At 38.1% G+C, this 219,991-nt stretch overlaps 3 protein-coding genes and 2 pseudogenes across 9 annotated transcripts; 2 read left to right on the forward strand and 3 right to left on the reverse strand.

Moving 5' to 3' along the window:
* Positions 1–288: 288 nt before the first annotated feature.
* On the reverse strand, positions 289–130,296 carry SLC9B1 (solute carrier family 9 member B1). Its single transcript, XM_010363329.2, has 12 exons — positions 129,960–130,296; positions 96,073–96,142; positions 93,961–94,102; positions 48,143–48,313; positions 45,539–45,681; positions 44,076–44,203; positions 31,050–31,225; positions 10,991–11,097; positions 9,996–10,145; positions 5,776–5,884; positions 4,747–4,883; positions 289–522 (listed from the first exon to the last, which is right to left on the reverse strand). Exons 1-12 carry the CDS (start codon positions 130,268–130,270, stop codon positions 307–309), a joined length of 1,860 nt encoding a protein of 619 aa, XP_010361631.2. The 5' UTR covers positions 130,271–130,296; the 3' UTR covers positions 289–306.
* LOC104662320 lies at positions 58,781–60,139 on the forward strand (annotated as a pseudogene).
* On the reverse strand, positions 96,101–190,716 carry SLC9B2 (solute carrier family 9 member B2). Of its 7 annotated transcripts, none has more exons than XM_030915042.1 (13): positions 189,581–190,173; positions 177,306–177,437; positions 176,181–176,361; positions 167,721–167,891; positions 160,792–160,934; positions 159,450–159,577; positions 157,927–158,102; positions 155,807–155,913; positions 154,215–154,364; positions 142,388–142,496; positions 139,439–139,575; positions 136,904–137,127; positions 96,101–96,142 (listed from the first exon to the last, which is right to left on the reverse strand). In XM_030915042.1, exons 2-12 carry the CDS (start codon positions 177,393–177,395, stop codon positions 136,906–136,908), a joined length of 1,614 nt encoding a protein of 537 aa, XP_030770902.1. In that variant the 5' UTR covers positions 177,396–177,437; positions 189,581–190,173; the 3' UTR covers positions 96,101–96,142; positions 136,904–136,905. The 7 variants fall into 7 exon arrangements, with proteins under 7 accessions (XP_030770902.1, XP_030770905.1, XP_010361633.1 ...); XM_030915045.1 differs by lacking the exons at positions 96,101–96,142; positions 189,581–190,173 and adding exons at positions 129,584–130,739; positions 190,545–190,716; XM_010363331.2 differs by lacking the exon at positions 96,101–96,142 and adding an exon at positions 129,584–130,739.
* On the forward strand, positions 157,284–157,452 carry LOC115896309 (annotated as a pseudogene).
* Positions 190,717–193,119: 2,403 nt separating the features above from the next.
* On the reverse strand, positions 193,120–213,723 carry BDH2 (3-hydroxybutyrate dehydrogenase 2). Its single transcript, XM_010363332.1, has 10 exons — positions 213,602–213,723; positions 210,015–210,106; positions 209,065–209,143; positions 206,641–206,737; positions 205,375–205,483; positions 200,650–200,710; positions 199,522–199,635; positions 196,540–196,598; positions 195,751–195,843; positions 193,120–193,438 (listed from the first exon to the last, which is right to left on the reverse strand). Exons 2-10 carry the CDS (start codon positions 210,084–210,086, stop codon positions 193,385–193,387), a joined length of 738 nt encoding a protein of 245 aa, XP_010361634.1. The 5' UTR covers positions 210,087–210,106; positions 213,602–213,723; the 3' UTR covers positions 193,120–193,384.
* Positions 213,724–219,991: the final 6,268 nt, after the last annotated feature.

The raw sequence follows: 219,991 nt of genomic DNA on the forward strand, positions 1-219,991 counted from the left end.
AATATTAAGTTCAGTTTTTGTTATGATATAAAATTCAGCCTGAGGGATTACTTTAAACTTTCCTAGTGTATTTACAGATTTAATTTGTTCTTACAGTGTGTAAATACCAAGAGAGCATTCCATTTAATATTATTTTTATTAAATTAACTTTGGAGTAAAAAATCCAAGAAAAGCCCTGTACTGAAATCACATATTTACTAAATCCTGGATTCTCTGTACAGTCCCCACATATTTCTACTTTAAAATTCTTCTGTCATGTGAAATAAATCATTAAAAGAAGCAGGCAGATGATGACAGGTAAACTTTTTAATGATGTTCTAATGTTGACAATTGCATTTTTATTTTGCTTGGATCATAATGGCGTGTAAGCATTTTAGGCCCCAGAATGCCCATAAGTAGAGCTCCATTTGGAGCTGTGATCAAGATGGCTAAAAATGCTACTGTCATCACATCCTTCGAATATGGTTCCAAGTGGGGTGCGGAGACTCTTGCTGTTTCTAGAGCCAGAGGACCTAACACAGCCTGCATTTAGGGGTAAAAATGGGGCATAAAGAAAAATGTTAAATAGAATTAATATATAATGTAAATGGCTCTGTTAAAATAAACAAAATCTAGTACTAGACTATTAGAAAAAAAAAGTACTCAGTAATTTTCATAAGTTACTCATCAGTTCCATGTTCTTCCTAGCAAATATATGTGGAGGAAGAGTACAATAGTGACAAATCAGCAGGCAAATATTTTTGGGCTGATTTTGCACTCTTGTCCTCTCAGTGTTCCTCTATTCAAATATCTCTTTTGAGTGTTCATGTTACCCTCATAACACCAGGAGTTCTAATGAAACCAGTTTTGCTTAGTTGCCTTTACCATGTTCTTGGTGACAACAAGACAACATAAAATATTAAGGTTTCTTATGGGTCTCTAGGATCTCTTGCCCTTCTTCTCATTGTTCTCCCTATTCAGGGGGCACTGTGTTATAGTAGAACTGACAGCAGGGTTGGAATCTAGCAAACTGGGTTTGAATTCTATTTTTGCTGCAATGAGGCTAGTGAACTTACAAATGACTCACACTCTCTAAACTTCTACTTACTTGTAAAATGAAGAACAAAATACTTATCTTACTGGACGGTTGTGAAAATTAAATATGAGAATGCAAAGAACACTTGGCACATAGTAGATATTCAGATAGTGGTAAGTTTCTTTCTCCCTCACTCCTCATCCCCTGCCAGGTCAGAGAATGAGTTTCTTTGAAGTTTTTGTTTTAGAATGACTCTACTAGGTCACAAGTTTTTTCCCTAGTTACCTTCTACCACATTAGTTTTAATAACATAAAGCAAATTTCTTGCTAACCCTCCTTTGTGTTTAATAATCTAGGCATGAAATTGCCTTAAAATTTTGGGGAATTAAATACCAATATATAACATGTTTTCTATGGAGTTGCAAAGCAACAACATAATGGTAGAAACATTACCTCTGATATGGAACATTATGGCAAAAGAACCCCTCAATTTAAGATCAATTTCTATATTCTAGATCAATAATTTAAAATGGTATCATTTTTATATCATAACTTTTAATGTACTGAACATGAGCCAGTGTGCTGGAGGATGCTAGGGAGAAAAAGATAATCATGCAGGAAACCAACCTGAAAGAATCTTACAGTTTAGAAGAGGATTTGAACATAAAAGAATTGCCAACAGAAAAAACAAAAACCAAAAACCAAACCCATTGACTTTTAAGAGATTATGATGATAATGGTGAAACTAGAAATAATATTTATATAGTTATATGGCATTCGTCATATGGCAGGTATCATTCTTAAAGCTTTCCATTTATCAACTCATTTAATTCTCATGACAACCTTATTACGTGAGGACTATTATTAGATGATAAATGATTTCCCCCTAGTGACTGAAATTGAATATTATTTCTTTAAAAGAATCCAATTGTCAAGCTGATCTTACATTTGTAAACTAAATTATTTATTTACTCTCCTAGTAGCTTCTATTTTTCCACTCTAATTTTTATCAGTAACTCGAAACTGAGGAACAAGAGAAAGAGCTGAACCTTAGCCAATTTTATTTTAGCAGCAGAGAACAGTGGAAGAGGATAAAGGTGAAAATAATTCAAAATTGAAATTTAAAATATTTGTTGATCTTACTTACTTGTGACATTATCGTTATCTATTACTGCTGTTGTGACTCTACTTGTATAAATAATTAATTTTTTATGTCTTGCCAGTTCCTGGAACCAGCTTGATATTCTTTGTGTAGAAGCTAGCCTGGAGACAGCAGACAGGAATAGGCAGAAGCAGAATAATACTGCAGGACTTGAGTGAGTGGTCTCTTTCCTCATACCTGCTTTTCTTTTTTCCCTGCTTTATGAAAATTATGAAATAATAAAACAAAGTTGCGAGTGTTTTTGGAAGGAGAGAGAACAGAGGGACGCATAGATACTCCTTTTGTAGATTTATTATGCCCTACAGTAGACATTAAAAATAAAAAAGTTATTATTATTTATATTACTTGAAGGTAAGATAAAATAACAACATTGTTAACTGAGCACCACCATATGCCAGAGAGAGTGCTAAGCACTTTACATGGATTATCTCATTGAATCCTGACAACACTACTAAGAAATAGATCTAGTCATAGACTTCATTGTAAGATGAGAACACTGAAGGACTGAGAGATTAGAAAATAATTGTCCTGAGGTATAGGCAAGTAACATGGTATTCAAAACAGGTAGTCTGGCCCTATGAACCTGCTTTTCTAACATGATAATAGAGGTTTTTTTGCATGAAAATTTAGGAGCTTCTGTTTTGGAATAACAACTAAGAAAAGCACCACAGGAAATTAAGGTATGTTATGCTGCCAAGTTAAACAGTCTAACAATAAGTAGCAATATATTTTAGTAGGAGGAGAATATCCTTGAATAAGAGGGCAAAATTACAAGGTTTCCCTTTCCATTCACTCATTCTTGCAGGCATGCAATACATATTTGCCTCCTGCGTGTCAGGCACTGTGTTAAGTGCCAGGGAGAAATAATGAAAAACAACTGCAACAACCAGACACTGTCCCTCTCCTTACATAGTCTATCAAGGGGGCGGGGGCAGGGATTTAGCCATTAACCAAATAGTTATACAAATAAATGTGTAATTAAAAACAATATATGTGCATTTGTGCATTTGTGTGGCAAGTGAGTGGCAAAGGTAGGGAAAGTATTTTTTAAAAACTCGATGTGTCTCTATTTTACTTTACTTTTTTTTTTTGTGACAGGGTCTCACTTTCTCACCCAAGTTGGAGCGAAGTGGTGTGACCTCAGCTCACTGCAGCCTCAACCTCCCAAGTTCAAGCAGTCCTCCTGCCTCAACCCCCAAGTAGCTGGGACTACAGGTGCGTGCCACCACACCTGAGTAATTTTTTTGTATTTTTTGTAGAAATGGGGTTTTACCATGTTGCCCAGGCTGGTCTTGAACTCCTAAGCTCAAGTGATCTGCCCGCCTCAGCCTCCCGAAGTGCTAGGGTTACAGGCATGAGCCATCATGCCTGGCCTGTGTCTCTACTTCTTAAAATTGTAACATTTAGCTTTGTTATATTCAGTAAAATATAAAAACTCCAATTTTCAGATATATTCTTATTATATATTTTAGGAAAATACAAAACATATTTTCATAAACTTAGGAAGTACTTATTGAAAGAATACTTTTTAATTTCAAAAGAATTGCTTTTGAAACTGAGATTTAAAAAGGCTACACTGGCTGGGCCCAGTGGGTTATGCTTGTAATCCCAGAACTTTAGGAGGCTGAGGCAGGAGGATCACTTGAACCTAGGAGTTCAAGACTAGCCTGGGCAACATAGCAAGACCTCCTCTCTACAAAAAAGCAGAAAAAATGGCCAGGTGCAGTGGCTCATGCCTGTAATCCCAGCTCTGTGGGAGGCTGAGGTGGGTGGATCACTTGAGGTCAGGAGTTTGAGACTAGCCTGGCCAACATGGTGAGACCCCATCTCTACTAAAAATACAAAAACTAGCTGGGTGTGGTGTATTTGTATTACTAATACTAATACAAAAATTAGTATTAGTGTGCACCTGTAATCCCAGCTACTCAGGAGGCTGAGGCAGGATAATCACTTGAACCTGGGAGGCAGAAGTTGCAGTGAGCCAAGATCATGCCACTGCACTCCAGCCTGGGCAACAGAGTGAGATTCTGTCTCAAAAAAAAAAAAAAAAAAAAAAAAAAAATCAGAAGAAACACAGTTCGGTGTGGTGGCAGTTGTCTGTGATCCTAGCTACTCAGGAGGCTGATATGGGAAGATTGCTTGAGCCTAGGAGGTTGAGGCTGCAGTGAGCCGTGATCACACCACTGCACTCCAGTCTGGGTGACAGAGTGAGACCTGGTCTCAAAATGAAAATAAAATAGAAGAAAGTAACATTAAGTTTCTTTGTTTGTTTTTGTTTATTTATTTATTTTTTTGAGATGCAGTCTCGCTCTGCCACCCAGACTGGAGTACAGTGGTGCCATCTCAACTCACTGCAACCTCTGCCTCCTGGGTTCAAGTGGTTCTCCTGTCTCAGACTCTTGAGTAGCTGGGACTGGTTACATTAATTTTAATGAATAGTTATGATCAATCAAACATTTAAAAAGTAAGGATAATAGCTCATATTTTGTGACTGGGGTAACATTTTTCATTTAAAATTTTAAAAGCATCAAAACGAAAGCATTAAGCAATAGGCTTAACATGTTCTTACCTGTACTGTAGCTTTGGGCATCCATGCTAAAGCAATAAATATTTTCTCCTTAAAACTAAAACCAGCAAAGCACATCAATATATATGTGATTAAAATTCGAACACATAATGCCAAACTCAGAGTGGCAACAGATATGCCTACAACAGATGAAAACAAACATAAATAACAAAATATTTGTGAAGAAGTGTTCTTTATGCTCAGGAATATGATTTCTAAAACTTTTGAAAGCATTTTAAGGCTATTGTCTCTTCATATGTTTATTTTTACATAAAAACAATGATTATAAAAAATGAATACAATTGAGGATTCTCTGTAAAGTGCAAGAGATTATCTGATGGTGGAGGTACCAGGAAAATTAAGACAGATGACATTTATACAATTTTGAACTAATAGACCTTTTTTGAATACTTTTCTTTTTATTAATAATAATTTATTTTCTGAGAAGGATTCTTGCTTTGTCACCCAGGCTGGAGTGCAGTGGTACAACCTCAGCTCACTGCAACTTCCGACTCCCGGGTTCAAATGATTCTCCTGCCTCAGCCTCCTGAGTAGCTGGGATTATAGGTGCGCACTACCACACTGGGCTAATTTTTGTATTTTTAGGAGAGGGGGGTTTCCCCATGTTAGCTAGGCAGGTCTCGAACTCCTAACCTCAAGAAATCTGCCCGCTTTGGCCTCCCAAAGGGCTGAGATAACAGGCATGAGCTACCACACCCAGCCAATACTTTTAAATGAAAGTATTCAAAAAGTACTGATCGTATCAAATATTTTCCCTCAGGAAAGAAATCTTATATTTATTTCCTCAGATAACTCAGGGAAGATATTCAGGGCTGTCCTTGGTTTAAAAAGAAAACAGAGCACACAGTGTAAAGGAAGAGCAATATGAAAATATGACACTGTATCAACATGTGTTTCTGAAGAAGGTCCTTGTAGCCATTCAAAGATATACTGTAAATAAAAATAAGAGTATTTATAATTTTCTTAAATATTTTTGAATTTCATATATTTTTGTGTTCTAATTATTCTTACCAATAGTATTTGATTCAAGCAATGAAACAGATACTTCTGCTCCAACTAAACCAAAAAGAAGTGGTTGAAAAATATCCCATACATTTGTAATAATCTTTTGGACTTTCATCTATAGAAAAGAGAAATACATTTATAATTATTTTGGCACATAAATACATTTCAGAAACTTAAAGTCTCCCTCCCTTTTTTTTTTTTTTTTTCAGTTTTTAAGTATTTTAGAGATGGGATCTTGCTGTGTTGCCCGGGCTGGAGTGTAGTGGCATAATCATAGCACACTGTAGCCTTGAACTCCAGGGCTCAAGTGATCCTCTCACCTCAGCCTCACAAGTAGAACTACAGGTGTGTATCACCATGCCGGGCTAATTTTTAAATTGTTTGTAGAGATGGGGTCTTGCTATGTTGCCCAGGATGGTCTGGAACTCCTGCCCTCAAGCGGTCTCTGGCTGTGGCCTCCCAAAGCACTGGCATTATAGGCATGAGCCACCATGCCTGGCCTAAAGTCACTTAACATTTAATAAACTTAAGACATTTTATTTTAATAAAAATGTTAATTAATAAAAACTGAGCACTTTGATAGTTTTACTCAAGCACTTAGGTAGAATTTGATTAAAAGAAACTCACAAAGCAATAAAATAATACTATTTGGCCATTTTGTCACAAAATAAGTGATGTCCTTAGGGTTCTAGCCATGTTTAGTATGAGTTCCAGATTTTGTCTGTAAGTTAACTGAACAGAGATAGAACTACATCATGCCTGATGAGAACATACCCAGTTCATGCAAACATTTAGGTTCTCGGAAGGGGGTTGGGAAGCCCTCCACTAACAACCGTCCTGGAACTCAATCCCATTAAAGCGAATCCTGATACAGCATATACTACTAGGAAAAACAATTTGGAAGTCTGAGAGGCCTGCTTCCAAAGAACCCATGTTGAATACTTTAAAGTTACTTTTTCCTTAAAACAAAACCAAAACATATATTAGGTTCTCATTTAGTTGCCTACCCAGCTTCCCTTTTCTGGAAACGAATGCCTCCCAGTGCTACTTCCCCAATTAAAAGGTTACAGGAAAGGCCCTTATTGGCCTACAGTATTCTGGCTCTTCTTCAGGAATTTGGATGAAGAGATTTCAGTCTCAGTCTGGGTTTAACATTTTTTTTTTTTTTTTAAACAGAAGATACGTAAGAACTTTGATGTCTCTTCCTTGAGGTATAAACTATCTTCATAACTATTTCCCTTAAGACCGCGTTTTCTGATTCCCACTTATTAAACTATGGTTAAAAAAAAGAAAAACAAAGAAAAACAGTGTTAGTATTCTTTACTATCCTTTTGTTACTTTTAATCTTTGAAACTTTAGTTCTGTTTCTTTTATCATTTAAAAAATTCTTGTAGTTTTAATTTTATTTATTGACTTGCATTTCATTCATTTCATTTCTTTTATAATTATGATTATATAAGAATACTAAACAAAATGCCACTATGATTTTTGGTTAGGGAACTTCTCAAGCTGATTCTAAAATTTATCTAAGAAAGAATATGTGTAGGAACAGCCAAAAACTACTTTAAAAAGAAGTATAATCTATATTCGATTTTGACACATAAAACTGCAGTGATTTAAAACAGTGGTGTTGGCATAGAAATAGAGAAGTAGGATTAAATAGACTTCAGAATTAATATATATGGGAGAATTTAGTTCATGTTAAAAAACTGAATTATTGGCCGGGCGTGGTGGCTCAAGCCTGTAATCCCAGCACTTTGGGAAGCCGAGACGGGCGGATCACTAGGTCAGGAGATCGAGACCATCCTGGCTAACACGGTGAAACCCCCTCTCTACTAAAAAATACAAAAAACTAGCCGGGCGAGGTGGCGGGCACCTGTAGTCCCAGCTACTCTGGAGGCTGAGGCAGGAGAATGGCGTAAACCCGGGAGGCGGAGCTTGCAGTGAGCTGAGATCCGGCCACTGCACTCCAGCCTGGGCGACAGAGCGAGACTCAAAAAAAAAAAAAAAAAACAAACTGAATTATTAATGTAATGAATTGGTCAACAAACAAACAATTTGGCAAAAAATGACCGTCTAGTTTATGTGCATATATCTGTATGTACATATTCATCACATGCAAGTATATATGTGTGTCTGAATATATATGTATATTTATGTGTGTGTATACATATACACACACACACATCGCGCATGATGTAATTCTATTCTGTTCAGTTAACTTACAAACTGTGTGTATAAATATATATAGTTTGTAAGATACACACATGTATATATGTATATCCTTACCTCACAGCATTCACAGAGATAAATTCCAGATAGATTAAAAGACTAAATGAAGAAACAAATTAAACAATCAAAAACTACCAGAATATTAAATGATAATATACAAAATAGTATATCTTTGTAATGTTTATATGTTATAATCTTCAGTGAGAAAGTCCTTCTTAAATGAGATGCAGAATCCAAAACCAAAAAAGGAAAAACCAATAGGTTTGGTCATAGGAAATTTTACTTCCACACACAAGACACCATAAACAAAGTTGAAGATAAACAAAAATTACATGCAATATATACATAACAAAGGATCTGTAGCCCTAACATTACTAGAAACTATAAATTAGAAACAACAACAAAAAAATAACCCAATAAAAATGGTCAAAGAAGATCATAGGTATTTTAAAAAGAATATATGAAGAGAAGCTTACTATACTACTAATCAGAGAAATGTAAATAAAGAATAACAACATCACATAATTGTAAGAAACTATAAAAACTGAATGATGAGGTCATCTAATAGTAGAAAGAATAGAACTAGTGATAATATCAAGTGCTGTTGATGAGTTAAGACATTAGATATTTTTGTGCACTGTTGGCAGAATGTAAATAACCAAAATCTTTTGAAGGGATAATTTAGCAGTGCCCATCAAAATAAATATAGATCATTTCCAGCCAGGTGTGGTAGCTCATGCTTGTAATCTTAGCACTTTGCAAAGTCAAGTGGGGAGGATCCCTTGAGCCCAGGATTTTGAGACCAGCCTGGGCAACATAGGGAGACTCTGTCTCTAAAAAAAAAAAAAAAAAAAGTAAAAAAAGATCATTTATAGGACTCTATTCCAGTAGATGTACCTGTAATTCCAACACTTTGGGAGGCCGAGGCAGGAGTATCATCTGAGGTCAGGAGTTCAAGACCAGCCTGACCAACATGGTGAAACCCTGTCTCTCTTAAAAATACAAAAATTTGCTGGGTGTAGTGGTGCATGCCTGTAATCCCAGCTACTAGGCAGGCTGAAGCAGAAGAATCGCTTGAATCCAGGAGGCAGAGGTTGCAGTGAGCCGAGATTATGCTACTGCACTCCAGTCTGGGTGACAAGATTGAAACTGCATCTCAAAAAAAGACATGAACAACACTGTTTACAACAGCACTGTTTGTAAATAACAAAAAGTGGAAACGATCTCAATGTCTATAAATAGAATACTGGTTACCTAAAAATGTAAGGGGTTTGATATTTGAGAGTGGTGGGGAATAAAGAAATCTTTTACATTTTATTCCCTGTTTTATTATTTTACAAGCATATCTATTTCTATTTATTTGTTTATTATTTATTTATTTTTTTTTTGTGATGGAGTTTTGCATTTGTTGCCCAGGCTGCAGTTCAATGGCATGATCTCAGCTCACTGCAACCTCCACCTCCTGGGTTCAAGTGATTCTCCTGCCTCAGCCTCCTGAGTAGCTGGGATTCCAGGTGCCCACCACCACACCACCACGCCCGGCTAATTTTTATATTTTTAGTAGAGATGGGGTTTCACCATGTTGACCACGCTGGTCTCAAACTCCTGACCTCAGGTGATCTGTCTGCCTCAACCTTCCAAAGTTCTGGGATTACAGGCATGAGCCACCGTGCCCGGCCTTTTACAAACATTTTTCATGGATTAATTAAAATGTCAATGAATAAAATAATTAGATTCATAAAAGTAATATAATAATATTACATAACTCCTGGGAAAAAGAGAAGCCTGATGTGACAACGCAACTTCTGATTCCATATTAGTATATTTTCAGGTGCTTTTCCTAAATATTTTATTTCCTTGATCGATTTATACACTTTCTTGAGGACAGAAAACCTTTTGGAACATTTTCCAACCAGAATGAGGGGATTTCCTAAATATATGTAAAAAATTCAGTTGTTTTAGCTTTTAAAATATAGCGTATTAAAAATATTCACCTTTTCTTGGGACCATTTTGTCCCTGCAATGAAACTCAACACTAGTGTGAATAATCCTCCAGATCCATGTAAACCTATACGTTGGCTGCCTAAGACAGCAGAAACACACATAGTCAAAATAAGGAATCCTCTCTTCAGTGCAAGTTTTTTCTAGAATTAGATAGATATTTAGAAATTAGTTTACATTAAATATATAATACAAGATTTGGCATTATCTATTATATATTTTTGACCCTTTGATATTATGTCTTTAAATGTTATATTAAATGTCTAAAATTTTGATTTTCTTTCTCACCATATATTTTAGGAGACTTACTACCAAGTAACAAAATTCACAACTAGTAACATTTCATTTTCTGCCACATCTCTGATACTAATATCAGTAAAATGGTTAAAGTATTACTTTAAGTGAAGAAGAGAAGAGACCCATACAATCTCCAGTTTCATATAACATATCCAATGAATTCTTAAAAAATATTTGAGTGTCTCTTTGGCCAAAATGTTACAGCTAAATTTGGATGGAAATTATAGAAATACAAAAATAATGGCATGTTTTCACTTAAGGCAGGAAATGGCTAAGTTTAAGAGTGTTGCCTCTGTCAAAGGAGAGTAGGAGTGAATTTAAGTCAGAAAATATGCAGAAATTAATGAGAACCTATCTCCCCCTGAAATGTTTAAGGGAAAATTTAGGGGAAATTATCAAATATCAATAGGCAATTTAGTAGAGAAAGGGAAAGTATAATTCAGAGGGATATTCTGCATTAAGTATATATCTTTATATTCCTTATTTGCCAAATCAGGAAGCAGAGACTTTAGTCAAAGCCATGGACCTGTATCAATCACTGCTGTGCTCAGTTTCAAGTACAGAGCAGGCATTGGAGGCTAGTTTTAGAGAAATAGAATTAAGTATTAAATTTCATGGATCTTACCAAAGTTTAATATTTTGAAAAAAAATGTCTAACACTATACTTCCATAAAATAGATTTTGTATATACCTGGTCTTCACTTGGAAAATATCGAACAAAAAATCCCAAAACAATTCCTGCCAGCAGACTAATAGATACGCTCTTTATAGAGGCTATGGCATTATTAACTATACCACCTGTAGAGGCACACAATAAAAAAAATTCACAAAGAAATATTTTCATATATACTACACATCAGAAAAGCAAATCTAGGTGGTTCATGAAGAAAGGTAAGTATTTTACAGAACAAATATATGAAAATGGTCTTTAAACATGTAGATCTATTTAGTACATTAAATATATACTATCAAATAATTTAATATATACACACAACTTGGAAATGTCCATTATATAAATAGGCCAGAAAACAAAGACTTAACGAGCCACAAGATGCTCCCCCACTTAGTGAGGTAGTCTGGGCGCAGTGGCTCACGCCTGTAATCCCAGCACTTGGGAGGCTGAGGGTGGATTACTTGAGGTCAGGAGTACAAGATCAGTCTGACCAACATGATGAAACCTCATCTCTACTAAACATACAAAAATTAGCTGTTCATGGTGGCGCACACCTGTGATCCCAGGTACTCAGGAGGCTGAGGGAGGAGAATCACTTGAACCCGGGAGGCAGAGGTTGCAGTAAGCTGAGATTGTGCCACCACACTCCAGCCTGGGTGAAAGAGGGAGACTATGCCTCCAAAAGAAAAAAAAAAAAAAAAAAAAAAAAAGACCAAGTGAGGTACAAGAATGGAGAGAGACCAAAACACCTGTGGCACTTAGCACATGGCTGGTAAGGGCTATATTAATAATTCTTCTTTGATATACTATATGAAAAAGAAACAAATGATTTTAACATAAAAAGAACAACGTAATAACAACATAAAAGTTTTTGCTCCAGGGTCAGTCCTAGAAACATTCAAGGGTCAATTAAGATTTCAGTATATTTAAGTATCTGCTTTTGGTGAAGAAAAAAGGAAAAAAAAAAAACCAATACAAAAGATTCCAGTATATTTTATATTCATTAATATTAATAAATCCATACTTATAGTTCATTGTAATAAGTAAAAAACAAAAAATAAAAAAAACAGATTCTGAGTCACAAAAATAGTTCAGTTAAGCTCTGGGTAGTGGATTCAATATAGTAAGTAAGCATATTTTTAGACATATTTTCTACTAAATATAACAGGCAGGACATGGTGGGCTCACATCTTTAATTGTAGCACTTTGGGAGGCCAAGGCAGAAGGATTGCTTGAACCTAAGAGTTTGAGACCAGTTTGGGCAACAGAGTGATACCCCATCTTTACAAGAAAATTAAAAAATTAGCCAGGTATGTGGTGTGTACCTATAGTCCAAGTACTTAGTAGGCTGAGGGAGGAGGTCCCTTGAATTCAGGAGTTCGAGGCTGCACTCCAGCCTGGCTGACAGAGCAAGACCCTGTCTCAAGAAAATAAAATATAATAAAAATAAAAAATAATATAAACAGAGTGATGTCAGCCAGATGGTGGAAAGGGAAGCTCCAAACTTTGATTTTCCACAAAGATACGAATTGAACAACAATATATGGTCTAAAAGCCTTTACGGAGTTCCATAAACCATTAAGAAGTTCTGGCCGGGCGCGGTGGCTCACGCCTGTAATCCCAACATGTAGGAAGGCCGAGACGGGCGGATCACGAGGTCAGCAGATCAAGACCATCCTGGCTAACAGGGTGAAACCTCGTGTCTACTAAAAATACAAAAAAATTAGCCAGGCGTGGTGGTGGGCACCTGTAGTCCCAGCTACTCGGGAGGCTGAGGCAGGAGAATGGCGTGAACCCGGGAGGCAGAGCTTGCAGTGAGCTGAGATCGTGCCACTGCACTTCAGCCTGGGCGAAAGAGCGAGACTCTGTCTCAAAAACTGTTTTACAAACAAACAAACAAACAAACAAAAAAGCATTAAGAAGTTGTAGTAGCACAGACAAGTGCAAAGCCAAGAATAGTGGCATTGAACAAATAAGAAAAGCTGTTGCATTATACTCATGATACCCCTTCCCCAAGCTGGAATAGGTTGGTGTGGCTGGGAGAAAGCACTCAACTTGCAGCTTCTCCATTAGCAGGGAAAGAGAAGACTGGCACGGAACAGTTTTATGAGGCTACCTGAAGCTCTCTCTCTCTAACTTGACACCCAACCAGCATACTTTGGATACGTGGGAGCCACTGAGAATAAAGGAGAGGTCAGAGATGATGCAGCACCAGGGAACCTGCAGTACCACAGACAGACAGATACCAGAGGGAGCAACAGCTCCAGAAAAAGAAACTGGCAAACCTCTACTTGGGATATTGCATGTATAAACCCAAAGAAGATGCATTCCCAGAAAAGGTTTGAGAGGCTGCCAGAGCCTATAGCCATGCTGATTCAGGTAAAGGTCTTCCGTATGAAGCCAGCTGATAAAAACTGGGAGAAGTGGCAGTTTTTTCAAACATCCAAATCTTGGCAAAAGTAAATAAAAAATAACACGGCATAAGAAGAAACAGAGAAACCTAATGACTAAATTAAAGGAGCAAAATAAATCTCCAGAAACCAACTCTAAAGAAATAGATAAATGAGTTACCTGACAAAGAATCCAAATTAACTCTCTTAATGAAGCCCAATGATAACAGAAATAGACAACTAAATGAAAGTAGGAAATAATTAATGAACAAAATGAAAATACTAACAAAGAGATAGAAACAAACAAACAAAAGGAATCATACAGAAACTCTGGAGATAAGGAATACAATAGCTAATTGAAAAATTCACTATAGGAAATCACCAACAGACTATGTAACTAACTGCCCAATGGGTTCACCTTGTGCCCTGCCTAGTCAGAGCTGATTTATCAAGACAGGGGAATTGCAATGGAGAAACAGTAATACATGCAGAGCCAGCTGCGCGGGACTCCAGAGTTTTATTATTACTCAAATCAGTCTCCCCGAGTATTCGGGGATCAGAAGTTTTAAAGATAATTTGGCAGGTAGGGGCTTGGGAAGAGGGGATTTGTAAGATTGGAGATGAAATCACAGGGGGTTGAAGTGATGTTTTCTTGCTGTCTTCTGTTTGTAGGTGGGATGGCAGAACTAGTTGAGCCAGATTACCAGTCTGGGTGGTATCAGCTGATTCATCTAGTGCAGGGTCTGCAAAATATCTCAAGCACTGATTTTAGGTTTTACAATAGTGATGTTATTCCCAGGAGCAATTTGGAGAGGTTCAGATTCTTGGAGCCAGAGGCTGCAAAACCCCTAAACTGTAATTTCTAATGTTGTAGCTAGTTTGTTTATCCTGCAAAGGCAGACTGGTCCCCAGGCAAGAAGGGGATCTCTTCGGGAGATGGCTATTATCAACTTTGTTTCAGAGTCAAACCATAAACTGAATACCTTCCCAAAATTAGTTCATCCTACTGCTAGGAATGGACAAGGACAGTTTAAATGTTAGAAGCAAGATGGAATTGATTAGGTCTGATCTCTTTCACTGTCATAATTTCTTCAGTTATAACTTTTGCAAAGGTGTTTTCAATAACATCAAGCAGAAGAAAGAATCAGTGAAACTGAAGGCTAGTCATTTGAAATTACAGAGTCAGAGGAGCAAAAGGGAAAAGGAATGAAGAGTGAAGAGAGCCTAAGAGACTTATAGGATGCCATCAAGCAGACCAATGTATGCATTATGAAAGTTCCAGAAGGAGAAGAGAAAAATAAAGGGGCAGAGAGCCAGTTAAAAAAAATAATGACCAAAAACTTCTCAAATTTAAGGAAGTAAATGAACATACAAATCTAAGAGGCTCAAAGAACTCCAAGTTAAATAATTTGCAAAAAACCTACAATGAGACACCTTATAATCAAACTGTCAAAAGTCAAAGACAAAGAGAGAATCTTGAAAGGAACAGGATCAAAGCAACTTTTCACATACAAGGGAGATGTCATATGGTTATCAGTGGAATTCACAGCAAAATCTCTACAGGCCAGAAGAGAATGGGGTGATATATTAAAAGGGCTGAAAAAAACCCCAAAAAAACTGTCAATCAAGAACCACATAGCCAGTAAAACTGCACTTCAAAAATGAAGGACAAACAAAGAGTTCCCCAGAGAAGTAAAAGCTGAGGGAGTCAATCACCACTAGATCTACCTTACAAAAAATGTTAAAGGGAGTCCTTAAGTGGAAATGAAAGGATATTGGATAGAAATACAAAATCATACAAAGTATAAACTTCTTTGGTAAAGGTAAATATATGAGTGAACACAGAATCCTGTACTACTGTAATGGTGGTAAGTAAAACACTTTTCTTCTTTACTTGTTTCTTTTTCTTTTTTGAGACAGAGTCTTGCTCTGTTGCCCATGCTGGAGTGCAGTGGTTTGATCATGGCTCACTGCAGCCTTGCAGCCCTGGGCTACAGCAATCCTCCCAATTCAGCCTCCTGAGTATCTGGGACTACAGACATGCACCACCACACTCAGATAATATGTTTAAATTTTTAGTATTGATAAGGTCTTGCTGGTCTCAAACTCCTAGGCTCAAGCGATCCTCCCACTTTGGACTCAAAGTGCTAGGACTACAGGTGTAAGATACCACACCCAGCCTGTAATTCACTTGTAATTGAAGCATGGAATTTAAAAGGTAAAAGCATAACATTACTTTATTAAATTATGTAAATAAACAATATAAAAATATGTATTGTGTGACATTGATAACAAAATGAGAAGGAGAGGTAAAGAAGTAGAGTTTTTGTATGTGATTAAAGTTAAGTTGTTGTCAATTTAAAACAGATTATTATAACTATAAGATGTTTTCATGTAATTCTACAGTAACCACAAAGAAAAGACCTATAGAAGATACACAAATAAAAATGAGAAAGGAATCAAAGCATGTCCCTACCAAAAAAAGAAATTAGTGAAACATAAAGGGAGGCAGGAAGAGAGGAAAAGTGGAACAAAATAGCTACAAGACATATAGAAAACAATTAACAAAATGACAATAGTAAGCCCTTCCTTATCAATAACTAATTTAAATGCAAATAGGCTAATTTTCCAATCAAAAGACAGAGACTGGCTGAATGGATTTAAAAAAATCTAAATATATACTATATGCAAGAGACTCACATTAGATCTAAAGACACACAAAGGTTGAAAGTGAAAGGATGGAAAAAGATGTTCACTGCAGTTGGTAACCAAAAGAGAACAAGGATGGCCATATTTAGACAAAACAGAGTTTAAGTCAAATAGTAGCACAAGAGACAAGGACATTACATAATAATAAAAGGGCCAATTGACCAAGAAGATATAGCAATTATAAATATATATGCAACTAACAGTACAGCATCCAAATATATGAAGCCAAACTAGACAGAATTGAGGGGCAACATAGATAACAACATCATAATAACAGAAAACTCCAATATTCCACTTTCAATTATAGATACAACAACCGGACAGAAGATCAACTGGAAAACAGAGAACTTGAACAACATTATAGACCAGTTGGACCTATCTGAGATATACAGAACACTTCACCCAATAATAGCAAAATACACTTTCTTCTCAAGTACATACCAAGACTTTTCCAGGATAGATGGCATGCTAGTCCACAAAACAAGTTTTTAAAAATTCAAGAAAACTGAACTCATACCAAGTATCTTTTCTGACCACAATAAAGTGACATTAGAAATTCATAGCAGAAGGAAAAAGGAAAAGTAATAAATACGTGGAAATTACAAAAATATACTCTCTTAAACAACCAATTGGCCTGTATGGTTAATATTAATTGTCAATTCAATTGAGGGATGCTTAGATGCCTGATGAAGCACTGTGTCTGGGTATATCTGTGAGGGTGCTGCCAGAGGAGAATGACGCATGAGTTAGTGGACTGAGAAAGACCTGTCCTCACTGTGGGTAGGCATCATGCAATTGGTTGCAAGTGTGGCTAGAACAAAAAAGGCAGAAGAATGGGAACATTCAGCTTGCTTGGATTTCTTTTTTATGTACTCTCTCTCTCTTCCAGAGCAGTATGCCTTTTTCTCCTCTTGCCCTTGCACATCAAACTCTAGGTTCTTTGGCCTTTGGACCCTGGGACTTGCATCAGCAGCCTTTTGGGAGCTCTCAGGCCTTTGGCCTCAGACTAGTGGCTGCACTGTCAGCTTCCCTGGTTTTGAGACGTTCAGATTTGGACTGAGCCATGTCACTGGCTTCCTTGGGAGCCATGTGGTAGGCTTCTCTCATTTTCCAGCTTGTAGGACTTTGCCTTTGTAATCATGTGAGCCAATCGTCCTTAATAAATTATATTTCATATATATATAAATATATTCTCTTTTATATGCATATATCTATATCTATATCTATATCTATATCTATATCTATATCTATATCTAATCTATATTTCCTATTGGTTCTGACCCTCTGGAGAACTCTGATGAATACATACTCAAAGAATAAGTCACAAGGAAAATTAGAAAATGTCTTGAGACAAATAAAAGTGGAAACACAACATTTCAAAGCTTGTGGGATGCAGCAAAATCAATATTAAGAGGACAGTTTATATATCTAACTGCCTACATTAAAAAAGAAGAAAGATCTAAAATCAGCAACTTAGCTTTACACCTCAAGAAACTAGAAAAAGTAGAACAAACTCAACCCAATGTAAGCAAAAGGAAGGAAATAATAAAGTCTAGAGCAGAAGGCCGGGTACAGTGGCTCATGACTGTAATCCCAGCACTTTGGGAGGCCGAGGTGGGCGGATCACCTGGGGTTGACAGTTCGAGACCAGCCTGAGCAACATAGAGAAACCTGTCTCTACTAAAAAATACAAAATTAGCTGGGCATGGTGGCACATGCCTGTAATCCCAGCTACTCTGGAGGCTGAGGCAGGACAGTCACTTGAACCGGGAGGTGGAGGTTGCAGTGAGCTGAGATTGCGCCATTGCACTCCAGCCTGGGCGATAAGAGCGAAAGTCCATTTCAAAGAAAAAAAAAAAAGTCTAGAGAATAGAAAAACCCTGTGAAACTAGTTGTTGTTTCAAAGTTCAACAAAATTGACAAATCATCAGCTAGAATACCTAAGAAAAAAATAAAGAAGACTCAACTTCTTTTAGGAACAAAAGAGAAGACATTGCAACAGATAATACAGAAATAAAAAGGATTCTAAGAGTCTACTATGAATGATTATATACTGACAAGTTGGATAACCTCGGAGAAATGAACAGATTCCCAGAAACATGCAAGTTACCAGGACTAAGTCACAAAATAAAAAATCTTAATAGACCTATAACTAGTAACCGAATCAGGAATCAAAAACCTCCCAGCAAAGAAAAGCCCAGGACCAGATTACTTCACTGCAAAATTCTACCAAATATTTAAAGAATTAACACCAATTCTAGCTGGGTGTGGTGGCTTACATCTGTAATCCCAGCAGTTTGGGAGGCCAAGGTGGAGGATTGCTTGAGTACAAGAGTTCGAGACCAACCTGGGCAACACAGTGAGACTTCATCTCTACAAAAAATAAAAACAATTATCTGAGCATAGTGATGTGTGCTTGTAGTTCCAGCTACTCAGGAGGCTGAGGTAGAAAGATCGCTTAAGCTTGGGAGGTTGAGGCTGCAGTGAGCCATGATAGAGCACTGCACTCCAACCTGGGTGACAGAGTGAGATCCTATCTCCTGGGTGACAAGGTAAGACCCTATCTCAAAAACAAACAAACAAAAAACCCAATTCCTCTTAAACTCTTCTAAAAGTTTGAAGAGGAGGAAACACTTCCAAACTAATTTTATGAGGTCACTATTACTCAGATATCAAATATAAACAAAGATACTATAAGGAAAGAAAACTGCATACTAATATCTCTGATGAATATGCAAAACCCCTTAACATAATACTAGCAAATATAAGTCAACCACATACGAATAGTAGTATACAGCATGAACAAAGTGGGATTTATCTCTGAAATGCAAACTGATGCAAAACGACTTTTGTATGGGTTCACACAAAAATCATTCAATGTAATACAGCACATCAACAGGGTAAAGGACAAAAATCACGTGATCATCTCATTTAATGCAGAACAAGTATTTGACAAATCCAATATCCTTTTGTGATAAAAACCACTCAGCAAACTAGGAACAGAAGCAAAATACCTCAACAAGATAAAAGCCATATATGAAAAGCCACAGTCAATATCATACTCAATGGTGAAAACTAAAAACTTTCTTCCTAAAGTCAGGAACAAGGCAAGATTGTCCACTCTCTCTTTCCTTCTATTCTCATGGTACTGGAAGTCTTTGCCAGAGAAATTAGGCAAGAAAAAGAAATAAAAGCCATCCACACTGGAAAGAAAAAAGAGAAAATTATCTCTTTTTACAGATGGTATGATCTTATATGTAGAAAACCCTAAAATTTCCACAAAAAACTTAGAATTAACTTAAAAAACTCAGCAAAGGTGCAGGATACCAAATCAACACTCAAAAATCAGTTGTGTATCCAAACTAACAATGAAAAACCAGGAAAGGAAATAAAGAAAATAATACCATTTCCAATAGCATCAAAAAGAATAAAACAGGAATAAATATAACAAAGGAGTTGGAAGACTTGTACACTAAAAACTACAGAACATTTCTGAAAGAAATTAATGATACACAAAGTGGAAAGACATTCATGTTCATGGATTGGAAGACTTCATATAGTTAAGATGGCCACACTACCCAAGGTGATCTTCAGATTCATTGCAATCCCTAGCAAAATCCTAATGACTTTTTTGGGGGTAGAAATAGAAAAAATAATCCTAATATTTATATGGAACCCCAAAGGATTTCAAATAGCCAAAACAATTTTGAGAAAGAAAAACAAAGCTGGAGGCTCCAAACTTCAAGATTTCAAAATATGTTAGAGAGCTTCAGTAATCAAAACCATGTGGTACTGGCATAAAGACAGATACATTCACCAAAGGAACAGAATAGAAAGCCCAGAAATAAACCCTTACATGTATGGGCAAACAATTTTTGAAAAGGGTGTGCAAGACTGCACAATGGAGAAAGAACAGTCTCTTCTGCAGATAGTGAAGGGGAAAATGGATATCCACAAGCAAAAGAATGAAGTTGAGAAAAGCTTTGTGACATTTAATTTAGCAATGATTTCTTAGATATGATACCAAAAGCATAGGCAACAAAAGCAAATATAGACATATTAGACTACATCAAGCTTAAAAACTTTTGCATGGCAAAGGAAACAATCAACAGAGTAAGAAGGCAATGCTCAGGAGAAAATAATTGAAAACCAAATACCTGATAAGGGGTTAATATCTAAAATATATACAGAACAACAACTCAATAACAGAACAACTTAAATGAGAAATGGTCAGTTGACTTTGCTATGGTCCAAATGTTCATGTTCTCCCAAAATTCACATGCTGGAGCCTAATATTCAATGTGATAATATTAAGAGGTGGGGCATTTTGGAGATGATTAGGTCATGAAGTCATAGCCCTCGGAAATGGGACTAGGGACTTTACAAAAGAGGCTTAAGGGAGTTTGTTTTCCCCTTTGAAGATGTGAGGACACAGAGAAGGTGCTATCTATAGTGAATAGGCTCTCACCAGTCACTGAGTCTGTTGTAGCCTAAATCTCGAACTTCCCACATTCCAGAACTGCGAGAAATAAGTTTCTATTTTCATAAATTACCCAGCCTAAGGTATTTTGTTATAGTAGCAGGAATGGACTAAGATTAAGTTGAATAGACATTTCTCCAAAAAAAATACAAATGGCCAACTAGCATATGAACCCAACACTACATGGAAGTTGCCAAGGCTTGGGGGAATTGAACTCTCTGGAGCAACAGCCTGAGCTGTACATTGGCTCCTTTTAGCCATGGCTGGGACACAGGGCACCAAGTCCCAAGACTACCCAGAGCAGCAAAGCTCTGGGCCTGGCCCACAAAACCATTTTTTTCCTTTTAGGCCTCCAACCCTGTGATGTGAGGGGCTGTCGTGAAGAACTCTGACATGCCCTGGAGACAATTTCCCCATTATCTTGTCAATTAACATTTGGCTCCATGTTACTTCTGCAAATTTCTGCAGTCAGCTTGAATTTCTCCCCAGAAAATGGGTTTTTCTTTTCTATCACATCATCAGGCTGCAAATTTTCCAAACTTTTATGCTCTGCCTCCCTTTTAAACATAAGTTCCAATTCTAAACCATCTTTTTGTGAATGCATAAAACTGAACACTTTTAAGAGCACTCAGGTCATATCTTGAATACTTTGCTACTTAGAAATGTCTTCTACCAGATGTCCTGGATGGGTTCCAAGATAGCCAAATAGGAACAGCTCTGGTCTCCAGCTCCCAGTATGATTGATGCATAAGACAGGAGATTTCTGCATTTCCACCTGAGGTACCTGGTTACTCTCATTGGGATTAGTTGGACAGTGGACGCAGGCACACAGAGGGTGAGCTGAATCAGGGCAGGGTGTCATCTCACCCGGGAAGCGCAAGGGGTTTGGGAATTTCCTTTTCCTGGCCAAGGGAAGCTGTGACAGACTATCTGGAAAAATAGGACACTCCCGCCCAAATACTGTACTTTTCCCAAGGTCTTAGCAACCAGCAGACAAGGTGATTCTCTCCCGTGCCTGGCTCAGTGGGTCCCATGCCCACAGAGCCTTGCTCATTGCTAGGGCAGCAGTCTGAGATTGATCTGCAAGGTGGCAGTCTGGCTGGCAGAGGGGCATCTGCCATTGCTGAGACTTGAGTAGGTAAACAAAGTGGCCAGGAAGCTCGAACTGGGTGAAGCCCACTGCAGCTCAACAAGGCCCACTGCCTCTAGACTCCTCCATTGTGGGCAAATGGCAGCAACTTCTGCAGACTTAAACGTCCCCGTCTGACAGCTCTGAGGAGAGCAGTGGTTCTCCCAGTATGGCGTTTGAGTTCTGAGAATGAACAGACTGCCTCCTCAAGTGGCTCCCTGACCTCCGTGTAGCCTAACTGGGAGACACCTCACAGTAGGGGCTGACAGACACCTCATATAGGGGGCTGCCCCTCTGGGATGAAGCTTCCAGTGGAAGGACCAGGCAGCAATATTTGCTGACCTACAATATTTGCTGTTCTGCAGCCTCCACTGGTGATACCCAGGCAGACAGGGTCTGGAGTGGACCTCCAGCAAACTCCAACAGACCTGCAGCTGAGGGACCTGACTGTTAGAAGGAAAACTAACAAACAGAAAGGAATAGCATCAATATTAACAAAAAGGTCATCTACACCAAAACCCCATCTGTAAGTCACCAACATCAAAGACCAAAGGTAGATAAAACCACAAGGATGGGGAGAAGCCAGAGCAGAAAAGCTGAAAATTCTAAAAGCCAGAGCGCCTCTTCTCCTCCAAAGGATCACAGCTCCTTGCCGGCAATGGAACAAAGCTGGATGGAGAATGACTTTGACAAGCTGACAGAAGTAGGTTTCAGAAGGTCAGTAATAACAAACTTCTCTGAGCTAAAGGAGGATGTTTGAACTCATCACAAGGATGCCAAAAACCTTGAAAAAAAGATTAGATGACTGGCTTACAAGAATAAACAGTGTAGAGAAGATCTTAAATGACCCAATGGAGCTGAAAACCATGGCACGAGAACTTCGTGACGCACGCACAAGCTTCAGTAGCCAATTCGATCAGGTGGAAGAGAGGGTATCAGTGATTGAAGATAAAATAAATGAAATAAAGCAAGACGAGAAGTTTAGAGAAAAAAGCATAAAAAGAAATGAACAAAGCCTCCAAGAAATATGGGACTATGTGAAAAGACCAAATCTACGTTTGACTGGGGTACCTGAAAGTGATGGGGAGAATGGAACCAAGTTGGAAAATACTCTGCAGGATATTATCCAGGAGAACTTCCCCGACCTGGCAAGGCAGGCCAACATTCAAATTCAGGAAATAGAGAGAACACCACAAAGATACTCTTTGAGAAGAGCAACCCCAAGACACATAATTATCAGATTCACCAAAGTTGAAATGAAGGAAAAAGTGTTAAAGGCAGCCAGAGAGAAAGGCTGAGTTATCCACAAAGGGAAGCCCATCAGACTAACAGCGGATCTCTCCGCAGAAACTCTACAAGCCAGAAGAGAGTGCCGGCCAGTATTCAACATTCTTAAAAAAAAAGAATTTTCAATCCAGAATTTCATATCCAGCCAAACTAAGCTTCATAAGTGAAGGAGAAATAAAATCCTTTACAGACAAGCAAATGCTGAGAGATTTTGTCACCACCAGGCCTGCCTTACAAGAGCTCCTGAAGGAAGCACTAAACATGGAAAGAAACGACCAGTACCATCCATGGCAAAAAATGCCAAATTGTAAAGACTAGCAATGCTGTGGAGAAACTGCATCAATTAATGGACAAAATAACTAGTGAACATCATAATGACAGGATCAAATTCACACATAATAATATTAATCTTAAATGTAAATGGGCTAAATGCTCCAATTAAAAGACATAGACTGGCAAACTGGATAAAGAGTCAAGACCCATCAGTGTGCTGTATACAGGAGACCCATCTCATGTGCAAAGACGCATATAGGCTCAAAATAAAGGGATGGAAGAAGATCTACCAAGCAAATGGAAAGCAAAAAATAGCAGGTGTTACAATCCTAGTCTCTGATAAAACAGACTTTAAACCAACAAAGATCAAATGAGACAAAGAAGGCCGTTACATAATGGCAAAGTAATCAGTTCAACAAGAAGAGCTAACGATCCTAAATTCGTATGCACCCAATACAAGAGGACTCAGATTCATAAAGCAAGTCCTTAGAGACTTACAAAGAGACGTAGACTTCCACACAATAATAATGGGAGACTTTAACACCCCACTGTCAATATTAGACAGATCAATGAGACAGAAGGTTAACAAGGATATCTGGGACTTGAACTCAGCTCTGCAACAAGCAGACCTAATAGACATCCACAGAACTCTCTACCCCAAATCAACAGAATATACATTCTTCTCAGCACCATATCACACTTATTCTAAAATTTACCACATATTTAGAAGTAAAGAACTCCTCAGCAAATGTAAAAGAACAGAAATCAAAACAAACAGTCAGACCACAGTGCAATCTAATCAGAACTTAAGATTAAGAAACTCACTCAAAACTGCACAACTACATGGAAACTGAACAATTTGCTCCTGAATGACTGCTGGGTAAATAACAAAATAAAGGTAGAAATAAAGGTGTTCTTTGAAACCAATGAGAACAAAGACAGTTGTGTGATTCTCCCAGGCATACCAGAATCTCTGAGACACATTTAAAGCAGTGTGTAGAGGGAAATTTATAGAACTAAATTCCCACAAGGGAAAGCAGGAAATATCTAAAATTGACACCCTAAAATCACAAGTAAAAGAACTAGAGAAGCAATGGCAAACACATTCAAAAGCTAGCAGAAGGCAAGAAATAGCTAAGATCAGAGCAGAACTGAAGGAGATAGAGACACAAAAAAACCCTTCCAAAAATCAATGAATCCAGGAACTGGTTTTTTGAAAAGATCAACAAAAGTGATAGACTGCTAGCAAGACTAATGAAGGAGAAAAGAGAGAGGAATCAAATAGACGCAATAAAAAATGATAAAAAATAAAAAATGATATCACCACCGATTGCAAATAAATACAAACTACCATCCGAGAATATTATAAACAACTCTCCACAAATAAATTAGAACATCTAGAAGAAAGGGATAAATTCCTGGACACATACACACTTCTAAGACTAAACCAGAAAGAAGCTGAATCTCTGAATAGACCAATAACAGGTTCTGAAATTGAGGCAATAATTAACAGTCTACCAAACAAAGAGTCCAGGAACAGATGGATTCACAGCTGAATTCTACCAGAGGTACAAAGAGGAGCTGGTACCATTACTTCTGAAACTATTCCAATCAACAGAAAAAGAAGGAATCCTCTGTAACTCATTTTATGAGGCCAACATCATCCTGATACCAAAGCCTGGCAGAGACACAACAAAAAAAAGAGAATTTTATACCATTATCCCTGATAAACATCAATGCAAAAATCCTTAATAAAATACTGGCAAACTGAATCCAGCAGCACATCAAAAAGCTTATCCACCACGATCAAGTGGGCTTCATCCCTGGGATGCAAGACTGGTTCAACATAGGAGAATCAATAAACGTAATCCATCACATAACAGAACCAATGACAAAAAACACATGATTATCTCAACAGATGCAGAAAAGGCCTTCAATAAAAGTCAACAGCCATTCATGATAAAAACTCTCAATAAACTAGGTATTGATGGAATGTATCTCAAAATAATGAGAGCTATTTATGACAAACCCACAGCCAATATCATACTGAATGGGCAAAAACTGGAAGCATTCCCCTTGAAAACTGACACAAGACAGGGATACCCTCTCTCTCCACTCCTATTCAACATAGTGTTGGAAGTTCTGGCCAGGGCAATCAGGCAAGAGCAAGAGAAAGAAATAAACAGTATTCCAGTAGGAAAAGAGGAAGTCAAATTGTCCCTGTTTGCAGCTGACATGATTGTATATTTAGAAAACCCTATCGTGTCAGCCCAAAATATCTTAAGCTGATAAGCAACTTCAGCAAAGTCTCAGGATACAAAATTAATGTGCAAAAATCACAAGGATTCCTATACACCATTAACAGACAAACAGAGGGCCAAATCATGAGTAAACTCCCATTCACAATTACTACAAAGAGAATAAAATACCTAGGAATCCAACTTACAAGGGGTGTGAAGGGCCTCTTCAAAGAGAACTACAAACCACTGCTCAGTGAAATAAAAGAGGACACAAACAAATGGAAGAATATTCTGTGCTCATGGAATAGCATGGAAGAATCAATATTGTGAAAATGGCCATACTGCCTAAAGTAATTTATAGATTCAATGCCATCCCCATCAAGCTACCAATGACTTTCTTCACAGAATTGGAAAAAAACTACTTTAAAGTTCATGTGGAGCCAAAAAAGAGCCTGCATTGCCAAGACAATCCTAAGCAAAAAAGAACAAAGCTGGAGGCATCATGCTACCTGACTTCAAACTATACTACAAGGCTACAGTAACCAAAACAGCATGGTACTGATACCAAAACAGATATATAGACCAATGGAAAAGAACAGAGGTCTCAGAAATAAGACCACACATCTACAACCATCTGATCTTTGACTAACCTGACAAAAACAAGAAATGGAGAAAGCATTGCCTATTTAATAAATGATGCTGGGAAAACTGGCTAGCCTTATGTAGAAAGCTGAAACTGGATCCTTTCCTTACACCTTATACAAAAATTAATTCAAGATGGATTAAAGACTTAAATGTTAGACCTAAAACCATAAAAACCCTAGAAGAAAACCTAGGCAATACCATTCAGGACATAGGCATGGGTAAGAACTTCATGACTAAAACACCAAAAGCAATGGCAACAAAAACTAAAATAGACAAATGGGATCTAACTAAACTACAGAGCTTCTGCATGGCAAAAGAAACTACCATCAGAGTGAACAGGCAACCTACAGAATGGGAGAAAATTTTTGCAATCTACCCATCTGACAAAGAAAGAATTCAAACAAATTTACAAGAAGAAAACAAACAACCCCATCAAAAAGTGGGCAAAGGATATAAACAGACACTTCTCAAAAGAAGACATCTATGCAGCCAATAGACACATGAAAAAATGCTCATCATCACCAGTCATCAGAGAAATGCAAATCAAAACCACAAAGAGATACCATCTCATGCCAGTTAGAATGGGAATCATTAAAAAGTCAGGAAACAACAGATGCTGGAGAGGATGTGGAGAAATAGGAACACTTTTACACTGTTGGTAGGAGTGTAAATTAGTTGAACCATTGTGGAACACATTGTGGCAATTCCTCAAGGATCTAGAACTAGAAATACCATTTGACCCAGCAATGCCATTATTGGGTATACACCCAAAGGATTATAAATCATGCTAGTATAAAGGCACATGTACACATATGTTTATTGTGGCACTATTCACAAGAGCAAAGACTTGGAACCAATCCAAATATCCATCAATAATGGTCTGGATTAAGAAATTGTAGCACATATACACCATGGAATAGTATGCAGTCATAAAAAAGGATGAGTTCATGTCCTTTGCAGGGACACAGATGAAGCTGGAAACCATCATTCTCAGCAAACTATCACAAGGATAGAAAACGAACACTGCATGTTCTCACTCATAGGTGGGAATTGAACAATGAGATCACTTGGACACAGGGCAGGGAGCATCACACACTGGGGCCTGTTATGGGGTGGCAGGGAGCGGGGAGGGATAGCATTAAGAGAAATACCTAATGTAAATGACGAGTTAATGAGTGCAGCAAACCAACATGGCATGTGTATACATATGTAACAAACCTGCACGTTGTGCACATGTATCCTAGAACTTAAGTATAACAACAGAAAAAAAAAAAAAAAACAAAATTTATTCTACCAGATGTCCTCAATCATCTCTCTCAATTTCAAAGTTCCATAAATCTCTAGGGCAGAGATAAAATGCCACCAGTCTCTTTGCTAAAGCATAGCAAGTGTGACCTTTACTTCAGTTCCCAACAAGTTCTTCAACTCCATCTCAGACCTCCTCAGCGTGGACTTCACTGTCCTTGTCACTATCAGTAGTTTGGTCAAAGTCATTCAACAAGTCTCTAGGAAGTTCCAAACTTTCCCACATCTTCTTGTCTTCTTCTGAGTCCTCCAAACTGTTCCAACCTCTGCCCATTACACAGTTCCAAAGTCATTTCCACATTCTCAGTTATCTTATAGCAATACCCCATTACCTCGGTATCAAAATCTGTATTAGTCATGGTTCTCTAGAGGGATACAACTAACAGGATATATATATGTATGAAAGGGAGTTTATTAAGGAGAATTGAATCACACCATCACTAAGTGAAGTCCCACAACAGGCTGTCTGCAAACTGAGGAGCAAGGAATCCAGTATTGCCTCAGTCCGAGTCCCAAACCTCAAAAGTAGGGAAACCGACAGTCCAAGCCTTGAGTCTCTGGATGAAGGCCTGAGAGCCCCTGGAAAACAACTGGAGTTAAGTCCAAGAGTCCAAAAGCTGAAGAACTTGGCGTCTGATATTCGAGGGTAGGAAGCATCCAGCATGGGAGAAAGATGAGGGCCAGAAGACTCAGCAAGTCAGTTTCTCCTAACCTTCTTCTGCCTGCTTTATTCTAGCCATGCTGGCAGCTGATTGTATGGTACCCTCCCACACTGAGGGTGAATCTGCCTCTCCCAGTCCACTAAACAAATGTTAATCTCCTTTGGCAACACCCTCACAGACACACCCAGGATCAACACTTTGGATCCTTCAATCCAATCAACTTGACACTTACTTAATATTAACCTTCACGATGTAATATTCATCCCACTTGTAATTTTTCTTTAATATATAAGCTCCTTGAGAACATGCACCACTTGATCTTGTCTCTCTGTTGTGTTGGGAGGCAGTGGAGAAGAGCAGAGTTAAATGTGTCGGTGTGGAGTCAGACTGCCAGATTTCATCTTGGCTCCTCTACTTATTTGATCTCTGACTTTGAGTAAATTACTTGACATCTTTCTCAGTTTCCTTACCTGTAAATGAGTGGTGACATATATGGAACTTAGAACAAGAGCCAAGCAAGTATTCAATAAAAGCAAATGTTGTTGCTTACTATTTATCCTCAGTGTTTGGCATAGTAGCCGGCAAAAGGAAGGGGATTTTTTTTCTTCTTTTTTTCAGACAGTCTCCCTCTGTTACCCAGCCTGGAGTGCAGTGGCGTGATCTTGGCTCACTGCAACCTCTGCCTCCTGGGTTTAAGCGATTCTTGTGCCTCAGCCTTCTGAGTAGCTGGGATTACAGGTCTGTGCCACCACACACAGCTAACTTTTTGTATTTTTAGTAGAGATGAGGCTTTGCTATGTTGGCCAGGCTGGTCTTGAACTCCTGTCCTCAAGTGATCCACCTGCCTTGGCCTCCCAAAGTGTTGGGATTATAGGCGTGAGCCTCTGGGCCCAGCCAGGAAATATTTTTTTGAAAGAGGACTGATAACAATATTTTTTGAAAGAATGACAGATACCAATCATGAAGGAAAAGATTTTCACAATTGACAATAAAAAACTTGAACATCTGAATGGCAAAAATAGAGAGAGAAAATTAAAAGGCAAATTACAAATTGAAAAAACTAAAGTATATAAAACAAAGGGTTTCCATTCTCAATTTAACGCAGAATCTTGACAAATCAAAAGGAACAAAAGATGAAACTACCTAAAAGAAATAGGCAAAAAACTTTCAAGAAAAGCAATTTACAAAATGCCAATGACAAATAAACATGGATATTTAACATCACTAGTACTCAAAGTACTTCATGTATAGAGATCCCCCCCTTCACCTATCAAATCAGCAAAGATGAAAAAGGCTAGTAATACCTAGTTTTGAAGAGAAATGAGAGGAAATGACAAGTTTACGTATCCTGGTAGGATTCGATATTGTGACAATATGTTCGGAACACTCATAAATGTATATACCTTTTAGATAAACAATTTCACTTTTAAGTTTAAGTAAATATGAAGATTAGGTACAAATATTTCTCTACATGTTCAACTAAGTATTATTTTTTAAATTAATTTTTTTTTTTGGGAAACAGTCTCACCCTGTTGCCCTAGTTGGAGTGCAGTAGTGTGAGCTGAGCTCACTACAGCCTCCGCCTTCTGAGTTCAAGTGATTCTTCTGCTTCAGCCTCCTGAGTAGCTGGGATTACAGACACCCACCACAATGCCCGGCTAATTTTTGTATTTTTAGTAGAGATGGAGTTTCACCATGTTGGTTGGCCAGGCTGGTCTTGAACTCCTGACCTCAAGTGATCCATCCTTCTTGGCCTCCCAAAGTGCTGGGATTACAGGTATAGGCCACTGTGCCTGGTCAATTTTTTAATTTTTAAAAATATTTTTATAGCAGCATGACTAAGTATTATTTTAATAGTAAATACTGGAGTCAACTTCAATTTTGAACAGGATAAGTAATTATGATGCAGCACATTGAATACTCTTTCATTAAGCTAAACAACTATTAAAAATGATATACAAATATATTTACTGAAAAGAAACGTGTTTGTGATATACAGTTAAGTGTAAAACACTTCAGGTTGTAAGAACATATTGGTCAATATTCACTGATTTTTATAAGAATATTTGACAGAGAGAGGGGGAAGGGAAGGGAAGGAAAGAGAAGGGGAGGGGAGGAAAGGGAAGAGGGAAGGGAAGGGAAGGAGGGAAGGGAAGGGGAGGAGAGGGGAGGGGAGGGGAGGAAAGCAAATATGGGTGGATTTATATCAAAAGGTTCAGAAGGAAATGATTCTTTTCTTCTGGATGTGACCATTGCAGATTTTACTTTTAACTTTTCCCCTTTTTCTTATTTATTTATATTTTCTGATTTTAAGAGAAACTATGTATATTACTTTTCAACTTAAAAATATTTTAGTGCTTCAATAATACAGAAGACTCAATTTCAAACATTGTAGATAATTAAAGCATTACTAAATGAAGAAACATTTACTGCCACAATTTCTATAGTGATATTCAAGACCAGATATCACCTTGGGAGTCAGAACTGGTGCAGGATCTTGTCCTGACACTACAAAAAGGCATATAGCTGCCCCAGCTCTATATGTTTATGTTGTCTTATAACACAGCAACCAGTTGTTTATTAGGATGGCCAAAAAGGCACATTTCAAAAATGCCTATTAAAATATTAGTAGCAGAAATAATACTGCTGCTTAATTTTTTTTCTAATGAGAACTGATAAAATTCCAAAGCAACATAAGCAGATAAATAGTAATAATATGGTTTATCAAATTAATTGTAACATGGTTATTAAAATGAGATCATGTGTGTTAAGTAGTGGTATCTTAAGCCACTGAAATATCTTCCTTGGTCTAGAATGAGCTTTCTGTGGAGATTAAAAAGATGTTAAATTGAAAAGACGTGCTTAAAAAATGAAGAAGGAAAGCCAGAAACCCTGTTTAAGGAATTAACAAAAAAGGTCATGAATGATCTGAGTGGTTGTTATATTTTCTTGTGTACCCGAGGAGAAGACTATGCTCAAGCATATATTGAATCCAGTGATAGCTAGAACATCATCCATACTGCTAGCAGCCATTAGTAAGGTTGGAATGCCTTCCTCAACACCATATCCATTTTCTTGCAACACCATCATGGAAGGGACAACAACAGCAGGAGAGACAGCACCTAGAACAAAACTGAAAGAAAGACTGAAAATTAATTTTAAAGCATCTTTTTAATCAAGTGGTGTTTTATAAGTACAAGTAGTTTATAATAACTTTATAATAAACATTTTTTAGAAGAATTTCAAATTTGAGTGAATGCAATTTAATGGTGATAAAACTTTTCATGCATTGTTTAGTGCTGGCTAAAATTTTATACAGACGTGGTTTAAAATGTTGGGCCGAGCACAGGTTGCAGCCTCTCCCTCTATTCCTAAATCCTTTGAAGTGAAGATGTAAAAGTAATAGAAAAATTCATAACCTAACTAGAAAACAAAAGGTGAATCCTCAATGGACAAGAAACTAAGTATATCCCAGGAAGATAAGAGACAGATAATTTAGGATTGAAAAAAGGAAACCATAAACCAAAATGTATGTAAGATTGCCTCAAAATGTACGTGTGCTTCTAAAAGTGCTCCAAGCCCTGAAATGGCAGATGTTGGGAGCAGGAGAGACCTCTGGGGAAACCAAATAGTTGATTATTTGGAGTACCACTGTTAGAATGGCCAGACAAATCTACCTTCCACACATTTCTTACCTCTTGAGTAAGGAAGGAAGGACGGAACAGAGTTGTCTGCCCAAAAAAACAAGTGTGGCCACCTAAGTTACAAAGGCAAATGAGAACATTTCTGGAGTGGTTGATGACATCCATGAGGAATGGGGAGACTCCTGCTCAGAATACCTTCTATTGGCATATCTTATCCAGAAGTTCGCTTCATCTCTTCGACGTTTACTTTATAAAGGCTGAAGTATATCCTGTGTAGAAATGTTCTTGGTGCTCCTGCCAGAACCCATTTACCAGGTCAATGAATACATCTTCCAGCTGCTGCATGTTGGCTGCTAACATCTACAGGTTTCTATAACCCTTGTCCTGCTGACAAGCACCTACCTGGGAATACCAGGGAGTCGTGCACCCCTCTACTTGCCTCCAGACAGCATCTGCCAATGACTGACTGATGTGAGTGTCTAATAGTTTAGCCCATTTGCTTCTGGCTGTACAACCTCTACGGTGCAGTTTGTGCTACAGATTTCCCTGTGATCTCAAGAAGAGACTAGACTTCTCTGAGACCACATACTGGCCTGGTTCAGTGGTTCCTGACTCTGCTGCACATTGTAATCACCTGTGGTATTATTTTTCTCATTTTGCTTAACACATCATCCCCAAACATAGTAACTTAAAACAACAAATATTTGTTGTCTTAGGACTTCTGTGGGTCAGGAATCTGGGTATGGCTTAGCTGTATGCCTTGACTTAAGATTTCCCATGAGGTAGGTGGGGTGGGAGAAGATCTGCTTCCAAGTTTACTCATGTAGCTATTGCAGGCTTCAGTTTTTTCCAATGGGGTCTTCTCTACAGGGCTGCCTCAGGACATGGCAGCTGGCTTCCCCAGGAATAAGTGATCAAAGAGAATTTAATCCACAACATCAATTAAAAACACAAAATATCTAAGAACAAAACTGTGAAGATAGTCTATACTTTTATAAAAATTGTGAATATAATAATTAATATAACTAAGATAATACCTGAATACTTGGAGAGACATTTCACAAGTGTGAACTAAAAAGCCTCAATTTTACAGGCACCCAACACCACGCCCGGATAGTTTTTGTGTTTTTAGTACATATGGTGTTTCACCATTTTGGCCAGGCTGGTCTTGAACTCCTGACCTCAAGTGATATGCCCACCTTGGCCTTCCAAAGTGCTGGGATTATAAGTGTGAGCCACCACACCCGGCCAAAGCCTCAATAATATAAAGATGTAATCTCTACCCCAAATAAATAAATCAGAGATACACCAATCAAAATATTTGCAGGGATTTTTACTGAACTTGACAAGCTAATTATAAAATTCATTTGGAAGAATAAGATCTTAGAATGAAAGATCAAGTAAACTTAAGAAAACAAGATACTGTTTTTGTAAAGGTAAAATAGTTAAAACTGAATAATAGTGACATAAATAGACAAAATAGATTGGAAGAAAAGAGAATACAAAGTGTGGAAACTAATCTTTGGGATTTGTTACATTATACAATTGGTATTTTAAATCAGTGTGAGAAAGAAATCTTTCATAAATGGTGTTGAGATAACTAGTTATGTGGAAAGGAATATAGATAGACCTTACACATAATAAATGTTAAAAGTTCAAAAGGAAAAGCAGTAATAAGAAAAGGTAGGGGGCCAGGCGTGATGGCTCATGCCTGTAATCCTAGCACTTTGGGAGGCTGAGGAGGGCAGATCAAGAATTTGAGACCAGCCTGGCCAACATGGTAAAACCAACAGCTGGGTGCGGTGGTACATGCCTGTAGTCCCAGCTACTTGGGAGGTTGAGGCAGGAGAATCACTTGAACCTGGGAGGCGGTGGTTTCAGTGAGCTAAGATTGCACTGCACTCCAGTCTGGGTGACAGAGCAAGATTCTTTCTCAAAAAAAAAAAAAAAAAGAAAGAAAGAAAATGCAGAATTTGTGAACATGAGGTAAAAAGGACCTTTTGAATGATACATACAAAGGCATTAGACATAAAAAGAGATTTTGATACATTCAATTATATTAAAGTAGTACTTCAAAAGCAACTTCAAAAGTACTACAATAAAGTACTGCTTTAAAAGCAATTCTACTTTTTATCCCCAATTTTTCTTTTTCATTTTCAAAGTCAAGTGAATGGTGTTGTGTTTTGGCAATTCTGTCTGTTGAAAATAATAAAATACACTTCTCAGAGTGAAAAAAAAATCACCACAAACAAAATTAAATATCTAGTGATATTTGCAATACATATAACTTACAAACGTATATAACAGATATAATCAATAAAGAAGAGAAGACCAACTCAACAGAAAAATGGACAAAGGATATGAACAGGCTAGTGACAGATAAGGAAAACTTGAAGGACAACACATATATAAAATATATTCAAGCTTATGAAAAATCACAGAAATGCAAATTAAAACAATGAAAATATGCCATTTTTTCAATTACCAGATTGGAAAACATTATAAAACTTAATAATATCAAGGATTTGCAAGAACAACAGGTATGCTCATAAGCTATGAGCATATTGGGGCAAATTAAAGTGGCCATACTGAAAGGATTTTGGCAGTGTACATCAAACTAAAAATGCATATAACCCAGGTAACTATTCTAGACAAACTTATATTTATGTAAAACGAGACAAATAAAATGCTATTTTTGTTATTACATTGTAAATAAAATCTCTTGCCATACAATGTAATCTTATATAATTAAAAGGAATAAACTACATGTATATCCATCTTGAAATGGATCAACCTCAAGACTACTGTTGAGTGAAAAGAACAAATTGTAAAGTAAAATTTTCTTGGGTATGATTAAGTAAAAATGCAAAAATAATACTCTTTTTTTTTCTCTGGGTTAACAAATACATTTGTTAGAAGTCCAGAACATGATTTTTAAAGATCTAGAATGATAACACAAAACTCGGGAAGATGCTGCCACTCTGTCCCCCGTGGCACATGAGTGCACCCCACAGCACCATTGCCCCTGCTGGCACATGCAAGTATACAGAACACCCCCATCCTACTCCTGCCGGCACTGCACCCCTGCCAACACATGCATACCTGCTATGTGCTGCTGCTGCTGCTGGCACATACGTGTGAGTGGGGACCTTGCTACAATCACTACAATGAAGCACTTTGCCTGGCACACCCCATCACAGTGTTGTTGCCAGTGGACTGGCCCTTCCACCACACCATGTGCTTAACACTGAAGGACCAGACAACAAATCTGTGGGTATGGCACCAGCCCTGCAAAGTTAGAGCATGCAGTTCAGGAGTGCTGAGCCTTTGCCCCCTGAAATCTTCCAGAAATGAAGCCATTTGACTGAACCCACTTTGTGCCACAGTCAAACCCTCAAGGGCATTAAAGAATATAAAAAAGGAAAAAACTCCATCCAAAGGACAGTGACTTAAAACATTAGAGGAACCTTAGCCCACACAGATGTGAAAGTTCCAGTGCAAGAACTCTGGCAATGGAAAATGCCAGAATGTCTTCCTGTCTTCAAGCAATCATACTAGCTCTCCAACAATGGTTGTTGACCAGGATGAAATGACAGACATAGAATTCAGAATCTGGATAGAAACAAAGATCATTGAGATTCAGAAGAAAGTCAAAATCCAATCCAAATAATCTAAGGAATCCAATAAGAAGACATAAGAGCTGAAAGATAAAATAGGCATTTTAAGAAGGAACCAAACTAAACTGATAGAGCTGAAAAATGCACCTCAAGAATTTCATAATACAGTAACAAGTACGAATAGCAGAACAGACCAAGCTGAGGAAAGAATCTCAGATCTCAAAGACCACTTCTTTGAATCAACTCAGTCAGATGAAAATAAAGAACAAAAAAGAATGAACAAAACCTCTGAGAAATCTGAGATTATGTAAAGTGTCCAAACATATGACTCAAGGCATCCTTCAAAGAAAGGGAGAAAGAACGAGCAAGTTAGAAAACATATTTCAGGATATTGCCCACAAAAATTTCCCAAATCTTGCTAGAGAAGTCACCATTTAAATCAAGGAAATGCAGAGAACCCCTGTGAGATACTTTATAAGATGACCATCCCCAAGACAGATAGTCATCAGATTTTCCAAGGTCAACATCAAAGAAAAAAATATGAAAGCCAGCTAAAGAGAAGGGGCAGGTCACCTACAAAGGGAACCCCATCAGGCTAACAGTGGAACTGTAATAAACTCTATAATCCAAAAGAAACTGAGGGCCTATAGTCAGCACTTTTTTTTTTTTTTTTTGAGATGCAGTCTTACTCTCTTGCCCAGGCTGGAGCGCACTGGTGTGATCTCGGCTCACTGCAACCTCTACCTCCCGGATTCAAGTGATTCTTCTGCCTCAGTCTCCTGAGTAGCTGGGACTACAGGCACACACCACAACACCCGGCAATTTTTTGTAATTTTAGTAGAGACGAGGTTTCACCATATTGGCCAGGGTGGTCTCGAATTCCCGACCCTGTGATCCACCCACCTCGGCCTCTCAAAGTGCTGGGATTATAGACATGGGCCACCGTGCCCGGCCTTCAGCATTCTTAAAAAATAAAACTTGGCTGGGTGTGGTGGCTCATGCCTGTAATCCCAACACTTTGGGAGACCCAGAGGAGCAGATCACAAGGTCAAGAGATTGAGACCATCCTGGCCGACATGGTGAAACCCCATCTCTACTAAAAATACAAAAATTAGCTGGGCATTGTGGTGCATGTCTGTAGCTTCAGCTACTTGGGAGGCTGAGGCAGGAGAATCACTTAACCCGTGAAGTGGAGGTTGCAGTGAGCTGAGATAGTGCCACTGCACTCCAGCCTGGTGACAGAGCAAGACTCTGTCTTGAATAAAAAAAAAAAAAAAAAAAAAGAAAAGAAATTCAACCAAGAACTTAATATCCAGCCAAACTAAACTTCATATGCGAAGGAGAAGTAAAATCCTTTTCAGACAAACAAATGCTAAGGGAATCTTTTATTACCAGACATGCCTTACAAGAGGTCCTTAAAGAAGTGCTAAGCATGGAAGTGAAAGACTGTTAATGGCCACCACAAAAATACATTTAAGTACATAGACCATTGATGCTGTAAAGTAACTACACAATCAAGTCTGTATAATAACCAGCTAACAACATAATGACAGAACCAAAGCTATAAATATCAATATTAACCAAATGTAAACAGCCTAATTGCCTCACTAAAACTCACAGAGCGGCAAGTTGGATAAAGAAGCAAAGCCCAACTGTATTCTGTTGTCAAGAGACCCATCTCATATGCAATAATACCCATTGGCTCAAAGTAAAAGGATGGAAAAAAATCTACCAAGTAAATGCAAAACAAAAAAGGGTAAGCATTGTTATTCTAATTCAGACAAAATAGACTTTAAACCAACAACAATCAAAAAGACAAAGAATGGCACTACATAATGATAAAGGGTTCAATTCAACGAGAAGACATAACTGTCTGAAAGATAAATGTGCCCAAAACTGGAGCATTCACATTCATAAAACAAGTTCATAGAGACCTATAGAGAGACTTAGATAGCCACAGAATAATAGTGGGAGACTTCAACATCTCACTGATGGTACTAGACAAATCATAGAGACAGAAAATGAACAAAGATATTCCAGACCTGAAGTCATCACTTGGCTAAATGGACCTAACAGGCATCTACAGAACACTCCACCCTAAATGGACCTAACAGCTATCTACAGAATACTCCACCTAACAACAATAGAATATATATTCCTCTCATCCGTACATGGCATATATTGTAAAATTGATCACACTATCAGTTTGTAAAATTATTTTCAATAAATTTTAAAAACCCTGAAATCATACCAGCCACACTTTTGGACTGCACAGTGCAATAAAAATAGAAGTCAACACTAAGAAGAACTCTCAGAACCATGCAATTACATGGAAATTAAACAATCTGTGCCTGAATGACTTTTGGGTAAACAACGAAATTAAGGCAGAAACCAATAAATTATTTGAAACTAACAAAAACAAAGATACAACATATTAGGCTCTCTAAGATACAGGTGAAGCAGTGTTAAGGGAAAAGTTTATAGTGCTAAATGCCCACATTGAAAAGTTAGAAGGATCTTAAATTAACAACCTACTATCATACATAAAGGAAATAGGAAAACAAGAGGAAATCAACCCAAAGCTAGCAGAAGAAAAGAAATAACCAAAATCAGAGCAGAATGGAATGAAATTGAGTCATGAAAATCCATGCAAAAGATAAATGAAACTAAAAGTTGTTTCTTTGAAAGAATAAATAAATTTGATAGGTCACTAGCTAGACCAATAAAGGAAAAAAGAAAAAAAGAGAAGATCCAAAAAACACAATCAGAAATGGCAAAGTGGACATTACCACCAACCACACAGAAATACAAAAAACTCTCAGAGACTATGACGAACATCTTTATGCAAACAAAGTAGAACACCTACAAGAAATGAGTAAATTTCTGGAAACATACAACCTCCCAAGATTGAACTAGGAAGAAATTGAAATCCTGAACAAACCAAAAATGAGTTCTGAAACTGAATGAGTAATAAAAAATCTCTGAGCAAAACAAACAAACAAACAAACAAGCCCAGGACCCGACAGATTCACAGACAAATTCTACCAGAATTGTAAAGAAGAACTGGTACTAATGCTACTGAAATTATTCCAAAAAACATGAGGAGGAGGGATCCCTCCCTAACTCATTTTATGAGGCCAGCATCATTCAGATATGAAAACCTGACAGAGACACAACAAAAAAGAAAATTTCAGGCCAATATCACTGATGATCATAGATGCAAAAATCCTCAACAAAATACAAGCCAACTGAATCCAGCAGCACATCAAAAAGCTAGTCCACTATGATCAAGTAAGCTTTATCCCTGGGACGCAAGTTTGGTTCAACATATACAAATCAATAAATGTGATTCATCATATAATATAACTAAAAATAAAAACATCTCTTCATGATATAAATCCTCAACAAATGAGTTACTGAAGGAGAATACCTCAAAATAATTGGAGTCATTTATGACAAACCCAGAGACAACTTCATACTGAATGGGAAAAAGCTGGAATATTCCATTTGAGAACCGGAACAAGACTAGGATGCCCACTCTCACTACTCCTATTCAACATAGTGCTGGATGTCCTAGCCAGTGCAATCAGGCAAGAGAAAGAAACACAGACATCTAAGTAGGAAGAATGGAAATCAAACTATGCCTCTTCATAGATGAAACACTTTTATACCGAGAAAACCCCATAGTAGCCTCTCAAGAGCTCCCAGATCTGACAAACAGCTTCAGCAAAATTTCAGGATACAAAAATGTACAAAAATCTGTAGCATTTCTATACACCAACAACATCCAAGCTGAGAGCCAAATCAAGAATGCAATCCCATTCACAATAGCCACAAAAAACCACAAAATACCTTGGAATACAGCTAAGCAGTGAGGTGAAATATCTCTACAACGAAAATTACAAACGAGTGCTCAAAGAAATCAGAGACAACACAAACAAAAGGAAAACGTTCCATGATCACAGATAGGAAGAAGCAATACTGTTAAAATGGCTATACTGCCCAAGGCTATTTACAGAGTAAATGCTATTCCTATCGTACTACCAATATTTTTCACAGGATTAAAAAAAGCATTCTAAAATTCATTTGGAGCCAAAAAAAAAAAAAAAAAAAAAAAAAGCCCAAATAGCCAAAGCAATCCTAAGCAAAAAGAACAAAGTCAAAAGCGTCACACTACCTAACTTCGAACTGCACTACGATGCTACAGTAACCAAAACAGCATGGTACTGGAACAAAAACAGACATAGACCAGTGGAACAGGTTACAGAATGCAGAAATAAAGCTACACACCAAAGCCATCTACTCTTCAACAAACTTGACAAAAACAAGCAATGGCGAAAGGAATCCGTACTCGGAAATTGTGCTGGGATAATTGGCTAGCCATATGCAGAAAATTGAAACTGGACTCCATACGTTTCACTGTTTACTAAAATCAACTCAACACAGATTAAAAACTTAAATGTAAAACCCAAAACTATAAAAACTCTGGAAGACATCCTAAGAAATACCATTCTGGACACAGGCTGTTCTGGACATATCCTAGGAAATTTCAATTCTGGAAAACACTTTATGACAAAGATGCCAAAAGCAATTGCAACAAAAACAAAAATTGACAAATGTGACCTAATTAAACTAAAGAGCTTCTGCACAGCAAAAGAAATCATCAACAAACAACCTATGGAATAGGAGAAAATATTTGCAAACCATTCATTCGACAAAAGTCTAATATCCAGAATCCAAAAAGAACTTAGAAACATCAATAAGCAAAAACCTAACAACCCCATGAAATGGGCAAAGGACAGGACCAGACACTTCTCAAAAGAAGACAAACATGAAGTCAACAATTATATGGAAAAATATTCAACATCACTAATCATCAGAGAAATGCAAAACAAAACTACAATGAGATACACTCTCACTGGAGGTAGAATGGCTATTACTAAAAAGTCAAAAAGAAATAGATGCTGTCAAGCTTGGGGAGCTACTCTCAAGTCTTTGGAAGGCTGAGGCACAAGAATTGCTTGAACCTGGGAGGCAGAGGTTGCAGTGAGCTGAGATTGGGCCATTGTACTCCAGCCTGCACAACAGAGCAAGACTCCGTCTCAAAACAAACAAACAAAAAACAAACAAAAAACAAAAAAAAAAAAGAAAGAAAAACTAACACAAATAAAAAACACACAAAAACCACATAACCACCTTAATAGATGCAGAAAAGCATTTGACAAAATCCAGCATCCCTTTATGATTAAAACCCTCAGCAAAGCTGGCATAGAAGGGACATACCTTAAGGTCATAAAAGCCATCTATGAAAAACCCACAGCCAACATTATACTGAATGGGGAAAAGTTGAAAGCATTCCCCTGAGAACTAGAACAAGACAAGGATGCCCACTTTCACCACTTCTATTCAACACAGTACTGGAAGTACTAGCCAGAGCAATCGGACAAGAGAAATAAATAAAGGGCATCCAAATCAGTAAAGAGGAAGTAAAACTGTTGCTGTTTGTGATGATATGATCATATAATGAAAAATCCCCAAAGACTCATCCAAAAAGCTCCCAGATCTGATAAATGAATTCAGTAAAGTTTCAGTATACAAAACCAACGTACACAAATCAGTAGCACTGGTATACACCAATGGTGACTGAGCTGATAATTAAATCAAGATCTCAACCCCTTTTACAACAGCTGCAAAACAAAGAAAGAAAGAAAGAAAGAAAGAAAAAAACCCTAAGCAAATGAACTTAGGAATATACCTAACCAAGGAGGTGAAAGACCTCTACAGTGAAAACTGCAAAACACTGCACAAAGAAATCATAGATTACACAAACAAATAGAAACACATCACATGCTCATGGATAGGTAGAATCAATATTGTGAAAATGACCTTACTGCCAAAAGCAATCTACATCATCATTCTTCCCTGAACTAGAAAAAGCAATCCTAAAATTCATGTAGAACCCAAAAATAGCCTGCATAACCAAAGCAAGACTAAGCAAAAAGAACAAACATGGATGCATCATATTACTTGACTTCAAACTATACTGTAAGGCTACAGTCACCAAAACAACATAATACTGGTATAATAATAGGCACATAGACCAATGGAACAGAATAGAGAACCGAGAAATAAAACCAAATATTTAAGCCAACTGATCTTTAACAAAGGAAACAAAAATATAAAGTTGGGAAAGGACACCCTATTCAACAAATGGTGCTGGGATAATTGGCTAGCCATATGTAGAAGAATAAAACTGGATTTTCATCTCTCACCTTATACAAAAATCAACTCAAGATGGATCAAAGACTTAAATCTAACACCTGAAACTATAAAAATTCTAGAAAGTAACCTTGGAAATACCCTTCTAGACATTGGCTTAGGCAGAGACTTCATGACCAAGAACCCAAAAGCAAAGGCAACAAAAACAAAGATAAATAGATGGGACTTAATTACACTAAGAAGCTTCTGCACAGCAAAAGAAATAATCAGCAGAAGTAAAAAAGACAACCTATAGAGTGGGAGAAAATCTTTACAAACTATGCATCCAACAAAGTACTAATATCCAGAATCTATAAGGAACTCAAACAAATCAGCAAGAAAAAAACAAATTACCCTATCAAAAAGCAGGCTAAGGACATGAATAGACACTTTCCAAAAGAAGATACACAAATGGCCAAGAAACATGAACAAATCCTCAGTGTCAGTAATTATCAGGGAAATGCAAACAAAACCTCAACGTGATACCATCTCACTCCTCCAAGAATAGCCACAATCAGAAAATAAAAATAATAGATGTTGCCATGGATGTGGTAAAAAGGGAACACTTTTACACTGCTGGGGGGAATGTAAACTAGTACAATCACTACGGAAAAGAGTATGAAGATTTCTTGAATAATTAAAAGTAGATCTACCATTTGATCTAGCAATCACACTACTGGGTATCTACCCAGAGGAAAAGAAGTCATTATATGAAAAAAACACTTGCACACACATGTTTATTGCAGCACAATTTGCAATTGCGAAAAATATAGAACTAGCTCAAATGCCCATCAGTCAATGAATGCATAAAGAAAATGTGGTGTGTGTGTATATATATATACTACTCAGTCACACTGGAATACTACTCAGCCATAAAAAGGAATGAAATAATTGCATTCACAGCAACTTGGAAGGAATCAGAGACTATTACTCTAAGTGAAGTAATTCAGGAATGAAAAAAACCAAACATTGTATGTTCTGACTTACAAGTGGGAGTTATGCTATGAGGATGCAAAAGCATAATAATGATACAATGGACTTTGGGGACTTAGTGGGAAGGGTAGGAGGGGCGTGAGGGATAAAGACTACACCTTGGGTGCAGTGTACACTGCTCTGGTGATGGGTGCACCAAAATCTCAGAAATTACCACTAAAAATCTTTTCCATGTAACCAAATATCACCTGTTCCTTAAAAACCATTGGGAAAAAAAAAAACATGAGATCAACTCATGTTGACATGAGATCAACCTAATGCCTATCAATGGTGAACTGGATAAAGAAAATGTGGCACATATATACCATAGAATAATATGCAGCCATAAGAAAGTACAAGATCATGTCCTTTGGAGCAATGTGGATGGAGTTGAGGCCATTATCCTAAGTGAATTAACACAGGAATGGGAAACCAAATACGCCATATTCTCACTTATAAATGGGAGCTAAACACTGAGTACACATGGACAGAAAGAAGGGAACAATCGTCACTAGGTGAATTTGAGGATGGAGGGTGGAAGGAGGGTGAGAATAGAAAAACTACCTATTGGGTATTATACTTATTACCTGGGTGACAAAATAATCTGTATACCAAACCCCTGTGACATGCAATTTATCCATATAACAAACCTGTTCATGTACCCCTTGAGCCAAAATAAAAATTGGAGAAGAAAAAAACTCCTAAGAGTTGTCGCTTTGGGTAGAGTTATGGGCATTATGATTTGAAGGCATAGTCAAAGGTCATTCCTCCTTTATTTATAAAGTTCTAATTTTTAAAATAAAAGTGCATTTGGGTATTTTATCATAAACATTAATTTAAAAATTCACTGGATTTTGTAGTAACTATATAATGGATGAACTTTGCTATGAATGTCATTGGAATGGACAAGCAGAGACAAAAGTTGATGATTTAAGAAATGAAAAGGAGTTAGGATCTAGAGACAGTAGTTACAGACTTATTTTGAGGAATTCAAACAAACATAAGGTAAATGGATGGTAGATAAAGATGGACGGGGCATTGGATATACGGCAAGAGTTTTTGTTTGTTTGCTTGCTTTCTTTAAAATGGGAGAGTTTATATTTATAAACCTATGTCTATATAAAACGTTTCTCAAATTATACATACACACATACATATGTATAAAATGTGCAACTGTATTTACATATAGCTATGAGGAAGAGGCCATTAGATAGATTAAAACATACAGATATGTTATAATACAGATGAAAAGGAATAAATTGATCATGTGAATTTTCTTGATGATAAACGTTTAGGGGCTATGAATGTTTGTTAAAAATTTCATACAATTTGGGACATGGCTCTGCTTTTAATCAACTGTTTTCCAAGGTTTCCAACACTGTGAAAAGAATTTTAATAGAGCTTTTCTATACAACATTCTGAGTATTTTAACAGTTTTAACCAAGCATCCTTAATTGAATATTTTCATAAGAAAAAATGAGAAAGAAATTACCCTAATAGAAATGCCCATTGCCAGGGAAATTTCATAATGAAGTGGGAAAAAACAGCAGCTGCACTAGCTTCCATAAGGCATGGACCTACAGCCAATCTGAAACAAACCACCTTCAATTGCCTCAAAGCCTGAAATACAAAACAGTCACACTTAGGTACATTTACAATGGCCAAAAAGAAAATTATTTAAACAAATATTGAACTATAAAGTCTTTTTTCATAAGAAGCTTTCACTAAACAAAATCTCATTTCAACAGATTGTCCCACTGGACTTGGAACTCTACTACATTTTATATGTCATCATAGGTTGGATTATAAACAATTTCATCTTTTATAAAATATTATTGCATTTTAATTATTAAAAGATCAATTTTACTGTGATTAAATAGCTATTGCTACCTTCCTGAACTTTCCTAATAAATAGTATAAATAGTGTCCTATTAGTGTTTTCCCATTAGTTATTTTTTTGATGTGAACTGTTTGATTAACTTAATAATTATAAATAGAATGCCAACATGCCAAAGAAAATAACTTAAAAACTGCATACTTCATTTTAAAAGGGAGAACTTTTCAATTTTCTCCTTGGTTCATACTTTCAACTGGAGAATATAGTCTCATTGGCTATAATTATTTATGCTCTTGAGCTATTTCTATTAAACCACATTTGCCACATTTATTTGAGTAGCTGTCATATTTATGAATAGTCATCTTAAAGATAGTATTTATGATCCCTAGATTGTAATATTTAAAGAAATGCTTTAAAAGGTTAGATTTTACAATAATGCAGAGATAATGAGGAACGTAATCCTGTGGAGAAAATGTCATAAAAAAGTTACTGAAATCCTTAATCTCCCTAAAAAAAGAAAAAGACTTTTATAAGGCTTTTCTTATCCTATGTTAACTGAAGAGTACACAGTTCTCCATAGAAGAGCCTCCCAAATAATATAGGTGCTACATAAGAGACATTTATCTCTGTGCAAATGATTACAGGTGATCGCTAATAAAGACTTTACAACACAGTCAGTTCCGTTCATATCAGTGATAATGATGGCTAGTTAATAGAAATTAAGGTGCCAATATTTCTACACAGTCTTTTTTTCTTCTTTTTTTTTTTGTTTGTTTTTTTGTCTGTTTTGTTTTGTTTTTTGAGACGGAGTCTTGCTCTGTCCCCCAGGCTGGAGTGCAGTGGCACTATCTTGGCTCACTGCAACCTCTGTCGCTCAGTTTCAAGCAATTCCCTTGCCTCAGCCTCCCTAGTAGCTGGGATTACAGGTGCATGCCACCACACCTGACTAATTTTTGTAGATTACAGGCGTGAGTCACCATGCCCGGTCTTTTTTTCTTTATCTTAAGTTTGTTTACAGACTCCACTTGGAACAGGTAAATAAAATTTTTGCTTCTTTTGTTTCTCACCATCCTCCAATATTTGAAATAACCTTACTCAATTTGTAATTGTAAATCTACCTGTGGATCGAGTCCAAGCCCAGCTCGTATTAGAATAACGGTAAGGGCAGTGCTTCTTAAAATTGAAGACCATGTGTTATGAACATGGACATGTTTACTGATGAATGGAACATTCCTAATCGTAAAACCAGCCAGTAACATCCCTTAAAAGAAAGAAAATAAAGATAAATGACAGTTCATTTTTCTGAGAAAGAAAACAGAAATGTTTACTTTCTTTTCTAATGTACTATGTCTCTCATTATCTTGGTAAAGTGCAGGTTACAAGCAAGTAGAGAAGGCAGCATGAATAAAGGCATGGCAATAAGAAACAATACATCTAAATGGGGTTCAACAAGTAATTTAGTGTTGCTGGAACATACATGGCAAGGAAAGGAGGGAGGAGAAGGAGCTTGGTAGGCCAGATCATAAAAACGTCTCCCCCAACTTTCGCAAAGTAAGGCACCACAGGAAGGTTTTAGGCAGAAAGTAACACTATGAGTCTGGCGTTTTTTTATGTGAGGGTCTTGGTGAATTAGGGATAAAACTGAAGACAGAGACCAATTTGAAGGCTCTGCCACAGTCCACGCAAAAGTTGGAAACAAATAGCCTAAGCTAGAGCAAAAGAGAAAGTTTGGAGAGGAGGAAAATGATTCAATAAATACTTAGAAGGTACTGCAAGAAAATTGTGGATACAGAAGCGACAGCAGAGATAAGATGTAGAGATTATCTCTGCTGACAATGTACTGAATATATATTTATTTTTTTGGGACAGGGTGTCATTCTGTTGTCCAAGCTGAGTGCAGTGATGCAAACATGGCTCACTGTAGGCTTAACCTCCTGAGCTCAAGCGATCCTCTTGCCTTAGCCTCCTGAGTAGCTGAGACCCAGAAAAATTTTTAATATTTTATAAAGACGAGGTCTGCTATGTTGCCCAGGTTGGTTTTGAACTCCTGGGCTCAGGCGATCCTCCTGCCTTGGCCTCCCAAATTGCTGGGATTATGGGCATGAGTCACCGTGCCTGGTCCACTGTACTGAATATTTAGATCAATTTGAATACAGTAAGTTCTCACTTAACATCATCTATAGGTTATTGGAAATGGCAACTTTGAGTAAAATGGTATGTAACAAAACCAATTTTAGCATAGGCTAAATGATATAAACAAGAGTCAATTTCCTATAGTATATTTTTGGTCACAAAACATCACCAAAACATCACTTCTAAATAAAGATCCAAAACACTTCTAGTATTAAACAATGAAAGAAATGTGAGCTCTACATACATCTTAGAGTTTTATAAAAACAAATAAGATAATTATTTACCTAATTTTTGGTGAATCCACAAGTGATGATGGTTATAGTGGTGATGGTTAAAATCAAAGTATAAACGGTTACAAAGTGAAAATTGTAAGGAGCACCTCCTCCCACTATGCAGTTCAAAAACAATCACAAATATAGTAGGCTGGCTGAGAGCTTTCATATCACATTGTTTATTGTCATGCATTTGTATGGTTATCATATACTTAACAAAATTCTGTTTTATAATAATTTGTATTCATTCATGTATTCATTGTAAAATCCACTTATTCTAGAGTTCAGGGTCACAGGTGACTGAGACTTAGTCCAAAAAATCAAGGAGGGATTCCTCCCTAACACATTCTATGACTCTAGTATCACAATTATACCCAAATTAGGCAAAGCTACACACACACACACACACACACACACACCACACTACTGGCCAATATTGCTGATGAACGTAGATGCAAAAATTCTCAACTAGCAAAATGAATTCAATAGTACATCAAAAAGATAATGCAGTTAAGTGGGTTTTACTCCAGAAATACAAGGATGGTTCAATGTGTGAATCATTCTTCTGCAAAGACACATACACACATATGTTCATTGTAGCACTATTCACAATAAAAAGACATGGAATCAACTTAAATGACTAAATAAAGAAAATGTGGTACATATACACCATGGAATACTATGCAGTCATAAAAAAGAATGACATCATGTCCTTTGCAGCAACATGGATAGAGCTGAACATCATTATCCTAAGTGAAATAACTCAAAAACAGAAAAATCAAATACCGCGTGTTCTCACTTAACATGTGGGAGCTAAACAATGGGTACATATGGACATAAAGATGGAAATAATAGACACTGGGGAGTCCAAAAGGAGAGAGGGTCGGAGGGTTAAGGTTGAAAAATTACCTATTGGGTATAGTATTCCCTATTTGGTGATGGGTTCACTAGAGCCCAAACCTCACCATTATGCAATATATCCATGTATCAAATCTGCACATGTACCCCATGAATCTAAGATTTTTAAATATTCTATTAAACAATAAAGCAATGGAATAATATACTGAGGATATTAAATTTATTTTAAAAATAAATTTTGGATAAAACTTGTGTGTGTATATACGTAGACAGAGAGAAAAACAAATACATCTATAAAGGAGCTGTACACACACACGCATACAGTAAACACATATATGAAGAAACTATATAAAACACACTACATCGAAATGTTTCTGAATTATATCTAATTCAACAAGAAAATATTCAAAATTTGCATATAGTCGATAATAAAGAAAAGAGAGCTAATTATATACTTACCAAGAAGAGGTGGAAGTGGAGGCACTAAAGGTATTCTAATGAGTTGTAAAATCTTTCCCCCAATAATGGCACTATAAAAAATAATTAACAATCCAAATAAATTTCCACCAGGGAGAGCTTCAGAGCCTAAGACTGACCAGGTCGTACACCATATCACAAAGAGTATAACTCCTGAAATACAAAAAAAGTACAGCTATATATCTACATACACATAGATGTATACAAAGGATCAATTCTCTTTTATCATATATACTAATAACCAGTTCTATAAAATTATACATGGTATAGATCAATGTTGCTTCCTAGTTTGGTGAAAGAGATATCTGCTTAACATGTATTCCAAATAACCTGTCAATTTATGAGATAGGTTTTTTTTTTTTTTTTTTTTTGAGACGGAGTCTCGCTCTGCCGCCCAGGCTGGAGTACAGTGGCCGGATCTCAGCTCACTGCAAGCTCCGCCTCCCGGGTTTACGCCATTCTCCTGCCTCAGCCTCCCGAGTAGCTGGGACTACAAGCGCCAGCCACCTCGCCCGGCTAGTTTTTTGTATTTTTTAGTAGAGACGGAGTTTCACTGTGTTCGCCAGGATGGTCTCAATCTCCTGACCTCGTGATCCGCCCGTCTTGGCCTCCCAAAGTGCTGGGATTACAGGCTTGAGTCACCGCGCCCGGCCATGAGATAGGTTTTAAACAAAGTGTTTTTACTTTAAAAATATTTAAAACCTGTATCTGGGCCAGGTGCAGTGGTTCACGCCTTAATCTCAGCACTTTAGAAGGCTGAGGCAGGCTGGATCACGTGAGGTCAGGAGTTTGAGACCAGCTTGGCCAACACAGTGAAACCCCATCTCTACTAAAAATACAAAAATTAGCCGTACGCAGTGGTGCGTGCCTGTAATCCCAGCTATATGGGAGGCTGAGTCAGGAGAATCGCCTGAACCCGGGAGGCGGAGGTTGCAGTGAGCCAAGAGTGTGCCACTGCACTCCAGCCTGGGTGACAGAGCGAGACTCAGTCTCAATAAAGGAATAAAAAAAACCTGTATGTGAACTCTTGAAAATGCTAACCATTATAATATATGATAGTTAAGAACATCATGGCAATATGATGAGATTTACTTCATTTTATATTTTAAAATAGCTTTTTCATCAGGATGGAAAATAAGAGGATGATTGTCTGTGATAAGAATTCACAATCTTATTGAAGATCACCGTGTCAGGGTGCCAAATCTTTTAACAGGAACCTACTAAATCTTTATTTTGAAAGGATAATTCAATTGATATTTGGCATAAATGTATTAGAGAAGGTAATGGATAGAAGAAATGAACCTAGACTTTGTGGGAATAAATATAAAGTATCTTAGATTATGTGTAGGAAGTAGAGGTAGATAAGATGAGTAGGTATAAGCTATTAGACATCTTGTTTCTGGCAACTAGGTGCTACTCACAGAGGAATCCATAGGTTTCTGTAAAGGACAGACAATAACATGGTAAATTTCCATATGCTAATTAAGTCATTTGCCATGAATCATAGTAGGTAATGCTTTTAATGTTTTTAAAACAACTTACAGGCATTTTTTAGCTATGACCCCTTTCTGGCTGTATAGAATTTGCCAGGGTAAAAGAGGAGGATGTTGACTTACTCCAGGCAGAAAGTTAGAACAAAGTTTCTTTCCCCCCTCCCCTCTGATTATTGTCATCCTGCAAACCTGGAAGCCTTGGAGGGCTAAACTCTTACTAAAAGAATGGATGAGGCTGGGCACGGTGGTTCATGCCTGTAATCCCAGCACTTTGGGAGGCAGAGGCAGGTGGATCACCTGAGGTCAGGAGTTCAAGATGAGCCTGACCAACATGGAGAAATGCCGTCTCTATTAAAAATACAAAAAATTAGCCTGGCCTGGTGGCGCATGCTTGTAATCCCAGCTACTTGGGAGGCTGAGGCAGGAGAATCGCTTGAACCCAGGAGGCGGACATTGTAGTGAGCTGAGATGGCGCCACTTCACTCCAGCCTGGGCAACAAGAGCAAAACTCCATTTCAAGAAAAAGAAGAAGAAAAAAAAGAATGGACCAGAAAATGTCATCCTACTGACAAACTGAGAAGACAAGACAGTTTGTCTTAGCTGGTCTCTGGGTGGCAAAGTCTTTTTTGAGAATTCATATGCAACACTGGCCTCATCCAACTTATGTGTAGGGCTCAAATTTACATTACATGCACAGTTTAGGGATCCCAAAGTTCTAAATCTACCATAAAAGTGTCCCTGCATAGAAGTATCCCTAGAACACTTGGCAGATGCTAATTCAAAAAATCTCTAACAGACACTCCTAATCCCAGACCGCATAAAGTCTCAAAGGTAAAACCAAGTGAATCTGAACTTAAAATAAAATAAGAAGAAATATCCCATGAGCAAAAGTTAACAGATACAACAAAGAATGGGATTAGATGTCTAAAAACCTCAGCTAATAGAACCACTAGATAGACACTATAAAATATGTATTTTCAAAGGGACTAGAGACAATTTTTTAAAAATTGGAGACATGAGAAGAAAAAGCTACTTGAAAGTATTGCAAAATAATTAAATAGAACATCTAGAAAAAACCTTAAAAGTTACTCAACTAAAAAACCCCACTAAGTACCCCAAATAGCAGTCTAGACATGGCTGAAGGAGAACACAGCAAAGTGGTAGATATGAGGAAATTACTTAAGATCATAGCATAAAAAAATGAGGTAGAAAATGAGAGATTTAGATGATGGAAAATATCTAAAACACAGCTAACAGTAGTTTCTGAAACATAATTGAAAGAATGAAGAAGATACAATATTTGAGAAGAAAACTGGCTTCAAATTTTACAGAATTGATTAAGGTTTTTATTGATTTGGACACAGGAAGTCAAATGAATTCTAATCAGGATTAAGTAAAAGTAGACACTTAGATAAAATGTTGAGAAACTATAGACTACCAAAGGCAAAAATAAAATCTTAAAGAATCTAGACAGAGAAAGAGATTAATCATAATGAAATAAACAATAAAGCAGATTCTCAATTCTTAATAGCATAATTAAAATCTTCAAAGTACAGAGATAAAGAAGTCATTCAATGTTGAATTCTGTAGCCGGTTAACTGTCACTCAAACAAAAGACAAATGAAAGATATTGTCAAACAAATACATTTAAGAACATATGCCATTTTTTACTGGGGAAAAATCTACTGAAAGATATGCTTTAGAAATATAACATAGAACCAAAAAGGAAGGATCAATGTGCAAAGTAATTGGTAAAATGTAGGTTAGTCTAAACAAGTATTGGTTGTAACACATTGTACAACCAATGTTGTAACACATTACTAATATGTGTAACACATTACTAATGAAAATTGTTAATCAGAAGATACAGAGATAAGGTTGTGAGGTGACATGAAAAGGTTGGCAATTTATTTCCACACCAAAACTCTCCCCTAAAATTGCACAAAATACCAAAAACAATCTTTTTAGTACCCTGAAAACTCATCAAAGACAGTTATCAAATTAAGAAGCATTTATTCTTGAAAAAAGTATTAGGGTTTTTGGTAGGATTGGTAAAAGTCTGAGCCCTTCCTGACTGGGGATGCTCCCTAATGTGGTTTGGCTCTGTGTCCCCACCCAAATCTCATCTTGAATTGTACTCCCATAATTCCCATGTGTTGTGGGAGGGACTTGGTGGGAGATAATTGAATCACGGGGGTGGTTCCCCCCATACTGTTATCATGGTAGTGAATAAGCCTCACAAGATCTGATGACTTTATCAGGGGTTTCTGCTTTTGCATCTTCCTCTTGCCGCCACCATGTAAGAAGTGCCTTTCACCTCCCACCATGATTCTGAGGCCTCCCCAGCCATCTGGAACTATAAGTCCAATTAAACCTCTTTTTCTTCCCAGTCTTGGGTATGTCTTTATCAGCAGAATGAAAACGGACTAATACACTCCCATCCCTCTTTTCATCCCCAAGCTCAGTTGGGAAAAACTGCAGTTTTACCAGTATGAAGCTAGATGTAAAAACCAGCAGCTTTCCTGTTAGGGCTGGGGGCAGGAGTGGATTTGGTATGGAGTAGAGGGAAGAAATCAATGGTTTTGCCAGTTAAATATAGCAGAGTGGTTTGGGAATGAACAGAGAGAATTGTAGCTTTACTAGTCTGCGGTTGCAGTCTCAGTTGGGGAAGTGGAAGACAAGACAAAAATTTAAATGAGAGGTCCTGAGGGTCAACAGGTGCAGCAAACCACCATGGCACATGTATACCTATGTAACAAACCTGCACGTTCTGTACATGTATCCTGGAATTCAAGAAAGAAAGAGAGAGAGAGAGAGAGAAAGAGGAAAGAAAGAAAAGAAAGACCCACATGCAAGGCTAGAGTTTCCCAATTCCAAGTTCCAATTCTCTGAGAAGAGTGGCTCACTGTGCCCAAAATGTTTATACAAACACTGTGGTTTACTCTGAACAGCTGCTTTCCTTCTGGGAGTCTGGAATTCTGGTACATGTGAAGGAGAGTAACGTCCATAAAATCCTGAGTACTTAGTCTCTAATGAGACTCTGGTCCTGGTAGACGACATTGCACATGTGCTGTCAAAATTTCATGCTGGGAAAGAAAAACACATCCTTGTAACTCCACAGGAGGTGATTCTGGGAAGCTTGTGCCTGGTTTCCTCTAGACTTTACCACATACACCTTTTTCCCTTTGCTAATTCTGCTTTGTGTCCTTTCACTATAATAAATTAAAAACCTGAGTATTACTTAAAAAAAATGAGATATCCTGGAAAGGAGAGAGTCATAGACAGTTTGAGATAAGTTCTCCACACATATATGGCTGATTGGAAAAGTATGGAAGTGTAGGAAAGACTCAAGAGAGTATGACAAAAAGTAAAAATGAAGTGAGACTTGAGTATTAATTGCAACTTTGAATGCATTCACCCAACCACCCACAGATTATTTGGCAGAGAGTGTAAGGCTTACTAGCTTTAACATAATGTCTCTCCAAAATCAAACTATGCAACAGACACAAAGGAAATTCCTAGAAAGACAGGCTAAAACAATAATAACAACAACAACACAATATAAAAGACATCACTGCTGAAAACCATTGGGCAGAAGGATTATACAGTACAAGTATAGGCCAATTACCAAAACAATAACAACAACAAAACAATCACAAATAAAAACCAAATCCAGATTTGCTATAATGTATAATTAAAGTGTTTAGTTTTCAGTTAAAAATTATTAGATGTGTAAGGAAACAGGAAAATATGGCTCATACTCTGGAAAAAAAATCAGTGACTAGAAACTGTCTGAATTCAGATATCAGATTTAGAAAATTTTCAAAGTATATATTATAAATATATTCAAATTAAAAATATGATAACAATGTTCTGTCTAATAGAGAATATGAATAAGGAGACAGAACATATTTAAAAATAGAAATCTAGAATTGAAAAGTACAACAATTAAAGTGAAAAAATCACTAGCGAGGTTCAATAGCACATTTGACCTTGTGAAAGAAAGTATCAGTGAACTTCAAGATAGACCAATAGAGGTTAATCAATCTGAAGAACAAAAAGAAAAAAGGATAATAAACAGATCCTCAGAAACTTATGGGATACCATCAAGAGCACTAACATATGCATAATGGGAATTCCAGGAGAAGAGAGAGATAAGGGGGCAGAAAAATATTTGAAAACATGTCTGAAAACTTCAAAAATGTTATGAAAAACATTAATCTTCAGATATAAGAAGTTCAACAAATCTCAAGTAGGATAAACACAAAGAGATTCACACCTAGAGCCATAACTGTCAAATTGGTGAAAGCCAAGGATAATAAAAAAATTATGAAAGTAGCAAGAGATGACTTATCACATACAGGAGAACAATAATATGATCAATACTGGCATTTTTATCTGAAAAAATGGAGGCCTTATGAAGTGACATTTCAAAAATGCAGGGAAAAATAACTGTCAACCAAGAATTCTGTATCCAGTTAAATGATCCTTCAAAAATGAAGCTGAAATAAAGACATTTCCAGATAAATAAAAATAAAGATAACTTACCCTTGATAAAGAAACACTAAAGAAAATGCTTTTAAGATAAAAGGACAGAAAACCAAACACCACATGTTCTCACTCATAGGTGGGAATTGAACAATGAGAACATTTGGATACAGGGTGGGGAACATCACACACCAGGGCCTGACATGAGGTGGGGGGAGTGGGGAGGGATAGCATTAGGAGATATACCTAATGTAAATGACGAGTTAATGGGTGCAGGACACCAACATGGCACATGTATACATATGTAACAAACCTGCATGTTGTGCACATGTACCCTAGAACTTAAAGTATATATATATATAAAGATAAAAGGATATGACACCAGATGGCAACTTGAACCTATAAGGAATAAGTGGCACTGGAAATGGTAAATAAATTTGTAAGTATAAAAGATGTGTGTGTGTGCGTGTGTGTGTGTATTCTGATTTAATCTCTTTTAAAAAAGCATATGATTATTATAGGCAATAACTATAACAATACTGCTGAGTTTATAGCATATAAGAGGTACATTGGATCAAAGTTGCTATATAACACTGGAATTAAGTAAAAATTATTAAACCAAAGTAGATTGTAAAAAGGGAAGATGATTGATTATTATAATCCCCAAAGGTACTTGGGAGGCTGAGATAGAAGTATTGCTTGAGGCTAGTAGTTTGAGACTAGCCCAAACAACACAATGAGACTCTGTTGATATAGTTTGGATATATGTCCCTGCCCAAATCTCATGTTGAATTGTAATTCCCAAAGTTGGAGGTGGGTCCTGCTGGGAGGTGAATGGATCATGGGGGCAGATTTCTCATGAATGGTTAGTACCATCCTCTTGGTGCTGTCCTTGTGACAGTGAATAAGTTCTTGTGAGATCTCATTTAAAAGTGTGTAGCACTGACCCTTGCTCTTTTACTCCTGCTTTCGCTATGTGATATGCATTTGTCTTCTGCCACGATTGTAAGCTTCCTGAAGGCTTCCCAGAAGCAGATGCCTCTATGCTTCCTGTACAACCTGCAGAACTGTGAGCCAATTAAACCTCTCATAAATTATTGACTCTCAGGTATTTGAAAGCAATGCAAGAATGGACTAATACAACTGTCTCTAAAAAAATTTAAGCAAAATTACCCAGGTGTGATGACACATGCCTGTAGTCCCAGCTACTTGACAGGCAAAGGTGAGAGGACTGATTGAGCCCAGGAGTTTGAGGCTGCAATAAGCTACGACCATGCCGTTGTCTCTTAAAAAAATAAGCCCCAGAGAGGCCGGGAACGGTGGCTCACACCAGTAGTCCCAGCACTTTGGGAGGCCATGGCGGGCAGATCACGAGGTCAGGAGATGGAGACAATCCAGGCTAACATGGTGAAATCCCGTGTCTACTAAAAATACAAAAAATTAACCGGGCTGTAGTCTCAGCTACTTGGGAGGCTGAGGCAGGAGAATGGCGTGAACCCAGGAGGCGGAGCTTGCTGTGAGCTGAGATCGTTCCACTGCACTCCAGCCTGGGCGACAGAGTGAGACTGTCTCAAAAAACAAAAAAAACAAAAACAAAGAAAACAAAAAAAAACCAGCCCCAGAGAAACCACTACAACAAAAAGCTAGAAAACAGCAAAAATCAACAGAGAAATTGAAATAGGGCACTAAAAATACTTGGTTAACATGAAAGAAGCAGTAATGTGAGAAAAGAAAAACAAAAAGATATGACACATGGAAAACAAATAACAAGATGTTAAATGCAAATCCAACCATATCAATAATTATGTTAAATGTGAATGGACTAAAATCAAAAGGCAACTATTACCATACAGGACTTTAAAAAAACAAGATTCAGCTATATGGTGCCTACAAGAAACAAACTTTACATAAAACAAGCAGGTTGAATGTAAAAGGATAGGAGATTAGGAGACATATGCAAATGGTAATTATGGGTGAAAGAAGAAAACACAAGTGTTTTCTTGTTTTTTCTCTCTCTCTCTATATAAAAATATAATTTTTTTAAACCTGTAAGTCAGTTTTATTGTCTGTAAAATGGGGATAAAAAATTCTCTCTTGCCAATATACATAGGTTTTGTTACAATAAAATGAACTAGTGACCATGAAAGAATATTGCAATCTGTAAGATGTTCTTCCAGGAATTCTTGCATTCTAGGAAAATCAGAACATTTCTGGTAATAGAATTTTTGACATTTTGAGGAAAGATTTTTTAAGGATATATCCAAAAAGAACACATTCTCTTCTCTAATTACATCATGGATTCTCTTTTTGCATTGAGATTTTGCTTGAATATCAATAGACAAGAGAAGGGGGTGGTTCAAGCACTTGTTTAGTGAGCAGAATGCTGACAGGAAGCAAGGAGCCGGAAGGACACTCCCTGTGCTTTTGGTCAGGGGCCCTCTTGGCTGGTGCCAAGGATTGTTCTCAGTGACAAGACAAATACAGAAATGGAGAGTGATTACAAAGTTCTGTAGCAATTTGACATTGTATCTTATAAAAAGTAAGTATCAGTCTACATCAAATGGGAAATTAAAAACAAAAACGATTGGGTCCTAGTCTACTAAGCTTAGTCCCTAGGTGACAAAATAATCTGTATAACAAACCCGCATGACACAAGTTTACCTAAGTAACAAACCTGAACATGTACCCCTGAACCCAAAATAAAAGTTTTCTTTTTTAAAGAAAGGAAGAAAAACAAAACAAAAAAACCACATCTGTTTCTTCATCACAGATAATTTGAGAAGCACTAGTGTCAGGAAAAAAGAATAATAAACAATATGTATATTAAAACCTCACCAGAAAACATATATGCAGTGGGATATCTTTTTGGACATTAAAGAAATGTGAAAAATCACACATATATTCCTTATGAACTTGACTATATTATATATATATATGTGTGTATTTAGAAGTATTAAATTGAATTAAGTATTAAATTTATTTTTTAAACACTGGTATAAAGGAAGGATGTTCTAATTAAGAAGGATAGATAAAGTGCAATTACAACTCTGAGTAGAGAAATAGTAAAATGCCCAGAAACAGACTGGCAAAAACTATGGATAATTAATCTCACAAAAGGAAGCAGAATTTATTAATATAAATAACAAAGTATTACTGATAGTTAAATAATTATGAGTTATACTGAAGAATTATTTTATATTTTAAAATAGCAAAACCCAAAACAAAACAGTGTGGTAAAGCTGTGGTGAGGTTTGTACATTTTAGGAAGCCTCGGTATTTTTAGCTCATATGGTTTTCTGATGAGTAAAAATAAAAAAAAGTTAAAAATGATTTCTCTGCTGCTTAAATTCTGATATACATCTACTGTGTGGTAAGATATGAGTTTAGAGTCATTGCATTTTTTTAGTAGTTCCACTAATAAGAATTGTTTTTTTTTTTTTTTTGAGACGGAGTTTCGTTCTTGTTGCCCAGGCTGGAGTGCAATGGCATGATCTCGGCTCACCACAACCTCCGCCTCCCAGGTTCAAGCGATTCTCCTGCCTCAGCCTCCCGAGTAGCTGGGATTACAGGCATGTGGCACCACACCCGGCTAATTTGTTTTTTTCAGTAGAGACGGGGTTTCTCCCTGTTGGTCAGGCTGGTCTTGAACTCCTGACCTCACGTGATCCACCTGCCTCAGCCTCTCAAAGTGCCGGGATTACAGGCGTGAGCCACCGTGACCAGCCAAAGCTTTACTTTCTAAAAATTATATTAAAATTGATATTTCTCTATTATCTAATCATAAATTACATCAAATATGCTGTTTTGAATTTTATTTTTCCCTTTAAACATAAAGACACACATTCAATTCATTGTGCTAAATTACCAGTGTGATCACAAATTAAGAAATCCAATTCAAAGAATTTTGCATACAAGGAGTGCTGACAGTGTTAATAACTTTTGTTGCAAAGATAATTTTATGAAAGTAATAGAAGACCAAAAAAAAAGTACAAAACAATTATTACGTAAGTATCTTTCTTTTTCTGAATCACCCATGATTACTTTCTCCACCAAGCAAAAACTGACTGCATACTTATCTGTCTCCAACCTGCCCAGCCTCTTTTCCTAAACCTCCCCAGCCTCTCAGGACAGACAGGCTGCTACTGTACTTTGTGCATTCTGCTATTTTTAGCAAGAGGCCTATTTTGTAAGTGTTGTCTGAATACATATTTGCTAACTCCCAGACTTTCAGTCACTTATTTATTTATTTATTTAGTCTCTTTTCTTGTATTTCCCTTTTCCTTTTCTTTTCTTTCCTTTCTTTTTCCCTTTCCTCCTCCCTTCCTTCTTTTGCTTATTTTTTTCCCTTTAACTCCCATTCACTATTTCCATGACTGTCAAATAGTAGATTGAGCCTTTAAAATACTCCTTTTTAAAAATTTATTGTACTTTAAGTTCTGGGATACATGTGCAGAACGTGCAGGTTTGTTATATAGGTATACATGTGCCATGGTGGTTTGCTGTACCCATCTACAATATATCTTATAATAAAAATGGAAACACGCAGGAGACGTGGCATATGGGGTGAGTGGGTTGCCGAGTGCATGGTGGCAGGGTGCTCCAGGGTGGCCAGTGGGGCTAAGTGCTGTGTATTCCAAGCATGGCGGGCTTCCTGCCTTCCTGTGTGGCAGACTGTGGCATCAGGTAAGAGCCACTCAGTGCCCACGCTGGCTTCTCCATGGCCCTGCTCTCAGCCCCTGGCATCCAGCCCACACCTGGAGGTTGAGCTGCATCCACTGCTCTGGGTCTCAGCCCTGTGACAACTTCAGTAGGTATTCCAAACTTGGCTATGCAGGCAACACTGAGCCATAGTTTACTATTCTTTCATGCATTTCTATCAGAGAGTCAGCAAAGGTAGATGACAAAGCCCAAAGGAGAATGTTGAGGGGAGTTGATGACCTTGACTTTTTTTATACAGGATGAAGCCATTACAAAGTGGTCAATATGACATGGAATCACTGAAGACTGGGGTATTATGGAAAGGTTCATGGAGCAAGTGGTTTTTAAATATTTTTGAGCAGAATCTGAGGACCATTATTTTTTAATGACAGAACTTCCACTGAATACACTAGAAAATACAGAGCATTTTTGCAGAAATTATGTTTGAATTATTTAATGTACCAGGATTCTACATTGCAGTTCAGGAGGTACTGGCCTTGGCGGTATCTTGGACATCTCAACAAGTGGGTGAATGTATGTTAATGAGTACAGTAATTGACAAAAGAGATGGAGTCACCTATGTTCTCCCAGTTGTAGAATGTTATGTAATTGGGAGCTGCATCAAACACATCCTGATTGTAGGTGATATTGCGTATTTCATGCGACAGCTGCTAAGGGAGAGGGAGGTAGGAATCCCTCTTGAGCAGTCACTGGAGACCACAAAAGCCATGAAGGAGAAATACTATTACATTTGCCCTGATATAGTCAAGGAATTTGCTAAGTATGATGTGGATCCCTGGAAGTGGATCAAACAGTACACAGGTATCAATGTGATCAACCAGGAGAAATTCACAATAGATGTTGGTTACAAAAGGTTCCTGCAACCTGAAATATTTTTTTACCCAGAGTTTGCCAACCCAGACGTTATGGAATCCATCTTGAATATTGTTGATGAATACAAAACTGTCCCATTGATGTGCACTGTCCGCTATATAAGAATGTTGTTCTTTCAAGAGGTTTGACCATGTTCAGGAATTTGAACCTCAACTGCAGAGAGATTTGAAGAGTGGTACATGTCAGATTAAAACTCAGTAAAGGAGCTCAGTGGCAGGAGAATCAAACCTAAGCTTGCAGAGGTTCGGGTGGCAATCCATCACATGCAGCACTATGCCTTATGGTTTGGAAGCTTAATGCTAGCCTCAACTTTGGAGTTATTTCAGACTGTCACACCAAGAAGGCCTATGAAGAATATGGCCCCAGCATCTGCCACCACAGCCTTCTCTTTGGAGTAATGTCTTAGTGTCTGCCTTGAAAGCATCATTTAATAGTGTCATGTTGGGGAACAAGTGTCCGTCAGAACCCAGAGAAGACCACCATTTCTAAATGACATTTGGTGTTGATGTTTGAGTAGCATGCTTGCATCACCTAGTGCATGACGCACAGTGCAGAGTCATTTCAGTAAAAGTCATTTCTTTATGTGTTAGCTGTTGTATGCCCACTCCTTCTTCTCCCACTCCCTTTCTTCGTACTTCTCCAGTTTCCCTCCTCCTTTTCACTTGAGCTTTTTTGTTGACAAATACCATTCTCAAGGAATTCAAATGTGACTTTGAAAATTGTTAAGAGGAAAAGAAATTCAAAAATGGCCCAAAATATTTCTCCCCCAGGAAAGAATGCAGTGGTATAAATCCTTTTTCCCCAGCCTATTTTTATAAATAAAATGTTATAAACTTAAAATACAAAAAACAAAACAAAACAAAACAAAACAAAACAAAACAAAAAAAAAAACATACCATTATTTACAGGATGCAATTAAAGCAGTGTATAGAGGAAAATGTATAGCTTTAGAAACAGAAAGAAAAAGTAATCTAAAATTGATAATTAAAACTTCCAGCTTAAGACTCTAGAAAAAGATGAGTAAACCAAGCCAAAAGTAAGTAGGATGTATGAAATACAAAGGTCACGGTGCAAAACGATATATACAGAACAGGATAACATTAAAAACAACCAAAGAAATCCAAAATTGCTTATTTCAGAAAGTCAAGAAAATAAATACTGTTTAGTTACATTGACCAAGAAAAAAGAAAGAAGACACTAATTCCCAAAATCAAGAATGAAAGAGAAATATCACCACAGACCTTACCCTTAAGAGGATGTTAAGAAAATGGTGTAATAACTTTAAGGTAAAAAATTAGACAGCTCAGATAAAATAGAACAATTTCTAGAAAGACACAAATTACCAAAACTGACTAAAGGAAAAAGGAAAAAATATATACCGATATCGAGTAAAGAAACTGCATCAGTAATTTAAAATCTTCCTATAGAGAAAAAATATACTTCACTGGTGAATTCTACCGAACTATTAAGAGAGGAAACAATACCAATGTTACAAAAACTTTTTTCAGCAAATAGAGGAGGAAGGAAACTTCCCAACTAACTTTATTTCATTTGATATCAATATTACCCTGATATCAATATGAGACAAAGACATTACAAGAAAACACAGCTATATACCAATATCCCTTGTGAACCTAGACATAAAAATTCTTAACCAAATATTAGCAAACGTAATTGAGCAACATATGAAAAAAATTTTAAACCATAATCAAATGAAGTTTATCTCAGGAATGTGAGGTTGACTTAACATCCAAAATCAATGTAATAAACTATATTAACAGAATAAAGGACATAACCATATGATCACCTCAATAGATGCAGAAAAGCATCTGACAGAATTCAACACTCACATATTAAAAAGAAATCTCATCAACTTATGAATAGAAGGGAACTTCTTCAAATGATCAAGGCATCTACCAGAAGCTTATAGCAAACATATTTTATGGTTAAAAAAAAATTGAATGTGCTTCCCTCTAGATTAGGAAAAATGCAAAGATACCTGTATTTACCACTTCTATTTTACAATGCACCATAGGTCTTAGTTTGTGTAATAGTCAAGGAAAAAAAGGTATGGAAAAAAGACAACTCTTTTTATTATTAGCCTTGTATACAGAAAATCCTGAGGAACACACCCACACACACACCCACATACCACACCCCCTCCCAAACTTACTAGAACTAAGAGTGGGGCTTAGCAAGTTTGTAGAGTATATGATCAATATACAAAAATCAGTTGTGTATATGGTAGCAATAAACAATACAAAGATGAAATAAAGAAAACAATTCCAATCACAATAGCATAAAAAATAAATGTCTTAGTTTGTTTTATGTTGTTATAATAGAATGTCTGAGACTGTATAAAGAGGTTTATTTAGCTTATGTTTCTCCAGATTGGGAAGTTCAAGAAGCATGGCACCAGCATCTGCTTAGCTTCTGGTGAGGACTTTAGTAGTGCATCAAAACATGGCACAAGACCAAAGAGGAAGTGGGAATGTGCCAAGAGGCCAAACACAAGGTACAACTTTGTACAATGGGTTGCTTTATAACAATCCATTCTCAGGGTAACTAATGTATTCCCACAGGAACCAATCCAGTTTCATGACAACAAGAACTCACTCACTATATGAGGACTGCACCAAACTGCTCAAAACGGCAGAGTCCCCATGACCCGAGCATCTCCCATTAGGCTCTACCTCTTAAAAGTTCCAATATGATTTTTGGCAGAGACACTGAAACCATGGCATTCCACCCTTGGAACCCCAAACTCATGTCTCTTTTACACTGTAAAATATAATTATTCAATCCTAATGGTCTGCAAAGTCTTAATGTATTCCAGTACCAATTCAAAGGTCAAAGTCCAAAGTCTCATATAAGGCTCAAGGCAAGTTCCTTCTAGCTATGAGCCTGTAAAATAATAATAATAATAATAAAACAAGTTATTTACTTCCAAGATACAATGGTTGAATAGTCATATGGCAGACAGTCCCATTCCAAAATGGAGAAATAGGCCAAAAGAAGAAAGAGGTGACAAGCCTTGAGCAAGTTCAAAACTCAGCAGGGCAGATACTAAATCTTAAAGCTCCAGAATAATTATCCACTCCATGTGCTGCCTCCTGGGCACAGTGGGGAGTTTTATCCCTAAAGCCTTGGGCAGCCCCACCTCTGCTGCTTTGTTGGGCATAGCCACATGGCTGCTCTCACTGGTTGGAGTTGGTTACCTGTGGCTTTTTCAGGCTGAGGTTGTATGTTGGCAATGACTCTATAGTTCTGGAGTCCCAGTGATGGTCCACTTTCATGGATTCACTAGGCATTGCCCTGGTACAGGCTCTTTGTGGCAGCTCCAACCCCCCATTTTTCTGCTCAGCATTGCCTTAGGGGAGGTACACTGCAGTGGCTCTGGCCCTGCAACAAGTCTCTACCTGAGCTCCCAGTCTTTTCAGTACATTCCTTAAAATCTAGGTGGAAGCCGCCATGCCTTCATTTCTCTTGTATTCTGCACATCTGCAAAACTAGTACCACATGGTTGTAAATACCATCAAGGCTTACCGCTTGCACCCTCCAGAGTGGTGTCATGAGCTGCATCTGAGGCTGCTTGATCCACGACTGTTTGCCACCAAGGTTTATGGCTTGTATCTTGTGGGATGGCAGCCTGAGCCACACCTGGGTATGATTGTGCCATGGCTGGGGTGGCTGCTGAGGGCTGTGCCAATATTTGGGGAGCAAGATCTCAAAACAGCTACACAGGGTAGTGATGCATGGGTCCTGTCTCTTAAAACCATTCTGTCCTCCTAGACCTCTGGAGAGGCAACCTCTAAAATTTCTGAAATGCCTTCAAGGGTCTTTAAAAAATTGTCTCAATAATTATCAACTGGCTTTCTTCTCTCAGTGCTAATCTCTTTAGTATTTGTTGTTCTGCTGCAACCTTGGACTCCTCTCCTGAAAATGCTCTTTCATTCTCTACCACATGGCCAGGCTATTAATTTTCAAATTTTTATGCTTGCTTCCCTTTCATTTTGCATTTCACTGAATGTAGTAAACAGTAGATACATAGCTGCTCTATATTTTGCTTAGAAATTTCTTCTGCCAGGTACCCTAGTTCATCACTCTTAAGTCTAGCCTTCCACAAAACCTTAGGGCACAAAGCCTTAGATACAAGACAGCCAAATTTTTGCTACGGTGTAACAAGGATGACTTTGTCTCCAGTTCTTAATACCTTGTTCTTCATTTCTATCTGAGATCTCATTAGAATGGCCTTTGCTGTCCATATTTTTATCAGCAGTGTGGTAATGACTACTGAACCAATCTCTAAGAAATTCTAAACTTTCTCTCATCTTTTTGTTGTCTTCTGAGTCCTCACCAAAATTATACTTCATGCTCTGTTTATGACAATACAGTCTTTTTCTACTCTGCTCCTTCAAACTTTTCCAGCCTCTGCCCATTACCCAGTTCCAATGAGGCTTCTGCATTTTCGAGTATCTATATAGCAACATCCCACTCTCAGTACCAATTTTCTGTCTTAGTCCGTTTTGTGTTGCTATAACAGAATACCGGAGACTGAGTAATTTATAAAGAGATATATTTGGCTTGCAGTTCTGCAGGCCGGAAAGCATGACACTGGCATCTGTTTGGGTTCTGGTCAAAGCTTTAGTGTTGTGTCACAACATGGTAGAAGAAGGTTAAAGGGGAGTAGGCATGTACCAAGGGGCCAAGCATGAAGCGTGACTTCACTGTATAGGAACTCATTTTCATGGTAACTAATCCATTCCTGAGAGAACTAATCTAGTCTCACAAGAGTGAGAACTCACTCACTAGTGTAAGAATAGTACCAAGCTGCCCACAAAGGAAGAGCTCCCAAGACCCAAACACTTCCCGTTAGGCCCCACCTCTTAAGCATTCCAACATGAGTTTTGGTAGGGACACTCAAACTATAGCAATAATAGAATAATTAGGAAAACCTTTAACAAAATAAGTGCAAAACCTTTGCACTGAAAACTAAAAAACATCACTCAGATAAGTGCCTAAACAAATGGAGAGATATATCATGTTAATGGATTAGATGACTTAATATTGTTAGATGTCAATTGATCTACAAATTAACTGCAATTCCTGCCAAAAGTCTAGAAAGATTATTGGAAAAATTGACAAGCTGATTCTAAAATCATATAGAAATACAATAATATCTAGAATAGCCAAAACAATCTTGCTAAGTAAGAATGAAGTTAGAGTACTTAATACTGCCTTATTTTAAAATTCAGTGTAAAGCAAAAGTAGTCAAGACAGTGTAGAATCCGCATTAAGAGAGATAGATTGATCAATGGAATTAAGGGGAGTTCAGAATCCAACCCACTTTCATTTGATGAAAGTCAATTGATTTTCATCAAAGATGCTAAGACAATTCAATAGGAAAAAGATGTTCTTTCTATAAATGATTCTATAAGAATTGGTTATTCATTTACAAAAACTAAACCTAGATCCTTAGGTCATATACGGAAATTAACTAAAATGGACGATAGACCTAATTGTAAGAGCTAAAACTGTAAAATGTCTAGGAAAAAATACAGGAGAAAATATTCGTGACCTTGGACTAAGCAAAGGTTTCTTAGATATAATACCAAAAACATGATCCATAAAAGAAAAACTGATAAACTGGGACTTCATCAAAATGATGACATCTTTGCTTTTCAAATATTTCTTGAATAAATGACAAGAGAGGATCATTCCAAGATGGTCAAATAGGAACAGCTTTGGTCTGCAGCTCCCAGTGTGATCGACGCAGAAGCCAGGTGATTTCTGCATTTCCAACTGAGGTACCTGGTTCATCTCACTGGGACTGGTTGGACAGTGGGTGCAGCCCACAGAGGGTGAGCCGAAGCAGGGCGGGGTGTCACCTCACCCAGGAAGTGATGCAAGGGGATGGGGGATTTCCCTTTACTAGCCAACGGAAGTCGTGACAGACGGTACCTGGAAAATTGGGACACTCCCACCCTAAAATTGTGCTTTTCCAAAGGTCTTAGCAAATGGCACACCAGGAGATTATATCCCACTCCTGGCTCAGTGGGTCCCACAGCTACAGAGCCTTACTCACTGCTAGTGCAGCAGTCCAAGATTGAACTGCAAGGCTGCAGCCTGGGCTGGCGGAGGGGCATCTGACATTGCTGAGGCTTGAGTAGGTAAACAAAGCAGCTGAGAAGCTCCTTTGAGCTCCACCACAGCTCAGCAAGGCCTGCCTGCCTCTGTAGACTCCACCTCTGGGTGCAGGGTATAGCGGAACAAAAGGCAGCAGAAATTTCTGCAGACTTAAACGTCCCTGTCTGACAGCTATGAAGAGAGCAGTGGTTCTTCCAGCATGGAGTTTGAGCTCTGAGAACCGACAGAGCTGCCAGTAGGGGCCGATTGACACCTCACATAGCCAGGTGCCCCTCAGAGACGAAGCTTCCAGAGGAGGGATCAGGCAGCAATATTTGCTGTTCTGCAGCCTCTGCTGGTGATACCAAGGCAAACAGGGTCTGCAGTAGACCTCCAACAACTCCAACAGACCTGCAGCTGAGGATCCTGTTAGAAGGAAAACTAGCAAACAGAAAGGAATAGCATCAATATCAACAAAAAGGACATCCACACCAAAACCCCATCTGTAGGTCACCAACATCAAAGACCAAAGGTAGAGAAAACCACAAAGATGGGGAGAAGCCAGAGCAGAAAAGCTGAAAATTCTAAAAACCAGAGCGTCTCTTCTCCTCCAAAGGATCGCAGCTGCTCACCAGCAATGGAACAAAGCTGGACAGAGAATGAATTTGATGAGTTGTCAGAAGTAGGCTTCAGAAGGTTGGTAATAACAAACTTCTCCGAGCTAAAGGAGGATGTTCAAACCCAAGGCAAGGAAGCTAAAAACCTTGAAAAAGATTAGATGAATGGCTAACAAGATTAAATAGCATAGAGAAGACCTTAAATGACCTGATGGAGCTGAAAACCATGGCACGAGAACTACGTGATGCACGCATGCGTAGCCAATTCCATCAAGTGGAAGAAAGGGTATCAGTGATTGAAGATAAAATGAATGAAATAAAGCGAGAAGAGAAGTTTAGAGAAAAAAGAGTAAAAAGAAATGAACAAAGCCTCCAAGAAATATGGGACTATGTGAAAAGACCAAATCTACGGCTGATTGGTGTACCTGAAAGTGACGAGGAGAATGGAACCAAGTTGGAAAACACTTTTCAGGATATTATCCAGGAGAACTTCCCTAACGTAGCAAGGCAGGCCAACATTCAAATTCAGGAAGTACAGAGAACACCACAAAGATACTCCTCAAGAAGAGCAACCCCAAGACATAACTGTCAGATTCACCAAGGTTGAAATGAAGGGAAAAATCTTAAGGGCAGCCAGAGAGAAGGGTCAGGTTACCCACAAAGGGAAGCCCAGCAGACTAACAGCAGATCTCTCCACAGAAACCCTACAAGGCAGAAGAGAGTGGGGACCAATATTCAACATTCTTAAAGAAAAGAATTTTCAACCCAGAATTTCATATCCAGCCAAACTAGGCTTCATAAGTGAAGGAGAAATAAAATCCTTTACAGACAAGCAAATGCTTAGAGATATTGTCACGACCAGGCCTGCCCTACAAGAGCTCCTGAAGGAAGCACTAAACAGGGAAAGGAACAACCAGTACCAACCACTGCAAAAACATGCCAAAATTGTAAAGACCATTGACGCTAGGAAGAAACTGCATCAACTAACAAGCAAAATAACCAGCTAACATCATAATGACAGGATCAGTTTCACACATAACAATATTAACCCTAAATGTAAATAGACTAAATGTTCCAATTAAAAGACACAGGCTGGCAAATTGGATAAAGAGTCAAGACCCATCAATTTGCTGTATCCAGGAGACCCATCTCATGTGCAGAGACACACATAGGCTCAAAATAAAAGGATGGAGGAAGATCTATCAAGCAAATGGAAAACAAAAAGCGGCAGGGGTTGTAATCCTAGTATCTGATAAAACAGACTTTAAACCAACAAAGATCAAAAGAGATAAAGAAGGCCATTACATAATGGTAAAGGGATCAATTCAACAGGAAGAGCTAATCATCCTAAATATATATGCACCCAATACAGGAGCACCTAGATTCATAAAGCAAGTCCTTAGAGACTTACAAAGAGACTTAGACTCCCACACAATAATAATGGGAGACTTTAACATCCCACTGTCAACATTAGACAGATCAATGAGACAGAAAGTTAACAAGGATATCCAGGAATTGAACTCAACTCTGCACCAAGCAGACCTAACAGACATCTACAGAACTCTCCACCCCAAATCAACATAATATACATTCTTCTCAGCACCACATCGCACTTATTCCAAAACTGACCACATAGTTGGAAGCAAAGAACTCCTCAGCAAATGTAAAAGAACAGAAATCACAACAAACTGTCTCTCAGACCACAGTGCAATCTAATTAGAACTCAGGATTAAGAAACTCACTCAAAACCACTCAACTACATGGAAACTGAACAACCTGCTCCTGAATGACTACTGAGTACATAACAAAATGAAGGCAGAAATAAACATGTTCTTTGAAACCAATGAGAACAAAGATACAACGTACCAGAATCTCTGGGACACATTTAAAGCAGTGTGAAGAGGGAAATGTATAGCACTAAATGCCCATAAGAGAAAACAGAAAAGATCTAAAATTGACACCCTAACATCACAATTAAAAGAACTAGAAAAGCAAGAGCACACAAAATCAAAATCTAGCAGAAGGCAAGAAATAACTAAGATCAGAGAGCAGAACTGAAGGAGATAGAGACGCAAAAATCCCTTTTAAAACTCAATGAATCCAGGAACTGGTTTTTTGAAAAGATCAACAAAATAGATAGACCACTAGCAAGACTAATAAAAAAGAAAAGAAAGAAGAATCAAATAGATGCAATAAAAAGTGATAAAGGGGATCTCACCACCGATCCCACAGAAATACAAACTACCATCGGAGAATACTATAAACACCTCTACGCAGATAAACTAGAAAATCTAGAAGAAATGGATAAATTCCTGGACACATACACCCTCCCAAGACTAAACTAGGAAGAATTTGAATCCCTGAGTAGACCAATAACAGGCTCTGAAATTGAGGCAATAATAAAGAGCCTACCGACCAAAAAAAGTCCAGGACCAGATGGAGTCACAGCTGAATTCTACCAGAGGTACAAAGAGGAGCTGGTACCATTCCTTCAGAAATGATTCCAATCACTAGAAAAAGAGGGAATACTCCATAACGCATGTTATAAGACCAGCATCATCCTGATACCAAAGCTTGGCAGAGACACAACAAAAAAGACAATTTTAGACCAATATCCCTGATGAACATCAATGCGAAAATCCTCAATAAAATACTGGCAAACCGAATCCAGCAGCACATCAAAAAGCTTATCCACCACGATCAAGTGGGCTTCATCCCTGGGCCGCAAGGCTGGTTCAACAAACGCAAATCAATAAACGTAATCCATCACATAAACAGAACCAAAGACAAAAACCACATGATTATCCAATAGATGCAGAAAAGGCCTTTGATAAAATTCAGCAGCCCTTCATGCTAAAACTCTCAATAAACTAGGTATTGATGGAACGTATCTCAAAATAATAAGAGCTATTTATGACAAACCCACAGCCAATATCATACTGAATGGGCGAAACCTGGAAGCATTCTCTTTGAAAACTGGCACAAGACAGGGATGTCCTCTTTCGCCACTCCTATTCAACATAGTGTTGGAAGTTCTGGCCAGGGCAATCAGGCAGGAGAAAGAAATAAAGGGTATTCAGTTCAGAAAAGAGGAAGTCAAATTGTCCTTGTTTGCAGATGACATGATTGTGTATTTAGAAAACCCCATCGTCTTAGCCCAAAATCTCCTTAAGCTGATAAGCAACTTCAGCAAAGTCTCAGTATACAAAATCAATGTGCAAAAATCACAAGCATTCCTATACACCAGTAACAGACAAACAGAGGGCCAAACCATGAGTGAACTCCCATTCACAATTGCTACAAAGAGAATAAAATACCTAGGAATCCAACTTACAAGGGGTGTGAAGGACTTCTTCAAGGAGAACTACAAACCACTGCTCAATGAAATAAAAGAGGACACAAACTAATGGAAGAATATTCTGTGCTCATGGAATAGCATGGAAGAATCAATATTGTGAAAATGGCTATACTGCCCAAGGTAATTTATAGATTCAATGGCATCCAATCAAGCTACCAATGACTTTCTTCGCAGAATTTGAAAAAACTACTTTAAAGTTCATATGGAAACAAAAAAGAGCCTGCATTGCCAAGACAATCCCAAACAAAAAGAAGCTGGAGGCATCATACTACCTGACTTCAAACTATACTACAAGGCTACAGTAACCAAAACAGCATGGTACTAGTACCAAAGCAGAGATATAGACCAATGGAATAGAACAGAGTCCTCAATAACAACACACATCTACAACCATCTGATCTTTGACAAACCTGACAAAAACAAGAAATGGGGGAAGGATTCCCTATTTAATAAATGGTGCTGGGAAAATTGGCTAGCCTTATGTAGAAAGCTGAAACTGCATGCCTTCCTTACACTTCATACAAAAACTAATTCAAGATGGATTAAAGGTTTAAATGTTAAAACCGTAAAAACCCTAGAAGAAAACCTAGGCAATACCATTCAAGACACAGGCATGAGCAAGGACTTCACGGACTAATACACCAAAAGCAATGGCAACAAAAGCCAGAATAGACAAATGGGATCTACTTAAACTAAAGAGCTTCTGCACAGCAAAAGAAACGACTGTCAGAGACAACAGGCAACCTACAGAATGGGAGAAAATTTTTGCAATCTACCCATCTGACAAAGGGCTAATATCCAGAATCTACAAAGAACTTAAACAAATTTACAAGAAAAATTCAAACAACCCCATCAAAAAGTGGGTGAATGATATGAACAGACACTTCTCAAAAGAAGACATTTATGCAGCCAACAGACACATGAAAAAAATGCTCATCATCACCAGTCATTATAGAAATGCAAATCAAAACCACAAAGAGATACCATCTTACACCAGTTAGAATGGCGATCATTAAAAAGTCAGGAAACAACAGATGCTGGAGAGGATGTGGAGAAACAGGAACACTTTTACACTGTTGGTGGTTGTGTAAACTAGTTCATCCATTGTGGAAAGACAGTGTGGCGATTCCTCAAGGATCTAGAACTAGAAATACCACTTGACCCAGTGATCCCATTACTGGGTATATACCCAAAGGATTATAAATCATGCTACTATAAAGACACATGTATCTGTATGTTTATTGCAGCACTATTCACAATAGCAAAGACTTGGAACCAACCCAAATGTTCATCAATGATAAACTGGATTAAGAAAATGTGGCACATATACACCATGGAATACTATGCAGCCATAAAAAGATGAGTTCATGTCCTTTGTAGGGGATGAAGCTGTAATCCATCATTCTGAGCAAACTATTGCAAGGAGAGAAAACAAAACACTGCATGTTCTCACTCATAGGTGGGAATTGAATAATGAGAACACTTGGACACAGGGCGGGGAGCATCACACACTGGGGCCTGTCATGGGGTGTGAGGGAGAGGGGAGGGATAGCATTAGGAGATATACCTAATGTAAATAACGAGTTAATGGGTGCAGCAAACCAACATGGCACATGTATACATATGTAACAAACCTGCACATTGTGCACATGTATCCTAGAACTTAAAGTATTATAATAATAAAAAAACAAATAAAAAATAAATGAAAAGGAAAGCTATAGACTGGGAGAAAACACTGCTAAATATATATCTGATAAAGAACTTATATTAGGCCAGATGTGGTTGCTCATGCCTGTAATCCCAGCACTTTGGGAGGCCAAAGCATGAGGATCACTTCAGCCCAGGAGTTTGAGATCAGCTTGGACAACATGGCAAAATCCTGTCTCTGCAAAAAATTTAAAAATTAGCTGGGCATGGTGGCAGGTGCCTGTAGAGCTAGCTACCTAGGAGGCTGAGTGTGAGCCCAGGAGGTCAGCTACATGAGCTGTGATGGAGCCACTGCACTGCAACCTGGGTGACAGAGTGAGATCCTATCTCAAAAAAAAAAACAAAAACAAAGACCAAAAAAACCAACAACAAAAATAAAATAGCATAACTTACATTTAGAATACATAAAGAACTTTTATAAGAATTAAAAAAACCTAATTTTTAAAATGGGCAAAAGATTTCAATAGATACTTCATCAAAGAAGGTATATGAATAGGGGCGGAGCAAGATGGCCGAATAGGAACAACTCCAGTCTCCAACTCCCAGCGCGAGCGACACAGAAGACCGGTGATTTCTGCATTTTCAACTGAGGTACTGGGGTCATCTCACTAGGGAGTGCCGGACAATCGGTGCTGGTCAGCTGCTGCAGCCTGACCAGCGAGAGCTGAAGCAGGGCGAGGCATCGCCTCACCTGGAAGCGCAAGGGGGAAGGGGATCCGTTTTCCTAGCCAGGGGAACTGAGACACACAACACCTGGAAAATCGGGTAACTCCCACCCCAATACTGTGCTGTAAGCATACAGGCATTCCAGGAGAATATATCCCACACCTGGCCGGGAGGGTCCCACGCCCACGAAGCCTCCCTCACTGCTAACACAGCAGTCTGCCGCGATCTATCCGCAAGGCAGCAGCGAGGCTGGGGGAGGGGCGCCCGCCATTGCTGAGGCTTAAGTAGGTAAACAAAGCCGCTGGGAAGCTCGAACTGGGTGGAGCTCACAGCAGCTCAAGGAAGCCTGCCTGTCTCTGTAGTCTCCACCTCTGGGGACAGCGCACAGCTGAAGACCAACAGGGGAAGTAGCGGGAGCCGGTGCAGACGCGAACCACTCTGTCTGACAGCTTTGGGGAGAGCCGCGGATCTCCCAACGCGGAGGTTGAGATCTGAGAACGGACAGACTGCCTGCTCAGGTGTGTCCCTGACCCCTGAGTAGCCTAGCTGGGAGAAATCCCCCACTAGGGGCAGTCTGACACCCCACACCTCACAGGGTGGAGTACACCCCTGAGAGGACACTTCCAAAGGAAGAATCAGACAGGTACACTCGCTGTTCAGCAATATTCTATCTTCGGCAACCTCTGCTGCTGATACCCAGGCAAACAGGGTCTGGAGTGGACCTTAAGCAATCTCCAACAGACCAACAGAGAGTCCTTCTGACTGTCAGAAGGAAAACTATCAAACAGGAAGGACACCTATACCAAAACCCCATCAGTTCGTCACCACCATCAAAGACCAGAGACAGATAAAACCAAAAAGATGGGGAAGAAGCAGGGCAGAAAAGCTGGAAATTCAAAAAATAAGAGCGCATCTCCCCCTGCAAAGGAGCGCAGCCCATCACCAGCAACGGATCAAAGCTGGTCAGAGAATGACTTGGACGAGAGGAGAGAAGAAGGCTTCAGTCCATCAAACTTATCAGAGCTAAAGGAGGAATTACGTACCCAGCGCAAAGAAACTAAAAATCTTGAAAAAAGAGTGGAAGAATTGACAGCTAGACTCATTAATGCAGAGAAGATCATAAACGAAATGACAGAGATGAAAACCATGACACGAGAAATACGTGACAAATGCACAAGCTTCAGTAACCGACTCGATCAACTGGAAGAAAGAGTATCAGCGATTGAAGATCAAATGAATGAAATGAAGCGAGAAGAGAAACCAAAAGAAAAAAGAAGAAAAAGAAATGAGCAAAGCCTGCAAGAAGTATGGGATTACGTAAAAAGACCAAATCTACGTCTGATTGGGGTGCCTGAAAGTGAGGGGGAAAATGGAACCAAGTTGGAAAACACTCTTCAGGATATCATCCAGGAGAACTTCCCCAACCTAGTAGGGCAGGCCAACATTCAAATTCAGGAAATACAGAGAACGCCACAAAGATACTCCTCCAGAAGAGCAACTCCAAGACACATAATTGCCAGATTCACCAAAGTTGAAATGAAGGAAAAAATCTTAAGGGCAGCCAGAGAGAAAGGTCGGGTCACCCACAAAGGGAAGCCCATCAGACTAACAGCAGATCTCTCGGCAGAAACTCTACAAGCCAGAAGAGAGTGGGGGCCAATATTCAACGTTCTTAAAGAAAAGAATTTTAAACCCAGAATTTCATATCCAGCCAAACTAAGTTTCATAAGTGAAGGAGAAATAAAATCCTTTACAGATAAGCAAATGCTTAGAGATTTTGTCACCACCAGGCCTGCCTTACAAGAGACCCTGAAGGAAGCCCTAAACATGGAAAGGAACAACCGGTACCAGCCATCGCAAAAACACGCCAAAATGTAAAGACCATCGAGGCTAGGAAGAAACTGCATCAACTAACGAGCAAAATAACCAGTTAATATCATAATGGCAGGATCAAGTTCACACATAACAATATTAACCTTAAATGTTAATGGACTAAATGCTCCAATTAAAAGACACAGACTGGCAAACTGGATAAAGAGTCAAGACCCATCAGTCTGCTGTATTCAGGAGACCCATCTCACATGCAGAGACATACATAGGCTCAAAATAAAGGGATGGAGGAAGATCTACCAAGCAAATGGAGAACAAAAAAAAGCAGGGGTTGCAATCCTAGTCTCTGATAAAACAGACTTTAAACCATCAAAGATCAAAAGAGACAAAGAAGGCCATTACATAATGGTAAAGGGATCAATTCAACAGGAAGAGCTAACTATCCTAAAGATATATGCATCCAATATAGCAGCACCCAGATTCATAAAGCAAGTCCTTAGAGACTTACAAAGAGACTTAGACTCCCATACAATAATAATGGGAGACTTCAACACTCCGCTGTCAACATTAGACAGATCAACGAGACAGAAAGTTAACAAGGATATCCAGGAATTGAACTCATCTCTGCACCAAGCGGACCTAATAGACATCTATAGAACTCTCCACCCCAAATCAACAGAATATACATTCTTCTCAGCACCACATCGCACTTATTCCAAAATTGACCACATAATTGGAAGTAAAGTACTCCTCAGCAAATGTAAAAGAACAGAAATTATAACAAACTGTCTCTCAGACCACAGTGCAATCAAACTAGAACTCAGGACTAAGAAACTCAATCAAAACCGCTCAACTACATGGAAACTGAACAACCTGCTCCTGAATGACTACTGGGTACATAACGAAATGAAAGCGGAAATAAAGATGTTCTTTGAAACCAATGAGAACAAAGATACAACATACCAGAATCTCTGGGACACATTTAAAGCAGTGTGTAGAGGGAAATTTATAGCACTAAATGCCCACAAGAGAAAGCAGGAAAGATCTAAAATTGACACTCTAACATCACAATTAAAAGAACTAGAGAGGCAAGAGCAATCACATTCAAAAGCTAGCAGAAGGCAAGAAATAACTAAGATCAGAGCAGAACTGAAGGAGATAGAGACACAAAAAACCCTCCAAAAAATCAATGAATCCAGGAGTTGGTTTTTTGAAAAGATCAACAAAATTGACAGACTGCTAGCAAGGCTAATAAAGAAAAAAAGAGAGAGGAATCAAATAGATGCAATAAAAAATGATAAAGGGGATATCACCACTGACCCCACAGAAATACAAACTACCATCAGAGAATACTATAAACGCCTCTACGCAAATCAACTAGAAAATCTAGAAGAAATGGATAATTTCCTGGACACTTACACTCTCCCAAGGCTAAACCAGGAAGAAGTTGAATCCCTGAATAGACCAATAGCAGGCTCTGAAATTGAGGCAACAATTAATAGCCTACCCACCAAAAAAAGTCCAGGACCAGATGGATTCACAGCTGAATTCTACCAGAGGTACAAGGAGGAGCTGGTACCATTCCTTCTGAAACTATTCCAATCAATAGAAAAAGAGGGAATCCTCCCTAACTCATTTTATGAGGCCAACATCATCCTGATACCAAAGCCTGGCAGAGACACAACAAAAAAAGAGAATTTTAGACCAATATCCCTGATGAACATTGATGCAAAAATCCTCAATAAAATACTGGCAAACCGGATTCAGCAGCACATCAAAAAGCTTATCCACCATGATCAAGTGGGCTTCATCCCTGGGATGCAAGGCTGGTTCAACATTCGCAAATCAATAAACGTAATCCAGCATATAAACAGAACCAAAGACAAGAACCACATGATTGTCTCAATAGATGCAGAAAAGGCTTTTGACAAAATTCAACAGCCCTTCATGCTAAAAACGCTCAATAAATTCGGTATTGATGGAACGTACCTCAAAATAATAAGAGCTATTTATGACAAACCCACAGCTAATATCATACTGAATGGGCAAAAACTGGAAAAATTCCCTTTGAAAACTGGCACAAGACAGGGATGCCCTCTCTCACCACTCCTATTCAACATAGTGTTGGAAGTTCTGGCTAGGGCAATCAGGCAAGAGAAAGAAATCAAGGGTATCCAGTTAGGAAAAGAAGAAGTCAAATTGTCCCTGTTTGCAGATGACATGATTGTATATTTAGAAAACCCCATCGTCTCAGCCCAAAATCTCCTTAAGCTGATAAGCAACTTCAGCAAAGTCTCAGGATACAAAATTAATGTGCAAAAATCACAAGCATTCTTATACACCAGCAACAGACAAGCAGAGAGCCAAATCAGGAATGAACTTCCATTCACAATTGCCTCAAAGAGAATAAAATACCTAGGAATCCAGCTTACAAGGGATGTAAAGGACCTCTTCAAGGAGAACTACAAACCACTGCTCAGTGAAATCAAAGAGGACACAAACAAATGGAAGAACATACCATGCTCATGGATAGGAAGAATCAATATCGTGAAAATGGCCATACTCCCCAAGGTTATTTATAGATTCAATGCCATCCCCATCAAGCTACCAATGACTTTCTTCACAGAATTGGAAAAAACTGCTTTAAAGTTCATATGGAACCAAAAAAGAGCCCGCATTGCCAAGACAATCCTAAGTCAAAAGGACAAAGCTGGAGGCGTCACGCTACCTGACTTCAAACTATACTACAAGGCTACAGTAACCAAAACAGCATGGTACTGGTACCAAAACAGAGATATAGACCAATGGAACAGAACAGAGTCCTCAGAAATAATACCGCACATCTACAGCCATCTGATCTTTGACAAACCTGAGAGAAACAAGAAATGGGGAAAGGATTCCCTATTTAATAAATGGTGCTGGGAAAATTGGCTAGCCATAAGTAGAAAGCTGAAACTGGATCCTTTCCTTACCCCTTATACGAAGATTAATTCAAGATGGATTAGAGACTTAAATGTTAGACCTAATACCATCAAAACCCTAGAAGAAAATCTAGGTAGTACCATTCAGGACATAGGCATGGGCAAGGACTTCATGTCTAAAACACCAAAAGCAACGGCAGCAAAAGCCAAAATTGACAAATGGGATCTAATTAAACTAAAGAGCTTTTGCACAGCAAAAGAAACTACCATCAGAGTGAACAGGCAACCTACAGAATGGGAGAAAATTTTTGCAACCTACTCATCTGACAAAGGGCTAATATCCAGAATCTACAAAGAACTCAAACAAATATACGAGAAAAAAACAAACAACCCCATCAAAAAGTGGGGAAAGGATATGAACAGACATTTCTCAAAAGAAGATATTCATACAGCCAACAGACACATGAAAAAATGCTCATCATCACTGGCCATCAGAGAAATGCAAATCAAAACCACAATGAGATACCATCTCACACCAGTTAGAATGGCAATCATTAAGAAGTCAGGAAACAACAGGTGTTGGAGAGGATGTGGAGAAATAGGAACACTTTTACACTGTTGGTGGGATTGTAAACTAGTTCAACCATTATGGAAAACAGTATGGCAATTCCTCAAGGATCTAGAACTAGATGTACCATATGACCCAGCCATCCCACTACTGGGTATATACCCAAAGGATTATAAATTAGTCTACTACAAAGACACATGCACACGTATGTTTATTGCGGCACTATTCACAATAGCAAAGACTTGGAATCAACCCAAATGTCCATCTGTGACAGACTGGATTAAGAAAATGTGGCACATATACACCATGGAATACTATGCAGCCATAAAAAAGGATGAGTTTGCGTCCTTTGTAGGGACATGGATGCAGCTGGAAACCATCATTCTTAGCAAACTATCACAAGAAGAGAAAACCAAACACCGCATGTTCTCACTCATAGGTGGGAACTGAACAATGAGATCACTTGGACTCGGGAAGGGGAACATCACACACTGGGGTCTATCATGGGGAGGGGGGAGGAGGGAGGGATTGCATTGGGGAGTTATACATGATATAAATGATGAATTGATGGGTGCTGACGAGTTGATGGGTGCAGCACACCAACATGGCATAAGTATACATATGTAACAAACCTGCACGTTATGCACATGTACCCTAGAACTTAAAGTATAATAAAAAAAAAAAAAAAAAAATAAGTTTCCTGAGGACTCCCCAGCCATGAGGAACTGTAAGTCAATTAAACTTCTTTCCTTTAAAATTAAAAAAAAAAAAAAAAAAAAAAAAGAAGGTATATGAATAAATGCAAATAAGCCAGGTGAAATGCAAATTAAAACCAAACTGAGATAACTCTATATACACACTAGAATGGCTAAAATAACAGGATTAATCATACCAAGTATTGATGAGGATGTGAGGAAACCAGAATCACTACACATTACTGCTAGGAACATAAAACAGTACAGTCACTTTGGAAAATAAATTGGCAGTATCATTAAAAATTTAGCTGGGCATAGTGCTGAGTGCCTGTAGGCCCAGCTACCCAGAGGCTGAGGTGGGAGAATTGCTTGAACCTATGAGTTAAAGTTCAGCCTGGATAACATAGTGAGACCTCATTTCTTAACAACAACAACAAAAAAATTAAACATACTTATACAATACAATCCCATCAATTCTCTTTCCAAAGGAAGTAAAAACATGTCTATCCAAATGTTGATAGCAGCATTGTGTAGAATAACTCCAAACTGGAAACAGTGCAAATTTACATCAACTGGTGAATGGATAACCAAAGTGTGGGTCATGATCATAAAATGTATGGATTGCCCACACATACACTCAACAGTTTCTTTAGAACTCCAAAACATACTGCTAACTTAAAGTCAGGTACATAAGACAACATATTGTAAGTTAATCTATTTAACTTTTTTTTTTTTTTTTTTTTTTTGAGACAGCGTCTGGCTCTGTTACCCAGGCTGGAGTGCAGTGGCACGATCTTGGCTCACTGCAACCTCCAACTCCTGGGCTCAGGCCATCCTCCCACTTAAGCCTTCGAGTAGCTCAAACTATAGGTGCACCATCACGCCCAGCTAATTTTTGCATTATTAGTAGAGATGGGGTTTCACCATGTTGCCTAGGTTAGTCTCGAACTCCTGGGCTCAAGTGATCTGCTCGCCTCGGCCTCCTAAAGTGCTCGGATTACAGGCATGAGCCACCGTGCCCGGCCAATCTATGTAACTTTTCACGGAAGGCAAAACTATAAAGAAAGCAGATCATTTGTTACTTGGGACTTGGGGAGGTAGGAGTGAGGATTTAATTCAAATAAGCATGAGGAAATTTTTTGAGATTATGTAAGTATTCACAAACTGAAGTTTTGTAATTGTTGTACAACTGTATAAATTTACCAAAACTCATCAAAATGTGCATTTAAAATAAATAAATTTTGTGGTCTGTACATTATACCTCAAAAAAGCTGATAAAATATAAATTGGAAGAAAACTACTGGAAAACAATAAGTTGGAGACAAATGAGGGTGATCAAAATTAAAGAATCTTTCTAGAGGAAACTAAAGATTTTAATTTTAAAATTAGGTTTTTTATTACTTGTTAATTCAAGTACACATTTTAAATTTCAAGGGTAATCATGAATAGAATAGAACTAGAACATACAACTTTTAAACAAATAGAGGGGAAAAACCTTGATCAATCTAATAGAATGCATTGGGGAAAAGAATTAGAGAAACAATATGGTTAAGAGAAAGCACAAAATATGATGACAGAAGTAAATATAAATTTATCAATAAACACAATAAACTTACATGGTCTAAATTAGTTAAAGACATACACTTGAAAACTGGATTAAAAACATGAAAATCCAGGTATAACCTGTAATAGTTAAAAACATGAAGACACCAAATTCTGAAGGCATGAGAAGAGTAAATGATAAATAAAACAAATATTAATCAATATATGGCTGATATAGCTATTTTCATATCAAAAACTAGAATTGAAGACAAAAAACATTCTGAGGAATAAGAGTCATTACATAAAGACATGTATGCATGTAACAATTCAACCTTAAAATGTATGAAGCATAAATTGACAGAATTACAAAGAAAAATGGCTAAATCCTCAACCTTGAAGAAACTAAACCTCTGAGTCAATGATAATCAAAAAGTAGTAAGACTATCTCAGATTTTAACAACTGTATTAAAAAAGCTTAATTTAAAGGAAATATATAGACTTCTGTACCCTCAAATTAGAGAATATATATACTTTAAAGCCTGCTTAGGAGAACTGAACCTATACTAGCCTACGAATCAAATCACAACAAATAAACAAACATAACATGCGGCTTATACTCTGTAACCAAAATGCAATTTATGCTAGAAAAAAGTGTAAATTTCTTTCATTTTCAAACTAAAGGCATACCTTTAAATAATTTTTGAGTCAAAGAAGACATGAAAACAAAATCAGAAAATATTTGGGAGTGAAATACTACATAACAAAACTTGTGAGATAGAGCTGAGGCAGTACTGAAAGGGTAATTTCTATCTTTAATGTTTACATTGAAAAATAGGCTGAAAATTAGATAAGTGTTCACCTTAGGAAGTTTAGAAAGAGAAAAACAGACTGGGCATGGTGGCTCAGGCCTGTAATCTCAGCACTTTGGGAGGCCAAGGTGGGCGGATTACCTGAGGTCCGGAGTTCAAGACCAGCTTGGACAACATGGTGAAAACCCTGTCTCCACTGAAAATACAAAAATTAACTGGGTGTGGTGGCGGGTGCCTGTAATCCCAGCTACTCAGGAGGCTGAGGCAGAAGAATTGCTTGAGCCCGGGAGGCAGAGGTTGCAGTGAGCCGAGATGGGGCCACTGCATTCCAGCCTGGGCAACAGAGCAAGACTCTGTCTAAAAAAAAATCAGAGTAAACCTAAATGAAATAAATTAAAGGAAATAAGGCTAAAAGCAGAAATAGACATTAATAAACTATAAAACAAAGAAACAATAGGCAAGATTCACAAAACCAAATGCTGATTCTTTGAAAAGAATAATAAAATAGGCACACTTCTGGTAAGATTGATTAATTAAAAAGAGAAGGCATAAATAAGCAATATTAGGAATAAAAAATGAGGTATAACATAAAATATGAGTGAAAAAATAATAAAGTGAATACTATAGATGTATATATGACAACAGTCTAAAAACGTAAGTGAAATGAACAACTTCCTTGGCTACTATAATTTATAAACACTTAGTCAAGAAGAAATGGGACACCTAAATATTCCTATATCTATTTTTAAAAGTTAAATCAGTAAATACTTTCTCATAGAAAATACCCACTAGTATGAGATACTTTAATATGAAAGCTCTACCAGACATTCAAAGAACATACAAATAAGTACTCTCGTATAAAAATAATTTCAGAGAATTGAAAAAGAGGCAACACCTTCAATTCATTTTGTGAAGCTAACATAAATGCAATATGAATATTTAAGATCACTATAATCCAAGAAAATTGGAGGCCAAACTAAGCTTAGATACAGACATCTAAATTAAAATAATAGCAAATCTAGTCATGTATTCTAAAAAAATTCTTGACCAACTGGGTATCTCAGGAATAGAAGCAAACATTTAACAGTTTGCCCAAGCAGCTTTTATTTTATTTTACTATTTTTAAAGAGACAGGGTCTTGCCCTGTTGCCTGGGTTGGAATAGTGGCACGATCATATAGCTCACAGCATTCTTGAACTCCTGGGCTCCAGGGACCCTCTGCCTTAGCCTCCTGAGTAGCTGGGACTATAGGCACGCACCACAGTGCCTAGCTAATTTTAAAAAGTTTTTATTTTGTAGAGACGAAGTCTCACTATGTTGCCTAGGCTGGCCTCAAACTCTTGGCTTCAAATGATTCTTCCACCTTGGTGTCCCAAAGTGTTGGGATTACAGGGATCAGCCACGGCACCTGGCCTGAGCAGGTTTTAATAAGTCACCCCATGTTTGGAGAATTTCTAATATTATTAATTTTACTTTCCCAATGTAGAAGCTGGGAACTCAGTTTTTAAACTTCCTTTGTCATGAACGCATAGACACATGATGAACACACTGCTACCGACATTAATTTCTGCTTTTATCTGTACAGTTGGTGCCTCCAGGAAAAGGAGGGGAATGATGTTGGAAAATAGTACACAGGAACTATATCCATAATGATTTTATATATATAAATATAATATATATAAAAACTAGAATTTAAGACTAGAATATATATATATATATAGTGTGTGTGTGTGTGTGTTTGTTTTTTTCAGGCTAGAGTGCAGTGGCGCAATCTCATAATCTCAGCTCACTGCAACCTTCGCTCCCCGGGCTCAAGAGATTCTCCTGCTTCAGCCTCTTGAGTATCTGGGACTACAGGCGCATGCCACCATGACTGGCTAATTTTTGTATTTTTTAGTAGAGATGGGGTTTCACCATATTGGCCAGGCTAGTTTGAACTCCCAACCTCAGGAGATCTGCTCGCCTCAGCCTCCCAAAGTGTTGGGATTATAGGAGTCAACTATCGCGCCTGGCCAGGTAATGTTTAAATTAGAAGGTCGCACGCATTAATATGATATCTTGGACGTTGATAAGACCACATAGACAAACCATATAAAAGGAAAAGAGGAAAAGGCCCAGGTCTAAGTCCTGAGTGGTATTTAGAAGTTAGGAAAAGAAGAATGGAATATGGAAGACAAGAAAGGAAGAAGCAGTGAGGGAAGAGGAAAATCAGTAAGTGGTGCCTCAGAATTAGAAAAAAAAGACAGTGTTTCAATAAGAGAGTGGTCATTGGTGTGAAAAGCTGCAAAGATCTTGAATAAGATGCAGACAGAAATGTTCACTGGATTTGGTTAATACACTTAGATTTAAAAAAAACTAGCAATTTCACCAGTTATATGGTCCTTTTCATACTCCAGAGATGAAGGATAATATTTACTAGCCAATATAATATTCTAGGTCTTGAATGTAGATATCAGTATTGATTTACTTTGAACTTCTACTTTAAAATAAAGAAATTAAGTCTCTCCTGAAATTCAAAGATATTATCATTTCTTAACAGTCATCAATAGTTTTCATGACATCTCATTTGAAGCAATAACTAATTTATATTACATTAGATAATTTAATACATGGTTTCTGAATGACTATTTATATGCGAGGGTAGGTCCCAATCATAAAGAGCTAATCCCTGATTTGAAGGAACTTACAATTAATTTAATAAAAAAGGCAGAAATGTTGTACAAATTAAAACGGCATAAGTGGCAAAGTAAAACTGGAAAATCTGGAAAAAAAATCATAGGTTCTTGAAAGATGAAATGTCAATAGGCAAAGAATAAGGACATGCTAAGTTAAGGGATAGGATGGACACGGATATAGCAACGTGAAGTCAAGAGCACACTGAGAGGTAAGTAAATTTGTCCGGATGAAGTGAGATATTTTGGCAGGTGAGAGTGGAAAGAAAATTCATAATTGAAACATGAAGTGTCTTGAATGCTTTGCTAAATTTTAGGAGTAAAGTAAACATAAGAAATGTTATGGGCTGGGTGCAATGGCTTATTGTCTGTAATTCCAGAACTTTGGGAGGCCAAGGCTGGAAGATGGCTTGAGCCCGGAAGTTGAAGATCAGCCTGGGAAACTTAGGGCGATGCTGTCTCTACAAAAAATTTAAAAAATTATCCAGGTATGGTGACATGTGCCTGCAGTCCCAACTACTCAGTAGGCTGAGGCAGAAGGATTGCTTGAGCCCAGCAAGTCAAGGTTGCAGTGAGTTGTGATGGTGCCACTGTACTGCAGCCCGGGCAACAGAGTGAGAGCCTGCCTCCAAAAAAAGGAAAAAAAAAAGAGAGAGAAATGGAAATGTTATGGAAGTGGAATTGATAGGGCTTATAAACAAAATGAGTGATAGCATGAGGAAAAAAAGCCAAGTCAAAGATGTTTATGAGCCCTCTAGGCTGTATAACTGAGACAGTATTATAACTTAAAAAAAAAAAAAGAAAGAAAAATAGAAGGAGCAGAGTTTTCTAGTGAGAAGGTGAAGATACTTTTGACTACACTGAGTGTGAGGAATCTTAACAAGAGCATTACAAACAGGATTCTGGTTAAAGAATTTATTATTATGCTTGTAGTTGAGGGTAGATATTTTGTTTTAGCTCTCCGGCAAACAGAACCATATAGGTATTCAATAAATGTTTGCTGAGTAAATGACATTTTGATGTATTAATGTTAGTTCAGGAGAGCACCTAAACACCAATGTTGAGAACTTTTTTGGGAATACTTTAATTATGAACTTTTAGAACACTAATACAATTTTTTTCTAACAACCAGAAAAATTTGTTGTCCCTAATAATTCTTTTCAATGTGCCATTCTCAGAGCCCCAGCTGGGTGCAGTATATGGCTAAGCAATTAATATGGGACTGCTAGAGTTTTTAAAAAACATAGTCTATGAGAAGTTACAAATTTTTTAAAACATATTCTTATCTTTAGGATAATACTACAAAACTTTTCTAAAATAAATGCTGTAAAACTTTTTATTTGCTCTCTAGTATTTATTGATATGGTTAGCTTTCTGGTTTCTTAATTTACAGTACACGGTTATACTCATTATTAAAAGCTTTTTAAATATGATGCTGTGAAAGGTGTTATAGAGAGCAATTGCATAAATAGTTCTACTTATGACAGGGTAAAAAACACTAAGCAAACATACTTAATTGAATGCATGACTTCTTGGGGAATAAAAAAGCATTGTAATGTGAAACTGTAGGTGAAAACCCTCCTGAAGTTCATTGACGTTAGAGACAAAAGTTTTCAATTCTTTTCATTTCCTATTTGCTCTTTGCCAATATTGGAATAGTAAGTAGTTAACCTGATTGGTGAGAACCTCATAGTTATTGAGCCATATCCTAGAACCAGTAGGATTCTTTTGCCTCAAAAGTGAGAAATCCATTCCTGTCTCCGTTTTGCATTGCTTTTCCTTTGTTATTCTCAGTGGTAAACACACGTGGATCAGGACCCCACTAAAAGGCAGGGCTAGCAGTCCATTTCTCTTCTCCACCCTCTAGTGAACTCCAGTCTGCTCATGATAGTGTTTTTGAGGCAAGTCCATCCTCCTAGTTAACTGGGTACTCAAAGTCTGCTCTGAAGGATCAACTTGCCAGACAGGAAGAGACATGATCTATGGAGAAGCCTTATCTTTACTCCAGTTTTCCAAGGAGGTCTTTCGTTGGTGGAAGTACTGGCCCTCCACTAATGAAACTATGTTCACCCCCACTTGGCTACTTAGTGTCTGTTCTCTACTGACTATAACCCAGAAGGAATGGGGATATTATTATATTTTTAATAGGCTTTATTTTTTAGAGTAGTTTATCAAATATGTCCCTTTGCAAATATTTTCTTCCAATCTGTTGCTTGTCTTTTCATTCTCTTGAAAGTGTGTTCCACAGAGCACAGATTTTTTTCCCTTCTCTTTTACAGACGGGAACAGCATGGAAGAACATAGATTTTAATGTTAAGGAAATCAAGTTTATCTATTATTTCTTTCATGGAGTGTACCTTTGATGTTATATCTAAAACTCCTTACCATACCTAAGGTCATCTAGATTTTCTATGTTACCATCTACATTTACAGTTCTATGTTTTACGTTCAAGTCTATGATAAATTTTGAGGTAATTTTGTGTAAAGTTTTAAGGTCTATGTATAGATTCTTTTTTTTTTTTTTTTTTTTTTGCATGCATGTGGATGTCCATATGTTTTGGCATCATGTTTAGTTGAAAAGATTATGTTTGCTCCATTGTATTGCTTTTATTCCTTTGTCAAAGATCAGTTGACAATATTTTTGTGGGTCTATTTCTGGACTCTATTCTGTTTGATTGGTCTCTTTGTCTAGTCTTTTACCAATACCCCTTTGTCCTGATCATTGTAGCTTTATACTAAGTCTTGAAGTTGGGTAATGTCAGTTCTCTGATCTTGTTTCTCTCTTTCAGTGTCGAGTTGGCTTTTCTGGGTCTTTTGCCTGCCCAAACAAATTTTAACATAAATTTGTTCATATCCACAAAATAACTTTCAGGAATTTTGATTGGGATTGCGTTGAATCAAGTTAGGAAGAACTGACATCTGACAATACTAGTCTTTCATGAACATAAAATATTTCTCAATTTATTTAGTTCTTTTATTTATTTCATCAGAATTTTACAGTTATTACTCAAATAGATCTTGTATATATTTTTGTTAGACATATCTAAGATGTTAATTTTGTGGTGCTAATGTAAATGGTGCTGTTTTTAATTTCAAATTCCATTTGTTCACTGTGGCACATAGGAAAACAATGGACTTTTGTATATTAATCTTGTATCCTGCCTACTTACTCACTTAGTAGTTGTTCCAGGAGTTCTTTTTTACATGATTCTTTTAGAATTTTTACCTATACAATCATCTGATCTGTAAATAAAGACAAATGTATTTCTTCTTTCCTAACCTGTATACCTTTTATTTACTTTCCTTGTCATAATTCATTAGTTGGACTTCCAGTACAATGTTGAAAAGAAGTGGCAAGAAGAGGCATCCTTACCTTGTTACTGATCTTAGAAGAAAAGCTTCTAGTTTTTCACCAATAAGTACAATGTTAGCTGTAGGATTTTAGTAGATAGTTTTTATCCAGTTGAGGAAGTTTCCATTCTATTCGAGCTTGCTGATATATATATATATATATATATACACACACACACACACACATACACACACACACACACCCATATATATATGTGTGTGTATATATACATATTTTTTTAAAATTATGACTGGGCATTGGATTTTGTCAGATACCTTTCTGCATCTACTGATATGATCATGTGATTTTTCTTTCTTAACCTGTTGATGTGATGGATTACTTTACTTGATTTTTGAATGATGAACTAATCTTGTATATTTGGGATAAATCCCACTTGGTGATGGTCATGGTGTATCCTTTTTATATGCTGTTTAATTCAATTTGTTAATATTTTGTTAAGAATTTTTGCATCTATGTGTATGAGAGATATTGGTCTGTAGATAATGGTTCTAAAATGTTTTTTGCCAGTTTTTGATATTAGAATAAATCTTATAGAATAAATTGGAAAGTATTCCTTCTGCTTATGTCTTCTAGAAATAGCTGAGAAAATTGTATAATTTCATCCTTAAATGTTTCATAGAATTCATCAGTGAATCCACCTGGGCCTGGTACTTTCTATTTTGGAAAGAAACATTGATTCAATTTCTTTAATAGTTATAGGCCTATTCATATGATCCATTTCTTCTTGTGAGTTTTGGTAGATTGTGTCTTTCAAGGAATTGGTCCTTTTTATCTAGGTTATTGAATTTGTGGGCATAAAGTTGTTCATAGTATTCCTTTATTAACCTTTTAATGCCCATGGGATCTGTAGCAATGTCTTCTCTTTTATTTCTGATATAAGGAATGTGTGTCTTCTCACACTTTTTTCTTAGTTTGGCTAAAGGCTTATCAATTATGTTGATCATTTCAAAGAACCAGGTTTTTGTTTCATTGAATTTATTGATTTTCTGTTTTTAATTGTATTGATATCTACTCCAAATTATATTACTTATTTTCTTCTGCTTACTTTGAATTCAATTAGCTATTTTTTTTCTAGCTTCCTGAGGTGGAAACTTAATTTATTCATCTTAGATCTTTCTTTTTTTCTGTTAAGAAATATTATCAATACTATACATTTCCTTCTATGCATTGCTTTTGCTGCATCCCATAAATTTTGATAAGTAGTAGTTTCGTTTTGTTCAAAGTATTTGTGTTTTTTATTATTTTATTTTATTTTATTGAGACAGAGTCTCACTCTATCACCCACACTGAAATATAGTAGTGTGATATTGGCTCACTATAGCCTCTGCCTCCTGGGGTAAGCAATCTTCCCACCTCAGCCTCCCAAGTAGCTGAGACTACAGGCATGCATCACCACACTCAGCTAATTTTTGTATTTCTTTGTAGAGACAGGGCTTCATCATGTTGCCTAGGCTGGTCTCAAACTCCTGAGCTCAAGCAATCTGCCTGCCTCGGCCTCTCAAAGTACTGGGATTACAGGTGTGAGCCAACATGTCTGGCTGTTCAAAATATTTTTATATTTCTCTTGAGAGTTCTTCTTCGATTCGGTGTTATTTTGAAGTGTGTTGTTTAATCTTTAAGTATTTTGGGATGTTAAAGCTGTTTTTCTGTTACTGATTTCTTAGTTAAAATCCACTGTGGTCTGAGAGCATAGATTGCATCCTTCTAAATTTATTAAAGTGTGTTTTATGGCTCAGGATATAGTCTATCTTCGTGAATGTTCCGTATTAGCTGGAGCAGAATTTGTATTTTGCCCTTTTGGGATGAAGTAGTCTACAAATGTCAATTATATCCAGTTGACTGATGATGCTGTTGAGTTCAACTGTGTCTTTACTGAATTTTTGCCTGCTGTCTCTGTCCATTTTGGATAGATGGTTCCAACTAGAAAATGAAGTTCCAACTAGAAAAATGAAATTTATCTCTTTCTCCTTATAGTTTTATCAGTTTTTGACTCGTGTGTTCTTTTTTTAAGAAAAAGGGTCTATGTTTCCCAGGCTGGCCTCCTGGGCTTAAGCAATCGTCTTATTCAGTCTCCAGAGTAGTTGGGACTACAGATGCATACCAATGAGCCTGGCTTGACTCATGTATTTTAATGTTCTTTTGTTAGGCACAAATACATTAAGGATTGCCATGTCTTTTTGAATAAGTAACCCTTTTATTATTATGTAATGCTCCACTTTATTCCTGATAACACTCATTGTTAGAAGTCTGCTGTCTGAAATTAATATAGCTAATTTATCTTTCTTTTATTAGTGTTAGAATGGATTCTCCATCTCTTTCCGTCATCAATATGTATCTTGTAAAAAACACATATTTGGGTCTTATTTTTGACCCACTCTAGCAATCTCTGTATTTTACCTAGTGTATTTAGACCATTGACATTTAAAGTGATTATTGATATATATGGGTTAATATCAATCATGCTTGTTCCTGTTTGCTATTCATTGCTCTTATTCTTTGTTGCTACTTTTGTCTTCCATTCTTTTCCTGCCTTTTGTGGTTTTAATTGAGCATTTTATATGATTCAATTTTCTGTTAGCATATCAATTATACTTCTTTATAAATTTTTGTAATGGTTGCCTGAGAGTTTACAACATGCATTTACAAGTAATACAAATCTACTTTCTTTTCTTTTCTTTTCTTCCTTCTTTTGCCTAGGCTGGAGTGCTGGAGTGCAGTGGTGCAATCTCGGCTCACTGCAACCTCCATCTCCTGAGTTCAAATGATTCTCCTGCCTCAGTTTCTTGAGTAGCTGGGATTACAGGTGTCTGCCACCATGCTGGCTAATTTTTTGTATTTTTAGTAGAGACAGGTTTCATCATGTTGGCCAGGCTGGTCTCGAACTCCTGACCTCAAGTGATCTGTCCACCTCAACCTCCCAAAGTGCTGGGATTACAGGTGTGAGCCACTGTGCCCAGTCAAAGTCCATTTTCAAATAATACTATATGGCTTTATATGTAGAGCAAACACTTTATAATAATATTTCTAATTCCTCCCTCCCATTTCTTGTATTATTACTCTCATTCATTTCCTTTACACATAAGCTATAGTCATAAATACATTATTGCTATTATTAATTTGAACAAATTGTTATCTATTAGATAAATTAAGAATTTAAAAAAGATTTTACCCTTGTGTATTTCCTTTCAAATATTCTTCCTTTTTTACATAGATGTGAGTTTCTGACCTATATCATTTTCCTTCTCTCTGAAGACCATCTTTTAACATCTCTTGCAAGCCAAGTCAACTGGCACAAAAGTTCTTCAATTTTTGTTTATCTGTGAAAGTCTTTATTTCTCCTTCACTTTTCAAGGATGGTTTCACAGGATACAGAATTCTAAGGCTGGTGTTTTTTGCTTTTGTTTTTTCTCTCTCTCAACATTTTAAGTATTTCATGCCACTCTATTCTTGCTTCCATGGTTTCCGATGAGCAGTTGCATGTAATTCTTACCTTTGCTCCTTTATAGGTCGTTTTTCCTCTGTCTTCTTTCAATACTTTTTTCTTTATCTTTGATTTTTCTGAAGTTTGAATATGATATGCCTAGGTGTAGTTTGTTTGAACATTTACCCTGTTTGGTCTTCTCTGGGCTTCCAGAATCTGTGACTTGGTGCTTGACATTTATTTGTGGAAATTCCTAGTCATTATGTCTTCAAATATGTCTTCTGTTCCTGTCTTCCTTTTCCTTTTGGTATTCCCATTTCATGTATGCTACACCTTTTGTAGTGACCCCACAGTTCTTGGATATTCTGTTCCATTGTTGTTCAGTATTTTTTTCTTTTTGCTTTTTCAGTTTTAGAAGTTTCTACTGGCATATTCTCAAGCCTGGAGATACTTTCTCAGTTTTGTCTAGCCTACTAATAAGCCCATCAAAGGCATTCTTTATTTGTTACAGTGTTTTTGATATCTGGCATTTCTTTCTTACAATTTTTATCCTATGTATAATACTCATCTGTTCTTACATGTTTTCTATTTTTTTCCATTAGAGATGTTAGCATATTTAACATAATTGTTTTAAATTCATGGTCTGATAATTCCAACATACCTTCCATATATGAGTCTGGTTCTGACGTTTGCTCCATTTCTTTAAACTGTGTTTTTTTTTTTTTGCCTTTTAATACACCTTGTAAATTTTAGTTGAAAGATGAACATGATGTACTGAATAAAAGGACCTGTGGTAAGTAAGACTTTAGTAATGTGGTGATAAGGTGTGTGTGTTTGCAGTGGGGGGAGGGGACATTCTATAGTTCTATCACTAGATCTCAGTCTTTTAGTAGGCCTGTGCCTCTGAGCTGTGAATGTCAAAAATGCTTTTCAGTTTTTTTCCACTCCCTTAGTTGGTGCAGGATGGTTAGAGGGGGCCAGAGTTCGATATTTCCCTTCAACTATGTGGAAGGCTAGAGGAGGCTGACTAGAGTTGGGAACAGAACTAATCCATTAAAATCTTACTATCAGTTTTTATGAAGTTAGCAGTCTTGCAAGTTTAGTTCAAGAATAACATCCCAGAGACTTCCAGTTTCCAGTTCTACATGTAAGGATATTAGAAGTCATCACTCTGTCCTAAAAACAAATAAAAAGCTGAAGAAACTGAAAAATCAACAACTCTTCTTATATCCATCAGATCTAAGTTGGTTAGGCTCTGATAAAAACATGTATAGGTTAGGCTCTGATAAAATTTTTTTTTTTTTTTTTTGAGATGGAGTCTCACTCTGTCGCCCAGGCTGGAGTGCAGTGGTCATTGCAAGCTCCTCCTCCTGGGTTCACACCATTCTCCTGCCTCAGCCTCCCTAGTAGCTGGGACTACAGACATCCGCCACCATGCCCAGCTAATTTTTGTATTTTTAGTAGAGACCGGGTTTCACCATGTTAGCCAGGATGGTCTCGATCTCCTGACCTCGTGATCTGCCCACCTCGGCCTCCCAAAGTGCCGGGATTATAGGAGTGAGCCACTGCACCCAGCCTTTTTTTCGGGGGGATGCAGGGGGCAGACTTTGTAAGAAGAACAGAATGCTTCTTGTGGTATATTTCACAATGGTTACCCTCTCTCTTCCTTGATACTTTCCCTCTCCCCCTGCTGGTTGGTTGCAGAAGGTAAAACTTAAAAAAGTGTGGGCCTCCCCCATCCCATAACTGGGGCCCTCCTGGAGTTTTTAACTCTTGACTTTTCACACAGAGCTTCAGCCAAGTTTTAAATTACAATTCAGGTTTTTGTACCCTGATCCTGGTTCCCAAAGAGGTTTTCATTCCTGTAAGTTATGATTCTCTGAATCTGTCAGTCTAATCACTCTTATTTTTTGGGCAGCAGTTTGCCCTGTGACTCACTTCTCTGATGGATTTAAGAAGAGTTGCTCATTTTTCAGTTTCTTCAGCTTTTTATTTGTTTTTAGGACACAGTGATGACTTCTAATCTCCTTACATGTAGAACTGGAAACTGGAAGTTTCTGGGATATTATTTTTGAACCTTAAACTTCCAAGACTGCTAACTTCATAAAACTGATAATAAAATTTTAATGGAGAAGTTCTGTCCCCAAGATTACTTAAAAATCATAGTTGGACATATAAGAAAACTTTTAATTTATTTAAAGAAAAAAAGCTTCATAAAATACATTAGCATTTTTGTTAAAAGTAGGTTGAAAAGAAACAAAAAGGAATAATAACTTAAGCTCTAAATCTACTGTCCTAGACTATCCATTTATTTGGGATGAAGCAAGCCATTCTCCAAATAAGGTATGTAAACAGTATGATTCAGTGTGATTAGACTGATTTCTGTGTGCGTTTGAGAGTTTAGATTTCTTATTTAAATTTAACTTGTATGCATTGTGGTATTGGTGAATTAACTATTATTTACAGAAAAACATGTTGTTCTATTTCCTTTTATTATCCAAACTCTATGCAGTTTTAAGAAATTATTTTGTTGTTTCATTCTACTTACACATGGTTGTACATTACTTATTCCATGATGCGGCCGAGTGGGATTCCTAGCAGTGACATGTTCTAAGCATACGCGGCAGAGTGGGATTCCTAGCAGTGACATGTTCTAAGCATACGCGGCAGAGTGGGATTCCTAGCAGTAACATGTTCTAAGCATACCCAGAGGTTGAGATTCTATACTTTGTGTATAAAGGATACAGTGTGAATGTAGGGAGTGGGTTGAGAGAGAGAGACAGAGAGAGACTGACTTCAAAAAAGAGACTGCAAGAATATGCACCCCTAAATAGAAACAAAGAAAATCTCCTTTTCCTATAAATGTCTCCAAAACTACAAAATCAAAAATGAAAGAAAACAAAGGGGGAAATGAGTTATATCTAAACCTAAAGTTTCAGTTCTGATGTTCTACAACTCCTCTATTAGCTCCTGAGCAAACTGTAATCCACAATCAGTGAATAATGTTTGGTAACTAATACATTTCCTTCTCTTCCACAGGTCCTGGCCCTACTCCTAGTAACTGCTGTGTAGAAATTGCCTACTAAATAGACCAGGTCATGGGAACATGTGTATTTACAAAGGAGTTCAATCACTTACACTGGCGATGAGGACTATTCAAGTTCACAGAAACTTTGATTCAAGGCCATCAATATATAGATAAAAATTAAAAAGCAACCTTTACTAATGAAAAAAATCAATGAATAAAATTTGCTTCAAAAGTTTAAAGTTAGCAATCAGCAAATAAGAAAATAAAAGTTTAAAACTTCAATTACTTGTGCTTCATCATTTTTAATCAATTTTTTGTTCTCTATAGAGAACAAAATTCTGTATACTTCTTGAAGCCAAAATATCTTTCTCTCATAGGTTTAATCAAACAGAATATTTAGAAAAAAAAAACACAAGAATATCTCTTCGTAAGTATTTGCTGACAACAACAACATGCTTTAAAACTGTAGTGGGAAAGCAATTATTACACAACTTTTTGCAAGGTTGCAGTTGTTTTAAAACTTAGGGCCCAATTTTAATAAAAAACATAATATTTCCAAAATTATAATGTTTTTTCTAGCTAACTTAAAAGTAAATGTCAAAGTAGGTTTTAAATAAAACCCTTTAATCAATGATGTTTCTAATCCCAAAAATTTAACATAAAAAAGTATGACAAATATTAAAACATATACTTCCTAGGCAATATTCTGTGTTTGTTTTTGTCTTTGAAAGATTCAAGAAAATATTTCCTCTTTGTTCACATATTGCTTGTAACAGAGCTGATCATCTGATCTAGAGTATATCGATTAAGTAGTGTCTTTGTTGTCTTGTGTTTTAATATTTATCAAACATATTTATCATTTTCTCTTCATTTACATTTTGTTGTTTCACATACCATTTGTAATAATTACATTCAATGCTCCTCTTAGAGGACAAGAAATGTATGTCTTCTTTTTTGTCTGTGGTTTTATTTCTTCCATATCTGATAGGCCAGTTTTAGTTTCTTCATGTGCAGTACTGTTAAGATCAATGAGACTCTGTAGTAAAACAAGAAAATCTTTAAGGAGCTATACTTTTTGTATAATTTTATGAATGTACTAAACCACCAAAGTTTGGAATTAAATTTGTATTATCACTGTCAATGCGAGGAATCACAGATAAAAAAGAAGATTCAAGCTCCATATCAGTAGCGATTTGGGGATGTAACAGCAGTGTATTTTGCAGGGTACCTTGATTTAACCTTTTATAGACTTGTGTCCCCATCATTTTCAGTCATTTGTGTATACTGAATAAAGGTGCCTACAGTTTAGTCCATCCTCTGTACACATCCCAAAGATTATTCACCAAAACTTTTTTTTTTTTTTTTGAGACAGAGTCTCGCTCTGTCGCCCAGGCTGGATGCAGTGGCCAGATCTCAGCTCACTGCAAGCTCCGTCTCCCGGGTTTACGCCATTCTTCTGCCTCAGCCTCCCGAGTAGCCAGGACTACAGGTGCCTGCCACCTCGCCCAGCTAGTTTTTCTTGTATTTTTTAGTAGAGACGGGGTTTCACCATGTTAGCCAGGATGGTCTCAATCTCCTGACCTCGTGATCCGCCCGTCTCGGCCTCCCAAAGTGCTGGGATTACAGGATTGAGCCACCGCGCCCGGCCTCACCAAAACTTTTGTGAAATGAAAATACAACTCAGTTAGACAGGAAGTGAAATATAATTTTACTTGGATTCATCTCATTTGATAAATTTATATAACTGAAAGAAAAAGGAGAGAAACATAGGTCAAGCCTTCAGAAATTCAGGCATGCTTCCACTAATATTTATAGACAACATATTAAATAGTGCAAGGGTATACCTTAATCTCCCAGGCCTTTTAATGGTAACCTAATTATGAAACTGCTGATTTGGAAAAAACAGGAATCTTTGGTTTGTGAGAATATTGAGAAACTTCTTCCAATGTAAAAAACAAACCATAAACAATGATAACAACAATAAAACACCAGAGTAGAGTTAACTCTGCAATAGAAATCTCCCAAATTTGCCTTATGATTGTCATGGGTGGGTGGGTGTGGGTATGTGTGTGCCAGCAATTTGAGTGACTTGATAATACTTTGAGTGAGTGAAAGAGGGAACATCACATCATCACAGGAAACAATAAAAAGGCTAGAGGGCATGGACACATTGAGGAAGGGAATTTTACATGTAATCACTAAGGAGACAGAGATGTCAAAGCAGCTGATGGCTAAAAATGAATTATGTAGCTCTTTAAGATCACAGTTCTTCAAATCTGATCATAATTAACCTATTGGAGTTCTGGTATAGAGGCTGTTTCTGAAAATTCTGCTACCATATAAAGACACAATGGTGAATTATTATTAAGGTGGGTGAAAGGTCATATATAGTAAAACCATATTATTTTAAGTTTTATTATTTTAGAATTAGTAATAAACTGATATAGACTAAGATGACTTCTTCACAGATAATTAGAATAAATGGTGAATATTTAAAATATTTTTAAAAACGACTTTTTGACCGTTAAGAACTATAGAAGTCTCTATTTTTAAAAAGTATGAAATTTACAATTCTAATTATAAGCAATTATTACTAAGTAAAACTAGATCAACAGAAGGTCTAATGACTTGCTCTACATAAATATAAAAATAAAAAACTTGAGTCTCTTCAGAATACACAGCACAACATTTTAATTAATCTAGACTTATCTTTGCCTCCGTTTAAGTTACTGAGTTTTCCCTGAATGTGGCAAGAAATAATAAGCAACATTTCTCCTTATTCCTAAAATCTGTGCTCTTTAGCTCTAAAATGCACCCCTTTCCATTTGTTTCATTATTTCTGCTCATTTCCTAGGACCCATTATAACTAGCTATTTTTAAATTTACCACTTTTCATTTTTAACCAGATATATAAAAGAAATCTATCTAATAAGTAAACTTCAAAAATAAATTTTAAGATCAGATTGATTTTATGCCATATATTACAATATACTTTTAAGTTTTTACCTGAGGAGTTGTAGATGTTTGGAAGTTTTCATCCTCCAAATGTTCATTTTTTGATTCTGTGGTGTGCATGCTAAGATTTAAAATAACAATACTTTAAAAGAAGAAACAAAACTATAAATCCATATGAAAACAAACATGGTTAAGTGGGATTAATTTTTTAAAGGATTTTTGTTATAAAGTTGTATCATAGTCAAGTCAGATATCTTTATAGTCAACACAGATCCAAATATTCATCTTTTAACATTATTAACCAAAGCCATATGCATAAGTTTTAAAAACCATTATCATATAGAAATGTAACATTTCTCAAAAGTTCATAATGCTGGCCCATATCATAGAATCATGTATCAGAAAACACATAAATTTATTTTATGTACTGAACTAGTGTGTTTGAGTTAATATCCACTGTTGATTTAATCTATCTTCAGTCGTGATCCCACATAAAAGACTCTAGAAAAATTTTAAAGGAAATATGACCAACTACATTACTACCTACATCTATAAGTTACTGATACATACTATCTTTTTACGTGGTCCATTTGAAGGATCTGTAGATCCAACATTTAAACTTATCTATAAAGTTTTATTTTGAAGAAGAATAAACTAGATTAATAAAAGAATAATTACTTCTGATAACTTTTATTTTAAAGTATCTGTTGTTTCTACCTCCTCTGTAATCTTTGCTAGCTTTGAATGTAGGAAGGATAACTTTTCTTAAAAATACCTTCTCTCAATTTTTGAGTTGTTTTAAGAACGAAACTAAAGATTTCAAGTTTTAATTTTTAGATAGTCTATATTACCATATCCTGTAGCATTTCAAGTATCTATACTTTTCTAAAAGGAAAACAATTTTAATAATGAAAAATTTTAATAAAAAGGAAATGAAAAGGAACATTAACATTTGAGTAGCTACCATATGTTAGCTGCTTTACATCTATTGTCTTACTGTAATGAAGTAAAATATTACTGTGTAAAATCCTATAAAGAATCAAAACTGAAGTTATAACTTTATTAAAGCAAAAAATAACCTTTAAAATTTTTGATTAGAAACTTAGATCTAAATTCCTTTAAAGTGTAGTTCCATTTTGATTGAAGTGACTGTCAAAATTATTATCTTGTCATTAGAATGATGTATTAATCTATTTCCCTGCAGCTATGAAGAGATACCTGAGTCTGGGTAATTTATAAAGGAAAGAGGTTTAATTTCACATGGCTTGGGAGGCCTCAGGAAACTTAAAATCATGGTGGAGGGGACCTCTTCACATTGTGGCAGGAGAGAGAATGAGTGCAAGCAGGGGAAATGCCAGACACTTATTAAACCATTAGATCTTGTGAGTTAATTTCAAGATTATCTAACTCACAAGATCCAATTACCTATACCTTGTCCCATCCATGACATGTGGGGATTATTATAACTCAAGGTTGAGATTTGGGTGGGGACAAGGAGCCAAATAATATCATTCTGCCGCTGGCCCCTCCCAAATCTCATGTACTCACGTTTCAAAACACAATTATGCCTTTCCAACAGTCCCCCAAAGTCTTAACTAATTCCAGCATTAACTCAAAAGCCCAAGTCCAAAGTCTTGTCTGAGACAAGTAAAGTCGCTTCTTCCTATGAGTCTATAAAATCAAAAGCAAGTTAGTTACTTCTTAGGTACAATGGGGGTACTGGGAGAAATTGGCCAAAACAAAGGGGCTACAGACCCCATTCAAGTCCAAAATCCAATAGGGCAATCATTAGACCTTAAAGTTCCTAAATGATCTCCTTTTACTCCATGTGGCACATGCAGGTCACGCTGATGCAAGAGGTGGGCTCCCATGGCCTTGGGCAGCTCTGCCCCTGTGACTTTGCAGAATTACAGTCCCACTCTGTGGTGCTTTCACAGGCTGGTATTGAGGGTCTGCTGCTTTTCCAGGCACATGGTGCAAGCTGCTGGTGGATCTACCATTCTGGGGTGTGGAGGATGGTGGCTGTCTTCTCACAGCTCCACCAGGTAGTGCCCCAGTGGGGACTCTGTGTGGGGGCTCCATCTCCACATTTTCCCTTTGCACTGCCCTAGCAGAGGTTCTCCATGAGGGCTCTGCCCCGGAGCAAACTTCTGCCTGGATATCCAGGCATTTCTATATATCCTCTGAAATCTAGGTGGAGGTTCCAAAAGCTCAGTTCCTGACTTCTGTGCACCTGTCAGCCTAACACCACGTGTAAGCTGCCAAGGCTTGGGGCTTGCACCCTCTGAAGCAATGCCAGAGCTATACCTGGCCTCCTTTAGACATGGCTAGAGCTGAAGTAGCTGAGCCACAAGGCACCATGTCCCAAGACTGCATAGAGCAGGGCGGCCCTGGGCCTGGCCCACAAAGCCGTTTCCCCGCCTAGATCTCCAGGCCTGTGAGGGGAGGGGCTGCCACAAAGGTCTCTGACATGCCCTAGAGATATTTTCCCCATTGTCTTGGTGATTAACATTTGACTCCTCATTACTTATGCAACTTTCTGCAGCAGGCTTAAATTTCTACCTCCTTCCCCAGAGTTTTTTTTTTTTTTTTCTTGGATTGCATCATCAGGCTGCAATTTTTCTAAACTTTTATGCTCTGCTTCTTCTTGAACACTTGGCCACTTAGAAATTTCTTCTGCCAGATATCCTAAATCATCACTCTCAAGTTCAAAGTTCTACAGATCTCTGGGGCAGAGGCAAAATGCCACCAGTCTGTTTGCTAAAGCATAGCAAGAATGACCTTTACTCCAATTCCCAAGAAGTTCCTCATCTGCATCTCAAACCACCTCAGCCTAGACTTCATTGTCCATATCACCATCAGCATTTTGGTCAAAGCCATTCAACAAGTCTCTAGGAAGTTCCAAACTTTCCCACATCTTCGTCTCTTCTGAGCCTTCCAAACTGTTCCAACCTCAGCTTGTTACCCAGTTCCAAAGTCGCTTCCACATTTCTGGGTATCTTTACAACAGCAGCCCACTCTGTGATGCCAATTTACATTAGTCCCTTTTCACACTACTACGAAGAAATACCTAAGACTGGGTAATTTATAAAGGAAAGAGGTTTAATGGACTCACAGTTCCACATGGCTGGGGAGGCCTCAGGAAACTTACAATCATTGCAGAGGGCAGCTCTTCACAAGGTGGCAGGAAAGAGAATGAGTATAAGCAGGGGAAATGCCAGACACTTATAAAATCATCAGATCTTGTGTTGTGATCACATCAGATCACTCATTATCATGAGAACAGCATGGGAAACCACCTCCATGATCCAGTTACCTCCACTTGGTTCCATCCCTGACACATAGGGATTATTACAATTCAAGGTGAAATTTGGATGGGGACACAGAACCAAACCATATCAAATGACTACCTTGTCATAAGCTATTAGATTATGAGGTAATTGGTAAGAACAAGGGAGGTACGTGAATCACCTAAGTTGTGTCATGTTCTGAATAAACAGGCTGGCAGTTAGAGCCATTAGAAAATTTGAGCTGAAGTGCACATAAATTTTGAGGAGAGGACACAAAGTTAATTTACGTACTTACTGATTTTGGAATGCCTACTCTTCTGGTCTCTGAAGGTAAAGCAGCCAAACAAAACAAAATAAAACAGAAATATAGCCTTCTGCTCTCATGGATCTTATACTCTTATTAGGAGGAAGGGGAAGACTATAAAAAACATTTTCAGTACTGCAGAAAATAAATGAGGATCATGTGATAGAGATCAAGGTGACATTTGAACTGTGTCCTAAATGAGGAGAAGCTGAGACATAAGTAAGCAGACGGACTAGGAGCAGGCAAACATAACACCAACAATCATATAAGTAGAGACATCAAGAAACTAGGCAGCATATTTTAAGATCTGTAACTATAATGATTAGGATAGCAGGGCTTGGAACCCAGGCAAGCAGACTATGCATTAGAACTTCAAAACCTAGGTAAGAGGTCTGAATAACAGACGTATAGGTTAATAGCTATAAGAGAAGCTTGAGACTGAGTCAAGCAATATTTGTGACTGGCAGTCACTCAATACCCTCTTTATATATCTGCCAAGAGTGGAATTGGTAGGTGGTATGCCTAAAAGCAAGGACTTTGAGCTGAAAAAGAAATGTATTCAACTCTTCTCTTATCTTTTAGTAACTGTGGGAAGTGATTTATCTCCATTGGCCTCAATTTCCTTATCTGAAAAAATATATAGTAATGCTTAGTTTATTGGTTATCATAAGAATTAAATTATAATAGCTGATGCCAGTTGAACTATGTTAAGCACTTAACATGAATCATCTTCCTCATTTCTCTCAACAACTCTATGAGGTGTTTAATACTATTATCCCCATTTTATGTTCAAACTATGGAAGCGGGAAAGTTAAGTAATTTAACTTTCAATATAGTCAAAAAACTAGCAAGTGGCAGAGCTGGAATTTAAATGAAATACTCTTTAATATTACTCAGATCTTTGTCAACTTTGGTATTGTCTCTTTTTTCTTTTAACTGTTGTGGTGACATTGCATTACGAATTTAAATTGCATTTCTATAATGAGTACTTTTTCATATATTTACTGGCCATTTGAATATCTTCTTTAGTAAAGTGTTCAAATCTCTTGTCCATTTTTTTGTTGTATTGGATCCCATTTTCATATTGATTTGTTGGAGTTATTTTTAGGTATTAAAAATATAAATCTTTTATTGGATATATAAAGAACCAATATCATTTCCCACTCTGTGTCTTGCCTTTTTATGCTGATGATTCGTTTTTAAAAGATACTTTAATTTGGCCCAATTTATTCTTTCCTTTCTTTATCCTTAGAGCGTTCATTGTTTGAGAAATCTTTGCCAAATCTGAGGTCACAAATGTTTATTCTCCTATATATTCTTCCACAAACATTATTGTTTTGTTTTTCACATATGAAAGGAACAACAATAGGTCTATGGTCTATGATCCATCTGGAATTGAATTTCAAATATGGGGTGTGAGGGAGAGATCAAAATTTATTTTTCCCATATCAATATCTAATTGACTCAGCACAATTTATCAAAAATATCATCCTTTATTCACTGTATTGCAATGTCACTTTTTTGTAACTCAGGTAATCACATATATATGAATTTATTTTCATATTCTATCCTGTTCCACTGACCCATTTGTCTATCCTTATGCTAACATTATGCTAGTGCTTGTATTTTTTTTTTTTTTTTTTTTTTTTTTTTTTTTTGAGATAGGGTCTTGCTCTGTCACCCAGGCTGGAATGCAGTAACACAATAATAGCTCACTACAGCCTCAATCTCCTGGGCTCAAGTGATCCTCCCACCTCAGACTCCCAAGTAGCTGGGACTATAGCCACAAGCCATCATGTCCAGCAATTTTTTTTTTTTTAATTTTTAGTAGAGATGAAGACTCACTGTGTTGCCCAGGCTGGTCTCAAACTCCTGAGCTCAAGCAACCCTTTCGTCTCAGCCTCCCGTAGTGCTGACAGGCATGAGCCATTGTGTCCGGCCAGTATAGTAGATATTGGCATCTGGTGTTGTTGTACATTCTCCACTTTTGTTGTTCTTCAGAGTTGGATTGATTTTTTGATCCTTTGTATTTCCATATAAATTTTAGGACCAAGTTGTCAATTTACAGACACACAGCTGGAATTTTGACTGAAGTTACACTGAATCTATAGATTAATTTGGGGAGGACTGACATCTTAACAATATTGAGTCTTCCAATCCTTGAACACTGTATATTCCTCCATTTATTTAGATTTTATTGATCTTAATAATTTTTTTGTATTTTCAATGTAAAGAACAGTATGTCTTTCATTAGGCTTATTTTTAGGTATTTTATGTTTTTTGGATGGTTATAAAAATTTTAACTTTAAAAATTCATTATTGTTTCTTGCTGGCATACAGAAATACAAATGATTTTCATTCATTTCACTTTATATCAGGCCTTGATAAATTCACTTAATTCTAGTAGTCTGTAGATTTGTTTGGATTTTCTAAGTACATATATATATAGTCAGCAAATATAAGTTTTATTTCTTCCTCTAAATTTTATGCATTTTTCTCCCTTTTTCTTTTGTTTTTCTGGCTTTAACCTGCCATTACAGTTGCTCTAAATGATTGTTAACCTTGGTATTGTCTGTCTTCAGAATTTGTTCTAATACAGATCTGTTGGTGATAAATTCCTTATTTCTTTGCCTGAAAAATATCTGTATTTAACCTTCACTTTTGAAAGTGATTCTTATTAGATATATGTTAGAGTTTATTTTCTTTCTTTTTTTTTTTTTATTATTTTTTATTTTTTATTATACTTTAAGTTCTAGGGTACATGTGCATAACGTGCAGGTTTGTTACATATGTATACTTATGCCATGTTGGTGTGCTGCACCCATCAACTCGTCAGCACCCATCAATTCATCATTTATATCATGTATAACTCCCCAATGCAATCCCTCCCTCCTCCCCCCTCCCCCCTCCCCATGATAGGCCCCAGTGTGTGATGTTCCCCTTCCCGAGTCCAAGTGATCTCATTGTTCAGTTCCCACCTATGAGTGAGAACATGCGGTGTTTGGTTTTCTCTTCTTGTGATAGTTTGCTGAGAATGATGGTTTCCAGCTGCATCCATGTCCCTACAAAGGACGCAAACTCATCCTTTTTTATGGCTGCATAGTATTCCATGGTGTATATGTGCCACATTTTCTTAATCCAGTCTGTCACAGATGGACATTTGGGTTGATTCCAAGTCTTTGCTATTGTGAATAGTGCCGCAATAAACATACGTGTGCATGTGTCTTTGTAGTAGAATAATTTATAATCCTTTGGGTATATACCCAGTAGTGGGATGGCTGGGTCATATGGTACATCTAGTTCTAGATCCTTGAGGAATTGCCATACTGTTTTCCATAATGGTTGAACTAGTTTACAATCCCACCAACAGTGTAAAAGTGTTCCTATTTCTCCACATCCTCTCCAACACCTGTTGTTTCCTGACTTCTTAATGATTGCCATTCTAACTGGTGTGAGATGGTATCTCATTGTGGTTTTGATTTGCATTTCTCTGATGGCCAGTGATGATGAGCATTTTTTCATGTGTCTGTTGGCTGTATGAATATCTTCTTTTGAGAAATGTCTGTTCATATCCTTTCCCCACTTTTTGATGGGGTTGTTTGTTTTTTTCTCGTATATTTGTTTGAGTTCTTTGTAGATTCTGGATATTAGCCCTTTGTCAGATGAGTAGGTTGCAAAAATTTTCTCCCATTCTGTAGGTTGCCTGTTCACTCTGATGGTAGTTTCTTTTGCTGTGCAAAAGCTCTTTAGTTTAATTAGATCCCATTTGTCAATTTTGGCTTTTGCTGCCGTTGCTTTTGGTGTTTTAGACATGAAGTCCTTGCCCATGCCTATGTCCTGAATGGTACTACCTAGATTTTCTTCTAGGGTTTTGATGGTATTAGGTCTAACATTTAAGTCTCTAATCCATCTTGAATTAATCTTCGTATAAGGGGTAAGGAAAGGATCCAGTTTCAGCTTTCTACTTATGGCTAGCCAATTTTCCCAGCACCATTTATTAAATAGGGAATCCTTTCCCCATTTCTTGTTTCTCTCAGGTTTGTCAAAGATCAGATGGCTGTAGATGTGCGGTATTATTTCTGAGGACTCTGTTCTGTTCCATTGGTCTATATCTCTGTTTTGGTACCAGTACCATGCTGTTTTGGTTACTGTAGCCTTGTAGTATAGTTTGAAGTCAGGTAGCGTGACGCCTCCAGCTTTGTCCTTTTGACTTAGGATTGTCTTGGCAATGCGGGCTCTTTTTTGGTTCCATATGAACTTTAAAGCAGTTTTTTCCAATTCTGTGAAGAAACTCATTGGTAGCTTGATGGGGATGGCATTGAATCTATAAATAACCTTGGGGAGTATGGCCATTTTCACGATATTGATTCTTCCTATCCATGAGCATGGTATGTTCTTCCATTTGTTTGTGTCCTCTTTTATTTCACTGAGCAGTGGTTTGTAGTTCTCCTTGAAGAGGTCCTTGACATCCCTTGTAAGCTGGATTCCTAGGTATTTGATTCTCTTTGAAGCAATTGTGAATGGAAGTTCATTCCTGATTTGGCTCTCTGCTTGTCTGTTACTGGTGTATAAGAATGCTTGTGATTTTTGCACATTAATTTTGTATCCTGAGACTTTGCTGAAGTTGCTTATCAGCTTAAGGAGATTTTGGGCTGAGACGATGGGGTTTTCTAAATATACAATCATGTCATAGAGTTTATTTTCTTTAAATACTTTAAAGATGTTCCACTGTATTCTGGCTCCCATAGTTTCTGCTAAAAATTTAACTGTCATTCTTGCTATGACTCCTTTGATAATAATAATATCTTTCTTACTTTGGCTGATACTAATCACAAACATTTTAAGCAATTTTCCTGTGGTAAATATGCATAAAATTTACCATTTTAACTACTTTAAAGTATATAGTTCCAGGGGCATTATGTATATTTGCATTGTTAAGCAACCATCACCACCATCCCTCTCCAGAATGTTTTCATTATCTCAAACTGAAACTCTGTATGTATTAATTAAACAATAACTTCCCATTCTCCCCTCCGGTAACCCCTGATAGCTACCATTCTCCTTTCTGCCTGTATGAATTTGAATATTCTAGGTACTTTATATGAGTCAAGTCATACAATATTTACCCTTTTGTATCTTGCTTATTCCACTTACCATGTCTTCAAAATTTATCTAAAATTTATTCAAAATTCTGTACATGTTGTAGCATGTACAGAATTTCCTTCCTTTTTAAAGGCTGAATAATATGCATTTATATGAATATGTCACATTTTGTTTATCCATTCATCTGCTGATAGACCTTTTAGCTATTGTGAATAATGTTGCTATGAAAATAGGTGTGCCAATATCTGTTTGAATCCCTGCTTTCAATTCTATTTGGTATATACCTAGAAATGGAATTGATGGATCATATGGTAATTCTATGTTCAATTTTTGGAGGAACCACCATTATACTGTTTTTTTCTTTTTCCACAGCAGCTACATCATTTTATATTGACATCAACAATGCACAATGATTCCAGTTTCTCCACATGCATGCAAAAAGTTGTTATTTTCTGTTTTTTTTTTTTTTTTGATAATAGCCATCCCAATAGGTGTGAATGGTATCTACTATAGTTTTGATTTCCACATCCCTAATGATTAATGAGGTTGAGCATCTTTTCATGTGCTTACTATTTGCATATATCTTTTTTGGAGAAATATATCTTCAAGTCCTTTGCCCATTTTTATTTTTATTTTTTTGAGACAAGGTCTCATTATGTCACCCAGGCTGGAGTGCAATGACACAAACATAGATCATTGCAGCCTTGAACTCCTGGGCTCAAAGGATCCTCTGCCTCAGCCTCCCAAGTAGTAGGACTACTGATGCACATATCCACACCCAGCAAATTTTTTTGGTACAGCCAGGGTCTTGCTATGTTGTCCAGGCTGGTCTCAAACTCCCAGCCTCAAAGTGCAGGGATTATAGGCATGAGCTACTGCACCCAGCATCTTTGCCCTTTTTAAAATTGGGATGTTTGTTTTTTTCTGTTGCTGCGTTGTAGGAGTTCTTTATATACTGTAGGTATTAATATCTTATCAGTAATATGTAAATATTTTCTGTAAGTTGCCTTGTCACTCTGTTGATAGTGTCATTTGTTGCATATAAGTTTTAAATGTTAACATAGTCCAATTCATCTGTTTTTCCTTTAGTTGTCTGTACTTTTGGCATCATAGCCAAGGAGTAAACTGCCAAATCCAATATCATGGAACTTTCCTTCTATATTTTCCTTCAAGAGTTTTAATATTTTTAGTTCTTATAATCATAGTTACTGTAACCTCTTTAACTCAAAAATCTGGATTCCTTTTGAGTCTGTTTCTCTTTTCAATTTTCTATCTTGGCTTAAGGTCATATAACATTGTCTAATACTATGGTTCACAATTTTTTTTGAAAGCCTGACATTGTGTACAAATTGCACAGTCTCCAGATGATCACTTCTTTTGTAAAGAAATATGTGGAGTAGGGGGAGTGAAAAATCACTTTAACAAAATCAGAGATTGAGCTTAGTTGATAGCTTTGTAATGATCAGTTTTATTTCAATTTGTCCTTGTTCCTCAAGTATAGTCCTTTAGGGATTTTACCCTGGATGATTTCCTTGATAAATTATGGCAGTCTCACTTGATTCCTCCCATATCAAGCATTGGATTAGTCTGTTTTCACACTTCTATAAAGAACTGCCCAAGACTGAGTAATTTAAAAAGGAAAGATGTTTAATTGACTCACAGTTCAACATGGCTGAGGAGGCTTCAGGAAACTTACAATCAGGGGGAAGGTGAACGGGAAGCAAGGACCCTCTTCACATGGTGGCAGAAGAGAGAAGCGCAAGCAGGGGAAAATGCCAGATGCTTATAAAACCATCAGATCTCATAAGAATGCATTCACTATCTTGAGAATAGGATGAGGGAAACTGCCCCCATGATCCAGTCACCTCCCTCCTTTGACACATGGAGATTACAGGTCTCTCCCTGTATACATAGAGATTACAATTTGAGATGAGATTTGGGTGGAGACACAGAACCAAACCATATTATTCTGCCCTGGTCCTCCCGAATTGCATGTCCTTTATACATTTCAACATCAATCATGCCTTCCCAATAGCCTCCCAAAGTCTTAACTCATTCCAGCATTAACTCAAAAGTAGAAGTCCAAAGTTTCATCTGAGGCAAAGCAAGTTTTCAAAACCAATCATGCCTTCACAACAATCCCCCAAAGTCTTAATTCATTTCAGCATTAACTCAAAAGTCCATAGACCAAAGTCTCATCTGAAACAAGGCAAGTTCCTTCTGCCTATGAGCCTGTAAAATCAAAAGCAAGTTAGTTACTTCCGAGATACAATGGGGGTACAGGTATTGGGTAAATATTCCTGTTCCAGATGGGAGAAATTGGTCAAAACAAAGGGGCTATGGGCCGCACGCAAGTCCAAATCCAGTGGGGGCAGTCATTAAACCTTAAAGCTCCAAAATAATCTCCTTTGACTCCATGTCTCACATCCAGGGCATGCTGATGTAAAAGGTAGACTCCCATGGCCTAGGGCAGCTCTGCCTCTGCGGCTTGGCAGGGTATAGCCCCATGCCTAGCTGCTTCCACAGCTGGCATTGAGTGTCTGCAGACATTAGAGGGGCATGGTGCAAGCTGTCAATGGATCTACCATTCTGGTGTTTGGAGAATGATGGCCCTCTTCTCACAGCTCCACTAGACAGTGCCCCACTGGGAACCCTGTGTGGGGGGCTCCAACCCCACCTTTCCCTACCACACTGCCCTAGCAGAGGTTCTTCTTGAGGCTCCACCCCTGTACCAAACTTTTGCCTGGGCATCCAGTCATTTCCATACATCCTCTGAAATCTAGGTGGAGGCTTCCAAAGCTCAGTTCTTGACTTCTGTGCATCCATAGGCCCAACACCTCGTGTAAGCCACCAGGGCTTGGGGCTTGCACCCTCTTGAAGCAACAACCTGAGCTGTACATTGACTCATATTAGCCAAGGCTGGGATGCAGGGAACCAAGTCCTAAGAGTGCACAAAGCAGCAAGGCCCTGGGCCTGGCCCACAAAACCATTTTCTCCTTCTAGGCCTCCGGGCCTGTTATGGGAGGGGCTGCCATGAAGATCTCAGATATTTTCCCCATTCTCCTCATTACTTATGCAAATTTCTGCAGGCAGCTTGAACTTCTCCCTCGAAAATGGATTTTTCTTTTCTATTACATGGTCAGGCCACACATTTTCCAAACTCTTATGGTCTGTCACCTCTTGAATGCTTTGCTGCTTAGAAATTTCTCCTGCCAGATACCCTAAATCATCTCTCTTGAGTACGAAGTTCCACAGATCTCTACGGCAGGGGCAAAATGCCACCAGTCTCATGATCTTTGGTCCAGTTTCAATAAGCTCCCATCTCCATTTGAGATCACCTCAGCCTGAACTTCATTGTCCATATCACTATCCAGCATTTTGATCAAAACCATTCAACAAGACTCCAGGAAGTTCCAAACTTTCTCACATATTCCTCTATTCTTCTGAGCCCTCCAAACTGTTCCAACCTCTACCTGTTACCCCGTCCCAAAGTCACTTCCACATTTTCAAGTATCTTTATAGCAGTACCCCACTCTTCGCACTACCAATTTTCTGTATTAGTCCCATTTTCACACTGCTATAAAGAACTGCCCAACACTGGGTAATTTATAAACAAGAGAGGTTTAACTGACTCACAGTTCTGCATGGCTGGGGAGGCCTCAGAAAACTTACAATCATGGTGGAAGGCAAGGGAGGAGGATCTTCTTCACATGGTGGCAGGAGAGACAAGTGCAAGAAGGGAACAGCCCAGATGCTTATAAAATTATCAGATCTCATGAGAACTCACTCTCTATCTTGAGAACAGCATGGGGAAAACTGCTTCTATGATCCAATCACCTCTCTCCCTCGACATGTGGGCTTACAGGTCTCTCCCTCAACATGTGGGGATTCCAATTCAGGATGAGATTTGGGTGGGGACACAGAGCCAAACCATATCAGGCATACCTTACCATTTCCTAACTTGGCTTATTTCTACTGTCCATACCTTCCTATAATGGAATAGCTGAATTAACTTCTTCAATGTTACATAACTATAAATAAAGGAGTTGGGGCCCATCAGGCAGTCTGACTCCAGAGACCATACTCTTAAAACTAAAGTGCTTATAATGTGACAAATATTCTGTGCAAGACACAGACTAAAGCTCTCATAAGAATTTATAGGCTAACATTTAGAAAATGCTGTAATAACTTAAATCTATAAAACATTAAATGATCTACTAAGAAAAGAGAAAAAATCAAACAATTATTACAATTTTTTGACTTTTCCATTTTAGAAAATGAACTAATAGAAATAACTTCTTTATAAAGTAAAAAAAGAGTCTTAAGAAAAACTTAAAAATAGAAAATAAAGGGTGAATAAGTCACAGAAGGCTAAAATGGTTTAGAAATAGCTCATTGGAAATCAATTACAAAGCTGTTCACACCTTTGGGCATTATGCCAATAATGCTATTCCATTGCCTTTCAGCAGCCCTCTCCATGGTCCTTAACTCTTGAGTGCTTTCACTGAACACTCTGGAACTTCTGCCAAAGGAGCAAAATCCTTGCTCCTTTGAAGCTTGTAAAATTTGACAAACCACCTTCCTCCTCTTCTACTCACTGTTACTTACTCACCTTATTTTGATCCCTTCCCATTATTCAGCAAAAACATTGGTGCTTGATCCCCATATTTGTAATATTTTCATCTTACATACTTGAATAATTCATCTACTATTTTGTTTCTTCAGTTCTTTACTTCCTTTCTAATAAAGGAAAGGCCACACTAAAACCTTCTATCATCTGAAATGCTCTATTATTGATAATCATTATGTCAAGCATCTACATCTCTGAATACTACTTCATCTTCTTTCAGTTATCTTATTCAGTCGCATTCACTTCATCCTTTCCAATTATTCACTTTCATCAGGATGTGCAGTGTAATGAACCCTTTAACTCAAATTTTTGCCCTCTTCCTTCTTTACTTGTTTTTGTATTCAATATCTGTGATCCATCATCCTCAAAATACTGTTATAAATATCCTAAACTATCTTGAAATATGTTTATTGCTGCTTTGTTGTTGCATATTTCTAGAAACACCTCAATCTAGGAATGCTGCTGCCCTACTCCCACTGATGCCCCTCCCCAGCTGACACACATGCACCCTTTTGCACTGCTGAGGCAGTTGGCATGTGTGAGCAAGCAAAGATCCTCTTGCCACTACCCCAATGAAGCACTCCAATGGGGGTAATTCCCCTTTGGAGTACTGTGGCAATGGACCAGGAACACCTTGGCTCCTGCAGCACAGCAGGTTCCTAACCTTGAGGGGCCAGAGAACAGAGCTGGGGGCTTGGTTTTAACCCCCCAGAGCTAGACCACATAGCCCAGGAGAGCTGAGCTGAGCCTTGACTCCTTAACATCTTCCAGAAATGAAGCCAGACAACTGAATCCACCTTATACCACAACCAAACCCCCAAGGGCATCAAAGAAGATAAAAGCAAAAAGCCCTACCTACAGGACAACAGCTTAAATGTTGAAGGAACATAAGCCCACACAGATGAGAAATAACCAGCACAAGAACTCTGGCAACTCAAGAAGCCCCAGTATCTTCTTACCTCTATATAACTGTAGTTATTCCTCAGCAATGATTCTTAACTAGGCTGAAATGACAGATATATAATTCAGAATATGGACAGGAATGAACATTGACATTCAGGAGAAAGTTGAAACCCAATGCAAGGATTCTGAGGAATAAAATAAAATGATATAGGAACTTAAAAATTAAATGGCCATTTTAAGAGAGAACCAAACTGATCTGATAGAACTGAGAAACTTACTACAAGAATTTTGTAATATAACCACAAGTATTAACAGCAGAATAGACCAAGTTCAGGAAATAATCTCAGAGCTTGAAGATCATTTCTTTGAATCAACTCTGTCAGACAAAAATAAAGAAAAATGAACAAAAAGAATAAACATCTCTGAGAAATAGGGGATTATGTAAAAAGAACAAATCTACAACTCATCTATGTCCCTGAAAGAGAGGGAGAAAGAGTAAGTAATGTGGAAAACATATTTGAGGATATTATCCATGAAAATTCCCCCAATCTTGCCAGAGAGGCCAATATTCAAATTCAAGAAATGCAGAGAACCCCTGTAAGATACTATATAAAATGACCATCCCCAAGACACAAAGTATACAGATTCTCCAAGGTCAAAATGAAAGAAAAAAGCATTAAAGGCAGCTAGAGAGAAGAGGCCGGTCACCCACAAATGGAACGCCATCAAGCTAAAAGTGGACCTTTCAGCAGAAACTCTACAAGCCAGAAAAGATTGAGGGGCCTATATTCAGCACTCTTAAAGAAAAGAAATTTCAACCAAGAATGTCTTATCTAGTTAAAAGAGGCTTCATAAGCAAAGGAGAAATAAGTTCCTTTCAGACAAACAAATGCTAAGGGAATCTGTTACCACCAGACATGCCTTACAAGAGGTCCTGAAGGGAGTGCTAAACATGGAAATTAAAGACCATTACCAGCCACCACAAAAACACACTTAAATACACAGACCATTGACACTATAAAGCAGAAACTACACAATCAAGTCTGCATAATAACGAGCTAGCAACATGATGACAGAATTAAATTTGCACATATCAAAGTATCAACTTTGAATGTAAATGTGCCAAATGCCCAAATTAAAAGGCATAGAATGGCAAGTTGGATAAAGAAGCAAGACCCAACAATATACTGTCTTCAAAAGACTCATCTCACATGCAATGACAACTATAAGCTCAAAGTAAAGGAATGGAGAAAAATTTACCAAGCAAATAAAAAACAGAAAAAAGCAGGGGCTACTATTCTAATTTAAGACAAAACAGACTTTAAACAAATAATCAAAAAAGATGACAAAGAAGGACATTACATAATGGTAAAGGGTTCAGTTCAACAAGAAGACCTAACTATCCTAAACATATATATGCACCCACCACAGAAGCAAAGAGATTCATAAAATAAGTTCTTAAAGACCTGTGAAGAAACTTAGATAACCACATACAAATAGTGGTAAGTGTAAACATCCTGTTGATAGTACTAGACAGACCACTGAGGCAGAAAACTGACAAAGATATTTGGGACCTGCACTCAACACTTGATCAATGAACCTAACAGACTTTTACAGAACTTTACCCCAAAACAATAGAATATACATTATTCTCATCTGCACATGGCACATACTGCAAATTGGCCATATGATCAGCCATAAGACAATTCTCAGCAAATTAAAAAAAAAAAAAAACTGAACCACATTCTTGAACCACAGTGCAGTCACAATAGAAATCAATACTAAAAAGAACTCTCAAAACCATAGAGTTATATGGAAATTAAAAAACCTGTTCCTACTTTTACACTGTTGATGGGATTGTAAACTAGTTCAACCATTATGGAAAACAGTATGGCGATTCCTCAAGGATCTAGAACTAGATGTACCATATGACCCAGCCATCCCATTACTGGGTATATACCCAAAGGATTATAAATCATGCTGCTATAAAGACACATGCACATGTATGTTTATTGCAGCACTATTCATAATAGCAAAGACTTGGAATCAACCCAAATGTCCATCAGTGACAGACTGGATTAAGAAAATGTGGCACATATACACCATGGAATACTATGCAGCCATAAAAAAGGATGAGTTTGTGTCCTTTGTAGGGACATGGATGCAGCTGGAAACCATCATTCTTAGCAAACTATCACAAGAACAGAAAACCAAACACCGCATGTTCTCACTCACAGGTGGTAACGGAACAATGAGATCACTTGGACTCGGGAAGGGAAACATCACACACCGGGGCCTATCATGGGGAGGGGGGAGGGAGGAGGGATTGCATTGGGAGTTATACCTGATGTAAATGACGAGCTGATGGGTGCTGACGAGTTGATGGGTGCAGCACACCAACATGGCACAAGTATACATATGTAACAAACCTGCACGTTATGCACATGTACCCTAGAACTTAAAGTATAATAAAAAAAATATAAATAAATAAATAAATAAATAAAAGTTTCTGTAAGAAAAAAACAAACAAACAAAAAACCTGTTCCTGAATGACTTTTGGGTAAACAATAAAATTAAGTCAGAAATTAAGAAATGCTTTGAAACTATTGAGAACAAAAGATAAAATATAACAGAATCTCTGAGGCGGGGCTAAAGCATGCTAAGAGAAAAGTTTATAGCACTAAATGCCCACATAGAAAAGTTAGAAAGATCTCAAATTAACAACCTATCCTCACGCCTAGAGGAAATAGAAAAACAAGAGCAAACCAACCCCAAGGTTAGCAGAAGAAAAGAAGTAACCAAAATTACATCTGAACTGAAGGAAATTGGGACATGACAAGCAATACAAAAAGATCAAGGAATCCAGGAGTTGGTTTTTTTGAAAGACAAAAAGATTATTTAAAGAATAAATAAGATTATAAATAAGAACAAATAAGATTATTTGAAAGAATAAATAAGACCACGGCTAGACTAACAAAGAAAAAAAGAGAGAAGATCCAAATAAACACAACTGGAAATGACAAAAGGACATTACCCCACAGAAATACAAAAAAAAAAATCCTCAGAGACTATTACGAATACCTCTATGCAAACAAATTAGAACACCTACAAGAAATGGGTAAATTTCTAGAAACGTACAACCTCCTAAGATTGAACTAGGAATAAATTAAAACCCTGAACAGACAAATAACGAATTCTGAAACTGAATCAGTAATAAAAGCTCACCAACTAGAAAAAGCCCAGGACCAGATTGATTCACAGCCAGATTCTGCCAGATATATAAAGAGAAGCTGGTACCATTACTACTGAAAATATTCCAAAAAATTGAAGAGGAAGAACTCCCCAACTCATTCTATGAGGATAGCATCACCCTGATACCCAAACCTGGCAGAGACACAATAAAAAAGAAAAAGGCCAACATCCTTGATGAACACTGATGCAAAAATCCTCAGCAAAATACTAGCAAATGGAATCCAGCAGCACATGAAAAAGCTAATCCATCATGATCAAGTAGACTTCATCCATGGGATGCAAAGTTGGTTCAACATATGTACCAATAATTGTGATTTGTCACATAATTAGAACTAAACCCCAAAACCATATAATAATCTCAATAGATGCAGAAATAGCTTTTGATAAAATTCAGCATAACTTCATGTTAAAAGCCTTCAACAGGCCGGGTGCGGTGGCTCACGCCTGTTATTCCAGCACTTTGAGAGGCCAAGACGGGCGGATCATGAGGTCAGGAGATTGAGACCATCCTGGCCAACATGGTGAAACCCCGTCTCTACTAAAACTACAAAAAAAATTAGCCGGGTGTGGTGGCAGGCACCTATAGTCCCAGCTACTCTGGAGGCTGAGGCAGGAGAATGGCGTGAACCTGGGAGGCAGAGCTTGCAGTGACCTGAGATCGTGCCACTGCACTCCAGCCCGGGCGACTGAGCCCAACTCTGTCTCAAAAAAATAAAAATAAAAATAAATAAAAGCCTTCAACAAATAGGCATTGAAGGAATATATCTTAAAATAATGTCATTTATGACAAACCCATAGCCAACATCACACTGAACAGGCAAAAGCTGGAAATATTACCCTTGAAAACCAGAGCAAGCTGAGGATGCCCTCTTTCAACACTCCAATTCAATGTAATATTGGAAGTTCTAGCCAGAGCAATCAGGCAAGAGAAAGAAAGAAAAGGTATCCAAGTAGGAAGAGAGGGAGTCAAACAATCTCTGTCTGTAGATGTTATGATTCTAAACCTAGAAAACCCCATAGTCTCTGCCCAAAATCTCCTAGATATAGCAAATAACTACAGAAAAATTTCGGATACAAAATCAATGTACAAAAATCAGTAGCCTTTCTATACACCAACAAGTACAAGCTGTGAGTCAAATCAAGAACAAGATTCCATATACAACAGCCACAAAAAGAATAAAGTACCTAGGAATACAGCTAACCAGGGAGGTGAAGGATCTCTACAATGAGAATTACGAAACACTGCTGAAAGAAATCAGATATGACACAAAGGGAAAAACATTCCATGCTATAGTAACTTGGCATCACTATAAATGCATAATTGCCTTGAAATCAGAAATATACTGGCTGTATGATCTTGGGTAATTTACAATCTCTTGTCACCTTGTCACTTTTTTTTTTTTTTCTTTTTTTCCTGGAGAGATAAATTCACACTCTGTCACCCAGGCTGGAGTGCGGTGGTGTGATCATGGCTCACTGCAACCTCCACCTCCCCAGCTCAAGTGATCCTCCTGCCTCAGTCTCCCAAGTAGCTGGGACTATAGGCATGTCAAGGCTGGTTAATTTTTTCGTAGGGACGGGGTCTCCCTATGTTGCCCAGGCTGGTCTCAAACTCCTGGGCTCAAGTGATCCTCCTACCTTGGCCTCCCAAATCTCATCATCTTTTAATGGGCATAGTACTATCTGTTTTTCTTCATATTCACAGCTAGGGAAAGCAGAATCAAATTTGAGGACAGACAGCCAAATATGAGTTTACTGCATACGTTTATTAGAAATTATGGCATGCTTTTTGTACTAACAAAAATAAGACTTCTTACTGGTTTATATTCCAGTGTCTTACATATAAATGATCAGTTCAGTTTAAAAACTTTTTAAGCTCTACTTATTTCAATAAGCATCTTAAAATCCTTTCTGGAATGAGGTAGATGTAAGTACATACATAAACACACATATACGTATCTTGCTATTATGGGAATTAAGTGTTTGTACAACTTATAGCAAAAGCTATGGTATTTAAAATTTTTATTAGAAGTCTGTACTGCTGTTATGTTGCTAGGCTTTGCTTTTAAAATAGTGAAAAATTTGATGGATTTAGAAGTTCCATTTTCACCTTGGTTTATTAGAACGTCTGTTTGATTATATATTAATAATGGACACAGTGTGGTATTGTAAAAAGAACTGGGCAATCTAAGTTCTATGTTTTTCATTTGCTACTTTTTTTTTTGACAGAGTCTCACCGCCCAGGATGGAGTGCAGTGGTGCGATCTCGGCTCATGGCAACCTCTGCCTCCCGGGTTCAAGCGATTCTGCCTCAGCCTCCCGAGTAGCTAGACTACTGATGCGCGTCACCATGTCCCTTTAAATTTTTTATTTTTTGGAAGAGACAGGGTTTCACCATGTTAGCCAGACTGATCTCCAACGATCTGCCCGCCTCAGCCTTCCAAAATGCTGGGAATACAGGCGTGAGACACCGTACCTGGCCCTGATACATCATATTGAGTAAATTTCTTGTCATTTCATCTCTTTGCTCAATTCCAAACCTATAAAGTAAGGTAGGGAGTGAGGATCTTAGATGATCTAAGGGCTTTAACAGTTTTTTTGTTTGTTTGTTTTTGTTTTGTTTTGTTTTTGGAGACGGAGCCTCGCTCTGTAGCCCAGGCTAGAGTGTGGTGGCGCGATCTCAGCTCACCGCAACCTCCGCCTCCTGGGTTCACGTGATTCTCCTGTCCCAGCCTCCCAAGCAGATGGGACTACAGACGCGTGCTGTTAATTTTTTGTATTTTTGGTAGAGACGGGTTTCACTGTGTTAGCCAGGATGGTTTTGATGTCCTGACCTTGTGATCCGTCCACCTTGGCCTCCCAAAGTACTGGGATTACGGGCGTGAGCCACCGCACCTGGTCCGGCCTTAACATTTTTAAGTCTATGATTCTACTATCTGAGGGACATACTAAGAAATAGGCTAAAAGAATAGCAATACATACTGCTTGGGAACTTCATTTCTTAAATACCGTGTATGTGCATATGTATCACTTAATATAAATAACTTGTCTTTCTTTGGTGTGTCCATACACAGTACTATGGGTTTATGCTTTTGGAGAAATGTTATGCAATAGTGATCTCTATCATTCAGCAAAACCTTATGGCCAATTTGTACTCTTCTAAATGTGGATGGTTTACTTTGTATCCCAGCTAAATACTTTTAAATAATTCCTCACCTCTCTCCTCTATAAAAGGAATGCCAATTAAATTTGACAATAGCATTAATAATTGGATAAATAAGAACTGAAATTTCCTTCAAAAATCATAATGTATATGGAATTCAGTATAAATTATTCTAAATGAGACTGCAGCTCTTTTACCTCCATTGAGAGTGGCAAAGCTGGGATTTTGAATTCCAGTGTGTTTATATATATAGTATATTCTCTTATCTGCTATGCATTGCTGACATGTAATAGGCATTTAACACATACTTATTCAACTAATGTTAGGTAAAACATATGCATCAACAGTTGTGTTTGTGAGTATGCATTGCTTTGGAATCTTTGGAACTATTGCTACCTTTCAAACAAAATTCTTCTTGAGGTTAGATAAAAGATTAACACGTTAAAAACAACCACAGTATACATCTTTCTGAACAAATGAATTTGAGACCTACATGCACAATGGAATACTCTTTATAAAAAGCATTCAGACTTGATCTGTGCCAAGATGGCGGAATAGGAACAGCTCCAGCCTCCAGTTCCCAGTGTGAGCGACACAGAAGATGGGTGATTTCTGCATTTCCAACTAAGGTACAGGGTTCATCTCACTGGGGCGTGTCGGACAGTTGGGGCAGGACAGTGGGTGCAGCGCATGCAGCGTGAGCTGAAGCAGGGCGAGGCATCGCCACACCTGGGAAGCGCAAGGGGGAAGGGAATTCCCTTTCCTAGCCAAGGGAAATTGTGGAAATTGTGACATACAACACCTGGAAAATCTGGTCACTCCCACCCTAAAACTGCGCTTTACCAAGGGTCTCAGCAAACAGCACACCAGGAGATTATATCCTATGCGTGGCTCCGTGTGTCCCAAGTCCACAGAGCCACCCTCATTGCTAGCACAGCAGTCTGAGATCTAACTGCAAGGTGGCAGAGAGGCTGGGGGAGGGGTGCCCGCATTGCTGAGGCTTAAGTAGGTAAACAAACCGGCTGGGAAGATCGAACTGGGTGGAGCCCACGGAAGCTCACGGAGGCCTGCCTGCCTCTGTAGACTCTACCTCTGGGGACAGGGCACAGTCAAACAAAAGGCATAGCCAAACAAAAGGCAGCAGAAACCTCTGCAGATGGAAATGTCCCCGTCTGACAGTTTTGAAGAGAGTCGTGATTTTCCCAGCACGGAGTTTGAGATCTGAGAAGGGATAGATTGTCTGCTCAAGTGGGTTCCTGATCCCAGAGTAGCCTAACTGGGAGACATCCCCCACTAGGGGCAGACTGACACCTCACACTGAGCTCACACTGCTCTGAGTACACCTCTGAGACGAAGCTTCCAGAGGAATGACCAGACAGCAACATTTGCTGTTCAGCAATATTCACTCTTCTGCAGCCTCCGCTACTGATACCCAGGTAAACAGAGTCTGGAGTGGACCTCAAGGAAACTCCAACAGACCTGCAGTCGAGGGTCCTGACTGTTAGAAGGAAAAATAACAAACAGAAAGGACATCCACACCAAAACCCTATCTGTATGTCACCATCATCAAAGACCAAAGGTAGATAAAACCACAAAGATAGGGAAAAAGCAGTACAGAAAAGCTGGAAATTCTAAAAATTAGCACGCCTCTCCCCCTCCAAAGGATGCAGCTCCTTGCCAGCAATGGAATAAAGCTGGATGGAGAATGACTTTGACGAGTTGAGAGAAGACTTCAGACAATCAAACTTCTCCAAGCTAAAGGAGGAAGTTCAAACCCAGTGCAAAGAAACTAAAAACCTTGAAAAAAGATTTGACAAATGGCTAACTAGAATAACCAATGCAGAGAAGTATATAAACGAACTGATAGAGATGAAAACCATGACATGAGAACTACGTGACAAATGCACAAGCTTCAGTAACCGACTCGATCAACTGGAAGAAAAGGTATCAGTGACTGAAGATCAAATGAATGAAATGAAGCAAGAAGAGAAGTTTAGAGAAAAAAGAGTAAAAAGAAATGAACAAAGCCTCCAAGAAATACGGGACTATGTGAAAAGACCAAATCTACGTCTGATTGGTGCACCTGAAAGTGACGGGGAGAATGGAACCAAGTTGGAAAACACTCTGTAGGATATTATTCAGGAGAACTTCCCCAACCTAGCAAGGCATGCCAAAATTCAAATTCAGGAAATACAGAGAACGCCACAAAGATACTCCTCGAGAAGAGCAAATCCAAGACACATAATTGTCAGATTCACCAAAGTTGAAATGAAGGAAAAAATGTTAAGGGCAGCCAGACAGAAAGCTCGGGTTACCCACAAAGGGAAGCCCATCAGACTAACGGCAGATCTATCGGCAGAAACTCTACAAGCCAGAAGAGAGTGGGAGCTGATATTCAACATTCTTAAAGGAAAGAATATTCAACCCAGAATTTCATATCCAGCCAAACTAAGTTTCATAAGTGAAGGAGAAATAAAATCCTTTACAGATAAGCAAATGCTGAGAGATTTTGTCACCACCAGGCCTGCCCTACAAGAGCTCCTGAAGGAAGCAGTAAACATGGAAAGGAATAATCAGTACCAGCCACTGCAAAAACATGTGAAAATGTAAAGACCATCCATGCTAGGAAGAAACTGCATCAACTAATGAGCAAAATAACCAGCTAACATCATAATGACAGGATCAAGTTCACATATAACAATATTAACCTTAAGTGTAAACGGGCTAAATCCTCCAATTAAAAGACACAGGCTGGCAAATTGGATAAAGAGTCAAGACCCATCAATCTGCTGTATCCAGGAGACCCATCTCACGTGCAGAGACACACATAGGCTCAAAACAAAGGGATGGAGGAAGATCTATCAAACAAATGGAAAACAAAAAAAGGCAGGGGTTGCAATCTTAGTCTCTAATAAAACAGACTTTAAACCAACAAAGATAAAAAAAGACAAAGAAGGCCATTACAAAATGGTAAAGGGATCAATTCAACAGGAAGAGCTAACTATCCTAAATATATATGCACCCAATACAGGAGCACCTAGATTCATAAAGCAAGTGCTCAGAGACTTACAAGAGACTTAGACTCCCATACAATAATAATGGGAGACTTTAACACCCCACTGTCAACATTAGACAGATCAATGAGACGGAAAGTTAACAAGGATATCCAGGAATTGAACTCAACTCTAACTCATTTTATGAGGCCAACATTATCCTGATACAAAAGCTTGGCAGAGACACAACAAAAAAAAGAGAATTTTAGACCAATATCCCTGATGAACATTGATGTGAAAATCCTCAATAAAATACTGGCAAACCAAATCCAGCAGCACATCAAAAAGCTTATCCACCATGATCAAGTGGGCTTCATCCCTGGGTCGCAAGGCTGGTTCAACATATGCAAATCAATAAACATAATCCAGCATATAAACAGAGCCAAAGACAAAAACCACATGATTGTCTCAATAGATGCAGAAAAGGCCTTCAACAAAATTCAACAGCGCTTCATGATAAAAACTCTCAATAATTTTGGTATTGATGGAACATATCTCAAAATAATAAGAGTTATTTATGACAAACCCACAGCCAATAACACACTGAATGGGCAAAAACTGGAAGCATTCCCCTTGAAAACTGGCACAAGACAGGGATGCCCTCTCTCACCACTCCTATTCAACATAGTGTTGGAAGTTCTGGCCAGGGCAATCAGCCAGGAGAAAGAAATAAAGGGTATTCAATTAGGAAAAGAGGAAGTCATATTGTCCCTGTTTGCAGATGACATGATTGTATATTTAGAAAACCCCACCGTTTCAGCCCAAAATCTCCTTAAGCTGATAAGCAACTTCAGCAAAGTCTCAGGATACAAAATCAATGTGCAAAAGTCACTAGCATTCTTATACATCAATAACACACAAACAGAGCGCCAAATCATGAGTGAACTCCCATTCACAATTGCTTCAAAGAGAATAAAATACCTAGGAATCCAACTTGCAAGGGATGTGAAGGACCTCTTCAAGGAGAACTACAAACCACTGCTCAGTGAAATAAAAGAGGACACAAACAAGTGGAAGAACATTCCATGCTCATGGATAGGAAGAATCAATATCGTGAAAATGGCCATACTGCCCAAGGTAATTTATAGATTCAATGCCATCTCCATTAAGCTACTAATGACTTTCTTCACAGAATTGGAAAAAACTACTTTAAAGTTCATATGGAACCAAAAAAGAGCCACATTGCCAAGACAGTCCTAAGTTAAAAGAACAAAGCTGGAGGCATCACGCTACCTGACTTCAAACTACACTACAAGGCTGCAGTAACCAAAACATCAAGGTACTGGTACCAAACCAGAGATATAGACCAATGGAACAGAACAGAGCCCTCAGAAATAATACCACACATCTACAGCCATCTGATCTTTGACAAACCTGACAAAAACAAGAAACGGGGAAAGGATTCCCTATTTAATAAATGGTGCTGGGAAAACTGGCTAGCCATAAGTAGGAAGCTGAAACTGGATCCCTTCCTTACACGTTATACAAAAATTAATTCAAGATGGATTAGAGACTTAAATGTTAGATCTAAAACCATAAAAACCCTAGAAGAAAACCTAGGCAATACCATTCAGGACATAGGCATGGGCAAGGACTTCATGTCTCAAACACCAAAAGCAATGGCAACAAAAGCCAAAATTGACAAATGGGATGTAATTAAACTAAAGAGCTTCTGCACAGCAAAAGAAACTGCCATCAGAGTGAACAGGCAGCCTACAGAATGGGAGAACATTTTTGCAATCTACTCATCTGACAAAGGGCTAATATCCAGAACCTACAAAGAACTCAAATTTGTGAGAAAAAAACAAACAACCCCATCAAAAAGTGGGCAAAGGATAGGAACAGACACTTCTCAAAAGAAGACATTTATGCAGACAACAGACACATGTTCGTAGTTCCTCCTTTAGCTCTGAGAAGTTTGATCAACTGAAGCCTTCTTCTCTCAACTCGTCATTCTCCATCCAGCTTTGTTCCGTTGCTGGCGAGGAGCTGCGTTCCTTTGGAGGGGGAAAGGTGCTCTGATTTTTTGAATTTTGAGCTTTTCTGGGCTGCTTTTTCCCCATCTTTGTGGTTTTATCTACTCTTCATCTTTGATGATGGTGACGTACAGATGGGGTTTTGGTATGGATGTCCTTTCTGTTTGTTATCATTTCTCCAGATGAGTCAGGACCCTCATCTGCAGGTCTGTTGGAGTTTGCTTGAGGTCCACTCCAGTTAGGCTACTCCCAGTTAGGCTACTCGGGGGTCAGGGACCCACTTGAGCAGGCAGTCTGTCCATTCTCAGATCTCAACCACCGTGCTGGGAGAATCACTACTCTCTTCAGTGCTGTCAGACAGGGACATTTACATCTGCAGAGGTTTCTGCTTTTTTTTTTTTTTTTTTTTTTTTTTGGCTATGCCTTGTCCCCAGAGGTGGAGTCTACAGAGGCAGGCAGGCCTCCTTGAGCTTCAGTGGGCTCCAACCAGTTCGAGCTTCCCAGCTGGTTTGTTCACCTACTTAAGTCTCAGCAATTGCGGGCGCCCCTCCCCCAGCCTCACTGAGATCTAGCCTTGCAGTTAGATCTCAGACTGCTGTGCTAGCAATGAGGGAGGCTTGTGGGCATGGGACCCTCTGAGCCAGGCATGGGATATAATCTCCTGGTGTGCCCTTTGCTAAGACCCTTGGTAAAGCACAGTATTAGGGTGGGAGTGATCCGATTTTCCAGGTGTTGTGTGACACAGTTTCCCTTGGCTAGGAAAAGGAATTCCATTCCCCCTTGCGCTTCCCGGGTGAGGTGATGCCTCGCCCTGCTTCGGCTGTCACTCGTTGGGCTGCACCCACTGTCCTGCACCGACTGACCGACACGCCCCAGTGAGATGAACCCGGTATCTCAGCTGGAAATGCAGAAATCACCTGTCTTCTGTGTCACTCACGCTGGGAGCTGGAGGCTGGAGCTGTTCCTGTTCGGTCATCTTGGCACCCACCCCCCAATAAGGGGTTTTGTTATAGGAACACTCCACTTCTCAGTTACAATTTTTAGTCCATTCCTGCTGCTATGCCAAAATACTTGAGACTGAATAATTTACAAATAGAAATCTATTTTCTCACAATTCTGGAGGCTGGGATATCCAAGATTAAGGTTCAGTCAGGTTCAGTGTCTGGTGAGGTCTCTGCTTCCAAAAGGGTGCCTTGAACACTGTATTCTCTGAAGGGAATGAACATTATGTCTTCACATGGTGGAAGGGATGGAAAGGCAAAAAAGTCCTAGCTAGCTGTCCCCAGCCCTCTTGTAAGGATTTTTATAATACATTCATGAGGGCAGATCCCTCATGACCTAATCATTTCCTAAAGGCCCCACCTCTTAATATTGTTGCACTGGAGATTAAGTTTCAACATACATTTTGGAAGAGACATAAACAGTCAAACCATAGCATAAACCATTCCAGGCATGTTTTATATTCTTGTCTTTCTCTTAGCACCAAACACAATGGTTTTTCTCAACTATAGACAATGCTACCAAAAACTTATCCAGAATCGAAGGTTTGCTATATATGGAATTAAATTGTCTTACCAGCTTTCTCTCTGGTTCTTTCTTGTGACCCTACATTTCAATCAAACTGTTAACTGCTCTCCATGCTTTTATTTGGTTGGAACATCTTCCCACTGCACCTCTTGTAAACATCCATTGATTATTCTAAATAAAGCTTCCTGCAATGCACACTACAAAAACTGGATGTGTTTTTTCCCTTTTAAATTCTCACATCACTTTGTTCTTTGCTCTACCATCCTTACCTCTCTGGTGTCCTTTCTTGGTCTTTGTTAGTGGTTTCTTTCCCCTATTCATCCTTTAAATATTGGGCTTCCTCAGAATTCTTCTCTATGCCCTATTCTCTTCTCACTCTATATACATTTCTCAACATCTATTCTACTATCGTGGCTATAATTCTAAATAATATGCTGATGAATTTGAACTAGAAAAGCTCTCAAGATTCTATTTAGTGTATCTAATTACTTACTGAATATCTCTACTTGTCTTACAAGCATCTTAAGTTAGTATATGCACAAACTCAAGATCTTCCTCCACCAAAGTTGTTCCTTCTCTAGATAATTTCCTATCTCAGAGAATGAAGCCACCTTTGACCTAGCTGCTCAAAATAGAAACTGAGAAGTCATTCTTTCTTGCTGCTTTTCTTTATCCACTAGCATCAAGTAAATTACTAAATCATGTTAATACAAGTCACTGAATGTTTAAACATTTTATTCATTTCTTTCCAGATAAATTGCCACTAGTCCAGTCCAGGCCATAAGCATTTCCCCACCTAAACACTGTAATGGTCTTCTAGCTTTTCCCCATGTCCAGTCTTGTTCCTCCTCAATGTAATTTTCACAATGCAGAACAATATTCTTAAATGTAAGCTTGATTATGGTAACTACCTTCTTAATATTCCTCAATGACTTCCCATAGAAGAAAAATGTAAAAACTCCTTACATTCAGCTTATAGGGCCCTTTGAATAAGGCTTTAACCTTGACCCTGTCTGCCTTCTCATTCATCACTTGACACTCTAAACTTTAGCCATACTAAATTTTTGTTCTTCAAACTTGCCATGTCTCACATCTCCAAAACTTTATGCATTCTGTATGGTGCCTTCCAACACCAACACTCTTGCTTTTCAACCAGCTAACGCTTCATCAATTTAGAAGTCATTTCTTCCAGAAGATTTCCTGACACTACCTTCAACATGCATCCTTATCATGGCATCCAACACTTATCACAGCATCCACCCCACTATTTTAATTCCTTGTTTAACTGTCATCATTTTTAAATTTGACAACTATTCATTGAGAGCCCATTATATTACAGATACTGTATTCTCCTCTGTGTACAGACTGTGGTCAATATAGAGTATTGTAGAAGCACATTTAGAATGTGAGAGAAGTCCAAGAAATGTTTCTTAGTGACTTGTGTTCCCATCTATTTCCCTACTAAATTAAACTAGAGACAGTTCCATAATCATTTCTGAGTTATCTGAATTGCCTAACATAGTATATAGTAGATAAATATTTATACCATCAATTATTGGATTTTAAACACATACTAAATATTCTTTGCATTTTAAGAGGCCACCAACCAGCCAATACTTTCTACCCAGCGAGTTTTTCTTTGATATCACTTTGGATACAATGGAGTGTAAAAAGCAAAGAGACAAACTAATATAGTGGAAAATATGGGACTTAGAGTCAGAACACTGTGATTAATAATTCTGCCACTTACTAGGTATGTGTCCTTGGTCAAGACCCTTAACCTCTCTACATCTCAATTTCCTCATCTGAAAAAGGCAGTTACAAGAATGAAATGAGATAAAGAGAAAATAAAAGCATAAAATGTAAGAGGTTATCCAAAATGATGTCTATTATTATTATTGTTATTAAAGTCAATGCAGATCAAGTCTCCTTATGACTGGTTATCCCAGCTCTGTAATGCTACAGGATTTCCAAAGTTCATTCTTCATCTTCGCTTTACCATCCAAGAGGTAGACTTTTGTACTTTAATAAATACATATTGATGGAAATGGTTAAAAATCACAAAGAAAACAAGCCAAAAATTGAGTAAATATACATTAGGTATGAAAGGGACAAGACAAAAGTACCAGCCTATGACAGTTTATAATTTGAATGTATGGACCCCCCCCCAAAAAAAAATCAGGCCACAATTTTGTTTAATGTTGAACAAAAGGGTAGGTAAGTGGCACAAAAGAGTAGTGCTGTGAACTGTTTCACAGTAAAATGGTAACCCTCTGACCTAGAAAGTCAGGATATCTGGGCTCAAATACTAATTTAGCTACCAATTCAACCACTAATACCCAGGTGGTCTACACACCCAACACTCTAGTCTTTCAGTTCCTTGATCTCCTTTGCTCCTATTGTCTTTTTCTTCCACTGTATCTTAGCCACTCACTTATAGGGCCACAAATCTCAAATGGCCACTCAACTTTGCCCAGCTGTGCTACGATTCTGATTGCTTTCCATCCTCCAAATGACTATTTTGTACCTTATCTTCTCCCCTTAAACCTCCTACTCAAATATTCCTCCTCACTCCTTACTATTCTTGCATCATACCTTATCTTCATTGAGAAAAAGTATTAGTATCAGGCAGAAAGTTCTCACCTCTGACCACTGAATCTACCCATCTATCTGCATCTTTACCCATACTTGCTGTCTTTCTTCTTATTACTATAAATTATATGTTCATGTGGCTGGGCGTGGTGGCTCACGCCTGTAATCCCAGCACTGTGGGAGTCCGAGGCGGGCGGATCACCTGAGGTCAGGAGTTCAAGACCAGCCTGGCCATGGTGAAACCCTGTCTCTACTAAAAATACAAAAAATTAGCCAGGCGTGGTGGTGTGCACCTGTAATCCCAGCTACTTGGGAAGCTGAGGCAGGAGAATCGCTTGAACCTGGGAGGCAGAGGTTGCAGTGAGCTGAGATGGCGCCATTGCACTGCGGCCTGGGCAACAAGAGTGAAACTCCGTCTCAAAAAGAAAAAAATTTTATGTTCATGTTCCTACTAAGGCCAACACTTCTATATATTCCCTGGATTCCATACCCTCTTATCTTCTCAAAGACTTCACTCCTAAAATATACACACTCTCTTATACCATCATTTCCACCCCCCTCTATTGGATTATTCCCATTAGTCTAAATATGCTTAACTATCCTTAAGAACCCTTCTTTGACCATACATATTCCTCTATTACCTCCATTTATTGGCTCTCTTTTATAGTAAAACGTCTTGAGATGTCTATAATACTACGTCAATCTCTTTTCTCTTTTCTTTTTTTTTTTTTTAATTTTGAGACAGAGTCTCGCTCTTTTGCCAGGCTGGAGTGTAGTGGCACGATCTCGGCTCACTGCAACCTCTGCCTCCCAGGTTCAAGCGATTCTTCTCCCTCAGCCTCCCGAGTAGCTGGGACTACAGGCGCATGCCACCATGCCTGGCTAATTTTTGTATTTTCAGTAGAGATGGGGTTTCACCATGTTGGCCAGGTCTCTTGACCTTGTGATCTGCCGGCCTTGGCCTCCCAGAGTGCTGGGATTACATGTGTGAGCCACCCACCGTGCCCGGCCAGCAGTACTATGTCAATTTCTTGACACCACATTTTCTCTTCATTGTACTAGTCAAGGCATAAAACTACTTTATGTTTCCAAAATCCAATGCACAGATCTCTTTATTTTACTTGATTTCTAAGCATGATTCAATACCATTGGCCATGTTTTGTAGTCTTGACTTTTTTGTTTGTTTGTTTTTTAGTAGAGAGGGGGTTTCTCCATGTTGGTCAGGCTGGTCTGGAACTCCCGCCTTAGCCTCCCAAAGTGCTGGGATTACAGGCATGAGCTACCATGACCGGCCAGTTTTGGCTTTCATGTCTCCGCACTCTTCAGATTTTCTTACTTCATTGGCTATTCTTCCATCTCCTTTGTTTACTTATTTTCCTCTGCTTTATACTAGCCAATGCAATGTTCTCTGTGAGCACACTTGCCCTAGGTAGTTTTACATATGCTGATGACTCCCAACTTTGTATCTTTGGTTCCTTGCACTCTGCAGAGCTCAAGACTCAACTTACCTTTGATTTCTAATAAGAATATAAAAATCAAGGTAAGCAAAATAAAACTCCACCCCCCACCCCCCACTCCACCCTGGCTGCTCCTTTTTCTTCCTTAGTCTTTTCCATTTGGTAAATGGCATAACCATCCACACAAACTCAAGACAAAAACTTAGGGGCTAGAGGTGACTTCTTTTTCATCACCTCTATATTCAAAACATCACAAAATCTGTAGGCTTTGCCCCCAAAATAGAGCTCACATACATCTACTTCTCTGCTATTTTATCCCGAACTTGTCATTCCTCTTTGGATTTCTGCAATTGCCTTCTGCTATAGATCTTGCTCCCCACCCAGTATGATTCAGTCATCACGTAATAGGCAGAACAAACGTTTTTAAAATGTAAATCAGATCCTATCATTCCCTCCAAACTCACTACTGGTTTCTCTTCACACTTAAAATAAATTCCAAACTTATTCCATGGGTAGATTTCCATGGCCTATTCAAAGCCTTACATGATTTGGCTCCTACCTATCCCTCCAAGCTCATCTTGTATCACTTTCTCCACATTCTAGCTACAGTGGTCTTTATGATGTTCCTTGAAGGAGCCAAGTTCTTTCCTTCCTTAGGGCTCTTGCAATTGGAGTTGCCTTTACCTGTAGTAGGCTGATCCCAAATATTTCCATCATTGGTTTTTAAAAATATTACTAAGCAATCAATCTAAACTAACCCCTCCCCCAGTCTTAAGGAAGACCTTCACACTGTTTTACTTCTTCACTGTGCCTACTATTATCCAAAATTCCTTGCTCATATATTGTTTACCTATTTTCTATCTTCCACTCACTAGAATTTAAGCTTCATAAGAACAGCAATCTTGCTAGTCTTTCTTATCATTGTATTCACAATGCCTAAAACAATGCCTGACAAAGTAGGATATTCTTTAAAAAATAATGAATGCCTTTCCCTAAGCAAGTCACTTGACTTCTCTACTTAACTCACACTGGTGAGTTTACTACTGCTAGACTAAGCTCTGGGTGCAGGAAAAACAAAAGTGGCTAAGGTATGGCTTCTTCAGAAGCTCATCCATTCATTCCCTCAAAAAATATTTATTGAATGTATATTACACTATGTTCCAAGTACTGTTCAATCTCAGTGTTTAGTAAACACCCCAGTAACATGGGATTTCGTTAACCAACAGAAGTGTTTAAACAGGATGAGTATGAAAATAAGTACAAAATAAGAAGTACTATAAAAATGATACTTTATATGTTACTATTACAGCAGCTGCCTATTTCCTTTTGTCTTGTAATTGCCAGGACCTTCTGACAAGAGCCAACTGAAAAACAGCAGTATAAATCATGGTACTCTAAAAGCCCAGACTTCAACACTATGCAATATATCCACACAACAAAACTGAACTTGTACTAACTAAATCTGTATAGAATTTTAAAAAGTAAGTTAAAAAAAATTCCAGAGGACAATAAATATGAATGTCCTTTACATAGGCACACAGTGACTAAAATATTTGGGGCATGAATTCGCTAAGGGTGACAATAATAAGTGTTATTTTTCATGCTTCTTTGCACAAATAATTATATTTATCTCTAAGGAAAATCAGAGAGTGGGGTGTCACCTCCCTCAGTGCCAACTGGGCTAATTATCTCCCCGTATCACCGAATCTGTTATTTCATAGGCTCTAGGAAACCCAAAGAGGGGAGTGAGGGACCTGGTATGGTCCCTTGCAGAGCTCTTGTAACACTCCTGATTGATGTGACAGACACAGTATGTGTGCAACTGTCCTTTTTCCTTCAAAAGCACTGGTCTAAAGCAGGGATCCCCAACCCCTGGGCAGTGGACAGGTACAGGTTTGTGGCCTATTAGGAACAGGCCACACAGCAGGTGAGCGGGGCTAGAGGATTACGCCCGAGCTCCACCTCCCGTCAGATCAGTAAAGGCATTAGATTCTCATAGGAGCACAGACCCGATTGTGAATCGTGCATGTGAGGGATCTAAATTGCACCTTCTCATGAGAATCTAATGCCTGATGATCTGAGATGGAAGACTTTCATCCCATCCTGCCTCCCCCGCCGCCCGCGCCGCCCCAAATTGTCTTCCATGAAACTGGTCCCTGATGCCAAAAAGGCTGGGGACTGCTTGGAAGTGCTTGTCCACTGGGTTAAAGCCAAGAGGAGTAAACAGGATTAAGGGGCGTGGAGGTGGGTGGGTTCGGGAAGACAGCTTTCTCAGGATGGGCAACCAATCCCAGAATCTTCAATCACAGGAGCATGTATGTGAAGGTTTATTTGCAGGGATCCACCATTTGTAAAATAGTACACGCTTAATAAAATTAATTTTGCAGTCAATCTTGACTGACAGATCTCTTCTTTCTTACTGCAGAGTATTCGTAAAATAAGAAAAACAGGAGGAAGAGAGAACAAAGAAGAGAGATGTGGGATGAGAGAGTAAGGAAAGGAATCACAGAGAGGAGAGACAATGTCTGTGGCTATTTTCCCAGCGTCTGGGAGAGGAGCCCAAGCATCCCATTGAACTGAGGGGGAGGAAAGGCCCTCCTGGGGCCTACCGCAAGTGAATGATAGCCGGAGACCCGGGACTGGCGCCAAAGGGCTTGGAAGGGCGGAGTTAAGAAAAATGGGCCGTACCTACAACTTCCTGCGCAGCCCTCGCTGGCCCAGGAGCTCAGTAACCGTTGCGTAAACCACGCGCCACCCAGGTGGGCAGGGTAGTGACGCAAAAGCCCGGCTAGACTTCCGCGCAGGAGCGGAGCGGGGCGGGGCGGGGCGGGGTGCGCGGCAGCGCGTTTAAGTGACGTCTTGGCCGCGCGGCAGAGACCAGGGTTCTGGGGCTCCTGGGACTGTCTGGTGTGTTTTCTGTCTATTGAACCCTTTCCTTTTGACGTCTCTTCTGAATATTGACTCATCGGGTTGTAGAAATCCAGGGACAGAGTTGACATCACTGGGCATTTTAGCCAAAAAGCAGTGCTCGGGACTGCATGTGCCAGAAGTAAACTTGTCAAAACTCAGATTGTTTCCCCTAAAGTCAGCTTGAAGCGCAATGGTAAAAGAGCACGGTCTCTCCCCAAGACGGCCTGAGCTTAAACTGCAGCACTGTCACTTGCTAGCTATGGGACCTAGGCAAATACATCATCTCCCTGAGGTTGTCTTCTCATCTCTAAAGGACGCTGTGGTGGTGGTGTGAGAATAAATGAGACATAGCAAGTGTCTGGAACAAAGACACTGTGTACAAAGTAAACAATATACTGTTATCAATATAAAACCTTTTTTGTTTGTTTTTTTTCCCCCGCCTGAAATCTTATGTGGAAAGTTGAATGTGAAAGAAATGAAAGCGGAGCTGCGTTGATGGTGGACCCAGAAGCTTTGGCCTTTCAGTCCCAAAGTTTCCAGGAATATAATCCACGCTTCCTATAAAAGACAAAAACAACCGTTATTGGAGAAAGTGCAAATTTCTTAGAAAGATAAACTGCCCATTCCTATCTAATGTTTCTCCTGACACTCAAAACAGTGTTTACTCTTGAACACTGTATTCCTTTTTGACTCACTGTGTTTTCTAAAGTTAATTCCTCTACCGGAGTGTTCTTTTTCTTAGTCATCATCTAAGATCTGATTCAAATTACAGTTCTTTCTTGGGTAACTTAAAAACGAAATTATCTTTTTATTGGTTTTGTTGTTGTTGTTGAGACAGGGTCTCACTCTATTACCCCGGCCGGAGTGCAGTGCCATCTAGGCTCCCTGCAGCCTCCGCCTCCTTGGTTCAAGCAATCCTCCTGCCTCCTGAGTAGCTGGGGCTACAGGCGGGCGCCACCACCCCTGGCTAATTTTTGTATTTTTTTTTTTTTTGAGACGCAGTCTTGCTCTGTTCCCCGGGCTGGAGTGCAGTGGCCGGATCTCAGCTCACTGCAAGCTCCACCTCCCGGGTTTACGCCATTCTCCTGCCTCAGCCTCCCGAGTAGCTGGGACTACAGGCGCCTGCCACCTCGCCCGGCTAGTTTTTTGTATTTTTTTTTTTTTTTTTGAATTTTTGTATTTTTAGTAGAGAGGAGTTTCACATGTTGCCCAGGAGGCCGTGAACTCCTGGACTTAAGTGATCTGCCCGCCTTGGCTTGCCACAGTGCTGGGATTACAAGCATGCGCCACCACAGCCCTGCCCTTTTTATTGTTTTTAACACCTTCCCTCCTTCAATGTGATACAGACATCTCAGCAAGGATTTAATTTTCTTCCTCATTTCAGGAGAGTAGACAGGGTTTCATGATTATAGGATTAAGGGAATGTTTTGTACTCATGAAAAGGAAATGTTTTGTACTCATAGGAAAAGCAGGTAGATCCCTAAAGATAATGGGAGGTGGGACAAATGGTAGATCTGGGAAGGAAGACCTTTGCTAGGAGTCTGTTTGCCTCCAGGGCACTACTCTTATGCTCTAGAAGGAATGGGCTCCTGGACAGGTTAAGTGCTTTAAGGTCCATGTAAGGAAGATGGAGGGCACATCAACAAATGGAGTTTTGGAATTCTCACCAGGCCAGAGGGCTCAGGCTGGATTTGAGTCAATCAACTATAAATATATTACATGCTCCCCAAATGCCATGAAGCAATCCCACCTGTTACAGAGAGGTACATAAATGATTCATATAAAAATATAATGTTCTGAGACATTGACAAAATATAGTGGTTTATTGGGAGACAATATAATGAAAATTTACCAATAAAAAAATTTAAATAATTATCTGATAACCTCTTATAAAAATTAATAGTATTTTAAAACTAAGTAAATTAATTATATTTGCAACAAGGCCATAGAAAGCAAAAGCTTTTGAGGAATAAGGAGAATCTTAACTGACAGCAATTTTTTAAAACTATATTGACATGATAAAAAAAGTTTTAAAACTTTCTACATAAATATTTTCATACTTCTGAAAGTACTTCAATAAAAATAAAAATTTGGCCAATGATCTATTTAGTATGATTTCAGTGCCAAATTTCTTTTCTAGTTTTATCTCTAATTCTCTTCATCAGTCTCAAGTGCTAATCACTTTCTATGCTCCAGGCTTTACTGGTTTCAAAACTTTGCTAATATGCCAGCCTCCCACATTAGTTGTTCCCATCTTCACCTTACTCCCTAATATTACCCCATCCGTCCAGATCCTCTCCATTCCTCAAGATCTAGTTCAAGTATTAGCTCCTCTAAGATTTCCTCAACTTCTACACTAAAAACACTTTTGAATTGTTCACTTGGATTATAGCTATTTGTACATATCTTATTTCCTTCTAAGGTTCTTAAAGGCAAGTATCATGTCTTGTTCATATTTGTATTCCTCACATGGTCAATTTTCCATTAGAATTCAAGTTCTATTGAAAACCAAGCCCTTGAATATCTTGTTCATCACTGTATTCCCTAGCATCTAGCACAAGACCTGGCACACAGTAGGCATGTTATAATATATTCTGAGTGAGGGAGCAAATGGATTTTAAAAACAGCTCCATGAAGGCAGGGATCTGTTTCATTCATTGCAAAATGAATATCTGAATATAAACATGAAGGCTTAGCATTCATTATATACAACAAAATTCTTTAATCTGCATAGCATCATAAAAGTCAAATATGAAGTATTTATGTTGCCTTTCACCCAACAAATTCAGTTGATATCTTTCTGAAAATAATACATCCCCCAAAACTGTAGTGTAATTTTAAAGAATCAAAATAAAATAGATGTTATTAAAGTAGTTTCAGTTTTGTTTTTTTCTGTGTTCTAAATTTTCTGCAATGAAAATGTGTTTTTATAATCAGAAAAAAATAATCAATATTATTTTTAAAGAATGTAGTGGGTGAGATCATTTGCAAATGTATACCTGAGGAAATTTTGAGGACATCAAGGTCAATCAAGGTGATTGGGAATTAATACCACAGAGGAAAATACTGTCCTGAGACATATGACACTTCTTTCAGGGACTGAATTATGTCCTTCCCCACAAATTTATATGTTGAAGCCCCAACTTCCAATGTGATGTATTCAGATATGAGGATTTGGGAGGGCAATTAGATTTGGGTGAGGTCATGAGGGTAGGGCCCTCATGATATGATCAGAGTACCCTTATAAGAAGAGACACCAGAGAGCTTGCTTGCTCTCTCTCGGCGTCATGTGATAACACAGTGAGAAGGTGGCCATTGGCAAGCCAGGAAGAGAGACTTCGCCAGAGCCCAACAATGCTGGCATCCTGATCTTGAACTTCCAACCTTTAATAGAAATAAGTTTCTGTTGTGTAAGCCACCCACTGTATGGTATTTTGTTATAGCAGCCCAAGCTGACTAAGATAGATGAAGCAGACTAAGATCCAAACGGTTGTGTGGCAAGTAGCTTTCTGATATTGAGAGAGAATCCCCTTATTCTCAGATTTAGTCAGTAAATGTTTATTAAATGTCTATTGTGTTCCATGGCCTGTGAAAAATGCTGAGGATTCAAGGATAATTAAGAAAAGGTTCCTACCCATAGGGAGCTGGTTTAATAAGAGACAAACATGTAAATAAACTTTAAAAAGTGTTACATGTGCTCTGACAGAAGTATGTATAAGGGGCCCAAAAGTTAGAGTAATTGTTTCTATCTGTGGTTTAAGTGGGGATAGGTTGGGTTGGTCAGTACTCTATCAGGTTAACCCTAAGTTCACCAACCAAGTCAAGACATGTGGCTTTCCATGTGGCGACAAACCCTGGCCTTCACATGGTGAGCCCTGCTGAATGGTCAGCCTCTGTCATTCTTGACCTCACCAGCTCCATGATATATAACAGCAACATAGTCTTATACCAATTAATAAATTCCTACAAAGAGCTTCCAGGAATAGGCACAAATTTCAGAGATCCAATAGAGGAAGTCAAAAGGCCAGCAGTGGGCAGTCACAGAGATTTAGATGGTGGCCCTCTTAGAGGTAGAAAAGAGCTTGCTGCATGACCTGCAAAATGAAACAGGTATTGGCAGTGGCTGTTTGAGGTGTCCTTCAATCATTTCTATACTCTGTGGACCTCCATTTCGAATTTTCCTAGGGGCCCTAAACATATTCAACAGCATTCTGATTTGGTTATACTAACTGTATTTTGTATAAGTTAATAAATATTCCAAGCCTGTTACTTGGAGAAAATGCCACTGATGACCTGGGAAACAGCATGAAGTGTAATACTTTTTGGTCTCACATCCCTTTTGCTGGCTAAGTCCTAATCATCCCTTAGCCAATACCCTACTTTCTCTAGGAAGCTGTGCCTAAACTCCACCACCCTTGGATTGATTGAATACTGCTGCCATGAGCTCCCTAGCACCCCTGTAGTTCCTGTATAATAGCACTTATCATATTGTTTTGCGTTCTCTTGTTTAATTGTCTGTCATCTCTATTGGACTGTTAAATCCTTAAGGACAGGGACAATATTATTCTTGATGATGTGCCTGGATCTCAAAAGCTTTCAGTAAGTATTTTTTGGATGCATCTACTTTTAAAGCCAGGAAAATAGAGGACCAGATGATTATTAAGTTTATGGTGCCCCCAGCAAAGTGCACTTAACCAATGAAGTTCAGTTCAAAACACTTATCTGACCTTTGGTATAAATTAATCAAGTCCAAACCAAGAGCATAAACATTAAAGGAATACATAGGGTAACCAAAGTCAAGCTGACATAAAATTAAAGGCTATTTAGGAGAAGTGAATATTAAACTAGTTTTGAATAGAGGTGAAAGCCATGGTGGATAGGGCTCAAACAGAAGTCTAATGAAGAGAGGAATGGACAGGCTTTATTTACGCAGATCAACTTGGTGGGATTAGGATATTCATAATTCATTAATCTAATACATATTTAATATCTGCTTCAAGATTAAAATGAACTTTGAATTCCAGGTCAAGGAGTTTAGATAGGATATGACAAGTATATAATAAACACTTCAGGTACACAGATAACATGATAAAAACTGTAAACTGTATGTGAATGTGATCATTTCAGTAATTACACAGAAGATGACCTAGAGTGCAGAGGAACTTAGGAGTGATACACAAAAGCAGAGATGGCCTGTTACAAAGTAGGATAAAATATGATCTATGCAGGTAAGTATTTCTTCTAATATTTTCTCTGCTGGCAAGTCACAATTTCTGAAATTCCTGCCACAGAAGTCACTCTTTTGGTTTAAGGCAATGTCTTTCAAAAGCTTTTGTTTGCATGTAAGAATATGCTACTAAGTGATGGTAACATCCAACACAGTGGAAACTCTGGCCCCGAAAATCTGATGTTCCATTCCTCCTAGGAGTATGAATGCTTACCTAGAGACAACACTTAGCTGCCTCACAGCTGGATATGATCATTACCAATAAATGTAAGAGAAGAGATGTGTCCAGCTTCCACATCCCTTCCTCAAAAATACTTTGCTATACTTGCATTTTTCTTGAGAGATAGAAAAGAGACATGGTAGAGATCCATTTTTAACCCATTTATGCCTAGTGCTCCATTATTAGAACGCTAAGCCTGTGGGAGTTATTTATATCCTATTGTTCAAGGTCATCGCCAAGGTCTGATTTTTCACAAAAAATGTTTGCAACCTCTGGCGTAAATAGGTTAAGCCATGTCCTAAGCTAGGACATGGCAGAGCCTCAGGACAGAAAGACATGGGACTCTGAGCAGACGTCATGAGCAGAGTAACCCTGTTAGTATTAACCAACCAGTCAGTTTCATTAGAGGGAAACAGAATTCTATTTTCTTTTAAGCACTGTATTTTTTGTTTCTTCATTATAGCACATTACCCTAATGTAATATTCATGAGACTGGCATAGATTTGAAACTTACCTATCTTCCACCTAGAAATGGGAAGAGCCTAAAGATATGGGTCATAAGAAACAAATAAAAAAAGGGCTGGATTAGGGCACTCCTTAGGGGAAGGTAGACTCACATGGGCGGTTGAAATAAAGGAACCTGTGTGGTCAGCTAGGGGGCAGGATAAAGTTTTTTGACATCTGGAGGGGGCAAGAGGATGAACCAATGAAGATACTTCATGTACTTTAAAATTTTGGTGGGACCAATCAGTTACAGTAATTTAAAGAAAGGTAGTAAGGGAAGGAGAAATGGAGAAAAGGCAGATTATCAGGGAAAACGAGGGTAGAAATTCATGAGCGACTGCATTATGATTTTAACAAAAACAAAACCAAAAAAGAAGAGCCAAAACCAATTCAAAGCATCAGAGCCTGGGCAAATATGAATCAGGAAACTGTGAAAGTTAAAATTTAGAGCAATCCTAGCTGAAGAGGATACTGAAGCTGGTCTTTCCCGTGTTAACTGTAAACTGTGGTAGTATATTAAAGTAGGTATGTCCTTATGCAAATTAAGATGGATGATGAAGGGGTGTTTGAAAAAAAAGGTAGAGAGATTAAGGTTGGTGATATAGATCACTACCACCCACATGGAAAGAGCAAGGGCTAAAAATGCTGTTTAAAGAAATAGCTACACTTCTGGTTCTATTGCATTTTAAGCGTAAACATTACATATTTCAATGTGCATCTCGAAAAAGTAGCAGCTTTCTAATCATTATGCTCAGCACTCTCTCTTTTCACCTCTAAACTTGCACAGAAGTCTCTCCTTGAACTTCTTCATCTTTATTTTGATGTTCAACTTTCTGCAGAAGCCTGGGGCCCAGTAAACCAATAAGCAGACTTCCAATTGGGGCTGTGATAAGGATGGACAAAAATGCCACTGTCAACACATCCATTCCGTAGTCTTCTAATTGTTTCTCTCCATGCGACCTTGCTGTGTCCAAAGCCACAGATCCTATTGCAGCCTATAAAAGTTTAAGGGTAAAGATGGAATCATGATAAGATAAGCACATTTAAAAAATGAATTTTTTTATTGTTTGCAAAAGCCAATTGGTTGGTTTTTTGCTCAACTAAGAAAGTTCTTTTAGTCTTCTTTCAAAGTGTATTGCAGGGTTGGTTTTTTTTTGTTTTGGTTTTTTACTTTTTTAGAGACAGGGTCTCGCTGTGTTGCCCAGACTGGTCTTGAACTCCTGGCCTCAAGTGATCCTCCCTCCTAAGCCTCCCAAAGTGCTGGAATTACAGGAGAAAGTCACTGTGCCCAGCTCAGCTGGTTCTGATGATTTAAAAACTCTCTGCCTTTGCATGGGAACATACTAATGACTCATTTGTACCTATCTGTGTAAGGCAGGGTTACATAAATATCAGTAAAATACATTTCAAAACACAAAGCAAATCCAGACTCACAATATTAATTAAATATAACATAAAGTTCTATGTACTAAATTTTTCCTGAATAAAGATGAAAATTATTGGTCATCTCCTTTTATCTTTAGGAATTTGGAACTAAAAAATAAGATGAAAAACATGCAGTGATACCTACTGAAAACTTAAATTTTAAATAAATATATATTGCTTTAGAGCTTAAACTCATTGTCAGACATCATGAAACATGAAAATAGTGGACACCTTGACAACTTGAAGCTGATTTTATTAGGTATTTGGTCAACTCTTTGCCTCACAAGTTGGTGAAATATTTTATTTGGAATGTATCTATTGGAAAATATTATGAAAATTCTCAGTTTCTTGTAGAGGTAAAATGCAATATTATCAGTGCAGATGGGAAAAATGTATTAATTAATCTGGTTTTCCCTTATTCCACAGAGAACAATGTAAGCCTCTAAGACAATGAAAAAGAAAAGTGTGCATCAGACACAATGGCAGAAACTACTAATTGCTCACAAAAACCTGAATGCCCCCTTTCTCTTCTACAATAGAACTCCTGAAGTTTTGTTAGTCACATTGCTGTCCAGAGACTTTTTTATAGAACTCTTAGCCATTATGTTTCAGACGTTTTTGAAAGTCTGATGGGGTGGGGGAAATTCTGGAGTAATGCCCAAATGCAAAGAGCATATAATTGAAATCTGGAATATAATTACTGAGCATACACATCCCCAAAAGCCTCCTAAGTGAAAAACACTTGATTTTAATTCCTTAATAACAGAAATTTGAATATTTAATTATAAAATAATCTGGGACAAAACAGTTAAATGTTGTTTGATGTAATTAGTCTGAAAATATACAACCAAAGATACATCACATTTGCAACAAATCATAATCTATATAGTTCTAACTTAATTAGCAACCATAGGTATTCTAACAAATGCATGGTCAACAAATCCAAGCACCTATCTATAATAGCTTTATTTATCACATGTTTATTAGAATGCACAAATTTTCGGTTAAGTGATTGAGACATCTGCCAGGAAGTTCAGTGAGTTCTGAATAATTAATACCAACTAATAATCTAGGAAATCAATACAGTACTTTCTAGGTTGTTTTTCAATAAATCTTTTCTCCATTACATACAAAGACTCTGGTCAAGCTCAACTGATCATCAATCATATTAACATTAAAATATTGCCGGGCGCGGTGGCTCAAGCCTGTAATCCCAGCACTTTGGGAGGCCTAGACGGGTGGATCACGAGGTCAGCAGATCGAGACCATCCTGGCTAACACCGTGAAACCCCGTGTCTACTAAAAAATACAAAAAACTAGCCGGGCGAGGTGGCGGGCGCCTGTAGTCCCAGCTACTCCGGAGGCTGAGGCAGGAGAATGGCGTAAACCCGGGAGGCGGAGCTTGCAGTGAGCTGAGATCCGGCCACTGCACTCTAGCCTGGGCGATAGAGCGAGACTCCGTCTCAAAAAAAAAAAAAAAAAATCTCCAAACATTAAGGGTACCATGTTATTTCTATTTTATTCTTTTCTTGGAAGCTATTAACATGAAAAGAGTTAACAACTCTTTCCTTGGGTGACTTAGAGAGTGCTGACTGATGAAATTCAAACTCTTCTCTCCTGTTACTACTGCTTTCTAGTAGAATAGGGATTTACTGGATTTTTACTTGTACCCTGGTGATCTAAGGAAATTTAATGAGCTATCACATTTAAGGAATGAATATACCAAAAATATAGGTTTTAAAGAATAGATTAGGATAAACTTTTCATAAATCCATTTCAATTATTTATTTTCACTAAATTTAAACAAGCCCTCTGATTCATTATTTCAAGGTGTCATGCAGAAATAGCAGTTAAAATACTAAGCCATCCTATCCATCATACCTGAACTGTGGCCTTTGGAAGCCATGCAAAAGAAATAAATATCTTTTCTTTTAAGTTAAAACCAGCAAAACACACCATCAGAAATGTAGTCAAAATTCTTATCAATACTGCAATGCCTACGGTGGCAACACAAAGGCCTGTAAGAAATATTCAATTTTTAGAAATAATAAAATACTAGGAGAGAAACTGTATCTCATGGTAACTAATTCAAAATAACCATCAACAGAAATAATTTTTAAAGCATTAAAAAATTACAAATACAAAAATGTTTAGGCAGAATATATAAAAACAATTAACATTAAGGATCAGTCAGGCTATTTATTTAAAATAAGGTGTTTCCTTAGATTAAAACCAGAAATTAAGCATATTTGAATTCTTATATGGAAGATTTGAATGTTATATACGTATTATGCTTTATAGCAAGAACCATGCTTTTTCATGTGTGTAAGAAGAATTTATTAAATGATATGATTAAATGATAAGTAATAAGCTTTAAGTACTGGGTACACATAAATGTATAATATATAGACTTTGCCTCAAAGTCAGAGGAAGACAGAAACATAAACAACTAATTCATAGATTATACAGGAAGTGAGGTATAAACAGAGAGCATAAAAGAGGGAAAAGTAATATTTTCACCCCAAAAGTCAATAATTCTTTACAGGGTATAAGACCAGAAGTGATATCCAAAGTATTTATGAGCCAGTATGTAGGGAATTAGCCAATCAGAGCTGGCTGGGCACTAACCAATCAGAATAGACACTGGCAGTCTACCACTGTTTCACCATACTGATGTGTAATGGTTGTACTGGTCCCAATTATCCCTGGTTAACATATACAGCTACTCCATGTAGTCCTGTAGAACTCTGTTGATAAAGACAAGTTCATCATCATTTGCCAAACAAGGGATTGTGACTAGTGCTGCTGCATGCTACTGGACCTAGGAATGGTACAGCTAAGATGACTCCTGAGTATTAGGGTGATTTTTTAAAAAGTAACATTTGTTGAGTGTTTACTCTGTGCCAAGTGCTGTACTAAGCTTTAAATGTATTATTTTACTTAGTCCTTACAACCTATGGGATAAGTATTATTTTATAGTTGAAAAAACCAGAAACTCAGAAAGGATAAGTACTTTTCTCAAATTCAAAGGGCTGATAAAACATCAGATAGACATGGCAGGAGGATCTGTTGTAAATCTGTCAGATGGCTTTTTTATAGGAAAGTTCTGTGGTTCTTTGTTGAAAGGTATTTCTTCAAGGTTGGAAGGTATTCAAAAATATCTGTAGCCTGAAGTACAAGATAAAGAGTTGATACCATTCCCAGAAGGAAACACTGAAAGTTTGAGAAGAGGATGAGAAGGAAGTTTTAGCTGAGTTTGAAGTTTAACAGGACATACAAGTGGTGCTGTCCAATCAACAACTGGATATATTGATTTAGAGATAGTTTGGAATTATACAGTTTACAGTTGATGTCACTAGTATAGATAAGGTTAGAGAAGTGATATAGAGCCAGAGACACAGAAGGCCTTGGAAAGAACTTTGATAAAGGGCAGTGTTTAAACTACATGTGGTGTAAGGAAAGGCTCAAACAGCACTGGGAAATAAAAAGTTTAAGAACTTAATATAAAGAAGTGTTAGAGGGTCAAAAGCAGCAAATGCTGCTGAAGAGAGATCAAGTAAAGCAAAGACTGGATTTAGCAATATTACCTTGGTGAGAGCTTGGCAGGTTGTGTGATAGGCAGAAGCTGGGCTAAAATGTATAGAAGGAAATGGGAACTGAACTGGAAAGGGGAATGTAGTGACCTCTTTTGAAAAGTCTGAAAAGAAGATGAGAGAGGTAGCATGGTAGAGATGGGGGGAAGTGAAATAGAGAAATTATATATATATATATTTATATATACACAATTTTAACATATTATTTTAATACACATTATTTTAATTGTAGTAAAATACACACAACATTCACCATCTTAATGATTTTTATGTGTATAGTTAGTATCATTAAGTATATTCACATTATTATGCAACCAATCTCCAGAAATTTTTCATCTTGCAGAATTTAAACTCTATACCCATTAAACAACAACTATCCATTTCCCTCTACTCCCAGCCCCTGGCAAGTACCATTTATGAGTTTGACTACTCTGGATACCTCATGTAAGTGGAATCATACAGGGTTAGTCTTTTTGTGACTGGCTTATTTCACTTAGCATAATGTTCTCAAGGTTCATCCATGTTGCAGCATGTGTCAGAAGAGAAGCATTTTTTTAAAAGATAAGAGAGATTGGAGACTAAATTCTGAAGAGAAGAAAATTGTGACATGGGTATTTATGATGTATGAGAAAAGGAAAGAATCCATACACAAGATTCGGAAGGAGGTAGCCAGAGATAGGATTCCTAGTATGGATGGAAGAATACTGTGATGGAAGGAAAGGAGGAAATAATGAGTACATGTATGAAAATTAATTTTTAAGTGCAGTGTTTTGAATCAAGAGAGTTTTAATATGATGGCTTTTGAATGTATGAATAAATAAAATAATTAATGAACAACCAGGCATTTCTGTCCCATGGGTACAAACTATAGAATTAAATAGTTGTCTTTAAAATTCTCGCTCTTGTTCAGGACAAGGCTAGATGAATATTCTTACCCTTGGAAAAAGAATTGTAAGGCCTGAATTTTCTGGGTAGTGGTCAGCAGTGTCACTTTTATATACAAGGAACAATATTAAATGAGTAAAATATACTGTCTTAGATGATCAAGCATTATTTTCTAACCAACTACTCTAAAAAACTTAGATCATAATTAACTTTTTATATAATTTTGACAATAGGAACCACTGTACACATACCAACTGGAGATATTTCAACTGAATATATAAAGTAGATTTTATTGGTAAGTAGGTTGACCAAAAAAGGTGAATTTTAACAAAATACACTTTTAAATTCTTACCTACAGTTTCTGGTCTGAGAGATGCAATAGATACCTCTGCTCCAATTAGTCCAAAAAGAAGGGGTTGAAAAATGTCCCAGGCAACTGCAATTATCTTTTCAACCTCTGCCTAAAAGAACAATAAAACACACACAGATTTTTATTATGTGAAGTTACAAATGCAAAGAATTTTATTAATTTGAGGTTTGAATTATTTGGCCTGAGATAAGCTTTATTTCTGTGCCATCTATAACTAAAAGGTTAGCTAGAACAGAGCAAAAAAATTGCATGAAGATCTTTCTAATAGTTAAGATACATTAGGTGTTTTAGCATTCTAAATATTAGTTTGCACATGGATGTTAATAAAAAAGATTCTTAAAATCTTACGAGGACTCCTACTTCTGAATACATCGTGTGTGTGTGTGTGTGTGCATGTGTGTATACATATTGTAATATATAGTAGTGTTTTGTAGTTTAAAATTGTATGTCACCTTTCCCTCAACAATATGATTCAGAGAGCTTGCAATATTGGTACATATATGTAGATATGCCTCTATTACTGCTGCATAGTAATCTACAGTATGGAAGTACCATAGTTTATTCAATAATTTCTTTATTGACAGATCTTTAAATTGTTTCCAGTTTTATCTGTACAAAAAAAATACTTTTTAAGATTATCTCAAATCATGCACAAGAGTAAAATCCAGGTTTACTAAAGTGATTATCAGTGCAATTTATCACTTTATTGCCCATTATCTCCAATTCCTCTTTCACTGTTGCTCCACAGAATATACAGCTGGGCCTTTAAAATATTTTTCCTTTGCCAGGTAGCACCATGTTAAACTTTGTCAATAGAGTGTGCTAAAGAGATATTGCATGCTGAAGGTGCTTTTCTTCCTGGTTTCTATGGCTCTTCCTATCAAGATCTTATAGCTTGCACTGGTGGCTTTAGCTCTAGATTCCTGCATCCCAGGTGGCTTTTCCAGTATCAGGGTCCTACAGTTCATGCAGTCAGCAGCACCTAGTGGCCATTAGGTTCCCTAGCATACTCCTGGGGCAGTTTCATAGCAGATTCTCTTGATCAAGATACCTCCCCATTCACCCTAGGGGATGGATCTCCTGCAAATTGGGAAGGTAGATTTTCAGCAAATTCTGCAAGCACAGCACCACAGCGACTTCTCTAGGCTCTGACAAAGTCTGGATCTCAGCCCTGCAGGCAGGAATGAGGAGGAGACAGGCTTAAGGGGATGATCTATTATAGCCATAGGCATAGCTATTCCTATATTCTTTAAGGATGTCTTCACATCTTACTAGCCAATATCTTGTTACTCGAATCCCTGGTTTGGTTAATAATCAACTTTCCCTATTCCAGTTACTATGTGATTTCTCTTTCCTCATGGGACTCTAATTGATACAAGAACTAACTTTGTAACACATAATGCCAAAGACTCTAGGAAAACAGTGACACAACTGACTAGAGTAAAATTAAAATGTTCTGTGGAGAAAGAAGCCATAAACCAAAAAAGTGCAAACTAGAAGAAAATATCTGTACCATGTATAACAGAATAAGAAACATTAGCCAATCAATAAAAAAAGACAAAGACAGTAATAGAAAAATGGGCAATGAACCCAGAGACAACATCATTATACTGAATAGGCAAAAGGGGGAAGCATTCCTTTTGAGAACCAGAATAAGACAAGGATGCCCACTTTCACCACTCCTATTTAAGCAGAGTACTGGAAGTCCTAGCAAGAGCAATCAGGCAAGAGAAAGAAATAAAAGGCATCCAATTAGGAAGAGAGGAAGTCAAACTATTTCTCTTCACAGATTATACTATACCCAGAAATACTATACCAAGAATAATATAGAGATGCTATACCTAGAAAACTTCATAGTCTCTGACCAGAGGCTTCTAGATCTTATAAACAACTTCAGCAAAGTTTTAGGATAAAAAATCAATGCACAAAAATCAGTATTTGTATACACCAATAATGTACAAGCTGAGAGCCAAATCAAGAACGTGATCTCATTCACAATCGCCACAAGAAGAACAAAATATCTAGGAATACAGCTAACCAGGGAGGTAAAAAATCTCTGCAATGAGAATTACAAAACACGGCTGAAAGAAATCAGAGATGATACAAATGGAAAAACATACCATGCTCATGGATAGGAAGAATCAATATTGTTAAAATGGCCATATTGTCCAAGGCTATTTACATATTCAATGATATTCCTATCAAACTACCAATGACATTTTTCACAGAATTAGAAACAAAAATTCTAAAATTCATTTGGAATCAAGAAAGAGCACAAATAGCCAAAGCAACACTAAGCAAAAAGAGCAAATCCAGGGACAGCACACTACCCAACTTCAAACTATACCACAAGGCTACAGTAACTAAAACAGATGGTACTAGTACAAAAACAGACACATAGACCAATAGAACAGGCTAGATAATCCAGAAACAAAACTGCACACCTACAACCATGTGATCTTTGATAAAGCTGACAAAAACAAGCAACTGGTAAAGGACCCCCTATTCAATTAAATGTGCTGGAATAACTGGCTAACCATATGCAGAAGATTGATGCTGGACCCCTTCCTTACACCATATACAAAATCAATTTAAGATGAATTAAAGACTTATATGTAAAACCGAAAACTACAAAGCCCCTAGAAGATACAGGAAATACCATTTTGGACACTGGCCCAGGCAAAGACTTCAAGATGAGGACTCCAAAAGCAATTGTGACAAAATCAAAAATTGACAAGTGGGACCTTATTAAACTAAAGAGCTCTGCACAACAGAAGATACTACCAATGGAGTAAACAGATAACCTTTAGAACAGGAGAAAATATCTGCAAACCATGCATCTGACAAAGGTCTAATGTCCAGAATCTTTAAGAAACTCAAACAAATCAACAAGCAAAAAACAACTCCATTAAAAAATGGGCAAAGCACATGAACAGACACTTCTCAAAAGGAGACATACATATAGCCAACAAGCATATAAAAATGCTCAACATCACTAATCATTGGGGAAATGCAAATCAAAACCGAAATGAGACACCATCTCTCATCAGTCAGGATGGCTATTATTATTTTTTTAATATTTAAAATTAACCACAATATCTGAGCTTGTGGAAGTAAACTGGGTGACCAAATTTCAAAGGAAACATAACTGTACATCTTTTGATACTTTTTAATTTTTTGCGAAATTTATTTCAAATTCAGGGACACATGTGCAGGTTTGTTACACAGGTAAACTTGTGTCATGGGAATCTGTTGTACAGATTATTTCATCACTCTGGTATTAAGCCTAGTATCCATTAGTTATATTTTTCCTGATCCTATCCCTCCCACCCTCCACCCTACAATATGCCCCGGTGTGTGTTGCTCTCCTCTACATGTTCATGTGTTCTCATCACTTAGCTCCCACTAAGTGAAAACGTGGTATTTGGTTTTCTGTTTCTATGTTAGTTTGCTAAGGATAACGGCCACCCACTCCATCTATGTCCCTGAAAAGGACATGATCTTCTTTTTCATGGCTGCATAGTATTCAATGGGGTATATATACCACATTTTCTTTATTCAATGTATAATTAATGGGCATTTATGTTGATTTCATGTCTTTGCTATTGTGAATAGTGTTGCAATGAACATACTCATGCTTGTGTGTTTATAATAGAATGATTTATATTCCTTTGGGTATATACCCAGTAATAAGATTGCTGAGTCAAATGTATTTCTGTCTTTGGGTGTTTGAGGAATCACCACGCTGTCTTCCACAACGGTTGAATTAATTTACACTTCCACCAACAGAATGGCTATTATTAAGTAAAAAAATAACAGATGATGGTGAGGTTGTGGAGAAAAGGGTATGCTGATACACTGCTAGTGGGAATGTAAGTTAGTTCAGCCAATGTGGAAAGTAGTCTGGAGATTTCTCAAATAAACAGAACTACCATTTGACACAGCCATTCCATTATTGGTTATATACCCAAAGGAATAGAAATCATCCTACCATTAAGACACATGCATGTGTATGTTCATTAAAGCGCTATTCACAATAGCAAAGACATGGAATCAACCTACATGCCCATCAACAGTAGATAGATAAATAAAATGTGGTACAGATACATCATGGAATACTATGCAGATATAAAAAATGAAAAAAGCTGGAGGCATCACACTACTTGAATTCAAACTACACTACAAGGCTACAGTAACTAAAACAGTAATGGTACTGGTACTAAGACAGACACATGGACCAAAAGAACAGGCTAGAGAACCCAGAAATAAAGCTGCACCCTTACGATCATCTGATATGTCACAAAGCCAACAAGAACAAGCAATGTGGCAAGGACTCATATACACTATGTACATATATACCATGGAATACCATGCGGTCATAAAAAAAAACAATGAAATCATGTCCTTTGCAGTGACATCAATGGAGCTGGAGGCCATAATCCTAAGCTAATTAATGCAGGAACAGAAAATCAAATACCACAGTTATCACTTATAAGTGGGAGCTAAACAATGAGTCCACAGGGACACAAAGAAGGGCCTGATAAACACTAGGGCCTATTTTAAAGTGGAGGGTGGTAGGAGGGTGAGGACTGACAAAGTACCTATCAAATAGTATGCTGATTGCCTGGGTGACAATATTATCTGTACTCCAAGCCCTTGCAACACATCATTTATCCATGTAACAAACCTGCACATGTACCCCTTGAAACTAAAATAAAAGACGAAAAGAAAAAAAAAAAGAAAAATAGGCAAAACATATGCACAACTAATTCACAGAAGAAGAGCTATAAATAGTCACAAAATCTAAGACACTAATACTGAGTAATCATGAAACACAAATTAAATTGACATGCCTTTTGTTTTTTTCAAGGGGGAACACCACATTGGAAAAATACTAAAAAGTTTTAATAATGAAAAGTATTCATGACTTTGTAAGGAAACTTACCACTTGACAGGACGGCAAATTGATAATGCTTTTTTGGAGGGCAATTGAGCAGTACCTGTTATACTGTCTAAGAATTTACATAGAACAGATTTTCTCATAACTAAAAAGAAGCTGTATTTTTGGATGACATTTCAATGCTTATAATTACACAATTTAAGGATCTGCAATATATACACCAGGTCCTCAAATAATGTCGTTTCTTTCAACGTTGTTTCTCTCCAATAATGAGAAAAAAGAAATCAATTCTTCATGTTCTCCCCATATCTGCAAGCATTTTCTGTAATTTGGTTTCCTCCTAAATCCCAAAGATGTTCTCATTAGGTGAACTGATGTGTCTACATGGTCCCTATCTGAATGAGTGTGGGTGTGTGTGAATGCACCCTGTGATGGGATGGCATCCTGTGTAGGGTTGGTGGCTCCCTTGTGCCCTGAGCCTCTGCGATAGGCTCAGGCCTATTATCTTACTTCTTTTTATTAACCTTTCTGAAATGTATGTGTAGATCACAATTATTTCAATGTTTAATACTCACAGTGTTTTGCTTTTTATTCAGAAGTTTGGTGATGCTTTTGTGACCAGAAATACGCCTTAGGAACTTAGCTCTTGTTTATATCAATTGGCCTATGGTAAAATTGGTTTTGTTATTTGTCCTTTCACTTCAAGTTGCAGCTTCTGAGAACCTACTGACAGTGCTAAAATGAGGACTATTAATATATTCAGCAGTTTGACAAAGAAGGATTACAATGTTTCTTTGTATTCTTTATTTGTATTATTTCTGGTGTGTTTATAGGGGGAAGATTCTATTTCCATTCAGCTTACAAGTGTTGAAAGAGAGCATATGTGAGGGCATTGGTTGATTTATTTAATAGTTCTATTTCTATAGCGTGCAAAATGTTGTTTTCATCAGATAACGAGTTAGGTTTGAACCTTCCACCACTAACTGCAAGCCACTTGCCTCTCAGTACCCCACTTTCTCATCTGTAGAACAAAAGGTATATATTAGATAACATCTAAGATAATTTATTATGTAATGACTAATTCTGCCAAAACTACGATCTAGTTAACACCCTTCCACATATCTTTAAATTTTACTTTTTAATTTAGTTTTTTGAGTATATTATAGCTAAAGGTAAGACTTTTTTTTTTTTTTGAGGCAGAGTCTTGCTGTGTCGCCCAGGCTGGAGTGCAGTGGTGTGATCTTGACTCACTGCAACCTTCATCTCCTGGGTTCAAGTGAGTCTCCTGCCTCAGCTTCCCAAGTAGGGTGAGACTACAGGTGTGCACCACCACACCCGGGGAAGTTTTGTATTTTTAGTATAGACAAGGTTTTGTCATGTTGCCCAGGCTGGTCTAAAACTCCTGAGGTCATGTAATCTGCCTGCCTCAGCCTCCCAAGTGCTGGGATTACAGGTGTGAGCCACTGCAGCCAGCCAACGTAAGACTTTAGTTGATACTCATTGCAGTAAAGAACAAGAATCAACTCTACTAATTTTAGATTACTAAGGCTTTTGTTGCCATGACTAATTGTTTACGAGAAGTCCTCAAATGTGTTTCATATACTCAGAATACTAATGAAAGTAGGACTAAAAATATTTCTATATCAAATTATTTTTTATTTCTAAAGTGCAGACAAAGGCCAAAATTTGTATTTTGATTATAACACTTTAGACTAGTTGAACATCAGACATGGGCTTATATATTGCAAAACAGAAAAGTCAAAATGTATCTTCTGGTGGGTTTTTCATAATATCAAAACTAAAATGAATTTGCCTATAAAGAAAATGGAGTCACTGAATAGCCTATGTAAAAAAGATAAGCCCAGGGTAATGAAGACTGTGTTGTCCATTGAAAATTAAGGTCATTTGACACGTTTGTATGCATCATTAGTAAGAATGTGAAAAAATATCAATTACTTTGAAGGACCAAGAAAGGAGAAAGTTAAGATAAATGGAAGTTTCCTCATGAGTTGGATATCTACTTAAGTTTACACTTTTTTGAAAGAACATTTTAAGATTCAGAAAATCCAAAATACTGTATCAAAAAAATCTGTAAAAGTCATTAGAAGCAGCACTAGATTTGACAACAAAGAGAAGCAGCTTTAAAAAAGGTGAGTGCATCTGAATACAACAAACAAATGGAAAGATTAATGCTTATAAGAAAACCAAGCACAAAGTATAAAATAATATCAGAAAACTATGGACACAAACAGAATTTTATAAAATATTTTAGCTTTTCAAAGTCTAATAAGTTAACAACAATACTGCTACAGCACTGTAGAATTGACAAGTGTGTCATTTCCATTTTCTCACATAATAGTTACAGCAATTTTTTAGATGATTATTGTATTCACTTTAGAGTTGAGAAAACTGACTATTTGAGAAGGCAAATGACTTGCTTGGGATTATACAGCTAGAAAGTCGTAGAACTGGGATTGGCATCCCAATCTCCATATTTTAAATCTTATGCTCTTAGTATGATATCATGCTGTTCTGGAGGTAACTATAAAAATAATAAGAGTTATTATTTACTGAATGTATTCTATGATTAAGCACTTTTCTTAGTGCTTTGTATAGGTTATTTTACCTAATCCTCCAGTCAGTGAAGTTGTTTGTCATCATCACTGGGAAGTTAAATAACTTGTACATGGTCAGACACACCTAGTAAAAGCTGTAGAGTTGAGATTGGCCTGAGGAGTTGGAGCTCTTGGCCCTATGCTATCCTTTAGAATAAGGTAAGAAAAGGAATCCAAACTCAGGACTTTGGTTTGGTTCCTACAGGAATAAGAACTTTCCTGGGTACTAAATTAGAAAAGATATGGAGAGTGCCTGCCGCATGACAGAGTCAATAAACATTACTTTTCCTTCCTTTCTTTGGGGAACCATGTTGATATATTCAAATGGTGTATTCTTTTTTTTCTTTTTTCTTTTTTTTTTGAGACGAAGGCTTGGTCTGTCGCCCAGGCTGGAGTGCAATGGCACGATCTCGGCTCACTGTAACCTCCGCCTGCTAGGTTCAAGCAATTCTCTGCCTCAGTCACCTGAGTAGCTGGGACTACAGGCGTTTACCACCATGCCCGGCTAATTTTTTGTATTTTTAGTAGAGATGGGGTTTCACCATGTTGGCCAGGCTAGTCTCGAACTCCTGATCTCATGATCCGCCCGCCTCAGTCTCCCCAAGTGCTGGGATTACAGGTGTGAGCCACCGCATCCAGCCTCAAATGGTATATTCTTATCCTGGCTCTGCCACTTACTTTTTGTCCTCTGGTCAAATATTTTTGAACTTCACAATATACTTAGTATTTGTAAGCCTTGGTATCCTGATTTTAAAAGTTGCTGTAATATTTACCTTTCAAGATTATTGTTAAGAATAAATAACATATATTTCACTAACAAAGAGCTCTTCAAAAAAAAATTAAAACTATTATAAGAGACTGATAGATCTGACTACATTAAAATGTAAAATATCTAAGTGTTAAAAGTGAACAATATAAAAAGGTACAAAGATTACTTAGACTTGTTGCTGGGACTAATCGTTTAACAGAAGTCCTCGAATATATTTCATACACTCAGAATAGTAATGAAAGTAGAAGGACTAAAAAGATTTCTGTATCAAATTATTTTTTATTTCTAAAGTGCAGACAAAGGCCACAATTTATATTTTGATTATAACACTTTAGACTAGTTGAACATCAGACATGGCTTATATATTGCAAAACATAGAAAAACACAAAAAAGTTACAACGTATCTTCTTGTGGGTTTTTCATAATGTCAAAACTAAAATGAATTTGCCAATAAAGAAAATGGAGTTATTGAATATGCTGTGTATAAAAGATAAGCCCAGAGTAATGAAGACTGTCATCACTTATATAGATGTGTGTATTGGGGGTGTATCTTACAGATGGATAATCAACACACATTATGCTTTGGAAGATAATGAACAAAAGACCTATCAAAGAAAAAGAAAAAAAAAAGTGGCTAAATATGTGAAAAACTGTTTAATTTCACTGTTTAAAGAAACACAAAATAAACAAGATGCAACTTTTTACCTATCAGTGTGGCTAAAGATTAAAAGGAATAATTTTTTTTTTTTTGGGATGGAGTCTCGCTCTGTCGCCCAGGCTGGAGTGCAGTGGCCGGATCTCGGCTCACTTCAAGCTCCGCCTCCCGGGTTTACGCCATTCTCGTGCCTCAGCCTCCCGAGTAGCTGGGACTACAGGCGCCCGCCACCTCGCTCGCCTAGTTTTTTTGTATTTTTTAGTAGAGACCGGGTTTCACCGTGTTAGCCAGGATGGTCTTGATCTCCTGACCTCATGATCCACCTGTCTCGGCCTCCCAAAGTGCTGGGATTACAGGCTTGAGCCACCGCGCCCGGCCTAAAAGGAATAATATTTTAAGCCAGTGGTTCAGTGTAGTCCCTAGACTGGCAGCACGAGCCTCTTCTGGAAATTAATTAGAAGAACAAATTCTCAAGCCCCACCACAGTCTAAAATCAGAAATTTGCAATAGGGCCCAGAATTCTAATTTAACAATCCTTCTAGGTAATTCTGCTAAAGTTTGAGAAAACTGTTCTAAGGTGAAGTTGTAATGAGCCAGGTACTTCATATTTTACTGGAAGAAAAGTAAATGGATAGAACTCTAGAAAGCAGTTAGGTAACATGTGTCAAAAACCTCAAAATGTTCATATTATTTGACCCCCAAAATTTACTGTTAGGAATATTCCTTAAGGAAGTGATCAATTTCTGATCATTTCAGCATAATTTAAAGTAGCAGAGACTGGAAATAACCTTATAACTATACATAAAGGAATGAGCTAAAAAAAAAAAACCAACTATGGTGCATCCATGTGTGTAGATAAAGAGATTCACATAGGAGAGTTACTAGAGGTAAATATTTTAAAAAATGTTAATAGTTATCTTTCTGGTTGTGGGGTTACACTGACCTTCTATGTAGCAGGGCTACAGGAAATATAAACAAAGGGAACAATGGTTTGGTTTATAAGAATCATATCTAGATAACCACATTACAGTTTCTCTGAATACAGTGTAATTGGAATTGATTAAAATTTCCCTTTCCCTCCTTTTTCTTTCTGTGCTCTTATCCAGTGCCCACTTGCAGGAGGTATCAGTCTCTCTTTGATTTCCCTGTTGCTAAAACTGTTTTTATGCTCTGTTTCAATGATATTGCTCCTTCTCATTGTTTATTCTTTTTATGCTATCATTTATGAATTTAGAAACTAAATTTTAAACTGTAAAAGTTTAGAATTATGTTTTAATATACATGGTAAGTGTTACTCAAACAGATGTCAAAATATAAAATTGTGTCATGCACAATAATGCTACAGTTGTACTATAGCATAGTATAAGTCACCTTGGAGTCAAATAAATCTGAGCCTAAATCTCAGTGCCATTTTCTAATTTTGTGACCTTGGACATATTATTTAAGTCTTTCTGACTTATAGCTTCTATAAAGTAGAAATCATAATACTTTTTCAAAGATATTTTTGCAAAAATAAATGACCACATCCACTTAGTGCCTCATACAGAGCCATACAGAGTAGCAATAAAAATTTATTAATTCCTTTTTATCTTTTTACCCATGACAGTATAATATAATGAGTTGCTTTCAATTTGAGCAAGATTTTTAAAGAGGTGGTGATAGAAAGCATTTCTGTTACACTGTTATGAGAATGAATGTTATTTACCCAAAATGAATGCTGTCTATGGAAGATCCTCACAAGATCCACTTAATTGAGTTATGATTATATATCTCATCTCAAAATTTATAACGTTTCCATATTTTTCATATGGCATTATTTTAATTACTTAAGCTTAATTATTTTGAACAGCTGTCTTCAGGCTTTATAAGATTATCTCAAAATGATACAGCTGCATTTATTTTAGGTCACCGACATCTTTGTTAAGCAGAATAGCATATGATCCTATCAAGTTGAAATCTACAAAAATGCATCTGGAAATTAAAATAAATAAATGACAACCAGTGAATTTCCATAATACATATAAACCAAATGAACATTCTTAATCTTGAAAATCAGTATGAAAAACCAAAGCAACCTTATAAAAATGGCAAAGGCTTTTGAACAAACTGGGTAGTAATCATATGAAAATATGATTAGCATTGCGCATAAATAAATGAAAATCAGAATAATGAGATATATTTTTAATTCATATCAGCAAATATCTCAAAGACTTATACTCAGATCAGAAAAACAGATCCTCTCACATAATATTGGTAAAAACATAAATTGGTACAGTCTTTTAAAAGGTCAAATTGATATTATCAAAAGTATAAATGTGAGTCCTCTTTCCTAGAGCAATCTTATTTCTAGAAATTTATTGTATAAACTAAAATATATACTATATTTTGTTGATTTTAAGACACATATTTTTATATTTTAACATTTCTGAAATTAGAATGTTATGTTATAGTTTAATTGGCACTAATTTTTTTCTTTCTTGATATGAAATAATTGTGTTTTTTACAACTGACAGACTCAGAGTTTATGAAATATGGTATGTAAGGATATATTATTGAAGCACTGTTTATCTTGGCAGAAAACTAGAAGCAACATAAATATCTATAAAATGCAATACTCTGTAGCCATTACAAAGAATAAGGAAGGCATTACTGTAGTATGACCATGATATATTTTAAGTAAAGGCATCAAGTTATAGATTGATGTGTAAGGAGAAAAAAAAGATGAACACTGGGTGTACATTTGCATATGCATATAATACAGCTTTTATAATGAAATATTTTATTAATTTGATACTAAGAAAGTATCTGGAAAGCAAACTTAATCTCATTAGAAAAGAGTCATGAGCAGAAAAACTTAAAATGAAATTCACCTTTTCGCTGGTCCATCCCATGCCTGCAAGGAAAGCCATGACCAACGTGCACAGTCCTCCTGATCCAGGGAAACCAAAATGCACACTGCTGAACACAGCTAGCACAGACAACCCCAGCACAAGGAATGTTCTCTTATACACAAGTTTGTCCTTTAGGAGAAAAAAATTCATTTGCTCCATTATTTCAAATCCCTGATTTTTAATGATTGATTTTTTTTCCATATCTAGGATTTAGAAAGAAAATAAAAATTAAAATATCTATATAAATAGACAAAACAAGGGCACTACATAACATTTACTTTCTTTTCTTCAACAAAAGCAGAGTTAGCACACTGCAAAGGTGAACTCTTCTTTCAGGAACACCAATTCTTTTCCTCTGCAGTTATCAATGCAGAATTTAACAGGACTTAATGAAGTAGCAGAAAAAAAAGTACATGAGCTTTGGAGCTGGACAGACCAAGGTTAAACTTATATCTTTTATACATCATTGGCGTATGTAGTGGTCACATTACTTAACCTCTCCAAGCTTTGTTTCCTGAAAGCATTTACATCATAGGGTTTGTGTAAAGGTTAAATATATATCTCTATTATTTTCAGGCTCTATGTTTACTGTTTTAAATTTGACGCCCCCTTGGTTTTTCTTTCTAAATCTTTGAAAACCAGGAAGCTTTAAGAGGTTCTAGACTGACAGTAGTTTTTGTTGCTGTTGTTTTAAAGTCTAAGAACTGTGTACCTTTTTCCCTTTACTTTTCCCTATCCAGGCTTTTAAACTTCTTGATCACTTTAGAAAGTAGGTCTTTAAAAGTGCTTGACTTGGCAAAGGCATGAAGCTCTGAAGGTGAATTACCTGAGTTCATTCCCAGTTCCACTGCTTTCTAGCTATGTGACTTTGTTCAAGTCACTTATCCTGCCTAAGCCTCAATTTCCTTATCAGTAAAATGGTCATAGTAATAGAAATCTCTTTATGAACTATTTTGTGGGTTGTACTAGAGCAGTGCTTTCCAACAGAATGTTTAGTGATGATGGAAATGTTCTGTATCTGCTATAGTCACATGTAGCTAGTGGCTACTCTACTGAACAAAGTGGCACTAGATGATGACTGACTGATTTATGTATGTGTGTATGCATGTATGTATTAGATATGGGCTCTTGCTATGTTGCCAGACTGGACTCAGACTCCCAGAGGGATCCTTTTGCCTCAGCCTCCTGAGTAGCTGGGACTACCAGGCCTGGCTAGAATCTAAGGTATTTTGATACTAAAAAAGGGTACAAAAAAGCTACTACACATCTGTGTTTAGTTGAGTATTATGAACATTTAAAAAACTTGCATATCCTATTACTTTGGAACTGATATTTGTTTTACAGTGAAATTTGAAATGTACAGAATATAAAATAGAAACCCATTACAGGACTGCATTAAAATCTTCCATATTGAGCCCACTTCATAAATCTCATGGATGGCAGTGAGCAATTTTAAAATGAGGGACCACTTGCACAAACATGCCCTTCACATCTGTCTTTGAAGGAAGTGTTCTAGAATGTTTTCCCAATGATATTTAAGAGCACAACTTTCCCACATATTATTTTTTCACCTGGTCACAGCTTGGAAAGTACTGAATGAAAAATCCAAGAACAGATCCAGTTGCCACACCAATTACCACCTCCAAAACTCCTCTGAGGACGTTAAAGACAGTGGAGCCTGAAAAATACATTTAAAAAAACTTAAGAGCTCTAAATCCAACAAATAAAAGTTTTATTCCACAATCATCAACATAAAGCATCTAATTACAAAGAAGAAAAATTTTAAAGACAGTTTCTGCTTTCCATATTCTTAAATATGTAAGTAGAACCTACATTTCCCCCCATAGCATATAGGATTTAGGAAACTTTAATTAAAAAATTTTTTTGTTAGCACATTGTGCAGAAAACTATATTAAAGCTTCTCCACACTTAAGCCCTTCTTCACAGACTGTCCTAAGAAAAAATGTACTAACTAGTTTCTGTGGTCTCTTGTTATTATGGCAATCATCCTTCTTATCTAAATAAAATTACCTCTGAAGTAATTTTATTTAGCTAGGATAGCTTTCTACCAGGTAATGCTATGACTGTTAAAAGCATCTAGCTGTGATAGTAGCATTATGCTTAAGCTATTGTGGCAATAATTTACTATGAATGTGTAGAAAGTAGCTAATTAGCTTTAGTCTCTGGTATATTGAGGTGTTAAAAAAAATGTCTTGGGCCCCACCCCTAAAAATCTGATTCAGTAAGTCTGGCAGAGCTCAGATCCAAAAGGTCTAAGGACCACACTTAGTTGGTGGGGTTGGGAGGGGGCGGGGGGGGGGGGGGGTGCCGGGAGAGGAAACACAGCAGAGTCAACTAGGAAGGTTCTTTGAGCTGTAGCTTATGAAAACCTGACTGCCTCTGTTCTTTCTCCTCCCACAACCATGATTCTAATGCAAACTCTGTTGCTCTAAAGCTGTGGTTCCTAATCCAAGCTGCACTGTTTTCCACTCCCAAAGGTTCTGATTTAATTGGTCTAAGATAGGACCTACATAAGAGTATTTTTAAAAACCGCCCAGGTAATTCTAGTGTGATGCTAAGGCTGAGAAAAATTGTTTTAAAGGTGTATACCACGAAAGTGGTAAGAACATAAATTTGGATATGTGTAGTAGCATTAAAAATAGGAGTATGAGTTTGACTTAATAGGTAACAGAGCATCCTCAAGGGTTCTCGAACAAGAAAGAAATGTAATGAAAACAATGTTTTGAGAAAATCAATTTACCAGAGAATGAATGGAAGGCAGGCTCCAGAGCAATGAGAAAGGGTGGGATTCTAGGTAACAGGCATAAATCATACACAATCATAGAATGGGAAGATAACTATAGGGAGATAACAAGAATGTATAACCTGCCAAGAAGATGTGTTCCCACTACAGAATGTGAAGCTAAACTTAGATTACAATTATACTTTCTCAATCATATAATGTTGCAAATTTTATTTCCCAATTTTGAACATAAGATTAAGAAATGAACTTAAATTTGTGCTGTACCAAAGGATAATAAGTGTTGAACTGCTTTTGGCCTTTTGGTTAAGATCAAGTGTAGTATCTGTTCACATCAGTTTAATATAGGTGTTGAACAACAGTGGGAAAAAAAATAACTTAAGGTCCTCTTTTATTATACTTGAAACAAAATGCCTCAATTTCAGACACTTACTAAATATTAATAGGACATCCATTAAAATCATTGCTGTTATTACCATAAAAAGCTGAAGAGGAGAGAAGAGAAATTGTTCTTATTTTAAAGGCATGCTGTTCCTTTCACTTGGACTGCTCTCTGTCATTTGTGCTCCTTGAAAAACCTAGTCATCTTTTGTGTGAAGTCTCCACACATCTTTTGTGTGAAGCCTGAACGTTCCTGGATCACTTCAAGCAGAAACTGTTCTTTAAATCTTTCTGCCTTGTACCCCTCCCCCGCCCCTGCCCCCCATACTGCACCTACTGCATGCTACTTGAGCAGTCTCTATCTAGAGGGAGGAAGAGAGTAAAGATAGCTAGCTTCTGGCCCCTCCTTAGGTACAGAACTCTTAGTGTTCTTTTGCCTATTTTTAATTCGCCTTAATCAATTATCAAGCAAATATGTCATGCTTATAACATTTTAACCTACATCTCTAGAGTGCAAGAGTAAAGCCTGTTGTGAACTGATTAGGTTACCTGTGGAAAAGGCTATGCCCAAGCATGTGTTGAAGCCAGTGATGGCCAGAATGTCATCAAAGCTGCCAGCTGCCATGAGCAAGGTCGGGACACCCTTCTCAACACCATAGCCTCCTCCCTGCAGAAGGAGCATTGAAGGCACCACGACAGCTGGAGATACAGCACCTAAAACAAAACTAGGCAAACAGCACTTTAAATATTTATGATAACATCTTACTTATTACTATTTTGAAATTATAATACCCTCCATTTTCTTATGGGTTATACTTTGGACAACTATAGTCTTTCAAATGGCAGAGAAGCATGAATCCAGAAAAACATGTATGTGTAAAACTTCTACAGAACACTGTTTTTCAAAATGTAGCCACAGACAACCTGCTTCGGACTACATAGGTTGCCTAAAAATATATATTTACTAGTGGTATAGAAGGCCTAATGAGGGTAGGCCCCAGGATGCTGGCTTTTTTAAACAAAAAATTCATGTTATGAGGTTTGAAAAGCAATGCATGGACTTTCTGATTTGGAACCCAGTGATGCTGGGCCTTCTATCAGGGCTTGCTATGTCAAATAAGGCAACATATTAGAAGAAAATGATATGACAGTCACACTGATACCAGTAACCACAGCAGTGGTAACAGCTGAAAGCATTTTATAGTACTTACTATGTACCAGATAACATTTTGAGCACTTTACAGGTATTGGCTAATTTAATCCTCACAACAACCCTATAAGATAGATACAATCTATCTTAATTTTATAATTGAGGAAACTGAGGCACAGAGAGATTAAATACTTGTTAAAGATCACACACTGGAAAATCACAAGGCTGGGATTTGAATCCAGAGAGGAGAGTTCCAGAGTCTTAACCATGAGAAGAATTTCTTACTTCTTGCCTACTTATTAGCACTAAATTCTTACTAAGTCCTTTCTTATTTATTTACTTTGCGTGGCTCTTAACCGTTGGAAGAATTGACAGTGGAAGGAAGAGATGGCAGAACCGCCAAGTCATAATAGTCTGATGACAGGAGGAAAACAATAGTAGCTGTTGATCACTGCTGCTGTGTTTTTTATCCTTTGTCCAGACTTTAGGTGGAATCCAGTATCTCTTTAACAGGCATTGAATCAGGTGTAGGCAAAAGACCACGATTTCAACAGTTTGAATAGTAGGCGCTAACTCATATAGTTAGCGCCTACTAACATATAAACTTCTGGCCCCTCCTTAGGTACAGAACTCTTAGTGTTCTTTTGCCTATTTTTAATTTGCCTTAATCAATTATCAAGCAAATATGTCATGCTTATAACATTTTAACCTACGTCTCTAGAGTGCAAGAGTAAAGACTGTTGTGAACTGATTAGGTTACCTGTGGAAAATTTTGAAGTTAGAATATTTAGATTATGCTGTAACATCTATGTTGCATTTTCTGATATCTATAAGAAAATTCTATCATGCATTCTCTTGTATGGAATCAGAGAAAGCCCTAAATGTCCCTACATATTTTCCATGACAAAGAAACAATCATTACCCCAGTATAAATCCCCATTGCCACGGTAAATGCAGCAGGTAATGGGCCAGAAGAGCAGATGTGCACGCCTCCACAATACAGGGACCCATGGACAGTCTTACACAAACGCCCTTTAACTTCTTCAGGGCCTGAAATAGAAAAGTAGACATCCTAATAGAATCCTCTGAAGATGTGCAGAGAAGATGACCTTCAACACTTTCTCTTCAGTATATGGGCAATGTCTGGGTCATCATGAGTTTTCAAGGTAATGAGTTGTATTTAACAAACATTTTAGCACTCGAAGTGTTTACAGACAGCTTATTTAGTCCTCACTGCAACCTTTTAAGATAGGTAATACTATTATCCCCATTTTTTTAGATGTCCTCATCTGAAAAGGCACAGACTAAAGTCATCCGCCCAAGATCATGAAACTGGTGAGTGATGGGGTCAGGTTTGAACCCAGGCAGGCTGCTTTCAGCATCTGTGTTCAAAATCTCTAGCTAATTTCACATTATTTTTATTTATAATCTATGGTTCCAGAATGAGACTAAAGTGAAGAGCCTAATACCCCAAGAAAATTCATTCCTGTATTAAAAAACATACATGAAAAAAAAAGCATTAGAAAGGCATACTTGAGACTCATTCTATATATTAGGCAGTTTCCTGAGCTAGTATAGTTAGCCCTGAACACTTGCATAGGGCTTCGCAAACCAAAAATATGTTATTTTCTCCCCTATGAGCATTATTTATAACTATGGTCTATATCTATGTCAGAGAAAAGTGGGGCCTTTATTCTTGGTGCTGGCCCCATTGACAGACTCTACCTTTCCCCAAGAAAGAGAATGAGATTGGCCAGGCACAGTGGCTCACGCCTGTAATCCCAGCACTTTGGGAGGTGGAGGCAGGTGGATCACCTGAGGTCAGGAGTTCGAGACCAGACTGGCCAATGTGGCAAAACCCCGTCTCTACTAAAAATACAAAAATTAGCCGGATGTGGTAGTGCATGTCTGTAATCCCACCTACTTGGGAGGCTGAGGCAGGAGAATCACTTGAACCTGGGAGGCAGAGGTTGCAGTGAGCTGAAATTAAGCCACTGTACTCCAGCCTGGGTGACGGAGCGAGACTCCATCTCAAAAAAGAAAAAAAAAAAAAAAGGAAGAAAATGAGACCATCTTTTGAGTTATTGCAAAGCACAAGGTCCTACTTGCAAAACAATCCTCCATGAAATAAATTCTATTCTGTTCTCAAGAATGTCATGTGAAGTGTCCACATCCATTTCCTAATGCTTAGTGATTCTATTAGATACTTGAAGTATTGAAGAAACAAAATTCCTATTTAATAATGAGAAATTTACACATCATACCTTTGAATCCAGACCAAGGCCAGCACGAACCAGGATGATAGACAGGGCTATGCTTCTCAAAGAGGAAGACCACTTGTGCTTGATCTGTACATTATCGTTGATGACTGGGATATTTCTGATGAGAAACCCTGCAAGCAGCATGCCTTGAATGAAGAAATCAAACATGTCTAGTTAGTTTTCTTTTTTATTCTTTTTTTTTTTTTTTTTTTTTGAGACGGAGTCTCGCTTAGTCACCCAGGCTGGAGTGCGGTGGCGCCATCTCGGCTCACTGCAAGCTCCACCTCCTGGGTTCACACCATTCTCCTGCCTCAGCCTCCAAGTAGCTGGGACTACAGGCGCCTGCCACCATGCCCGGCTAATTTTTTGTATTTTTAGTAGAGACGGGGTTTCACCGTGTTAGCCAGGATGGTCTCGATCTCCTGACCTCGTGATCCGCCCGCCTCGGCCTCCCAAAGTGCTGGGATTACAGGCGTGAGCCACCGCGCCCGGCGTCTAGTTTTCAAATAGAGAAAATATTTTTAGTTAACTTTAATTTTATAGAGACTACTATATAATCCCAGGAACCACTTCACTCATGCTTAGAAGAAATGAAGTTAAACTTTTAGTTTAACTTGGAAGAAATTAAGTTAAGCTTTTAATTAAAAAATTAGTATAATTAAAGCAGCTAAGAAAATAATGTGCAGATAAAAAGATAAATTATAATAATTAATATTCCTAAGATAACTGAACTTAAAAGGGAGACAAGATGCAGCATCTGGATAGAGAGTATGATCAAATTCTAAATATAAAATGTTTTGATACAATGCCAGCTCAGTCAGTCCTTTGCGTGCAAACAGCAAACAGTCCCTGAAATTATTTGCTATGTCAGATTACTTGAAATATCAATAAATACCTATATGGATTCTATTTTACCTTCAGATTAGATAATTTCATAAGAGACACATAATCTACTTTGCAAAGGTTTTAGATGTCAATTATGATGAAATGAACATTGCCTGTCATGTCAGCTGGTGACTCTTCTTTCACTCAGTCATTCAACTCTACTGAATGCCTTCAGTAGTTTAGACACTAGAGTATGCATCATGCATATAATAATGGACTACTTTTCAACAAGCTTTCAGCCTCTAGGGAACAAGACAAACGGACAATACCAATTTTATGAAAGCATGAGGGGGATATTACATGAGCTGAGGCAGGAAGGGGGATTTAGAGAAGGTGAAAGAGGATGAAGAAATGGCTGGGGGAGTTGAGAAGTTTCTGGAAAAGACAGTAGTTTATTCAAAGGTAAAAGAAAAAGTGACTCATTCTGGAAACTGCAAGAAGTTGAGTGTAACTGACGAAGCTGGGTAGTGAGTGAGGGAATTCTGCCTTCATTGATATCACATGCCCACACAAAGGGAAAGGTTTCTGTGAGAGACTGTGAGCCTCTTCCCTCCATGCTTCTCCAGCAGTGCCCTCTTCTCACCTTGTCCCTATAAGCACCACACTTCAAACAACTAAATAAATTTACTGAAGTTAAGATATTTTGTGATGCAAGATGGGAGAAGAGAGACAACCTGCTGCACATGAAAGCATCACTCCAGGTGTCTCTCATCACTGCCATTTTTCTACGGGAAAGGCTCTAAGTGCTGAATGCTGTGGCGGTGGTCTTTCTGGAATGTTTATTGGGCAACAGTATCAACAGGCTTGGCTTTTGGAAAAAATAATGATGAGTTATATATGCACATGGTAAAATTAAGACATTGCTGACAAAATGTAAAGTGACAAGTACCTATTGTACCCCAACTGCAACTTTCCATCTTCATTCCTGAATGGTTTTCACTGATGAGGATCTTCTGTGCCCTTCCAGAAAGTTTCTGTACCTATTCAAGCATATTTCTCTGTGTATAAGCTCTTTTGTGCTGGACACAAATAGGACACTGATATACTGCTGTACGGCTTGGGTTTTTTCCCATTTAATAATATATCCTGGACATTTTCCCACTGAAGCACATATATATTTGCTTTATTCCCTTTTAATAGCTGGAATAGTATCTCACTGTTTGGAAGTTCCATAATTTTTGGACCACTAATAATAGATTTTAAGAAATTTTTCAAGTTTCTCATTATAAACAGTGCTGAAATGAGCACAATTCATATGTCAAGTATTTAAGTGCCTGCTACATGCTAGCCCTGTATGAGATCCTAGTAACAAAGAGGTGAGCTAGACCAGCAGTCCCCAGCCTTTTTGGCACCAGGGACCGGTGTTGTGGAAGACGGATTCTCCATGGATGGCAGGGGGAATGGTTTCGGGATGAAGCTTTCCACCTCAGATCATCAGGCATTAATTAGATTCTCATAAGGAGCATACAACCTAGATTCCTTGCATGTGCAGTTCCCAATAGAACTCATGCTCCTATGAGAATCTAATGTCGCTGCTGATCTGAGAGGTAGCAGAGCTCAGGCAGTAATGGTCGCTCACCTCCTGCCATGGCCCGGGGCTTGGGGACCCCTGAGCTAGACTAATGTGGTCCTTGTCCATATGGAACTTATATATTTGTAGGTTTGCATTAACTATATTCATATCATAATTCCTAGCAGTGGAAATGTTAGGCCCTATGGTATAGGTGTATATAATTTTTATACATATTGATGATTTACCAGCCAAAAGTACTGCACTAATGCTTACATTCCATTATCATGACAATAGCTCTTTAATGAAATTTAAAATATGTGTCTAAACCACTCCTAAATTAATTATGGCATTCAATGACCTGAAATAAAATGGAATATCCTAAGAGGAACTCAAAACTATGTTAAAAGGTTTTTGTTTTGGGGGATATGAGGAGGCATTTTTTTTTGAGACAGGGTCTTGACATGTTGCCCAGGTTGGTCTCAAACTCCTGGGCTCAAGCAATTCACCGACCTTAGACTCCCAAGGTGCTGGGATTACAGGTATGAGCCACTGCTCTCTCTTGGCCTGAGAGAGCATTTTTCATTCCTGAAATGAACGTGAGAACAGCTTCCCTGGGACATTGTTTCCTTTGCTAGTGGTCTGGTTGATGTAATGTGGCCACCTGATTTTGATTTGGCACGTGTCCCCACTCCTGCCTCTAGGGCCTCCCTTGGTCATGGAGGAAAGAACATCTTCCTGGATATAGGAGTGTTGTTCTCTTAAAATTTTGTATTATGAAAATTATCAACATATGGCTAATCTCATTTCATCTACTCCCAAGTTTATTTTTTTAATAATTTGTGTTATGGAAATTTTTTCAATAATGATTTCCCTTCTCTTCCAAAGGGAAGCCATTTTCAAAATCATTTCAGGAATCAAAAATGCTCACGCATAATTGCGTCCCTGGCAATCACTTCAATTAAACTCTTAAAAATATAGAACAGGCAACCATCACATATATTTTGTCTTAATAAGTTTCCTTTATGGATTCAGATAATGCTTCAGTTTTGGATACTGGCCTTAATATAATAAGAAGCAGTAAACTTTCTTCCTCTATGCAAGTATACAACTATAAAAAAGAAGGGTGAAATATGTATGTACTTTTTGAGAATGATTTCAGTTACCTTAGGAGATTTCATTTTATCACAAATCCCAATACTTTCCATCTTTTTGCAACATGGTATATTTTGTTTTTGCAATAAGCATGGAGTGAAAAAAAGACAAATAGGGTGTAATGGGCATTTTTTTCATGTGTCTAGAACAACAGTCTTCAACATAGGTTGCATATTAGAATCATCTGGAGGGCTTTTTAAAACTTCTGATGTCCAGGCCATACCATATTCCATTTCAATTAATTCAGAATCTTTGGAGTAAGATCTAGGCATCAGCTTTTTAAAAAAATTTTTTTTAATTTAAATTTTTTTTAAATTTAATTTTTCTTTTAATTATTTTTTATTTTATTTTTATTTTTTGAGAAGGAGTCTCACTCTGTCACCAGGCTGGAGTGCAGTGGCGCAATTTCAGCTCACTGCAACCTCTGCCTTCTGGGTTCAAGTGATTCTCCTGCCTCAGCCTCTTGAGTAGCTGGGGCTACAGGTGCATGCCAACCATGCCTGGCTAATTTTTTGTATTTTTAGTAGAGACGGGGTTTCACCATGTTGAACAGGATAGTCTTGATCTCCTGACCTCATGATCCACCTGCCTCGACCTCCCAAAGCATCAGCTTTTTAAAGACAGGTGATTCCTGGCCTGGCATGGTGGCTCACACCTGTAATCCCAGCACTTTAGGAGGCCAAGATACGAGAATTGCTTGAGCCCAGGAGTTCAAGACCTGGTGAGCAACAAAGTGAGACCCCATCTCTACAAAAACCAAAAAGGTGTAGGGGCATGTGCCTGTAGTCCCAGCTACTGGGCAGGCTGAGGCAGGAAGATTGTTTGGGCCCAGGAGGTTGAGGATGCAGTGAGCCATGACTGTGCAACTGCACTCCACCCTGGGCAAATGAGACCCTGCCTCAAAAACAAAACAGAACAAAACAATGAACGAGAGATTCTTATGAGCAGCCAAGTTCTAGAATGAATGATCTTGCTACATAAAATGTGATCTTAGAGCTTAGAAATGCAGAATCTCTGACCATGAAGACCTACTTAATTAGAATTTGTATTTTAACAAATTCCAAGGTCATCCTCTGTACAGTGAAGTTTGAGAGTCACTAATTTTGATACAAGGGTCAGCAAAAATGTTCTGTAAAGGGCCAATGAATATCTTAGGCTTTGTGGGCCATAAAGTCTCTGTTAGAACTTCACAACTCTGCCAGTATAATGCAAAGCAGACATAGACAATATGCAAACAAATAAACGTGGGTGGGCTCCAGTTAATATTAATTTATAAAGAGAAGTAGTCTGTCAACCCTTTATCCTAGCATATAGGCATATTTAGAAACAATTCATTTTAACAATAATTCAATTAATAACATTAGAAAACAAAAAGCACCTATGAGAAACAATATGAATTAAGTAGAATACCTTTAGTTTTACCTAAAATTAGAAATACATTGAGAAATGGGGCATAGTAAGAGATAAATAATTCTACTTCTTTTTATATTTAACTTTACTGACCACAAGTTCAAAAGCAGATACCTTTGGTGTATGTTAGCGAATCCTGATTGTTCTTACTCATACAGCTAACAGAAAGAAAGAAAAAAAACTGTTCAGGAAATGTGTGCAAATATATATGCAAGTATGAAAGGTAGGTGGTTTTTTACTAGAACTGGGTGATTAATAAATCTGTTAGAAATGAACACAAAATGCCTCTGTGGTAAACAAATTTTATAATGCAGAATTCTTTGAAGACACATTAAAGGTATCACATCTAGTTTTAAGACTAATTTGTATATGTGTCTTGTTTGGGCAGTTCTCATTGCCTCTGGAAGAGTATTTTCAGCTATGTCTTTAATAATCATGGTATTTTATTTCATTTTTATTTTTTTTGAGATGGAGTCTCGCTCTTGTCACCCAGGCTAGAGTGCAGTGGCGCGATCTCGGCTCACTGCAACCTCCACCTCCCAGGTTTAAGTGATTCTCCTGCCTCAGCCTCCCAAGTAGCTGCAGTTACAGGCACCCGCCACCACGCCCAGCTAAGTTTTTTTATTTTTAGTAGAGATGGAGTTTCACCATGTTGGCCAGGCTGGTCTTGAACTCCTGACCTCAGGTGATCCTCTTGCTTTGGCCTCCCAAAGTGCTGGGATTATAGGCGTGAGCCACCATGCTCGGCCAATATTATATTTTACATATACCCAATGGTGTGCTGGTAAATGCTTAACAAGTGGCTTGCCAAAAAAGTATGCATTTTATATAGGCACATGCATTATTACATTTTACTGATATAAAGGATGTGCAGCACACAGTTTACAAATATACAGCCATCTTCACTGTAAATTCTATATAGCCAATTTATTCTCCCAGAATATTTTCACTGCTGTTTGTCAAAATTCTGTGTCCATAACCAACTATGGCTGCAGTTCTACCAAGATTTGACAGAATCAGACTACAAATAAATGGTTGCATACTATCTGATTCAGCAAAGAAGTCACATATCATGAATGAGCAAGTGCAGTGTCACTGTGAATGCTGGCTGATATTTTTGCTTATATTAATGAATAAGATGAAAATGAAACAATAAAAATACATGTCAGAACTTCACTCTGTCAATGACATAAGTAACTTATACTATGACAAACTTTGGTTTGTAGCATTTGCTGACTTTTTGGTTGTCGTTGTTACAGATACTTCTACCATGGCCGATTTTAAGCTACAACATGATGTCACTGAAAGTGGAGTTGGGAAGAGGTGGCAGTGGCACACCATTATGTAGTACTTCCATAATCTCAAGAGCATAGGTGAGGGGAAATAGAGTAAAACATTAGGAAGTCTTCAGTGTTGAGCACTGAATGCTTGTTTTTAATGTCAGTTATTTAATTATATATTTATTTATTTATTTATTTATTTATTTATTTATTTATTTTTTGAGACAAAGTCTCTTTCTGTTGCCCAGATTGGAGTGTAATGATGCAATCATGGCAGCCTCGACCTCCCGGGTTCAATCAATCCTCACACCTCAGCCTCCTGAGTAGCTGGGACTACAGGTGCACGTCACCATGGCCAGCTAATTTTTGTATTTTTTTGTAGAGACAGGGTTTCACCATGTTTGGCCTGGCTGGTCTCAAACTCCAAAGCTCAAGCAATCTGCCTACCTTGGCCTCCCAAAGTGCTGGGATTACAGGTGTGAGCCACAGCACCTGGGCCCGGATAATTTAATTTTTTAAACTGCCATGTTTAACAACTGGATCACAGGACTCCTCAAAATTTAACAATTGGCTTTTGGCTCCAGCATGGCAAATACAGAAATATTTTATTCCTTTATTTCCCAAAGCTTTCCAAACTATTATTTTAAAAATATAGTTTACTCTGGAGAAAACAGGAAACATTTAGCACTTACCAAGAAGAGAAGGCAGTGGAGGCAATGTAGGTAACTTAATAAGCCCCAAAAGTTTACCTCCAATGATGGCACAATAGAATAGGATTATAATTCCAAATAGGTTTCCTCCAGGAAGACATTCACTGCCAGTAATTGACCAAACTACAGCCCACAGAAGAACAAAGATGGTAACTGAAATAAACCAGGAATACTAGTTACTATCAATAAGTTGTCACATGGAGGTTTTGACAAAATCTAAAATAATTTGTAAAAATAAATACTGAATGAAAATGCAAATATTTATAATCATGTTTAATCTTTTTTTTTTTTTTTTTTTTTGAGGCGAAGTCTCGCTCTGTCGCCCGGACTGGAGTGCAGTGGCCGGATCTCAGCTCACTGCAAGCTCCGCCTCCCGGGTTTGCGCCATTCTCCCGCCTCAGCCTCCCGAGTAGCTGGGACTACAGGCGCCCGCCACCTCGCCCGGCTAGTTTTTTTTTTTGTATTTTTAGTAGAGACGGGGTTTCACTGTGTTAGTCAGGATGGTCTCGATCTCCTGACCTCGTGATCCGCCCGTCTCGGCCTCCCAAAGTGCTGGGATTACAGGCTTGAGCCACCGCGCCCGGCCAATCATGTTTAATCTTTAAAGAGTATCAGTAAGATGAACAACTGGGTAACTGCCAACATCTTAAGAAATCGCATATTAACAGTACTTTTGAACTGCCTATGTGCCCCTCCCCATCCATCTCCCTTTATACTGCCAGAAGGAACCATTATTTTGACTTTTTTCACCATTCACTTTTCTCTCTATAATTTTAACAAAAATATGTTATTTAGTTCTGTCTTGAATTAGACATTATTGTTTCTTTTCTTTATAGTCAATATTTGTTTAGAATTACCTACAAAGGCACCTTTTCTGAAATCATCATTCATTATGGCATCTCAAACTTTTCTTTTTCTTTTCTTTTTTTTTTTTTTTTTGAAACAGTGTCTCCAGCTGTAACCCAGGCTGGAGTGCAGTGGCACAATCATGGCTCACTACAGCCTCAACCTCCCAGGTTCAAGCGATCCTCCTGCCTCAACCTCTCACATAGCTGGGACTACAGGTGTGTGCCACCATGCCTGGCTAATTTCTTAAAAATGTTTTAGTGGAGACAGGGTTTCATCATTTTACCCAGGCTGGTCTTGAAGTCTTGTGCTCAAGTGATCCTCCTGTCTCAGCCTCCCAAAGTGCTGGGATTACTGGTGCGAACCATCTCATCCAGCCTCAAATTTTTCATCTGGGACAATTATCCTGCTGCCTAAAGTATTTCTTTTAGGAAAAGAATTTCTATAAGAATGTGAAATAGGCCAGGCATGGTGGTTTATGCCTTTCCCATCACTTTAGGAGGTCAAGGCAGGAGGATTGCTCGAGCTCCAAGTTCGAAACCAGCCTGAGCAACATAGTGAGACCTCATCTCTACTAAAGTATAAAAATTAGCTGGGTATGGTGGTGGGCATCTGTAATCTCAGCTACTCAGGAAGCTGAGGCAAGAGGATCCCTTGAGCCCAGAAGTTCAAGGATGCAGTGAGCTACGACTGCACCACAGCATTCCAGCCTGCATTACACGGCGATACCCTGCCTCAAAAAACAAAAACAAAAACAAAACACAAACAAAAAAAAATAAATGTTTCCCTGTTTGAAAAGTTGTGTTTTACAAAACTGTGCACTAAAAATTGAAAACTTTATGGGAAAAAGAGAGTTGGGGCAGACCACTCAAAACTGGTGACCAAAGCACTAAGAAAAACCAAAACAATCCTAGTAAGAGTCTTAGCACAGATGAATCTACATACTGACACTTGTGTCTGACACAGGCGGTCTGTGATGGAAATTCTTGAGGGTATTTTCTTTAAACAGAGAGTAGTTCCATCAAAATCTGATCCATATTTTAGCCGTCTGCCTCAATACAATAAATTTCAACAAAAGGAAAAGCGCTGGCATCTTCTTTACCTCAGCTTATACTCTCAGTCGCTTCATCCACATGTGTTCTATTAGATAACTTAATGTTGTAGAATGTTTGAGTTCTTGAAGCCCCTAAACCAGCTACTAACTGCATGAAAAGTCAGCACTTCCACAGAGGTTTCATTGTTTAAAAGGTCCTCATGCAGGGAAGACTTTATCTTTAATTGTAAGAAAGCATACATATGGTCTTTTTTTCCCCAGTTCACTTTGCCTTCACTTGCAATTGCTTGATGATACAAAATATTAATGGGCCAGGAAAAATTATATACAAAACTGCAAATTCCATACACTCTAACACAATTCTCCTATTTACCATTGCATATGAGCTAATTCATGATACAGAAACACTCTGTATCACAGCATGCTGTATTTCTCAGGAGGATCTGTTGTAGTAAATTCTTAGTTTCATTGTCTGGAATTATCTTTATTCTCATTCTTAAAAGATAGTTTTTCTAGGTATACCTCAGTTTTATGTTAAATTCTAGGTTGAGTGTTATTGTCTCTCCATTCCTTGAAAATACTATTCCTTGGTTTTCTGGTTTTGAAGAACCTAATTTCAGCTTTTTAAAGGAATTCTTTTTCCTTGTTTTCAACATCTTCACTTTTTCTTTGGTTTTCCTTTCAGTATAATGTGTTTAGGTGGGACTTCGTTTTGCTTAAGATTTATGCTTTTTTAAAAAATCAGTTCTGGGAAATTCTTAGCCTTTATTTCTTCAAAGATTTCCTTTTCCCCATTCTCTTTTTCTATGTTGCTAACCCTAGTTTTCATATTTTTCATCTTTGTGTGTACTGCATTCTAGATCATCTCTTCAGATTTATTCACCCGTTCACCATTTTTTTCACTTAATCTGCTGCCTAATTTGACCACTGAGTTTTTCATTTCAATTACTATATCTTTCATTTCTAGAAGTTCAAGTTTGTTATTCTTCAAACCTATTCATTTTTTAAATAGTTACTTGTTTTGTACTCATGTTTTCTAATTTTTAACTTATTTATATACATAAATGTGTTATATTCTATTTTCTGACAATGCACATATTTGAAATCTGTTTGTTTCCTTTCACATGTTGCATTTTTTTTTTTTCAATAATGAGCTCTCCCTTGGAACTTTGTCTAAAATTAAACTTTTTAGTTTGTCTTTTGCAACAGTGAGCTCTCCCTTGGAACTGTGTCCAACTTTGTTGAAGCCTTAGGCTGAATGAGTTTTCCCAGATGGGAAATGAATTTACTTCTACCATGTACTTAAAAGCTTACCATCCGAGACCATCTGAAAATGTCTGAAAATAGATACATTTTCAAATTGAATTTTTTCTGTGAAATTGGAGACAAATTAGGATGAAGTTAAACATTTTTTTTGGAGACTCCACATCTGCCCCAGCCAGCAACCACAGTTGAGACAGGTTTAGTCACAGGCCCCATCTGCAGAACAGGTTTACCTCAAATTTGGCATTACACTGGGTTTCCACTTTATGTGGGTGAAGGAGAATGCTTTTTCCTGTTAGACTTCTCTCAACCTGGGCAGGCGCTAGCTTAGCCTCCTGTGCTCCCAGTGCTCTCAAAATCCATCTCAAGTTCCCTGAGGTTTGGTAGAAACCTCCAGGGTGGGGCCACCTTGACTGCTTATTGACCTCTGTTACTTACACTTTGGTTTTGGTGTCTGATGATTCCCTGTTTTCTTGACAGATCATTTCAAAAGACTTAAAATATTTTTTCAGATGCTTTCCTTGGTTTGTGACAAGATTGTTCATTGAGTCTTAACTACCATACTGACTGAATTGAATGTCCCTTTTCCTAAACCCTCACAGAATTGTTACGGATTTTCTAGGCTTATGATACGACTGCAGTGGAATACCTAAGGGACTTTTGGTATTTCCCAATTAGCTACAAGGGTTGACATTTCTATGTGATATCAGAAGTAGAATGGAAAAGCAGGATTTGCCAGCTATTATACTAAATTCTACTTTGTCATAGCATAAACTCAAGCTAATATTAAATTCAGCAAGGTAGAATTAAATGTTTTCTCTTTTCAGCTGGGTGCCTGTAATCCCAGCACTTTGGGAGGCCGAGGCAGGCGGATCACGAGGTCAGGAGTTCGGGACCAGCCTGACCAACGTGGTAAAACCCTGTCTCTACTAAATACAAAAATTAGCCGGGCATGCTAGCACGTGCCTGTAATCCCACCTACTCAGGAGGCTGAGGAAAGAGAATCACTTGAACCCAGGAGGTGGAGCTTGCAGTGAGCTGAGATCGAGCCATTGCACTCCAGCCTGGGCGACAGAGCGACACTCCATCTCAAAAAAAAAAAAAAAAATAGTTTTCTCTTTTCTACTTCAAGACTATTAAAAAAATCTCTAACTCTCTTTCCCTGTGCCTTACCTGAAATACAGTTGTAAATACATAGCAAATGGTATGTCTATAAGGTTTCTCTAAATCATGTTTAAATCAGTTAACAATTTACTTCTCATTTATGATTATGGAAAACCACAAATTTTCACATGTAAGATTTACTTTTTTTATTTTACTTTTTTGAGACAGTTTCACTCTTGTCACCCAGGCTGCAGTGCAATGGCACGGGCTCACTGCAACCTCCGCCTCCCGGGTTCAAGTGAGTCTCCTGTCTCAGCCTCCCAAGTAGCTGGAATTACAGGCACCTGCCACCATGCCCAGCTAATTTTTTGTATTTTTAATAGAGATGAGGTTTCACTATGTTGGCCAGGCTGGTCTTGAACTCCTGACCTCGTGATCCACCTGCCTTGGCCTCCCAAAGTACTGGGATTACAGGCGTGAGCCACCGCACCCAGCCTACTTTTTGAGAAGAATACTGATATATACTGCATTGGCACAGGAAAGAATATAGGACTAAAGTCGTCTTGTAAACTTCTGGAACAGAAAAACAGAAAAATAAGCGATGAGATGTTTATCTACCATGAACCTCATTTTTCAGGCTGCTTTATGAACAATTATATATTTTTAAAAAATGAGTCCCAAAATTACATTATTCATTTTTACTCTTTCCTTATGTCGGTCCATATCTGTTTCATTGCAAATGTTTTAACTATCAATAGGCCACATTTTGAATAACGAAAGTTTAAAAAAATAATAAAAAGAACAGAAAAGGTATTCAATTATCTGTTGTCTTATCAGCTAATGTATATTTTTGGATTCTGGTTTTCTGTACATGTTTTTTTTTTTTTTTTTTTTTTGAGGCGGAGTCTCGCTCTATCGCCCGGACTGGAGTGCAGTGGCCAGATCTCAGCTCACTGCAAGCTCCGCTCCCGGGTTTACGCCATTCTCCTGCCTCAGCCTCCCGAGTAGCTGGGACTACAGGCGCCCGCCACCTCGCCCGGCTAGTTTTTGTATTTTTAGTAGAGACGGGGTTTCACCGTGTTAGCCAGGATGGTCTCGATCTCCTGACCTCGTGATCCGCCCGTCTCGGCCTCCCAAAGTGCTGGGATTACAGGCTTGAGCCACCGCGCCCGGCCTTCTGTACATGTTCTAAGTTTGAGATTTTCTTCCATGCTTAGTTAAGTAACCTCACCTGGTTTCATTAAAAACACATCTAGAGCCCAAAGTATAAAATATTATGCTTGGCTTTCATTGTCCCAGATGATAATGGTAAACATGTCTTTCAGAGCCCACAAAGTATAACTATGGAGTTGAGTCTCATTTTTCAGTAAACATATGTGGGCATTCATATATTTATTTCAATGATGCTATTATTCCTCAACACAATTTTTTTGAAATTGTCTTTAAATTTGCCTTAAAAGGCAAATTTAGTAAGACATAAAACTATGAAACTATTAGAAAAAAACATAAGAAAAAAGCTCCATGACACTGGTTTGAGCAATAACTTTTTGGATATGACTCCAAAAATACAGGCAACAAAAGCAAAAACAGACAAACCAGATTACACCAAACTAAAAAGCTTCTGCACAGCAAACAATCCACAGAGTGAAGAGGCAACCTACAGCCTGGGAGAGAACAGTTGCAAACCATGTACCTTGCAAGGAGTTAATGTCCAGAATATAAAAGGAACTCAAAAAACTCAATAGCAGGAAAACAAATAATCCAATTTAAAATGGGCAAAGAACTTGAATTTTTCAAAAGAAGACATACAAATGGCCAACAGGTATAGGAAAAAATGTTCAACATTTCACCTCATGCCTGTCAGGAGGGCTATTATCAAAAAGACAAAAGATAACAAGGGGTTGGCAAGGATGTAGAGAAAAGGTAACTCTGTGCACTGTTGGTAGGAATGTAAATTAATACCACCATTATGGAAAGTGGTATGGAGAGTCCTCAAAAAAAGTAAAAATAATAACACCATATGATCTGGCAATCCCATTACTAGGTATGTATCCAAAGGAAATGAAATCAGTATGTTGAAGAGATGTCTGCACACCCAAGTTTACTGCAGTACTATTTACAATAGCCAAGATATGGAATCAACCTAAGTGTCCAACAATGAATGAATGGATAAAGAAAATATGATGTATATACACAATGACATGTTTTTCAGTCATAAAAAAGAATGAAATCCTGTCATTTGCAACAACGTGGATGAACCTAGAGGATATTATGCTAAGTGAAATAAGCCAGGCACAGAAAGACAAATATTACACGTTCTCACTCATATGTAGAAAAGTTGTTCTTATGGAAATAGTAAATAGAATAGTGATTACCAGGGACTGGGGAGGGGAGGAGCTTGGGGTTATGGGGAGAGAGTGGTCAACAAGTACAAAGTGATAATTAGATAGGAAGAGTAGTTTGTTCTGTACCACAGCAACGTGACTATAATCAGGAATAAGGTATTGTATACCTTAAAACAGAAGATTTTCTATGTTCTCACCATGAAGAAATGATAAATGCTTCAGGTGGTAGACATGCTAATTAGCTAGATTTGATCATAATATAATATATAAATGTATTGAAACATCATATTGTACCCCACAAATATGTACAAATATGTGTCAAAAACAAAAATAAATAATGCTGATGAAGATGTTTATGCTTTTGAACAATTCTTTTTATATTTTGATGTTAAAATTATCTTTATCTTCTGAAAATATGATTTATAAAAGTGAAAAATTGTGGATAGATTCCAGGCATTTAAAAGTTGGCAGGTTAAAACTAGTTTTGCCAGGTGCAGTGGTATATATCTGTAAGAAGCTACATGGGAATCCTGGAGACAGGATTTTGTTATGTTGCCCAGGCTGGTCTTGAACTCCCAGGCTCAAGAGTGTCTCCAGGAAAAAAAGGTTGGGTGGGGGAGGTGAAAGTAGCAGGAACGCTATGACCAATGCCTTGACATGTAATTTTCTCTAGACTTTAAATGTGAAGATCCATGAAAAAAAAAAATGTATACACACATGCACATATAACTCAAGTATACTGAGTGATATATATTGGGTTGTTGGTCATAGGATACAAAATTTCAGTTAGACAGGAGGAACAAGGTTAAGAGGTTTATTGTACAACATGAAGACTATAGTTAATAACATATTGTATTCTTGAAAAATGCTAAGAGTGAATGTAATGTGTTCTCACCACAAAAAATGATAGCTATGTGAGGTAATACATATGTTAATTAGCTAAAATTAGTAATTCTACTATGTATACATACTTCAAAACATCATGTTGCACATAGCAAATACATACAATTTTATCAATGTAAAAAATAAATTTTAACTGTCAATGAAAAAATATTGTCTTCTTAAAAAAAACTAATTTGCCTTTATAGATAATTTTCAAATCTCTTCCTTTTTCTACTATATCACATATCCCCCAGCATACACAGCACAGACACATATAAGCACACAATTCATTTCTGAAGAAAATAGGGCATAAGTGAATCTGAACTTCCATATATTTGTCAAATTGATAGCAGAATAACCTTTGGCTTCCTCCAAAGACCAAATCCATTCCTAAAAGACAAATATATTACAACCCTAAAAATTTGCAAAATAGTGCTGAGATAAACTCCCGAAGAAAAATCCCCCAAATGTCTTATGTAACAGCAGCTCTACTAAAATAAGCTGAATTGCAAACCAATATTCTTACTTATAAAGTAACAGGATTCATTTGGAAGTATAAATGGGGCTGTGTTTGCTAAACTATTACTTGCATTACTTAACAGTAATAACCACCAACATTTATGTAGTGTTTTAGATAGTCCTAAAGTAATCCTGTGAAATTACTCAGATATAGTAAAGGAAAAGGTCCTTGATCTGTGTTCCTTCCCCCTTCCCACAATGGTGGTGACCACAGTGATCCTGAAAGCCAATGTGAAGACAGTGGAGCCCTGTTAGTCTAGGTCCTTCCCTTCAATGTGTGGGACAGAGCCACCCATGTGTGTGAATTGTTCACCAACTAGTTTTTATGTGTGGGAGAAGTGAACGTTTTGTCTTTTCAACCATATTATTTAGGAATCTGTCATTATAACAACTTCATCTTTTGCCCTCTATTTCTGAATTAATCCTTACCATTTGTTATGACCCTGTCCAGTAAACCATGTGGAGGGCAAGCCAGCATTTGTCTCAGCCTTTGTATATGATTTGCTTCAGTTGGTGTTTCTTGTAGCTTTTTTTCACTGCTTTTCAAAAGGATACTCCCTTCTGTTGGTTCATTTGCATCTATACCTTTGAGGTTCATAACTGTCTCCTCCTGTATTTAAAGTAATTTTAAAAATCCTTAAAACTGTATATATTTTACACATCATCACCTTACAAATCAAATTTCTATGACTAGACTCAAGTATAACACTTTGTAGGAAAAACACACAGCTTTATTACTAGCTAATCAGCTTGAAACAAGAATTATGCTAGGAGTATTTAGCAGTCACTATTTTTAGTACAGGTTGAGTATCACTAATCTGGAAATCTAAAATCTGAAATGCTCCAAAATCTGAAACTTTTTGAGTGCTGACATGACACACAAGTGAAGAATTCCACACCTAAACTCACATGACAGGTAACAATCAAATGCAACTTTGTTTCATGTACAAAATTATTTAAAATATTGTATAAAATTACCTTTGGATTACCTGTATAAGGTGTATATGAAACATAAATACATTTCCTGTTTAGATTGGGGTTCCATCTGCAAGATGTCTCATTAGGTGCATGCAAATATTTTAAAAAAAAGAAATCCAAGACACTTATGGTCCCAAGCATTTCAGATAAGGGATACTCAACCTGTGTTATAAATGTCTGGGTCACATAACATTTTATTACGTTTTGTAATACTGGGTTTTAAAATAAGCATATTTAAGATAAAATTCAGGGCAATAATTGGCACATATACCAAAGTAATTTAGAAAAAGATAACTATCTGTAATGAAAACCACTTCACATTCATTAATCTACTCGAATTTGAGCAATAAAAAGAAAGGAAGAAACCAAAACCATTCTAGAGATTAGGTCAGAGACACAAAGCATTCCACAGGCTCTCCATTTTTCTAGCCACAGGTAGGGTCAACTGACAATGATGTTAGCTGGGAAAACTGGTAGTCACACCTGCTGTGCACTGTGTGTGTCTGGGAATAGGAGAATTGGTAAATGAGTGGTAGAATATGAAGGAAATACAATTCTGTCACAGCTTAGATTTACCTGTGTTTCTTGATGCATGGAGGGCATGTGATTCATTCCTGTGGATGGTTCTGAATCTTCACATGTAATTCTTTTATCTTCATCCCCCATTATTTATAATTAAGAAGATGACAGAGGGAAGAGGAACGAGATCTGTTTTGAAAGAGTACAGATATAGAGGAGTAATTTGAAAGTCTTTTGATTTCAAAGACTTCGGATTGTACTTATTTTTCCCTAAGAATTCTGAATGGAATGGCTAAACTATTTGAAATTAGACTATTCTTAATTTTCAATGGCTGTTGTTTTTTTTTTTTTTTTTTTTGCTTGATTCTTGTATATTACCATCATTCTTATCTACCTTTTTACTTCTCTTAAAAAAGCCTTTGTTGACCAATCACATTTTTATGATTTCTTTCCCACACTGTTTTTTGAGTTATACTTAAAAACATTCCAAGCAATATCAGTGTTAAATTGTCCTCTCTCATGGGCCAACTGGATGAAGCAGCAAGCCTCCAGGTAACTTTCCAATGTTGACAGGAGGAATGAGTCACTAAAGGGAAATCTCTGGATTCCATCCTTTTCGGAGAATCTAGAGTCACTAACTCTTGCCTGGTTCTTATTTCTAAATTAAAGTTTAAAAATACACAATTGACTGAGTAGCCACAATGTCTTAGACACTACGAGAAGTGCTATGATAGTTACTTTTTAGTCACTGTGGGCAATTCAAAGATTACCAAAACACAGTGTTTGTTTTCCACTGACTTATCCTATACCAGGAAAAATAAATTTATACCAAATAACTAAGAAAACCTTAAGACTACCAATTGGCTCAATAAACACTCACTTCAACTCATTCTCCCTTGGCTTTCCATGCTATACAGGCTACAAGGCAAATACAGTACTCCAGTTCCTAGCCACTTTTGCAGGTAGAGGTGACCATGTGTAACAGTTCTACATATGAGATTTAGGTGGGAGCTTTGGGGGAGGCCTTTAGAGGATAATACTTTGTACTCTTTGTCCTCTAACATTTCCCTTTCTCCTTCCTAGAATGTAGATACAGTGGCTGGAAGGAGAGCAGACATCTTTCAAGCATGAGAATAAAAGCCCTCTACTTAGGATAGTAGATAAGTAAGATAGAAGCTGGTTCCTTGACGACATCTTCCAGTTGCTCCATCAGCCTTGGACTGCCAAGCATTGGGGTAATTGTTTAAACCACTATTAATCAAGTTTTTTCTTCTTTTTTAACTAGTAAGGAAACTTACTCCTAATGCAACAAGTACAATGAGTATCTTGATAGAGGTACACACTACAAACTTGTGATAGAATCGAAGAGAAAATTATGTAAGAGAAGGGAAAATCTAATTCAACACATATCAAAGTGCCTAATGTGTTCCAGGCACTATGCTAGACATAAAGACAAGGATGAATTAGACAGGACCCCTCCCTCAAGGAATCATTTTCTCTGTTCAACAAAGTACCAAGAAATTTGCATTTAAAATTTCAAAGAACATCATAATCTTTCTACCACCACCACCATTTTTCCTAATTACAAAACACAATGGTAACCAGAGTGCCATCTCAAAAAAACCTTTAGTTTACTTATTATATATAATTTATAATAAATATGCTTATATAATGATATATATGTGTATATATATATATGTTTGTATATATACTTTTTTAAATTAAAAAACTTATTTCAAAATTTAGACTGAGAACATAAAAGAAAGTCACTTGACCAGACAATGTTAGACTCAGAGAACACTTGTCTTAAAGGCATGGAGGCAAGAAAGTCAGTGGTGTGTGAGGGAAAACTGCTGGAGCCTGTGGCAGGAGGCTGAGAGTAACGCGAGATCAGATTTAAGAGTTAGGATATCAGATCTCCAACCACAGCACCTGGCCCTTACCTTCTGAAGTGAATGACCCCAAATATGGTAACTGACAAGATGGGCTGGGTTCGGATTTGGATAAGCCTGAGTCTGAAGTCCATCTTCCTCATATACCAAATTGCTTAACCTCTTTGTGATTAATTCCTTATTTATGAAAGGGAGACAAGAATAGTTCTAACTATGCACAGGTGGCATTCAATAGTGTTGGTTATTGTTAACCACGCATATTCCTTCTTCCTGATTATCATAAGAAGAATCTTTAAGAATTGTTTTGTTTTCCCTATTAAGCAAGACAAAGTCACCTCAATCTTGAAGAATTTACTACTTAATCCCATTGATTTTATTTGGTCATGATTTTTCATCTATTTTTGAGGCCCACTTCTTGATGAGGTGGATGTAACATTCATTTCTTCACCTTTCTCAGTAGGAGAATTACATAGAAATTCTTTGGCAGTATCACTAGAATCATCTCTTTCATCAAATTCTCAAAATCACCCAATTCTGCCACTTACAAAAACTATTTTTAAATAGTCACAAATTAGAAATTATTATTTTTAGTAGACACAAACTATTGGTTAAAATGAAGCCTTTGTGAACAAATTTTATTAATGTTATCACGGGGTCATTTTAAACATAAACAATCACAACTTGGTATGTTATAACATCTGTGGGATTTATATAATTTTACATTCCAAAAAACTTCCCTATTTTCCAATACTCTCAACCACAAATGCCAAAATACTTATACATGATCAGAAACTACTGCAGAAATAAAGAATAAAATGAAATACCAGTCTTTTAATAAGCCCAGTAAGAGATCTTACAACTAGTCAGCTGTATTTGTTTGCTCTCTGCTGTGTTTCCATTTCTAAAAGACCATTTAAAACGCATGTCTCACTTCAGGAACCCACTTAAATTCAGGAGAATTTCAAAAATGTTAGCTTTACTTAAAGTGACCATGTTCATGGTATTTATTATTCATAGTCATTGGGTCTTGAAATTACAAAAATGACCCTTGAAGGGCCATAAAAAATGTCATGAAACTCTTATTAGAAAGTTTATTCTCTTTACTCATAGAAGGTTCTTAAGGACTCACTCAGAGCCCATTAACCCTTTTTTTTTTTTTTTTTTTGAGACGGAGTCTCGCTCTGTCGCCCAGGCTGGAGTGCAGTGGCATGATCTTGACCCACTGCAACCTCCGCCTCCTGGGTTCAAGAGATTCTCCTGCCTCAGCCTTCTGAGGAGCTGGGATTACAGGTGCCCGCCACCTCGCCTGGCTAATTTTTTTGTATTTTTAGTAGAGATGGGGTTTTGCCATGTCAGCCAGGCTGGTCTCCAAGTCCTGACTTCAGGTGATCCACCGCCTAGGCCTCCCAAAATGCTGAGATTACAGGCGTGAGCCACCATGCCCGGCCCTTATTTTGAAAACAATTCTAATGACTTTGCTCCTTTGTTTTTCAAACCCTCAGAAGATTAGGTGTTAAATATTAAAATTCAGGAAGAGATTGCTGTGATAGAGGCAAATTGAGAGCAGCATTAGTGACTGATGACAGTGAAAGAGATGAAAAAGACAGCAATCTAAGAGTCATGAAATGTGGGGATACATATCTTTCCACAAGGGATATTTATAGTGTTGGCTTGCCAAGCACCTTTTCCATCACCTTTCTTGGTAACAGCACATTAATTTTCTTTTGTGAACTCCACACCTCCTATATTCTCCTTCCATGTGGTCATGTGAGATTGTCATTCTGACTTCCCCAACCCACGTGCTCCACCAGTGATCCAGGGATGAGGATCACTGACAGCCCCGGTCAATAAGGGAACTCCTTCCTCTTGTTACATTGATGGTTTCAGGCATGAGGACTGAAACATACCTCACCAACAAGAGTCAGCTTTGGGTATTTACTGGAACCTTTGGGAAAGAGCTCTCTGTTGGTGTTGCTAAACCTAGACTTGCTAATGAAAACACTTGTGACACTCAAGAAAGCTCTCCAAAGAATGAAATGACCATAGAGCAAAGAAGATTCTCAATATGGAAAAGGAGGAAAACTCCAAATTAATCACCACATTGTTGGTACATCCAGAAGCAGCTACTTTTGAGTTAGATGAGCCAATAAATTCCTTACATTAAGACAGTTTGATTTGGGTTTCTGTCACTTGCCACCAAATGAATCCCCAGTAAGAACCTTCATACCTGAATTGGCCCTGAAAGATCTCCTGTATAATAAACAATGTTTGGAAAAGTGATTCTCATACTTGTAGTCCCAGCACTTTAGGGGGCGAAGTCAAGTGGATCACCTGAGGTCAGGAGTTTAAGACCAGCCTGGCCAACGGTGAAACCCCATCTCTACTAAAAATACAAAAATTAGCTGGGCATGGTGGCAGCCACCTGTAATCCCAGCTACTTGAGGCAGGAGAATCTCTGGAACCTGGGAGACTGTGCCACTCCAGCCCAAGTGATAGAGTGAGGCTCTGTCCCCCTCTAAAAATAAAAAGAAAAAATTATGTTAGTATATTTTGTGTTTAAAAGGCACTAAAATAGATAGTACAATTTAGAGATTTTGTTTAAAAAGAATGTTAAACTAAACAAAAATTTGGTATTTAATAAAATAGGTGTCAGTTATCCAGAAAATTAATTTAACTGAAATGCTTTGTTTTTCAAAACAGTGCTGGTAAAATGAAATATTGTATGTAATGAATCTTATTTTCTCATTATATTCATGGAAGTCTTTTAAAATCCCAACATTAAACTACTTCTTTGGTACCAGAGAAGGTTCAAGAGAACTGTTAAGAATTTATCTGAGACACCGGGTGTCTGTGATGGAAAAATTAAAAAGCAGGAGAAATATAGAGAAACTAGATGGTTTCTAAGTAACTAAGAATCACAGATTAATGGAATAATAATAGTTGGGAAGCCCTTTAGAACCGAACTAGGCCTACCTCTTTAATATTTAAATGAAAAAATTAAAGTTTAGAGAAGCTAAATAGTTTTTCTCAATGCAGCCAATATCGGCCTCATAATAAAACTATAAAAGTTTGTATAATGAGATAGTTCTTTAATTTATATCTTTGACTTCATGTCATTTCTACCAAGTCACTGCATTGCATTTTTTAGTTTCTGCTATAATTTGTTTAAAATCCTACTCATATATGCCCACATACACCTGTAAGTTTGAAAACACATGCTGAAAGCAAATGTAAATATTTTTATTTTCTACCTTGCATCATCTTCAGCTTTACACTTTCCCATTTTTACAAATGTTATAGAGTTTATTATAAGCAAAAGAGTTATTAATCCATTTAGACTGTACAACATTGGTGGCATGACACATTTTGTTTACATATTTTGAATTATTGGTGCCAGTGTGGTGGCTCATGCCTATAATCACAGTACTTTGGGAGGTCAAAGTAAAAGGCTGTCTTGAATTGAGTTCAGGATGAGCCTGGGCAACATAGCAAAACACTGTCTCCACAAAAAAATTAGAAATTAGCAGGGAATAGTGGTGTGTGCCTGTAGCTCTAGCTACTTGTGAGGCTTAGATGGGAGGACTGCTTTAGCCCTGGAAGTTGAGGCTGCAGTGAGTCGTAACTGTGCCACTGCACTCAGCCTGGGCAACAGAATGAGACCCTGTCTCACAAAAAGAAAAATAAATGAAGTATTCATCAATAGACTAAAAGATAACTTGCCATTTAGGCATGTTTTAAGATTCTAAGAATTAAGGAGCTTTTCTTTTTAAAAAATTCCAGTTTAACTGAGATGCTTTGAGAGACTTTTGTATATCAGAAAATTATACTGAGAACGAGGAAGGCAAGGTATCTTTTAGATAAGGGGTCCAAAACCCCATGGCCATGGACTGGTATCATGTGGTCTGTCAGGAACTGGTCCACACAGCAGGAAGTGAGCGGCAGACAGGCGAGCCAGCAAAGCTTCATCTGTATTTACAGCCGCTCCCCATCACTAGCGTTACTGCCTGAGCTTCGCCTCCTGTCAGATCAGAAGCAGCATTAGATTCTCATAGGTGTGCAAACCCTATTGTGAGCTGTGCATGTGAGGCATCTAGGTTGCACACTCCTTATGAGAATCTAATGACTGATGATCTGTTACTGTCTTCCATCACCAACAGATGGGACCGTCTAGTTGCAGGAAAACAAGCTCAGGGCTCCCACTGATTCTATATTATGGTGAGCTGTAAAATTATTTCATTATATATTATAATGTAATAATAACAGAAATAAAGTGCACAATAAATATAATGCATTTGATATCCTCCCGAAGCCATCCCCACCTTCCTGGGTCCAAGGAAAAATTGTCTTCCATGAAACTGGTCCCTGGTGCCAAAATGGTTGAGAACTGCTGTTTTAGATGAACACTAAAAGTGCCTGTATGCAGAAACAAAAGATTTTTTCTGCTTCTGAATGAAATGAAGATATTGCATTATTTAAACTGATAACCTGTAAATTATATTAGAAAAAACTTGGTCTGTTTCAAATGGCAAAATTTTATAGATCTTATAAATTCAGTAAATAACATGAATTTAGTCAAGGTTCTATGGCTCAAATACAGAATCCAACAGAAGAGTGAGGTCTGGCCTAAGCAAAGGGACTTGGGTGTTATGACTGTCGTGACTGCCCACTTGCTCATCAGTTAGTGGGTGAGGTGTTTTCTAAAATCACATGCGAAGGCTGCAGGCCATTCATGCCTTTCTCTACCATACCCAGTATTCAGAGTTTCCTACGGGACTGATTCCCATATTTAGAGACTTGCTTGGCTTAATTTGAACTTTATCTTCTAGTATCAGGGTCATATGCCACCAAAATCAAAGAGATATGAAGTTGAAATAAAGTTTTCTTGGCTGGGCATGGTGGCTCACACCTGTAATCCCAGCACTTTGGGAGGCTGAGGTGGGCAGATCCCCTGAGGTCAGGACTTCAAGACCAGCCTGGCCAACATGGTAAAACCCCGTCTCTACTAAACAAATACAAAAATTAGTTGGGCATGGTGTCGGGCACCTGTAATCCCAGTTACCCGGTAAGCTGAGGCAGGAGAATCGTTTGAACCTGGGAGGCGGAGGTTGCAGTGAGCCGAGATCAGGCCACTGCACTCCAGCCTGGGCGACAGAGCAAGACTCTGAATAAAAAATAAAAAAAGAAAAAAAAAGTTTCCTTAATCTTTTCTCCCCACTTGAAAGAAAACTGTCCTTAAGAGATCAAGAATGCATGCAGTTTGATATATGTACCTGTTACGGAAAAAACAGAAAAAAAATTCCTTTAACAGCAATTGCCTTTGGGAAGGGAAATGGAAGAGGAGTGGCTGGACTTTCATTTTTATTTTCTACATTATTAAGATTTAATAGGATTTTCTTATATAATTTTAAATACTTTTTTTTGAGATGGATTCTCGCTCTGTCACCCAGGCTGGAGTGTAGTGGCATGATCTTGGCTCACTTCAACCTCCACCTCCTGGGTTCAGGTGATTCTCCTGCCTTGGCCTCCCAAGTAGCTGGGACTAGAGGCATGCGCCACCATGCCTGGCTAATTTTGTATTTTTGTTAGAGATGGGGTTTCACTATGTTGGCCAGAATGGTCTCAAACTCCTGACCTTAAGTGATCCACTGGTCTTGGCTTCCTAAGGTGCTGAGATTAGAGATGTGAGCCACCCTGACCAGCCCAAATTTTAAATACATTTAAAAATAATCTATGCAATTCCCAAAGCTTTAGAGAAAGGAAAATGATATCACATTTCTTGGTAATATTTTTCATAGATATAGTCTGGTGATTTGATTTGAGGTAACTTAATTCCACATGCCACAATTTACAATCATTTTTTGTAGTTGTGATTTTCAAAGAAGATAAGTAACTGCCTAGAATCACCAACAGCAGTGGTTTTCAAAATTTTCAAGTTCGGTTTTCATTTTTTTTTTTTTTTTGAGATGGAGTCTCGCTCTGTCGCCCGGGCTGGAGTGCAGTGGCCGGATCTCAGCTCACTGCAAGCTCCGCCTCCCGGGTTTACGCCATTCTCCTGCCTCAGCCTCCCGAGTAGCTGGGACTACAGGCGCCCGCCACCTCGCCCGGCTAGTTTTTTTTTTGTATTTTTTAATAGAGACGGGGTTTCACCGTGTTAGCCAGGATGGTCTCGATATCCTGACCTCGTGATTCGCCCGTCTCGGCCTCCCAAAGTGCTGGGATTACAGGCTTGAGCCACCGCGCCCGGCCTTTTTTTTTTTTTTTTTTTTTTGAGACAGTTTCGCTGTTTTGCCCAGGCTGGAGTGCAGTGGAGAGATCTCAGCTCACTGCAACCTCTGCCTTCTGGTTTCAAGCTATTCTCCTGCCTCAGCCTCCCCAGCAGCTGGGATTACAGGTGCCGGCCACCACGCCCAGCTAATTTTTCTATTTTTAGTAGAGACGGGGTTTCACCATGTTGGCCAGACTGGTCTCGAATTCCTGAGCTCACAATCTGCTGGGATTACAGGTATAAGCCACCGTACCCGGCCCTGGTCTTTATATCTTTATGTCAAATATCTTCCATCAAATGAAACCTAATCCTTAAATCCTACAAATGGAATGAATTAGGTGGTGCTGCAGGAGCCCTGTCTACTCACCCCTATTCCTTCTGGCAAGTGAAGCATACTTTGGAAACCATTTCTGTAAAAATGTTTTCACAAACAGAGATATTTGTTAAAAGTTCTCTTTTTCAAATTATCTTACTAATCTAAATGTTTACAAGTACTTTCCATAATATTACAGAAGAAATAAAGGAACTATCAACTTGCAAATGTCCATAGGCTCTCAGTCAAGTAAAATAGATTTACCGCTATCATTTCAGTTACTGCTAAAAAACATGGATAAAGACTTTTTATTCTTGCTATTTGCTGCCTGTGATTTGGATAGGCTGACATTTAAAGGGGTAATCTTATGGAGAATTTACATATATTGCTTGCTATGGTTTGAATGCTTGTGTTCCTCCAAAATTCAGATTTTGGAATGTAACTGCCAAGGTGATGGTATTAAAAGGAGGGTACTTTGGGGAAGTGATTAAGTCACCAGCACTCAACCCTCATGAATGGGACTAGTGCTCTTATAAAAGAGGTCGAAGGGAGCAGCCGAGTCCCTTTGGCTCTTTCCCTTCCACCATCTGAGAACACAGCATTTGTCTCTTCCTCCATGTGAAGAAGACATGGCAAGAAGGCCCCATCTTACAAGCAGAGATCAAGTTCGTATCAGACATCAAATCTAATTGGCACTTTGATCTTGGACTTCCCAGCCTCCAGAACTGTGAGAAATAAATTTCGATTATTTATAAATAATTTAGTTTGTGGTATTTTGTTATAGTAACAAAAATGGACTAAGACATTGCTAGAGTACTCTGGGTTGTATTCATGCCTTTGAAAGAACATCACTGTGATTGTTCAATACTCTGTAATGATCGTAATAACAACAATCTCCTACCTTTGTGTTCATCCATTCATGTGTTGAACGTATAGGTTCTCAGTCTCATATAGTATTTCTATATAGAACATACAGAAACATTCCAGTTTCTGTATTTGCTGAACAACAGTGATCTAATGCTCATTTTCCAAAAGGAGCCCTACCCAGCAATGAGGAATTCAGATCAGGCTCAGAGTAGGGCTTAACATTTTCTTAGACAATTAATTACTAAAATGACTAACAACATTTCCCTGGATGAGAACTACCTTATCTGAAAGACTTAGGTGTATCAAATACATGGAGCCAAGTTACCAAAGGAAAACAACTGCTATTTTATTTGGTTAATTGATTTAGTAATTCCATTGACTCATGAAGCAAAACACTACATGAAATAAGAATAAAAGGAAATTACCCCTATATAAGAAGGGACCCAATACTTGTTTTCATTCTTTTTATTCTCTCCCCTCACCAAAGTGAAATAGATTTAGTAAAAGTTTAAAACATTATTTCTAGGTCCACTAAAATCAGAATCTACAGAGACTGAATCTACCCCAAGTGGGACAGACATGACTTACTGCCCGTCTAAATGCCAAGTGTTCAGGTATGCCAGCAGGTTCCTTCCCCAGCCACAGGGATAAGTCACGATTGGTGTAAATCAATCTCTGTAACACCATTCCTCTTTGCCACTTATTGGCTAAGGACTGAGCATGATTCATTTCTTGCCATTGGAATTTGTAGGCAAGATTATTGGGGCACATTACCATAAGATCTTCCTTCTTAATAAAGACAGAGAGAGAGGAGGAAAATCCTCTCCTCTTTTTGTCTTTTAATGACCAGGTGAAGAGGCAAGGGAAGTTGGGATTGTGGATGGGTTTCTTGGGACAATTCTAGCAGCTATCATTCACCCATGAAGAAAAGTCAAGATTAGCTGAAGACAGAAAGCAACCTAGAGCCCTGATATTATTGAGCTACTGAACAAACCCTGGACCCACCTACCTTCAAACATCTTTGTGTATGAGAACAGTAAATCTGTATTTTTGAAGGGAGTTTTGGCTGAATATCCTGTTACTTGCAGCCAAAAGCATCCTAACCAATATAACAGGTGATTTTGTTGCAGAACCATCCCTGAGAAGCCCTGATGAATGCGGTGATGAGGAACCTCTGTCTTATAAACTTTAGCTTCTATCTCTCTAGCTTCTTGATACAGTGCAAAATCATCATAGACAATGAATGAGCAGACCACTGCCTTTGTATTGAAATTTCTCAAAAATGTCCAGAAAGTAACATTTTAGAACGTTAAAAATTAATGCCAAGGTTTTCACTGCCATTCTTTTAGTCAACAGAAATTATTTGGATTGTAAGATTACGTATTTCCCCTCCTCTACCCTGAAGTTAAATTATAATATTTGAATACTGAATGAAGAAAACTTGGACTTATAAACATTTGGTTGTTTTCCAAATTTCCTCTCATGAAACAAAACAACAGCAATAAAATACCACTACTACTGCTGCCGGGAGTTTCATTTCTGCTTTTTCTACTTGAAGAAATTCAAAATCTAACTCAAATGTCACCTCAGTATTTCCTAACTCCAACACTGACAAACTGTCTCCCTCGTTCTCCTCTCTGAAGATTCATTCATTCATTCAACAAACAAGAGCTATTAAGCTCTTGTTATGTCCTAGTCCTTGAGCTGAGGATTCAGAAGTGAACAGTCTTAAATAGTTTCTATATTCAGATCTTGCAATCTAGTTAGAGGATGATAAATGATTCCTAAGCAATCACAATGAACTATGGTTAAGTTTCAACTTTAGACACATGAGATAACAACCCCATCTCTTAACAAGTTTCATATCCTTTTCTTTTTTCTTCTTTTTTTTTTGTGACAGAGTCTTGCTCTGTCACCCAGGCTAGAGTGTAGTGGCACAATCTTGGCTCACTGCAACCTCTGCCTCCTGGGTTCAAGCAATTCTCCTGCCTCAGCCTCCGGAATAGCTGGGATTATGGGCATGCACCACAATGCCCAGCTAATTTTTACATTTTTAGTAGAGATGGGGTTTCATCATGGTGGCTAGGCTGGTCTTGAACGCCTGACCTCGGGTGATATACCCACCTCAGCCTCCCAAAGCCTTAACAAGTTTCTATGGTGTGCTGGGCACAAGAGTAACAAAGATGACCAAGATGCAGTCTGCCCTTTAAGGGAGGGTCAGAGACTGATGCGTATTTACCAAAATCGTTTACTCTTCTGCCTGGGTCCATAGTACATTTCCAGTCTCCCTTGCAGGTCAGTGTGGCACGTGACTGAAGTCTGGTCAATGGGATGTGGACATAAATAGTATGTGATTTCCAGTCCTCACCCATAAGAAACAATCCTCATGCAACCCTCTAATAGCTTTTCTTTTTCTGTCCGTTGCCTGGAAACTAAGGACTCCAAGGTCTTAGGGGATGGCAAAGCCATAATATAAAAGGAGTTTTCGTTCCTGAATAATTGAGTAGAAGGCCACGGAAACTAAGGACTCCAAGGTCTTAGGGGATGGCAAAGTCATAATATAAAAGGAGTTTGGGTTCCTGAATAATTGAGTAGAAGGCCAACAGCTGAACACGTGAATGGACTTGACATGAACGAGAAATAAGCCTGAACTATGTTTAGTTACTGAGATTTTGTACTTTATCTCTTACAGCAGCTACTGCTGTCTTAAGGTTATATTCTTCAGTCAACAGCATTTGATGATTCTTAGCACCTCGAGGATGCTAACTCAGTCCACAAAGGCAACATCCTCTGGTTAATCTGAGAACTGAAATAAAAGCAAGCAAGAAAAACCCACGCCAACACCTGACAACAGTAAACAGACACGCGCGCGTCACCGGGTGTATAAACAGAAAAGGCTGGGCCCTCGCTCGCGTCTCCGGCTCAGCAGGCCTACAGGGTCCCCGCCGCGGACGCGGGGTTTATTTTTACCCTTAGTGTCTCTGGGGCCTCTCACCTGGCAGTCTCCGGCGGAGTCGACCAGGTTCCGTCTGAACCATTAGGAAAGGGGCCGCTGGGGAGGCAGCGGAGCCTGGTCTAGCCACCGCGCTCTGGGATTCCCGGTTCGCGCATCGTCCCAAGCAGAGCCGGGAAACTGCGGTGACTGCAGATAACCGGCCTCAGGGCGCTGCACCGCGTGTAGGCGGCCCCGCCTTTCGCACATACCCGCGGGGCGACTCCGCGCCGGGAGGTCCGACCCGTCGGCTCCCGTACAGGCTCTGGAGTAAGCGTGGGCTGGACCGGGGCCCGCAGCGGCAGCCCAGTGTGCCCTCCGCCGGGTTTCGGGTCGGGCGGCGCGGGTGCAGAGCCGCGTGCGATGCAGGGGGCGCATGGCTTCCCCCGGAAAGGTGGTGCCAGGCCGACCACGTACCGGCCTACGTCCCGGGGCCTCAAGCGGCACCGCGCGGCCTTTCAGCTGCTTATCCTCATTGGGTGGGTCCTCAGGCTTCTGCGGCCAGGACCAGCGAGCTCCCTGGGAAGCTTCCCAGAAAGCTTACCCAGAGAGCGCAGACCCAGGCGCCGAGTCTTCCCGGAGATGACGAGACCCCGCCCGAGGAGCACAGCGCAGGCTCCTCGGGACTCCGCGGCGCAGGCCGGGCAGCCCATTGCTTGTTTTATCGTTCCCGAAACCAGCCTCTAAGTTATCAGTCCTCCACCTTTTAGTTGTACTTCTTAGAAGTGTCTTCTCAGCTGCGGTGGGAAGATAGGATTCTTTCTTAAAGTGACCAATTAAATGGCGGGATAAAAGACTTGTTCTGCCCCCCCTTTATCGCTTAACAACTGCCCTTCTTGCTGTATTTTAGATTTTTAACGCTTCTAACAGCAGTGTGATTCTATTTCATTTAATTCTCATTTTATGTTTGTGTCTTCCTTTTCTCTGTATTTCCTCTTGTGTGTGTGAAGACGCGCGCACCCCTTACCTGTTTTTCACTCCTGTAAGCAAGTGCCAATCTTAATCACCGCTTTTCAAGCAAGGGAGATTATCCTCAAATTGCTCCACCAGACAGAAGCCATTCATTCTTGTCTCTCAGGTCCTCTTTTGTGATGAACCTATTGGATAGGTTCCATCCAGTACCCTTCTTCAGATCATCTGAAATGATTATTTTCCTAAACTGAACTCTTCCTCTCCTAAAGCTTGCAAAAATTTCTAGTGACATTCAGTTTCCTCTTACCACAGGAATGACATACATTTTTCCTTTTAGTCATATGTACTTCATTAATATATCACCTGATTTGATTAACATGACTTTGGAGAAGATTGAATTTTTTGTCTAGATTTTACTTCGTTTTTATGGCTGATAGTGTTTATAAAAATGTTTTATAGTTTATGGTCAGCTCTGAGAAAGACTAACTCAGGTCATTTGTTAATGTTGGAGCCCATTTTATAGGATTTATTGTGCATTTATTTAAAATTCATTTGTTCATATCTATACATATACATGTATACCTGCTCACAGCGTAAAGTATATCATGACATACTTACAAGAGTCTGTTCTATGAATTCACTGGAGAAGTTACAGCATTTTGATTATGATACACGAAAAGAAACCGAAGTCATTTAACTTAACTCCTTAATTTCATAAACCAGAAAACTAAAATCCAAGATAGATTGGATGACTTGGTCTAGATCACAAATCAAAGTTATCCATAATTCAGTAGTGTAATGCCTGGTCCAAAACCTCATAGATAATCTTATAATCAATGAACTCTTTCAGAATGCTAGTCAAAATGCCCTTTTGTGTGAATTTTAATGTACCTTCATCAACTGAATGATATTCTTCCCCATACATAAGGTGTTATCTTTTCATTGTCCATTTCAAAATTTTCCTTGTTAATATTAAAGTTCTAGGAAAAAAGGCTAAGAATAACTGCACATTTATTATCTCAGTGTGCATCATACCATTTGGTCCTTTGAGGTTGCAACAAGTAAAAAACAAATATAAAACCCTTAAAAAGAAAAAACTTTGCACTGACAATGTTATAGAATTATCATCCATAAATTTACTTATTTTCTTGAAAAATTTATTTTCTTTAATTTCATTTGTTTCCTGTTATATGATTTATATTTAAATTTACATTTATTTATCCAGAGACTATGCCCAAATTTTATGTCTTCTTGTCTGTTATCCTGGAGTTTGGTGAAGAAATCTGTACTTAATTTAAAAAAGAAATCCCTGTAACTGAAAATATTGTCAGTTAGCTAACTATATATTTCTTAGGCCCATGTCAAGTTATCATTGCTTATTTTAATAAAGATTGTTTAGACTAAAAAATAGTATTTAATTAATAAGGGATGGCATCCGTTAAGTATAAACAATGGATTATTTTTCATAACAGATCAACAATATAGTTTTGAGGCTGAACTCTTTTACTCCTTTTACTGTAAGTTATTGAAGCCAAACTCCTTCCTACCTTTGTTCATTTATGATGGTGTAAAATCTTAAAATTAGGATCTACATACAGAACAATGCAGAATTATATAAAAATATTTGAATATTGAAAAACAAAGTGGAAATTATTATTATTATTATTCAGGTACAGGGTCTTGCTCTGTCACCCTGGAGTGCAGTGGCATGATTACAGCTCACTGCAGCCTCAAATTCTTGGGCTCAAGCAATCCTCCTGTCTTAGCCTCCCTATGTTAACCAGGCTGGTCTTGAACTCCTGGCAGCAAGTGATCCTCCTGCCCTGGCCTCCCAAATTGCAGGAATTATAGGCATGAGCTACCATGGCTAGTCCTGAAATTACTATCGTCTTCCTTAACACCCCCCCCCCCAAAAACCCATAAGCTTCCTTTTTTCTTCATATTTACATTTTAATTATATATGCTGCAAAGGGCGATTTGTATCACCCGAGAGTCAAGTGTTGAAATCCTAACCCCCAATATGATACATTAAGAGGTAGGGCCTTTGGGAGGTAATCAGGTCACAAGGGTAGCACCCTCATGAACAGGATTAGTATCCTTATAAAAAGACAAGAGCTTGCTTTTTTTCTCTGCTCTTGCTATGTGAGGCTATAGCAAGAAGATGACCTGGCCTGGCACGGTGGCTCACGCCTGTAATCTCAGCACTTTGGGAGGTGGGGAGGCGGGAGGATCACGAGGTCAGGAGATTGAGACCATCCTGGCTAACACGGTGAAACCCTGTCTCTACTGAAAATACAGAAAAATTAGCCGGGCGTGGTGGCAGGCGCCTGTAGCCCCAGCTACTCCTATGCTGAGGCAGGAAAATGGCTTGAACCGGGTAGGCGGAGCTTGCAGTGAACCAAGATCACGCCACTGCACTCCAGTCTGGGAGACAGCGAGACTCTGTCTCAAAAAAAAAAGAAGAAGATGACCATCAGCAAACCAGGAAGTGGGCCCTAACCAGATATCATATGTGCTGGCACCTTAATCTTGCACTTCCTAGCCTCCGGACTGAAAAACTAATGTTTATTGTGTATGACACTCAGTCTATGGTAATTTGTTATAGCAGCCCAAAGTGACCGAGACAGATACTTACAAATCGAGATTTATTTTTAAAACTATTCTCTTGCTATGAGTTCAGTATTTTTATTTCTTTACAATTATTTCAGAAGAGATTACAAAGAGATTAATATACCGAAAGAATCAGACTCTTGCAAACAGTGACATCATTAAAAAGGGCTGATTTTCATTAACATGTGATTAACAGGAAAGAGATGATTGGTGAGTTTTCTTCATAACCAGGTTCACTGTGGATAGGAAGGGCCTGCCTTCCTTCCCACCACGGAGATCCTAAAATCACAAGCTCCAGCCTCCATCAATGATGACAGGGTTACCAGTTACATAAGCAGACTGCAGTGATAAACACAAGGAGACAGAACAATTAACCAGGTTTGATACAGGCTGTATTTTCAGATTTTCCTATGACTAGGATAACTAAACAATTTACTCTTGTCCTAACAGGAAACCTCACTTAAACACTTAATTCAGGGAAATCCAAATTAACGTTTGGTTGATTGAGAACTGCTGAGTGTCCTGTGATCTGGAACTAAATGGCCTTTGGCTGGTGTCTAAGCGCCTGTCACTGTTAGGTATTCGGTCTCAGAATCCCCGAATTAAGGAACGGTGATGTATAACCATTCCCCAAATTAGGATATAGACTAAAAGTACATTTTCATTTTGAAACTCAGAACTATTCAAAACTAGCTAAGTTTTATGCCACTAATAAACTTTTGAACATAAGTGTATCAGTCATAAAATGGTCATATTAATGACCAGTTTAAAAAAAAAGACAACACGTATTTAGTTGATCAATATAAGTGGATAATTCTAGGATCTGAAGCACACTAAATGTGTTTTTAAAACTTACATGAATAATAATAATAACTATAATCTATTAAGCTATAAAAATATTCTATATTAGTTTCAGATATCCAAATCTTTATAAAGCTGAGGGATTTAAAAAATAATTACTGATTTATTCCCATAAATTTTTCATATTCTAAATAAGGCTGAAGTCATCTTTTTGGTAGAAGTTTAAAAATCTTCTAACTTAAAATGGATAATAAAAACTCAAACAGTCTAAATTCATCTAAAGCCTGAAACAATGGAAGAGGATGTAAGGACATCATAATGAATAAATTTTAAGAGTTCAATATATAAAAGCTGATCATATACAGTAGGTGAACTAGGGAGTTATTAGTCACTTTACCGAAGAAATACTTCCAACTGCCCCAAGTTCTCTTAAAAGGCAAGCTCTGTTATGCATATGAACTCCTCTGTAAACCTCTAAAAAGCCAAAGGTATTTTGTAGCACATTTCAAGCCAGAACACTTCCAAATATTTTGTAACCTAAGCTCTGGCTAACTAAGGGTAATTTAGCTTATCAGCAGTACCCAAATCAAATGAGCTCTTCTGAAGATATGGATTCAGAGAAATCACAAAGGCTCATGTGCTTCTCCTTTAAACATTTGTCTGTTAATCTCCCCAGCTATTAACAATTGTTGTTAATAGTTGGGAGAAGTTCTGAGAAGAAACTGCACTGTTACGGAAACATTTCAATCCCTGTATTTGTCACATTCACCAACTATCTGGTGTGCACCAAGTTACTGGGAAGAGGAGTTATCAGTTGTTCCCTCCTCACTTCCACCTAGTCCCCTTTCCTTCCTCTTCTCACACATTACAGTTCCTTGTTCACGTAGTATTCAGAGACATAAAACGGAGGAGGAGGTTCTTGTGTTTTATACCTTATAAACATCATTTTTGCTTTCATCTTAAGCCATTTAAAAGTATACAATAGCCATTAAGGAAAAAACTGTTAAACAGATGCAAAGTGGAAGAGATTAAATTAGGAATTTCCATACACAATGACAAACAAGTAAGAATTTTTAAAAATATGTATTTATTTTGAGATGGAGTCTCGCTCTGTTGCCCAGGCTGGTGTGCAGTGGGGCAGTCTCGGCTCACTGCAGTCTCTGCCTCCCTGGCTCAAGCGATTCTCCTGCCTTAGCCTCCCGAGTAGCTGGCATCTGCCATCACACCCGGCTATTTTCTGTTTTCAGTAGAGATGGGGTTTCACCATGTTGGCCAGGCTGGTCTCAAACTCCTGAACTCAGGTGATCCGCCTGCCTCGACCTCCGAAAGTGCTGGGATTACAGGCGTGAGCCACCATGCCCGGCCATAAGTAAGAATTAATAGAGAAAAAAGAGCCAGTGGAATTCTCCCAAACAAGTCACAAGTAAAACTAAAACACCACATGCCAATTCTGTGTCCACTGAACACAAATCTGCTTATTCTTCTCCCCATTTCACTTAAAGCCCTTAAAATCCTAGAGGTTCATTTGTTTGACTTGAATTTAATCAGGGTTTCCCCAGTTATAATTTTTGAAAGGAACTGTCTCTCAGAAAATTGAGCACTTTAACTTTTTTAGTCCTCCTTTTTGTTTGCTGCAAGATTTTATGTAAAGCTGAATAAGGAAGAGTTAGTGGCTCAGATCAAACTGGTCTTTCTTTGAGCAAATTAAATGAGAACTTATCCCTATCTTATAAATGTAGCATCTTAGCATATATATGCCATAAACTCTCTAAAATGATATTATTTTGATGAGCAAATTGTGGTCAAATGTGATTGAGGACAATGAACTCCTTGGGAAGAATAGCGCTTACTTCATCAGAAGCCAAATACACGCAGAGCATGGCTATTTCTTCTGCAGTTGCAAATCTTCCCGTCTTTTGTCTCTTCAGGAAATCATTCCGTGCCTGTGACCAGAGACCATACCAGACATCAGTGATGGGAGCAGCTGTATCTGCTCACCTGCATCTTCTTCAAGGAGTTAAAGGCAAGAGAATCCACTGGCTTGCTGCCTTGATGAATAATCAGCTAGGGTTATGGTGATTCTTTCGCCAAAGTTAATTGTTTGTGTTATATTAAAACCCACGGATATTGTGACAGATCAGAAAGCTAATATGAAAGGATGAAGGCATTATTTTTCTCATCTTCAAAAGTTGTGGTAAAGTATACAGAATATAAAATTCACTGTCTTAACCATTTTAAGTGTATAGTAGTTCAATAGTGTTATGTACACTTACACTGTTGTGCCACCATCACTAGTGTCCATCTCCAGAACTCTTATTTTTATTATTATTATTTTTTCTTAGAGACAGAGTCTTGCTCTGTTGCCCGGGCTGGAGTGTGGTGTTGTGATCATACCTCACTGTTGTACCTCAAACTCCTGGGCTCAAGCGATCCCCCAACCTCAGCTTCCCCAGCAGAGCTCTTTTCATCTTACAAAATGGAACCTCTCTACTCATTAAGCATTAACTACTCATTTCCCTCCTTCCAAGCCCCTGGCAACTACCATTTCACTTTCTGTCTCTATAAATTTGTCTGCTATAGGGATGGAAGAGGGTATTTATTAACCAAAGGTTTAAATACATTTTAAATGCTAGATATACCTCTTCAGGATTTCCTCTGGCTTGTATTCTTTCTTGTAGAGATGGGGTATCAACCGTTCCTAAATCAAAGGGGGATATTCAGCTTGGTTACTCACTTAAACTGAAAAAGAAATCAACAACTAAACTTCCTTTCCATATGATACAACAATCAGTGAGATTCTTCTCCTTGACTTAAAATGACAACTTTACATCTGCCTGCCTGAGGTCTCTTATTTAATAGGCTTATAACTTCTTCAATAACATTTCTATGGTTTTAAAAATACAGACTATGATTCTTTGTGACACTATGTAGGGACACTGGATGAATCACCCAGCATTCTCAAGGACACATATTTTAGTCACATTGCATTTATATGATGCTATATGGATTTTAAATACTTATATATATATTATATCAGCTAACTCTCACAATAAGCCTGAGATGTAGATAAAACTGTACAAGCACTTTGCCAGCTTAAGGAGCCAGTTTGCCTCAATGATCTCAAAACCATTCTTTGCTGTCAAGTTCACTGTGGGATCTTTGGGGACAATCCCATGGCTATCACAGTCCTTGCCAATTCAGGTGGCACTAAATTTTTCTTAGCACCTTGCCTATTTTCATTGTTTCAAATTCCAACTTTTAACCACAGTTTCAAGTTTTTAATCAAAAATATAATTTAATATAATTTAAAGTTATTTTACTTTAAAAAAGAAAAATAAGAACAACACTAACATTTTAAAATTCCACTTAGTTTATGGTCTCCTAGAGCAAGTTACCCAGACTTTTTTGTTAACTGACATAAACTGTACATTCTCTGTAGAGGGCCCTTTTCTCAGACTAAAGAGTACTCTGGCAAATAATGTGATCTTTCCGAGGTGGTAACAAATGGTTTTACAGTCATACTTCACCCTTAGATCATGTTCTTGAGAGTACCATAGATTTGATCTTTGTTCAGAAAACATTTCTTAATTTTAGCATCATTTGCTATTTTTTCTGATGAAGCAGGAAATCTTCAAAATCAGAAAGCCTGACTCCGTTTTGGAACCCCCTCTGTAGGTTGGTTATCTGTCTCTTGTCACATTTTACTATAAGTGGCCAGCACTTTCAAGACTCTGGGTAGAAATCACCTTAGCTAGATCACCCAGTTCATTAGTAACATCTGCCTTCACACTACAGGCAACAGTGTTGATGTACTTTCTGAAACTGTATGACAAAGATCCTCTTTTATCTAATTTTCAATAATATTTTCCTCACTTACCTCAATAGCCTCCTTGAAGTCCACAGTTTTACCAACAGTGTGCACCTCAAGCTTTCACTAACAGTCTCTTCAGAATCCTTACAGCTTTAACAGCTTTCTCCCTCTGAGGTAAATGAACAGCATGTCTTACATATGACTGGTACTAATGGCTATTAAATAAGAACTGTAGAGCCAGCCCATGCCTTTAGAGGATTCCAATGTCACTGGGTTCAGCTGTGTCCATGGCACAGACATACTATGCCAGGGTCTACACAAGTCTGGCTGGAGATTTGTGACTATCCAACCATCAGCAGCATCTCAGACATACTCAGCCCTCCTCAAGTTTTCTTCTGTGATCGGTTCACTGAGTCACAGCTAGTTCCTTGTTCCAAAGAGTTTGATAACATATTTTCCAATCTTCTAATAAGTCCAGTCGCTGAAACAACCACATTTTCCAAATCATTTTACCATTTATTCCACTGGGTAAATGGCACAAGAATAGCTACACTCAAGTATCACCAGGATGTACATCAAAACCCAGTGAAATGATCTCTCATGTATTCTTCTTTTTCTTAGCATTACCTATGTTTACATTTCTGTTCCAAGAAAAATAAAACAGAACATCTCAATTGCTGAAATTCTGTAGCTTGGGGGATGTTTAGTTTTCCCTCTTTAAGTCAGTGGGTTTCAACTGAAGATTCAATCAGAATCTCCTGTGGGACTTTCTAAACACCACAATTCTCTCCATGAACTCCTTCCCTAAATTCTGGCACGCCCTTCAGGTTTGAAAGGTCCCCAGGTCATATTGAAATGTTTCCCTTTCACACACCATCCACCATATCAATTGTGCACTACTGAGGGAAACCTTGGTCCTGGATATGCAATAATTTCTTTTTGAAGAATATTATAATCCTTATTAGATACCTTATGTTCCTTTTAGATTGGTAGAACTGGGTAAAAGTACATATCAATTTAATAAATACATCTATGGTTATTGTGAAAATGAGACACACCCATGGTTATTAAGAAAATGAAAGTTCTGCTTTTCTTCTTTCCTTTGTGTGAGGGATTGGCACACCTTTCTTGGTAAAGAGGCAGATAAAAAATATTTATAACTTTGAGAGTCATTTTATCTGTTGCAATTGTTATACTAAACTCGGCCTTCGTAGCATGAAAACAGCCATAGACAATAACATAAGCAAATTGGGTGTGGAAGTGTTTCAGTAAAACTTTGCTTACAAAACAGGTGGTGACCCAGATGTGGCCCATAGGCCATGGTTTGCTGGCCCCCTTTTTATAGCATAAAGGAAGATTAATGCCTCCTTTTTATTTATAGGCCACCTCAGTGGTTGAAATGATTTTAGTGGATCTTTGTGTTTTGGAAGACTCCCCTTACTGTTTCCCTGCTGTCCTGTGAGTGTGGTCTATTTTCATCTTTCCCTTGACATCTTTCCCCTGAAAAGGTCAACCCTGGTCTGCTTCCCAACAGCAAGCCTGGCCAACTATGTCTCTTAGCCACTTGCTTCTGAATTGTCCAACACATTGAAGCCTTTTGCATCTGTGGCTCATTCCCAGTGGCTTAGGATCTCCGTCTCAACTTACAACTGTAGTGTTACCTTAATAAGCCCAGCCCTCACCCCCTTTTTCTGAACTTTTTCCCAGAATACAATATAACATGTGGCAAATAAACTTTTATAGGTATCTTTCACGGTGGCAAACACAGTGTCAGAAGGCCAAGTTCACAGCCCTGCAGTGCCTTACTCACCTGGGCACACGCAGTTGCACCTGATGCCCTGCTGGATGAAATCTGCAGCCACAGATTTTGTGAGGCCAATCACGGCTGCCTTGGTTGTGCTGTATACACATCTGTTCACAACTCCTGAGGGTGGAGGAAAGGTTCAACAATTGAAGGAATAAAAAATGTATTTTCCTTTAGAAAGGTAGCACAAATAAGTTTTCCCAGTAGCCATTTTCATGCTTTCTCCCACATTCCTCCCCTTTTAAAAAGATTGATATCAGATTTTTTTCTTTTAATAGTTTCTGGATCTAGGGAAATAATATCAGTATAGGCACAACTTAATTGAGACTTAATTGAAATTCTGAACTTATTTAACATTGGTAGTCTTAGTTTCTCACCATCAGTTGCCATAACTCTTAGGCAGATTCCCAAAGAAAATAAAGATTAATAACAAAACAAAACAGTAAAACAGGAGACCTAAGCACTTCTTTTCATTCCTCTCTTCTGTATGTTGAATATGTGTATCCTTGCAAAGAGAAGAAATGTTATCTCAGCAGTAACTATTTCATTTTAAACTCACAGATCCAACTATGCCAGATTGTGACATAATCCACATTTTACACCTGCTGCCCTTGTCCTTCAACTTGACTTCTCGCTGATGGCTCAGATCAACTGTCTTTGTGAAGCATTCCACAAACTCACAGGCAGTTATTTCACTGTATTTTGACAGCGCTTTGGTACAAACCTCCGTTATATATCATCACACTGGAGAAGTTGATGTTTGCTGCCTTGCTCCTAGTTTTGGACTGTGAATTCTTTTAGGTGCAGAGCACATACTGGTGCTCAATACACTATTTTAAATTAATTAAATGTTAAATGTTTCTTTCTCCCAGTTTGATGTTCATTTCCATATCCCTTAGAAAGAATAAAAGGGAGGGCAAAAAACCCCCCACATTTTAATTTAACTTTACCACTGGCTCACATCTAGAGCAAAAGATCTGTGATTAAGGAACTTAATACCAATTTTGAAAAAAGCACTTTTGAAATTATTTCAGTACTTGAAATTATGATCTCTGCTATGCCTGTTCCCAAACGCAGAGCTTTTAATGATGTGTGTGTATGAGCATTGCAGTCCTCAGAGGGAGACAGACCCACCTTTGATGCTGGAAGCCACAGAAGACATGTTGATAATATTGCCAGATTTCTGAGCAAGCATCTGCCAAAACAAAACAAATACAAAAAAAAAAAAAAAATCCACTTCATGTGCTAAAATACTACCTTTTAAAAAGATTTGCATTTTCTTAGGGTTTGTAGAATGAATTTAATTACTGTATTAGCTAGTCACATTAAACAGTATTAAGCAGTCTTGACAGTGAACCCAAAACACCTCATCAGCTATTGCTGGGAAATGATGGCAATGTGACCGCACTCACTGGCATTTCTCAGGGAGATTACCACCTTCCCATGGTACAAGAATGTCAGCAAGACTACGAATGAATGCTGACTTAAATGAAATGCAAATAAATGTTGTTATTATGTGTTACTGATGTTGGGAAACTTACTCCATTCAACACATATTTTTTTAATACCTACTGAGGCCAGGTATTGTGCTAGGTCCAGGAGATTACTGCCTACAGGAGGCAACCAGTCTGGTTAGTGGTTGACATAATCCACATCCAGCGATAGCAGAGACCTCCACAGAGATCTAACAGCAGGGTGAGGGCAGAAAGGGAGCAGTTCAGGCTAGGCGACACTCAGAGGGGACCTCCTGAGGGGGACGGATACAGGCTGAATTTTGAACACTAGAGTATTAGTCAGAAAAATAGAAGAAAAGGATGTTTTGAGGAGTGGGTACACAGGTATAAAGTTTCCATCGGGAACTGGGAGGAGGGGCTGGGTCTGGCTGGAATGCAGGGTATAGAAGTAATGATGCTGCAGAGGTCAACAAGGGCTGAATTTAGAACCTGGGTCTTACCCTGAAGGCAATGCAGTGACATTGAAGGGTTTAAAGCAGAGGAGGAGTGGCATGTTCAGACTTAGGGATTACAAGGATTACTCTGGTGCCCAGAGACTAGTGGAAGCTGATGCAGGGTTCAGGAAAGAGTGATAAAGGTGGAGCTGCAGAAATGTCTATGGGTAGCTGAGGAGGAGAGGGCTGAGGCAGGATGGGCAGGACCTGGTAGATGGTTGCTGCAGGGAGGGCGGGCCTCACCAATTTAGGGCAATGTTTCCTAAGAACACCTTCTTCAGAATTCCCCCACTGAAGTGTGAATTTATTAAGATGAGGGTCTTTGGCTGTTTTGTCCTCCTAGACAGTGTACACAGTAGGCAGTCAATAAATGTGGATGAATCAGAATCTCCTGAGGTGCTAGTTTAAAACACAGATTGCTGGGCCCTGTCCTTTACCTGAATAAATATATAATAAATAAAACTGTTACAAATTTAAAAATGTTTTCAAACTTTACTAATTATAACATGCATATAGAAGTCTCAATAGGCAGCGTAAAGGGCCAGAGAAAAAAAGTTGACTTCTGTTGGGATGAGTTTCTTGAGCAGCTTTTAGAAAAAGAGGTGTAGGAAAGGGGAAAGTGAATGATTGAATGGATCCAGGATTGGTGTGGCCAAGATGATTGATTCCTTAGGATATTCTTCTGACTTTGTTCTGAGATTTAGCTTCTAATTACCCCTAAAAACAGAATCTAAAGTAACCCCAAGGCACTTTGCTGAATAGACTAAGTGGATTCAAGGAGAGGCTGATTGTAACCCAACCAAGTTAAAGAAGACAGCAGGGGAAATAATAATGTTTAACTCAATTGTGTGTTTTACATAATAAAGAGGACCATAATGAAATGGGGTTCTCATAAAAAGTATCAAAAATGTTGGTCAAGTGCAATGATGTTGAAAAGTAAGCCTTAAAATTCTTCTTTCTTATCCAATTTAGCAAATAGCATTCCCCATTAAAAATACATATAGAATACATATACTCCAATTTAATACATAAAGATGGGTCATTAAGTAAGTCAATCTCTAGTCCTCTCTAGAAATGCAATATTATCTCAGGCAAAACCTTAGAATAAAGCCATCTAAGAGATGTTACTGCTGTCCCCTAACTCACTGTCCATTCAACCAAATTCAACCGAGGTCCCTCTCTGCTTCTAGAGCCCATAGTCAGTGCCTGTTCCAATGCTGCCTTCCCAGTCCAGGTCAGGAGCTGTTGTCATAGTGTCAGGCTCTCCCTGGCTCCCCATGCAATAACCCTTTCTGGCAGGCATGACTATAAAGTGAAGTGCCTGGTACATAGTACTGCTATCTAGGATTGATCTCTCAGAAGCTAAGGTAGGAGGTAGAAATACCCGTTTAAGAGTCCAAGGAGCTGTATCTAGTTAGTCTTACTCTGACCCAGCCCTTCCGTCTCCATTGGCCAGAGCTCAGCCCCTAACCCTAGTGAAACCTGGCCACTTGGGTCTCCAGTGGTTCCTGCTGGACTAACAACCTTGATTCATTTATTTATTTGACAAATGTTTGCTGAGCACCTCTATATGCTAAAAACTCTTCTAAGATATAGTGGGGGAGGGGGAGGCAGGAAGCAAGCAAACAAACTAACCCAAATAACAAAGATATCCCCAAATCTTTGCCCTAATGGATCTTCTCTTCTGGTGGAGCTTGGATTCTGCACTGACCTCTTCTTAAAGTATTTTCAACTTGTTCTCTGCCTTTTGACTGATCTTCCAGTCTTGGAATGCTTTCCTGTGTATCTATCCATGAACAAAAATTTCCTATGAGTGTTCCTATGTTCTGACCAGCTGACTTTCCAGATCTGCCTAGACTCCAAACCCTGGCTTCCCCTGGAAAGTTCTAACCTGGGATATGTGCGTCATAGTTAATGATACAGAGGATCCTAGATAATTATGGCTGGGAGTGATTGTGTAATCTATCATCCTTATTTTTTAGCTAAAAGAAATATGTACTGGGAGGGTACAAGTGCCATCTCTATGGCACATGGCCAATTAGGGGCAGGGTGCAGACTGCACCTAAGGACTTCTGATGACAGAGTCCAAGACCAGGATTCGATTTTGTCAGGGTCACTTTAAACAAGTGGCACTAGAACCTTCTAATACCACATCCCTGCCATTAACATCTCTTGGGATTTTTTTTTTTTTTAAGCAAATCTGTGTTTTTGGCTCACATGGATCATTGTTAAGATGTTGTAAATCGCAAGCAAACTCACTAGTTTGCAAGTTAATGTTTGTATATTTTAAAAATTAACACAAGTGTACATTTCAGCTCCACTGTACTCCACACCTACTTCCTTTACTAAAATTTGTAAAGCAGTTTAGAGCCTGGTTTTGCAAATGAGTCTCATGCATGTGCAATAGTCTTAACCACAATGACCTAAGCTTTCCTCCTATACCATAGACTCTGGTCTACCCCTGTAACCTATGCAAAGGATCTGTCTTCAAAAATACGTTCGTGTTCCAAATAATATAGATTCTCATAAACTCCAAAGAGGCTAAAAACGCAACTTACATTAAAAAAAAAAATCTGTCATAAAAATTTGCTAGTTCAACATTCTGTGGGCCCACCCAAAAATCCCTTCTAGGCACTAAACAAGTAGATTTTTCAAAGTTCCTTCATTACTAAGTCAGTTTCTCCAATTTTCCTGTTAATGTTCATCTGGAACCTTCTTGACATTAGGTTGAATATTCAGAGTAGAATATCAGCCCTGCTGTGCCATTAACAAAGCTCTTCTCCTGCCCTGACACGGACAGGACATCAAATCCAGCTGGGATGGAAGGGAAAGTGGTTCTTCTGCATTTCACTAGGTTCAATTTATAACCTTGAGTTGAGCTGGCTGTGTACCCAGTCTACCCCTTTCATTGTCTCAGCCTGTGCTGTCTGCTACCACTTGTTTATAAGTTCATTTGAAGTCAGGGACATATGTTGCTCATATTTATACTCCCCTAGAGCACCTTATATAATGATTCATACCAAGAGGTGCTTAATGCTAGTTTATAAAATAAAATTTAAAACATTGATGCATTGTGTGAAGGCTTGAGAATTCAAGGGAAGCAGGCCCAGGAGGAACGTTCTCTTGAGCACACACTTTCGCTCACCTGCCCAGTACCACTGTGGTTCGGATCAAAACAAGAGCGAAGTGAGAAGTTTCAGGGTAGAGAAAAGCAATGGGGTACATCCATCTTGAGAGTGTGAGCCTAAACTGAAATTCACAAAGGGGCTCAACGTCCAGGCTTCAAATCTTGGTTCTAACCATGTGCTAGTTGGGTGACCTTGAGCAAGTTGCCTAAACTCTCAGTTTCATCTTCCAAACAATGGATGAGATAATAGTACCTACCTCATAGGATTATTCCAGTCTTGTGTGCCTCCCTGCTGTTACCTCTCCTGGAATCCTCTCTCAAGCTACCTGAATGATCAGCTCTCTCACTTCTTTTGGACTGCTATGACAGTTTCACCTTCGTAGTGGAGTCCAGAGAGCCCTCATTGATATCCTAGCTTCTTTCTCTTCATTATACTTAAAACCACGCCACATATTCTGTGTCTATTTGATTACTAATTGTCCCATCTCACCCCCAATAATGGAACCTGCCTTATCGAAGGCACTTTGTTTAGTTCACTTGTGTGTCTTCTGTGCCTAGAATGGAGCCTGGTGTGTGGAAAGTGCTTAATAAATATTCCTTGAGTGGATAAGCTGGAAGGTTAAATAGATTAATTTATGTGAAATGCCTTGATATCAATGTTCAATGCATGTTAATCATTATGTTAGTTATTATCGCTCTTCAGCGCATGTGGGAATCCCCTCTGGGTGCCCAGTACGGAGACCTAAGGTGGTGCTTATCCTGGTGGTGGTGGTGGTGGTCTTACTTTAGGAAGGAATGCCTTGATCATCAGGTACATGCTGCGCACATTGAGATTCATCGAGAAGTCCCAGTCTTTCTCCCCACAATCCAGGACTGTTCCATGATGGACAAAACTAGAAGAGTGATTAAACAATGGAGGAATAACTGCCATTAAAATTTTTCTATTCCATTTGCTGATTATTTCCATTGTCACTTAGTGACTTAGACCACTGTCTCTTTCCCTTATCAAGACTAAACAATTCAAACATAGTACCACTTAGTATATCACATTAGTAAGAATCCTGACAACTTAAGCTAGAAAAGTCATCTGAAAACAAGATCCTTCTTGTTTTCCAAACAAAAGTACGGTCACTGAACATAAGAAGCTTTATGCTAATTGTGCTGGAAACATCAATGCCATTAGAAGCAAACAACAAATAAAGGAGAACAGGGCTGGGCATGGTAGCACACACCTGCAGCCTCGGCTACTTTGAAGGCTGAGGCAGGAGGACCACTTGAGCCCAGGAGTTCTAGGGTGCAGTGAGCTATGATCATTCCACTGCCCTCCAGCCTGGGGAATCCAGACAAACCCTGTCTCAAAAACAAAACAAAACAAACTCCACCCCCCCCAAAAAAAAACAAGAGAGAGAGAGAGAGAAAAAAAACCATCTGCCCTGTTTGCCTATTTGATTCCTATTTCAAGAGCAACAGTGCCCTCAGATGGCACAGATTTAGAATTCTCAAGGGAAATCAAAATTGCAAGGAAAACAAGTGTCTCAACATCTCAGAACAGCAACATGATATTGCTAGTGTTCTAACATATTGAGAGATGTCAGTTTGTTTTAAGAGAGATGTTAAGGCAGAACAAAACAAACCCTTAAAGTATCCTTCACTGTTTTTCAAGTTACATTTTCGGACAGAAGCTTCCTCAACATTGGAACCCTTGCTGATTTGGTCCTCTGGACCCAAATTACGTAATTAATTATAAAATATTGTTGGCTGTGACTTCCATGTACCAAAGTTCTGCCAGTTCAATCAGAATGTCAGTTTCATGACAGCAGGAACAACATGATATATTTATACATCCCCTACATGCCTGAAAATTTAATAGATGCTTAAAAACTAACTTTGCTAACTATTTTTTCATGTTTCTGGGTGTATTCTTATATGAATACACCCTTATATGAGGAAGACTATATATGAATGATTTTGCCATATTGTCAAAATTCTTTGAATGAAAGTCATAGAAAACTTTCTGTAAGGAAAGTGAAATTAAAAAGTTAGGCATTACCCAGCAACATTAAAGAGAACATCAAGTCTCTCAACTTCATTGGCAAACTGATCAATTTGTTTCTTCTTTGTGACATCAAGGACACGAGTTTGAATGCCTGAAAAATAAAACAAGAGGCACTATTCCCAAAAGTATTTAGCCTCGAAGGTTTAGCTGTTTTGAAGTGTGAAGTGTGAACATTGCAATATCTATCCAGCTAGGCTTCATAGATTGCTGACTTTCTTACCAGGGTCTTAAGAATCTTCAGAGTCTCATTAGTAAACATAAAGTCCCATCTGGACTCCTCCAATAACTCATCCATCCCTCTTCCTTCCTCTCTGTCCATTTTCCAAGTTGAATAATAATGGTCCTTTCTGAGTAAAGGCTTTATAGTAAAGTATGACTGGTGTACATTAGATATTTCTCAGTAAGCCAGCAGTAATAACTGAAAGTGGGCTCATTTGAGCCTATCCTTCCCCTGCCAGAGACTAGGTTGCTGGTACCTATACAGTAATGCAGAATTTTGTCTGAGTGAGGGGTGGAGAAGAGCAAGGGTTCTGGAATAAGAGACTGTTTCTATTTGTGAGCTTCCCCTTTATATCATTTCCATTATTTATTAGAAATGACTCTGTTATTCAAAGGTATCCAGTCAAATACATGTATTTCTGGACTAAACTGCAAGGAGAAGAAATGAGGGGGTCAGAAGAAGGGATGACACACTTGAAGGCTAGACATGAGAGATCTGGCATGGCTGGAGCCTGAGAGATACACCGTCTACTAGTTACTGAGAAACTCTGAAGAATGTCTAACAAAAGCAGCAGTCATCATTATAAATATATACACATATTATTTATAATGTGCATAATATATTATAATATATAGTAATATAATTTATAAGATATACAATGTGTTAATATGTATACGTATAATATGTAATATATGTATAATATGTATATATAATTATTTATAATTTGTATTATATTTTATAATTTATAATATATATTATAAATAATATGTATATGGTTTATTTTGGGGGAATATAGAAAGAAAAGATTAATAAAGAAAGGGAAGATTGAAATTTTGTTTCAGAAACACTTCCTTATCTCTGTGCTTTCCCAGTGCAGCGGCTTTACTTTGACTTGTTGGGATTATAATTCAACATATTCCAATTCGATTAACTAATTCAGGGAACTAATTGCTGTTTGATTATGTAACCTGTTGTATTTTGCTGGAAGGGTTAACTTTCAAATAGGTTCTCTGTTCTGATGTCTTTGGGTAAGTAAACTGTAATTAAAATCCCTTGATGTTGGAGTTTGGTTCAGTGGGGTGAAGAAGTGGTGGTGCACACCTAATAATCTGGGGAATCTCTTAGGATTTCTCATGATGATGTGTGATTTTAGGGCTGAGCTTTCTCCAGTACGGTAACTACCAGCCACATGTGGCTACTGAGCACTTGAAATGCAGCCAGTCTGAAATGAAATGTGCTGCAAGTATAAAATACACATGAATTTTAAAGATTTAGTATGAAAATATTGAGATGTTGGTCAAAGGGTACACTCTTGCAGTTATAAGACTTAATGTACAGTACAGTGACTATAGTTATTAAGAATGTACTGTATACTCAAAATTTGCTAAGAGGGTAGATCCTACATATTCTCAGCACACACACACACAGAGGTAACTAAATGAGGTAATAGCTATGTTAATTAGCTTGACTATAATAATCATTTCACAAGGTATTTTATCACATATATGAAAACATGTTGAACATCTTGAATATATGCAATTTTTATTTCTCAATTATACCTCAAAGAAGAGAAAATTAAGAGAAAAGCTGCAAAGAAAACTAATGATTGAAGTTTGTAAGAAACTTCTAATAATTTAAATAAAAAATTTAGTAAGAAAAAATTAAAATGTTCCATTAATTTTTTAACTTGCGTGCATGTTGAGATTATATTTTAGATATATTGGATAAAATAAAATATAGTATTAAATTAACTTTCACTTGTTTCTTTTTACTTTTTTAATGTGGATACTAGAAGATTTAAAATTACACATGCGGCTCACATCATGTTACTATTGGACAGGGCTATCCTAGAGGAGGAGGGCACAGAAGTGAAAAACTTCATCAAAAGTTAACCTAACAACTAGTAACTTTTCACAATTTTCACATGTAAGTTTGTAATTAGGAACTGAATCCCTCAATGTGTTGGCTAAATAAAGGATTTTTAAATTATTCGTCCTCAGATTTTTTTTTATGCATGTAAGTACACAGATTTTTGTCCGTAGGTTCACAAAATATAGATTTCATATCAGAGTGTGAGAATCTAAAAAGCAGGGCAGTGGAGCTCAGTAGCTAAGGAATTTTGTTACAACATGTGAGTGCCATGCTTTATAATACCTTGCAGACACTGAATCCCAAGTTCAAGCTGCTGAGTTGCTTACCCGGGTACTTTTCCAGTTCCTGAAGCTTGGACTCATTAATGTCTGTGGCTATGACTTTGGCACCTTCTCTTGCAAAAGCCTAGTAGACACAAAGTACAAATACATCCTTTGTTTACTTGAATAAACTGTGCTAGTGAATGGAACATCATGCGGTCTTTTTCTCCTTTATCTTATTTTCATTGTTCTTTTCCCCATAAGATAGCTAGAATTTCAAACTATCTACTCTTACCCCTTCTCCATTGTTATTATTTTTATCATTAATTAGAACAATGTGATATACATTGTGCCTGTCATCTGACTTAGTTCTTTTAAGTAGTATCAAACAAAATAACGTTTTTTAAAACATGACAGCTGTTTTTAATACTCTCAAAATACTGATCTTCTATAATGAGACTATATCATTTCTGAGTTTGAGTTACTGAACTCCAGATAATAAGATAACAATTGGTTGTTTCAACACTTTTCCTACCAAGAGTATGCTAGTGCTTTCATAAATGTCAAACGATACCCTGCCATTATACTTAAGGTACAATATTAGCTCAAGTGGGGTACATAATGTGACAGAAATTGATATAAATCAGGAGACAAAGGTAACCTGTCTTATAACTCTGGAGTCACATATCTAAACTGACACAATTTCAGAAAGCTGTGTAACCCTGTTGGCTGTCTGTAGCAAATTTATTATGATGCAGAGAAACTGAAGCAGAGAAATTTCTCAGAGTTATCAGTGATGTCAAGTACTAAACATGAGGTATTCATTCCTTTATCTGCCTGGGGTCAGGAGTAGGGAACTATTTATTTATTTGCTTATTTTTATAACTTAAGACAGCATAAGCACAAAAGTAAAACAAAAAAGCAGAGCAGAAGTAAACAACCATAGCATCAGTCCACATAATTCAGTATGTCAAGAGTTAGTAGGCAAACAACAAAGATAGTAACTTATAACTTACTAAGGCAGCTGCTTGGCCAATCCCCTGAGCAGCGGCTGTCAGGATGATGACTTTCCCATCAAGTCGACCCATAATGGAACCTGTGGTTTAATCTAAAGACATGTGTGTTTAATGGGTTATACTGTAGAACATGGTCTTGAGCAGGCAGTAACATCTAGAATGAATATTTCAGTGTGTTCTTTTAAGAATAATTTAGTGAGTTCCTTCAGGAACTTGATGACAGCACCTCTGTGCAAGTAGTCCCATCATCTGAATTCTTCCAGAATGTTTCCTCTACATACATAGCTTTGTATATCAAACACATTTAGCATAACCCACTGAAGTGATGACTGGTGACAGACATTGGCCTTTTTTTTTTTTTTTTTTTGAGATGGAGTTCCGCTCTTGTCACCCAGGCTGGAGTGTAATGGCGTGATCTCGGCTCACTGCAACCTCTGCCTCTCAGGTTCAAGCAATTCTCCTGCCTCAGCCTCCTGAGTAGCTGGGATTACAGATGCCTACCACCATGCCCAGCCAATTTCTGTATTTTTTATAAAGACGGGGTTTCACCATGTTGGTCAGACTGGTGTCAAACTCCTGACCTCAGGCGATCCACCCACCTCGGCCTTCCAGAGTGCTGGGATTCCAGGCGTGAGCCACCGCACCCAGCCCAGACATTGCACTTTAACCTACCTCACCCTTCAGTACCTGGAGAGGACAGCCTCTGGTGCCGACATTATTCACTACCACCATCATTCTCTCCATGACCCCTGCACACATTACTCTGGCATTATTTGTGTCCTTAATACTCAGGGCTGCTTTTTGATTTCTCTTCCATAAACTTGTTGAGGTTTGCACTATCAATTGCTTACGGTTTTTTTATTGTCTCTTGAAAAGATTTCATAGTTGGTCTCAGATATTCATTGAACAAAAAGGATGGAAAAATCAAATCACATCCAATACTCCCATTTTACAGAAGGGGAAACTGCTGAAACCTGCCCAATGTCACAGAGCCAGTCAATGGGAAAGCCAGAACTAAGACTTCCTGACGCTTTTGCTATGGGAACAGTCCAGCCCACAATGCTGCTGATCCTCTTATAAAGTTTAAGCTTGCAGTAGTAACACATTAACAGGCATAATCAGTAATTTCTAAAAGATTGAGAAACACTGACACAGGGGCTTATGTGCATGAGATATTTCGCTAGTGCTTGGATTGTAGATCACAAGGTGACAGAAAGAGCTAGTGGTGAGGCTGGGGGTGGAGAAGAGTCAAATGACCATCAAAAGAGGCTGTCTTCAAGGACACAAGCTCCAAGTGTTGCCGGGTTCTGTCATTAATGTGTGCCTCTGACCTCATATGAACTCACAAAGTGGCTGCTTTGTCCAAGGCATCATATCCACATTTCAGGCAAAAAGAAAGGGAGGAACAAAAGTCAAAAGGCTTTCAGAGAGGCCTCACCTTTCTACTTAAGAAGGAAACCTTCTTAGAAATTCCCACCTGCAGTTCATTTGCCAGATCTATGATACTTGGCCACTCCTAGCTGCAAAGAGGTTGGGAAGTTGGGACTTTTGTTTTCAGCTTCGATAAAGTGAGGAACAGGGGAAAGCGAGTTGGTGTTGATGAACCAACTTACAATACATGCACAACTAGCCTACACAATCACTCTGCTCCATTATCTGCCTGATTTTGTACAGGTTGATAGCCTTGCCTGGAGGGCTTCTATTATCTAGTCCGTTCTCTTTGAACTTATCACAGTTCTCTCTTTAGCCAAACTTTTTTTCTTTTCTTTTTTTTTAATACCCAATATGCTCTTCCATTTCAAACCTCCACACTTGGTCCAATGTCCACATGGTGAAGGGCAGGTTACTCCTTGTCTACTCCTATAGGCAACAGCCACTGAAGGATTTATAGAAAGGGTGTGACGTGATCAGATTCGTATTTTGGAAGGACTGCTGTGGAGAACATACCTGGACAGGAGCATGGTGTGCCATTAGGAGGCTTCTAGGGTTATCTAGGGGGTCGCTGGTGAAATAGCAGGCTGGAGAAAATAGCAGGGATGGAGAGATATGTGGATTGCAGAAGTGTTTCAGAGATAAGAGGCGGGGCCTGATCACCAATGGGGCTAATTTCAAAGAAAGGAGATTTCCCAAGTGTTTTACAGCTATGAATTCAAACCTAGGCCTTCTTGTTGCAGGTCCAAGGGAAGATCTCATGGAATTGTCTCATGGTACTCAAAGCCCTGAGGGCCTCTCTAAATCCTCACTGTGGCACCATAAGCCTGTGCCTTGCAGACTGCTGACCCCAGGAAGTAATGGACAATGAGGCGCAGCTGCTGCTGCGTCTCTGCGCTTGTGCTTAGGCCACCTTCTTGGGGCTGTTACAAGGCAGTGCCCGAGCATGCATGCTTACTAAGGCAGACCCATTTCTCGGAGACATAGAGCTCCTCCCCAACGGATGACTGGCTGGAGAAGCTCCTTACTACCTTGCTGAAGTTCTCTTAGACTGCACAGCTGTCTGGGATGCTTCCACTCAACCTGGCTTCCTTCTCTTCCTCCCTCGCAGGTGGACTTGCATCGAGGTCTGATGGCTCTCACAGCCTTACCTAGTTCTCTACTCATTCTCTCTCACACCAGCATTTCCCCTAATAAAATCCACGCATATTTAATTCCATCTTGGAGTCTGCTTCTTGGAAGAGCAGATTAACACAATTATGTAAGAACTGGCTCCAGGGATCAGCTGACAACTCACTGACTTCCTCTGAGTTTGTCCACATTTTTTAGGCAATGGGGAAGCTGGGCTTTAACAGTGCCTGACCTACTTTGATGCAATGAATTTTTAATTTTTTTCTTCTTACACAAAAGATAAACTTTTGCTTTCAACATGGAATGATATACTTCAGAAAGATATACTTTATCTTTATCCTCCTTGAATCCTAAGCATGGTGTACAAAAAACTATTTTACAACACTGTCATTAGTGATATTGGGTGTATGGCCCTGTAAAACCTCCAGTCAAAGGTTTTGCTAGGAATCTTTGACACCAGAAGAAGCATTTCCAGAACCATTGCTGAAGCACAGAGCAGCCTTTCTATGCACTCTGAAAACCTCCTCTTAGCTGGCCTTCCTGCCTTTCTGGGACCAGATTTTGGGGTCAAAGCCTTAACATTTAATAAACTGTAATCTCAAACTAAAACAGATTTATTTGAGAAAACGAGTGCAAACATGGCCTGAAATGGTAAATCAAGGCATCTCTCAATATATCCAATGTGAAAACCATACACGTTGGCTTCCTTAGTCCAAAAGTTGGAATCAAAATGCTGATTTTTGATTAGCAGACACACAAACAGCATATTCAGGAAGTCATTGTTTTCAAGAGCCAGGAAGAAAAATGTTCACTTAGGATACCGTAAGAATCCTTTTTTCTTGGGCTACTTTATAAAACATACATACGACAGAGTTTCAGGCTCATTAAAAACCCATCTTTACACTGATCCAACTGCTCAGATTAATTTTGAAATAGGCAACGTGCAGAACAAAACAATATCTAAAAATTAAACCTCCCCTCTTTGCTTTCTAAAGTTTCATTTCAAAAGTATTAGGAGATCTTACTTTAAGCAGCGAGGTGATGGCGTTCTCCAGAACCCGGTGGGAGCAACAAGCTTGAGACCTTTGTAAAGAAGAAAGTCAAGTGCTTAATAAAGCATGCTGGGATTTGTAGTTTCCCTGCTTTCAGCGTTTAGTGGCTCCATCCGTGCACTTTATAAATATGTGTGCTGCCATCTAGTGGAGTTTAGGTAGAACTGTAAATTCCAAGTAGAAGGTGAAAAGTGGAAAAGCACCTTATAGCTTACTTAGGATGTGGAAATCATTTCCTTCACTTCCGTCTCTCCACTTCTCTATTTTGTTTATGCCTACTATGTGCGGTGCCAGGGTAGACAAGATTGGCTGAGCTGGAAACTGCGTGTGGAAGATAGCGGAGCAACAAAATAGAGGGACCCCAGGTCACTGAAGATCCTGGAGCCTTCTTGGCACTTGGCCTGGACTGCTTTAAAGGAGAGAAATAAAAAAAATTCCTTTGTGTTTAAGATACAGTTGTGATTTTTATTTTTTTCATGCTCAGACTATTCTAACACTAATGCACATTTAGTGGCAGAATGCCAGGAGCCTTACTACACTGGGAATGGGGTCGGGGAGAATGTGAAACTTGGATGACAGGGTGGAGGCTTAAAAGGGAACATGTTGAGTTAACAGCAAAAAACCCCAGTTTGGCTGAAGAGAACAGAGATATAAGGCCAAAAAGAAAGGACTAGATCTCATGAGCCCTCTAGGTTAGGATAGTAACATGTGCTTTATCTGTAGTGCCACTGAGCAAAGTGATTGTGTAGGCTACTTGTATATGTACTGTATAAATTGGTTTCCTCAGCACCCCTCCAACTCACTTTCCCCCTTTTTCACTTGTCAAAGTTGGAAAACAAAAGTCTCGACTTCATAGCCTTGTTTGCCGCTAAGGGTGGCCAAGCAGCATAGATCTGGCCAATGAAATGCAGGTGGGAATTTCTGAGGAGGGCTTCCTTCTTAAATAGAAAAGTAAGCCCTTCTGAAAGGCTTTTAGCTTTTGCTCCTCCCTTTCTTTTTGCCTGGAATGAAGATAGGATGTGTGGGGCAGAGCAGCCTTTTAGTGAGTTCGTCTGAGGACAGAGGCACACATTAACGACACGGCCCAGCAAGAGAAGGAGCCTGTGTCCTCCATGACAGCCTCAAGGCAACAACTCCTCTGGACTTCTTATGTGAGGACAATAAACTTTAGACTAGTGTTTTTCAGGTTTTTTGTTACATGGAGCTAAGTGATTTCTAACAGTCACAGTGGATAAGAACAAAGACCGTGGCGTCAGAAAGACTAGAGCAAGTCCCATATCTTTCTCTCACTAGCTGAGTGAGTAAATCACTTAAATCTCTGAACCTCTCATGTTTCTCATCTGTAAAATGAAGGTAAAATAGCACGTACCTCAGGGATGTGGTGAGGAGGAACGACTAAGCCTATGAATCCATCAGCACAATGTTTGCCACACAGGTACTTAATACATGTTAGTGATTATTATGATGAATACATTTTTGGAGAAATTTAATTATAATGGATGGTAAAAGTTGCCCTTTTTAGTTCTTTAACAAACTGGACTTTCTGCATGTGTCCATACAAGGTCTTTGGTAAAATTGTCCCTCTTTGTTCCTTGTTTCAGCAACTTCTAACGCTGGCTCTAACAATCTGTAATCACATCTAGCTTTGCTCCTGCTTTACTAATAACGCCCTTTGACTTTTGAGGCCTTTGGAACAGACTATTTATGAGTATGAGAGTTCTCTAATCAAAGCCAACTCCAATGCTTTTTTTTTTTTTTTTTTGAGACGGAGTCTCCCTCTGTCGCCCAGGCTGGAGGGCAGTGGCGCGATCTCCACTCACTGCAAGCTCCGCCTCCCGCGTTCACGCCTTTCTCCTGCCTCAGCTTCCCGTGTAGCTGGGACTACAGGCGCCCGCCACCCTGCCCAGCTAATTTTTGTATTTTTAGTAGAGACAGGGTTTCACCGTGTTAGCCAGGATGGTCTCGATCTCCTGACCTCGTGATCCGCCCGTCTCAGCCTCCCAAGTGCTGGGATTACAGGCGTGAGCCACTGCCCCCGGCGAATGCTTGTGATGTAGCTTTCTTCAGCCTCCCTCTGTAATCTTCAGCAATAATGCTTACTTGATGATAACAGCCTGTCACATGGTATTGCACATACTTGCTTACCCATTTGTATTGTCAGCAGACTAAATTTCTTCAAGGGTGGGGACTATATGTTTTACTCCTTTACATTGTGATTAGGTCGTATTAAAAGAATATTAGTTGCTTGTTTTCTTATCTACAATACGAGTTCCACATTGGTAGTAGTGCCTTTCAGTGCCTAAAACAGTAATTGGCAGAGAGTAGATGCTCATTAAATATTTGCTGAGTGAATGGCAGTTTCTTAATAAGTTTCCTGAATATAATTCTGCCAGGCTCTCAAGACAATGTTTGTAATAGTTAATTTTAGGTGTCAACTTGACTGGATTTACGGATCCCCAGAGAGCTGGTAAGCATTATTTCTGCGACATCCGTGAATGTTTCTGGAAGAGATCGGCATTGGAATCAGTGAACTGGGTAAGGATCTTCACCCAATGTGGGCAGGCACTATCCAATTGGCTGAGGGCCCAGATAAAACAAAAAGGCAGAGAAAAGGTGAATTCTCTCTCTTCCAGAACTGGGACATCCATCTTCTCCTGCCCTTGGATACCTGAACTCCAACCAGATTCTCAGGCCTTCGGACTTGTACTGAGCCACACTTCTAGTTTCCCTGGCTCTCCAGCTTGCAGACAGCCTATGGTGGGACTTCTTAGCCTCCCCAATTGTGTAAGCCAATTCCTCTAATAAACATCCTCTCTCTCTCTCTCTCTCTCTCTAAATATATATTTATATATATTCCTCAACCTTCAATGGGGTTATATCCCAAAAGCCCACTGTAAATTGAAAATACTGTCAGTTGAAAAATGTATTTAATATACCTAATTCACTGAACATAGAGCTTAGCCGAGCCTACTTAAATGTGCTCAGAACCCTTGTTAGCCTACAGTTAATACAAAGCCTATTTTATAACAAGGTATTGACTGACTCTTGGAATTTATTGAACAGAGTACACTGAACAGTGACAGTTGTTTACTCGTGATCCCATGGCTGACTGAGAGCTGTGTCATGACGCCACTGCCCATGATCACAGCAGAGTATTGCTAACTTGTGAAGAGATCAGAATTCAAAGTAAAGTTTACACTGAATGCGTATTGTTCTCACATCGTCCTAAAGTTGAAACATCGCAAGTTGAACCATGATAAGTTGGGGACCATCTGTATATATTCTATTGGTTCTGTCTCTCTGGAAAATCCTAAGACAGATTTTGGTACCAGGAGAGGTTCTAGAGGAGCAAAATTTTAAGGATGAGTTTCCTGAGTTGGTTTTGGAGTTCCTGGAATTGGCTCTCTAGTCTGATTAGATTTGAAAATGCTAAAGGCTCTACTTTTTATTTTTGAGATGGGGTCCCACTCTTGAACAGGTTGGAGTGCAGTGGCACCATCATAGCTGATTGCAGCCTTGAATACCTGGGCTCAGGCCTTCCTCCTGCTTCAGCCCTCCAAATTATTATTTTTTTGGTAGAGACGAGGTCTCACTATGTTGCCCAGGCTGGTCTCAAACTCCTGGTCTCAAGTGCGCCTCCTGCCTCAGTTTCCCAAAGTGTTGGGATTACAGGGATGAGTCACTGTGCTCAGTCTGGCTCTCCTTTCAATAGTACAGAGAGCACTGATTGTCCAAGAAATGAACTGTTCACAGAGGTATGCAAAATATCTGCATTGGATACTCCTAATCAACCACTTCTTAGAGGTGAGGCACTTAAGTGATTCTGTATATGTAATACCTTTTTTTTTTTTCGATACAGAGTCTTGCTCTGTCGCCCAGACTGGAGTGCAGTGGCATGATCTTGGCTCATTGCAACCTCTGCCTCCCAGGTTCAAGCAATTCATCTGCCTCAGCCTCTCGAGTAGCTGGGATTACAGGCACGCACTACCATGCCCGGCTAATTTTTGTTTTCTTAGTAGAGATGGGGTTTCGCCATGTTGGCCAGCCTGGTCTCGAACTCTTGACCTCATGATCCACCCGCCTTGGCCTCCCTATGTGCTGGGATTACAGGCGTGAACCACTGTGCCCGGCCCTGTAATACTTTCAAATATTTATGGAAAACTAAGAAATATACCAATGTTGATTGGCTGCTCCTAATATTGTTGGGCAAAGTTATTTAAAAAAAAAAAATAAATAAAAAAAAGAATGACTTCAGGGATTCAAATTCCTGGCTCAAGCTCCACATAAGTAACCTAAGAACTTCTAGGCGTGTCCTGAAAGAGGATCTTCTCTCCTGTAGACATGAGGCTAAAATTGCTGAAAATCAAACACCAGTCTTCATCATTTAATTGATGCAATTGCAAAAGGTGAACTCTGCCTCAGTGCGTCTACTGGTAAAATGAGCCAGTGACTGGGAGAGTGAGATTCTGTAAGTTGGGATGGGGACATGTGGGAAGACCCTGTAGCCAGGAACACTGAGCTCCATTTTTTTTTTTCTTTTCTTCAGTTTCACCGTGCAGGCCAGGCTGGAGTGCAATGGCACAATCTTGGCTCACTACAACGTTGACTTCCTGGGGCTCAAGTGATCCTCCCACCTCAGCACCCCTGAGTAGCTGAATTGGCATATGCTACCATGCCAGGCTAATTTTTGTATTTTTTGTGGAGACGGGGTTTCACTATGTTGCGCAGACTGGTCACGAACTGCTAGGTTCAAGAGTCCCACACTAACCTCGGCCTCCCAAAGTGCTGGGATTACAGGTGTGAGCCACCCACCTGGCTAGTTCCTACATTCTGATATATATATATATATTTTCTCTTTTTTTTTGAGATGGATTCTTGCTCTGTACCCCAGGCTGGAGTGCAATGGTGCGATCTCAGCTCACTGCAACCTCCGCCTCCTGGGTTCACGCCATTCTCCTGCCTCAACCTCCCATGTAGCTGGGACTACAGGCGCCCGCCACCACGCCCGGCTAATTTTTGTATTTTTAGTAGAGACGGGGTTTCACCATGTTAGCCAGGATGGTCTCAATCTGCTGACCTTGTGATCTGCCCGCCTCGGCCTCCCAAAGTGCTGGGATTACAGGCTCACTGCGCCTGGCCCTGATGAGTTTTTTTTTACCAGCTGAAGTGGCCTCTCCAACCTCGTTGGAGACCTTTCCTCCTCTGTCTGAGGGTTAACCCTGCATTGCCTGAGGAAATAATAATGGCCTCCCCTGAGGCAGCTGCCAAGCAAGACAATGCTGATTCTCCTCAGGACCTACCCCACCAGCCCTCTATGCTCCTAGACCTGACTAGACTCAAGTCCCAGCAGATCCCTAATGTGAGGTACAAAGTGTGGCCCATGAGGAGCTGCATCACAATCAAAAGAACCACTTGAGTTTTCTAACTTATACCAGCCAAAAAATCTGAGAAAAATGTGTGGGAATAGATATTAAGGGTGTGGGATAATGGTGGCAGCAAAAGGGACACAGCTTATTTGAAGAAATAATGGTCACAAACTTCCCAAATTTGAGGAATAAAATGGACACCCAAATTCAAAAGTTAAAAATATTCTACTAGGCTGGCTACCTGACAACTAGTAGATTTTTAATGACTTTAATGTAGTTTTTTCATCCAGGTGAACTTAACCACTACTTTGGGTTACTTTTGTTCGGTGGAGAAGCAGACATAAAGAATCAAACCTCCAGGTGTGTTAGTGTTTTGTTTGGATAAGGGTGGAAAGCAGAAGACAGACTCTTAAGGTACAGGTCTAGGGGAAAAGATTTGAGGAAGGGATAGTTTCCCCTTAGTCCTAGTTAATTCCTTTGGTGGTATGTTAAGATATGGGAAAATATGCACGCCACAGACTTTAAAATACTAGATATGATGCAATCAATAATCTCTCCCTTTGACTGAATCTTACCAAAGAGCCGAGAATGTATTGAAATCACTTTACCTCTGTTCTATAACCTAATGCAACTTGTTTTAAGTGTTTTTTCAAAGTCATATGGTATAAAAGTAATATCAAATATCCTCTAAAGCCATAGTTCTTAGATTTTTACAGGATCACGGGCCCCTCTAAGAATTTGATAAAACAAAGGATAAACCCTAGTATCCCCTCCCCCAAAATAAATCCACACAAAAAAGTTCACAAAAAATTTCAAAAGTTTTACAGAATACAAGAAGCCCATCCATATATGCTTCATCTATCTGTGGGGACTCCAGGTTTAGAAAACTTTACTTTGATAAAAACTCTGGTACTGTTTCCTTATGTCTACAATGAAGAGGTAGAATAAATGATCTATAGGTTCCTCCAGGCTGGGAGTGAGGGGCAATGAAAAACAA

This window comes from Rhinopithecus roxellana, chromosome 2 (genome assembly GCF_007565055.1).
Source record: "Rhinopithecus roxellana isolate Shanxi Qingling chromosome 2, ASM756505v1, whole genome shotgun sequence".
In the NCBI taxonomy this organism is placed as follows: domain Eukaryota; kingdom Metazoa; phylum Chordata; class Mammalia; order Primates; family Cercopithecidae; genus Rhinopithecus; species Rhinopithecus roxellana.

Excerpts from the sequence above, each read along its gene's own strand:
- SLC9B2 (XM_030915042.1), bottom strand. The coding sequence starts at position 177,395 with ATGGGGGATGAAGATAAAAGAATTACATGTGAAGATTCAGAACCATCC. Across the intron at positions 158,103-159,449 it reads CAATGGGGATTTATACTGGG|TTTTGTTTTAGGTGCTGTAT; the intron begins GTAATGATTGTT and ends CTGTTTGCCTAG. Across the intron at positions 142,497-154,214 it reads TGGGATGGACCAGCGAAAAG|GCAGAGGTTGAAAAGATAAT; the intron begins GTGAATTTCATT and ends TTGTTCTTTTAG.
- SLC9B1 (XM_010363329.2), bottom strand. The coding sequence starts at position 130,270 with ATGTCAACTCTGTCCCTGGATTTCTACAACCCGATGAGTCAATATTCA. Across the intron at positions 94,103-96,072 it reads AAACATCTACAACTCCTCAG|AGTCTCATTGATCTTAACAG; the intron begins GTAAAAACTTAA and ends GTTTTACTACAG. Across the intron at positions 5,885-9,995 it reads CAAAATGGTCCCAAGAAAAG|ATGAAAGTCCAAAAGATTAT; the intron begins GTGAATATTTTT and ends TCTTTTCTATAG.
- BDH2 (XM_010363332.1), bottom strand. The coding sequence starts at position 210,086 with ATGGGTCGACTTGATGGGAAAGTCATCATCCTGACAGCCGCTGCTCAG. Across the intron at positions 206,738-209,064 it reads GGAACTGGAAAAGTACCCGG|GCATTCAAACTCGTGTCCTT; the intron begins GTAAGCAACTCA and ends TTTATTTTTCAG. Across the intron at positions 200,711-205,374 it reads TCAAGGCATTCCTTCCTAAA|ATGCTTGCTCAGAAATCTGG; the intron begins GTAAGACCACCA and ends TTGTTTTGGCAG.